Source organism: Asterias rubens, chromosome 12 (assembly GCF_902459465.1).
Source record: "Asterias rubens chromosome 12, eAstRub1.3, whole genome shotgun sequence".
Classification (NCBI taxonomy): Eukaryota; Metazoa; Echinodermata; class Asteroidea; order Forcipulatida; family Asteriidae; genus Asterias; species Asterias rubens.
The window spans coordinates 10,068,567-10,286,775 of record NC_047073.1 but is presented as its reverse complement, the minus strand read 5'-3'; the positions used below and the strand labels follow the sequence as shown (position 1 = coordinate 10,286,775).

Sequence of the window (218,209 nt, the reverse complement as noted above, 5' to 3'; positions counted from 1 at the left end):
TTATTGGTTATTGTCAAAGATCAGTCTTCTCACTTGGTATATCTCAACATAATTATGGACAAATTAACAAACCTGTGAAAACTTGAGCTCAATTGGTCGTCGAAGTTGCGAGATAACAATGAAAGAAAAAGATAAAACACCCTTGTCACACCATAGTTGTGTGCTTTCATCAGATGCTTGAATATGAGACCTCAAAATCTAATTCTAAGGTCTCGAAAGAGTCAAATTCGTGGAAAATTACTTCTTTCTCAAAAACTACGTCACTTCAGAGGAAGCCGTTTCTCACCAAGTTTTATACTATCAACAGCTCTCCGTTGCTTGTTTACCAAGTAAGTTTTTAGGGTAACAATTATTTTGAGTAATATCACCAAGAGTGTCCAGAGCCTTTAGTGTTATGTACTATAATCAGTGAGCGGCAAAATTGTAAGTGGCATGATGTTCTTATTATGGGGTCGGTCGTATTTGAAAGTATTTGAAGTTGAAAGATGGAATGTTCTATTCAACGAGGCGGAGCCGAGTTGAATGGAACATTCCAGCTTTCAACGAATGAACATATTCGCACCATTGCACGAATGAAAAACATTCATTATTTGTTTTATATAACATCCAAGTTAGATCTTTGTCATTTTGATTGAAAGATACAACTTTCAAAACAAACAATTTCAACTGTAGAAGCTGAGTGCTAGTAATTTTACTATGCCTTCTTGCAGTAACACCTGCTGCGTTACCAAAGACACGCGCACGCAGTGATGTTTTTACTCAGCTTTTTCGTTCCATCCGAAAAGTACCATTGCACGCTGCCAGCGTGCAATGGTACTTTTCGGATGGAACGAAAAAGCACGGTGAGTGACTCAGCGTGCAATGGTACTTTTATTTGCTATCACGTGACGGACAATCCTCCAATCAAATGGCAAGGATCTGCTTGGGTGTTATTTAATATACACATAATGAATGTTTATGAGTGCAATGGTGCGAATATGTTCATGAGTTGAAAGATGGAATGTTCTATTCAACGAGGCGGAGCCGAGTTGAATGGAACATTCCAGCTTTCAACGAATGAACATTCGCACCATTGCACGAATGAAAAACATTCATTATTTGTTTTATATAACATCCAAGTAGATCTTTGTCATTTTGATTGAAAGATACAACTTTCAAAACAAACAATTTCAACTGTAGAAGCCGAATGCTAGTAATTTTACTATGCCTTCTTGCAGTAACACCTGCTGGGTTACCAAAGACACGCGCACGCAGTGATGTTTTTACTCAGCTTTTTCGTTCCATCCGAAAAGTACCATTGCACGCTGCCAGCGTGCAATGGTACTTTTCGGATGGAACGAAAAAGCACGGTGAGTGACTCAGCGTGCAATGGTACTTTTATTTGCTATCACGTGACGGACAATCCTCCAATCAAATGGCAAGGATCTGCTTGGGTGTTATATAAAACGGGTTAGTGCACAATTCGCTGCTTCCATCAAGCACCGATTATTTGACAAGCGGTGATAAAGCAATGCGTCATTTTACAACATGATGACCAAAGTTCTTTAAACACAAGACTAGCTACAAATAATGTCAGTGTTTATAATAAGAAAAATATAACCTATTTAATACTAGCTCAGTAGGGATTCAGAAAATCAACATGCAGAATTTATTTTCAGGTTACAGTTACAATTGATAGCATTTAGAGCACATCATTCCATTGAACAATGTAAACAATATTATTATTATTAATTATTGAAATTACCAAACAAAGGCAATATGTATCTTGTATCTCAGTGCAGTCGCTGTTTCATTTTTACCAACGTGTTTGTAAAACTCGTGACGAACACACTTGACCCTTAAACATTCGATGCTACTAAAGAAATAAAGAAATAAGAATTACAGACCACGTCTCAAAATATATTGCGAAGTATGCATTGTAACTTCCCTTATCGTAGAAACAAACCACAAGCATTTGGTTAAAGGAACACGTTGCCTTGGATCGGACGAGTTGGTCTTTAAAGCGTTTGTGACCGTTTTTTATAAAATACATATGGTTGGAAAGATGTCTTAAAAGTAGAATACAATGATCTACACAAGTTTGCCTCGAAATTGCGTGGTTTTCCTTTTACTCTGCGAAATAACACGGTCGGCCATTTATGGGAGTCACAACTTTGACTCCCATAAAATGGCCGAGCGTGTAAGTGTGGGGATCATTATATTCTACTTTTACAACATCTTTTCACCCATATGCATTTTATAAAAAAAAACGGTTACAAACGCTTTTCAAAGACCAACTCGGCCGATCTAAGGCAACGTGTTCCTTTAACGTACTCTTCATTTATGGCTTTTGGCAAGTGTCGAGCTTTAAATGAACGTTATAGAATTGGTAAGTAACAAAAATCGTGAAGATCACAGATTTACATAAAACTTACACGGTCTAATGATAATGATGATAGTTGAAAATATCCCTTGAAATATTTCTGTCTGAAATGTCATATTTAATGAGAAATACATAATCTAACTTCGCGTTTTGAGTTCATCGCTCGATCAGTGAGCGTTTTATTCCTTTTTATTTTGGCATGGATGAAGTGTGTATGTGCACGGCGCAAAGTCCACGGCGCATGAGCTTACTCAAACCTCGGTAACGTAGTCTACAATACTCTCAAAATAATAATTTTTTACGTAGAAGAAAACTCAGTGAAATTTAAAACAGCAAATTGTGATTTAAATGAATATCACAACGTTCAACTTTTAAAAAGGGCTTCGTTTTCAGTTAAAATGTTATTTATGTCTTTATTGTGTAGATTTAACTTTCTATACCCACTATAGATCACATGTGAACATTGATATGGCGCAATTGGTATTATTCCACATACTAGGGCGGCGCGGCAATGTAAATGGGAAAAAAAAACGTTTAAAGACACTGGGCACTATTAGTTATTACTCAAAATAGTTGTTAGCACAAAAACTGTCTTGGTAACAAACTGTTGATAATATAACAAAATTTGAGAAACGGTTCCATCGGAAGTAAATTGCGTTTTTGAGCAATAACTGTGTGTTTTCGTCAACATCAAAACTTTGTATTTGTTGTCGACATGAAATTGTCCCTTTGTACACAAACAGACAAGAGTCATGTTTTTTTTATCAATATTTCCAAAACAAATAATTTAACCATTGTGAATTTTAATATCAATGGCCCCCCTTTTTTTTATCTTTAAACAAGAAGGATACTATTCTATTAACAAAGAAGACAAGAGTAACCTACAAGATTTACTACAAAAACTGACGCGCCTTCGTATTGCGGGGTTGCTCATGCTCAACCTTCAAAATGTTACCACTACCGGATTGCCATGTTCAAGGGCATTCCTCTCGTACAAAACTTAATGATCTTACTATTTTTAAGGCGGGGCTAGATGCGACGGAATGAGCAGGCACCTATTAGAAATTGACGTACACTGTGCGTGTATACAGTGTACACAAACACACGGCGCAGTCAGGAATCCAACCAAAAATAATAGTCACTCAAAAATAGACCCGGAAAATTAAAAACTTTCACTGCAACGCTCTGGAATAACTCTGGAACAAAAAATGCTACCTTGGTCATCCTGGCATGTTCCTGCGTCCATTTTTTAAAGGTTTAGGGCGACTTGCACACTTCTTGATAAAAAAAAAGCTCAAGTTGGGGAGTCAAATTGCGCCCTCAAGCGGTAGGTTAAGGCGCATGCTTTTGGTTCATCAACAACAAACATAGGAAAACTAAAAGTTACCGGAGTAGATGGGGTGATTAAGATGGAAAAGTATGAGAAAATTCGAGTGGTTGGAAGAGGAGCATACGGGTAAGTCGTCATGGAATGATTGTTTGTTATCAAGCAAGAAGAATTAGCGTAATTAGCTTAAAATAAAACAGTCTACAATACGGCTAGTTCATGAGTTCCTGAGTGTGGTGTGTACGAGCTCCGACCGTCCATCCATGGTCATGATGATGGTACGGGTACCGGTCAACTCGGTCCCAAGCCAACTCGGTTCCAAGCTAACTCGGTCCCAAGCCAACTCGGTCCCAAGTCAACTCGGTCCCAAGTCAACTCGGGGATAACTTTCCGTATGGCGCCACCACTTTTTCACTCATTTTTACAAAAAGGGTGGCGCCATACGGAAACTTTTCCCAACTCGGTCCCGAGTCAACTCGGTCCCAAGACAGGGCAGCTTTGCACGGGCGGGAGTTTGTGGGGTCTATTGACTGTTCCATTGCGTGAAAGGAGGAAAACCTACCAATCCCCACGCACAAGGGCATGTGCATTACCCGGCCTTACCACTTTTTCGAGAAGTGTGGGCAGTTCACAGTTTTCCATCGTACCCCTCCCCTCTCCCGCCCCCACCATTGTGCTTTATAATTATTATTTTCATCATTCATGGTGGGTAGTTGGGATTCATGTAATGACCAAATGTGTTCTACAAGTACAAAAGTTATCAAAATCCATTAATTGAAACCTGTTGATATTAATAATATTAATAATACATCTCATGCATATATATGTACCTCACTTGGATTGATGTCCAAAATAACATGATTAATACTTTTCGTGATGGCTTTTTGTTTCTCTCTCTCCGCAGGACAGTATACCTCTGCCGTCGTCTTAGCGACCAAAAACTCATCATCATCAAGCAGATCCCAGTGGAGCAGATGACACGAGAGGAACGCCAAGTAGCCGTCAATGAGGCCAAGGTGTTAGCGATGCTGGATCATCCAAACATCATTGAGTATTATGAGAACTTCCTGGAGGATAAAGCTTTAAGTATCGTCATGGAATATGCAGAAGGTAAGAAGCCGAGAATATCATGCCCCAACTTGAATCACTGTCCCAATTATCGCTCAGACCTGTCAATATCATGTATCCATACTTGTCAAGAAGCTGAGAATATCATGCCCCAACTTGAATCACTGTCCCAATTATCGATCAGACCTGTCAATATCATGTATCCATACTTGGCAAGAAGCTGAGAATATCATGCCCCAACTTGAATCACTGTCCCAATTATCGATCAGACCTGTCAATATCATGTATCCATAATTGGTAAGAAGCTGAGAATATCATGCCCCAACTTGAATCACTGTCCCAATTATCGATCAGACCTGTCAATATCATGTATCCATACTTGGCAAGAAGCTGAGAATATCATGTCCCAACCTTAGTCACTGTCCCAATTATAGATCAGACCTGTCATTCTACATGTATCCATATTTGAGAAGATTACTGTAAATGGAAGATCACTGCCCAATTACCACTCATTCAATATTTATTTGTTTACAGTTTAAGTTTATTTTATGCTGCCGTAAATCACGAAATGTTACAAAATGTTTTAATAAAATTGACAGGACATGTATCAAAATTTTACAAAATTTATATATAAAAGGGCGATTCCGCGGTAACACGCGTTACGCTTTTTAGGGTCCTTTGTGATCATTCTCCATTCTGTGGCTGCAAGATGATTTAAATGTTAAACCTTTTTTATTTTAAAACCTGAATATCTAGGCTAGATCCCCATGTTCACACAGAAGTGACAGATCAACTGGTTTAGCTGAGAGAGCTAAACTGCGAATGGAAAGACCAAAAAAGTACCGAACTTCATTTCAACTTTGTCCTAAAACTAACCAGTCTACTACAAATTTGTTTCTATTGTCATCAAGTACTATGCTAAGGTTTATCATACATAAATAATTACAACAATTCAAGTGTAACTTTTTTTAGTAAATTGCAAAATAGTCGGTAACACGCGTTACGGTAACACACATTATAATTTTTCCAAGCTACATGTTTATATGTTATTTCAATTGTTGAGTTACAAATTCTCAAGAAATATCCACCAATATCAGTTAGCACATCATATTTAAAGAGCAAAAAATTAAATAAACCTTTTTCTTTCAACCTTTTGCTCTACATATCACAAAATTTAAGGTAACACGCGTTACGGTAACACACGTTACAATTTGTCTTGCTACATTATTGAGGTTATTTCAATTGTTGAGTTACAATTTCTCAAATTTATCAACCAATATCAGTTGCACATCATATTTGAAGAGCAAAACAGTAGCTATAGACCTTTTTATTCATTTATTTTTTTAGTTGCTCTCCAATCCCAAAATTTGTAGTGCATGCGACTGTTTACTATCGCGGGTTCTCGAGTTTCCTAATAATATGACTCCTAAAATAAAATGTTTTGTCATCTTTAGAACTTGCCAACTTCCAATTCCTTCAAGCAGGGGGCATCCCTAAAACACTGAAGTCATTTTCTTTACTTACTTGCATTACTTCACCACGGAAATAATCCCAATCATTAACCACAAAAAACAACTCCCCACGCTTAGAATCGTTAATTTGACACCCCCCCCCATTCCATCGACATGTCCTTTGCCGTGGGATGTTGAAAAGTAATTCCACCTCATTCACATTATGCTTGCCTACCAGGCCATGGAACGTGGCAGGAATATTTAAGTTTTTAAACTGTGTGCTGTGCCCATCTGACCATTGTATACAGTGTATTGGGCTTGGTAACACACGTTACATTGGTAACACACGTTACATTGGTAACACGCGTTACATTGGTAACACACGTTACATTGGTAACACACGTTACATTGGTAACACGCGTTACATTGGTAACACGCGTTACATGGTAACACGTGTTACATTGGTAACACACGTTACATTGGTAACACGCGTTACATTGGTAACACGCGTTACATGGTAACACGCGTTACATTGGTAACACACGTTACATTGGTAACACGCGTTACATGGTAACACGCGTTATATTGGTAACACACGTTACATTGGTAACACGCGTTACATTGGTAACACGCGTTACAGTTTTCGGAGGCTCATCGTGAAGCGGTGGTTAAGAATTCATCTAAGTTTTTACTGTTTTTACATGAGCCCTTATTAGTAGGAGGAAAATTAAAAGTTGCAGCATTTGAAACCAGGTTGTTTAGTAATTATATTTAAAAGGGTGTGTTTTGGTAACACGCGTTACGCTCTCTGAGAGTACCTCAAACCACGTGTTGACATAAGTGTATATTGATTTGTATTGAAATTTTACATATTTTTTCTGAAAGAATACTGCCCATACTTGCTCTCATTTATACTGTTTTCAAGAAAATTGATACTGACTATAAAAATAGGTCAAATTGATAAAACCATAGAAAGCAGTACTTTTTTTCCCAACCAAAGTGCACTATTGGAAAAGTAATTTTTTTCACAGTTAACAATATCCGAACAGAATACAAAAAATTCCCCTGACACTTGGACATGTTTGGAATGATATGATAAAAATTCCACCTTTTCATGGAATCGCCCAAAAGTGATCATTAACCAAATTGGTTGGGGTGAAGCAAAAGATCCCAGCCTACATGTAGATAGACAGACAAAATAGTTACAGACAGGCCGACATGTACATGAAAAGACTCACATAAACAGGTGCAATCTATGTACATGTACATGTAGGCCATTTATATCCCTATTACATACATGTCAATGACTAAATACAGTATTTCAGCATGGAATTAAAAATAGATTTTAAGAATGGGTGATTTTTTTAAACTTCTTATTTCAGGTGGAACGTTATTTGAGTACCTTCAACATAGAGGGAATGCGTTATTAGAGGAAGGGGTGAGTGTATATTGGTGTACTATGGTTTGTGGTTTGTGTTTTTCTAGAGGAACAGAATATCTGTAACAAACTTTAGGTAAGACACAAAACTCAAAAGTTCACAGATTTACATTTATTTAGTGCAATACACACCTGATGAAGGGCATCTCAAAGTGCTTCCAACATTATTACTGAACCCCTGGTCACTGGGCCATTTAATTCATTCCTTGAACCATCTCAGCTCCCTGGGAAGGTATAGGCCTACAGCTTGTGCTACAAATTTGCGCTACTCGGCTAAATCAATATTAAAGATAATGATGGCAGAAAGCGTCCATTGAAATCTGGGTGGCTGACGGCTCAGTGATTTCTTTCCTTGCCTTTCATCTCTGTGGACCCAGGTTCGAATCCCACCTCAGACCAGAGTCTTACATGTGAATTGGGTTTTTAGAGCCTACCTGATTGGATGGGTTGTCCTCATTTGGGTTTTCCTTCCACATCTAAAACTAAGCATTTCCAAATCCCGTTATTGTCGCTACTTGTGCTATGGGATGCTTAAATGTGTCCAGAGTTATCATGTTTTCTAGCCAACAAAACTACTAGTTCATAACAGGCTCTCTGAGACCAGATCGAGGCGGTCATGGGGGAGACAGGTCATTCTGCATGGCTGTTCCATGAGTTTGGAGCACGCTCCCAAGAGATCTTTGTACATCTACACATCCCTTCAGCGCTTAAACTCTAGTTTAAAGACAAATTTGTTCAAACCTTCTTTCTAAATCAGTATTAAGCTTTCTGTTATTGTTACCATTAATTTTTCTCTTTGTGCGCCTTATGTGCTCGGAATAAAATTTATAGTTCAAATACTGGAGATAACTTTCTAGGAAATGATTTCTTGACCTATTTTGTTCCTTCCAGGAAGTTCTGCGGCTCTTCAGCCAGCTTCTTCTCTCCCTTCAGCATGTACACTCCAAGCAAATTCTCCACCGGGATCTGAAGACACAGAATATCCTGCTCAACAAGCGTCGGGATGTGGTGAAGATCGGAGACTTTGGCATCTCTAAGATCCTCAGCAGTAAGAGTAAAGCCTTCACGGTGGTTGGAACTCCGTGCTACATCTCACCGGAACTTTGTGAAGGGAAACCGTATCCTTTTGAAATGTAGTGAGATAACTTACTCGGGTGAGGTTTGCCATAGCACCATGTGTAAATCTCTTTTGAGGATGTAGTTTTGGTTCTGAGAATAACCAGTGGTTGGAAACTCCATGTTTCGATCAGTATGCTCTGATCGTCGTGAGGATGAGTTGTCAACCACCCGGTTCTTTTCAGAACAAACACTAATAAACAATAATAATAAAAAAACATTTATATAGCGCCAAATCCATTAAAAATGCTCCCAGGCGCTTTGCCACAACAAAAATTTTAACCAAAAAAACAAAATAATTAAAACACTACTCAGAAAAGAGTTACACATGGTGCTATGGCTAACTTCCCACCATGCCAACTTTCAAATCCTACTTAAAGGCAGTGGACACTATTGGTAATTGTCAAAGACTAGCCTCCACAGTTGGTGTATCTCAACATATGCATAAAATAACTAACCTGTGAAAATTTGAGCTCAATCGGTCATCGAAGTTGCAAGATAATAATGAAAGAAAAAACACCCTTGTTACACGAATTTGTGTGTGTTTAGATGGTTGATTTTGAGACCTCAAATTCTAAATCTGAGGTCTCAAAATCAAATTCGTGGAAAATTACTTCTTTCTCAAAAACTATGGCAATTCAGAGGGAGCCGTTTCTAACAATGTTTTATACCATCAACCTCTCCCCATTACTCGTCATCAAGAAAGGTTTTATGCTAATAATTATTTTGAGTAATTACCAATAGTGTCCACTGCCTTTAAGATAACTTTCTGGCAATGAAAGCAAGGAGTCTTAATAAAAAGTGCTTTGCACTGTGACCCGTAGGCCTGAAGATACTGGTGTAAAAAAGACAATAAACAATGTCAGTTTTAGATGTGGGAGGAAAACCTCAACTTTGGAGAACCGGAGCAATCAGATCATGTAGAGACAAATCTAAATGCAGGTTGCTCGTCTGAAGCAGGATTTGAACCAGGGTCCACAGATTTAAAAGGCAGGGAAAAAATCACTTTGACCGAAAGAAGGGGATTTATGGTTACATTTTAAAACGTCTACCGGTACCAAGCTTTATTTGCATATTCATAAATACCTCAGACAGTTTCGCTATTCCTATTGGTGGAGAGCACGTCATGTGGGTGTGTATAAACCTTTGTTTATGACCAGTAAAAATTGTTGAAACATGGGCGTTACACGCGAGTTTGCACCTGTGCTTATAAGTGTTGGTGTTTTTTGACCGAAAAGGTATTTATGAATGGGAATCAAAGTGTGTTGAGTCGGTTTTCAACTAGTTGTATAAACCCGCTGAGGCCTGGTTCTTGATACCTCAACTTCGTCTCGGTAAATTATCAAGAACCAGGCCTCGTTGGGATTAAACCACTAGTTGAAAACCTCTTCACCACACATTGATTCCCTTAATTTTTTGAATTGAACAAAGAAAAATTGACTTGAACCTGCGAACTCCAGGTTAACGTGCCGGCGCTCTGCCAAGTGGGCTATCTAGACCTAAGGTTGGCGATCTCCCTATTCTGTCAACATCTTATCTTTGTTTTTGGGGGTGCCAGTCATTAGCCATACAACCGTTAACTGTTGTAAGCCAGGGATCACACCCAAGTTTATAATACAACATTGGAAGCGGCAACAGAAGCATCACCTGAAGGTGACAACTTTTTATTTCAAATATCAAGTGATAAATCACAAAGGTCGGTAAGTGAAATCGCTTTAATTCAATTATGGCATATCAAATTTTAGACATCATAAGATTCCATCATAGCACAATGTTTAAGTTTTTCTTTCAAGTTTGACAACTTGGCATCTAAAATCCCAGTGAAATATTGGAGAGTTATTTTTGTACAGATTTGTAACTAGTGCTGGGCGAATAGTGAAATTTTGGGATCCGGTTACCGCTGGCCAACTATCCGAAATTAACCGGATATTCGAATAGTTTTTTTCATCGCTAGAGGGCGCTATTAAAAAAAAAAAGAAGATCTTATGGGCGGATTGATATTAGTTTTAGACAGTGTCACTCGGTTCATTCATTAAAATAATGGCGATTTGCTTTTTCTTTTGATCGTGATTGACTCTACGTGAAGGAAAACTTTCGTAATCTTTGAACAAATTACGTCAGAAATGTCATTGTTGTAATTCTTCAGGGAGGTGAGCATAGATCATACTTAATTTATGCTGTTTTATGCTGTCTTAATAGAAGTTTCATAAGGATTCAGACAAAACATTCCTATCAGTTGTCACCCGCGGAATTTCGGATATTAAAAGAATATCCGGTTACTTGGTTGTAATTACAGGACTATCCGGTTTATAAATAGGTATTCGCGCCCATTGCGGATATCCGGTTAAGAAAAAAAAAGGCATTCGCGGTTACATGTAGGAAAACCTATTCGCCATTAACCGGATATTCAAATAATTCGCCCAGGCCTATTTGTAACCTTAACACCTTTACAGCTACAACCAAAAGAGTGATATTTGGGCTGTAGGATGTGTTCTCTATGAGCTGCTCACATTGCGGAGGGCCTTTGAGGCAGACGTAAGTTGTCTTTAGCATTTTCAAAACAAAATATGAGAAAATATAAATTTCATATTGCTAATAGCAGATTTTATTGACATCAAAGTTCATCTGGAACATTGTGCTTAGACTGCTCGTCCACGACACACCCTAACCCTAACCCTAACCCTAACCTTCACATGCTAGGTGAGGGTATCAAACCCCATCTTTCGCCTCCTCCTTGAAGTCAAATTCAGAGGAGAATCGATGTGCCAAGGAAGAGACAACTCAGCAGATTCTCAAATGCCTGACACGTTTTCTGTTTCTATTGGTGCCGTTACAGAATCTACCAGCGTTGGTGATGAAGATCATGCGAGGATCTATCGCGCCGATCTCGGAGCGTTACAGCGACGATCTGAAACGTCTCCTGCTTCTGATGCTTCACCTCGATCCCGACAAGAGACCGACCATAAACCAAGTCATCGCTGAGCCCATCGTTATCAAAATGCTTGCCAATGTGTACATGGAGATTGGACGAGTCAAATGCCCTATCAAGTTAGTCTAGGGTTTTGTTCTTCTCTTGTCATCATGATTTGACGATTCTGTCTCTAAAACTATTTTGTGGGAGTGCTGGTTCTGTTATTTATTCCCCGCGTATACATGTACCTTGGATTTTGAAACCAGTTGATTGTTTTAATCCTACATAAATGAGATGTATCCGAAAATTCAGAGCAGTTATGTCACATAGAAAGAATGATCTGTCATCGGAATACACAATCTGAGAAACTTTTTCGACATAAAAATTTGAGATAACTTTTTCAACAGAAAAATTTGAGAGAACTTTTTCAACAGAAACATTTCTCAAATTCAAATGATTGGGGGATAACAACTGACAGTTTTTTACCATAACCACATTTCTTCAAAGTGAAATGATTCTCAAAATCCTTATGTTTTACCAACAGCTTCTGTACTTCTAACCAAGTAGTTTTTTTTAGTGCCATTAATTTTAAGAGTGATTACCAAAAATATACCCTCACTTGAATACAACCTTCAGCTTAGACTCGTTTGGTTTTTGTGCTGTATTATTTCTGAAAAAGTTTGTATCATAAACTCAGCGCCTTGAGTACCTTGTTTGGTAGATACGTGCACTATAATTATAAGACTTCGATATTATTATTATTATTATTATTATTATTATTATTATTATTATTATTATTATTATTATTATTTACTCATAGGATCCCAAAATCTCTTGGGATGACATCAAGTTCCAAGGGTTCAAACCGCAAAGGAAGTACCAAGTCCCTGTCCCGCAGAAGTAAGTGAAGGAATTCTTCCCTTTCATCTGTTTTTTAATTTTATTTTTGAGTTTTCCCCATCTCTAAAGCTGTGCTTCCATTGGACTTTTTCTCAGCTGCCATGCGGAAAGTTACCATGGCTGGCTTTGGTGTAATTCTACCATGTGTTCCCACCTGTTACCAGAACAGTGTTACCAGCCAAAACACCATGTCACATGTGCAATTTTTGACTGATATATGGCTCATTTCTGCTAAGCAGAAAATTGTTAAGCAATATTTTCTGTTAAAGCAGCTTTTTGAAATTGGCCCTGGAGCGTGGAGCTGTTCCCATTGGCCTTTGTTTGCGGCCCTGTTCAGATGACGTGGTTGCGGGGAAGTCTTTTGCGATCTCTTTCGGCCAGTTAGTTTTACATCAGGGTTGTGGTAAGTTGACAAGAAGGTCATTTTACCATGCATCCCTGTTAGATTTAATTTTGTTGGTCTACAGAAAAGTCGCGGTACTTTCACAAGATTACGTTCAATGGGAACACGGCTTTAGCCTTTCAGCACTGGGTGAAGTTAACATAATGTTCATTCCATATTCATGTTTGATATCTGCCTTTTTGTGGCCATCTTAAATTATTATGGCTGCGGGGAAGTCTTTCAGGACCTCTTTCGACAAGTTAGTTTTACATCAGGGTCGTGGTAATTTGACAAGGAGGTCATTTTACCATGCATCCACGTTGGATTTAATTTTGTCATTCTATAGAAAAGTTGCGGTACTTTAACAAGATTAAAGTTCAATGGGAACACTGCTGTAGCCTTCCAAGCTGGCTGAAGAGCTGCAGAACTCCCTGGAAGTTAATGTAATGTTCATTCCATATTCATATTTGATTCCTGCCTTCTAGGCTCCAAGCTGGTCCTAGACAGCAGTAACTCCAACCTGCCGAAGCTACAGCCCCTATCCACAGTCTACTGCTGGGGTCATGGGGTCACCACGCCCATCAGTCTCCCCCTCCCTCACAGCGACATCCAGGTCATTCAGGTGTCCACTGGTCGCACTCAGAGAGTTGCCGTCACCAAAAATGGACGACTTATCATTTGGGAGGTAAAAGGGCTGCTTAAAATTACAAAGAGTGACTTTTAAAGAGACTACAAGCTATAGTAGACTTTTTTAATTGATTGGATGTAAAGGTTAAAGTTTAAAACTTCCATCAATTAAAAAAACATAGTTTACTGGTTTGGTTGTACACATCCTAACCTTTAAAGACACTGGACACTATTGGTAATTGTCAAAGACAAGTCTTCTCATTTGGTGTATCTCAACTGCATAAGTAAACAAACCAGTGACAATTTGAGCTCAAGTTGCGGGATGATAATGAAAGAAAAAACACCCTTGTCACCTGAAGTTGTGTGCTTTCAGATGCTTGATTTCGAAACCTCAAAATCAAATTCGTGGAAAATTACTTCTTTCTCGAACAGAGGCAGCCGTTTCTCACAATGTTTTATACTATCAACAGCTCCCCATTACTTGTTATCAAGTAAGTGTTTATGCTAAAAATGATTTTGAGTTATTACCAATATTGTCTTAAAGGAAAAGTACATAATTTTGGGGTGAAGAGTAGATTCTTTTACACTCATCCGATTAAATAGTTGCGTTTAAGTGAAGACAACAAAACAGTTCATGCTATTAAGAGATTTTGTGCACGTTCATCTTGAGCTTATTTTAATTGTGGCAATCGAGTTACAGTGATCTGTAGATCCTTGAAAGATTTTGACAGTATTTCAGATGTAAATGTTTGTATGGAAGATTGGTAATGGTATGAACTTTATAATTTGTGAGCTTTCAGATTGAAACTTTTTGTTTTTGGTAAAATCAATCGTATACTTAAAAGATCTTTTTAAATTCACTTTTTGAATCCCTTACTGAACTTAAAGATTTGTTTTTAGAGTTTTTGGTTTTTCTTGGTCAATTTATACTCTTGGTTTATTTTTCAGTCTTCTTCTGTAGGGTCTTCAGCTACCATGCTACCAGGTGCAGTGGACCAGTCGTATCCATCCTTCATACCACGCTTTCTAGAGGGGCAGTCAGCGGTTACCATTCAACATGTGTCGTGTGGGGATATGTTTACAGCGTGTCTGACTGGTGAGTTACAACTTCAGGCCTGTATGCTTTGTTTTTGAAAGGGCAAGGGCACCAAGGCATTTTATTTATTTATTTATTTATTCGTTTAGGCTTTAAAAACATGAAAGACACACAGCATTAATTACTAGAAATGTATGGTTTCAAAACATTAGGAAAACAATTAGAGACAATACAAAAAATGAAAAAAGCAAACCAAAGCCTAGGGAACCAAATCACAATCTAAAGGAGCAATTCCTCCTTTGTTAAGGGCATAAATTTCTACTGGGGCATTTAAGGGCACCAAGGCAATGATCATGGAGGCATGGAGGTAACCGCCTTCATTGCCTCTGTGAAGTATCAGGACTGGTCTTACTCAATGAACGAGCAAAGTTTGACTGCTCAGCGGACATAATGTTACCTTTGAACAAAAATACTACAATAAATCATTGAGATTTTATAAAAGTTTAACCAGAGATACCAACATACACGATTTGGGCGTAGCAAATACGATTTCGAGCCGTGACTACGACGCTACGATAATACTCAATAAAACACGCTAAACAAGCCGCCCAATATAATTTTATTAAATCGTACAATACATGCAAACAACGAATGAACTATTAAGTGGAAATAAAAATTAAGAAAAATATCAGAACAATTGTAACAGAAAAGAAAAAAACACTTTTAGTTTTAGAACGCAGTGTTGAATAATAGCGGCGAATTCACTCGAACAATGTACTCGACATAATGATTGTTGCGTGCCCTCCCCCGCTGGCTGGCCGCCTGAGTGTGCATTTTTTACGCTAGTGCATTTCTGCAAGATCGTACCCATTGATCTCTATTACACGATGGGGAATAGTGCACACGTGCGTGGGGAATGAGGTTGTGTGTGAGCTAACGTGTCACAGTAACCTCATTCCTCATGTATCCACTATTATTGTGCCCACACTGGCTGTACATGTACTTCATCGAAGCTTGGCAAAAAAAGTACGAAATAATGGCGACAAAAAAAGGAGACCATCTGAACAAAAATACCTTCAACTGAGTGGCCTGTGAGGTCTAAGCTCGACAGTTTCCATGTTTTCCTACCAGTAATTGTAGCGCCGATGTCCAGACAATGCCCAAAATACGGACACGTATTTTTGGCCCAAAATCCGGACAGGTTTTTTTTTTTTTTTTCTCTCTCTCCCAATAGCTTGTTGTGGCGTTTCTGATCATTAAAACAAAAACATTTAAGTAAGGCCACCCTTTTTTATGTTACATTTATTTTTGAAACATAGTCAGAAGATGAGGGAAATCAGGGTTTTTTTCAATTTTTTTTTTTCACTGGCCACTATAAACATTTGTAGCTGTTCTGTTGATGCATACAGATAATTGTTATTTCACAACAATGCCTGAAAATGAGCTAATTAGCATTGTAGAGAGTAATAGAAAGATTGGTAGAGGGAGCCCAAGCTGCGCTCGCCCTAAACATTTGGGAGATGCTACTCTTTTTTAAAATTCAATGTTGGCATCTCTGCTTAACCATAATATGCTTCTCCACAACCAGGTGTATTATGAGAAAACTGAGGTGTTGTGTGGGAGGCTATACACATTAAACCTTTATTATAGTGGCCGTCTTTGTTTGCTACCGTTCAAACTACATCTGCGGCTATGTTGCTAAGTGTGTTGCTAATGACGTCTTATATGTCAACACATGATGGCACGGAAATCCAGCCGTAGCGTAGCTGTAGCCCCGACTTGGCCAGAGCCTCACAAAACCTAGTCTGGAGAGGTAAAAGTAGTCTGTCTTCTTTCTTTATTAAATTAGAATCGGTGTATGTTACTACTACTGCAGGCAGGGAACATGCCTTTATTGGGACAGAGTGATAAATGTCAACGAGTCTGTATACAAACTACATATTGATACGAAAGCTTGTTTTTCTTCAGATCGAGGCATTTTAATGACCTACGGCAGTGGGGCTCACGGTTGTCTGGGTCATGGTGACTACCACGACGTCTCCCAGGCAAAGATTGTGGAGGAGTTGCTAGGTTATGAGGTCGTCAAGGTTTCATGTGGGGCGTCACATGTCATGGCTGTCACTAACGACAATGAAGTTTTATCCTGGGGTAGAGGAGAAAACGGTAAGTGAAGGGATAAGAAATTTCAGACTTTTAACTTTTAACCAACGACCTCCGGATTAATGGGTTGGCGCTCTACCAACTGAGCTATCTAGCCCTATATTTGAGGTGTCCCTATTTTGTCAATCTATACTCGGGGTGCCAGTCAGAAGCCAAACAACCTTTAATGAATTTAGACTTTTAAAAGTCTGCTGGTTAACAAAAACTGTTGTAGTTTTCTCCAGATAACAAAAAGGCATGCTCTTTGATTTACTTTTCTAGTGCTGAGGATACTAGTCCCAAAAGCTCCTTGGGATCTATTTAGAGATTGTCTAGTTGTGATATACGGAAACAAACAAATGAACAAACTCCAGGGGGCTATAAAAAGATGGAATTTCCATTATTCAATCTACCTACTAATGAGGTCTGGATTCCAGTTTCAGACTTTTTTTTTTCAGCATCGACACTTATTTACAGTGTAGGATACTATATTTTAGCAGTGGGTACCGCAAGGATTTAATAGGATTGGAACTGCCTCCAGCTACTGGACAATCTTGGTGCTCTAGTTGGTAAGACTCTGCTCTAGATTTGCATCGGTCGTGGGTTCAAATCCCACCCAAGTAAAATGCCTGTGATTTTTTTCACAGAACCCGACACAGTACTCGGTGCTGACAAACATCAATGTGTGGGTAAAAATCAAAATAAACCATTGAATGTTTTTAGATATTCCTGACACAGTGCACTGTTTGAGTTGTAGGCGGCCTTTAGTCTTTTGTTTTGTTCAGTCTACTTACTTTCTTGTTCTACTTTCTTTCTGCCTTCAGGTCGTCTGGGTTTGGACAGCCAAGAGTCTTTCTCGTCACCACAAAGCGTCATTCTACCTGTAGAGAGTCTGATTACTTCTGTACACTGTGGTCTGGACTGCTCCTTGTTACTGACAGAGGACAAGAAAGTTCTGGCCTGTGGGAGTAACAGGTACAACTTACCTTGAAACCTGTTTAAAAGTGAATAAATGAAGTTCACAGCCGTGCTGCTTTCAACCCTATTATCTCATGCTTTATCCCGATGCAAATTTAACATCTATTATATCGTTGCGGTACCCACTGCCAAAAAATAGGATTTGAACTGCCTCTAGCTACCGGGCAATCTCGGCAGTCTAGCTGGTAAGACACTGTTCTAGAATTGCAAGGGTCGTGGGTTCGAATCCCACCCGAGTAAGAAAATGCCGTAAAACCAAAATGAATATCTAATTCTTTTCAAACAAACTACACTAATTTGTCTTTTTGCAGATACAATAAACTTGGTCTTGACAGCATCAGTCTAAGTGGCAAGACCCTTAACAAGGTGGATGAGATGCGGACATATGCACCGGTTGCTTCCTCACCCATCAATCAGCTGTCAATCAAAAGTGTTGCCATAGGAACGGCTCATGCTGCCATTGTAACAGGTAATGTATTTTACCATCAGTTTTTTTAACATCGTGTTGGTTTTGTTAAAAACATAACAATTAGTTATGGGAGGTTTTTTTTTTAATGAAAGTTCGCCAACAATTTTGAATTTGACTTCACATCTGTTATAACACGATCGAGATCGAGTGTTTTACTAACATCAGCCGGACATGCCAACCAGGGCCGAATTTGTTTATCAACAATAGAAAGGTCTATACATGGACTATATAAAAACAAGATGGCTGCCATATGATACAGATCTACTCTTTGTTTATTTGGAATCATTTAGATGACCAACAGTGCTACATGCTCGGGTCCAATCAGTTCGGTCAGCTTGGTTGTGATACGGATCCCCTAGTTACCAGAATCCCTTGCAATCCAGAGTTCCAAGATGGCGTCATAGTTACAGACGTCGCGTGTGGTGACATGTTTACTGTTGCTCTTTCATCCGGTAAGATGGCTTGTAAGAATCTTGAGTTTTGTTTGTAGGATCTCTGTCAAATTGTGGCCCCCGGAATAGCACTTTAAAGGCAGTGGAAACTATTGGTAATTACTAAAAATAATTATTAGCATAAAACCTTACTTGGTAACGAGTAATGGGTAGAGGTTGATAGTATAAAACATTGTGAGAAACGGCTCCCTCTGAAGTAACCTAGTTTTTGAGAATGAAGTAATTTTCCACAAACTTGAGTTTGAGACCTCAGATTTAGATTTTGAGGTTTCGAAATCAAGCATCTGAAAGCACACAACTTCATGTGACAAGGGTGTTTTTTCGTTCATTATTATCTTGCAAATTTGACGACCAATTCAGCTCACATTTTCACAGGTTTGTTATTTTATGCATATGTTGAGTGGACCAATTGAGCAGACTAGTCTTTGACAATTACCAATAGTGTCCAGTGTCTTTAACCCTTATCAAAATAACAAATTTAGGGAAATTGACTTGGTATTGCCCTGGCTGCCGGTTCCCAAGTTGTATCATAAACTTAAGTGTGATCCCTGGTTACATGGCAGGTACTGGTTGTATGGCTTCTGACTTGTCACCCCCGAACAAAGAAATTGACGAATTAGGGAGATCGCTAATAAAGGGCTAGATAGCTCAGTTGGAGGTCGTTGGTTCAAGTCCCTGTCCAGTTAACTTTTCTTTGTTCAAACACAGACTTATCAAAGAACATCACAAATCCCTTTCTCGCATGGACCTGTTAACTTTTACCCATCACCACTTGTGGTTTTTATTAAATACATGTATTATGTTTGTTACAAAGGTTACAGTTTACTTCACTGCTTATAATGTATCTCAGCCGCACATTTTTTTTGTGGGTGCGTTCATTTAGCTTCCCTGTGTCGACCCTCACTCGGGTGAGCCCCTGCCATGAGCTAATCGAACGATCACTCACCCTCTCGTGGTGCTGTCATGCACCTGGGGGCCAGCTCCAAGTGACCCAGTCCACAAGCAGGGCACTGGGGGCTAATGACGTCGATGCTATTCGATCGTTCCGGGGGCAGACCGGGGTCGACCCAGGGAAGCTAATCAAACGCACCCTATATTACCCCCAGCAAAGGTTCCTCATTATCCAATGTTGGCCTCTGTCATGGTCTTTTATTGATTTTTACTATCTCTTTTTGACAGATATTTCCCGTGTTCATTTGTTTTTATACTGTTTGTTTTTGTAGCTTCTGTACATCCTTAAATTTATGATAGTTTTTCCGTAGTGTAATTATGTCAAATGTTTCCCTGAAAGCGAAGCCTCTTCTTCACAATACATTATCCAATTTGTTTCAGATGGTCAGGTGTTCTCGTGGGGTAAGAGTTCACGAGGTCGACTCGGCCGAACTGAGGTCAACTCTAGCATCCCCCAGAAAGTTGACCTCGGCCGGGGTGAAGAGGAATCGTTCAGCCTTCTGTCAATCTCATGTAACCATGGCAACACCCTGCTTGCAACCAGACGTAAGTTTACAAGACATTATTTTGAACTTGATCATACAATAAATAAAAAGGTAAAAAGTTGATTTGTTTTTCAGTGTTTTTTTTTTAGATTCAAACTATGAACTTTGTTTTCGTCTTCCAGCTTTTGACAACTCGGCAGATTCTCCTTGATGACCAAATTTTGATGACCTCTGACCTGGTCACCTCTAATTCAATGTCTTCTGACCTGGGCCCAATTTCATAATGCTGTTAGGCAGAAAGTTCTGCTCAGAAAATTTCTTGGCTAAGCAAGAAATGACCAAGGTACGAGTCGTAGCTGTGGTATCTGAATGGTGTTTGGCTGGTAGTCTATTTTTGCTAAGCAAGTTTTTGTGCTTATGGCTTTATTTAATTGGGACCTCATAGGCATTTTAACTGGAAAGAGAGCAAGCCCTTCTTTGACTAGATGCTGCTGAATGGGAATGCGGCCTCCAAATAAAAAATATCTGTGCCATAGCACATTAAATTTTGTGTCTCCAAACTTGTAATTTAAAGCCCATCATGGACGTTTTATTATCTAAACGTACCGAGCCTTGCAGAAAATATTTTTTAAAGAACTTGCTATGCATTATTTGTTTTTTATAAACAGCACTCTATTTATATGTACATATTTATTTTACAATTTGTATGCTGTATATTGTGAAGAATATATTGAAATTTTGATACAAAATAAAAAGACAAAAGAGTGACGAAAGAAATGGTTGTTTCCTTTATGAAATTTATTTCCAAGTCTTGTAGGAAAACAAAAAATATTATACATGAAAATATAAAATGACCCCAATAAAAAATTGTACCATACTTAATGTACAGGTCACATTGGACGTTGATAACCTCAAATCTGGTGACTGATCTCTAGAAATTTTAAATGGAAAGACAGTAACCTCCTACTCGTACAAAAATGATTGTAATTTATCAGAAAACTTGAAAGCTTCATAAGTTAGTTTTTTGTGCCGTCACTAGAGTAACTGCCCTATGGTCACAGATTTCATTAAATAATTTGTCCATGACTGGTCTTTTTGCGCCACACATCTAGAACTCTTGTCTTTGTTCCATCAAATCTCTTCCAAAACTTATGTCACAGGTTTTAAAGGACTAATTTTTATTGTGTCTATTTTCTCTTGTTTTTATTTTTGTTTTCTGGGGGGGGGGGGGTTTACTGCGCCTTGAACACCCAGCAGGGTAAATATGTACGCATTACAAGTCTTTATTATTATTGTTTATGCAAGATTAGATTTATAATTATTCAGTTTATTCATTCAATTTTACAATCATAATTTGAAACTTGCATCCGAACCAATGAGATCATCAACTGGTGTTGTGGTCTGTACAATAAGTATGGTCATACCATCATCGCTTCAAGGCCCTTTGACGTTAGATATGTGTAGTATCTGTTAACCTCGGGCCGCTGTGTGTGTAGTCTTGGTTTCAAGGTGTTTACACGTAAACACAACTAACAATCGGATCTATGAATACTGCACACTGTACATTTGTAATGAATAAACATAGAGGGTGCTGTGTGATTTTCAGGAACAAATCTGAAATCAGATTAGGTAGGATGAATATCATGCCTTGAGTTTGTTCCCCGAATATAGCATACGGTACAAGTCATTTCCATTGTCTGTTCACGACTCCAAATAGCAAGTATCCAAAACCTTGGTGGGGTCCGGATGTCGGTAGCTACCGGGCAATCTCGGTAGTCTAGTTGATTAGACACTGCTCTAGAACTGCAAGGGTCGTGGGGTCGAATCCCACCCAAGTAATATGCCCGTTATATTTTTTCACGGGACTCGGGGGGGGGGGGGGGAAGTACTGAGTATACAGCGCTTACACACATCGGTGTATGGGTAAAAACCAAAATTAATAAAATAGCACTAGTCGCAGTGTCTCTATGTTTGTTCATTACAAATGTACAGTGTGCGTTAGATCTGAACATGAGTCGCAAACACCATGGTCTTGGAACCAAGACCACTAATTGTATGGAATAGGATCAGTCTAATGGTTTCTGTCCTCTGCCCATTTTATCATGCTGCTCCCATATTTGTCTTGTGCCCTTGAAAAGCAATCATTGCTATGATCTGCATTGGTACCTGACCGTTTTTCACTCTCAGACTTGCCTTAGTTTTACTTTGATAAGGCCGTGTCCGAAACTGCTATTTCGGCTACAGCTTCGGCTAGATCGCGTCGCGTGTCTGCCTGTTCTTCAACACTGGCAGACGTAGAAGTAGAACACTGGCAGATGTAGCCGTTTCGGACCTCGCTTAGAATTGGAGTAATATATTATGGCTGCAGAATGATAAAGATGGTGGCTTAATCAGTCGAAATGTGGATAAAAAACACAAATATCTATCTAAAAATAACAAATAGAAACAAGAAAACAAATAATTACAAGTATGCCATTGTCTCTGTTCTGAAGACACAGGTGTGTGGAAAAATGAAAATGACAAAAACAAAAATACTAATTATGTCTTTTTTTTTACCACTAATGTGTCAATACACATCTTTGTACAATGTATCCAAAATAACAAATATCCACTGAATCCTTCAAGAACACAAACAAAAGTTATGATCAAAACAATCTCCTTAAATGTTCATTTTTTCCAACAAAGGCCAAGATTTTTTCTTTTCAAGTTAATATCAAGTAGCTGCCGTCATTTTTTACGCAACACCTAAACACTACAATATTTACAACCAGCATGATCATGAAGTGTATGTTATCTTCAGTAAAACCATCTTTTCTTGGTGAGATGACCCCAAAACCTCATTAAGAACAAATGTTCTAATTAAGGCACCTAGGTCCCCATACCAAATAATTTGATGCAACCCATAACAGGCCTTGAACGTCCCTCTTGAAAGGCCACAGCAATCCCGTGCGTGACACTTGTGTCCCTCAGCAAGACACTTGACTATAATTGCTTCTCTCCACCCAGGGGTAAATGCCTGTGTTGTACAGGCTGTATACTCCCCACCAGGTAGCTGAGATGGTTTAAGGAATGAATTAAGGCCCAGTGACCAGGGGTAATAATGTTGGAAGCGCTTTGAGACGCCCTCCGCGGTCTGAACAAGTGCTATATAAACACTAGTTATTATTATTATTATTATTATTATTAATTTTCCTTTGGTAAGGGGCAGGTTCTAGAAGGAAGATTTAAATTTGTTTTGGAACTTAGCAATGGGCACCACAGCAAAAGCACAGGTTACTACTGCAATTGCTGTCCGTGCCACAGGTTATTTCGAGGCCTGAAAAGTAGACCGGTCTTTCCTCTGATAAGGGGCACCTCTTTGAGGAAGCACCTCTTTGAGGAAGATTTTAAATTTGTATTGAACGTTGCAAAGGGCACCTTCCACGGCAATCGCTGTGGCTGCTGCGGATTATTTCAAGGCCTGAAAAGTAGAACTGTCTTTTCGTTTGTTAAGGGTGACTCTATGAGGGAGATTTAAATTTGTTTTGGAACTTTGCAAAGGGCACCACAGCGACGGCATAGGGCACCACGGGAACGTTTGGAACTTTGCAAAGAGTACTACGGCAAGCACTGTGGGTGCCGTGGGCTTGGAACTTTTCAAAGGGTACCGCAGCAAAAGCACACAGGGCATCACGGAAATCGCTGTGTGTGCCATGGGTTATTTCAAGGCCTGCTATAAGTCTATGGTACTCCAATCATGCCACGGAGAGCGCAGCAGCGCCGTTCACCACCTCTGGAGGAGTTTCCTCTTGCTCCATGTCTTCCTCCTCTTCAACAATCTGCTCTTCTAAATATCACAAAAACAAAGATAAAATGAAGATGAACATTATTTTAGGTTCTAAAGTTTACTTTTTTATTTTGCATACCTACATCTACATACGTCTGTTTAGGCAATCAATTTTTTTTAAGAAAATGTTGTATTTCAACCACTATTGACTTACAGTTTTCTTTAAAGGCAGTGGACACTATTGGTAATTGGTACTCAAAATAATTATTAGCATACAACCTTACTTGGTAACGAGTAATGGGGAGAGGTTGATAGTATAAAACATTGTGAGAAACGGCTCCCTCTGAAGTGACGTAGTTTTTGAGAAAGAGGTAGTTTTCAACAAATTTGATTTCGAGACCTCAGAATTAGATTTTGAGGTCTCGAAATCACGCATCTGAAAGCACACAACTTTGTGTGACAAGGGTGTTTTTTCTTTCATAGTTATCTGGCAAACTTCAACGACCAATGAGTTCAAATTTTCACAGGTGAGTTACATTATGCACATGATGCATATGTTGAGATACACCAAGTGAGAAGACTGGTCTTTGACAATTACCAATAGTGTCCATGTCTTTAAACAACCAACAAGAAATAAATTCAATTTCTACATCTTTTAAAGGTTTTGAAGATGAGCAAAGATAGAGAAAAACATCTCAAAAAGAAATAGTTTATACTTTCTGAAGATCCGATTCACAAAATACCAATTCAATACATACCTCATTCAAGATTCAAAATTGGAAGTACTAAATGAAATCTGGCAGGAGTCTACCTCGAGGAATTGATGGTTAAATGTTGTTATTAAAACTTATTGTGGAAAAAGATTGGGTAACAAGCTTTAAAGTATTGATAACTTAAAGGAACTGGACACTTTTGGTAATTACTCGATATAATTGTTAGCATCAAAACTTACTTGGTAATAACCAATGGAGAGCTACTGATAAAATACAACATTGTGAGAAACATTGCCTTTTTAGGCATCTGAAAGCACACAAATTTGTGCAACAAGGGTGTTTTTTCTTTTATTATTTTCTTGCAACTTCGATTGACCAATTGAGTCCAAATTTTTACAGATTTGTTATTTTATGCATATGTTGGGATACACCAAGTGAGAATACTGGTCTTTAACAATTACCAATAGCGTCCAGTGCCTTATGGAGAATGAAGCAAAAGAGGTATAAAATCTTGTCTAACTGAAACGCGGCTTGTCAATAGCAGGTCATAACCGAGCTGTATTGTCTTGTGCATCAGAATTGAGTTCTGATGGCTTTTTACATTCTTGTCTTGTTTTAAGCCACAACAGTTTATCTCTTCACTTGCTTTTCTCAAAATGTCATTTGTCGAGTTGGGCTGCTTTGCCATGGGCAAGTTCCATGCATTTCTGTGACAGTAATAAGAACTAACAGGTTACCAGTGATGAGTGTCAACATACCTGCACGCTTCTTATTCAGTGACTCTTTTCCTGGTACCTGGCCGGTTTTTAACATCTGGTTTAATCTCTCGACTTCCTCCAATGAAGTGGCATTGACTATAGCTTCCTAGAGAGGATAGAGAGGGGCGAGTGGGAGGGTGGGGGGGCACAGATAAGCAAAGTATTATGTAGGATTGCCAATTGCTTAAGCTAGAAGGACAAAAAACACTCATGAAATAACACATTTTCTTTTTTGAACTAATGACTTTCCAAAACAACCATCTGTTTTTATGCAAAAGAATGATAGAGATAGTCTGACAGATAAAACAAGGGAGGGAGTGGTAGCACTTAAAGACTTACTAAATACATACAAAAATGCATTCAGAGCTTTTGTACTCAACTGATGACAAAACTGTTGCGAAAGAAGACAATGTGCTGATGCTTTGTGCTGTTCTATGCCAAAGCCGGACACTTCCTGCCAGGACTAAGAACTAGGGTTTCTTTCAGGTGATTTTGCTCACCAACAACAGTTTTTCTAATGTGGGAGTGCTTACCTTGATTGCGGCATAATCTTGAGGTGAAGGACCAGGCTTTGCATCACCCTCACCCACAACAGGTGCTCCCGGTACAAACCTAGACAAATCACAACAAAGTATTTTCTAAAATGAAACTCTTTCAATTGCCTCATAAAAATCTATGACTTCTCACACTGGTTGAACTATATGAACACATTCTCATACTACGTACGTAGTTTGATCCAACAGTTGACATAGACTAAAAAACTCAGAACTGTTGATGTGTTTTCTTTCGCAGTTAAAACAGTTATAACAAGTTCTTGTAAAAATAGTAAAAACCATATTATGGGATTACCCATCGAATACAAACTTAGGACAAGCTTTATGTTTTGAATAACTTTTAAAGAGTCCTAGGCCGAGGTTAGGACTATCTTTGTGAAATCGAACCCTGGTCTTTCCTTCTGCTCCGAAGATTGGACTGAGAGGACACTTACGTTTTGGATCTTCGACCGAGGTCCTTGGAGAGTTGTTGTCCTTTCTTTCCTTTGAACAAGTGATTAGCCGCCTCTCTCTCCTAAAGGTGTAACCGAGTAAAATAAGTATGAATCAAACAATCCTTTGAGAATTTTGATTTATAAAAAGTACATTTCTCCTGAAGACAATCACAGCATACTGATTGAAACGTTGAACCGAGAACCAACTACAGAATTATCACCAAGCAAAAATTGCGTGGCCCCAACATGGGGGCTACAGTTTTGAACAATTTTAGCGATCATCCCATGGTCTAAAAACGATACTCAAAGAGAAAACAAAATAAAACAAATCAACATTACCTTTTGTCTGACCCTTCTGAAGTCTAGTACCCTTATCTGTGGAATCTTGTGAATGGTGTATAGCCGGTAATGTTTGCGATTAGTCAGGGGGTTTCTTAACAGACTAAATGAAAGAGAAAGTGTTTATTAGTCATCAACAAGGACAAACAAATAAATAAATCATAACAATTAATCAAATAAGTTGATCCCCTGGCTGCAGCTTCCCAGGTTGTATCTTAAACTTAAGGGTGTGATCCCTGGTCACAAGGCAGTAAATGGCTGTATGGCTTCTGACAAGCAACCCCAAACAAAGATATTGCCAAAATAGGGACACCGCCAACATAGGGCTAGAGAGCTCAGTTGGTAGAGTGTCGGCACGTTAAACAAGAGGTTATTGGTTCAAATCCTGCTCTAGTCAAGATGTTGACACAATTGGGAGACCACCAACAGTCAGTTCCCTTGTGGTTTCTTATTTGAAATAACAAAATCAAAAATATTTTTAAGAAACAAGAAACTATGTAAGACTTTGTACAGTTCTAAGACAAGACGGTTTCGAACAATGTTTTCCAAGATACATTGTATCCCTACCTTAGTGTTGTCAGTGTGGCGATGGTTGCTAGTGGGTCCAGATCACCCTGGATAACATGGAGAGAATCACAAGAACTAGACTTAGCTTTGATTTATAAAAAACAACAAAAAAAACAAAAAAAAAACAGGAGGATAAGGGAACTAGAGGTAGGGATCCAGTTCCAGGCTATGTTTGATGTTGCAGCACTGTGAAATATATAAACATTGCTGGAAATTTGATGACAGCCTGGAAATGGCCCAAGAATGCTTCAAATGTTTGCTTTCTTCAAAGGCCTTTACTTTTTCCCCAAAACATTAGGAATTATTTTCCAGGAATAAAATTGTTGGTAAAACTTTTTCCCCACACATTAAAGGAATTATTGTTCAGGAAAAAAATTGTTGGTAAAGACACCATAAACAAGTGATTTAATCATGAGCATGTTAATACTTACAAGTTCTTGCATCAAGTTGTTTGTGAGGATGACTGACTCCAAGCGAGGAAGATTCTTCTCTAATCCCTCCGAGATTCGACTGAAAAAGAGTGGACAGAGACAAGACATAAAAAGCTTGAATTTTATAAAATAGTGGAAAGTCAGAATATACATGGAATGTTAATACTGAAACTGATAGGCAAAGATACAATAAGTCACTTATCAAGTTACCAAGCGGCAGTCAGGTTTACACATGTAACAGGGTTTGCATCTGAAAACACACAATTCTATGCAACAAGGGTGTATTTTTCTGTCATTATTTTCTTGCAACTTCGATTAACAAGTTCAACAACAAATTTCCTGTTATTTTATGCATGTTAGGATAAACCAAGTGAAAATTCTGGTCTTCGACAATTACCAAAAGTATACCCCATCTTTTAGGGACGATGGTCACCGTAGTCATCCAGTGGTTAGAGTGCAGAACTTGCAATCACAAGGTTATGGATTTGAACCCTATGCTAACCACTGATGTCAAAATGATTGTCGGCTAGTTACTGAATCACCATTTCTTGACTTGTGCAACATAATCATAGACGTTTAACCAATGTTTGTATGAGAGAGATAGATATACCTGGTGTTCATATCCCCTTGTGGGAGTTTGGTGAGTTCCATTGACAGGAAGATCATGTATTTACTGTATGTCGACAAACTTCTTACCATATTCTGTTGTTGTTTAGCAGTAGACATTTGAGTCTTCGTAACAGAGGGAATCCTTCCAGTTTACGCAGCTCATTGTCAGAGAAATCAAGGGTGTCAAACTGGTCAAGGGTTGCACCCAAATTCTCAATCACTGGGATTTTGTAACCTAAAAAACACAATGAATAAGATTACATTATTTTTGTCATGTTCAGGCCCATCTCTAGTCATTACCAAACTCTTAGCATTGGTACATGTACATCTTAATGCCCCAATTTTCTTATTAAGAGGTGCCTTTTACCAAGGGAAAAAAGCACCAAAGCATCAGGCCTGCGTGTTAGTTGCAATAGCGTAACCCTCCTCCCGAGAGCGTGGGTTACGTTATCGCAACTAGCCGGCGTGTCTGCATGCTTAAAAAATCCAATCACTGCTAATGTTTAACTTGTTTATAAGGTTTATTGCGATTCAGAAACGCAATGCAATGTGGGAAGGAACATGGGGCGGTTTCTATGTAGTTTCTACGACTCGCGCACACAACGCCTATACCTTTGACTGGGTTCAACAGCGCCCTCTCTTGATATTTTGCTATTCGCGATAAACCTTGATGACAGAGAATGTTGGAGTGCTCGACGATGGCTGACTTCTTGTAATCTCCCCTCCTTCTGTGTGCTCCGTACGAGTTACACATCCATGCATGACATGGTGCTAATGGACCTCACATACATACATGTAGTTTATTGATTGTCAAATGTTTGTATTTTTATTACATTTCATACACACGTCAACTTCCAAAGTTCAATAAAAATACAATGAATGACAATTATGTTTTTTTAATGCATTTGTGATTTGTCTTCAGCCGCACTTAAGACAACATGGCGGATATTACCGTTCGTTACTAAATTCGGGGTAAAAAACACCTTTTTTACAGTTAAAAATACAATTTTTTCAACAGTTTGAAAGTGATTTAGATGCATATGACTCTTGTGCACATATTTAACGGTTGAATTACGTTCAAATGTTCTGTTAAAGTGCATTTAAAATTGTTGTCGTGAGTTGTCGTGAGGGGTCGTGAGTTGTCGGTATTTAGTGCGACCCCAATGATTTACTAATTACGAATCAATTCAATCCAAACAAGTTGAACTTATTGAAGTTCAACGAACAAGTTAACAAACAAAGGCAATTATTTTTATGTATTACATTGATGATTGTGATGAATTATCTGATGAAGAGTAAAGACACATTTACTAGCGTTTGGTTAATTCGTTTATTAATAAAGGGAATTCAAATAAAGCACGATGGTACTTCAGTGTCGAAAATACACGGATTTCGATAGTACTTACCACGTAAATCAATCTCGCGTTCCTTCAACGCGTTTGTGTACTGCGCGGCCTGCTCAATCAAGTCCGCTGTTAACTTGGGCATTTTGTCGAGTTTTAAGGACAACCAACAATGCCAAAGTTATCCTACCGGGTTGCCGAGGTGTATTTTCTTACAAAAACGGATATGGCTCGCATAAAATCCATAAGAATTTAGCTGACTTCGGCGACGTAAATTCCACGTTTTTTTTAGTGTACCGCGGATTTGTACTTGAACAGCGCCCTCTGTTTCCAAATTGATTGTAATTTCGTGACTGTATGTTATTTCGCGTAATACTTTTTTTAATTTTTATATGATACGCAACAACAGTCACAGGCAGTATAAAGCAGCCCGCCAGATCTGGGATCATAACTTGTTTGGGAACCGGCGGTGCAAGGTAAGTAAAATTGTTGCCTATTGTCTGAATCGTCAGGTTGTAGGGTGGTATACTGTTCATCTCGTTTTTGTTTCAGGGTTTATTTCATAACATAAATTCTTGTGCACTCACTCACTGTAGACTGTAGTGTACACGTAGGTAGTTTTCTAGGGACTGTTGTTGACATTTACAGCGTACTGTGTGTGTGTGTGTGTTGTGATTGCTTAGTGCAGACTATGGTTGTCAATGTCAGCAGCTGCTCGCATATCATGCATAATTATGTAGTGTACAACTTTTAAAGCTGGTGTGGGTTTCATAAAGAGTTAAAGGCAGTGGACACTATTGGTAATTGTCAAAGACTAGCCTTCACAGCTGGTGTATCTCAACATTGTCATTTTATACATAAAATAACAAACCTTTGAAAATTTGAGCTCAATCGGCCATCGAACTTGCGAGATAATTATGAAAGACAAAAACACCCTTTTCATATATGAAGTTGTGTGCGTTTACGTAGATGGTTGATTTTGAGACCTAAAGTTATAAATCTGAGGTGTTTAAATTAAATTCGTGGAAGATTACTTCTTTCTCAAAAACTATGGCACTTCAGAGGGAGCGGTTTCTAACAATGTTTTATACCATCAACCTCTCCCCATTACTCGTTACCAAGTAAGGTTTTATGCTAATTATTATTTTGAGTAATTACCAATAGTGCAATACCCCTGCTTCATCATTTTCCCAGTTGTTTGAAATAATTGTTAGCTTTTTCTTCTGTTAGCGATTGTATAATCAACTGTTTTGTTCTTTTACAGGTCATATTATGAAAGTTAACTGAGTAGAAAGCTCACCCGACTACAACCAGAGAAGTCGTTCAAGTTCAAGAATCAAACGCCATTACAGTACCATGCTGACTTGATCCCACACAGCAGTCTCTGTAGGAGTAATTCTCAAGATGGTTTTAGAAATGACCAGAACCGATACTTTCTACTAAATTGTCAGAACTTTGAAATTTACAAACTTGTAGAATCTTAGACGGGTATTAGAAAAGAGCAAGATGAAGTTCTTCTCTCAGCTGTCACTATTGACGTGGAAGAACTTCACTCTCCGTCGTCGACAGAAGGTAAGCACTTAAACATTCAATGTGAGGTGATGCATTTAGCTCAAAGTAGGAACCAGGGTAAAGTTCAAAACTTATGCGGCAAGTTTTAAAATGAGAAAATAGACTTAGCTGTTGCAAACTGCTTTCCAACCAAACGGACCTACATGCACAGGTATGGTGCAAAAATGGTTAATGGTCTGACATTTCTACCCTAGCAGAGTCTTCAAGAAAGAATCTGCTGGGGTAGAAGCGTCAAGATATTAATTTTTGTTTGCAAGTTTTAAGCTGACATGAACTTCTTAATTCATCCCCAGGTTTATCACAAATACCACCTGGTTAATTTCGCACAAAATATGTCAACATTCTGGGAAGGAAACCGGAACGCTGTTTGCACTGTTTTCCTTCCCACAGTGCCATTTGACCATTGTGCAAAATCAACCAGGCAGTATTTTTGATAGACCGTATGAGTCATCCCTTTGAAATCTTTTGAAACAAATTCCCATTATGTTGCAGGAAATGGTACTTGTTGGTATAGCACAGGACTTAAATTTAAAGAAAATTTCCTCTGGACCATACTCCGAATTTTCGCTGCAGACCAAAGCATTGAGCTTTTGAAACAAATTCACATGATGTTACAGGAAATAGTAGTACTTGTACTTTGTAGGCACAGTAAAGGACTTAATTTCAAAAAAACCCTCTGGAAAATACAGTTTTGAAAAATATAGGCCTAGCTCAGAATTTTTACTAGACCCTTAAAAACATTTTTTTCACAGGACCTGTTATTTTGGTTACTTTTTTAACACAAAACACAATGTCCACAGATTTACATTAAACTTACACTGTTTGGAGACAATGATAGTAGAAAGCTTACCTTTTGTTTTGTGTTTAGCAAAAACTTCATTCTATGAAGCTGTGGATATCAAATTCTATTACCTATCTGTACGATTTTGAACTTGAAATTTGTTTGTGAGTTCTTTGCTTTTGTTTTAAAACATTACAGTGAGTCTTTGTAGCAAGAAACTATTTAAATTCAATTTTTCTCTGGCTTCATTGATACATTGGAAGTCGGAAGTGTCGAGCGGTTAAGAGCACCGAATTTCAAACTCTGGTGTTTCTGATCAGCAGAGTTTGGGTTCAAAAACCATTGCTTTGTCCTTCAGATGGGACGTAAAGCCGTTGGTCCCATGTGTTGTGTGTAACGCATGTAAAAGAACCCAGTGCACTTTCCGAAAAGAGAAGGGGTTCGCCCCGGTGTTCCTGGCTGTGGCTGTTGTATGCGTGGTAACTGTACCCTGTAAACCCTTACAAGGTGCTAAATAATTGGGTCCCAGAATTCATCACTGCATTGCAATTACCTATCGTTCTGAAAGTTTAGATATGTATTCAGCGCCTTGAGTACCTTGTTTGGTAGATACGTGCACTATATAAGACTTTGATATTTATTATTATTTTCTTTCCTTCAAAGTTTCGTCTCGTGATTGAGTTGACATGGCCAATCGTCATCTTCCTCATCCTAGCACTCGTCAGACGAGCGGAAATGCCCATGCCCAAGCATGAATGTGAGTTCTTCTTCTTTTTCTCTTGAACAAAAGAAAAGTCCGGACCTTAAACTTTGCCAGGGCTCGCCCTTGACACTAGCCTAGCGAGCGTGACATAGTCTAGTAGAACTGCTCTGGGCTAGAAAACACCACCTCTCAACTTGCCCTAAAGCCTAATAAAAACTGTGAAACCTACTTGTTTAAAAAGCTCCATTCAGATATGAATAGTACATTTTTAAATCTGTTAATTTATTTTTGAGTTATCAATATAAACCACAAGGGAAACTGACTGGGTAAATTTTGAAATGATTTTTTGGGGTTGAACAAGAAATTGACTAGAGTGGGATTCAAACCAACGACCTCCTGATTAACGTGCCGGTGCTCTACCAACTGAGCTATGCAGCACTATGTTGGCGGTGTCCCTAAAGATATTGACAAAAAAGGGACACCGCCAACATAGGGCTAGATAGCTCAGTTGGTTCGAATCCCACTCTAGTCAATTCTTTGTTTAACCCCAAACATGTTTTGTTTTGAGTGTTAGAGTGTAACTTTATTTGCCTATTATATCGGTTGTGTTAGCTAAATTGCATCAGAAAGATACACTTCTGACAGTGTGTAAAAGCATGGCTACTAAAACTTCCTGTGGGCAAATTAAACCCAGAGTTCGGCCAGGTTGGCTACTTAACAAAAAGTTCAAAGAGCAAGGCTTGTTCGGCCCTGAAGAGGCACAGCGATTTTCCTCTGGTAAGGGGCACTTTGTGCATAAAGGTATAAATTTATGTATAGGAACTTTGCAAAGATAACCACAGCAATACGCACAATTATCCCTTAGAGACCATTCATTTCTGTATAATCATCAAAGTTACAAAACCCTCAATCAATACTATTTCTTTTAACGAACCTTGTCGGTAAAAAATGCCTTTCAGTATTTAGAATAATCTTGCACAATCAAATAGGAAGTGTATGGAGCCAGGTATTTTGTAAACCATTTCCGGTTGACCAGGAACTTTTCCTACCACAATCCAAGGTCAACTTTCAAAAGGCACAACTTGAGTTTTTAACACTTTGATTCGAAGCAAGTTTTATAACACTGTGTGTCCAGTGGTTATAATCAACATTGGGCTGTTACAAGCATTAAGCTGGGCGATATCGATTTATTTTATTCACGATAGATCGCCGACCATATATCGCGATATTCGATATAATCGCGATTAATTAAATTTGACATCGTCAGTCTTCAAACTCAAAGTGAAAGTTGTAGAAGAGACAGTCACAGCATAAGAGAGGTGTTCTAATGACCTATTCTTCTGGTTTTACTCCAAACCTATGGGGTGCAAGATGTCTCAGCTAGAAAATACATCCCGATATTGCGACATTTAATCGTTATTGCGATATATCGCGATCGATGTATCGATATTTCGATTAAAACCAAATCGATTCGATATCGAAATCGTTTCCAAGTTAGTATCGCGATATTCGACAATCTCGTGATATTGCCCAAGCTTACCAAGCATGCATTTTTTTCCTCTCATTTAGACATTACACAGATGGGATTAATCAATAAGTTAAAAAAAATACTGGAATACAAGTACAGTGGATGATATTGAAAGGTCAGTTTAGTAGGAGGGTTGACTGTGGGTGGGTACTATGCAAAGTGTTCATACACCTGTTTACTATCATAATGCATCACATCACACTGGTAACACAGCGATACACACATTATGTATTGCAGGCTGGCATATTTGATTGAACGGACAGTGGAAAGTTTGACTGATTGCATTCTTTACCACATCACTGATTTGTTTTTCTACATGTTAGGGGGCCCTATATCATTGAAAACTAATTAGATGATATTGAATGGTCAGACATTGGGAGGGTATTCGTAGGGTCAACAATCTGTATTCTTTTATGATATCATTGGAGGCTTGTGTAAGCCTGTCTGTCATTCAAAACAGAAGTGGATGTTTTTTAATTTAATCAGACAGTCGGATGGTTGACTGTGTACTGAAAAAGTAGGCATTTGCGCTACATGTTATCACATTGCAGGCTGGCAAAGATTATCCTAGAAACTACAGTGGAAAGTATTGAATGTTCACACAATGGGAGGGCAATGTTCAAACTTCTCAAGCTACATGCAGTACAATGAATGGCATTGGCCTGTATGCGGTGAAATGTCTCTCAATACCACCAGTATGAGAAAGCACTTTTCTAAACTGAAATCCAAATTTTGTTTTCCTTCAAAAGTTACCAATGACTTTACATTTCAATTCATCAAAATCGGAATTCCGGACGACGTTGACTTCCTTTGACAATCCCTTCTGTTCTTTCTTTGAAACTCTAAAAGTTGAAGGCAGTACACAAAGTGAACTACTTCATTGGTAACTGCTATACAAATGTTGCTTACATTACTTGCATGTGTGCATTGTTACCGAATAAAATCGCGAGGTAAAATATGAACTATTTCATTTCATGAGGCGAGTGGAGTGAATACCAAGTGATTATGTTTTAGGACAAGGCACAAACAAAATGCATTCGGTATTTGATTTTAATAGAACACCCATAGATCCATGTGATTTGAATTTGTTTAAAACAACAAGCACAGAATTGACATGAAAACTGGTCCCACACCCATCTTCTGAAAATTCTGGCCGGAAAATCTTCCGACAGGGTTGTTTGTAAGAAACCAACTTAATCAACGCGAATTGTCCCAAGCATCGTATATTTATCAGCAAACATTGTAGCAGGCCTCGAAATAATCCAAGGCAACCTCAGCAATTCAGCCATTTTGAGGTATGGTGGACACCACAGGAGTGCACTGTTACGATTTGGGTGTATACTGGGTGTATACTGGGTGTATACTGGGTGTATACTAGGTGTATACTGGGTGTATACTGGGTGTGTACTGGGTGTATACTGGGTGTATACTGGGTGTATACTGGGTGTATACTGACCCAAACCTAGCAGTGTCATAGTATCGTGTCCGACATAAATCTCAAAAAGGCTTATTGCCGTGGTGCTCTGTGCGTTTGATGCGATGGTACCCTCTGTAGGTAATCCAATACAAACGTACTTTTCCTCATCTACGATCTACATCTATGCCAAAGCCTATAATAATAATAATAATAATAATAATAATAGTAGGTATTTGTAATGCGCCAAATCAATCTTTACAGATGTTCAAGGTGCAAGCAGAGACAATGTAAACACAAAATTACATATGTACATATCCAGTGAATGCTAAACAAACAATAACAAATAAACAATTTAATAGCACCATTTAAAAACAAAAACAATGGGAAGAAATCAGTGGAGGGAAACCACAACCAGACCTGCAGCATTTAGCCAAAGAAAGTCCCGCCAAAGCCAGTCTCTCTATACAGCATCTGGACAAGGGGTTTTGTAGATGAAGAGTGTAACCAAACTACCGGCTACAGCTATTATAAGCTAAGAGACTTTTGCTGAGTATTGCTAGAGTTTAGCCATAGCCGTAGCTGTAGCCGCCATTTCAGGTGCCTCCTTAATTTCACGCAGCCATGTGTTTCAAAACAATACAGGTTGATTTTCTAAAGGCAAACGGCTCATAATACAGTAAACAAACACCTGTGCACCATATGTTCTCTCAGTTCCAGAATGTACTGCTAATTACTTTCCATTCAAATGCAGGTAGTGTACGCTGCCTTGACAATGTTTAACATGAAAGTTAGTGCCAGCCTTAATGACTTAAAAAATATATCTTTTTTTAAATGTTCAGGGTCGATACATGGCTTTTTTATAATGTATTTCAGATGCAAAATTTCAGATTTATATCTACATGTAAATTTAGATTTGTTTTATGTCTGTGTGGGGAAAAAAATAGTTTGTTATTTTTTTTTTTTTTTAAATGTACATAACACATGAAATTACTAACAACATTGAAATCCTGCATTTTCAACATGGGCAGGTCTTGAAATGAGCACTGGACGGTAGGCTCGAGGCCGGTGATTGTAGCATCGGGCCAGGAAACTCAAACTCAAACACTCATTTTTTCAATTGTATAATAATTGTAGGCTCATTGTGTGTGGTATCTAATTGTGACAAAAATCAGATAAAATCTTTAAATTCTCTTGAGTATCAAAGTAAGTCTACAGTAGTAAGTACATGTACGTTCATAGACAAACGAGATTGATGTGCATGTACTATATCAAGATCTTTTCTTAGAGGAACCGGTACCTTGGATTGGTCGAGTTGGTCTTTGAAAAGCGTTTGTAACCATTTGTTATAAAATGCATATGGGTAGAAAGATGTTGTAAAAGTAGAATACAATAATCCACACAAATATACCTCAAAATTGCGTGGTTTTCTTTTTACCTCGTCGACTAACACGGTCGGCCATTTAGGGGAGTCAAATAAATGGCTGACCGTGTTAGTTTGCAAAGCAAAAGGAAAACCACGCAATTTCAAGGCAAACTTGTATGGATCATTGTATTCTACTTTTAAAGCATCTTTCCAACCATAGAAACGCTTTTTATAGACCAACTCATCCGATCGAATGCAACGTGTTCCACAAAGGCAGTGGACACTTTTGGTAATTACTCAAAATAATAATTAGCATAAAACCTTTCTTGGTGAAAATAGTGGGGAGAGGTTGATGGTATAAAACATTGTGAGAAACGGCTTCCTCTGAAGTGCCATAGTTTTTGAGAAAGAAGTAATTTTCCACGAATTTGATTTTGAGACCTCAGATTTAGAACTTGAGGTCTCGAAATCAACCAACTAAATGCACAGAACTTCGTGTGACAAGGGTGTTATTTCTTCGTTGACTGATTGAGCTCAAATTTTCACAGGTTAGTTATTTTATGGGGGTACCTCCTAAGGGTTTCATCCTGGTGTCTTGGAGGCAGTGGACACTATTGGTAATTACTCAAAATAATTATCGTCATAAAACCTTTCTTGATTACGAGTAATGGGGAGAGGTTGATGGTATAAAACATTGTGAGAAACAGCTCCCTCTGAAGAGACATAGTTTTTGAGAAAGAAGTAATTTTCCACGAAATTTGATTTTGAGACCTCAAGTTTAGAATTTTTTCTTTCATTATTATCTCACAACTTCGATGACCGATTAAGCTCAAAATTTCACAGGTTGGTTATTTTATGCATATGTTGAGATACACCAACTGTGAAGGCTAGTTAATGACAATTACCAATAGTGTCCACTACCTTTAAAGCCATTATACACTTTCGGTACAGACAAAAAAAGTTCACAGATTTACAAATAATTTACAGGGTTTACAGAAGGTAATGGCGAAAGACTTATCTTGAAATATTATTCAATGAAATGCTTTACTTTTTGAGAAAACATTAAAGCAATATCAATTCTCAATAGCGAAAATTACAGATTTATTTTAAACACATGTCATGACACGGCGAAACTTGGGGAAACAAGGGTGGGTTTTCCCGTTATTTTTTCCCGACTCCGATGACCGATTGAGCCTAAATTTTCACAGGTTTGTTATTTTATATATAAGTTGTGGTACACGAAGTGTGAGCCTTGGAAAATATTGTTTACCGAAAGTGTCCAATGGCTTTAAGTAGGTTAATGACTGTCAGCCCTTGTATTTGAAAACACCATGAACAGATATTACTACACATAATTAGCTTAGTTTTCTACATTATATATTACATTCAGCATCGTTTGAAATGCTATAAATTTCTGTAAACGTTTGAAACTTTTACTAAATTACGACTTGCCTGTGAGTTTTTTATTTGCCCCATAAAAATCAAACAAACAAAATACATTAACTGTCAAAAACTTAATGATGATTGTTTTCAAGTTTTTATAGACCAGTCGAGTGATCAGTAAAATGTTCACAGAACGTTTTGGGTAGTGACGTCAGACTTGTCCACGAGTCACTTGATCAAAGAGATGTCCTGTTAATTGTGCAACTCTGATCCTGGTACTGAATAGCACTGGAAATGGAATTGAAAATGTTTTGTTTACAATATATGCACCAGACCATAGAAGTACCATGACTAGCATTAGGCGGAACTGAAACCTTGTACATGGCATATTACACCAAGTACCTTCCAGTGAAGGTCATTTGCTTATTTATAGTTGAGATTTCTTGGGCAGTAGTGAAGGAGTTCTTGTTGGAAGGAGAAGTTTGTTTTTGTACTCAAGTCCTTCAGACAGCCTTGTAGTGGAAAAATAAATACACACAAGTTGTCTGTTGTTTTGATACAGCTTGACTGTATACTGTGTGAATAGGATAGTTGCTTAGAAATGTTTCCCATAAAAGGTTGAATACCCATCAAAAGTTTCCGTCAAAAGTTTAACTTCAAGACATCTTCCATCAAATGTTTCCCATTAAATGTTTCTCATTAAAGGTTACCCATCAAATGTTTCCCATCATAAGTTTTCAATCAAAAGTTTCCCATCAAAAGTTCCACATCACATCACAAGTGGTCTGTAGGGGCCCAACTACTGTTGTATGTGATAGGATAATTGCTTAGAAATTTATTGTTTTATTATTTGATTTCCCACCGCAATTCACAGACTAATGTTTACATTACCAAATTAAATGAAGGAGCAAAAGTATGGCACAATTTTGTGTGTGAACTTCTAGCCCTCATAAAGTTTATTATACACCATAAAGCCATTATACACTTTTGGTAAACAGTGTTGTCCAAGTCCCACACTTCGTGTATCATAACTAATATATAAAATAACAAACCTGTGAAAGTTTAGGCTCAATCGGTCATCGGAGTCGGGAGAAAAATAACGGGAAAACCCACTCTTGTTTCCGCACGTTTTGCAGTGTCATGACATGTGTTTAAAAAAAATCCTCGCTATCGAGAATTGATATTGTTTTGCTGTTTTCTCAAAAAGTAAAACATTTCATGGACTAATATTTCAACAGAAGTCTTTCACCATTACCTTCTGTAAACCCTGTAAATTATTTGTAAATCTGTGAACTTTTGTTTTCTTTTTCTGTACCGAAAGTGTATAATGGCTTTAAATTAAACTATTCTTAAAAGGCATCCGTGTTAATACTTTGAGGCCACTAAGGCATGTGGTGTCCCATTAAAAGTTTCCCATACAAAATTCACCATCAAATCAAAAGTATCCCCAAAAAAGTTACCCACCCAAAAGTTTCTCATCAGAAGTTTGTCATCAAAAGTTTCCCATCAAAAGTTTTGTTTTTATTATCAACAGTTTTTCATCAAAAGTTTCTTATAAAAGTCAAAAGTTTCGCATCAATAGTTTCCTATCAAAATTTTCCAACCAAAAGTTTCCTATCAAAAGTTTCCTTTGAAAAGTTTCCTATCAAAAGTTTCCTATCAAAAGTTTCCCATCAAAAGTTTTTCACCAAACCTTTCCCATCAAAGTTTCCCATCAGAAATTTCCCATCAAAGTTTTCCATCAAAAGTTGCCCATCAGAAGTTTCCCATCAAAAGTTTCCCTCTTGAAAGTTTCCCAATCAAAAGTTTCCTATCAAAAGTTTCTCACCAGACGTTTCCCATTGACGTTTTCCTGTCAGAAGTTTCCCATGAAACGTTTCTCATCAATAGTTTTTCACCAAAAGTTTCCCATCAAAAGGTTCCATCAAAAGTTTCTCATCAAAAGTTCCTCATCAAAAGTTTCCTATAAAAAGTTTCTCATCAAAAGTTTTCTATCAAAAGTTTCCCATCAATAGTTGAGCAGTGAATTTCACTTAGTTGCGTAGGCAGGTTACTCTGCAAAATACCGAAACACATTGGCAGAGCCTGCTTTGTGGTAATGAAAACCCACATTTTGGGATCAAGTTGATATGCCAAACTAAGCACTTGACATGGCATAGGGGGCCTATACTTGTTGATAGGGCCTGCAGTAACATCTCCATCAGCAAGACAACTTCCTGAACAAGGTTTTTTGAGGATTTGGACTGACACTGGGCCTTCCTATTTCATTGCCTGCTAACAGTTTTATGTGTTTGAACATGGCCATGGTTTGAAGTAACCAAATACTTTTTTCTTTAGGATGGATGTCACGTACCTTGGGAATTTGGTTTGGAATGGGGGGGGGGGGGGGGGGAGTCAACTCTAACCTTTCATATGCTAGACCATGCCCGGATGTTTCAGGGTGATAGCCCTGTTCTTGTAATATGATACATGAATAAAATACCAGTTGAAATAAATTAAACAAAGTAGCTGTACACAATGCAGTGTAACCTTCCCATAACGACCAACGCCAAACACTCTATGATTTACTTCTGACATATAGCTCTAAATAAATCAGGTGGTTTTAGTTGAGAATTTTTCAAATTTTTAAAGACCTTGTGTATGTCATATTCTGAACTCAACCATATCATTATTTGTACACAATTATCATACATCTTGAATTTAAGTTAATAGCCAAGGCTTGTACCTTGCTCCTGTGAATCTATATGTATGGGTGGTTTTGCTCTAGGGCAACCACGGTGCAGCCGTTATCTGTGGTGCACCTAAGGTGAGGGGGCGGGGGCATGTGGTCCCCAAATTGATGTTTGCATGAAACTCACTGTGAGAATTTGAGATGCACAGAATGTTTCCCCCTCCCCGTTTTCCTTGTGATTCTGGTAACTAAGCAAGTTGTTGCACCAGACTTTATTCAAATCAAACTCGCAATTGGCGTATTAACTGACATTTCTTCATCATCTTCTCTAACTACCGAAGGATCTTCAGGCCTACAGGTCACAGTGGTAGTTGCCATGAGAATCCCTTGGCTTCTTTACCAGAAAGATACAACAATAAACAGTGGTTATATTCTTTACTTACTGTCTCATGTATCATCCACAGGTCATTTCTTGAGCAAGGCGTTGCCATCAGCGGGACTCCTGCCTTTCTTCCAGTCATTCATGTGTGACTTCCAGAGTGAATGTCACGAAAACGAGACTTATGGAGAGCTTAAAGGGAAAGTCAACAATTTTAGAGACTCGGGGTAAATATAAACCATTGTTGATTTTCTTAAGAAAGTAGTTTTTATAACCAGACATTTTTCTCATCAAATGTTTGGGAGAGGGCAGTATTTTTTCCCCTATTTTAAAACAATTATTTTCATTTATTTACTTGTTTTATTTTAAAAACAAGTTATTTGATTTTCTTTTATTTTTATTTATTAATTTATAATTTTTTCAATAGTATATACATATATATATTATATTTTTTTTTGGGGTGGGACAGTCAGAAGTCGTACCCTTATTGCAGTATAGCCAGGGATCTTGCACGGGATCATTTCCCAACCTGGGATGCAATGTCCAGCATTTGACATTCCCTCAGGAGATTTTGACCTCATGTTTGTATTGTCTTTAAACAGAAAGTAATAATAATTCAATTACAATAGAAACTGACCAGGTACAATTTAACTGTTTGGGGTTGATCGTGGAAAAAACGACCAGAGAATAATTTGAACTTGCAACCTCCTTACTAACATCATTACTGTGGTAACAAACAAAATATTGTTTGCTGATTAGCTAAGATTTTTTATCTCTGTCTTGCACCCCACCTTCTCCCAAGGTTAACAAAACTAGTTGACGATGTCGAGGTTATCCTGACTAATCAGACAACGGTAGACACTCTAATGAAACTTCTCGCTGAGCTGAGTGAATTGAACAAGCTACTGCCGTTTCTGGACGGGTTCAAGAACATCACTGACGCTGTTCCTGGTAAGTTACAACTCTTACTCTTGGTCCATTTTGGGCCCAATTTCTTAAAGCCTGTACCCACAAAAAATTGCTTAGCATGAAATTTCTTCCTTAATAACACACGATTTCCAACCAGATTTTCATGTAATTTTCAGGATAGGCAAACAACAGCTGAATGTCAGTCACAAGCAATATGCAACAAATTAAAATTTGGTTGGTAATCTTGTTTTTTTATCAAGGAAGAAATTGCATGCTAAAAAGCAATTTTTTTGTGCTTACACGCTTTTTGAAATTGGGCCCTGGTTAAAATAATTCCACATTTCCTTAGCTAAAGTAGGATTTGAAACTTTGCATGATGGGAGTACTATAAGGTGAGGTTGGCGTTGGTACCATGTGTAAATATCTTTTGAGCAGTATTGGTTCTGAAAAAAAAATAGGTGGTTGACAACTCAACATTTCGATGGTATGATCTGGACGTTACAGATTCCTAAGAGTAGTAAATCATGGGGCGATAGGTCATTTTACCATGCTGGACCCACACTCTGGAATGATTTGCCTTTTCAAATTCGCAATATTTCTAATAATAATAATGGCTTCTTATAAAGCGCCCAGGTCCGTCACGCAGTGACGCTCATGGCGCTTCAACATTATTACCCCTCTGGTCACTGGGCCTTTAATCAGTCCTGACTAAGTTACAAACCACGTTGTTTAATGTCGCTTATGTGTTATTGTTCTTTGTCTTATTTTCTTTGCTATGTGTGGTTTCCCCTCTTGTGCGCCTTGAGCACCTCATTTGATGGATTTTGGCGCCTTATAAATATTCTTTATTAGTATTATTATAGATAGATACATGTAGATAGATAAAATGGTTTATTAAAAAACTGTCCTCACAGCACAAAGGCTGAATTACAACAATTTTAAATCTAAAAAGAAACCAGGACGAAAAAAACCTAAGTGAAAGTATAAACATAACTGCAAATCAAATGCTACCACAAACAGTGTAAAAATGAAAACTTAAAAAAATCTATGCGACAGTATTTTCTTGTAGGCACAACTATGTAGACATGACAAATCAGAATTTCTGTCACAAAACGGTCACCAAACTATGATATCAGAATATTATCTTGCCTGCACCAAATTTGTTTGTCCGCCTTTTCAATTACAATTGCCATAAGGTCAAATCTCTGGGATTTGTACGTGCCTCGTTGATGGAAGGTTAATATTTAGTTTTCTCATCACCTTACTGATGGATGGTGATGCAATGATTTGCACTGCAAGTTTATGGTAAACATTTGCTGTCTGCCATTAAATGCACCTGTGCAATTAGGAAAATTAATTTATTAAAGCCATTGGACACTTTCGGAACAGAAAAAAATTAAAAGTTCACAGATTTACAAATAACCTACAGGGTTTACAGAAGGTAATGGTGAAAGACTTCTGTTGAAATATTATTCCATGAAATGCTTTACTTTTTGAAAAAAACATTAAAACAATATCAATTCTCGATATCGAGAATTACGGATTTATTTTAAACACATGTCACAAGGGTGGGTTTTCCCATTATTTTCTTCTGACTCCGATGGATGACCAATTGAGCCTAAATTTTCACAGGTTTGTTATTTTATATTTAAGTTGTGATACACGAAGTGTGGGCCTTGGACAATACTGTTTACCGAAAGTGTCCAATGGCTTAAAAGAGCGATTATGGGAAATTATATATTTTTAAATGTTATCATTTTTTTTCAAATGTATATTAATGCATATTTGAGAAAATCAAATTATCTGTAGAGAAAAATCAAAACAAAACTTGCAATTTCTGTCTTGGCTTACTTTTGCAAAGGGTCAAGTTTGCATTGACACTCAACGGTTTTGCGTGCTAATAGTTTTTCATTTTACATTGAGTACAGGGGTATTTTATGTGTATGCGTAAAATAACACCACGCAATAAATTCCCCCGTCACGCCTATGTTTAAACACTTTTTACTGCGTTTATATCATCCGCTTAAACACCCCCATGTGATGCCCTCTCGTCCAATCAGAGTGGATAAACTGTCGCGGGTATTTATTAATGTGTGTTTCAATGTTTTGTAGACGCGCAAAAACCAAAATGTATATATTCACTTTAGTTATGAATTTACTCCTTAAAAAGCACACAGATGAAATGTGTGTGTGTGTAACACCTTTAAATAATGGCTGGCATATAAATCAACCTGGGTATATTAAATAAATGATTAACTGGACATGCTGGATGGCGCTACTGCTGTCAAGGATTGTAATTCTGCTCAGAGCAAATCAATAAATAATCACTTAGCGCTGTTTTGTGTACATTTACAGCAAATGTGTTAAAATACATGACATTGAAGCTTTGGTGTTAGAGCCACAGTACACGTTTGGTAATTGTCAAAGACCAGTGTTCTCACTTGGTGTATCCCAGCATAAGTATAAAATAACAAGCCTGTGAAAATTTGGGCTACATTGGTCATCGAAGTTGCGAGAAAATGATGAAGAAAAAAAAACACCCTTGTTGGACGAATTTGTGTGCTTTCAGATAGGAATAAAAGACTTCTGTCTTTTATTATTTTATGAGAATTTACCTCTTTCTCAAAAACTACGTTACTTCAGAGGGAGCCGTTTCTCACAATGTTTTATACTACCAACAGCTCCCCAATGCTCATTCCAAGTCTGTTTTTTTTTTTTGGATAATATTTGTTTTGAGTAATTACCAAACGTGTACCTTCCCTATAAATTTGGTTTGATTAAAGGAACACGTTGCCTTGGATCGGTCGAATTGGTCTTTGAAAAGCGTTCTGTAACCGTTTGTTGTAAAATGTATATGGTTAGAAAGATATTGTAAAAGTAGAATACAATGATCTACACAAATATGCCTCGAAATTGCGTGGTTTTCTTTTTACCCTGTCGACTAACACGGTCGGCCATTTATGGGAGTCAAAATTTTGACTCCCATAAATGGCCGACCGTGATAGATCGCGACGTAAAAGGAAAACCACACAATTTCGAGGTTTATTTGTGTGGATCATTGTATTCTACTTTTACAATATCTTTCTAACCATGTGCATTTCATAACAAACGGTTTTAAACGCTTTTAATAGACCAACTCGTCCGATCCAAGGCAACGTGTTCCTTTAAGAATGACAACAAAACAGGTTTGTTTTGTCACAAATTTGTGTTCAGTATTAGTGGTTCGCGTTCGTTTAGCTTCCCTGGGTCGACCCCGGTGTTTTGCGTGATTTTTTTCCAGGACAAGCGTGTGCAGATAATAACCCATGTTCGTCCTGGAAAAAAAAACACGTAACACATCGGGGTCGACCCAGGGAAGCTAAACGAACGCACCCAGTATGTGTTGTGGCTTATTTTGATTGCAATGTTCAATCATATTGAGCTTTTTGTTCTCAGGAACCAAACGATCAACTCAGATACACGATTAACCCAGGAATAAGTGAACAACTCAGGAATAAACAAATATCAGAAACAACCCAACCTCATAAAAGCAACCAACAACAGAACAGTTTTTTTTATAGCTATTACCTAGATAAATTGTTACGGCAATAATTTTTGACATTATCATTATAAATGATAATTTATAAAAGAACATTACATTGAAGCTAAATATTTTCATCGTCATTACGATTTACAAGTCAACTGTGAACGAGGAAATTAGTCACCGTTGATTAAACATTACACCAACGAGCAGAATGACGTTGAATCTAGGTTCAGATAATGACTTTAAAGGAACGTTTAGTGTAAACGGTAACATTCTAACTATGAGGGCTGCTTTAAATGGTTTTCTTGTTATGATTATTATTGGTTTATTAAAAAAACGTTCAAACATCGCAGGCACAGGCTGAATTGAGTTTAAAATACAGAGATTTATAAAAAAAACAGATTAAAAATTACAGAAAAACCATTAAGAAAATACAATTTGTTTTTATACATTAAAAAAGTAAACTGGCTAGTGCCAGTGACTGAAATAATAACAAATAATTGCACGGCAAAAGACACATAAAAGGAACAAGGTGAAGGGATGGTATGGTATGGGGACAAAAGGCATTATGTTATTATGAAATGTTATTTCACAAATGTTATTTCGCAAAACATTTCTTTGTGTCACTCTCAAGAAAAATCATCTATAATAGTTTTCACAAGAAACGATTTTTTTTAGAATAATTTTGTTTTCTTACCAACTAGACTACCGAGATTGCCCGGTAGCTTGGAGCAGTTCCCACCTGTGTAATATGCCTTTGGTATTTTTATACAGGACTCAGGAAAGTACTGAGTATACTCTACTAACACACATTGGTGTATGGGAAAATAATATTCTTTATTTGACATCGTAGTTCATCATGTTCAAGAATACAATTTTTTGCAGTGTTTTGTTGCCACAACCCTCCTTGGCCGTAAAAGGAATCTGTTCCATTTAAGTGATAGAACACGTGTTTCATGCCACCCTATTTTGGCCATACAGTAGTACTACTAGTGCTACTGCGTTCTCTGAATTGGAACTATAATTGGAAATGACCCAAACAATTATGGCGAGGTCATATAGAACTGTGCTGATCTAGGCTTGATATAATGTCACACCCATGCATGTGTGAAAATGGCCTGACAACTCAGTATGTGTGATTTGGTTTACCACAAATACAGGATTTAGATTTTGGGACTCAGAAATATATTAAAGGTAGTGGAAACTATTGGTAATTACTCAAAATGATTGTTAGCATGAAACCTTACTTGGTAACAAGTAATTGGGAGAAGTTGGTAGTATCATGGAGGTAGTTACCTCCATGGTAGTATAAAACATTGTGAGAAATGGCTCCCTCTGAAGTGGAGTAGTTTTTGAGAAAGAAGTAATTTTCCACCAATTTGCTTTTGAGACCTCAGGTTTAGAGTTTGAAGTCTCGAAATCAAGCATCTGAAAGCAAACAACTTCGTGTGATATTAAGGGTGTTTTTTCTTTCATTATTATCTCGCAACTATTTTATATTTAAGTTGTGATACACGAAGTGTGGGCCTTGGACAATACTGTTTACCGAAAGTGTCCAATGGCTTAAAAGAGCGATTATGGGAAATTATATATTTTTAAATGTTATCATTTTTTTTCAAATGTATATTAATGCATATTTGAGAAAATCAAATTATCTGTAGAGAAAAATCAAAACAAAACTTGCAATTTCTGTCTTGGCTTACTTTTGCAAAGGGTCAAGTTTGCATTGACACTCAACGGTTGTGCGTGCTAATAGTTTTTCATTTTACATTGAGTACAGGGGTATTTTATGTGTATGCGTAAAATAACACCACGCAATAAATTCCCCCGTCACGCCTATGTTTAAACACTTTTTACTGCGTTTATATCATCCGCTTAAACACCCCCATGTGATGCCCTCTCGTCCAATCAGAGTGGATAAACTGTCGCGGGTATTTATTAATGTGTGTTTCAATGTTTTGTAGACGCGCAAAAACCAAAATGTATATATTCACTTTAGTTATGAATTTACTCCTTAAAAAGCACACAGATGAAATGTGTGTGTGTGTAACACCTTTAAATAATGGCTGGCATATAAATCAACCTGGGTATATTAAATAAATGATTAACTGGACATGCTGGATGGCGCTACTGCTGTCAAGGATTGTAATTCTGCTCAGAGCAAATCAATAAATAATCACTTAGCGCTGTTTTGTGTACATTTACAGCAAATGTGTTAAAATACATGACATTGAAGCTTTGGTGTTAGAGCCACAGTACACGTTTGGTAATTGTCAAAGACCAGTGTTCTCACTTGGTGTATCCCAGCATAAGTATAAAATAACAAGCCTGTGAAAATTTGGGCTACATTGGTCATCGAAGTTGCGAGAAAATGATGAAGAAAAAAAAACACCCTTGTTGGACGAATTTGTGTGCTTTCAGATAGGAATAAAAGACTTCTGTCTTTTATTATTTTATGAGAATTTACCTCTTTCTCAAAAACTACGTTACTTCAGAGGGAGCCGTTTCTCACAATGTTTTATACTACCAACAGCTCCCCAATGCTCATTCCAAGTCTGTTTTTTTTTTTTTAGATAATATTTGTTTTGAGTAATTACCAAACGTGTACCTTCCCTATAAATTTGGTTTGATTAAAGGAACACGTTGCCTTGGATCGGTCGAATTGGTCTTTGAAAAGCGTTCTGTAACCGTTTGTTGTAAAATGTATATGGTTAGAAAGATATTGTAAAAGTAGAATACAATGATCTACACAAATATGCCTCGAAATTGCGTGGTTTTCTTTTTACCCTGTCGACTAACACGGTCGGCCATTTATGGGAGTCAAAATTTTGACTCCCATAAATGGCCGACCGTGATAGTTCGCGACGTAAAAGGAAAACCACACAATTTTGAGGTTTATTTGTGTGGATCATTGTATTCTACTTTTACAATATCTTTCTAACCATGTGCATTTCATAACAAACGGTTTTAAACGCTTTTAATAGACCAACTCGTCCGATCCAAGGCAACGTGTTCCTTTAAGAATGACAACAAAACAGGTTTGTTTTGTCACAAATTTGTGTTCAGTATTAGTGGTTCGCGTTCGTTTAGCTTCCCTGGGTCGACCCCGGTGTTTTGCGTGATTTTTTTCCAGGACAAGCGTGTGCAGATAATAACCCATGTTCGTCCTGGAAAAAAAAACACGTAACACATCGGGGTCGACCCAGGGAAGCTAAACGAACGCACCCAGTATGTGTTGTGGCTTATTTTGATTGCAATGTTCAATCATATTGAGTTTTTTGATCTCAGGAACCAAACGATCAACTCAGATACACGATTAACCCAGGAATAAGTGAACAACTCAGGAATAAACAAATATCAGAAACAACCCAACCTCAGAAAAGCAACCAACAACAGAACAGTTTTTTTTTATAGCTATTAGGCCCTACCTAGCTTTAAAAGTGCTCATAGATACAGATAAATTGTTACGGCAATAATTTTTGACATTATCATTATAAATGATAATTTATAAAAGAACATTACATTGAAGCTAAATATTTTCATCGTCATTACGATTAACAAGTCAATTGTGAACGAGGAAATTAGTCACCGTTGATTAAACATTACATCAACGAGCAGAATGACGTTGAATCTAGGTTCAGATAATGACTTTAAAGGAACGTTTAGTGTAAACGGTAACATTCTAATGCCATGAGGGCTGCTTTAAATGGTTTTCTTGTTATGATTATTATTGGTTTATTAAAAAAAAACGTTCAAACATCGCGGGCACAGGCTGAATTGAGTTTAAAATACAGAGATTTATAAAAAAACAGATTAAAAATTACAGAAAAAACATTAAGAAAATACAATTTGTTTTTATACATTAAAAAAGGTAAACTGGCTAGTGCCAGTGACTGAAATATAACAAATAATTGCACGGCAAAAGACACATAAAAGGAACAAGGTGAAGGGATGGTATGGTATGGGGACAAAAGGCATTATGTTATTATGAAATGTTATTTCGCAAATGTTATTTCGCAAAACATTTCTTTGTGTCACTCTCAAGAAAAATCATCTATAATAGTTTTTGGGTTGTCACAAGAAACGATTTTTTTTAGAATAATTTTGTTTTCTTACCAACTAGACTACCGAGATTGCCCGGTAGCTTGGAGCAGTTCCCACCTGTGTAATATGCCTTTGGTATTTTTATACAGGACTCAGGAAAGTACTGAGTATACTCTACTAACACACATTGGTGTATGGGAAAATAATATTCTTTATTTGACATCGTAGTTCATCATGTTCAAGAATACAATTTTTTGCAGTGTTTTGTTGCCACAACCCTCCTTGGCCGTAAAAGGAATCTGTTCCATTTAAGTGATAGAACACGTGTTTCATGCCACCCTATTTTGGCCATACAGTAGTACTACTAGTGCTACTGCGTTCTCTGAATTGGAACTATAATTGGAAATGACCCAAACAATTATGGCGAGGTCATATAGAACTGTGCTGATCTAGGCTTGATATAATGTCACACCCATGCATGTGTGAAAATGGCCTGACAACTCAGTATGTGTGATTTGGTTTACCACAAATACAGGATTTAGATTTTGGGACTCAGAAATATATTAAAGGTAGTGGAAACTATTGGTAATTACTCAAAATGATTGTTAGCATGAAACCTTACTTGGTAACAAGTAATTGGGAGAAGTTGGTAGTATCATGGAGGTAGTTACCTCCATGGTAGTATAAAACATTGTGAGAAATGGCTCCCTCTGAAGTGGAGTAGTTTTTGAGAAAGAAGTAATTTTCCACCAATTTGCTTTTGAGACCTCAGGTTTAGAGTTTGAAGTCTCGAAATCAAGCATCTGAAAGCAAACAACTTCGTGTGATATTAAGGGTGTTTTTTCTTTCATTATTATCTCGCAACTTCGATGAACGAATGAGCTCAAATTTTCACAGGTTTGTTATTTTGTGCATATGTTGAGATACACCAAGTGAGAAGGCTGGTCTTTGACAATTACCAAAAGTGTCTAGTGTCTTTAAGGCCAGAAGTGGTTTATATACCAAACTCAAACCATCAGAGAAATATTACTGTGGTCATGGAAAAGTTAAGAAAATAGCAGTTCAAGTCACCCCCCCCCCTTACGTAGGCCCTACCATTTGAAAACAAAAACAAAAAACAAGCCCTTATGGTTTTGCACTACTTTTGTAAGAGTTCCTGATAAAACATCAAGATCCATTTATTTGTTTATGAAGGAGTATTTCACTTCATTCCTCCATTACAACAGGTGAAAATGGTTTATTTATTATTATTAATTTATTAATTATCATTATTATTATTATTATTTCTTTTTTTTGGGGGGGGGGAAACACCATCTTGTATTAAAAAAGAAATAAAATAAGTTTTTCAGAAAAGCCTGAATGTGAAAATTGTTTAGTTCCAAATTACCTTTATCCAAAAAAGGGGCGGTTAGAAGACCTAAAAAAAACCTTAGCAACCCTCAAAAGTTCAATCTTTCTATGTTTTCGTTTTGCTGACACTGCAAACGATATTTTTAATGCTGTGTGTCACCCTTTGTCGGGTGAATAAATATTGTGCCTTGATATGTAAAGAAATTGAACCACTTGATGACGCTTAAATCAAATATCAAATGACGAATCCCACTTAAAATAAGTTTTTCAGAAAATGAATGTGAAAATTGTTTAGTTCCAAATTACCTTTATCCAAAAAAGGGGCGGTTAGAAGACCTAAAAAAAACCTTAGCAACCCTCAAAAGTTCAATCTTTCTATGTTTTCGTTTTGCTGACACTGCAAACGATATTTTTAATGCTGTGTGTCACCCTTTGTCGGGTGAATAAATATTGTGCCTTGATATGTAAAGAAATTGAACCACTTGATGACGCTTAAATCAAATATCAAATGACGAATCCCACTTACGTACACCCGTGTATTGACAAGTGACAATTATGTTCCATTAATCATTAACTGAATGACCTACCTTCAGCAGAAAGGGTAAATGTAACGGTTGAAACTATGTGATTTAAGGAATAGAAAAATAGAAAATGATGATTACATCATTTTTCAGTGGATGGTTCACATTTCAATTTTGTTTTAACTGTTTTTTTTTATGATGACTCCCACAAATACAGATGGACAAAAGTGACAAACACGTTCCATTAATTATTAACTGAATGAACTACTTTCAGCAGAAAGGGTCACTGTCACGGGTTGACACTATGTGATTTCAGGAGATACAGAAATAGAAAATGATGATTACATCATTTCTATGTTAGGCGGTCATTCTTTAAATTTTGTTTTAAATTTGTTGTTCTAAATCAGTACACTTAAATGTAAATATTAGCGGTAGTTGTGATGTGATCAGAGTCCAACTTCATAGAGCTGATGATTAACGGCTGATATTGTGCTTGACTACTTGCGTTTCCATTTCATAGCGCTGCTAACCGTGAACACAACTTCCAGGCTCTGTTTACGGCTTACTGCTTATATGGTAAGCAGAGGCATGAAATTGGGCCCTGCATGTACAAGGAACACTTCTGATTAAACAATCAGGCATTATTGTAGCTGTAAATTCACCGTCTCCAAGGAGAGTATAAGAGAAATCTTAAATATGAATGAATCCCCCTCTAGGAGATTGGCTGGAAATGGTTGCCTGTAAATTGCCTTGTGTGACATGGTTCTATAATATTATCAGAGAGTACTGGAAGAGAAAAGCAGTGTTAACGTTGCTTCAAATTGAAACAGGATTTACCACTCATTAAAATAAATATAAATTGGTTGAGGAGAATGATATGTCTACATAGCAAGGATTTCAAAGTCCATGCAATCAGTGGAATGTTATTTATTTGTGTCTGGAGCCAGGAACTAGTCCTAATTAAACGTTCTGTAAGACCCACTCTTCAGTTTGAATCATGTGTCTGTGTGTTGCAGTTTATTGCAGTGATAATTTGTTGTCATGGCAGCTGGCATTGAAGTGTTATGGATCGAAACAGGAACACCTGACGCGTTACACACGTTCGTATTGCGCTATTTTGGTGGTCTTTTTGGCTGGGAATAATTTTGGAATGCAATAAATTGATGTCATTGAACATGAACCTTAAAAAAAATGAAGTTAAAGGGTTTTGATACCTTTTGTAGATCAAGTTTTAAGCCAAGACATGAATCCCTACCCACTGTGCATAAAGATGTAAAAATTATATCACATGTATGTGATATAATTTTTATTGAAGTTTCAGCTTCATTAGTCATGACATTTTTGTGAAAATCGTGGAGCAAGTTTTTCTTGAGAGTTGCGTAAATCCATTGTACATGGCACATATGCTAAATTATTTTTTGCTCACTGAGACAACAATATGTTTGTGAAATTGTTTTATTCATTTCTCAAAAACTGCAGCACCTCGGCAAGTAATATTTTAAAGGGAAGCTTTCCATCATCATTACATTGAACCAAAAATATAAAAAAATGTAAATCTGTGAACTTTTGTGTTTTTCTGAGAACAAAAATGCCAAAGCCCTTTAAGTTGTAGGTTCAACCCACAAAATTAATTCACACTTGTAGCCTACATGTAGATGAAAAACATGGAAAAATAGAACTGAATGTTGCCTTGTTAAAGACAGTGGACACTATTGGTAATTGTCAAAGATAAGTCTTCACAGTTGGTGTATCTCAACATATATGCATAGAATAACAAACCTGCGAAAATCTGAGCTCAACTGGTTGTCGAAGTTGCGAGATAATAATGAAAGAAAAAAATACCCTTGTCACACGAAGTTGTGTGCTTTCTGATGCTTGATTTCGAGACCTCAAATTCTAAAGTTGAGGTCTCGGTATCAAATTCATGGAAAACTTTTTCTTTCTTGAAAACTAAGTCACTTCAGAGGGAGCTGTTTCTCACAATGTTTTATACTATCAACCTCTCCCCATTACTTGTAATCAAGAGCGGTTTTATGATGATAATTTTGTTTGTTTGTTTGAGTAATTACCAATAGTGTCCACTGCCTTTAAATCAGAGTTTCTTTTACTGCTTTTCATCTTGATATTGATTGACTTCTGTTTGTCGCATCCCCCTGAATGTGATCCCTCTCTGCTTCCCAGGTTGTATTTTGAACTTGGGTGTGATCCCATGCTATGAGGCAGTTACAGGTTGAATGGCTTCAGACAGGCACCCCTGAAACAAAGATATTGATAAATTAGGGAGACTGCCAACATTAGGGCTAGGTACATGTCTAGCTCAGTTGCACAGTGGGCCAGAATTGAATCAAAGTGCGCCAAAATTATATCTCAACATATTTTTGGTGAAAATTATATTTAAACATATTTATGATGGAAAGTTGGTTGTAAGGGGTTTTCTGATACGTAGAATTTGATGGTCATGGTTTTAAAGGTCTATGACGTCATCATAGTCCTGAATCGTGATTGGTCGGCAAGATTTTAATAACTACTAATATGTGTTTTGTTCATTTTTTCCCCTAGACATATCAAAGAAACAGTTTGTGAACAAATGTTTTGCGATGCAAAGTGTGTTTTCATAAGGGTTTCTAAAAGCGGTACTCATAAAGGGTGGTCTTTCTTTGATGCTAAACAGAGAAATATGACCGCCGACACACGCACTGTCGTTACAGGTGGTTGAGTCAAAACAGGCGTTTCTCATAGGGGTATACAACTTCAAAATTGAATAATTTCCAAAGTCGCAAAATGTCGCAACCAAATTTGGTTTTAGACTGTTCCTGAAGGTTCAGGCTACTGAAAAAAGTTAGAATTAAAGCGGCAATCGGCGGCATTTTATATTTCCTATGTCTCTGATTGAAATGAATGAAAACTAGGAGGCATTTTATGGGATTTATCAGACCTTTTCAAACAGTAAACAGAAATTAAACTGATTATTAATTTAATTTTCATGAAATATGGACTATAAACAACCATCGACACATTAAGTTCAACGGTTTTGCCGCACTTTGTTACGATTTTTGGTCTAAATAAAGTCATAACCCTAATTTTAAAGAGTTTTTTTTCATTAATTCTTTCTTTTAACATACCCCTGGACTATTAAGAACAATAACAAAATGGAAGTACTGATTTTTGAAACAATCACCACTTGCACACCTGGATTTATCTGGAGGTCACAGGTTCAAATCCTGCTGTATTTAATTTGTTTTGTTTTTCTTACAGGTGTATAATACTACTTCCCTTGTTATTCCCACAAACTGTTTTGTTCCTGGATTCTATATGTACTCGTAGAGTTCTTCGGAACATTATATCAATCAAATTATTCCTAGTCTTTTTCTTTTCTTAAAAAAAATAACACAGTCCTTTCCTTGAATACATAACTGTACGAGCTGCCAAAAAAGAGCAGAAAGGTGTTCTTATTTTCTAAGAACACTTAAAACTTATAATATTCCTGTGATTTTTTTCACAGAGCTTGGGAAAGTGTTTAGTATACAGTGCTTACACACATCGTTATATCTGGGTAAAATCAAAATTACTATACTTGCTTAGGTTTTTTTTACCCCATGCTATATGAAAAAAAATGAAAGCAACAAGGGTTAACGTCAACACTTCCCTGTTTCAAACGCTGGAATTTAAAACTTTGTTTTGCTTTTTTCTTTCTGTCTTTTCAGGATCTAAAGCGCTCCTCAACTACTTGAAGAAACCGGAGGAGATGAAGAACTTTCTCATGAACGATATTAATCTTTCACCGGCAGTGGCTGACGCAATCTTAAACTCTAACATTGACCCACAGGAGGTGAGGCCTAGAATGGATGCTGTAGAATCAGAGAATGGGAGGGGATCCAAATGCCATAAGAGGGGGGTTGGAGTAAAACTTTGCAGCCATGTTAGAATAGAAGGGAGGGGATAAAAAAAAAAACAGCTCCTGAAGCTGTTTTATGCACACAAAAATGCTTCCTACAGAAATATCTTGCTTAGCAGAGAGAGGTTACCAGCCCAACTTATTATTGTTTATGACTGGTCCTGAGCCATTTTTTGCTGAGCAGAAGCATTTCCTGAGCACCATTTTCAGCTTTGTCAAAATTTAGCCTGGTTTGAGTCTAGAATTAACGGATTAGGCTATACTAAGGCTAGATCCTTCTTTTTTTTGCCTACTTCCACTTTGCCTTTAAACATTCTTGAAGATGTTTTGTAGGTTTTTGTTCTTCTTATTGCAGTGATAAAGCAAGTCTGTAAATAGGTTTCCCAAGAAGCCCCATGAGATTAAAAACAAAAAATAAAAATAAAAAATTGGGATAAACCAATTGGAATAACCCACTAAGCCCCACTGAGACATCTATGTGACATAAATAGCGGCCTCTGTCATCATACCTCTTCACTTTTGCAGCCTTGGGCCTTAACAACATTGTACAAAGATACTAAAACCACTTGTTTATATTCACCTCCTGCCTCCTCTTGCTCCTCCTCCATCCCCTGAGTTTAGCTTCTTGCTCTGATGGATACCAAGACACTCCAGGATGCAGCGTGTGATAAGACACAACTTCAGAAGATCTTCGGCATCACCAACGAGACAACACTAGATGAGATGCAGAAGGAACTGTGCAACCTGACTGCCGCTAACTTCACTAGTATCGTCCAGGTCCTTGCTAGCCAGATTGACCTGAACAAACTTGTACCCCTGGTAAGAACTTTCACTGTATATATGTCAGCTATTGTCTGATGTTTCAGTGCTATTGACCCCTTGCACACACCTCACACGTGGCGACTGTGCCACGCTCACCATTTTGGTGGGCAACAGGTTTACGTAGAAACGCTGCGTCGCCTACTATGCGCACTTCACTGAATAACGCACAGTGACATTGCCCACCATTATGGCGCATCTAAGATTATTCTCACGATGATGTCAGGTGAATTGGGTCAATATGGTCATTCATTGCAACCTCATACATGTACTCCTAATGATCAAAAGGTCATTAAAATGTGAAAATGCAAAAAAACAAAAAGAATTTTTTGGGGGGTTTGAACAAAGCAAAGTTGACTGGGGTGGGGCAACCGACCTCCTGATTAACATACCGACGCTCTACCAACTGAGCTATCCATCCCTATTCGGCGGTCTCCCTATTAGTCAATATCTTGTTGTTTTAAAATAATAATATTTGAAACAAACATTGTAGAGCATTTGTTGCAACCATTCGCAAGTTTCCTGATGAAGGAATATAAACATCTTTTAATAAGCAGACTACCATTTTGATAGATTTTCATTAACATTTGTCACAGAGTAGAACCGTTTTATAAATATACTCCAAAATGATTTAATACTAGTTCTTGTGTATTCTTGATTTGTTAGTTACAGTTATCACCAGGTTCATCCGGAGGACCAACAGGGAGTGGGTTGAGCCTAGATAGCTTGACACCAATTGTTGGTGGTCTACAGCAAACTGCAGGTACAGATGTACAGTGTACACGCCATCTCCTGTGTGTGTTTTTTTCATATTAATGATAACTCTAAGTTCCTATAGACGATGTGACCTGTGACATCACATGTTTACAAAAGAGCCACAGAGCCTGGACTTCCTGCAGGAAAAATTTGTACACAGCCTAATGGAAGAAATCATAACATCTTATAATTTATGGAGATTACACTGTCTAATTCTTATTAACTTTTTGATATGATGAAAGGGGGGGCACATCTCAAAACTTGTTCAGCTTTTACTTTCATAATTCTTGGATTTGTGTGGAAATTATGATACAAAATTTCAACTTGTGCAGTATTGTGCCTGCCAGAATAATCAAAGAATGTGCAAGGTCACACTTATTGTAAAGTTCACATGGTCTACATAGCGTCAAAATGCTTAGTACTTTTTTCTTGCAAGATGTAATGGTTTACAAGGTGATGTAGTAGTGAAACATGCTGCCAATAAAACCATTTTATTTTAGTGGAAAGCACCTTGAGGCCTGGTATAAGGCGCTTTATAAATACTATTTTATTATTATTATTATAAAAACACTGGGGCGAACCCCTTTTCTTTACGATAAGTGCACTGGTTCTTTACACAGCACAGAAATGAGTGGTGGTTTAAATAAACTCACACGTTCACGCATGTTTAATATTCTTTCATTCCTGGCTTAAACTTTTACTTGTTTTTGTTGTGTGTGTCAATTTCTCTAGGCTTGGCCCCGGTGTACAACTTGCTGACTAATAAGTCTGGTCTGGTTGACTATCTACAAGTCCAGCTTGGTTTGTCTCAATCTCAGGCCCAACTTCTGGCGGATTCTATCAATAATCCCAATGCTGTAAGTTTCTTGTTGATTTCTTTGTGGTTTTTCCAGATTTTGTTTAACAATAATAATAACATATGAATTTATAAAGCGTGCATTCAAAAATACAATATTCGTCGTGCTACAGCAACAACAAAGCTGGTCTTCTTCAGAGCCTGTGTAGAGAGCATCCTTCTGTATGGAGTGAAAATCTGGACATGAAGAACGAGTTTCAAGATCGCCTTGACGGCACTTATGCCAGGCTTCTTATGAGGGTGGAGAACATCTCATGGCGTGAGCACAAGACCAATGAACAGATCTACGGAGACATTCCACCAATCTCTACTACTGTTGCTCAACGCAGAGTCCGCTTTGCAGGTCATTGCTTTCTTGCCAAACACCAGGTCATACATTGTACCTGACGTGTTATATTGGAGACTGCTTAGCCCTAATAGAGGACGTAGACCACTCAACTACATCGACGTGATCGGTAGAGATACAGAGGCTGAAATCGTGGACCTTCCAAACATGATGAGGGATAAACACCTCTGGCATCACGTTGTGCATGGAATCTCGGTTGCGACCGCTGAAGGATGATGACAGCAAGATGAGAATAGTATAAAGTGATTGAGTTTGCTTTTCTGACTCAACTTGGCTTCACAACCAGAATGACTAAAATAAACACATGAGCAAACAAATATTCATTTGATTTCTTTGCTTATGACAAACAGCTGATGCTTCTCCTGCAAGGGCACAATATGCGTGATAAAGTCTGCGACCCCACACAGCTGAAGAATTACGTCACTACAACGGATCCAGCCCAACTGGAAGAGCTGAGTGAGATGCTATGTAACATGAGCGACACCAACTTGGATCTACTCGCCCAGGAGATCCGAACCTTGACAGATTTCAATGCCCTCTGGAAAACCGTGAGTGCGGTTTGTTGATTTGTATCGCTGATCATTTTGACCCTTCTAATGTTGGTTATATTAGTGAAATCAAATTAAAAACAAAATGTGGGTGTGTTGGTTAAAAGAAATAACTGAAAATCAAAACTCAGTTTTTATTTAAAAAAAAAAAAAAAAAACAACCTTAATTTTGAATGTAGTAATTTTCTTTTGGCCAAACCCAGCCACATTTTTTATGATTAAAAAAAAATAATATTTTTTTAACATTGAATTCTATGGCTGGCCCTTTACAGTAATTGAAACTTTACAAACTAACCTTCTATTTTGAAGCTTATTTGTTTTTCATGTATTCATCTTCAACAGCTGAATGGTACTGAGTACAACAATTTGTATACAGACATCCTTAAAGAAATGATTGCTCTTGCAACACAGGTAAGAATCCCAGAAAATGTGACTTAAAGGCAGTGGACACTATTGGTAATTACTCAAAATAATTATTAGCATAAAACCTTACTTGGTAATGAGCAATTGAGAGCTGTTGATAGTATAAAACGTTGTGAGAAACTGCTCCCTCTGAAGTAGCGTAGTTTTTGAGAAAGAAGTAATTTTCTACTAAAATATTTGAATTTGATTTCAAGACCGTAGAATTAGATTTTGTAGTCCCAAAATCAAGCATTTTCGTGTGACAAGGGTGTTTTTTCTTCTACCAGTATCTCGCGACTTTGACGACCAATTGAGTTAAAATTTTCACAGGTTTGTTATTTTGTGCATTTGTTGAGAAGACTTGTCTTTGACAATAACTAATACATGTAACTTTTTTGTACATCAAGTTTTTGACGTGAATCCCTACTCATTGTGAGTGAAGATGTAAGGAATATAATTTAAATTTCAGCTCCAACTGTCGTCACATTTTGATGAAAAAAAAAGTAAAAATCACAGAGCAATGTTTTCAGAAGGGTTGGGTAAATACGATATTATTTTAGCATGTACAACGTGTTTTACCGAGATCAGTACTGGTAAATGCGTTGTAAATGCTTAAATGATGTTTCATCTCCTGCGGACGAAAATAATTTTGTGACATCTTTACTAATTTCTCAAAAACTAAAGCAACTAATGTTTTAAGGGACGCTTTCTACTATCATTATATAGCGCAGAAATTCATTAAAATTGCCCTGCTGCAAGCAAAGAATGGTGATCGTAAGTGCAGACTTCGGCGGGAGGCAGAGCCATAAAACTGGGTCCTGTACCCCAAAGTTGTACCAATAATTTCATTCAACAACTTCACTTTCCAGAGTCCTGAATTAAATGTAGACACAAAGTATAAAACAAATTGAATGGTGTTTGAAGCTTTGCATGGTGTGGAGAATAAGAGCAACTATAATTATAAATATTAATAGTAAACATGCGGGTACAACCATGGGTAAAATCTCTTTTGAAAGAGTGGTGGCTCTGAAAAGAGCCGGTTTGGTCTCGACATTTCGAACAGTATACATGTACTCTGCTAAGACTGTTTCGAAATGTCAAGACCAAACCGGCTTGTTTCAGAGCCACCACTCTTTCAAAAGAGATTTTACTCATGGTTGTTCCCGCAAGTTTACTATTCATATTTATATTTAGAGTTACTCTTAAACAAAGTGATACAAGAAGTTCATGAATTGGGGGCCCAGCCAAGTATGCAGAGATTGTTGGGAATGCCCATACAAAAAGAATCACAATAGAGTTGATTAATACAGAACAAACAAAGCACAAAGCGCATGAACAACAAAGACCTGGGACCACATATCCTAACATTTGTTTGGTCCCACACTCTAGTAAGAATGAACATTAAAACAAGATTATGGGTTCCTTCTACCTCTACTTGTATACTTGTCAGGGTTCATAAGACAGGACTTAAAGCCGAGGGACTACTTGTCCATGAGCGGTGCAGGGGTATGTTTGTACAAAGTGCAAGTAAAAAAGACTCATTGCTGCTTACATGTGAGCAGTCACCACTCCCCAAAATACCTCAACTATAGAGGAGGCAATGATGTTGCCGGGGAGTGAGTTCCACCAGATGACGGTTCGTGGGAAAAATGAGTTCGAGAATGACTGTATCCTACCTGGGATGATCTAATATTTATTTGGGTTCCATTTTCAACTTGCAGATATCTCAACTGGACAGTTTCAACACTCTCTTGGAGGATATCGGTAAGACCCTGAACGGCAACGACTCCAGTCAGTTGATTTGTGGGAGTGTCGGTCGCATCATGAACTTCTCGGACATTGACTTCGGGGATGCGGCCCTGGGATGGGACTTCAACACCATCTCAAAGTCTGACGGGTCTAAAGGAGTGTTTGGAAATGGCAAGATGAATAATACCGACCCGGACTCTGGAAAGCCAGGAGGTATGCAAATGTTATATTCTTGACTTGATTTAATCAGGCATGCAACTTTTCAGCTGATCAGCTGATTTCCTCTTTTTCTTTTCAAAACAGTGCCATAGAAAACTGAAAAACACTGTACAAAAGTATAGTGTGATCAGCCATTTTCCTCTATTTTTTTGCAATTAGAAAGTTGCATGTCTGTTTAATAATAATAGGCCGTGTCTGAAACGACAACTTCGGCTACAGCTACGTCTAGATCAGCGCGTCTACCAGTGTTGAAGAATAGGCAGACGCGCGCGATCTAGCCGTAGCTGTAGCCGAAGTCGCCGTTTCGGACACGGCCAAAATGTCTAGTTCTTGTATAGCGCATTCTTGTACAGCGCATTGTTCAATAATTGATCATTGCGCTTTAATCTTTCTCAGCTCCCTGAGGAGTGTACTGCTTGAGCTGCCGTGGCACTCAGAAAGCTTTTTTTAACACAATATCAACCTCTACCCTCGCAGTTGACCATTTGATTTTGGGTTGAACAAAGAAAACTGGAGCAGAGGAATCAAAATTGCCACTAGCGCGCTAGACCGTGACTACCAGATTTACAGCCTGGCTATTCATTTATCCAGTTTGATAGCCTGGCAGGCTAGTGGGAAAATATTTGCAAAAATCAACATCACAAACAATATTGAACCGTGCTGATGGAATTGTAAAATGAAATACTTTCGGTGATCAGTTTGTGCTGTGACTCAAGAAGTAATGTGTTTTTCGGGCTACCAAATTTTCAATTAGGGCTACTAAAAATTCTGAGTTACTACCTTTTGTAGACCTGCTGACTACCATGAAAATACACTTCATTTCGACCCCTGTGATGGGAATCCCTATAGGGAGGTACAACCTTTTTATTTCAATGTGTACAAAACGTACCCTGCTCCAAGATTTTATGACTGAGCCCAAGCCAGAGTCAGACCTCAAGCCGAGGTTTTGGAACTAGATGGTACTGACACTCCTGGCACAAACAGAGAGTAAACAAAATAATAGTTTGAATTATGAAAGCTAAAGTAATGTACTTAATTAATTGTATAGATGATTGCCAATGGGTCCATCAGATTGAAGCAACGGAGATGGGCCGTATAATTTGGGACAGGATGAAACCCATGGTGCAGGGGTACATCCTATTCACCCCTGACACTAAAGCCACAAGGAGGATCATGAAAGAGGTATTTTGAGACATTTTGTTTAAAGGAACATTGCAGAATTAGTCAGAAAAAAAATCATCTTAGATCACAGAGTTACACAAAACATACACGGAAACGTCATATAATGAGAAATCAATCAAACTTTTTTCTTGTATGGAGATTATCGCTCTGTGCGCGTTTTATTCACGCTTTTTAATACCGATGCTGTGCAAAATGTATAATCGGTTTTTCACTATTTTTTCGTGACCCAGATGGCCGATCCATCTCAAACTTCTACAGGTTTGCCAGTTTATGTATATGGTGGATGACATAAAGTGCTGACACTGCCAGCAACTGTTTTGTTAGCAAAAAACAATTATGTAACGTGGGAGGGGGATACTTTGAGAGTCTAAATTGACCAAAATGATTTCAAAATACGTTGATGGTTCTTTTTCCCATATTCTCTATAGGCTGAACGCCCTTTGACCTCTATAGAGCTCTATGAAGACCTAGCGAAGCGGTGGCTGAAATATTCACCAACACTGAGATCCTTTGTCCAGGAAAGCACGGCCTTTGATTTGATCAATGTAAGTTTTTTGGTGGTTTGTTTCATATTATACACATTTTTTTTTTGGCTCTGTAAAGGCAAAGTAAACGTACTTTGGCTCAGACTGAACAAAGGAGTTTCTAAAGTTAGTTTTGAAGCTGGAAAGAGTGCATAGAGTTATATATAAGAACTAGAGGGGCGCACTAGCCTATATACACGACCCGGCATGCACGCATGCCGCCATTTTCTAAGTTGACAAAGCAGCATACATGTAGCACAGCATGTGTCTGTGCGGCCATTTTGTAAGTTGACAAAACAGCTTCGCGTAGCGTTCAATAAACACAAACTCCAATGTGTACTTCATATTCAATGCTCGTACCGAATGGCGCACGTGTGCCCTTGCGGTCCTGTGGCGTTCGTGCGATCAGCATCACCAGTGTGCCCTCTAGTTCTTATGTTTAACTCTATGAGAGTGTCTACTTACCTGTCTAAGGTTCAGTGGAAGAGCATTCCAAAGAAGTGGTCCAGAATGTTGGAAAGAATGGTCTCCCAAAGTAGTTTATTCATTTGGGTTTTTACCCATGAACCAATGTGTGTTAGCACTGTATACTCAGTACTTTCCTGAGTCCTGTGAACAAATATCACAGGCATGTTACTCGGGTGGGATTCGAACCCACGACCTTTGCAATTTTAGAGCAGTGTCTTACCAACTACACTACCGAGGTTGCCCGGTAGCTAGAGGCAGTTCGAATCCTAAGTTTTGGCAGCGAGTACCGCAACAATTACAAGAGATTTTAAATTTGCATCGGGGATAAAGAATATTAATTTTGGTTTTTACCCATACACCACTGTGGGTTAGCACTGTATACTCAGTACTTTGTGGAGTCCTGTGAAAAAAATATCACAGGCTTGTTGCTTGGGTGGGATTCGAACCCACCACCCTTGCAATTCCAGAGCAGTTGTTGCTGAGAAAGTAGTTGTTGCTGAGAAAGCTAATGCGTTTTTGTTGTTGTACATGTAACTACATGTGAAGTGAGCTTTTTATTGCTGAAATAGATAGACTAAAGCACTTTTTTTTAATTATGGTGTTTTTAGTGAAAGTTTGAGGATGGGAAGTAACTTTTTCTTAAAGACCATATCTACAATGATTGGTTTTAATTTCTCATCAATACCTAGGAATTTATGGATAATCCAGAGTTGGTGGACCAAATGAACGACCAGTTGAACACAAACGCCACCGTGGATCCAGCCTTTCTGATTAATCTACTCAAAGACGCTCAGAGCAACAAGAGCGAGAACTACACCCAGATGTGGCTCAGTGCCATCGATTCCATGGATATGATCGCCAACGCATCGGTCAAAATTCTCAAGGTAAGGCTGTGTGCGAAACGGCCACTACAGCTACGGCTAGATCGCGCGCGTGTGCCTATTCTTCAACACTGGTAGATGCGCTGATCTAGCTGTCACAGTAGCCTAAGTTGCCGTTTCGAACACGGACTAAGTTTGTTTTAACTCAAAGTTCTTTTGAGTGACATAAACAACCAATAGACCTCATGCACATGACGTCATTTCAGTACGGCGCCCCCGCATTGAGGTCAAAAGGAGGTTGTTCATTGGCCAATCTATGTGCGTTTCGATTGTTTCGTCACCGTTTGACCTCAAAGATGGTGGCTGGATGACGTCAATGCATAAGGTCTGTGGTGCCCGCTTTGTTTGACCACTCAAGCAACACACACATTCACAGCGTGTGTTCAAAGTTTGATTTTACAAACTTTTATTTTTACCTTGAAGAATTTATTTTGGAGCATAGTAAATAATAAAAATAATCTAACTTATTGAATTTGCATTCATATATTTAATCAATCAATTAAATCAGCCAACAAATGTCAAAGTCTTTAGTCTTTGTATCTCCAGTGTGATCTGTGCACCCAAACACTTTTGTATACACAACCTTGGCTGCGTAGCTGTTTGGCATTTTGGATTGCATAATTGCAGCCATATTTTCTTTTACTATCTTTTGGTGTGGCGGCCGAACATACATATAGTAGTGTTCCAATACCAGATTTGTTTTTCTCATTTCAGTGTGTAAACTTGGACAAGATGATAGGGTTTGATACGGAGGCTGAATTCAACGACGCAGCTAGGGAGTTGCAGGGCAATCACACTTTCTGGGGAGGTAAAAACAAATCAAACAACTTGAGAGTGTCACCCGTGTAGAAACATTTACACATTTTGAGTAGATTTTTGTTTTGTTTTTGCCTTTTTGAGTATGGTTCGTCCTGTCGGATAGCTCAGTTTTTTCATAGACACTCTGATGGCATCTTGTTTATGTGTGTTGATGAGCAGCCTCGCTACCATGCGTGTGCAGTTGGTCATTGATACCTTTTATCCCTAGCGCCAGGGCCCAATTTCATAGAGGTGCTTAGCAAAAAAAAACTGCTTAGCGCGAAATTTCTGCCTTGATAAAAACCGGACTACCAACCATTATTTCCATTTGTTGCATATTGCTTGTTACATGAATTCAGCTGTTGTTTGCTTATCCTGAAAATTATGTGAAAAATTCCTCGGTAAAAATTTCATGCTAAGCAAATTGTTGTGCTTGGCAGCTCTTTTAAATTGGGCCCTGGTAGGTGATGTACTGAACAACAATGCTGATTGTTTCACAACTGTGTCTACTTTGTGTGTACACTTGTTGAAAACTTCTGAGCAATTATATTTTTTAATTGTATAACTTGTTTAAACCCTTCCAATAAGTACTGTATACTCCATAATTTCCCAACTTCTGGGAACAAAAAATCCACAGGTAAATCACTCTGAATGGATTCGAACCCATGACCTTTGCATTGCTAAGTGAAAAGAAGTGAAAGAAACAATGCATATGCATAATACTTAGTTATGCACCCCCGAACAAAGATATTGACAAAATAGGGACACCGCCAACATAGGGCTAGATAGCTCAGTTGGTAGAGCGCCGGCACGTTAATCCGGAAGTCGTTTGTTCAAATCCCACTCTAGTCAATTTATTGTCCGTAAAGATGGCCACTTTTACACTGTGTGACCAAGTCTGTGCTTTGAACTTGAAGGTGCTGTGTTCAAAGGGTTTAATGACTCTCTACACGACAACTCAATCCCACCTCATGTGAAATACAACTTGAGAATGGACAGCAGTATGGTGGCAAATACTGCCAAATTCAGACAATCGTAAGTAGAATACTTTTACTGTTGTGACTGGAGATTCTGTCCACCCCAAGAACTGTGTTGAGTTTTGAATTTTTGTTTTAAGTGGCGGGACACAATACTCTGGGGGGACAGAAAACAATAACTAGTTCTTATATAGCACATTTCACAACAACGTCTCAATGCGCTTTACATTCATGCCCGGTCATTGGGCCAATAACTCGGCCATGACCCCCCTAAAGGGGTTCACACATACATTAGGCTTATACAATGTAGGTTATTCTTTCCGTCTGGAGCAACGTGTACTTTGGGGGGGGGGTAGGGGATGGGGGAGGGGGAGGGGAGATAATGAAACTGAACCTCTCTTGAAAGAAAATAAATCCAGAAATCCTTTTTGTGTTTACTCACTGACGTTTCTAGTAACCTCATTTGCAATTATTGGGTTTAAATTTTTGCTAATTTTTATTGTTCTTCTTTCTCTTTCGCTTTCTCTAGTCACTGGTATCCAGGGCCCATGAGCAGTGTCTTACTCCGAGGGCAGTATATAACTGGAGGATTCGTCTTCCTACAAGACATGATCGATCAAGGAATAATCAAAGCCTCAATCGGAACCACAGACGCCGATGCTGGTACCTACATACAGGAGTTCCCCTACCCCTGCTATATTGATGACATGTAAGTACTTGATCTGCAGGCTGCCGTCGATTAATCTTATCTCGAGTTAGGCTAACTTAGGATTAATCTTAAGGTTTACATGCTACATTGCAGGGCTAGGACTCGTCCAATGTCTTAAGATTAATCCTAAATCGACGGCTGGTTTGTTTGTTTATTTGTTTATTTGTTTGTTTCGATGATCTTCTTGTGAAGGGAGCTCGGCAAACTCCCACAAGGGGACATAAACGCCAAGCTGGCAACAGCCAATCTCTCTCATACAAACATTGGTTGAATGCCTATGAATTGCCCAAATTAATAAATTGTGATTCAGTATTGACTGGACAACAATACTTATTCTAGTCGGGATGAAGTCAGCGGTTTGCTTGGGGGTTTGTGATTGCGAAGTCCAGCGGTCTAACCACTGGTAATAGATAGTTGTATCTTTTTGGTGTGGACCACTTGCATTGGCCACCATGATTACAACACGTAACAATAGTAAGTGTGTGTTTACAAGTATGTTGAGGTCTAGCAACAGTAGTAAGGGAAGCCATCAAAAACAAATTTAGCGGCTTTCCTTCATCCCGTCGCGGTGCTCGGATTGTGTTTTTGTTGTGGCGCTCATACGGCCCAACTCTTGATGGCTTCCCTAAGATTAGATATAAAAAGCAAAAAGAACTAAAATAATAACATGATTTTTGAATGAACTTATCTTCTAGGTTCATACAAAACCTCGGCGCTGTTCTACCCCTCCTCATGATCCTCTCCTGGGTCTTCTCTGTCTCAATGATCATCAAGGGTATCGTCTTAGAGAAGGAAACACGTCTCAAGGAGGTGATGAAGGTGATGGGAATGGGCAACGGAGTCCACTGGGTGGCCTGGTTCATTGATAGCTTCATCATCATGTTCATCAGTAGCTGTCTACTCGTCGTTGTCTTAAAGGTGAGTTTGGAGCAGATCTGTTTGGGAAAATATGGGGGGGACCATTTGAAAACAAAATGGTGTTTTAGCTGGTCTTCTGTAAAGTAAGCTATTTTGGAGAGTCCATCTTAAGTTGAAATGTTTGGCTGATATCATGTTAAGTGAAGTCGATGGGGCACCTTTCATAAATTATAAATTCAATGTCCTATTTAGCATGGCAACTTAATTACATTTCTGAAACCAGTCATAAACTATGTATGTGATGCGCTCAAGCTTAATGTGTGGTTTGTCAGAAATATCAGTATGGAAAAAATAGGCTAGCGGGTGAAGTTTTCAAGAATGTTTTTTTGTAAATTTAATTATTGAAAATTCTCCCTCAACAATCCTCACTTCTCAGGCCGGCCACGTCACAATCATGACGGACGCTTCTATCTTGCTGCTGATGTTCGTTTCCTTCAGCGTCTCTACCATCGCCCTCTGCTTCCTCATCAGCACCTTCTTCTCGACGGCGAACCTCTCGGCAGCTTGCGGCTCGGTCATCTTCTTCTTGTCCTACGTGCCGTACTCGATGGCGTACTCATGGAACGAAGTCATACCATACACTGGCAAGGTTGCCTTGGTAAGTGAAGTACGGTTCTTGCCCACACATGGTAGTAGCAGAGCTGTCAGTTCTCCCTGATCCTGCATAATGTTCCCTGAAAATAATCAAATATTTCCAATTAATTTGTTCCAATGAACAAATTTTTAAATAATAATGATAACATGCATTTATATAGCGGTTAAACCAGGTTTCTAAGTGCTGAAACAAGAAGTGTACAATAACAAAAAAATGACAATTTAAAGTGGGATGGAATAGCAGAAACTGAATGGATTTAAATAAGTGTGTTTTGAGAGTCCAGTGTAGTTGAGGCACAGATGTGGATGGGAAGATTGTTCCAAAGAGTGGGAGTGGCGATTGAGAAGGCCCGTTTTCCATAGCGAGTGCGGGGGGGATAGGACCAGTGTTGATTTCCAGGTGGGCGGTAGATGATGATCGGAGAACACGAGTTGCAGGTTGCTTCCTTGGAATAAGTAATTCTGAGACGTATTTAGGGGCTAGACCATGTTTAACGTTGTATGCAAGAGTAAGAACTTCAAATTGGATCCTTTGAGACACAAATCTCCCTTGTTTTGGAAATGTTGTCCCTATGTACATGATGTATATTGAATATATATGGGATTTGTTGTATGAAATATCTGAGGTTGTTCTTTGGCCAATCATGTGCGCCATGCATATAAAATTGTCTTACCCATAGAGTTATTTATAAGAACTAGAGGGCGCACTGGCCTATATACGCGCTCCTGCATGCGCGCAGGCGGCCATTTTCTAAGTTGACAAAACTGGCATCTCACAGCGTGTGTTTGTGCGGCCATTTTGTAAGTTGAACAAACAGCATCGCGTTAGCATTCAACAAAAACAACCTCAAATGTGTATTTCATATTCAACGCGCGTGCAGAATGACGCGCTTGTCATCTTGCGGTCCCGTAAATTTGTGCACGAAGCATCACTCGTGCGCCCTCTAGTTCTTATCAATAACTCTATGGTCTTACCACTAGACCACTGAGCTAGTCTGGTGGCTAGAGGCAATTTGAATCCTATGTGTTATACAGTGCTCAATACACATCAGTGTAAAGCCTGGTTCATACTTCCTGCGAGTGTGATTGCGATACGAATGTTGACGTCACAAATTCGCAACGAAATTCGCACTGAGTTGAGTTGTGCTCAACTCTCTTGCGAATATCGCAGCAAAAGAGGAGTTGTGACGTCAAATTCACATCAAATTCACATCGCATTCGCATTCGCAGGAAGTATGAACCGGGCTTAAGGGAAAACCAAAATATGATTATCCCGGATGAAAAATTAACATTGATTAAATGTTGTTATTGTTGTTGTTGATGTATTTTCGTGACAGTGCCTTTCAAACACCATCGGCTTTGGGTACGTCAATATGTACCTGACCCTGTTTGAGATCCAAGGTACTGGAGTGACCTGGGCCAACATTAACACCAAGCCAATCACCGGTGGGGATGGAATGACCTTCCTAGAGGTCATCTTGATGCTGTGGCTTGATACGATACTCTACCTTGTACTCACATGGTACATTGAAGCAGTTCATCCAGGTACTTAAGATGTTTGGGTTTGAGACATTGTAGAATCACACATGGGTCAAGTTCACGCAAGGACCAATGTTAACTAGTGGTTGTTGGTTGACATATGTACATGTACGTAGGGCAAGTGCACAGAAGTTAAAGTGCAATTTCATTGCATTTCAATTATTTGCCAGCAAACATGAAAAATCAAAATGCAAATCAAAAGATCGACAAGAACAAGCAATACAATTGACTCTTGTCATGTCATGTCAATGCGACCGGCAACTCAACCTGCGTTATCGTTTTGTGATAGCTGGTTCTCTCTGCACTGTGCTATGAAAACGGCTATTGATAACTAGCCATGCAGCCATGCCCCGAAAGGCTGGTTCCAAATAGTCAACAAGAGTAGTCCAACTATCATCGCCTAAACAGAGTCGGGCTAATGTAGTTGAAGCAGATTGTCTATACAAAAGACCAGGGCCCAATTTCATAGCGCTGCTAAGCACAAAAATTTGCTCAGCATGAAATGTCTTCCTTGATAAAAACAGGATTACCAACCAAATTTCCATTTGTTGCATATTGCTTGTTACTGGTATTTAGCTGTTGTTTACTTATCCTGAGAATCACGTGGAAATTTTGATGGTAATCTTGTTTTTATCAAGGCAGAAATTTCATGCTAAGCATTTCATGCTATGCTAAACATTTTTGTGCTTAGCAGCTCTATGAAATTGGGCCCTTAATGAAAGTTTAGACCAAGAGGATACAGTAACTAGTTTTTTTTCAGGAGTTGTCAGTTTTGTACAAATGCATCCCTGTTCTGCACAAATGAGGAATTCATCATCACTGTGTTTACTTTGTGTGCGTAAATAGTAACTTTTCTGTGTTTGGATAGGTGCTTATGGAATGCCCAGACCCTGGTACTTCCCATTCCAGCGTTCCTACTGGTTTGGTACAGACGGCGTGGATGCTACAGAGGCAGACATGATCCCTATGACATCAAGTGGTGTCGACCCTATGCCAGGTAGGCACTGTGTGATTTACTCTTCGCTGGGGGCACAACACTATGTTGAGTAGGATTTGAAACTTTGCATGGTGGAAATACAATATGGAAAGGTTTGCGGTAACACCATGTAATGGCTAACTCTGATGAGTTGGGGTGGTTCTGAAAAGAAAAGAACCGTTTTTTTTTTTTTTTTTCTTCTCCAGAAGATGATCAGAGCATACTGGTCGAAACGTCGAGTTAAACCAACGGTTCTTTTCTTTTCAGAACCACCCCATCTCATCAGAGTTACATGTCGTCATTACCTGGTGTTTCTGCAAACCTTTCCATACACTATGTTGACTGGGTTTTCAGTCCCTACTCGACTGTGTGGAATAACTCTTTTGGGGTTTTCCTCCCACGTATAAAATTTTACTTTGTTGTTGTCTTCTCTCTTCTCGCTTGGCTCTAAAAAGATTGTTGAGAATATATATCCAAAGCCAGATCCCAATCTATAGAAAACAAACCAATACAAAACCCATGACAATTGGGGAACAGGGAACACCTGGCCCAACTCATAAAACTGTTAAGCTGAAAGTACTGCTCAGCAAATTTCTTTGCTTAGCAAAAAAAATGAGGTGGGCACCAGTTGCAACAATGTAAATCTTTAGGAATTTTGGAGATGAAATGTCTCTCAAAATTGTCTCTCTTTATACTATCGGAAAGCTGCTGTAGGTTTCTAGCCCAAAGTTTGTAATGCCATTTGTAAGAGTGATTACCAAATGTTTCAATTGTTTACTTGGAGCAGAGGAGCCTGATTTTGAGCGGGAACCAACACACCTCAAGCTAGGAGCTTCTATCTGCAACCTGTTCAAGGTCTACAAGACTGGCAAGAAGCTGGCTGTGAATGACTTGAGTATCAACTTCTATGAAGGACAGATTACGTCTTTCCTTGGGCATAATGGAGCAGGGAAGACCACCACTATGTAAGTGTGATACAGGGGGGGAGGGGGGGGGGGGCTTAAGTATCGGATTACCATTATTTATATAAATAAATATGTAATTGTTTAGTGAAATTCCTTTATTCCACAGTGGTGATTTTAATGTTTTCCTCCATGTCGTGCATAAAACATTACCATATATTAATATAGTAAAACTCATTGATACCAACAGGTCAATTCTGACAGGGTTGTTCCCACCGACAGCGGGCACGGCTTACATCTATGGCAAGAACATCCTTACAGATATCAGCAGCATACGCAAGAGTTTAGGCATGTGCCCTCAACACAATGTCCTCTTTGATCAGTAAGTATGCCCAGCTTTCCTGAATATTTGTGACGTGTCATGGCCGGGTGTTTAAGAACACCAGACTCTTCTGATCAGCAGAGTGTGGGTTCGTTTTCGGATCAGCAGAGTGTGGGTTCACGTCCCGGACGTTAGGCTCATGTCCGTAAGCAAGACACTTAACCATCAACAAATTGTTTTCAGGCCTGACGTATTTTAAAGGCAGTGGACACTATTGGTAATTACTCAAAATAATTATCAGCATAAAACCTTTCTTGGTGACGAGTAACGGGGAGAGGTTGATGGTATAAAACATTGTGAGAAACGGCTCCCGCTGAAGTGCCATAGTTTTCGAAAAGAAGTAATTTTCCACAAATTTGATTTCGAGACCTCAGACATGTCAGATTTAGAACTTGAGGTCTCGAAATCAACCATCTAAACGCACACAACTTTGTGTGGCAAGGGTGTTTTTTTCTTTCGTTATTATCTCGCAACTTCGACGACCGATTGAGTTCAAATTTGTACAGGTTTGTTATTTTATGCATATGTTGAGATACACCAAGTAAGAAGACTGGCCTTTGACAATTACCAATAGTGTCTACTGCCTTTAAGTGAGAAGTTACTTCTTTCTCAAAAACTACACTGTAGAGGGATTCAATTCTCACAATGTTTTATACTATCAACAGCTCTCCATCGTTAGTAAGTTTTTATGCTAAAATCATTGAGTGACTACCAAAAGTGTCCAGTGCCTTTAAAATTAGTACTCTTAAAATGTCCCTAAAAATGGTTTAAAAATACTAATGACCATTAATAAGGGAATCAATGTGTGGTGAAGAGGTTTTCAACTAGTGGTTTAATCCCAACGAGGCCTGGTTCTTGATCATTTTACCGAGACGAAGTGGAGGTAAATTATCAAGAACCAGGCCTCGGCGGGTTTAAACCACTAGTTGAAAAAAAAACGATTCAACACACTTTGATTCCCATTCATAAGTACCTTTTTGGTCAAAAAAACATCAAAACTTTTTGGTAAAAAGTAAAATAAATTCAAAAATTAAAATTGTTCAATGATTTCTTTCAACACAACACCCCTCAAGCTATGAAATGGTAAGGCCCTCGGCCCGATCGGGTAAACAACTCCTTATAAGGGAATGCTGTGCGCCGCGCGTCTCGCACGATGTGGCACAACTGTTCCAGCTGTTGCTCTCGACCAATAGGAATGAAGAAACTGTCTTATAAGCACAGGTGCGAGCTCGCGTGTCACGCCCATGTTTTCAACACTTTTTACTGGTCTTAAACAAAGGTTTATACACACCCACGTGATGCACTCTCCACCAATAGGAATAGCGAAACTGTCTGAGGTATTTATGAATTTATATTTGGACTTTTATTTCTTGTTGTTCTCAGGTTGACCGTGGCAGAGCATTTGTGGTTCTATGCTAGAGTCAAAGGAGCGACTAACGCTGAAGTGGCTGTGGAAATGGAAGAAATGCTGAAACATCTGAACCTCCCTCACAAGAGAAATGAGAAAACCACTAGTCTCTCCGGTGAGTACTGACTTAGAAGACGTGGCCATGTTTATTTTTTCCCCATTTGAAAACGAAAGCGAGGCTAGAAAGGAGAAATAGATGGGTGCCTTTATTTGAGTAAGAATTAGAACTTTCATTGATATTTTGTATAGAGGGAACCAGGCAGAACTGTCCACACTTCATTTTCCCTCATGAAAATGAATGAAGCTAAAGCAAGACTGGAAGGAGAAATAGACGGGTACCTCTAACTATGTTAGTGAGAATTTAAACTCTCATTGACATTGTGTAAAGAGGGTATCGGACAGAAATGGTCAAACCATGAAAAGGGTGTGTTTAATCCATCTTTTTACTGCGCTCCTTTCCAATGACCAATTGAGTCAACATTTTCACAGATTTGTTATTTTATGCATATATGGTGGGATACACCAAGTGAAAATACTGGTCTTTGACAATTACCAATGTGTCCAGTGCCTTTAAAACACTTGAGCATGCTAAAATAATGTTATTTATCTTTTGGTTTCTATAGGTGGAATGAAACGAAAGCTGTCCATTGCGATGGCATTCGTTGCTGGGTCCAAGACAGTCATCTTGGATGAGCCAACAGCTGGTGTAGATCCTTATGCTAGACGAGAGATATGGGATCTTCTAAGCAAATACAAAGAAGGTATGTATGTGGTGCTTTGAGGTGGGCAGGGGTTTTCGTGGAGGAGGTTTGGGGATTTTGGTGGAGTGTTGGAGAGAAGTTCTTTAAATTTTGACTCTCAGTTGTTTTTTGTTACATACAATTTAACACACTCCGATGCCTTGGCCACCAGAACTTGAGTTCAGGGCACCAGACTGCTTGATAATAATAGTATGATACATTTGTCTAGTGCATATTGCAGGAGCCGAGGTGTACTATGTACAAAACAATGAATTCCAATACTGAGAGCAATTTATTACAAAAATATGGATTGAAACAAGTGAGTCTTTAAAAGTCCCTTGAAGCTCTGAAGAGGGTCAGTTTGGATGAGCCAATGGCCGGTGCAGATTCTTATGCTAGACGAGAGTGATGGGATCTGCTAAGCAAATACAAAGAAGGTATGTATGTGGTGTTTTGGGGCGAGTGGGGAGGGTGCTGGTAAGTCTTTCCGTAAAGATGGTGCAATGAAGTTGAAGGCTCTCTAACCGTAACATTGTGCGGAAACAGTAGTTTAGATCAGTACGGATTGGCCAGTATAACAAAGTGGACGCACAGGAATACATTAATGATATCATCTCTCAAAACTTAATTTGTAATCCTTCGTAGGTCGTACCATCATCATGTCCACTCATCACATGGACGAAGCAGACATCTTGGGAGACCGCATCGCTATCATCTCATCTGGTCAGCTCCGTTGCTCGGGCTCATCCCTCTTCCTCAAGAGTCGCTTCGGCAGTGGGTACTACCTTGTCTTGAATAAGCACATGCCTGGTGATGACATTGTTGTCCCTCCAGAGCTCCTGGATTCGTCCACATACAACGCCGGCTTCGGACCTCCTCCGGGTTTCTCGCCAATGGATCACGGGGGTAGACCGGATCTGGTTGCAGGGGCGATGGTGAACCCCATGGATGCTGAGAAGAAGAGTGCCGACTTTGATTTGGTCGGCGCTTCTCAGGTTGGTAACATTCAGAGTGTCATGAGTAACCTCTGACAGGATCTTTCCAATAGAAGCCTCCAAATAGAATCTGTCAAATAGAATGTTTCCAACAGTAGCCTACCAACAGAAGGTTTGAACAGAAGCTCCCAACATTCCTTTTAACAGAAAACGGGTAGTTACTTTATTTTTTGATTCAATGCTTTGTGTAATATACTGGTCACTACTGTTTCATGCTAGTTTATATTATTGAGAGTCAACCAACTCATAGTTTCCTTTGTGTTTTCTTCTTCAGGAGTCAACCCCCCCCCCCCCCCAACAAATTCATGTATCCTCCGTGGTAATCATGTTTAATTACCTGGGGTGCAACAAATTGATGTTCACCTCAACTTTTCCGGGGTTATCCAGGGATACATGATGAGTTACTTCTTGTTTAACTCTGCAACTCTCCATAATGAACGTAACTTTGTGCAAGTACATTAAAATGTTTTTTGTATGATAGGAATGGTATTATGAAAGATTATTGTTTGAAACTTTGGGATATTTTCTGTCTTGCGAATAGAATAAAGTTGCTCTGGAGCCGGAAGACGGAGTGGACATACCTCTCAAGAAAGAGAAACCCCCAGTTGATATTCCAGGTGAGTTGTACTCCCTAAACTTAATAATACATGTACCAGCATTATATTATCAAATTGGCAGTACACATTTATCAATATTTTACAAATTTGTATAAACGTGAAAATTTAACAAATGGCAACATCTAGGTCTGGGGAGAAGCAACATCTTTTGTTCCCCAGCTTATGGACGGACAGACAAATGACAGACAAATCCGAAAACAGTGTTGTAGCTAGACCAGTTTTAGTTGTGGGCTCTTAATCTACTTTAGTGGAGTGGTTCAACAAAGTGGTTCATACATGTATGTTTAGTTATGGGACCATCATTGCAGATGTACAATCTGGGGGAAATCTGTGCTGGGCAGCACAGTGTTTTTTGCTCAAAATGCTGGGCGAAGTTTGTTGGTTCTGGGCAAGCCCTCCCAGCACCGCCCACTGTTGCTTCAACACTGTATGAAAAGACAACACATATCAAGATGTACATAAGACCGTAATTAAGGCCTTTATTATATATGCCTAATACACATAAAATTAGATACAGTATTTGAGAGTTTTAAGAGTTAATATTTTGTTGAATTTATCTTCCTTTAGATTGTGGCTCTTGCATGGAGTCTGTCGTGACCCGCTTCATCCAGAGTTACATTCCAGGCGCTTCTCTATGTGAGAACCTCGGCAAGGAGCTCTCTTACATCCTCCCCCAGGCAGCCACTCAAGGAGGCACCCTCGAGTTTCTCTTCAGAGAACTTGAGATGTTCAAAGACCAGCTCTACATCAACAGCTTCGGTATCTCAGATACAACCTTAGAGGAGGTCTTCCTGGCTGTTACTGATGATGTCGGCGTCTTCAACGAAGGTGAGACTGTCCAGGCGACTGATAATGGCCTCCTGCCACGCCCATTCATGGGGCGTGGTAGCCTGCGGAGACGCTCGTACGAGCTTCCAGCGAGGAGCAACAGCATCATAGAGCGGCGGAGAAAGTTGGAGCAGACTGCAGAGCAGAATGGTCTGATTGATCATGATGGTAAACAGATTTTATTCTTCCAGAAGTTCCTTTAAGAATCAGTGAATAATTTGAAGACCCCAAAAACCACGCTGTCTTATGATTGCTGCCACCGAAAAAAAGCCCTATCTGAAACAAAATCCGTATTAAAATACACACGATTAAGTAAATCTTATGACGATGAAAGTTTTAATGTGTTGGTTTGTGGTCATGTGTATTAAAGGCAGGGAATCTTTTTTGGTAGAAGTCAAAATCCAGCGTCCTTTTGGCATATCCCAACATAGTACATAAAATAACAAACCTGAAACATTTTATAAAGTCTGTCTAAAAATTTGGTGTTTGCTTTGAGATGAACTTCTGTACAAAAAAGAAATATGTTAATGTAATACAAATATTTGGAAATTGTACAATAATTCAGTTCTTATTTACTTGGAATTTGCTACGTATGTTTTTGCATGAGGAGTGGTGTTTTATTGTCCTCTTTTATATTTCATCGCCAGCTCTTGATTTAGAACATCAGACCATCCCAGAGGACTCCATCAATTTTGATGATATCGACTTGGGAGACGGGATAGCGGGTGCTGAGGGTGGAAGACCCACTAAAGATTCACCCCAGAGCGATAAGGTCCAGACGCCCAAAGGGCAGCTCGATCGCAGTGATAAAATCATCCACGAGCCGCTTAGGCGGGAGAGCAGCAGCGACCCTGTTCAACACAAGCCGATAAGTCGTCAGGGAAGCCGCGAGCGAGTTATCGAGAAAGTCCAGATGAGACGCAAGCATAGTAGGCAGCTGAGTCGTCAGCTGTCGAGACAGGCGAGTCAAGACGCACTTGAGAACCAACAGACAAATGGTGAGTTTTTCATTTCCTCTCTGTTTGGTTGTCAGATAACATTTCTCTGATCTCAATTTTGTTTTCTTCTTTTTTTCAGACTTTAGTTTTTTCAGAGATATAGTTTTACTCGCTGAAAGGCACACTGGTGCACTACAGACAAGCTTTATGCCAATGCACGCTTTGGATATTTTGCCTGGATATTTGTCATCAAACCTTACAATATCTTGAATATTCTGAAGACATATTTGGTTCAAGTAATACAATTTGTTTCCTTTATGTCATGTAGGTTAAAATATTCATTGGAGTCGGTGTCATTAAATCTCATAACTTGTAACTTTCATAAATATGCAGAATTTTCCATGGAATCCATTTTTGGTAATCATATGTACACATGTATGAAAGTTTGTCAGCCGTGTTAGTTTTCACACATACAGCGCATTGATTTTTTGTTTGAGGCTGAAATTTGTTCACTCCATTGTGTTTGTATGTAAAACGAAGGCTTGAAAAGTGTAAAAAAATAGTGTGAAACTTGTGTGAAAATAAAAATCTGTATCCCACCACCTTCATTCAAAAATCCACCTCTTTCCCAGATTTCACCTCACATATCCCATCCCTTTTTAACCTCTTCCCCAGACTTCACCCCCATCTATCCCATCCCTTTCCTCTCGCCAAGGCCTTTTCTACCGACCATCCCTGACATTTTACTCTCTCCCAAATCCTACCCCTCCTCTTCTCATCCCAAAAATTAAGTCCGTTATGAATATGTTTGCCTTTTTATTTTGACAACGTGAATGTGTGTTAAATTTTGGTTCTTCCTCCCCCAACCCAAACAATAAACTTACTAGCAGACACGGAGCCAGTCAAGCCTAGTTTGTTTACTCGAGGCCAGTCATTACTTCATCCATCATTCAATGCCGTGCCCACAGAAGGTACATTTTCAAAGCCTGGCTCATACTTCAGGCGACAGCAAATGCAAAGCGAATATGTTGCTGAGTGAATCTTACGCAAAATCCATGACAGTTAATAAAAATAGCTTGCTCTCACTACATGTACAAAAATGCACTTGTCTGCTGTGTTTAACACAGAAAGGCGGTCAAAATGTCCAAAGAATTAACAAAGTGCGACTGTTTGAAGAGATCAGAGCCATGTGTTCAGAAAGTTTTGACATACATGTAGAGGGACCAGTTTTCTTTGGTCACTTGGTTTAACAAGACACCATTTTCAGTCCAAATGTAGCACCATTCACTGTGCAATCTATTCTGGCACCCTGCATGCCCAATGTGCTTTTTGGACTGAAAATAGCTTCTCATCGCAATTGTGACAACTCACAGTACACAGCACTGGAACGGATAACCAAAGTGCGCCCTCAAATGACAGATAACGTTGCATTCGGATTGGTTAATTTGTTGAAGTTCAACAGAGGTTTGCAGAAAGTTGGGCACTGCTCAACTTGGGAGAAACTTCCTCCAAAACTGAACGTTTTTCGTGTAGTGAGGAGCAGCTGTGAATCTAGGATATTGTTAAATTTGCTTTGCCTTTGCATTTCACCTGCAGTATGACTTTAGGCTTTACTCATTCATCTTTTCTTCATCATGGCTTCTTGACAAAATTTAGAGAATGCATGTCAAATAGATGGCTTTATTAACGGATAGCTAGTAGAGTTTAGAATACAAAAGGTTTTGTTTTTTTTCCTCTGTCGGGTGAAGTTTAATTTCTCCTACACTAGAAACACCCCTCCACCAATTGGAGACTTTCTGGGACGATAGAGGGCAGCAGACTTACCGGGTAAATCCATTGTTCTCAGAATTATGAGCATGTTCAGAACTACGTAAACAATGGAAATTTACCCGGTATGTCTGCTGCCGCCTAGCGTTGGAAAGTCTCCTATTGTCCTGGACCATTTCCATAGAGTTGTTAAGAGCTGGAACTTACTAGCAGTATTGGCATAGCTATTCTTGTAAACGTCAAAATGATGCTCAAAATGTGTGTTTAGGTGAGCCAGTTCTACTGCATGGTTGAAATGAATAAACAAGCAATTTGTAATAATCAAACACGTGTTTCAGACGAGCGTGCCAGAGTCTCGCTGAACCAAATAGATGAGGGGAGCTACTAATTTGACCTGAATAAATTGGATTCAGACAGGTGAACTTAACATAAAGTTTACATTAGGGTCAGCTCATGACAAGATCGACGTCTGAAACCATGCAAGGCGCTCAAGAGTAGTTCCGAATGACTGCAACAGTTGATCTTTTTCAACTGCTAGCGCATCCAGTCGCTCTTGTTTCAGACGTCAAACTTTTCATGTACTTAATTCAGAATTTGGTTCACCGCGACTCTGGAGCACCTGTCTGAAACGGGTATTAGGGGCCTGTACCATACATACATGTACATTGACTACAATAGGAGACTTTCCAACACTAGGTGGCAGCAAACATACCGGGTAAATTTCCATTGTTTACGTAGTTCTGAACATGCGCATAATTCTGAGAACAATGGATTTACCCGGTAAGTCTGCTGCCCTCTATCGTCCCAGAAAGTCTCCCATTGTCTGTACTGTCATTAGTTCTGGTAGACTTTTATAGCTACTTGAATAGTGAGCTTTGTGTAGTATAGATGTAAGTCTGGCTACAAAATGGTCTTCACTGACTGCTATCCTGCAAACATCTGCTGAACATACTCTAAGAAATAGCTCCTTATTACCAACTCTATGAAATTTGTCCAGGTCTGAAGTTTTCAGTTTTTAACCAATCTTTTTTAGCCCGTATGCGCAATTCCTGCGTGCAGAAAACGGTTTTCTGTTGATTAGGTGCCTTGCTCAAAGATTTACACTGGACAGAATGACAAAACAATATAGAACACTGACAATAAATAGTTGCAATGGAACAGCAACTGTATCCTGAAAACGGCGCAGACAAGAAGTGCGTTAAAGTGCACGATAGACACGGAAACTGCACGGCCATATTTAAAATGCATTACATCAGCAAGTTTTGTTGTCTTCTTCTTCTTTCAGTATTCACTTTTAAAGGGGTAACCCTGTTTCAGCCCTAGGAGTAGGTGGCAATGGCCTCTGGAAAAAAAAAAATTGTAGCCCACACCTTGAAGTGGCCTTCAGGCCTTGTGTGTCTGGCGACTTGCATAATTTTTTATATTTTTCTTTTTTAAAGTCTACTTTAAAATATTTTATAAGTACATGTATGTCTACTGTCCTGTCAGAGAAATTGTGCAAATCATTGAGGAAGACACTAACATGTAACTCACTTAAAAAGACAACTTGTTTTCATGGCTTTGTGTAAAAAACCCTGCGCTGCTAGCATCTCAGCAATGGTGGTGCAATTGTAGCACTTGTGAGTACGGACTAAAACAGAGTTGTCTGTTTGGTTAAGATTTTTGTTTTATGCCAAGAAATTCCCAATCCCGCCCCATGTTTGAAAAATTACTCCTAAACCCTGGCTCATTTGTTTACCTGCATGAAATTCCTTTGTTTTAATTTTCTGTAAGGGGCCAATTAAGTGTTTGACTTCTTTTCAAAATTGTGGGGGGGTGGCAGGGTCAAAAGATGTACAAGATGCTTAAAATCAAAATTAAGTTCAAATTCTTTGCGGCGCCGTCTTGTCAGTCAACCTTGCCTCGATAGATCACATCATCCCAATAATGGTCAACCTTGTTCCAACGGTAGACCACAAAGTCTTGACAATTTCCTCTTTTTCGTTAACCTGAAAAAGAAAATGTCTTGTTTAATGACACAAGTGCCACAACCAGGTTTAGAACCTACACTCTGCTAATTAGAGCTTGACTAATTGAGTTCTCCAGTATTCTTAAAGGCAGTGGATACTATTGGTAATTACTCAAAATAATTATTAGTATAAAACCTTACTTGGTAACGAGTAATGGGGAGAGATTGATGGTATAAAACATTGTGAGAAACGGTTCCCTCTGAATTTGCGTAGTTTTCGAGAAAGAAGTTATTTTCCACGAATTTGATTTCGAGACCTCAAGTTTAGAACTTGAGGTCTCGAAATCAAACATCTAAACGCACACAACTTCGTGTGACAATGGTTATTTTTCTTTCATTATTATCTTGCAACTTCGATGACCGATTGAGCTCAAATTTTCACAGGTTTATGATTTTATGCATATGTTGAGATACACCAACTGTGAAGGCTAGTCTTTGACAATTACCAATAGTGTCCACTGCCTTTAAAACAACTTATTGACGTCAGGCCTGAGATTCATATGTCAGAATTTTCAAGGGCTTCAACAGATACGGCCATCTCCAGTTATCCTTTCCATTCCTTTTTTTTTATTATAACTTTACTTTCTTCTCATCTATTCCAGCATTTGTTCAGATGGTGAAGCTATAATCATCCTACCCTCATGGTTAGATTAGCGCATGCTTTCAGTTTACAACATGTAGTTGCAAGCAGCTGTATTATCCCTTTATAATTATCGTGGTTTCGTTGGACTGTTTGAGCTCAAATATGCCTTGATAATGAATAATATTGCATGAGAAATGTTTTATTTTGATATATTAATTATTTTGATATTGCTAAGGATCTGCTCTACATTAATAATAAGTATAGCTGATTGATTGATTTATTTTGGGATTTTTGTTTAACAGCCATAGAATTTTACTTTCAGGGACATGTATTCAACTATGTTGCAATTGAGTTGCTTGCAGTACTCACTTCTAAATACTTCTTTGGAACTCCTTGCCTGGTGCATGTTTCCCTTCATCCTATGATCTGTCATCTTTTAAGAGGAATGTCAAGTCCTATCTTCAGCCCCACTGAGTTTCTGCATTTCTATGTTTTCTTCCTTGTAGCCCTTTACCTAGAGTCGCTTTTAGCCTTGTTTTGGGCGAACTTGCGTAAAAAAAATCAAAATAAAAAAAATAATAGGCCGAGTCAAAATTTGTGGCTACAGCTACGGCTATGGCAAGGTCATGCGCTTTCATATCTATTAAAAGCACTATTGGTAATTACTCAAAATAATTGTTAGCATAAAAACTTACTTGGTAATAAGCAATGGAGAGCTGTTGATAGTATAAAACATTGTGAGAAACAGCTCCCTCTGAAGTAACGTAGTTTTCGGGAAAGAAGTAATTTTCCACTGAAGTATTTGAATTAGAATTTGAGGTCTCGAAATCAAGCATCTGAAAGCACACAACTTCGTGTGAGAAGGGTGTTTTTTCTTCCATTATTATCTCGCAACTTTGACGACCAAGTTCAAATTTTCACAGGTTTGTTATTTTGTGCATATGTTGAGATACACTTAGTGAGAAGACTGATCTTTGACAATTACCAAAGGTGTCCAGTGTCTTTAAAGTATAGCACGCCCATAGCAGCAGTCATAGCCATAGCTGTAGCCGCTTAAATTCCGATAAGGCCTGTGTCTAGCAGTTATGACATCTTCTCTTGCATGGGGAAGTCCTCAAACCCACCCCGGTAGCCAGTAGATTTGTTTGATTCTTTCTCTCCAGGATTTTGAAAGCACTTCTGTGCTTACCACATACTGCTGTAATGGTAAAACTAAAATATTCTTTATGACCGATATGACTTTATGTACATGTACATGTACATGTACATGTACATCCTGCTGCTACAGTAACTAGGGGTTGAGACATAGCATGTGGGGGTCTTTGGTTCCAATCCTAACCCAGTAACCTTCTCCCAGCAGGACTCAGAAGGCTCCAGGTCAACATCACAGCATTTTGGCTGGTAACCCAATCATGTGCTTAGCAAGAATTACTGTGATTAACAAATTGTTTAACTTTACTGGTGTCCTAGACGATTTTGTCCCCCAGGGTTGTTTGTGTCCCCGTGGTAAATTAACATGGGCTGATCGAAGTTGATTCAAACGAGGGTGCTATTGGATAAAATGTATACACAATTCACCATATGGGGGACATCCTTTTACACCTGCTTTACAAAAGGAGCCTTATTTTTTTCCAGACAAGGACACTTCTGTCAGAGAATCAAATTATCTACTTGAAAAAAATGCTGTGCTCCTTAATCAAAGGTTTTGCAATAAGGCATAAAAAAATACATGTTATGTTGGGGGTAACGGGTCCCCAAAAATAGGATAGGTACATGTAGGTAGGGATTTTTTTTCATTCCCCCCCCCCTCCTCCCAGCAACGAAAATGGCATGTTTTCTCATTTTTTTTTTTTTGTCTTTAATAGATTTTTATCATTAATTAAATTTCTTGCCTTGAAAAAATAAAAATATCTAGGGTCGGCCGTATTTTTAGGGTAGGTCGGGATACGCCAACATAACATTTTTTATATTTATGCCTAAGCCATGTTCATTTATTTGTCTGTGTTAATATGCTACATGAGTTTCAAAATAATAATAATATCGCTTGATTTAAATTGAAGTTGACAACATGGAACAAAGATCACTGAAAATGCTCCTCACTAAACAGCATGGTGTTTGCTTTTACGATATTTAGAACAAACATGTAGTAGTTTTCTTTACGGTAGCCATCTTGAAGTTTTGTTTTGAAGTTTTAACAAAACTAACAGTGTTGAGTTTATATAACTTGTCACCAAAAAATGCTATTGCTATTGTTTAGTAGCAATGCTAACATATGCTCAAATTGAAAACGTGTGTAACAGGCATGTAGGCTTTTTAAAGAGTGTTCAGAAATAGCATTATGTTCTTAACTATATATTATCAACTATGTTTCCCACCTTTTCTGAAGTACATGTTCCTTTTTAAGTGTAATATTTTTGTCCGATGTAGTCCAAGTGTCCAGTGTGCGTATGCCAGATGCAGAAAGCTCTGAGGCCCGCGCTAAAGATTTGAGCGGTCGACAGGTGCGCGGATTGACCCTGATACGCAGACAGTGTTACGCTCTCTTCCTCAAGAGATTCCACCACTTCAGGCGAAGCGTAAAAGGCTTCTTCGCGCAGGTGAGAGCTAGTCTTGAATTGGTGGGAGGTCCGTGGAGTGTCGAGTTCAGTTCAGGGAACGCAAGAGGCGTGTTTTGGCAACTCTGAATAGAAACAAAGTTCTGATGTTAAATTAATTAAACTTTATTTTATTAAATCTGGTTATGAAGCCAAGGGCGCCAAGAAACAACCACTAATTACTATACAAGTTTTTAAAAAACATGGAGAGAATACAAAAACAGGAAATTTCCATTTGTAGATGTGGGAGAAAAACACCAGAATTATTCCAGGGAAACTCATGTAGGGACTGTGTTGTGTCCTTGGTTAAATACAAAGTATTAAGGGGTTTTGGGGTTACGCCATCTTGGATGGTAGAGTTGTATTACATGACATGAAGTGAACATGATAGCATACGGTTAACTAACTTCTGTGCGTCCTTGTGAATTCCTTACTGACTACACTACAGACTGAAAACCCAATCCACAAGGCAATTTAAAGGCGACCAGTTAGAGGCAACCTCCAATAAGACAATCCAATCGCATTTCAGTGTTCTCATTATTTTCTTGGGGATAGTGAGTTAAAGCAAGAAAAATTACTCTATGTGCTTCATAAATTTGCATTTACCGGTAGTGCAGTTTGTTACCTCAAAGTTGCCTCAAAAATGCCCTGAGTGACATATGTGTAGCATGAACATCTGACGTCACACTTCAAGGCTTGTGAATTAAGCCAGAGTTCTGCTGTTGAACCCTATTACATAATCACCTTTGACCTTACATCATTTCACATGGCCTTCATGAGATTCGCATTTGACATACAGGTGTATAAGGACAGGGGAACATTCTACGTGTGACATGACCTTTAGACTTGTTTAAAGCTTTCATTGATTCAACGACTGGATTTCCTTTTCTTTTTTTCCCACAATTTGTTTAGGTCATTCTGCCAGTTGTCTTTGTGTCCTTCGCCATGTTGTTTGGAGTTCTCATGCCGCCACAACCCGACACAAAGCCACTTGCCATGGTACCCTGGCTCACCGGTGACTCCAACTACATCTTCTACAGCAATGACAATCCCGGGGAGAAGTTATCTCAAGGAATGGAGGACAGCGTGACCAATGATCACCCCGGTATTAGTACAAGATGTATGGCTGATAACCCATTTGTTAAAGAGTAAGTTATTGTTTTAATAGCATGGAAATTTAAACATGGAAGGGTTTACAAGGTGCTACGGCGCATACAGCAGCCACATCCAGGAACACCGGGGCGAACCCCTTCTCTTTTGCGTTTGTGCAAAAAAGCAAATTGGCTTTTTTAAGAGTTTTGAATTTCAATTCTGTGCAGCCCAGCATCCCCGTAGGCAAGCGACTGAAAAGCCACTCTACTGTGTGAAATTGTTCACCCGACTGACTCGAGGGTGTCCTGGTTCTCTCCCTGGCTGGAAAACCTGAGATTCTGAATCCCTAAATAAAATTTTGTTGATGATCTTCCTGTTAAGGGAACTCGGCAAAATCCCATAAGGGGATATAAATACCAAGCTGGCAACAGCCAATCAAACGTCATTGATTTAAAGATTGTATTTGTGAATCGCACAGTTCAAGAAATTGTGATTCAGTTACTAGATGACAATACTTTTTCTAGTTAAAGCGATTAGCTTGGTAGGATTCAAGCCAACAATCATTGGACCACAGTGCCATCATTTTCAAGACATCTATAAGTCTCAAAATATTTTAAAATGAAATCTTTCATTAAAAACCGATATTTATTTTGTTTATTGAAGTGGGTTCAGTTGCGCCCCTGACGAATCCACCGACTGGCACACCAAATCCATGGACCCAGAACTCTACCTGAAGTACCTGAACGAGTCGCTCCATTGCTATTGTACCGGCAAGGGCTTTGAAAGATGCGACGAGGGGGCGGAGGGACCTCCCCCTCCTGAGAGACATACACCCAGCATGGACATCCTTCAGAACTACTCGGATACAGATGTCAGCTGGTACCTGAAGACAACGACCAAGGACTACATTTGGAAGAGGTCAGTTTAATGCGCCGTATTTTTACTATTGAGAGCGCCCTCATTGAAAATATATTGTACCTTGCCTGTAAGGTTCTGTTCCAGAAGACAATATTGTCCCTGCATGCAATATCATCCCCCTAGGAATCTTCGGTCCTCCGATCACTTGTTGTTCCTAAAGCTCTTATAAGTAGGAAATTGTTTATTTCTCTCTGGAACCAACTTCTTGAAGATATTTGTAATATTTCCGATGTACACGATTTCAAGATTATCCTCAAAACCCAAGATATTTTTAATTCATAGTTTTTGTTGCTTTCCACTCTTCTTCTCTTTTGTGAGTTGTAGTTGTAATTCTATTATTGCCAAGGAATATTCAAGGAACTAGACAAAGATGTCTGCATTATGGTGATATACATGTAGCAGTCCATATTTCTTTCAAAAAAGATGTTGGAGAAAAAGTTCTGTAATTTTTGTTTTTGTTATGGTGCAGATATGGCGGTGTAAGCTTCTTGGAGAGGGATGACATGGCCCCCCTGACCCTAAACATCTCCAAAGAGGTACTTGATGGTTTGGAGGCTACGGACACCAGCCAGCCAACCAGCGCACTGCCAGCTGGAGTCCAGTCGAACGTACGTAGGCCGCATTTGGATTGAGTTTTTTACATTGGTAGCATGGGAGGTATCGAGGTTGAATCTTCTGTGCTTTACAGTTCACTCTTTCAGTGCCCACTTTTCTTTTCCATTTTCAACCTATAATGCCCAGCCTTTTCGAAATTCTGTTTTAGAATACATGTACAAAAAAAGTCTTGCTCACCAAACAAACATGTATTTTGTGTTATCTTGAAATATTTGTGCCTGAAATGAGTTTTGATCACGCAAGGCCGAAATCTGATGTTTGAAAACAGTGAAAATAGTTGTTGGGTTTTTCACTCTTTTCTTGTAATGCTGGTGGCTGATTGAGGTTAAAATTTCACAGGTTTGTTAATTCACGTATATGCTGGATCACTCAAAGTGCAGATACTGGTCTTTGACAGTTACAAAAATGTCTGCTGCGTATGTTATAAACTGTATTTTTGCATTTAAAGGGTAAAAAAAAAAAAAAAAAGGATACTTTGCCTTTAATATAATGTATTGTCATTTCTCAACAGGAACTTGTCCCAGAAAACATAACGATTGAGGAGATCTATGCAGTCATGTTGTCCCTGGCAAGATTCCAGAACGTCAAGGTAACATTTTTCTCTCTGTTTGTTGGGGGTTATACGTGGCTGAACACTGGACTCAAGCACTGGTGTTTCTGATCAGCAGATTATGGGTTCGAGTCTTGGCTGTGACACTTGTGTATTTCAGCAAAATTATTGTTATTATCATGATGAGATGTTGATAGGCTTCTTGATATTACCCCTGCATTGTTCTTGGATCTTTAGGTGTGGTGGGATAACGAAGGCTACCACGCCCTTCCTGCCTTCATCAACATGGCCAACAATATGCTGTTCCGTGGTCACATTGAGGAATCCAAACGCAGCGAGTATGGAATCTCCACATTCAACTACCCTATCAACTTGACGACGGAACAGCTGGACGAGCTTGTCATGTAAGTTCAGACTTCTCCATCCATGTCCACTTAAAACATGGCCGACTTCTCATCTGAGGTCTTAAAGTCAAGAAAATCTCACAATTGCCAAAATTTGCCAAATTTGTATAAGCTGCTTAAGCACAAACATTTAAACAAAGCAAAATTTGGCTTGCCACAATAAGGTTACCAGCCAAAATACCCTGTTATTCTGTGTGTTTTTTTTTTACTGGTCTGCTTACTTTTGCTCAGCAGACAATGTGCCGTTTGCGAGTTGAACTTGAATAATGCCCGGCACTGTGTACTTCTCCCATGTTATTTTTAAGCTGTGTTGTCTTCTAAAACAGCTCTATGAAATTGGCTTATGGGTACACTTTTATAAAGCCTGTAAGCACAAAAACATGCTCAGACAGTACATTATTGCTTAACATTGCTAAATACAAGCTAAAATTACTTCGGGTTCACATTGTTGTGACTAGTGCCACACTCAATGTTTGCTTAGCAAAGAAGTTTGTCAAGCAGTATTTTCTGCTTAACAGCTTAATGAAATTGGGCTGTGGTGTTGAAGCTCCAACTTTGTCCCACTCTCGATTGGCCCGAATTGATTCCAACCTATTCCTAAATTTCTCTGTGACACTTTCCAACCCATAGGGAGCAACTCCCAGTCAACCTAGCCACAGCTTTGTTCGTGGTGTTTGCTCTTGCCTTCGTTCCGGCCAGTTTTGTGGTGTTCTTAATCATGGAGCGAGTCTCCAAGTCCAAACATCTCCAGATTGTCAGCGGAGTCAATCGAACCATGTACTGGGTGACAGCACTCTGCTGGGACTTGGTCAGTTTAGAAAAAAAAAGACATGTTTAGCGTCCGCCTCGTTTTTAATGAGAAAAAAGGAAACATTGTTACAATCTCAGATGAAAAAAAAATAATTTAAAAAAATAGCCAAGCTATGTGTTGGGGGTCCTTTTTGAAAAAAAACCTCTTTCCTTTTCAAAAAGGCAGGACTCTAAACATGTTTTTTCTTTAATTTGGCCTTATGGGTTGTGCAAGTCTGATGCGTATTTGGACATATTTTGGACTACTTTGGTCTCATGTAGTTTAACATGTGACAAAGACAATTTGCACCTTCTAAACGGTTCTTGTGTACAAGTACGCACGAGACCTGCACAGTTTATTTCTCATTTTATTTCCTTAAAAAAAATCTTTTTGTAACCATCAACAAAAATCTTTCTCAACTTTTTTTCCTGAAAACATAAATACTTGAACAAGAGAGAGAAATATCATAGCAAAATTAATTAAGCTTAAAAGGGACACAATTTTGCAAAGCATTTTAGCTAGAATTTGCTCTGAATAAAAGTATTCAAAAATTAGCAGATTTAAAAATTATATTTACGATAGAGTTTTTGTACTGTTTTATGAGCTGAATATCTAAAAAATATCACTAATTCCAAAATTAACAATAAATAAGAATTAAACAGTTCACCGTGACAGATAATGAGTTAATTTGGTTGCCCGCCTGATTTTAATGTGTTCTAGCTGATGTTGATGGTTTATCTCTCGTTGAACTCTTTCACAGACGAACTACTTGATCCCAGCTTTTCTGACGATTCTAGTTTTCTGGTGCTTCAACCAGCAAGCGTACATTAGTCCGGAGACTGCTCCTGCCACAATCCTCCTCCTGCTGCTATATGGGTGAGTCTAGAGACAGACCTTTAAATCATAAACAGGGCCAACTCCATGGTGCTGCTTATATGGAATAGTTATATGAAACTCTATCCGGAACATTGTTTCTCTGAAAACTTTTAAAATAGAACTGAAGACAATGGTCTTGACACACGCATACTCTGTCTAAGTGGTGTTTGAAGCTTTGCATGGTGTAAAAAAAAAAAGAAGGAAGTATTAGGTACAACCGTGTGTAAAATCTCCTTTGAAAAGCGCCGGTGTGGTCTTGACGTAACAAACAGTATACTCTGCTCGTCTGCTGTCTAGTTTCGTAGCATTTTTTTGAGCTATTGCAATGGTTTATTATTGTACATCTGTTTTTAACTATTGCTGTAGCTTCCGGATTAATGTATTTTAGAATGTGTGCTTTATAAATTTATTTGATTATACTATGAATGTTTTGTGAGTGATGATTCTCAATTCTCAAAACTCTTTGTTGTTGGTTAACACAGGTGGTCTGTAACCCCGATGTCGTACCCAGCGTCGTTTCTGTTCTCAACGCCCAGCACGGCGTATCTGTCGTTGGCTTGTGGCAACATGCTGCTGGGTATTCTAACTATCACAGCAACGTTTATTCTCGATTACTTGGCTGCTGGAGATGAGGTCAGTTTGTTTCTTTTCCTTCTTGTTTTTCTCTTTCTTGCCATTTCTGGGATTCTATTAAGGCAGTGGCCACTATTGGTAGTTACTCAAAAGAATTGTTAGCATAAAAACTTACTTGGTAACGAGTAATGGTGAGAGGTTGATAGTATAAAACATTGTGAAAAAGGGCTCCCTCTGAGGTAGCGTAGTTTTTGAGAAGGAGGTCATTCTCACTCAAATATTAAAAGACTTCAGGCCTGAAGCCTTTTATTCTGCGATATCTGAAAGCACACAAATTTGTGCAACAAGGGTGTTATTTTTTTTCATTATTCTCTTGCAGCGTCGATGAAAAAATAGATTTGTTATTTTATGCATACAGTTGGGATACACCAAGTGAGACTACTGGTCTTTAATAATTACCAACGGTGTCCAGTGCCGTAAAAGGTTTTCTTACAATTGTATGTGTTAATAACTCTGCATTTTTATTTCTTTTCTCCAGTCCTTGAAGGCCACTAATGAGTTTCTGAACAAACTGTTCTTGATCTTCCCGCCATATTGTCTCGGACGTGGTCTGATCGATATGTCCACCAATCACCTCACCTTTACAGTGTTGAGTCATGTCGGTAAGTGGGATTGCTATCAATGCATAATTGGAATAGTCCCAAGTTGTAAAGTAAAAAAAAAATATATATATTAAAGTGTACTAATTTCACGGGATAAAATAAAATATATAATGATATTTTAACTACAGTTAATTCCCCAAATTGGAGAAAAAAAAGAGGGGAAGCTATTTGCTACTTTTATGCGCCACTTTTTTTAAAGGGTTTTGATACCTTTTGTAGATCAAGTTTTTGGCCATGACATGAATCCCTACTCACTGTGAATAAAGATATTTGTTAAATAATTTGCCTGAAGATATTTCAGCTTCCTGAATCGACAAGTTTTTGAGAAATCTGTTATTATGTTTTACAAGCTAAAATAATGAGAGAAAAATTAGTTTTGTGAAATTGTTTCTACTCATTTCTCAAAACCTACAATATCTCAGCAAGAAATATTGTAAGGAAAACTTTCTACCAGCAGTATCTTTAAACTGTATAAGTTTAATGTAAATCTGTGGATGTTTGTGTTTTGTGTCGTACAAAAAGTAACCAAACCCTTTAACGAGTGAGATACATTTGTATTAAGTGTGATTTTTTTACTCTAAAAGGTAAAGAGTCAACTCTACCCAACCCGTTGGACTGGGATGTGATGGGAAGTAACCTCTTTGCCATGGCAGTCACCGGTGCTGTGTTCTTCGCTCTGACCATACTGATTGAGTACAAGTTCTTCCTGAAACCCAGGTTGGTAAAGGATGTGAGAGAGGAGAGCTACCAATAAAACCCCTTTGCATATGTCGTCCAAACAGCGCCCTCACTGAGGTCAGAGGAAGATCTATCATTGGCTGAGAGTTGGGTGCAGCGCATAAAATGCGCACCTGTTTCCATTGTTTTACCTCAGGGAAAGCAGCCAACGGAACGGGTCTATTATTAGGACCCACTTTGTAGCAGTAAAGTTTTTTTTTGAGAATTGCACCCGATCCACTCAGCAAAAGTAGTAGTTCCGTCCGATTTCCTACCTCCCCTGCCCTAGCCTAGGTAGTGTAGTTCAATTCAATACAACTCAAAATGTATTGCATACTTCTCTTCTCAAGATATAGCATTCAAAATATCTCATAAGCAAAATAATAAGCACAGAAGATGGAGGGAAAACAGTTAATCTACACGTATGTAAACCAAAACGAGGCTGTCAGTTTTAGCCAAGGCTTGTAGAAGACGGCCCAGACAGACAAACTACATACAAGGAGACAAGACAAAAAATAGGTAACGAAAGAACATGACACAAAAGCGACTGGGTTGCTAGCAGGACAGTTTTTTGTCAGAACCAAATTGTCTCCTTGGCTCCAAAATCTACTCCACAGCAGTGTGGTGTTTAGGCTTTAACCACTGAGACACTTAGACATGTTTGATTAAACTGGTTCATGATGATACGTTTATTATTGGTCAGACGTCTTGGATTGCAACTTATAGACTTAACAACTACAGTCAATAGAGGGCGGTATAACAACTCTACAAGCAATAGAATAAACAGCAAGATATATAAGATGTACATTCCATAAATTATAAATGACTACATTCCCTTAATGGGAGACTTTCAGGACACTTGGTGGCAGCAGACTTACCAGGTAAATTCCATTGTTCTCGCTAATGTGCGCACGCTCAGAAATACATAAACAATGGAAATTTACCTGGTAAGTCTGCTGCCACGTAACACCTCAAAGTCTCCCATTAGTTTTGTTTTTATCCACTCTGAAACGTTTTGGGGATATTTTTTTCTTCCAGACATATCAAAACTGAGTCAGCTCATATAGTACCTGAGGACGATGATGTGATACGTGAGAAACACCGAGTACTCAGCGGGCAGGCTGATGGGGATGTCATCAGAGTGGAGAGTCTCACTAAGGTCAGTCAAATACTCACTTTGAAACTCATTTCTTGAGTAGTAACACTCGTGCTTTACTTCTACTCACTTAAAGGCACTTAAAGGCACTGGACACTGTTAATAATTACTCAAAATAAGTGTCAGCATAAAAACTTACTTGGTAGTGAGCAACGGAGAGCTGTTGATAGTGTAACACATTGTGAGAAACGTCTGAAGTAATGTAGTATTTGAGAATGAGATATTTTCTAATCCAAGTAATAAAAGACTTCAGCTGAAGCCTTTATTATGCATCTGAAAGCACACAAAGTTCTGCTGCAAGGTTTTTTTTCTTTCATTTTTCTCTTGCAACTTCGATGACTATTTGAGTCATATTTTCATAGGTTTGTTATTTATGCATATGTTGGGATACACCAAGTGGGAAGACTGGTCTTTGACAATTACCAAAGGTGTCCAGTGTCTTTCACCTCAAGGTGAGTAAAAACACTCACTTTGAAATTCTTTTTTTGAGTAGCAACACTCACGCTTTACTGGGTTACATTGTACCTGGCTAATTCAAGATGAGTCGTACACTCATAGTGGAACTCATTTCTTAGTAGTAGCTTGTGCTTAAATTTACTGCATTGTCGACCTGCTCTTAAAGACAGACTATTTTGGGTTTTTTCTTCATCCAGGATTATAATACGAGTCGAGGAGTTTGCTGCGCAGTTGATCGGATGTGTGTTGGAATTCCCAAAGGAGAGGTAAGCTGTTTTCACAAACTCTCTTTCTCTATCACTTTATTTCAAATTCTCCAATGTCTTCATAATATCAGCTCGACCCAATTTCCAATTTCACGGCTCTGCACACTGCTGAATTCTGCGCTTTCACCATTCTTTACTCACAGGGCTTTGCAAGCGAAGAATGCTTAGCAGCGTAGAGTACACAAAAGCAAGAAAATTGCCTGCTAACCTCTGAAATATGCTTGATGTAAGCATGGAATTCCCTGCTTCCATAAGCACTGCTTCTTTGCTTACGGCGGTAAGCAGAACCTTGAAATTTGGTTCAGAATTCCTCGTGTTTGGTTCTCAGCTGTGCCATTGAAAATTGAATAGCACAGTACACAGTCTTTCTGTACATGAACTTGAAACTATCCTTTTGTTGGACAGATTTTAGTGAAATGCCCTTTTCTTTGCTTAATTCTTCAATTCATGAAATATCTTTTATTTATTATGATGAAGGCATTTTCAAAGCCATATGAAATAGCCGTATGAAATATGATAACTATTCAAAAATTCTATGGGTATTTATTTGCAGGTGTGTTGATATTATTCCTGTTTCATATGTTGTTGTTTTAATTTAAACTGTAGCCATGATCAGATCTATGTGTTAATTTATGTAATTTTGATTAAACGTCTATATGCAAATAAAGTACTCGTTCAATTTTTTTCGTCTAAATATTTAACAAAAGTTGTTAGGCTTTGCAGAACAAAACAGCTAAATATCAGTTGTTTTATGTTGAAGTTGTTGTATCTTAAGACAATTGTATTTTATATATCATAAGGAATATTTTAATGTTTAGAGAATGTTGAGTAACTTTTTAATCTTTTTTTTATGTTATTATTGTTTAAGACACTAACAATTTGTAGTGCAAGATTTTAACGCCCAACCTTTCTTCTCAAAAGTGTTTTGGGCTTCTTGGTGTGAACGGAGCCGGCAAGACCACCACCTTCAAGATGCTGACGGGCGACACCCTAGTGACGTCTGGATCCGCCTACGTTAACGGTTTCTCTATCTTGAAGGACATGAAGAGGGTCAGCCAAAGTATCGGCTACTGTCCGCAGTTTGACGCCCTCAATGACCTGCTGACTGCCGAGGAGCACTTGGCATTCTATGCAAGACTGAGAGGGGTTCCTGAAGAAGATATCAAGAAGGTAAGGTTCCGCAAGGGTCCGTGCTCGGTCATGTTTATGAAGAGTCATTTCTTAGAGTAAGTTTGATTGCGCACATTTAGCCGACCTGTGATTAACCATTTAATAGCAATGCATATGCGCAGACGTACTCACTTAATTGACTCCTTTGGAAGTCTAGTCAACCGTCGGTACAGTATTAAACACTTTCATTGCCTTCCGCTTTTTCAGCACAGTTTCACAGGTTCCCTTCTGCGCTTTACACATGTCAGAATGAAACAAGGCCATCAGGACGATGGATGAAGCCATGGTCCTGAAGCTGGTTTCAAACGGTTGACCACAGTAGTCATCCAATGGTCGACAGACCGTCAAAATAGTCTACCTTTTGTTAATCATGGTGCACACTCAAACTTGCTCTTTCTTGCTACTGATGAGTTAGTGCCGATTATCATTAGGTGGGGATTCTCAAGGATCAATGCTTGGTCCACACAAATCTCTACTTAGTGTTTGGGATTTGAATAGGTTTCTTTGGGACCAGTACTAAGTCTGTTATTTTCTTTGTTTCCTAACAGGTCGTGGAATGGGGCATCAGTAAGTTGGGTTTGAAGATGTACGCTAAGCGTGTTGCCGGAACCTACAGTGGAGGAAACAAAAGAAAACTCTCCACAGCTATAGCTCTCATCGGAGACCCACCTGTCATATTTTTGGTAAGATATCAAATGACCGTATTTTTGACAGCATGAGGCCGCTTTCAACTGCGAAAATACTTGCCTCACAGTTAAAGTTTAACTGATTTTGACTGCCTTTATATTAAGTAAAAATGGCCAAATAGATGCATGGTATTGTATTTTATTCCGAAACTGGAACAAACCGGGTAACATCAGTATAATAATAAATAACCATTAGTGAAGAAGTCGTACAGAAAGCTAGGAGTGGTAACTTGGAACAAAGACAAACATTGGCTCAACCTAATCACACTGTTTGATTTTCTTTTAAAACGGTAAATAAAAAGATATATTTGGCAACGCAATTAATAATAGCTTCATCGGGATGGTCTTAAAATCTATATTAAGGGTGGCACGGTTGGCTTGTGCCTAAAGCGCTCGCCTCTCACTAAGGTGACCCCGGTTCGATTCCTGGCCAGGGCCATACATATGTGAGTTGAGTAGTGCGTTGGTTCTCTGCTGTGCCATGAGCGTTTACCAGACTATCCTCCCCAGACTATCCGGCTTTCCTCCCTCAGGAAAAATCAAACACTTTCAATCTTGTCTGTGCTCCGTGGTCATAATGGGTTGATGTGGCTGGCAGCTGAAGGCGCCCTTGCATGCCTGCTTCTCGAACACCTTGTAGCCATGTCCTTCGCAATTCAGCTCTAGCTGCGAGTAAGGATGATTAGCCCCCCCCCCAAATTATTACAACAAATAATAATAATAATAATGATGATGATGAAAATGACAAAATCTGTTTGTTTTACTTGTTTTGACTCTCTTAAATTAGCTGACACATGCCCTCAGATGGTAAAAAATACTGTATTGGAGGTTTGCTTTCCCTGTAACTTTTTCACTTTTTTCCCCTATTTTTTCCATGGTTTTTCGCCAGGGATAGAATCACAGCTAATCTCATCAAACATTTCTTTTCTTGTCCATTTCAGGACGAACCAACGACCGGTATGGACCCAAAGGCACGACGATTCCTCTGGAACCGCATTACGAGTATCGTCAAAGAAGGGCGCTCGGTCATTCTCACCTCACATAGGTAAATTTGTTATTTTTGTTTTCATTTCTCGGGCAAAAAAAAAACATTAAAAGATACAGCAGTGAGCAATTAAAATACAGAGGAAGGAAAAGAGCACCAGCTGGAGCCCGAAAGATTGCCTAAAAGAAACAAAGTTCCTGTCTAGAGGCTCTCGTCTCCAGCTGGTCCTAAAGAGGACAACAACATCAAAATATTAGCTTTGGTTTTACCATTTCACTAGTGTGCACTATTACTGTATACCCAGTACTATCCTGAGCTCTGTGAAAAGGAAATCACAGCTACCCGAGTAATATGCCTGTTAAATGATTTTGATACTTTTTGTAACACAAAACACAGTGTCACAGATTTTCATTAAGCTTGCACCGTTTGATGATATTGCTTGTAGAAAGCGTTCCTCAAAATATTAGTTGCTAAGGTGCTGTAGTTTTTGAGAAATGAGTAAAACAGTGTCATGAAAATAAGGTTTTACATACAGGCTAAAATAATTTTTGTCTCATGATCACTGAGACGAAAATTATTTTCATGACATTGTTTTACCCATTTCTCAAAAACTACATCACCTCAGCAAGTAACATTTTCAGGGAAGCTTTCGACCATCATTATCTTCAAACTGTGTAAGTTTAATGTAAATCTGTGGACATTGTGTTCTTTTGTCCTACAAAAAGTACATAGACCCTTCAATATATATGCCTAAAAAAATAAGAATAAAAATCCTAGAGCGAAATATAACGCCTGTCCAAAGTCTGTGCAGACAAAATAAATTGAAATAGGATTTTTGTGGGGATTTATTTGTTTCTGTTTCTGTTTGATACAGCATGGAGGAATGCGAAGCCTTGTGTACAAGAGTGGCCATTATGGTTAACGGTAGATTCAAATGCATTGGCAGTACACAGCATCTCAAATCAAAGTAAGTCTGGGATTGAAATCTCACAAATACTCGGTTTGACAAGAGTGTTCCCTTTAATTGACAATCAATGGTGTGTGTTGATTGGTTCAAGTCCAAATCATTTAAAAATTACCCAGTCAGTTTCCCTTGTGGTTTATTATTTTATATCTTATATAAAAAGAAACATCTCCGCAGGTTAAGCTAATCCCCCTGCTGCCGCTTCCCAGGTTGTATTATAAGCGTGGGTAGTTAATGTTTGTATGGCTTCTGACTCGCACCGCCAACATAGGGAGACAGACAACATGGAGCTAGAAACCTCGGTTGAAAGAGCGCCGGTCGTTGGTTCAAATTCTGCAGTTATTTTCCTACAAAATAACTTGTGCCTTTGACCTGGGCCAAATTTTATTGAGTAATTTTAGCACAAAAAGTAGCTATGCACTATAAAATTATGCTTTCCAGAATAAGATTACCAGCCAAGCTACAATGTACTGTGTCTCATGTGCCATTTGTGGCTGGTATCCTGCTTATTTTTGCTTGAAGGAACACTTGCCTTGGATCGGTCGAGTTGGTCTTTGAAAAGCATTTGTAACAGTTTGTTATAAAATGCATATGATTAAAAAGATATTTTAAAAGTAGAATATATTGATCCACACAAGTTTTCCTCGAAATTGTGTGGTTTTCTTTTTATTTTGCGAACTAACACGGTCGGCCATTTATGAGAGGTAAAAGGCAAACCACGCAATTTCGAGTCATACTTATGTGGATCATTATATGCTACTTTTAAAATATCTTTCTAATCATTGCATTTTAAAACAAACGGTTACAAACGCTTTCCAAGGACCAACTCGACCGATCCAAGGCAACGTGTTCCTTTAACAGTAAACTGTTAAGCAATATTTGCTGATCAAGCAGCTCTATGAAGTACGTAAGGTCCTGGTCTCCAGATACTACCCCCTTAGAAATTCTCAATGATTATTCTTCCTTTTATTGTTATCATTAGGTTTGGTAGAGGTTACACAATAACCGTAAGAGTAGGCGGCGATCCGCCCATGATCGAGCCCCTGATGCGCTTTGTAGCTGAAATGTTCCCCCACACTGTGTTAAGAGAGAGGCATTTCAACATGCTGGAATATCAGATGCCAACTGCCAGTGCCTCTCTCGCTAAGGTCTTCGGGGCGTTCGACGCCAACAAAGAACGCTTCAAGATTGAGGATTATTCTGTCAGCCAGACTACACTGGACCAGGTAAGTGCAAGTTACTGCAAAACCACTCCTTGTTCGTTCTCGCTGTTCACATCTCTACAGATGTTTATCATGGTATTTTACCCCTTAAATAATTTGTGTTGGTTGCCTTTGCATGTGCTGTACTTATTATTGTGAATTCTCTTGTAATATGTAAGGATTAACGCTTTAACCGTTTTGCGGCAATACTGGTCTTTATAAGTTTCTTTATTGTTATTGATATGGTGCGGTCATCTTGATTTTGTTTTCTCCATTTCAATTAACCAAACCAAGGTTTGAAGGAGAAATAGTCTGGTTCCTTTTTTGTACAATTAATGTTAGCATTTACAACTGGTATACAAGGATACAAGGAACATGACCAATATGCCCTTAGTAATAAAAACAAAAGTGAATCTATATGTTTTCAAACAGCTCATTTTATTGGCTGTAGAGTTATCATTTGAAATGTTTCATCCAATCACTGCAGGTGTTCATCAACTTTGCCAAAGAGCAGAAAACCGGGGATGACGTCGATGAGGCAAATAGGTTGATGGGATTGGTCACTGTGAACAACACAAATGTTCCAAACACCAATCAGATCGTCTTGTCACCAGGTAGGTCCCCTACGTTGTTATCTTGAAGTAGAGGAGTGTAGTCTTAGACTTCATAGACCCAATATCTTGGAGATTCTTAATCTGAGAATGTTGTTTAAAGGTATCATGCCATATTGATTGATTGATTGCTATCATGAGTGTTTAACTGTAGTCTGAAAGCTTACCAATTATTAAGTTTTTACTAAAACCACTTTTTCTGAGAGATATTTCCCTCTGAAATGAAGTCACATCTGAGAACACTGTATCTTTTACCAAAATAACAGACAATCTGTTTACATGCTACAAACAGTTTTTCATACTTTTTTCTCCTGAATCGCACAACAGATTACACATAAATCTTCACTGGTTTATTATGTCATGCATATGGTTGAATAAAGCAAGACAGTTCTCTAAGAACAAACTCTACCTGGCAAGTACATGTAGATACACACATGGTGTTACCGCAAACCAAATATACATAAAAATAATTGTTTTCATTTATGAAACTAAGAACACAACTGGATATTATTTCTTTTTGCAGAGTATGGTGAGGTGCGCTACATCCCAGATAACCTCCCAGTGGGAGCTAACGTCTATGGTGGTGGTGTAATCCAACCTGACAGTAGCCAAGCAGCCTTCCACAATCCCCTGTATCACCAAGTCCCTACCTCGCCCACGACCCAGCCGGCCACCCTCCAATGGCCTGGTCATCCACAGGATCATACCAAGAGCGGGGACGCTAAGGGGTACTCAAACCCTCTGTACGATGCAGCTGGGGTCAATGCCAAAGCAGTAGGGGTCAATGCACAGGATGCAGGGGTCAATGCACTAGCTTCAGGGGTCAATGCCCAAGCTACAGAAAACATAAATAGCAATAACAGTAACTGCAATGCTCCGAAACAGCCCAAGATGTTGCAGGAAGGTGACAGCAACATTGAGGATGTCTTGAATGATTACCTCACTCCTCGGAAGGAGTCCGATCTCGAGAACGTCCTTCAAGCCAAGCCAGAAGGAACGTCCTCCACATTCTGTCTGGAGATGTAGGATGGCAATAGCACCAACCTGTAGATGGCTGGTCTTAAGAGTTTCAGGAATCACAAAGGTTCATTTTGCAGTCATGCAGCAGATTCAGCCAAGCTGCTCCTGCGTGTGTAAATTGGTAGCCTGAACATCTGACGACACACTTCGAGGCTCATGAATAACGCCAGAGAGTGGCCTCTAGCCTAGGTCAATCCCCGTCCATAATACATTCATTTTTCATGGAGAAAGTGGACCAATCAAAACACAGATATGGAAAGCTTACGTCAATGCACGTTTTTCCAATGAAATCATTAAATCAAATGAAATCACTGGTCCTGAAACACTGCAGATAAAGACAGGGGACCAGTCTATGTAACTGGTGACTCTGAGACTCAAGAGGGCAGCAGACCAGTCACATTTTTTTTTTAATTGCTGCCACCAACATCTGAAAGCCTTTCATTTTAAACTGTATTCATACTGAGAGATTAACTTGTACTTTTGAGAATTTGTTTAAAGATGAAATTTCTTAAGCAGTCGTTGATACTGCAATGGGTGAAGTGGTTTAATTTCCTGCCATTTTTTAATCCAATATGTGTCTCAATTTCTAATTAGATATATAATTTCTAATTGTATCTCTTCTTGTTATTAAATAGAGAAATTGTTTTTTATTCGAAGTCATTTCCAATCGAGGGATTACTTATTATTATTATTATTACCAAGTAATGGTTTTTCTGCCATTAAATTTTTAGAGTCATTACCAAACGTACACAGACCCTTTTAAAAAAAAGGGAACTTGTTAAAATGCTTAATGTTGTTGCAGAATATTTGTAGACTGCAAAATGTCTTACCTCTCTGTTTTATATTTTAGAATCAGTACTCTGATGTTAAATAGCGGTAGAGAAGGTTTAGGAAACAGCTTTTAACTATGAATTTATTTTATTTGGAAATTGTATCAAAAGCATGGTTATTCCATGCGTTCAGTTTTTAAGCTGATTTCCTTGGTTTATTTTCTTTTAAATAATAGTGCCATAGAAAGCTGAAAAATAAATAACTTTATGTGTGGTCGGCCATTTCCACTTTTTTCCAAGAATTACAAATAGCATATCTGTTATTTTTTTTTTGAGATACCCCCTTTCCATTTGACAAATCTGGTTTGATTTCAAGATCGGAACTAAACAGTAGTAGTTCATATCGTAACTAAACATTCTTAGTTCATATCAGAACTATAAGCAGAGTTAGCGTACCTAGTCATTAGTTCTGTTCAGAACTAAGCAGTACTGGTTCTTATCGGAACTCAACAGTACTAGTTCTTCAGAACTAAGCAGTACTAGTTCTTCAGAACTAAGCAGTACTAGTTCTTCAGAACTAAACAATACTGGTTCTTCAGAACTAAACAGTAATACATGTAGTTCTTCAGAACTAAGCAGTACTAGTTCTTCATAACTAAACAGTACTGGTTCTTCAGAACTAAGCAGTACTACATGTAGTTCTTCAGAACTAAGCAATACTAGTTCTTCAGAACTAAGTAGTACTATTTCTTATCAGAACCAAGCAGTACTATTTCTTATCTGAACCATGGAGGAAGAAAATTCAGAACTAGGCAGCACTAGTTCTTATCAGAACTTGGCAGTACTGGTTCTTGTCAGAACTAAGCAGTAATCATTCTCATCAGAACTAAACATTATTAGTTCATATCAGGGAACTAAGCAGTAATTTAGTCTTGCAACAATTAAGCAGTACAGATTCTTAATAAAAAACTAAGTAGTTCTTGTTCTTATCAGAACTTAGCAGTACTCTTTCTTATCAAACTGAACATTCTACTTAGTGAAAAGACATAGTATCACATGATATTACCTTGTGATAGTAAGTTTGTCCTATAAAACAAACTAGTTCACAAACTCTAGTGAAGCTATGTAAGTTTCATTATAATGCCAAATAATATTAGTTATTAGATATAATTATAAGTTTATTTTAATACTGGTTTTAAAACATTTTTAAAAGGGGATACACTTATGTTTATTTTTAAAATGAAAAGTTTATTTGATATTTTGAAAGGTAGTGTTTATTTTAAGTGAAGTTTGCTTGTAGAATAGCTTTACAGTTAAGGCAATATGAACTTTGTTTAATCATGCTGTGACCAAGACTGTAGAGCAGAACACCATAATTGACTTCTCTTCATCCAGGTGTATGAATTTGATAAAGTATTGGGCTGGGTTTCACAAAACAAAGAAAGATTCATCTTAAGTTGAGTTGCCAGTATTACAATAGTTGCCAGTATTACAATAGTGATTTGTATTGTGCACTTAAACATGTTAAAGGCAGTGAACACTATTGGTAATTACTCAAAATAATTATTCGCATAAAATCTACTTGGTGACGAGTAATGGGGAGAGGTTGATGGTATAAAACATTGTGAGAAACGGCTCCCTCTAAAGTGCCATAGTTTTCGAGAAAGAAGTAATTTTCCATGAATTTGATTTCAAGACCTCAGATTTAGAATTTGAGGTCTCGAAATCAAGCATCTAAACGCACACAGCTTCGTGTGACAAGGGTGTGTTTTCTTTCATTATTATCTCGCAACTTCGACGACCGATTGAGCTCAAATTTTCACAGGTTTGTTATTTTATGCATATGTTGAGATACACCACCAACTGTGAAGGCCAGTCTTTGACAATTACCAATAGTGTCCAGTGTCTTTAAGATTAACCTTAAGTCTTTGTGAAATCGACCTCAATGACCCTTATTATGACCGTGGAGCACAGCCTGAGAACGATTGTGTTTGATTTTCCAGAGAGAGGGATACCACGGGGCCTAAAAAAAAAAACACTGTGGCATAGTTGAGAACCATTGCATACTCACAATGGCCTTTACATGTTATTGCTGGATATCGAACCAGGGTCGCATTTGTGAGAGGCGAAGCGCTAATTGAGGGATGTCTTTGCAAGACACCATAAGTTGCTTCCCCTTAACAAGGTGTACAACGTGGAACCTGTTTAGGCCGAACTGATATGCATTTAACATTTATACATTTATGGATTGTGCCTGAGATCATAGATTAAACTATAGTGTAAATAATTTATGCAAAATTTGCAAATCAAAATAATCTTCTCAGAAATGTTTTATATTTTGTGATCATAACTTTGACCGTAACTGCTACAATGTGAGCATTACACATGTTCTCATAGTTTTCTGGTTTTCTGATCTTATGTAGCGGACCTTTAGCATGATTCTTCTGGCTCTCTCTGTGTATAAGTGAGGTATATGAAGTGCCAAGTGGGCACATAGTGTGTCATGTATATGTATGTATCATGCTGTTTTGAGATGCCACATTCAAGCTATTTGCTTTGTGGGCACCATCAAATATAGACTTGTGGACAAGGCGTTAAATGTCTGTCGCGGTAATAGTGTTCCGACTCTATTGCGAATCTCCCCGCAATTCAAGCGGTATTCTCGCGAGACTGCTGGCCCCTGCTCTCGTGACTATGGTCCCATAAGTAGAAGTGGCCAACCAGCAGTTCGCGCGAGAGCGGTGATCTCGTGAGAGCAGTGGAATCATTACGACAGCGCCACAGCTCGACTATCTCACCACCGCAGACCAACGGCAGACCATTAACGACTTGTCCACAAGTCTACATAAAAAAACGGTTTATTAGCAAACATGAAACTGAACGTGGATAGTTCATACATTGGTAGTTTAATAAAATAAGCTATTAACACCTCAAATCTCACTCATATACAGCGATGGCTTGTGTAATCTGGTGAACGCTAACTTGTCAACCGTGAAATTTTTACAAAGTCAAGCTTCAGAAATGTTTTCAAATATGGTATTTGTAGCTTGTACCTTATAAAATTGTATTACATGTAGTATGAAATATTCAAGAAATATTTGTAGGTCTTTCATGAAATATTTGTTCCCTCTGTAATCCTGGCATGATGGTTATGTACTGACGGGTTTATATATTTGTTATTTTATTTTTCCCCTTTTTCGCACAATGTTATTATTATTATTTTTTTGTAACAAAATAACCAGTTTTTACTGAAATTATATATTTCTATGAGCTACATACAGGACTCGAAAAACCTCAAAGTACGAATCAATTTCCTTTTTACAGAAAAACAATTCTATTTAATATTATACATGTAGTATAGAGGCTAAATTTACATCATCATCAAGAAGTATATAAATTTGTCTTCAAGCAGCAGTCACACTGTCCCGATTTGACATCAGATGGTCATATGAACATTGAATTTTGCGCTAAGATGGCCCCTGAATTGGTCAACAGCCAAAGCAAGTATGGTGCCTACAGAAGATCACACGATGACACCCAAAACCACAAACAAAGATGTGAATTTTTCTTAAATAGGTTATCCGCAGGACACCTGCAGGACACACGAAGGCCACACAAGGCACGAAAATGACATGTTTTCTAATTGTTTAAGCTGGTAGTATACACGATAACAAAAGAAAACAAGGCTACACACAACAAAAGAGTATATTTTTAAACTCTTGATGACATTTATTTAAATTTTATGTCTTTCATAGATTTTAATCATTAAATCTCCTCCCTTAAAAAAATAAAAATATCCAGGGTCGGCCGTATTTTTAGGGTAGGTCAGGTGACGCCAACATAACATATTTTTTTTTATGCCTAAGGCCTTACAACGGCTACACGACTAACTAAGTCACGAAGGCGTCATGTGTCCTCCTGACAAGATCAAATTTTCAGCCAAATTTGAACATTATTTCCTTTATTATGTGTCCATCCTGTGTCAATTTCGGGACAGTGTGATTCCTGTATTATACATAAACCTGATCATGGCTTAAAACAAATTAATTTTACACAGTTTGACATTTTCAAAATACTACTCTTCATCATTAATGTAAGAAGAGTATATTCTTTTATTTTAAACTTTTAGACTCTTTAATTCAATCTGGATGCCTTAACAAATTAAAATAAATATTATACAATAAATATTTCCTGAATGATTTGCCTGCCTTGTGTCAAAAGTTGTGTATTAGTTATTTTACAAGAACACCTTCTTTACAATGAAGAGATGTGTTCCAGATTCATATTGAACTTCAATGAGGGTTTAATAATGGGTGTACCTTTGGCTCCTCCAAAAATTAGTTGCCATAAAACTTTCTCGGTAAAGAGCACTGGAGAGTTGTTGATTTTATAAAACAGAAATGACACCCTTTGAAGCTGTGTAAGTTTTAGAGAAAGGGGTAAGTTTTCACCCCAAATTTTGAATCTGAGAAAGACACAAAGAGAGGTACAAAGAACCTTGTAGAAATGATTTTAGTCTTTTGGTTTTCAGTTATCTATGAGGTACATTTAGTGAGGCACATGTCTGTGCTTTGAGGAAAAGCAAAAGTACAAAGAGGTACACAGAACTTACACAGAACCTTGTGGTAATGAGTTAAGTATGTTGGTCCTCATTAATCTATGAGATACATTTAGTGAGGGGAGTGTCTGTTCTCTGAAGCAAAGCTGAAGTACAAAACAGGTATACAGAATCTTATAGCGATGATAAAGTCTGTTGGTCCTCAGTAATCTATGAGTAGCTTGTGCTGACGCATAGGTCTTTGCTGTGAGGCAATGCCGAGGTACAGAGGTACCCAAACCTCACAATGGTGATTCTAGTCCATACTCTGATAATGAAAATCACATCCTAAAGACACCAAACTTGGTTTGTTCCTCTTGTCCATGCTGCGAGGTGATACTGGGTGAGGTACAGACAGTTACCCAAACCTCACACTGGTGATTCTAGTCCATACTCTGATAATGAAAATCACATCCTAAAGACACCAAACTTGGTATGTTCCTCTTGTCCATGCTGCGAGGTGATACTGGGTGAGGTACAGTTAGGTACCCAAACCTCACACTGGTGATTCTAGTCCATACTCTGATAATGAAAATCACATCCTAAAGACACCAAACTTGGTATGTTCCTCTTGTCCATGCTGTGAGGTAATACTTAGACACATTCCAAGGACCTGAATCAAATTACCAAACAGAAAGAAAACCACAATGAGTTACATGTAAGAGAGAGTATTTAGCTAAATTAATCGGGGTATTTTGGAAGAGAGTGGAGAGATTTTGTGTGCCCTGCCAGCAAGCCAAAGAAGCATACATGTTTAGTGTTTGCCTTGTCCTTCCGTGTGTGGGGGTGCTTTAACGCTAGATATAAAGTATGGTCCTGAACACAAAAGAACCACTATGCGGACTTACACACGTCCACACAGTGTTATTTACAATTTTTAAGAACACAGGAATGTCCACAGAGTGACTGCAACGCAGAGCAGCATGTGCTCAATCATTGTCTGAGCGATAGCTCAAGGACTTGGCATATCAACTTCAAAGAGTGTGGATTGGTCTTGGGATCCCCTAGCACACCATTCTTGTTCTATGGAGACTTTCAAAAACAGAACTACGTGTAAAGACACTGCTCTTTACACAAGTATACTGTGTCTAGTTTATCAGCAATGAGTTTTAAACAATGTTTAAATCATTGTACATCTATATCAAAAGCCCAATGAGTAATGTATTTTAGAATGTGCGCTTTATGAATCCATATGTTGGTATTTTTATATTATACCTGACGTGTGTGTTGAGGGAGAATTATTCCGTCATCCCACAGCCTTCCGCTGGAGTATAAAGCTGAAACCTGACGCTTAAATCTCTCTCCTGTCTTAGAGTCCAACTCCAATGTCTCATCACTGTCCAACTCCACTCCTCCAAACTGAGATCAAGAAATACATTTTATAATCGGTCAAAACGGGGCCAGACTAGTCAATCGCTTCCAGAGGTGTGTTTTAGGATGTTGATTCTAGTGCAAGTTTTCAATCAGGGGCCAAATAAGCAGAAAATACTGCTTAGCAAATTTGCTTAGCAAAAAATGAGTGGGGCACCAGTTGCAACAATATAAAACTTATGGAATGTTGGTCGGTAACAAGTTTCTGTTGAGTAAGATTTTTCTGTGCTTAGCAAGTTGTTCTTTTTTGCTTACAGGCTTTATAACGATAGGCCTATTTTATGAGCAGACATTTTCTGCTTGCAGATTGAATCTCGGAACAGTTCTTATTCAATAAACAGAAGTAACCATAAGAAGCATAGCAAAAGGCATACCAGCTTGCTGGTGAATCTTGTAGGCAGACGAGTGACGCAAAAATGCAACTCCATTGTAAATGCCCACAAACACACCGTCAAAAACCTCCATCGATTAATAAATGCACTTTACCTCACACATGTTTTTCTGCTATTAAAAAATTAAGCACAAAAATGCGCTTACTGTTAAGCAGCTTTATAAAACTGTGCCCATTGACATATCTAATTTTTAATAAAACTTCCGGAGATAGATTGTGATCTATTAGGGTACGGGTTCGTATCCCGGTCATGACACTTGTGTCCTTGAGCAAGATGCTTTACTATAACTGCTTCTCTTCACCCAGAGGTGTAGGTACCTGCGAGGGTAGATATTGTGTGTCTAAAAGCCTTTGGAGCGCTATGGATGCCCGGCGCTAAATACTCCCCAGAGAGCTGAGAAAGATTGAAGGAATGTTATTGGCCCAATGACCAGGGCACTAATGTAAAGTGCATCGATACGTTATTGTTAAATGCCTATATAAGAACTAGTTATTGTTATTATTATTGTTAGAAAGTTCTAGAGTACCTGTGATTCTTCTTGGGAAGAAATACCAATTCTAGCGGATGGCCACATGAAGAGAAAACGGGGACTAAACGCTCGACCACACTGTAAAACAAAAATGCAAATTTCAGTTAGCATTTTAAGTTTAAACGGCTACTTGAACGAAAAAATGCTAATAATAGCAAGAGGAAAGGGACTCATAAACATTTGTTGGTATATTTCTTGGGACTCGATCTATTTGAAAAAAGAAAAAAATTAATATTTTTTAGCATCTTTGTACCGCTCTTTAAAAATGTTAGTTGTAGATTCACGCTTGGTTTACGAACCATTGCAAAGTTGCTCGGTCCAAAGCTGTCGCCAACAATCACCGTTATCTTTGGGACTTTGGCGCAGGCGACGGCCGTCATCATCTTGGATCGAGCTCTGATCACATCTCCCATGGATTCTCCGTCTCCAATATCTGTTATACTGCCCTCTGGAGGCAAGTTCTGCAGGAAGATTATTGGTATTTGTCGATGGCAGCACAGCTCAACGAAGTGGGCTCCTTTTGTAGCTGCATTTGCGGTGAGAGCGCCATCGTTGCCCACAATTCCCACCAGATGGCTGTATCAAATGAAAACACAAATCTCAAAAGTGTTCTTTCGTCTGAGAGAGCTTTTAAAGCAATCGCACAACATCGGTAAACAGTATTGTCCAAAAGCCCACACTTCGTGTATCACAACTTATATATAAAATAACAAACCTGAGAAAATTTAGGCTCGATCGGTCATCGAAGTCGGGAGAAAATAACGGGAAAACCCACCCTTGTTTCCGCACGTTTCGCCGTGTCATGACATGTGTTTAAAATAAATCCGTTATTCTCGAAATCAAAAATTGATAATTGTTTTAATGTTTTCTCAAAAAGTAAAGCATTTCATGGAATACTATTTCAAGGGAAGTCTTTCACCATTACCTTCTGTAAACCCTGTAAGTTATTTGTAAATCTGTGAACTTTTAATTTTTGTTCTGTTCAGAAAGTGTCCAATTTCTTTCATAAGACTAGACATAAGTTTTTGTTTCATAACATAAACAACAAGGTGTTTGGTATGACGATGATGTTGTTTGCACACCTCAAACGAAGAGCAAGAATTATTTTCTTCACATGTCAAGTTCCAGTTTTTTTAACTGAGGACAGGGTCAAATGAGGTCACACAATGGAACATCTGGGTGGATATTTATGTCAGCTGTTCGACTAAGGGTAACAGAAACCGCGCTCTGAGGTTGTTCTGGGGGCATTAAACACCCTCTCTAACAACTTACCCCTTAATAAATGCCATGCCTGTTACCAGGGTGGGGCCATACAAGGTTTTAAACTCATGAAATCTGCTTCCATCAGTCAGCCGAGCAATAATCTACAAAAGACAACAAAGAGAATCAGATGTTAGCAGAACGAATATTATTGACCGTTCCATTTTAACCCCCACGCACAAGTGCTGTTTGCTGCCAGTGGCTGTGGTGCCAATGCTGGGTCGCGGCAGCGCGATGTTTTGTACACCAATACATGGAATATTTATGTGAATTATGTTTTTTTCTCAACGATTTCTTCTGTGACAGGACAGCATCATGAAATAACAATGTATAGAACACTGACCAATATTTACTTCAAAACAGAAATTTAATCTTGGAAACTGAGCAGACACTAGGCGAGTTAGGTGCAATAGACGATAGACTGCCTGGAGCTACGGGGTATTCTCGTCGGTCTAGCTCGTAAGACGTTTGCTCTAGAATGGCAAGGGTTGTGGGTTCCAATCCCACTCGAGCAATATGCATGTTTTCACAGAACTTAGGAATATGCTTCAAAACACACATCAGTGTAAAGGCCCGGTCCCACTGCAGCGATAACGAGAACGATAATGATCACGATGCAAAGAGAACGCGTTCTATTGGTTGAATTGCTCCACGCAGAATACGCACATGCTCATTCAACCAACAGAATGCATTCTCTTGGCGTCTTTATCGTTATCGTTCTCGTTATCGCTGCAGTGGGACCGGGCCTTAAGGGTAAAAGCAAGTAAAAATCTGTATCCCTGATGCAAAAATAACATCTTTTTAAAGATGATACCTTCTTCATGCTCCCCGGTGTTGCTGGATCGATTCCAGGCAGTTCGTTGGTACTGTAGAGAGGCTCCAACCAACTCTCAGGCTCCGAGGGTAAGTCTGCATTCAGACTGGCTACAATGTCCCTCCCGACATCAAATGCTTCTTCTTCGTTGGCGGCAAAATGATCGGTGCATCCGCTGACCCTATCCAAGGGGAATCAAGAATAAAAGTTGTTAAATTTGCATCGAGGATAAAAATATTAATTTGGGTTTCACACTCGCACAAATGTGTGTTAGCACTCATTATTCCCCCCCCCCCTCCCCTCCGAGTTCTGTGAAAAAAAACACCCAGGCATATTACTCACGTGGGATTTGAACCCACAACATTTGCAATTGTAGAGCAGTGTCTTACCAACTAGACTATAAACACAAACCTTCTTAGCTGACCAGACCCCAAACGCAGTTATAACATGCACCCTACCCAAACCCTCTTAAGCACCCAGTTGGGTAGCCCGACAGCCCCCTTGGGTAGCCCGACAGCCCCCTTGGGTAGCCCGACTGCCCCCTTTGACCCAATCCCTGTGGATTCTTACTTGCAGTGTAACGTAGCGCCACCCAGGTCTTCTGCACTGACTTTCTCCCCGGTAGCTGCTCGTACCAGCGGCGGGCCACCCAGGAAGATGGTTCCAATCTTGTCCACTATAACTGCCTCGTCACACATTGTAGGTACATAGGCCCCACCTGCTGTGCATGATCCGCAAACAATAGCAATCTGGGTAGAAACAAGGACAAATATTAATAATAAAATAGCAATAATAAAAGTGGTTTTATTGTATAGCGCTCATATCTGTCGCCAGTGACACTCAAGGCGCTTTAACATTCAGTATTTCCCACAAGGTATGTGGGGCTACGTTTGAAGTATGAGACCAACTCCTTTTACATAGCACCATGTAATGGTTGAGAAGGTGCTGTGGAGCAATATGCAGTCAGTCAAACCAAGAACACTGGGGCGAACTCCTTCTCTTTTGGCTAAGTACACTGGGTTCCTTTACTCGCATTACACAGCCAACAAGATCTGTGGCTTCACTTCCCATCCGAAGGACGAAGCGATAATGGTTTTAAGTCTTGCTTGAGGATACAAGTGTCACGACTGGGACTCGAACCCACACTCTGGTGATCAGAAACACCAGAGCTTGAGTCCGGTGTTCTTATCTGCTCAGCCTGACACGCAACAAAATTTCACCTTTTATTAACAAAAACTTGGATCAAAACTTAATAGTTTCTTTCAATAATTTCTGCAACCATGGGCATTTCCTCCCGCCCCCGCCCCTCCTTAAACATTTCCATTGTAGAGACTCACCTGAGGAATTTTGAGGGCTGAGAAAATAGCCTCATTGGCAAATGTTTTTCCGCCATGTTCCTTGTCCGCAAATATATCTGCCTAAAGGTGAAACAAAACAATGAAAGAAAGAAATTGACAGAAGAGTAATGTTGTGGAACCAAGTCCAGGGGAAATGAGACCCCAAAACCAGGATATATTATGAAATTTCACTGCGACTTGCCTAACACTTTTGTGCTTTTAAAGCAGAGCTGCTTTAGCTCTATGAAATTGTGCCCTGCCAGCAATCTGGGCCCAACTTCATAGAGCTGCTAAGCACAAAAATTAGCCAAGCATGAAATTTCTTCCTTGATAAAAACAGGTTACCAACAAAATTTCCATTAGTTGCATATTGCTTGTTAATGTTATTCAGCTGTTGTTTGCTAAATCCTGAAATTTAGTTGGTAATCCTGTTTTTATTGAGGCAGAAATATCCTGCAAAGCAAATTTTTGTGCTTAGCAGCTCTATGAAATTGGGCCCTGATATAGTGATCATATAACAACCGCTAGACCCATCCATCAAAGGTGGTCCAGTGGATCCCAGCTACACTTGGGCCATTGCTTGTTACTGGTATTCAGCTGTTGTTTGCTAAATCCTGAAATTTAGTTGGTAATCCTGTTTTTATTGAGGCAGAAATTTCCTGCTAAGCAAATTTGTGTGCTTAGCAACTCTATGAAATTAGGCCCTGGTATAGTGACCATATAACAACCGCTAGACCCATCCATCAAAGGTGGATCCCAGCTACACTTGGGCCATCCCATTGGGATCAGTTCCTCTATAAAATTTTGTGCTGAATCTAAAGTTGGGACGGAACAGAACTACGATTGATGGTTATATACCTGAAGAGGAAGAAAAGCGCCCCCACTGTCCACGACATACACGCAAGGTAGACGGTTGTGCAATCCGATCTCTTGACATCTCAACTGCTTCTTGACTCCGATGGGGTACATTGTGCCTCCTTTGACGGTGCCATCATTGGCAGATATTGCACACCATGTGCCATGGATTTTTCCAACACCTGTCAAAAGGGAACATACATCCATTAAACATTTAGCTTTTAATTGATTGCCACTGTGTACAGTACAGTATGCTGAGATAATTGTATACGGGTGGTGCACTAAAAACCATGATTAGATTTAATTAATCACAATTTAAATTTCTCTACACTAAATTTAAAGATTAATAAGATTATGAGGTGAGTGCATACATGTAGTACGCAGTAGTAGTCAACACTCCTACTGTCTGACCATCAACAATACACTGTGGTGCATAAATACACAGGACACAGTCAACCCTCCTACTGTCTGACCATTCAAGTACCAATCTGTACTTGAGTAGATTAATCTCTATACAGCTCACAGTGAAGCTAAACTGGGATGGATGGATTAAGCATACAGCAAGGATGCAATTACATGTGTAACATAACTTTTTTGACAATTAAGCTACAGTGGAGTTAGACAAGTGTATCCATCCATCTGTATCTATATGTTTATTAGACCCAGTAACTGGGGCGCTGTATTGCTTTTTCGAAATTTTGACATTTTCTGTCATACTACACTAGTATGACAGAAAATGGCAAAATTTCGAAAAAGGAATACAGCGCCCCAGTTACTGGGTCTATATTACTGGGCCTTCAGATTGAAGTTGCTGAATGGCAGAAAAACACAAAGCACTGTCTCACTGTGACTTTTGTGTGAGTGTGGGAAGAAAAAGGGTCGATTAATTTTGCGCATGGCCCGAAGGCATTGCTGAGGAAAACTGGGCACCGTTTCATTCCCACCATGCCATTTGGCCATTCAGCAAAATCAACCACTAGCACTACATACTCCTACTAGAAACATGATGAGGTTTGTTCCGCTGTTCAAGGGAGACGAAATCGAAACGAACCTCATTCTAGGACTAGGAATCTGGAGTATACCACTGCACAAGGCGGTAATCACGATAAGCTCTTAGTCTATATTAAATTGATGGGTTTGTTGTGAAATAATCCTACAGTCGTACCAATCACAGTGCTGGCACATGGGATGTCACCGTAAGGCATTCCAAATCCAGCCAGGGTCCCAATCTCTAGGAATGTGTTATCGCAGTACTCATCAAGCAACAGCCTCAGTCTGTCTCGGACGAACAACTTCTTATTCACTTGGGTGTGCCTCTGCATGGCCTTCTCGCCACCACCAGACCGCGCCAAGGAAATAAATTTGTTGTGATTCTCCTCTAAGGTTTTGCTGTACTCCGATCGCTGCTGATAAGATGAGGTGGAAGTGTCCATCGAACCATCGAGACGTTTGAATTTGACTCGTTCTTTTTTTGCAGTCTTACTCGCTGATTCTTCTGGTTCTGCTGCATTTGTTGTGTACCATCGGCTACGAATACAATATCCAATATCCTGCTTACAGAAACTGGTGATTCGGAACACTTTTATACTTTTGAACACTGAAAATCCAAACCTCATTTTCTCGTTGTATGATTTGAACTTTCCCTGACTTTCCTGAAAGTAAACAACGACCCCGCAGCTGAACACGAAATTAAACGGACGCAGACGACAGCACTTCTCTATCACAAGAGTGTTCTGCCAACTTTCCGGGAAATATTTCTTACAATCTGCTGTGTAGGTACATGTAGCATGCTGATGATGATTAGTTCATAGTCTGCAAAGTTTCAATAGTTCGAATTGTTGATCATACAGCAATAATTTGTTTTCAATACCATGAATGTTACTGTTTTAGCCATCCCGAATCTGATACCCATTTTTTTGATAGGGCGCCCTCCAGTGACAGGTTATTTGAGCCCAGATAAAAACGTTACACATAAAAAAAGGAGGTGACCAACTTCATAGACCGAATCTCTGGACTTGATTGGGACTCGAGATTTTGAGATTTTGACAACTGAAATAAATCTGGAACTATCTGAACGCAACTACAGAACATACAGTATTCCATCACTTCAGCTGGCTGGGCACTGGTGATATTGGTAAGTTAAACTTTAACTTAAAATTAAAGTAAAGACTAACAATAACATTTACAAGAAATAATTCGTCACTGACTGTCATGACTGTACTAGTTTTTCACCGACCGACCATAGCACCGACATGTCATAATTAGCACTGATTCCCTCATCCACATGCTTCATGGTGCAACCAGCTACACCACTGGAAATGGACGACAAAGCATGGACGAAAAAAAGAAGACTTAAACAAGGAATGGAATCCCAAAGAATTAACAGCTGATCTTGTCATTACCACACCGGCACGACGTGTCAACAACGACTTTTGCTTGCTGTATATTTTTGACAATTTTTAAAACAAAGTGTTGAAAGTCCACATGGGTGTGGTCATTTGTTATTTGTGGGGGTGGGTGACTCTAACTTCTAAGGATCTTTCTGTATGGCGCCACAACTTTTTCACTCATTTTTACAAAAAGGGATGTCTCGTTGAGGTAAATTAGTGGTCTGGTGGCGCCATACGAAAACTTTTCCTCTGAGTGAATTGATATCCTCCCCTTACCAGTTTTCACGCTATTATGCCTTTTTCTTTGAATTGGGAAAAAAAAAATGATGCCATATATCAACCGATGCCTTAATTATCTTCATTTGTTAATATGAAGTATGCAAATATATATTAAAACTTGATGGACATTGAAATGAAATGTTCACACTACACACCGATCTTCGATGACTTCAACTGGCCCCATTTGTTTTGAGTTTTTCCTGTTTTCACGGCAAACAAGAAAGTATTGTTTCCCTGGTGAAGCCATACATGGAAGAAACATCTGCAGTGACTACAAGTGTTCTTTGAGACTCTGTGTTTGACTCTATAGCCAGCAGTTGTCTTCGTTTAATTCAAGTATTTTTTAATGAAATTTTAAAAATTACCATGGTAATTTGCAAAAAATAACAAAAATAAATAATTTAATAAAAAGTGTGAATAATTATTGGCTTTCAAATCTGATTTTTATTTAGTTTTTGTTCCCTTTTTTTTCTTAAAATTTATAATAAAGCGTATAAATAAACAGTGATAATTGAATCAACAAGCTGATGTTTAAATTTTAATATTAATAATATTGATATAAGGGTTAAAAAATAAAAAACTCCAAAAATATTAGAAAATGATATAAGGCACCGTATGGCTTCTTTAAGCCTCTGTATTTTTTTCTCAGAATGCTCAGCAAAATATTCAGTCACATGATTTGATCATCATGAATTGTGAATTGAAATAGTGTTTGATAAAACTTTTTGGGTGGGCAAATATTTGTATGTGGCCTCAACAATATGACATATTTTTGTACCTTGTAGAAATGCCTAAAATACAAAACTGTTTGCATTTACAGGTGCAAATAACCAGTGGAGCCTTACGTGTTTCTAAGTTTTGGTCAAGGGAGAGGAGACTCTTTGCGCGATCGGTCGATGATAGCACAGCGCGATCGGTTGATTGCACAGATTGACTGATAGCACCCAACATTACCACTCAGTCAGTTGAGCAAGAGGTTGTCTTTAGCCGTTGCTTACTCAAGAAACTCTGATGGTCGTCTTCCACACGTATCCCGCTTAGCATCAGCGTCCTTAGCTCAGTTGTTTCTTGTTGTGTTGCGTTTTGCTTCCTTCTGTTACCGCTACTTTCCTTGCTTTAGTATCACTAGATCATACTAACAGTGACACAGCTATTTTTTATTTTTGACTTTACCTGTAGGATGGACCAGGAAAGTAAATGGAGGGCACGTACTCCTGGAACTATGTTCTGCTATCGTTCGTGGAGACGATAGTGGAACGAACCTTGTAGTTCTAGGAGTAGAGTTTGCGGAGGCCTCCATGGCCTCCATTGCCCGGTCTTTACCTTGGTGCCCCTTCAAAAGTTGCCCATGGACTTTTTTAGAGTTTGCAATGGAAGTGCCTTTTGGAAAGTGAAAAAGAAATACGGCCCATGCCATCTCAGAAGTGAATTTCCAGCCCTGTGTTTGTTGGACTGCATACATACAAAAAATCATAGAATTCTATTGATTTGAAAATAATTTTGCAGGATATGGGAGGGTCTTTCAGCCTTGTAATGCTATTGTAGTTACAGTCAAACACAAAAGGAGGTTTCAAACATTATTGGTAGAGGTACCACTCTTTAAAAATTTACCCAGTTAGTTTTCCTTACAGTTTATAACCTGAAATTAGAATAGACCATAAAATAAATCATTTAAACAATAAAACTTTAAGCCTAAATAGTAAAAGGTAATGAATAACTTTACCGTTTAATTCATCAAACAAGGACACAAAACCCAATCAAGTGTGACAAAATACATATTTTATGAGGACATAATAGGCCTATTCGATCATATGGCATGGTTGTGCTGCAGTCAACTGATCTACAGTACACAGGGCCTATAATAACAGACGGTGTCCCTTTTTGTATTTTTCTGCATCCATTGATGGGTAACATTATTTGTAAGCCCTTTTCTTACCCCAAACTCTGTTCTTGCAATCACAATTGAAAAAAAAAAAACTAAATTTGTTTAACACTGACCATTCTAAGTGGCCCCTTACCTCAATGACCAAGCTAAAATGAAGATATTTTATCTAATACAAACAGTTGGAAATGTACACAATATAAACACACAAAAGTAAGCTGGGTGTTCTGTACACAAACACAAAGTAATGTTTGCAGGGTTTCAGGGTGCACCTCACACTAAAATAAACTCACATTTTTGGAGATATCGATGAAAATCAGGACACAGTAACCCTTCTCAGATTCAAATATTTGGCCATTAAAAACTGATTTCTTTTAACATATTAAAACCACATTACTTTCAAAGTGATTTTTTTCTCTCAAAATGCTAACATTTCTATGTAGGCTTCTAACTAAAAGATTTGTTGCCTTTAATTTTAAGAGTGATAACCAAACAATTATGTACCTTCCCTTTAAATTATTTCATTCTGCTGCTGGGGGAAACAGTAGTAAGTATTTGATCACCAGGCAACCTGACCCTGGGTGATCTACACTTTAACCTGTCAACTAAAGTATCATGTTTCCCTGGGAACACTTGAAGGGTCCCTGAGGATTATTTCCCTGTATTTCTTTGAATCCTTGAGTTGGGTAAGGTCCCTAGTGGTTGCTTGGGTTTTTTCCCCATTTGAGGTTTCTTAAATTGAGTTTTCCTAAAACTATCTTTCTGCTTTGAAAGACACTGGACACTATTGGTAAAATTTGTCAAAGACCAGTCTTCTCACTTGGTGTATCTCAACATGCATAAAATAAAAAACCTGTGAAATTTTGAGCTCAATGGTCGTCGCGCCATTGCTCGTTACCTAGTAAGGTTTTATGCTAATATACATTTTGAGTAATAACCAATAGTGTCCAGTGCCTTTAACACTATTCATCCTGATACCTGGTCCCAACTTAAATTTCATAAAGCACAAAAACCTGCTTAGCACAGAAAAATCCTACTTAGCAAAATATTGGTTACCAGCCAACATTCTGTAAAGTTGACACTGTTGCAACTGGTGCCCAACTCATTTTTTTTTTAAAGCAGTATTTTCTGCAAAACACCTTTATGAAATTGAGCCCAGATTGGTAAGGATATAAAAACATTGATTTTGTTTTGTCTGTGAAAGCTTAGGCCTACTGATTATGAGGTCATGCATTTTTTTCTATGAAATATTTTCCTCTGAAATGAAGTCCTAATGTTTGAGTAAACTGTTTCAGGCAACCTAGAAACAACCTAGATACAACAAAAATTAAGGCTTTTTTTACCTGCAGAAAGTTGTGCATGGTTTTCACTATTTCTGCTGACTCACACTCACAGAATGGATTAAGTCCAAACAGGTTTGGAAAAAGATTAAAATGATCTCTGTTTAATTTTAAGTTTAAAGCTTACTGACTATGAAGTTCATATGACCTACTAGTACTAGATCTATTTTTTAAAATGAATCAGCTGATTTTAGTTATTACAATAAAATTAGGAAAGTTTTTGTGTGCATGGTTTGTACTATTTTCTGCTGACTCACAAAAAAGCCCAATTTCCATAGGTTTCAAGGTTGATCGCAGCACAAACTATGAACACTGAGTCCACGATTATGTGGTCTGCTTGCAATCCTGTAATTATTCTTAACTGCGATTGGGCTGTCATATATTTTATGAGAATAGTTTGAAAGATAAACAAAATCAGATAAAGCCTCTCAATTTGTTTAATATTTTATTGTCATGACTACCCAATAATTCTGAAGGAAAACTTAAAAAGAAAATGATAACATGGTATTTTGCTTGGTAATTCTTTTTTTCCAGTAATGACTACCCAAGAATTCTGAAGGAAAACTTAAAAAGAAAATGATAACATGGTATTTTGCTTGGTAATTCTTTTTCCAGTAAGCAAAATTGTTTAGTGCTTAGCCCTAGGCCCAATGCCGTAGAGGTGCTTTAAAAGCACAAAAGAGCTAAGCACAAATGTACAACTTGTGATTACCTAGGTTTACAAACTAGGGCTACCCAGCAGCTATATAATGTCCTATACGATTTGTGACTGGTGGTATCCTGCTCATTTATGCTAAGCAGAACTTTGTCTAGAGCAATATTTTTACGTAGCTTAAAAGCGGCACTATGAATTTAGGCCCTTGTCTGACTTCTATACTCTATAAATTCATGGTGTGCTATATATGTAAGCACTTTCTTTTTAGGGCGTACACATTGTACATTTTGACCCCAAGCCATATAAACTCACAGTGCGTGAAATGGCAATGATTGTTTCCTACGGCATTGTACTTTACGTTATAATTATGTTGATTCACGGAGGAAGAAAACAGCGCAGAAATGGTATACATTTGCTCTCTCTTTTATGACTAATGGGAACCAACTGAGTTCTGAAAATAACACTGACTGGATCACTAGATTAGAGCAAGGCTGCCCATTTTTGTTTTCCAATCGTTGAAACCCAAATGCTTTTCAGGGTCAAATAAACAATACAAATCATCATCAGAAATTGATTATTATACCATGTATCTATAGGGGCCTTGTTACGTGTACCATTTACATGTGCGTACAGTATGTAGCAGTAAAAACGGTTGAAGGATTAATTTTGTACTTTCCCTTTGTACATTGTCTATACATGTACCAAGGCTTTGGTTTCTGTTTTTAGACTCTGTATGACCCAATTTAATACAACTGCTTTAGAAGCAGAAAGTTTTGCTTGCAAATTGTGTGCTTATCAAAATTCAGCAGGATGCCAGTCACAAGTTGTACTTGTGTCTTATGGCTGGTGACCTTATTCTGATAAGCATAACTTTGTTGTACTAACTACATAGTGTTTAAAAGCAGCTCTAACCATGAAATGTATGAGCCCTAAAATACATGCACAACTATATAGAGACCCATTTTTCTCAGTGTGATGTCAGATGTGTTGTACTATGGCAAATTTTGCACTGGATGGAAGGTTATCGAATGAACTTGGTCTTCTCCTTCCTCACTTGAGGACAACTCTTTAAAAAAAGATTTCATCAGAAAAATTGAATTTTTGACATTTCCCTTCCTCTCTATTAAAGGGTCTGGGTACTTTTTGTAGGACAAAAAAACACAATGTCCACAGATTTACATTAAACGCACACAGTTTGAAGATAATGATGGTAGAAAGCTTCCCTGAAAATATTGCTTGCTGAGGTGCTGTACATTTTTTGAGAAATGAGTAAAACAATGTCATGAAAATAATTTTCGTCTCAGTGATCATGAGACTAAAATTAATTTGACATTAAAAACATATTTTCGTGACTTTGTTTTACTCATCTCAAAAACTACATCACCTCAGCAGCTAATATTTTGAGGTACGCTTTCTACTATCATTATTTTCAAACAGTGTAAGTTTAATGTAAATCTGTGGACATTGTGTATTGTGTTACAAAAAGTACCCAAATCCTTTAAAAAGCTTGCCATAAACTTGTGGATACCTGTACTTGTCATCCATCTGAGCCACACTTTACCACTCTTGTAGAGAGCAAACATCATCCTGTATATCTTTTCTACGAAGCATCCAAAATAATTCTCAATGCATTGATTGAATGTAACTTGACGAGCCGTTCACACTTCCTTATTATTGTGGGCATGTTACACGTGTTCATGTACATTACACCACAAACTAACCAAGTAGTACACCAATGGTCCTTTGAACTTGCTTTGCCACGATGATGTGGTTTTACAATTTCCTTCCTCCAATCTTACCATAAAAGGCTTGTAGTAGTATATCACACGATCACACTCTGATAATTTTGCAGTTACCATAGAATTGCTCTGGTTACACCGAACTACTATTACAGGCCTAGTGTACATGTACAGTACATGTTTTTAGAACTACATGTAGGAAGAAGCTGGGTGGAGGCAAAGAGACTAGATTGAAAAATTCTTTCTAATCGCTACCATCGTCATTTACTGTAAAATCTTGCATTCTACAAAATGTTTGTTTTATTTGGCCAGCAAGCGAGTCAGTGAAAACAAGTAAAAGAGAACATCACTAATCCACTGTCATGCAAAAGAGTAGGTTTGCATGGGCGTAGATCACATGACACGGAAAGTTTTGTAAAACTATGAAAAATAATGTCAATCTTGATTTTTAAAAGATGTTTTGATACACCAATTTTTGGGGAGGGAGGAGGTCATCAAAAGTGGTACTCTCTGTACAACCTGAAATCGTCATAATGATGACTTTAAATAGTCATAGCTACATGTAGCAATGGTTATAACACCCCTTTCAAATATTCTGCCTTTTCATCGGTTTAGATCGCGTCACATGATATGTCTTAGTTTTACTAGAAACAGCGGCCGTGTGATCAACAAATGTTGATGCCCGATTGGTCAGATCTTGGCAAACGAGCTGTATCTGTCAAGATAGATTAAAAACCTGTGGTATTCTCTTGTTATGCTTCTTACATTAAACCTGCACTTGATGATGACCTCATACAGTCCCTTTCAATGTATCAATGTACCAATGGTGACCCTCAAAGTACTAATTGTCAATGAATGTTGATGCCGGATTGTCGGATCTTGGCAAACACGCTCTGTATCTGTCAGTGTCAAGCTAGATTATAAACCTTGGTATGCTCTTGTTATAATGCTTCTGTGACCGGTTTAAAGGAAAGATGTTAATGTGGAAACATTCTCGATTTATATCTCTTGCCTCTGGGCTTTATTCGTAATCTGTCGGAGAAGAACAAGAAGTTGACAGTTGTTATTCTCCCGACATCAAAGTGTAGAATCCAGTAATATTAATGAGAAACAATAACATTGCAATAAAATAAACGTTAATATATACAGTGCTTATGCCTACGAGTTATTCAAAGAATAAGGCAACTAATAAATCCACAAACGGGGCGGGTTTCTCTCAGCCCCGGAATTAAACAATTAGAAAAAGACACATCGCTAGAAAATGTACATTAATGTCTTAGCGATTACTAACTAAGGCCATCAAATAACGATTGTAGTTGGATGGCAACATTAAAGAAGCAAATAATAGAAAACAGTATTTCCTCTGGCAGGTTCTCGCCAAAACCTTTATGGCGTCCGCCATCTTGGAAACGCTTAAACAAACTGTGCAAAATATACCTCAAGAAGTATTTCTCAAGAGCTCAACTATCTCTTTCTAATAACTCAAACTCATGTGTAATAAATAAAGAAAGGTTAATGAAACTAAGTTCTGAAAAAGGGCGGAACTCCTGATTGCCGAATCTCAATTCGGAATCTTGCCAAAACAACATTAAAAAGTGGCTATAAATCTAAGCAAAATGTATAAAACAAGTATAAATGCAAGGGATTGTATGAAGGTAAATGCAATTTATGATAAAGGGGAAATGTGAAATAAATAAAGAGAAAAGATCATTACCTGTCGGAGAAGAACAAGAAGTTGACAGTTGTTATTCTCCCGACATCAAAGTGTAGAATGACCCGAATTGATAAATTTGAAAATAAAGCCACCGCTGGGGGCGCTTGGTCCGGGTTAGATGTGTGAATAAATGAATGTATTATTAGGTCAACAAAGAAAGCATAAAAATACGTTTTACACACGTTTTTCTGCCCGTCACACTTCTAACAAACCTGCACTTGATTTTCAAGTGAATAAACTGATTCAGGCATGCAATGCAACTTCTCACCATCATCTCATTTCCTCTTCAGAAAAACCTGAAAGCACTGCGCTGATATTTATTTCAAAGGCAGCTTGTACTTGGAACCTTATTGTATTTTTGATAACGTACAACTACAAGTCGAATGCATGATCTCAATGGACCCTTCCCGTGAAATATGTTAATCACATTCACGCATGCGTACAGACCCTGTTGGTTGGCAAACGCCAAAGAGTTGTGCACTAAGCAGACGCGCAATCGCGTCTGCGTCACGCACCCATTAGCCATGTACAAAACAGCGCGATGTTCCCTCATTTTGCTCCGCCCACTACGCACGCGTGAGCAAGAACACGTGCAGGGCTCTCCTATGCCTTTCTGCACAACTCTGCCGCGCGGGCCAAGCATACGCGCACGCATGTCGAACCTTAGTGTCGGACCTTCGTTGCGTTGTGATTGGTCAATACACAATGGGGCGGAGCTTAATGGATCGGTCTATTGAAACCATGCCCATGATTTGTAGTTGTTCCTGGACAGATAAAACTCTGCTTTTTCATGTTGACCATTGAGGGTTGGACAAAATTCTGCTTCAGTCCTTGTCTTCAGAAAAACCTGGGCACCATGCTAATATAAATTTTAAAGGATGTTTGTTATTACTTGAAACCTCATTGTATTTATAATAATGTACAAGTTGAATGCATAGCCTATATGAGCTGAATTGCAAACCATGCCCTTGATTTGTACATGTAGTTGTTCCCGGGTGGATAAAATTCTGCTTTATCATGTTGACCATGGAGGGTTGGACAAAATTCTGCTGAGTCATTGTTGATTATGGAGGAAGGACGTGACTTGAATCAATGCTGTTTCATTTAACCATCAGGGCCCAATTTCATGGAGCTGCTAAGCACAAAAATTTGCTTAGCATGAAATTTCTTCCTTGATAAAAACAGGATTACCAACCAAATTAGTGTTTTTTTTGCATATTGCTTGGTACTGGTATTCAGCTGTCGTTTGATTATCCTGAAAATCACGTTGAAATTTGGTTGGTTATCCTGTTTTTATCAAGGAAAAAAAGATCATGCTAAGTAAATTTTTGTGCTTGGCAGCTCTATGAAATTGGGCCCTGACCCACTGTCATGTTCTGACCATGGTCTGACTGTCAATTTGCTCCAGAGTTTATCATTGCATTGTGTACACAAGTTATGTAACCGAGAAAACAGAATTAGCTTTTGCAAACAACTTACCAACCAAAAGGGCTGATGGTATGCAAAAAAATAGTTGGCCTGGATGTTTTGACCCTAGCAGAGTCAAAGTCTAAATGACAACACAACAACCATGAACAGATAGATACACACATTACATGGTGCAAGTGTGTTACTGCAAACCAAATAATAACATTTTAACATAAGTTATGTAACTGGGGTACTTATAGGTGCGCTTCTGTTTGCTGTTCGCTATTGTGTCTTCCATTACCTACAGTTTCTTAACTAACGATTAGTAAGTGACCTGTAGACATATTTACATAAACTCAAACTCAAACGGAGCTGTCTAAAGAAGCTTTGCCTGTGAGACCCAATGAGTCAGTTGTACTGAGAGGCGGGGCACATCACTGTGTTCTATTTTGTTTCCTTTGTAGTTGAATTAAACGTCAATGGGAATATTTATTTGACTTCTTCCACGCTTGAACGGATACCACTTGTGTGACTAAGCATTTTGGTCTGCAAATTTGAAACTTGTAAAGGCCCGAGTCCAGTGTTTAAAATTCACTTTGGGTATAATCTCTACTTGTTCGTTGTTTACAAAGGAGTGCCAGCTCTCTCTGTCAAGCTTTTGGTCTCACATGTAAGTAAATACTTGTTTCTTTGACAGACGTAATAATTTGCTTTTGAGATTAAGCACTGTATAGGCCTATATTTACACATGAATACAGGCCTGTGTCTGAATCATTTTATTTAGGTTTGATTCAAACCCATCACCACTGCTTCCTACAGATCTTAACCAATCTGAAAGGCCATTCAGAACTGTTTCAAAATGTTTCAAGTTGTTGGTGGGTGGGTCAAAACAAATAACTAAATTAATTTTTCACTGTATTTATTGTTTTGAAACTATTATTATTAAGTTGTCTTATGTGCGAATGTAATTGGTCACACTCTCAAAAAGCGGCAGAGATGGTTCTTGTAATTGATTTAGCTTTCATCATAGAGCGAGGACCCTAGAGTCATTGCTATAAAGTATTTGAGGACTTTAGGCTGGATTTCACAAAGAGTTAAAGGCAGTGGACACTATTGGTAATTTAACTCAAAATAATTATTAGCGTAAAACCTTACTTGATTGATGGTATAAAACATTGTGAGAAACGGCTCCATAGTTTTTGAGAAAGAAGAAATTTTCCACGAATTTGATTTTGATACCTCAGATTTAGAATTTGAGGTCTCGAAATCAACCATCTAAATGCACACAACTTCGTGTGACAAGGGTGTTTTTTCTTTCATTATTATCTCGCAACATCGACGACCAATTGAGCTCATATTTTTACAGGTCTGTTATTTTATGCATAATGTTGAGATACACCAAGTGAGAAGACTAGTTTTTGACAATTACCAATAATTGTTGGGGTGTCGTGGCCGAGCGGTTAAGAGCTCCGAATTCAAGCTCTGCTGATTCTTTTCAGCAGAGCGTGAGTTTGAATCCTGGTCGTGACACTTGTGTCCCTGAGCAAGACACTTAACTATTATTGCTTCTCTCGACCCAGGGGTAAATGGGTACCTGTGAGGGCAGAGATGGTTCTTGTGATTGATTTAGCCGAGTAGCGCATTTGTTGCATGAGGCTGTATACTCCCCAGGGAGCTGAGATGGTTTAAGGAGTGAATTAAGGCCCAGTGACCAGGGGTAATATCTTGAAGCGCTTTGAGACACCCGTAGGGAGTGAAAAAGCGCTATATAAAAACTCAATATATAATAGTGTCCAGGGTCTTTAAGACTAGTAGTCTTATCTCCAGTTGGGACGATTTACTCTTCCAGTCTTAATTCTTATTTCTAATTCTAATTCTATAAAACAATATTTATGCATTTTTGACACAAGCAAAGCACCCAACAGTAACTTTTGGTGAGCCAATCAGTGTTGATTTTAGAGATGCTACATGTACATGTATGTCAGATTTTTGGCCCCAAACATTAAAACATATATTTTTTTGAGTGAATGGTATTTCAAAGAGTATCACCCGCTCTAACGAAAACAAGTTTAACTTTTACTTTTAATGGTCAGGAACCATGACAAAAATTTTAAGCGTTTCTTATAAAACACATAAGAATTGGTCACGTGATATATTGTCGGGATCTCGACAAAAACTAATTGTGAGCACTTTTTTTCACTGCTACTAATAATTGGCGGACTTTTTCGAGCAATGGCTCAAATGAAAGTTTGTACTTTTCTCGACCTCCATCAAAATACCTATTGAATTTTAAATCAAAATTTTGGGGTCAAATCGGCCAAAAATCTGACATTAGCATCTTTAAGTGCTTGATCCTTCTAGCATGTCCAGGGATTAGGTGTCAAGAGGTATCAACGTGGCAGGCTGCTAGTTAGCCTTTTTGAGATATGGTGGACACAATAAGAGTGTACTGTTTGGTTTGGGAATAATACAGACATATTAACACAAACCTTATAGTGGCATTGTGTACAGTATTGTGTCTACCAGAAATGGCTTTCGCTAGCGATGCTGACATTGTGAATGGTGGTAGATTCACTACATACAGGCCTATACTGTGTACTCATATATAACTCACTCAACTATTCGTGAACATATTATGATTGATTTTTTCTGCACCATGTACCTCTTTACAATTACACTAATGGTTGTAAAGTCATTAACATAGTACTGTACATTACTATTAATAGTCACATTCGAGGTCACACAATGTAAAAGTCTTTCATCTAGGTGATTAAAGTGTGTTTATTACCATCTGTTGGTCTGTACATGTTTGGTCAAATTGAAAAAAACAAAAAAAACAGGCCTGGTTTTATTATAATTTGTTTGTCTGTGCGTGATGCGTAATTACTGTCATACAGCATGCAGTCAGCACAATTTTATGCAGACTTGAGTTTTGCTAAATTGCCTGCGTGATCTGTCATTAAAACACTCAACTGGTTAGACAGTAGGCCTACCATAGAAGGCTTGATGCACGTACATGTACAGTACCTCAAAGCAAAAACTACATGTATGATGTACCGTGCTGTAAAGATGACGTGCATCACGAACCATAGTTTTAGTTTTATTAGAATAGAATAGAATAGAATAATGTTTTATTGTCACTTGTAAAAAAACAAATATTAGTGCAGTGAAATTCGTTTTGGTTTTGGGTGTCTAAAAATATTATGTTGTATACAAACTACACTAAAAATTCACCATTTACAAAAATACATGGAAATATAATATCAACAACTCTGAAAAGTACTACAATACACAGGCGAAATACGAAAGATAAAAATAGTACGATAGAATTAAAATCTTATTAGACTTTACACTGACATAAAAATATAAAATGCAAATCGATACATAAAGAAACAAAGAAGCAAACAAGCCAAAAATACCAAGCCAGTGAGTGTCAAGGAGGAACAGGTGACCAGCACCTCTACAAAGCCGTCCTGCCACAAAGAATGTCCCCTGAAACCCAGCCCACAGTTAAAAACCACCCATCCCACTGTTAAATATATATTTAAAAAAAAGGGGGGGGGGGCCTTGAAGGCCGGACTGACAATTACTGACACAACAAGAGCAATGGCAATGTGACTCCCAAATGCATACATCATCAGCTGAAAAGTCAGATACAAACTTGTCCCTGTAAAATTGGAGCAGAAGAGTCTTAAGTGCTGACAAGGACACATTACATTTGTAGATTTGACTGACAGTGGGACAATCTACTGAAAATTAAAAACAAATTATTTATAAGATCACAGGCCAGGCACCGTGTGACACTGTACATGTAGAGGCAGAGTGGTCTTTTGTCCAAAGTCCTAAATAAGTTGCTGTAGTTTACATGTACTACTTACATTCATGAACCATGATTATAAATACTCTATTGTTTTTTTTTTGTTTTTTTTACATGTTGTATAATCAGCAGAAATCAAGTCAGACTGACTCATGATTGTCATGTTGTCATGTTGTCATGTTGTAAATACTGTACAAATATTAGATGGATCTTTTGGTCTTTCTTTGGTCGTGCCAAAGTCCTGATTCAGTTGCGGTATGTTTAGTATGTACATTGTACATCAAGTATACATGAACATTCTAAAATTGCTTTTATCAGAGCTGTCTTTTACTGTAAGGGTTACTCCAGAAATTAACTCAAAACATGTAGCTCATCATTACTGTACACTCAAGCAGTGTTACCAGTGGACTTTTTCTTCCGTTGACTTCTCGCAGAAAGTGACCGTGACTGGCTTTGGTGTGTTCCCATTGTTTTTCTTCCATTATTTTCTCGCAACTTCGCCGACCTTTTGAGTCCAAATTGGGTTATTTTATGCATACACATTGAGATAAACCAAGTGAGAAGACTTTTGGCTCCCAAAGGTGTCCAGTGCCGTTAAGTTTCTGTAAAACACAGCTTTGTGTTTGGTCTTGGCAATGTCTTGATTAAGTTGCTGTTTGCTTAGGACTCGACCTTGAGAAGAAAATAAGCAAGACCATTTGGCAGTTGGGAGTCATATGGTTACAAGTCTCCACACAAAAGTATGTCTTAATCAGCTCTTAACCGGTCTGTACATAACCAACTTTCAACCAAAAGATCTGCCTAGAGTAACTGGGAAAAATGACTGGCATTCTTTCAAACAGAACAAAAATTTAATGTTATTGCTGTTTCTTTTTGCAGGATCTGATTTAATCTGGAGTTTTAGAATGGATTCATGGTTGTTGCTGATTCTCGTGGTCCAGCTTGCTGGCACCCTGCTTCCCTCTGCAGCTCAAGATGTAAGTATAAGACGGGGTGCAAGACGTGAGACAATCAGTTGGCATGTAATGAGGCCTTGCCATACATCTCAGTTTGGAAACAATCTAGTTGGGTAGTCCTGCTCTCATAAAACATTCCTCCTTTACATGGCACCAAACACCCTGCAGTCCCACCCTGTTGCCACACCCAAACTCACTCTGTCCCACCCAAACTCACCCAGCTTGAAAAGCGTTACATGAAAAAAATCCTTCTTTTTTAACTTTTACTTAGGAGTGCATTATATCAAACATTCACAAATGAGTGGTTTGTAAAAAAATTGGGAAGGTTGTCAAGTAGTGCTTTCCATGCTCTTTTAGCCGGGCTCCTACATGACGTGCATGATACCCATGCCCTCATCCGTTAGAGACTGTGAAGGGTGTAACCCTGTTTCAGCTTCAGGAGTGTGTGGCAACGTGCCCTTGGTGCCAAGTGTAGCCCTCACTTGGAGTGGCTGTCCGGCCTTGTGATGTTTGGCGATACCTCATGGAAAAAAATAATAATATGTACTAGAGGCCTAATGGTGCAAAGTTTTTTTTTTAAGGTAAACTTTTTTTGGTTTTTTTTGTTCAATAGCTTGATGGCTGCTGGGAAACTAAAGGCTGTTTCAAGCAGCCACCGGACTGCACCGGGGACGACTGCACAGCTTTCGTGACCTGGGAACCAATGGCTGGTAACCTCTTTAAATTCACCATGAAAGGCAAGGCTACCGGGTGGGTAGCGTTTGGTCTACGTGAGTCCACTGCAAGCGGAATGGTAAGACACAGTTTTTTTTAAAGTCCAGAAGTTTAAAGCTTTTGGATATTGACAACATCAGTACATTGTCAAAGACCTGGGCCCAATTTCATAGAGCTGCTTAACGGTCGATTTTGTGCTTAACGGGTGCACCTAGCAAGTTTTTCATTTCATAGCCTTGCTTAAGCAAGGTCTTTTGCTTAAAACGGCGAGGCAAGCAAGCAAAAAGGGTCCTTAAAGCCCATTGCTTAATTACCCTGTTTAAGCGCCGGGCCCAGTTTCAAAGAGCTGCATCCCGTAACGGTCGATTTTGTGCTGAACGGGCGCACCTAGCAAATTTTTCATTTCATACCCTTGCGTAAGCAAGGTTTTTTGCTTACATAGGTAAGCAAACAAAAAGGGTCCTTAAAGCCTCTATTTTGCTTACACAGCGCATAATGCAACACTCATTGCAAACAATGTTATTGTGCTGGCACAGCGATGATTGTACGTGCGTTTGTATGGTAGGTGTAGGGAATAAATGAGTGTCTAAAATGCTTCAGAATCATGTTGTACAATGTATTATCTTCTTGTTTACTTTCGAGTTAGTGTGTAAACCTTTCGAGGGGCACTTTGAACCATAACAAATAATACATATCAGACACAGAAGGTGATGAATTTTTTTTATCGCCACTCAAGTGCACTCCGCATTTATTCCGCCCGCCATTTTGTCAGACCTTCTTCTTTTTCGCTTAAGCAAACGATCTAAAATGTTGCGCGCGCAGTTTGTTTACGTGCTTAAGCTAGCAACCGCTGGTGAAATAGGTTTACGCTTAAGCAATTTTTGTTGCTACGTTAAGCCAACATATTTGCTTACCGTTAAGCAGCCCTAGGCCATGCACACAGTGCAAAATACACTGCCTTCTTTTGTTTTGCTTAAGCAAACGATCTAAAATCTCCGCGCGCAGATTGTTTACATGCTTAAGCTCGTGTACGTTTAGCATGGAATCCGAATGGTTTTAAGCAATTATTTTTGCTACGTTAAGCGAAAAAATTTGCTTACCGTTAAGCAGCTCTATGAAATTGGGCCCAGAGGTCGATTTCACAAAGAGCTAAGATTGGTCTTAACTGTGTATCAATCTTAGTTGCTGAGCAAAGTGTGATGTCATCATACCAATCACTAGATGGGAGGTCTGACAAGTTTTTCACAATGCTATGTTTAATATCATAAGTTGTGCACAAATGTGTTTCAATGTGTCAGCCTTTATCATTTGCATCCCCTGATTTCTGAAGATGATAAATTTAGAGCCACACCTTCAGGTTGCCTAAGATCTCTTCAGACCAATAACTCGGACTACTCCAGATATTACACAATTTAAACACACTGTTATCACAGACTTTTTCCATGGCTTGAAAATTATGTGCTAAACAGGTCTGATACTTATACTTGTAGCAAATTCAACATATTTAGTTAAGTAGGATTTGAAACTTTGCATGTTGGGAGTATATAAACAATCAAGTGAGGTTTGCAGTGACACCACATGTACATAAATATCTTTTAAGTATTTGCTCGTCCCCAGCGCCTTGCTTTAACCAAAGGCGCTGGGATGGGCAAAAGTATCATGCACTGTCATTGGTTTAATAATGCGCAGTCCCATCATGCATCACACTCACACTGCACCATATTTCTATGCACTGTACGCATGACGTACTTCCTGAACAAAATCTGTGCAAGCAATTAGCCCATCCCAGCGGTCCTGGATAGACTGGCTGCTGGGGCCGAGCGCATTTTAAGTACTGGTGGCTCTGAGGAGAACCGGTGGTTTGATCACAGACGATCAGTATGCTCTGATTGTCTTCAAGGAAAAAAAAAAACTTGACGTTTCGATCAGTATACGCCTCTCTTAATATTTATGCATGAGGTACGTCACAATCCAACCCAAAACGAGGCTGTGGGCGCAACCAATGCAAGTGGTGGTGGACGTGCGCCGACAGCCATTATTTTGGGTAAGAATGATGACGTCATGCATGAATATTACGAGAGACGTATGCTCTGATCATCTTTAGGAGACGAAGAGAAGGGGTTCTTCTCCAGAAGACGATCAGAGAATAAACAGATGGAAACGTTGAGCTGTTAAACCACCGATTCTTCTCATAACAACCACTACGCAAAAGAGACTAACGTGCATGTACATGGTGTCATTGCAAACATCACTGGATTGTGTTTTGTCAACTCATTTATATATATTTTTTTCTTCTCAGAGTCCAGCTGATGTGTATGCTTGCACCTCGGGAAGTACAGAAATCTTAAGGTCGGAGAATGTGTTATCATACAATTCAGAGGCCAGAACTAAGCCAGCTGTAAGGGCACAGGTTTTATTATTAATTTGTCATACTATAACCAATAACCTTTCAAATTCACTATTATAAGACACAACTGAATTTCCTTTTGAGAGGTTATTTATTTGTTTACTAATAAAGCGATCTAATCTTATGACGGGTCAGGACCGAGTTGACAAGAGCACCCAACTCATTAGCTCCAATGTTTCTGACCAGCAGGGTATGGGTTGGAGTCCCGGATGTGACACTTGTGTTTTAGGCAAAACACTTTAAAGTGTATAAAAACCATTATTGTTTCGGATAAGGCGTAAAGCCGTAGGTCCCATGTGTTGTTTAATGCATGTTAAAGAGCCCAGTACACTTATTGTAAAGAGAAGGGGTTCACCCCAGTTTACCTTGAAAACAATTACATGGTGCTATGTAAAGGAAAGCATGCAGGTCTCATGCTTCAACCATAGAGTTTCTCTATGCTTCAACACATACTCGCACAATACCTTCTAGGAAAAAATGAGTCGAGTGCTCCAATTTTGGGGCAAAATCCACAGACTCTTTTAGTGGACCAGAATTTATTTTACAAGACCAGAGTCAATTTTGAACAAGCATTTGGAAAACACATACATCTCGTTTGTCATGCTACATGTACTTTGATTCTCAACAGAACTGAAAGACATAGGCCTATCAGATTAATTGTCAACATTTTTCGCAGAGACACTACACAATGAGGTGATACTGTCATTAGTCAATTGAAAAACATGAGACCACTGAGCTTGTCCGGTCAAGATTTGACTGGCCCAACGCTAAATGTGCCGGTCTTGGGTCCAGTGCTAATTTGCCCTGTGAGCGCTTTGAGACGCCCCTCGGTAGAAGATAAAGCTCTGTTATTATTATCCTTCTTCTCATTTTTCTTCTTCTTAATCCAGAACAGCGTAACTAAAATATCGTTGGACGTTACTGACGGCACAATTGCTTGCCAGTTCACTAGGACAGCAAGCGTCAGCGGGGACCCCACTTTCTTTGACATCGAAAACAACAAATTTTTTATGCTGCTGGCTGTTGGAACTAGAGTTAATGGTGATGGTAAGGGAAATGTTTATCACCGTGGAACATGGCAACAGGTGCACTTGAAAAAAAAAATTTGTCTGATTAAAAGAAAGGCAAAGAGAAAACAGGTAGATTTGACTGTTGCAACCAAATTGATATTGTGTACACTTGCAACATATTTTGAAAATTGAAAACAAGAAAATTACCAAAAACCTAATTCATGGCCCTAGGTCTGGACCCTAGCAGAGTCTTTCTCAGAGTCCATGGAGACCTTGGCCTCTGTTGCCACAGTTGTCCAGTGCACCAAACTCTTCCTAATGTAGGATTAATCTTATGTAAACCTTGAGATTAATCCCAAGTTAAGACGGTTACTGGTTCTAACTCAAGATAGGGATAAATCCTAGCGATTCGTGATAGCGGCTCCTGGTGTTGTCCTTGGTGCCCCTTCAAAAGTTTCCCCATAGACTGAAAGATTTGACAATAGAGATTGCCTTTTGCAAAATGAAAATGTCCTTGCCCCCTCAAAGATGAAACTCCAGGCCTGTATAGTAACACCTGTAATGAGTTTTTATTATGGGTACATGTAAAACCAAAATTAATAATCTTTATCCCCGTTGCAAATTTAAAGGATTTGGGTACTGTCTGTAACACAAAACACAATGTCCACAGATTTTCATAAAACTTGCACTGTTTGAAGATAATGATAGTAGAAAGCGTACCTACAAATATTAGTGCTGCAGTTTTTGAGAGGTGAGTAAAACAATGTCATGAAAATTTTTTTGTCACCTGATCACGGAGACAAATTTGTTTTTTCTTCATGACATTCTTTTACTCATTTCTCAAAAACTACAGCACCTCAGTCTGTAATATTTTCAGGGAAGTTTTCGACTATCATTATCTTCAGACTGTGTAAGTTTAGTGTAAATCTGTGGACAAAAGTACCTAGACCTTTTAACATCTGTTAAATCAATGCAGTACTCGCTCCTTAAAACAATAGATTCAAACTGCCTGGGCAATCTGGGTGGTCTAGTTGGTACATGTAAGACACTGCTCTAGAATTGTAAGGGTCTAGGGTTTGAATCCCACCCGAGTAATATTCCTGTGATTTTTTTTTTTCACAGAACTCTGGAAAGTACTGAGTATACAGTGCTAACACATCGGGGTATATGGGTAAAACCAACATTAAAGCCATTGGACACTTTCGGTACAGAATTTTTTTTTTTAAGTTCACAGATTTACAAATAACTCTTGCAGGGTTTACAGAAGGTAATGGTGAAAGACTTCTCTTGAAATATTATTCCATGAAATGCTTTACTTTTTGAGAAAACATTAAAATAATATCAATTCTCAATAGCGAGAATTACGGTTTATTTGAAACAAGGGTGAAACAAGGGTGGGTTTTCCCGTTATTTTCTCCCGACTCCAGTGACCGATTGAGCCTAAATTTTGACAGGTTTGTTATTTTTATATATAAGTTGTGGTACACAAAGTGTGAACCTTGGACAATACTGTTTACCGAAATTGTCCAATGGCTTTAATATATGTTATGAGTTTGCTGTATTTTTTTTTTTATGCCAATGAACAATATTTTCCCCTTCTTCATGTGTTTGCTTCCCAGGAACAATTGTAGGAAACAAGCATTCCGACAGGTGGGCTTCACCAACCACTTTCCAGCTATCAGACGTCAGCGTCCCTAATGTAAGTATTCCAAAGGCATGGCATACTTTTGGTAACCGTCAAAGACCAGGGCCCAATTTCAAAGAGCTGCTTAAATAAGCACAAAAAGTTGCTAAGCACAGTAACATGGTGCTTATCAGATTAGGATTACTAGTCAAAATACCATGTAACATGTACTATTTTTGATTGGTATTTTGCACATGCTGCAAAGCAGAAAACTTTTAAGCAACATTTTTTGTATGACCAGCTCTATGAAATTCGATTGTCAGTGTGGCCCTTCGGCAGACTACCTCAATTGAAGGTTGTCCTCTTGAGAAAAAGCTACATGTAGTACAGCGATAAGCTGTTTTGCCTCAAAGATGAGACAAATTGTAAAAAGAGGGTGAGATAGGGCATGTTAAAGGAACACGTTGCCTTGGATCGGTCGAGTTGGTCTTTGAAAAGCGTTTGTAACCGTTTGTTATAAAATGCATATGGTTAGATAGATGTTGTAAAAGGAATACAATGATCCACACAAACATGCCTCGAAATTGCACGGTTTTCCTTTTACCTCGTAGACTAACACGGTCGGCCATTTATGGGAGTCACATTTTTGACTGCCATAAATGGCCGACCGTGTTAGTTCGCACAGTAAAAGGAAAACCACGCAATTTCGAGGCAAACTTGTGTGGATCATTGTATTCTACTTTTAAAACATCTTTCTAACCATATGCATTTTATAAAAAAGGGTTACAAACGCTTTTTATAGACCAACTCGTCCGATCCAAGGCAACGTGTTCCTTTAATAATGCCCAGAAATGATCTTAAAGTACATGTTTTTGTATAGAAAACAGACCATCTTGAGTTGGGCTGTTTTGCCATGGAAGGGTCGACTAGCCATTATGTCCTATGTGAGATGTACCTGTTTAATCCAATTTGGTTTCATGTTCCGGTAGTACCACCACTGTTTGATCCAGAATTATATTTAGTCCTTTTTGTTGGGGGTCCAGGCGCCACACCCAGCAGGGGGTCCGTGGCAGACATCCATATCTGAATATGTTAGGTTAAATACACAATATTCCAGTACCTGGAAATTGGTACCTTGTCCGATTGACCACAATGCTCTGGGTGGCTGGTCTAGTATCCCCACTTGGTGTATCCAAACATATACATAGAAAAACAAACCTGAGAAAATGTGGGCTCAATTCGTCATCGAAATTGTATAAGATAATAAAAGAAAAGTAAAAAAACACCTTTGTGGCACAGAATTCTGTGCTTTCAGATTCCCGAGAAAGGCTTCAACTCAGATCTGTTGGTGAAGAATGACCTCTTGCTGTAAAACAATGGGCCTTTCTCAAACTCTAGTTGGGCTCTGTTTCCAGCTTAGGCTCAGCGCACTTTGTTAAACACAGTGGAAACGCAGCGAGTACGAACCCAGCCTTCAGGCCTATACACTTACAGTGTGTATTTTGCACGCAGTGGTGGTTTGAACACCACACGGCGCATGGAGCCCAAGCCGAGGTTTGAGAAATGCCCTAGTATGTTTCTAACCATGTTCTATAAATATCAACAGTTGACCCACTTCTGTCTTGGTCAACAGATTAGACACCCTTGAGCTGGATTGTACCGGTGCAGGAACATCGAGATGTAGTTTTAAAGCGCCTCATTGTGGCATGATTAAAATAACCCAGTCTTGTATGACTTCTTGTCTCTGTGCTACAGATGCATAATATTTTTCTTCTTTTAATTTTTATTAATTATTTTCTTGGATCTATTCGTATTTGTCTTTAATAATTATTGTACTTAATTTGTTTATTATTCTCCTTTTTTTGACCAATATGAAAATAAATGTTGTTGAATTAAAATTTAATTGACAGTTAGATGGCTGTGGCGTTACAAAGGGCTGTTTCAAACGACCCGATTCTTGCACTGGTGATGACTGCACGGCGTTCGTCACTTGGAGATCGATTGCAGGAGGGAAGTTCCGCTTCTCGATGAGGGCATCGGCAGTGACCAATCTTGCCTGGGTGGCGATGGGCTTTGGAGGAACTAGTGGCACGGAAAGAATGGTATGCTGCTTTTTAACCCATATACAGATAGTTTGGTTCAGTGTTTTTTTTTTTTTTTTTTACACTTTATTACAGTTTATACAAAAATAGCTTACATTCAAAAATACTTTACATTCAAAAACTACAGTTATAAGTTTGTTCATGTATAAAAAATATATTGCCATTGTAGGCTGTATTGAACAATACAAAGAGACTTACATGTAAATAAACCACCAGAAAAACACACAAACGAACGTGACTACCTAAGTAAATCAAAAAAATTATTGTTATTATTGTTGTTGTTATTATTACAAAGTAAATGTTATGAAGATCAGTAAATTTATTGTTTAATGCTTTTTACTGAATACATTTTTTATTTTCGATTCTGGAATTTTGTGAAAAATAGTCAATGGCCTGAGGAGAAAGACTCTCAAAGTGTAGACATTTTTATAATTTGAGAGTCTTTCTCGATGGGCTTAAAATAAACAAGGTTTAACATTTTGTTCAAATATTGTGAGAATTATTTATCAAAAAAATGTCATGGTATCAATATTTCTTTGTTGCCACATTAATTGTTTGTTTTCCACAGACTATTACATGTCAGTTTTCTTTTCTTTTCTTTTGATTTTTATGACAGAGCCCAGCGGAAGTGTATGCATGCACCAACAACCAAACGATTAAGCGATCATTTAACGTAGGGTATAACTCTTCACCAAGGGACATCACTGCTGTAAGTATTTGGATTTGTCTTGTTGTAATTAGGCAGTGATCTGCTTAGCATAAACGAGCAGGATACTAGCCACAAAGTGTACATGCAACATTGTATTTTTGCTGGTTACCCTGTTCCGGTAAGCATAATTTTGTTGTGCTTAGCTACTTTCTGCACTGGGACCGATTTCACAAAGAGTTAAGACTGATCTTAAAGGGTCTATGTAACTTTTGTAGAACAAAAAGCACAATGTCCACAGAATACACTAAACTTACACAGTTTGAAGATAATGATAGTAGAAAGCTTCCCTGAAAATATTACATGCTGAGGTGCTGTAGTTTTTGGGAAATTAGTAAAACAATGTCATGAAAATGAGACGAAAATTATTTTAATCATTTACAAATTACATTGTTTTACTCATTTCTCAAAAACTGCAGCACCTCAGTAAGTAATATTTGAAGGGAAGCTTTCCACTATCATTATCTTCAAACCCTGTAAGTTTAATGTAAATCTATGGACATTTTGAAAAAGTACCCAAATCCTTTAACTGCAAATCAATCGTAGTTGCTGAGCAAAGTGTGATGTCACAATACAAATCACTATGGTAATACTGAAAACTTGTCTTAAGATGAATCCTAGTGCTTTGTGAAATCGAGACCAGGGCCCAATTTCATGGCTCTGCTTACCGTAAGCACAGAATCGGCGCTTACGGAAGCATGGAATTCTGTGCTTACGGCAAGCGTGTTTCACGGGTTAGCGGCGAATTTGGGCTTCAGCGCGTGCGTACTTCACGTTACTAGACATTCTACGCTTACAACGCTAGCGCAGAAATTCGGCGCTTGCACGTAAGCAGGGAATCGCGATCGTAAGCGCAGAATTCATATCCATAAAATGACAAATATGTGATCATTTTGGCTCAATTGGTCATCAAAGTTGCAACAACAAAAATAACGAAACAAAGTGACCTCTTCATAGGTCTCTATGTGCATTGGTTTGTACACAGCGCTCTGCGAGCAAAACTTTTTTTTCTTTTTCAAACTGACCTGTCTGTTATGGAATTATTCAAATATTTTTAAGAATGAAAATACACAGGATAAAGTAGTCAGCTTTATTTTTGTCTTTTAATAAAGAAATAAAATATTAGTAGTCAGAATGAAAAAATTCCTCTCTCTGTTTGTTTTGTTTCAGGGAACGGTGGACGAGGAATCGGTTGTCTTTGCTGATAATGTGATTTCATGTCAGTTTACAAGGAGTGAAAGCACCGCCGGTGACAGCGAGTTCTATGACATTAGCGGAGATAATCAATATTACATCCTGCTAGCTGTGGGGGATCAAATCAACATGGACGGTAAAGACTTTAAAGGCAGTGGACACTATTAGTAATTGGCAAAGACTAGCCTTCACAGTTGGTGTGTCTCAACATATGAATAAACTAACAAACCTGTGAAAATTTGAGCTCAATCGGTCATCGAACTTGCGAGATAATAATGAAAGAAAAAACACCCTTGTCACACGAAATTCTGTGCGTTTAGATGGATGATTTCGAGAGCTCCAAGTTCTAAATCTGAGGTCTCAAAATCAAATTCATGGAAAATTACTTCTTTCTCAAAAACTATGGCATTTCAGAGGGAGCCGTTTCTCACCATGTTTTATACTACCAACCTCTCCCCATTACTCGTTACCAAGTAACGTTTTATGCTAATAAATATTTTGAGTAATTACCAATAGTGTCCACTGCCTTTAAAGGAACACTTTGCTTTTGATCTGTCGAGTTGGTCTTTTAAAAAGCGGTTGTAACCGTTTGTTATAAAATACATATGGGTAGAAAGACGTTGTAAAAGAAGAATACAATTATCCACACAAACATGCCTCAAAATTGCTCGGTTTTCCTTTTACCTAGACGACTAACACGGTCAGCCGTGTCAAGCATCTGAAAGCACACAACTTTGTGTGACAAGGGTGTTTTTTCTTTCATTATTATCTCGCAACTTTGACGACCGATTGAGCTAAAATTTTCACAGGTTTAATATTTTATGCATATGTTGAGATACACCAACTGTGAAGGCTAGTCTTTGACAATTACCAATAGTGTCCAGTGTCTTTAAAGAAAAGAGATCACACCTGGGGCCAACCTACAATCTCGATCCACTAAACTTGACAGAGATAATGGAACTCTTTGCCTTTTTTTTCTTCCCAGGAACCATACAAAACAAGAAGCATAAAGAAAGATGGCACACAAGCAGCCCTTTGAAGCTTTCAGATCTAACCCCATCTGCATCGACTGCCAAGCCTCCTGTAACCACACCCCCTGTAACCACACCCGGCGAGGTAAGAATAAAATCTGAGTATTTTTGTGCTTTTTATCTAGAACTGTAGCCAATGTAAAATAAAATAAAAGCAGTCAGATATAACCGCTAAGCAATCTAATGACTTAGAACAGATTTTAAAAAAAAGGTTTCGTAGAAGGATTTTGGGCCGGCAGTATACCTCCTTTAATGATGCTCTTATTACTTGCGGACTTTACTCCCAAGATGGGAGGAGGAGAAATCGTCGTGAACATTTTGCAATCAGTCTTATTGATAACTCTGGTTTAAAATCTCTCCTCCCCCCCCCCCCCACCTCCCGACCAGAGAGAGTGTTCATGGTAGGAATACTCGCAATCATAATAATATATTCAACTCTTCCTATGAGAACATCCCGTTTTAAAAACAGTCCGGTCCCTCAATTTATTAACATTTTAAATAAATAATGTTTTGTTGTCTTAGTTGTTGTTTTGATAATTTTGTCTAAAATGTTATATTTATCTGTACAGTCACATAAAATTTGGCCCTAGGGCCACGATTTGTGGTTTTATAAAAATAAAAAAAAAAAAAATAATAATAATATAATGTGACCTGTCACCAAAAACTTTAAGATGCTGTTAAAGCCACTGGGCTCGATTTCTCAAAGCGTTAAGATTCAGCGTTACATGAGTTGTCAGTAGTGCCAGAGTGATTCCTATTGTGACATCACACTCAACTAAACAACTACGATTGATTTGCATTTGTTAAGATCAGTAGCTCTTTGTGAAATCAGCCCCTGCACACATTTGGTAACTACTTCATCAGGTCTGGAGCCTTACTCAGGTACACAAATTTGTGCAACAAGGCTGTTTTTCTTTCACTATTTTCTTGCAACTTCAATAACCAATTGAGCCAAAATGTTCACAGATTTGTTATTTTACGCATATGTTGGGATACACCAAGTGAGAATACTGGTCTTTGACAGTGCCTTTAAGTGAAGGAATATAATCTTTTGGATGTTGTCAAATTTTCACTTGCGAATTTTGGAGATGAATCCCAACTAGGACAGCAAGCTCCACCTATTAGTGCATTGACCAATCAGAACTGCGTGAGCTTTGAGATGAAGTGTTAAAGGCAGTGTACACTATTGGAAATTGTCAAAGACTAGCCTTCACAGTTGGTGTATCTCAACATATGCATAAAATAACAAACCTGTGAAAATTTGAGCTCAATCGGTCATCGAACTTGCGAGATAATAATGAAAGAATGAACACCTTTGTCACATGAAGTTGTGTGCGTTTAGATGATTGATTTTAAGACCTCAAGTTCTAAACTTGAGGTCTCGAAATCAAATTCATGGAAAATTACTTTATTCTTGAAAACTATGGCACTTCAGAGGGAGCCGTTTCTCACAATGTTTTATACCATCAACCTCTCCCCATTACTCGTCGCCAAGAAAGGTTTTATGCTAATAATTATTTTTTATTAATTACCAATAGTGTCCACTGCCTTTAACAAGATGCTGTAATTTGATTAGCTGCACTGTGCATTTTTGATAGACAGTTGCTATGGTGGGCGGGGCTTAATGGAAGGAGTGTATAGATGGATTGCACATGATTTCATTGACCACCATCTTTGATGTTAAACAATGGAAAAGTGCATGTGTGTATGCACTGCACACAACTATCAGCCAATGAAAGCCTTTTATGCGTGCATGTTTCATTGAAGATGGCAGCCAGGGCAAGGGTCCATACGTAGCTGTATGGGTTTGTTGGGGTGTTTGTTTGTTTTATTTTTTAAATGCAAACACCAAACGTACGTTTTTGCTTTCAAATACAGTTGGCTTTGAACTAATTATTTGTCATATTTTGTTCGTCCACTGCAGTTAACAGGTTGTGGAACAACAAAGGGGTGTTTCCTTCAGCCAGCTGAATGCACTGGCAGCGATTGCACGGCGTACGTGACGTGGCAAACGCTGCAGAGCGGTGACTATCAGTTTACCCTCATGGGCAAGGCCAACGGGTATGTGGCTTTCGGCCTCCGACCCGGCTCTACTCCTGATGGGTCCAGTGGGATGGTAAATGGCATTCATTTTTAAACTTGTTTTGTTGTGTGTTTTTTTCATTAATTCTCTGTTCTGTTTTTATATCAGGAATTTCTCACTTGTTTGCGTGAATTTATTGACCTTCCTCTATTTAACAACTGTAAAAACCAACAAAGGAAGACATGTCTGTTGATTTTTTTTTCCCACAGAACTCGGGGGAAAGTACTGAGTATACTGCTGTCGATTTCACCAAACTCTTCCTATTTAGGATTAATCTTAGGACTTGGGACGAGTTGAGTCGCGCATCCAAATACGTAGGAAGCATTGAACCCCTCCTAAGTTAGGACGGGTTACTCGTCCTAACTCGAGTTAGGATTAATCCTAGAGTTTCGTGAAATTGGCTGCAGTGCTTATAGGATTTGATATCTTTTGTAGATTAAGATTTTGCCAATGGCATGACTCCATACTCACTGTGAATGAGGATGTTTGTTATATAGTTTACCTGTAGAAGTTTCAGCTTCATTAGTCGTCAGGTTTTTTGAGAAGCACAGAGCAATGTTTTCAAGAGGGTTGCGTAAATCTGTACATTAGCTGTGCTTTTGTCTTCCCCTTTCCCCCCTTTATCTTTTGGTGATCAGATGATTAGTTGTGTCTCAGATCAATGCACGGTTGACAATATTTTCTGTGCTGGGCGGCTAGTTGTATTTTGCTCAGGGTGCTGGGCAAAAACTGTGAATCCTGAACAGGCCCGCCCAGCACTGCCCACCGTGGCTACAAAAAGGAGACAGGTTCTTGATGTTTCTGTATGTGTTTTAGTGGGTAGTTTTGGTTCATTGCCATACCGTATACATGTACATGTAGTACAAGTATTTGCCATATGTTGGCTCCATGGTGTATTGAAGCATTTTTACAAAAGTTCTGTCAAGCGCAAAAGATATCCTGCCGTCAATTTCACAAAACTCTTCCTAACTTAGGATTAATTTTATGACTTAGGACGCGTCCCAACCCTGCACTGTAGCATGCAGACCTTAAGGTTAATCCTAAGTTAGGATAGACGATTCCTAACTCTTTGTGAAATCGACTGCTGGTAGTGAAAAAAAAAACGATATTCGGTGGGCCTGGAATTCTATCCATTTCCACATGTCTTATTGTTTGGTCCTCATAGAGATTCATTGTTTGCATTTTGTAGTTCTTTCTGGTTTTTTTTTTTGTGTTCAACAGTTCTGTTTTGTTTTACTCTTGACTTTCCAAAAGCGCTTTGAGACTTCATTGTAATTTTGCGCTATATAAACAATGTTCCTTATTGTTATTATTGTTCCTGCTCTAATTTAATAGGTTCCAGCTGATGTTTATGCGTGTACCACAAACAATGAGTTAAAACGTTCTGAAAATGAGAATAATGCAGGGCTAAATTCAAACCCCAGAAATATTCCAGCCGTAAGTATTTATCACTTTTTATTTTATTTTTGGTTTCTACAAAATCCTTGCGTTTTTCTCTCGTGTTGTATCCAGGTTTATTTAAAGGCAGTGGATACTATTGGTTAATACTCAAATATTTATTATCACAAAACCTTACTTGGTAACGAGTAATGGGGAGAGGTTGATAGTATAAAACATTGTGAGAAATGGCTCCCTCTGAAGTAAAGTAGTTTTCGAGAAAGAAGTAATTTTCCCTGAATTTGATTTTGAGACCACAGATTTAGAATTTGAGGTCTCGAAATCAAGCATCTGAAAGCACACAATTTCGTGTGACAAGGGTGTTTTTTTCTTTCATTATTATCTCGCAACTTCGACGACCAATTGAGCTCAAATTTTCACAGGGTTGTTATTTTATGCATATGTTGAGATACACCAAGTGAGACAATATCCAATAGTGTCCAGTGTCTTTAAACGTTGCCGCCATTCAGAATAGTAAAAACATGTTCTCTTTGCAATTATGGGTGGGTGGGTCAAAAGAAATAACAAAGTTAAAATTCAGTTTTTATTTGAAAAAAAGAAGAAGAAGAAGAAGAAGTCAACATATCCAGCTGGCCATGATCGTTTGTTTCATTCCTTAATAAACTACAAAGTGGAAGTTTGTTTAGGCCAGGTAAAGCCATTGAAATCTACTGATGTTGGAGACCTTGATCTAAGGTATATCTGGTTCATTTGAGACATTACTTTTAGTTTAAAGGGAATATACACCTTTGGTAATTACTCAATATTAACTTGAAAACTGACTTGGTAACGAGCATTGGAGAGCTGTTGATAGTATAAAACATTGTGAGAAACGGCTCCCTCTGAAGTAGCATAGAATTTGAGAAAGAGGTATTTTCTCACTAAAATAATTGAAGACTTCTAGCCAGAAGTCTTTTGTTCCTATCTGAAAGCATACAAATTTGTCCAACAAGGGTGTTTTTTCTCTCATCATTTTCTCGCAACTTCGATGACCGATTTAGCTCAAATTTTAACAGGCTTGTTATTTTATGCTTATTTTGGGATACACCAAGTGAGAAGACTGGTCTTTGACAATTACCAAGCGTGTACCTTCCCTTTAAAGACATTCAATATCTAAACATTTTATTTTATTTTATGAAATTAGTATTATTTTGTTAGTAATCTTCAGGCCATTAACTATTTTGTGCAAATATTAACAGTCTGAATAAAACTTATTGAAGTGAATCTTCTGTTTCCCATAAAGGACTCGATAACCATCCAGTCAGCGACCTCAACAAACGGCGTGATCATGTGTCAGTTTGACAGGAAACCATTTCTGGATGGAAACAGCAAGTTTTTCAACATCAGCCAAGGAAATGATTACTTCATACTACTGGCTATAGGAGCGAGTGTGCAACCTGATGGTATGTTTTTTCAGAAAATGTGTTTGTTTGTTCAAAGGCACTGAGGGTCGATATATTCACAAAGAACTTAGGACTAGTCGTAACATTTAGGATGAGTAACTCGTCCCAACTCAAGAAAAGACTAGTCTTAACTCTTTGTGAAATCCACCGCTGGACACCTTTGGTAACTGTCAAAGACCAGTATTCTCACTTGGTGTATCCCAGCGTATGCATAAAACACAAAGTCTGTGAGAATTTTGACTCAATTGGTCATCGAAGTTGCAAGAGAACAAAAATTAGAAAAAACAGCCTTGTTGCACAAATTTGTGTGCTTTTAGATCTTCAGGCCTGAAGTCTTTTAGTACTTGAGTGAGAAATTACCTCTTTTACTTCAGAGGGAGCCGTATCTCATAATGTTTTATACTATCAACGGCTCTCCATTGTTTGTTACCAAGTAAGTTTAAAACTTATTTGTAGGTAAGAAGCACTGCAGTTGTTGATAATGTAAAACATTTTTAGGAACGGCTCCCTTTTTAGGGATATAATTTAATAGTAAGGAATTAAAGAACTTTCTGTTTAACAGAATTGTTGTTATATTGTGTATTCAAATTGCTAATTTTTCTTCCTGTGTGGACACAGCTGCACCAGACTATGCGGTATCTCAAAAAAGATATATGTATACTTTCTGAGTTTTTGTTCCCCATTTAGGAAATTCTTTAATGGAGTTTTTCTAATAATAATAATAATAAGACTTGTAATGCGCACATATCCACCCTGCTGGGTGTTCAAGGCGCAGTAAAACCAAAAAAAAAAAAAAAAAACACAACACAAAGAAAAACAGACACAACAAAATTAGTCATTGAAAACCTGTGACATAAGATAAGTTTTGAGAAGAGACTTGAATTTTGCGGTACAAAGACAAGATCGAAGATTAAGTGGTAGAGAGTTCCAGATGCGTGGCACGGCTGAAAAAAAAAACCTGTCACCCCATGAGTGTCGAGACTTTGGGTTCAATGAGGAGAAGCATGGAACTTGATCGAAGATTCCTTGATGGAGTGTAAACTTGAAGCAGTTCAGAAATATAGTGGGGAGCCTTGCAATTTAGAGCTTTGTGGACAATGCGCATCAGCTTGAAGATGATTCGTTGAGAGATAGGGAGCCAGTGTAGTTGTTTCAGAAGGGGGGTGATAGAACAGGATTTTCTAGACAGTGTCACAATGCGGGCAGCAGTTTTTCTGTACAAGAAACAGGTAGAATATCAAAAAGATCGATGGATAACATACACAAATTTCTTTACAGGCACGATACAATCAAACCGGCATACAAACCGTTGGACGACAAGCAAAGCTATGTCGTTAACTACAGAAGTACCACAGGCAGACAACAGTGGAATCAGACTCCGAAAGGCCCATGGTAAGGAAACAACGGTTGAGTGTGATTTATAAATTGTGTCTGCTACAATGCACATACATGTACATGTACATGTAGACCGTATCACAAATACTCGGTGCGCGCACAATAGACGTGGAATGAGGTGCATGCTGGTTTAGCTACCTATCAAATTTGGACACTAGCTAGACCAGCATGCACCTCATTCAACAGTTAGCGCTTGCGTAATGGGTATTTGCGAAAAGGTCTAAGTTACCACTAGCGGCTAGAAAAGATTTACAAATTGTTGGTTCTCACTTATCAGTGTACAACATGGCATTGCCCTTGTTTATCTTCACATAAATCCATCCTTGACTCCCCCAAGTTATTGTAACCAAGTTGTATGGTTCCCGCTCTTTCCAATATGCAGCAGTTCAGTTATGGAACTGTTCTCCAGAGGCTGTTATTACAGGCTGAAACATCAGAGCGAATCGAAGCCCGGATGAACTTGCATTTTGTGCTCAGGCTTTAGTGCGTTTTTATGTGTGATCTTCTGCGGGTTGCCGTTTATGGTTTAAAATAAAAGTATGAGATGTTGCAGCACATCACAAGGCTGGACGGCCACTTAAAGTTGAGGGCTACATGTACACTTAACTGATTTGCGCTGTCGACCCAAATCAACTGTCACCAGGGGTCTGTTGCCACCTACTCCTGGGGCTAAATAGGGTTACCCCCTTCACAATCTGTAAGTATGTAGGCATGGGTATCATCCACTAGGAGCCTGTCTTACCAGCTCAAGAAAAGCGTTTTAAAAGTGTGTATTTTTTTTTCTAATTTGTGTACAGCTTCCCTCATGGTAATTGGTTGGATCGGATTTGCAAGTATTGGAATTATTCTTGCTCGCTTCTTCAAGCCAATGTGGCCCGACTCCAAACTCTTCGGAACAAAAATCTGGTTCACGGTAAGGATTGTTGTCTGAGGTTGTTTGTGCCAGTAACCTGTCGCCTCACATTATTCATCTCTTTTAAAGGAACATTACAGAATTGTTTTTTTTTTGCTGGCAGTGTAGGCACTTTATGTAATCCACCATAAACATAAACTGACAAGCCTTTAGAAGTTTAAGATCGACCGGCCATCTGGGCCACGAGAAAATAGTGAAAACCAAATTACACATTTTGCATCACATCGACTTAACAAAACAAAAATGAATAAAACGCTCTCTGAGCGATAAACTCCAAATCGTTTAAATTATTCCTCATCAAGAATGACATTTTAGCTAATACTACATGTATCATTATCATTAGACCATGTAAGTTTTATGTAAATCTGTGATCCAGGCGGATTTTTTTTTCTTACCAAATTTGTAATGTTCCTTTAACTAATGTATTTTGTAGCTAGTTGTCTCTTGGCTGGGGTTGTATTGTACGTTTCTTTTACTTGTTATTTATAGCCATAGAGTTTTTTTATTGTAGTTTTTAGTAAAAGGTGACTTTTAACTTGTATGTTTGGCCTACCTTTAATTTGTTGGCTTTTTATTTTTATCTGCAATGCACCTTGAGGCCCTCTCAAAAAGTGCTCTATAATTTTTTTGCTGTTGATATTTTTATTTTTAGTTTAGATCACTAGCGATCTCATTGAAGAGCTTATTGCATCTTTTGTAGATACTTTATACACATGGTATCATAACTCACGCTGGTATAGTTTGGTATTCAAAACCACACTGGATGATGTTAAATGGTCAAACAGTAGGAGGGTTACTTTTTTAGTAGGATTATTGCATATTGGGAAACAATCTAGAGTCTTTTGTACAAATCTCGCTCTGTTAATTTTTTCTTGATAAAACCCCAAATTGAGAGTAAAAAGAAATCAGAAAAGACTGTTGATAGTTCTTGGGTAATGCTTGTTTTTCTCTTGTGTTTGACAGTTCCATAGGATGTGCATGATCAGCTGCGTATTGTGCTTCTGTACAGCTTTCGTTCTGATCTTTGTTGCAGTCGGTGGTTTCGTTCAAACGGTCGTAAGTAAAATTAAAATATTTCACATCGTACTGTTAATCTTTGTCATTATTGATCTTTTTATTCAAATTTCCTAATTAACACATCAAATATTGTGTTGATTTGGTTGGAAACAAAGCAACAAATCATGGTATGTATTTTTTTATGTAATTGAATGTTTGCAGAAATGTTGGATTTAGTCACAACATTTGTTGCATGATTGAATGTTTTGCTAACAATCGGCCGTCCATGCCAACAATAGAAAGGTCTATTGTGTTTATTTTGCTCTTTTACACATATACTCATACAAAATGTTTTGCCTGAATTGCTTGAGTTTTTGAGAAATATGTAAAACAATTTGTTATGATATTGCAAGAGCAAAACCCAATGTTTGGAAATGGTGAAAACATATAATTTTGGTATCAATACAATCTTGTGACTCCCATATGATTGATTGAACTTGATCTTTCACAGATTTGGTGCATTCATGAACATTGAGGCACATAACAAAAATGTTGATACTGGTCTTCAGTCTTCGACAATTATACAAATTTTCACAGGTTTGAACCAGTAGATTCCAGATTCCAAGAGTTGTGTTCTTCAAATGTTCCTTATTCTTTCAAATAATCAACAAAACAATTAATTTGATGTTTCCCTTTTTTTTTTTTTTTCCCCCTCTGACAGAATACAACAGTAGTTGTCCATGCCATCCTAGGAATAGTAGTCACACTACTTGGCATTACTAATCCTATCATGGCTATCTTCAGACCGCACCCGGGAACCCCAAAGTAAGATCTTAATTGCTTTTAATATTACCAATATCTTCAAAATATCGGTTCAAACTGCAGTGTGTCGTGGCTGAGTGGTTTCATAGACACTGGACACTATTGGTAATTACTCAAAATAATTGTTAGCATAAAAATTTACTTTGTAGCTAGCAATGGGGAGCTGTTGATGGTATCAAACATTGTGAGAAACGGCTCCCTGTGAAGTAACGTAGTTTTTGCGAAAGAAGTAAATTTTCACTAAAATATTTGAACTGAATTTGAGACCCTGAGGTCTCATATTCACGGCATCTGAAAGCACTCAACTTGTGCTACAAGGGTGTTTTTTCACAGGTTTGTTATTTTATGCTTAGGTTGAGATACATGTACATGTACACCAAGTGAGAATACTGGTCTTTGACAATTACTAATAGTGTCCAGTGGCTTTAAAGCACATAATGGCTAAACACATTACTGTTTTGCTTACAAATATTAGATTTACCAGCAAGAATACCATTCCATTTGTATCTATCATTTGTGACTGGAATTTTTTACTCAGAAGAAAATTATTGAACACTGTTTAAAGGCAGTGGACACCATTGGTAATTACTCAAAATACTTATTAGCATAAAACCTTTCATGGTAACGAGTAATGGGGAGCTGTTGATAGTATAAAATACTTTGAGAAACGGCTCCCTCTGAAGTAATATAGTTTTTGAGAAAGAAGTTATTTTCCACGAATTTGATTTCGAGACCTCAGATCTGAAAGCACACAACTTAGTGTGACAGGGGTGTTTTTTCTTTCATTATTATCTCGCAAGTTCGATGACCGATTGAGCTCAAATTTTCACAGGTTTGTTATTTAATACATATGTTGAGATACACCAAGTGAGAGGACTGGTCTTTGACAATTACCAATAGTGTCCACTGTCTTTAAGCAGCTCTATGAAAATAGGCCCTATTCTTGGCCATGGTGCCCCTTCAAATGTTTCCCATAAGACACTTTTTATTTTGGGGAAAAATGGAAACGGCCGATCACTCTCACAGATGACATTCCAGACCTGTAACTCGTCGGCCTCGTCGTCCTATATGAGTCTTGACTGACCCTTTGTGACCCTGATTATGATGGGCCTGCATGTATAACTATCTATATAGGATTTGAGGCATAGCATGGTGAGGTATCAATTTATATTTGGTTTGCGGTAACACCATGTGTGTATCTACTTGCCAGGTATATAGAGTTGTTCTTAGGGAACTGTCTTGCTTTATTCTACTGCCGTGGAGTAGATAATCGGAGGTTCGGGAGACTTCTCAGTTCTGAAAAGAACTGTCCTGCTTTTTAACTATTACCAGGGCGGATGGTATAGAATTAGACTGGACTACTACTTTAGCTTATAGGGTCGTAATTAACTGTACTGCCGCGGAGTCAGTTCTGAAATTGGTCTCAACGTTTGGACTAGCTTGCTCTAACTATCTAATTGTTTTTTTGTCTATTTCAGCCGCCCAATTTTCAACAGGGCCCATTGGGCCGTTGGTACATCAGCTCATTCCATTGCAAGTGAGTATTCACTGATGTAGAAAACAATCTTAATTGATTTATTTCTTTCTCTAAAACTGAATGTGTTTTTATCCCCTCATTTTTTTTTCAAACCATCTTTTAAGGTTAAACTTAAATAAGGAGTGTAGTAATCGGTCAGTTTTAGTGGTGTACATTTTACTCTGACATTAGCATTAGACTGTTGCAGTCCTCGAGTACTCAAGCAGGATTGAAGGGTGAAATTTTATGTAAATAACTGCTAAACTTTGTTCTACAAAACCAGTCTCACCCAACATGCTGTAGGGTACTGGAAAAGTGTAACCTTAATTTGAGGCAAAATGTAACATTTTGAACTGTAACATTTTGAAATGTTAACTTGATGGTTCCCTTTAGATGTTTAATGTTTTTTTCTCTTTTTTTTTCATCCTTTTTGTATATAATATTGTATTTGTCTGTGAAATCTCCATATAAAGAATAACAATAATAATAGTTATGTTAATATTTGACTTGGATTGTCCTATTACAGTTGTGACAATCTTCTTGGGAATTGGATACCAGTCATCCCTCCTCTCCGGTTTAAATCAGTACGTCTTTTGGGTGATGGTTGTTTTTCTTGGCTTCCACGTCCTCGTCTTTATCCTGTTTGAGGTACAACGATGCATGACGGAGAGTCAAGGTACTAGTTTTTGTGAGTAGCGTTTAGAAAGTCTTGATCATCGCTGGAGAAAGTCTCATCCATCACTGGAGAAGGTCTCATTCATCGCTGGAGAAGGTGTCATTCATACATAGCTTGAGAAAATCTCAATCATACATGTCATAGCACAAAAGAAATTCTCATCTCTAGCTTGAGAAAAGCTCATTCATAGCTGAAGAAAGTCTCATTCACATCTGTAGCTTTAGAGAGTCTCAATCATATTTTGAGAGAGTCTCAATCATAGCTGGAGAAAGTCTCAAACATAGTTGGAGAAGCTCTCAAATATACATATCATAGCATGAACAATTCTCATCCGGAGCTTGAGTAAGTCTCAGTCATAGTTCGAGAAAGTCTCAATCATAGTTTGAGAGAGTTGGAATTAAAGTTTAAGAAAATCTCAATAGACCTTTCTTTTGTTGATAAACAAACCAAACATTGTTACCAAAAATAGCGATGTATTCTTGATTTGCACTTAAGGCTTTCTATAGTTTTCCAATCTGGGTTGGCAAAAACTCGGGCTGTGACGTTGCAAAAGAAAGGTCTATCATACATAGCTGAATGGGTCTCAATTATAGTTTGAGAGAGTCTCAATTGTAGTTTGAGAAAGTCTCAATTATAGTTTGAGAAAGTCTCAGTCATAGTTGGAGAAAGTCTCAATCATAGTTCGAGAGAGTTTAAATTAAAGTTTAAGAAAATCTCAATCATAGCTGAAGAGAGCCTCATTTATAGTTTGAGAGAGTCTCAATTGTAGTTTGAGAAAGTCTCAATTATAGTTTGAGAAAGTCTCAGTCATAGTTGGAGAAAGTCTCAATCATAGTTCGAGAGAGTTTAAATTAAAGTTTAAGAAAATCTCAATCATAGCTGAAGAGAGCCTCATTTATAGTTTGAGAGAGTCTCAATTGTAGTTTGAGAAAGTCTCAATTATAGTTTGAGAAAGTCTCAGTCATAGTTGGAGAAAGTCTCAATCATAGTTCGAGAGAGTTTAAATTAAAGTTTAAGAAAATCTCAATCATAGCTGAAGAGAGCCTCATTTATAGTTTGAGAGAGTCTCAATTGTAGTTTGAGAAAGTCTCAATTATAGTTTGAGAAAGTCTCAGTCATAGTTGGAGAAAGTCTCAATCATAGTTCGAGAGAGTTTAAATTAAAGTTTAAGAAAATCTCAATCATAGCTGAAGGGGGTCTCAATTATAGTTTGAGAGAGTCTCAATTGTAGTTTGAGAAAGTCTCAATTATAGTTTGAGAAAGTCACAATCATATTTTGAGATAATCTTGCATGAAAGAGTTTCAACTGTACTAGCTTGAAAAATCACAATAATAGCTTGAGAAAGTCTCATTTCAATTTATTTCATTACATTTTATTTGCATTCAATTTTGTGGCCCACAAGCCAAATTGACTGTGAAAAATCACAATAATAGCTTGAGAAAGTCTCATTTCATTTGTATTTCATTACATTTTATTTACATTCAATTTTGTGGCCCACAAGCCAAGTTGACTGTGAAAAATCACAATAGTAGCTTGAGAAAGTCTCATTCCAATTTATTTCATTACATTTTATTTGCATTCAATTTTGTGGCCCACAAGCCAAGTTGACTGTGAAAAACCACAATAATAGCTTGAGAAAGTCTCATTTCATTTTATTTCATTACATTTTATTTACATTCAATTTTGCGGCCCACAAGCCAAATTGGCTGTGATTTACAAACAGTATTGACATACATGAAACATAAAAAACATAGAAAATTAATGAACTATCTGGAAAAAAGTCTCAGCCACAACTTGATAACATTTTGATCAAAGCTTGAGAGAATCTCCATTGTAGCTTGAGACACTCTCAACCATAGCTTGAGAGAGAGTCTCGATCATAGCTTGAGAAAAATAACAATCACAACATGAAAAAGTCACACTAAAAGTTTGAGAAAATCTAAATTCAAGTTGAACAAATTTTCAATCAACATTCCAATAACTGATCGTCTTTTTCGTTCAACCCCCTGTTTATTTCAGGTCGACAAAACGACATTCCATTGCAGGGGACCGGTGCAAACTCAACCGATCACCTAGCAGACCCAGATGGTCCTCCTGCTGTAAGTATTGACAATAATAACAATAATATTTAATAATTAACGCAGAGCCTTAAAGCGCTTTACACAAAATATTGAAGCAAAGTAGCCAAAGAGCGGTTTATCCCCTCTTTATCCCTTCAATGAATACGTTGTACATGAGTATGCATTTACATTATCAAAGAGAGCCTGTTACATGCAAGTCAGTTAGGCAATCAATATTAAAAGGGCATGTTCCGCCCTGACCTAGCTTTCTTTGCCTTGGTGCCCCTTGTTTGATGTTTGACGGAAACCCTTAACCCGTCCCAAATAAAGTTGGAGTGATGAAAATCAGTTCAAGGGTTACGTACATGTAATTGTGTTTTATGTTGTTAATGCTGGTTTTGGTACACCACAAGTTTTAAAGACCCTGGACACTATTGGTAACTGTCAAAGTCTAGCCTTCACAGTTGGTGTATCTCAACATATGCATAAAATAACAAACCTGTGAAAATTTGAGCTCATTCGGTCGTAGAAGTTGCGAGATAATAATGAAAGAAAAATACACCCTTGTCACACAAAGTTGTGTGCTTTCAGATGCTTGATTTCGAGACCTCAAATTCTAAATCTGAGGTCTCAAAATTGAATTCATGGAAAATTACTACTTTCTCGAAAACTTTGTCACTTCAGAGGGAGCCGTTTCTCACAATGTTTTATACCATCAACCTCTCCCCATTACTCGTTACCAAGTAAGGTTTTATGCGAATAATTATTTTGAGTAATTACCAATAGTGTCCACTGCCTTTAAGGGAGGAGTGCAAGTAAGTAAGCAATAACTCGGGGGGGTCAATTGTCGAGGAACTCCAGGGTTTATCCAAGATGTGAAGAGGTTAACTTGGCTTCAACTACTTGTTTAAATTTTGCATTCCTTCCTCAGCAGGTTAGCTTTCATGCTGAAGTATAAATTATGCTTTATGCTTTGCTTTATAGCATCACGTACTCCACATTTTACATAATTTTTCGTTCTTGATAAAAGCACAACTTTTATGGCAAATTACATATAATAATAATCAAAGTCTTATATAGCGCCGGTATCCGCCAATGCAGCTGAGCTCCAAGTGCACTGCTCGTGATATCTAATAAAAATGTGTTTATAGATTGATTGTTTTCCAAATTTGAAATACATGTATCTTGAATTGTTTTGTATTTTGCATGATATATTTGTTGGGTATTTCTTGGCAACTTGAAGTGATGTGATCAGATTATGGTCGAGTTCAAAATGTTTTGTTCAACTTTTCTGCATTAACCCTCCTAATTTTGGTACGACTTTTCACAGCAAGTTGGCTAACCCTACGAAAACCTTCAACTGTAAGGGTTTTGTATGGGTTTTGTATGGTGGCACTACTGTGCACAGAACTAAACTGTTCATGTGGGTTCTATGTACATGATGTACATGCATTCACCATTCACCATATATACATGTAAGGTGCTAAATAATTGGGTCTCAGAATCCATCACTGCAATAACCTATCTTTCTTAAAGTTTGTACATACTCAGCGCCTTGAGTACCTTGTTTGGTAGATATGTGCGCTATGTATAAGACTTTGATATTATTATTATTATTATGGCTCAGGACTGTGTTAAAACAACATAATGGATGATATTTATTGTTCAGCCAGTAGGAGGGTTGACTGTGAAGATGCATTCACCAGTCACCTCTTAATGTCATACTGCAGGACTGTGTTGACTATTACAATGGATAGTATTAAATGGTCAGCCAGTAGGAGGGTTGACTGTGAAGATGCATTCACCAGTCACCTCATCATGTCATACTGCAGGACTGTGTTGACTATTACAGTGGATGATATTAAATGGTCATACAGTAGGAGGGTTGACTGTGAAGATGCATTCACCAGTCACCTCATCATGTCATACTGCAGGACTGTGTTGACAACTAAAGTGGATGATCTTGATTGGTCAGCCAGTAGGAGGGTTGACTGTCAAGATGCATTCACCAGTCACCTCATCATGTCATACTGCAGGACTGTGTTGACTATTACAAGGGATGATATTAAACGGTCATCCAGTAGGAGGGTTGACTGTGAAGATGCATTCACCAGTCACCTCATCATGTCATACTGCAGGACTGTGTTGACTATTACAATGGATGATATTAAATGGTCAGCCAGTAGGAGGGTTGACTGTGAAGATGCATTCACCAGTTACCTCATCATGTCATACTGCAGGACTGTGTTGACAACTAAAGTGGATGATATTGATTGGTCAGCCAGTAGGAGGGTTAATCATGTAACTACTTTTAGAGGGGACTTTGGGTGCTACACATGGTGGAAGTAGAAATTAGACAGGCTTGCTATGATACCATTGGGAAACAAAGTTTCATCTCAGAAGAACCCTGCAGTGTTTTCTGTAGGTTGATTACGCCGCAATGTCTTTACTAGTTGCCCATGGTCGGCCACTTTTGGGGGTGATATTGTGTTTAGATTTTGGCCCAATTTCATGGCTCTGCTTACCACGGAATTCTACACTTACAGCCATTGGAAATAACATGTGCTTTACAGGTACTGTAAGCAAAGAATTCTGTAGTAAAGGCAGTGGACACTATTGGTAATTACTCAAAATAGTTATTAGCATAAAACCTTACTTGGTAACAAGTAATGGGGAGAGGTTGATAGTATAGTACACTGTGAGAAACTCCCTCTGAAGTAAAGTAGTTTTCGAGAAAGAAGTAATTTTACACAAATTTAATTTCATCAAGCATCTAAAAGCACACAACTTCATGTCACTAAGTCTTTTTTTCTTTCTTTATATCTCGCAACTTCGACAACCAATTGAGCTCAATTGTTCACGGGTTTGTTATTTTATGCATATGTTGAGATACACCAAGTGAGAAGACTGGTCTTTGACAATTACCGATAGTGTCCAGTGTCTTTAAGCAGGGCTCGCAAAATTGGGCCCTGGTGCGTGTCAAACCACGCATGTTTTACAAACTCTGTATCCGATTCCCAAAATGGTGCCACAAAGATTTGTCATAGGTGATGACGTGGAACGAATCAGGTCAACATCGGAACTGTTTTTATTCCACTATTGGCTGTGCAACCTTTCACTATCTGAATATTATCTGTTTTTTTGCTTAGTGCTGAATATTTTCTTGCTTATTTCACGCAATTTTATTTTGATAACTCTTATCTTGGTTTTTTCTTTTTTTTTTCTTTTTTTTTTTTTTGGGGGGGGGGGGGGGGGTATTTACCAGTAGTACCAGCCTCAGCTTTCATCTCTGTGGCCCCTGGGTTTGAATCTCGCCTGAATCCCGTTCATGAATTCTACAATATTTTGTAAAAGTACTCTTGGAACAATTTCCCCCACCCCCTCCCTTTCAAGATTTTTTTTTTTTTTTTTTTTTCAATTTTAAAGAAGATTCTTATTTAAAAAGGGTTATTGTGTGGGGGGGGGGGTCAATTTTTATAACCTTTTTATTAATCAGTGTCAAAAGCCTTGTCTGATTCTCATATTAATTCACATGAAATTTGTTTGTGTTTCATTCATTTACTTACAAGCTTTAAAAACAGCCAACAGCATTGTTTTCTCTTTTACTACAAGTTAAATGTGTGATGACTTTTGCTTAAAATCGTGAAATCATGTTGTGTAAATTTGTCCTGTTTACAGGAAATACAGATTCAAGAAGTTGCCAGCTCACAAGTATATAATGAGGTCTGGGCCCTTCAATATTTTACATACGACATGTATTTGCATAAATTAATGATTCCATGAACTCCGATTGGCTAATCCACACTGGCTCATGAGTATTCATTTTGTGTCAACTGCTTTGCTTCTCGTTGAAACTTACACCAGATGTTGGGAAAAGTTTTTCAAATCCTGTTAAACTATTTTGTATTAATCCTCTTTTTAGTAAGATGCTAAACCATCAAAAACCTTCAACTTTTTTAGCAAGATGCTAAACCATCAAAAACCTTCAACTGTAAGGGTTTTGTATGGTGGCACAATAATAATAATATTAATAATAATAATAATTATTATCCATCCATTTTTGCTTAGCGTCAAACATTTGTTCATGCTGTTTTCATCAAAAAAAAATTAACTGTCCGAAGTTGGTTGTCTAAAGCTGGTGTACATGGTAGTAATATTCTCAGCTTTGATATCCCTGTGGTCCCTAGGTTCAAATCCCTATCTGGCCCCTGCCATTGATTGTACAACATTTTTGTGAAAGAACTTTGAGAATTATTTTCTCATGTTTAAACCCCTCCACACCCTCCCCTCCTAGATGTACTGTATAGGTGTGGGTACCAGTCCCCAGTTCCCAGTCCTTGAGCAAGATACTTTTTTACCATAATTGATTTGTCCTTTACATTGAAATTAAACTGTAGGTCCTGACCCAGCAAACATATATCCTAAGAGAAGGGGTTAACCCTTGGTAATTCTGGTTCATGTAGCAAGCAGCCTTCTTTACAAGTTTCCTCAGGCTTGTGAGCTACAGTAAAAGAGTAGGGGTTAACCCCTCGTAGTTCTGGTTCCGTAGCAATCAGCCTGGTTTACAGCAACCGATTTCATGAAACGCTAGGAATAATCCTATCTCGAGTTACATGTAGGACGAGTAACCCGTCCTAACTTAGGATGAGTTTAATGCGTCCTAACGTCTTAGGATACGGAACTGAACTCGATAAGAACTGAAGTCCTTAAGATTAATCTTAAGTTAGGAAGAGTTTGGTGAAATTTATTGCAGGTTTCCTCAGGCTTAAGAGCTATATACAGTGAAAGAGTAGGGGATAACCCTGTTTCTGGTTTCCATAGCAAGCAATCGTTTACAGGTTTCCTCAGGCTTACTAACTAGTGATAAGGTTCACTTATGAGGCATCGTTGGTTCCCTGACCCGAAGAACATAATTGAAGTATAATAATAACAAATTAGAACTGGGACATTTTACATGTCTTTGTTACCTTGGCTTTCAGGCCATGGTGCAAGTCAAGTAGTGTGTCTATATTTTTGAACCCTGTGGTAATCAATTCAGACTCGGCTTAATCTGGGTGTTTTTACACCTGTAAAAATCTTGCAACTGAACAGTTTGGGCATTTTTTTTTTTTAGCGTTCAGCAACTTTTGAGATCATTCCTGATTCTGCGCTTTTTCCGGCATCATCATTGCCAAAGCATTGCATTTTCTTTAATCAGCGACAAAATCATTGCTTAAAATTTAAAACCCATGACGTCATGATCCACATGAGAGCAGTCTTTAAAAAGTGCTTGAGGCTAATTTTCATAAAAAACTTTAAAGCACAGCAAAATCTTGCTCAGCAGGAAAGTGTTACCAGCCAAAGTACATCTATTCTACATTAATTGTGAACTTGTAAATTTTGCTGTGCAGAAAATCTGCTAAGAAACAGCACACATAATCGTTTCTCTCTCTTGCTTTGAGGTCAAGTGGTGAAGTTAAACTTTGTTGTCATGACATCATTTTATGCAAATTTGTGCTGTTTACAGGAAAGAGAGTTTCAAGATGGTGCCAGCTCACAAGTTACTAAAGAGGTCTGACACTGTTTGAATAATTGAATAATTGAATAATTGATTGAATCCCTGAACACTGGTTGGCTAATCCATACCTGGCACATGAATATTCAGTTCTTATAATTTGCATTGCATCTCATTGTAACAACCTATACATTGTGATTTGAAAGGTCAAATCCGCTCTAAGGGGGTTTCGTATGGCTACCTGTGTTCAATTAATTCCTGTTTGCCGTTTGACACTTTTGTCTTTGCTCCAAATTAATGGCTTTTTATTTGCTAAAAGTGCTGAAAAGGTATTTTTAAAGCATGAGAACTCGATAGTATTTTGTTTAAAAAAGTTAATTTGTTTATAATTTTTTGTTTAGCCTAATAGTTGACTGTGCCATCTTTTTTATGCAGTGTATTTCATTTCAAAACTTGTTTTCGAATCAGGATTTTAAAGAAAACAATTTTCTTAATTTAGGAAAATAACTGCATGGGAATAGTTAAGTAACTCCCTCTGTTGCCCCCCCCCCTCCCTCCACCCCCTTGCAACACCCCCATATGCTGACTTCCTATGCCACATACACTGTCAACCCCATTTCCTTAATATATGGCTCTTTCATAACAAGTTTGGGTTGTAACTATGGCCTAAAAATAAAAAATAGTGTCTAACATGATATAGTACCTTGTGACTTAAAGGTTCAATGTAACTTTTGTAGGACAAAATACACACTAAACTTTACACTAAACTTAAACAGTTTGAAGATAATGATAGTAGAAGCTTCCCTGAAAATACTACGTGCTGAAGTGCTGTAGTTTTTGGGAAATGAGTAAAACAATGTCATGATAATTATTTTAATCATTTACAAACGTATTTCCATGACATTGTTTTACTCATTTCTCAAAAATTACAGCACCTCAGTAAGTAATATTTGAAGGGAAGCTTTCCACTATCATTATCTTCAAACCCTGTAAGTTTAATGTAAATCTATGGACATTTTGAAAAAGTACCCAAATCCTTTAACAATAAAAAAGTTGAGTTCTTGAAATGCTCCAGAAATGTTTGCACCTAATCTGGTTGTTTTCCATGGAGACTTTTTGGGACACTAGGTGGCAGCAGACTTACCAGGTTGTTTTCAGAAATGTGCGCATCTACGGGCTTTCCACTAGTGCCCTGTTCATTGGGGCAATAATATTTCTGTAATCTTTCTCAGCTCCCTGAGGAGTATACAGCACTGGTCTGCCTAGGCGCTCCAAAGGCTTTTATATCAACCTCTACCCTCGTAGGTATCCCTTTACACCCCGGGGTGGAGAGAAGCAATTATAGAAGGGCATCTTGCTCGAGGACACAAGTGTCACGACCGGGATTGGAACCCACAGCCGGATGACTGAACTACCAGAGCTTGATTTCAACGCTCTAAACCATTCGACCATGACACCCTTCCATGAACCATTAGGTGGTATCTGCTGCCAGTCTTTTTTCCCTCAAAGTCGACCATCGGCATAAAGACTTTGCACCAAACAACGCATTTGCCTAATATGTCTTATTTTACTAACACAGTTTGATGAACTTTGAAATACTGGGAATTATTTTGTTGGAGAAAATAACTTGCATGTTGTAGGAATGTTTGACTAGGCTTTTTGTTGGTTGTTCCCCTTAACCGCATCCCTTTAATGCATCCCTTTAAACTCCCATCCCCCTCCTCACCACTCCCCTTCGTCTCGTTAAAAATTATCAAGAACCAGGCCTCGTTGGGATTAAACCACTAGTTGAAAACCTCTTCACCACACATTGATTCCCTTATTTAATAAGGCCTGAAAAGTCTGATAGAGCCTACACCTTGTGTGCATACTGGTCAGCCCTTCGTACATGATAACATTTTCTTACTTTTTATCAAGGACCCAATATCATATTTGAATAGTGCAAAAAGGATTGAACGAAACTATGCATGCTGAATATGTACCAAAATGCACACTAAAATGACGTAGGCCATGACACGATGTGACTTATGAATGCCACATGACCTCCAACCTCCATGCTCCAACCCTTCAATCAATTAATGACAAGAATCTACTTGTGCATTAAATAACACCTTGTACCAAGACAATATCCCCATGGACACCTATGAGCCCAATCTAAACATCTACGCGGCTACTTTGAATTAAGGCTTATGTTAAAGCCATTGGACACTTTCGGTAAACAGTATTGTCTAAAGGCCCACACTTCGTGTATCACAACTTATATATAAAATAACAAACCTGTGAAAATTTAGGCTCAATCGGTCATCGGAGTCGGGAGAAAATAACGGGAAAACCCACCCTTGTTTCCGCATGTTTCGACGTGTCATGACATGTGTTTAAAACATATCCGTAATTCTCGCTATTGAGAATTGATAATTGTTTTAATGTTTTCTCAAAAAGTAAAGCATTTCATGGAATAATATTTCAAGAGAAGTCTTTCACCATTACCTTCTGTAAACCCTGTAAGTCATGTGTAAGTTATTTGTAAATCTGTGAACTTGTTTTTGTTTGTTTTTCTGTTCTGAAAGTGTATAATGGCTTTAAAGTAACCTGTCCATGCTTTTCAACACCATTGATCCAAGTCACACACATGTACAACCAACCTTCAGGCTTCATTCACCTCACAACCAGGTGACCTATCTAATTGATAGCTAACTTCTATCATAGAAATCCCTGTTTGGTACCCGGACTTCCTGACCATTTTTCTCAACCCTTATTCTTCATATTTGTTGTTGTTTTTGTTGACAGGGCTCGACTGCCAAGACTATCCTCCTTGTGATCTACATCTTGGGCGTGGTCACTATGGTGTTCTTCCTCCTTGTCAACTTTATTATTGCATAGGGAACCAGACCGATGAATGGGTGTACTAGTCTTAGGTTTCTTCAAGCGGTAGTAGCGGCTGCAAGGGAGACTAGTCCACTAAGCAGATATAGAGCCATCAGATTAGAAGTTTTTTATGAGAAGATTTTCCATAAGTATCATGCCTGCAACATGATATGTCTCACATAGTCACCCTTTAAAAAAAAATGAGGATTTGCTACAATTCAACAACTCAAATTTCAAATGGGTGATGTGTATAGTAACATGTTTTTTTTTTTTTTTTCAAAAATAGTTGATTAACATTTTAGAGAAGATATTGTATTATTTTTTTAACAAAAGAATTTTCATCTTTCTCCAGAGCTTTTTCAGCAGCTCTTTAGAACCTTGGTTCTTTTGGTTTGAAATATCTGAATATATATTGAGATTTGCTTTTAGGTACTTGTAATATGCTTTCGAATAACAGTTAAACACAGACCACACTCCTGTGATATAATGTAGATAGCAAACTGACACTATTTCCGTGTTGGTATTTTTACAGTATGACAGCCTTTCAATGTTTTTTTTTGCTGCACCGCAATATGCCTAGAGTTTTCTGATATGCAACTATAAAGTCTTAAGGAAAATAAGGAGTCTGTTGAAGTGTGGCATATGAAGTTGTACATAAAACACAAATTTAAATAACTTTTCTACAAATTCTGCAATTGCATAGCTGTGTAACACGAACAAAGATATTGACAAAACAGGCAGACTTCCAACATAGCTCAGTTGGTAGTGCACTTTCTAAATGGAGTTTGTAGGGTCCCATTCCACTGTACAAAATGTTTGGATGTCACACCAAATGAAACATTTAAAATCTTGTGATACAGTTGGTTGTAAAATCACAATTAGAGCACTTTTTCAGCCGAGGTCTACAAAATATAATGCTGTGGAAATGCAGAAAAACAGTGCTGGAACGCTCATATTTTTTCTGTTTTAAAGGACATCAAATTTTTAAATATACCTTTAATTTTGTTAGAAATTTATTGAAAATATTAGTACACTTTGTTGGTGGTGAAGTGGGGTGTCTAAATATATTTCTGCTGAGTTTGATTTACTTTGTGTTTAGATAATGTACCATTTGTAACCTTATTCTGGTAAGCATAATTTTGTTGTGCTTAGCTACTTTTTTTTGCCTAAGCAGCTTTTTCAAATTTGGTCCTGGTCAAGATTTGTCTTTATCTCTGTATATTTTGATGGATAGTGTGTGTTGAAATTTGAAGTGCGTTTAAAAGAAATTGCTGCACAAGTGCCTGACTTATCAACATGTTTCCCTTTTGCTCTCATTTTGTATGAATACATAATTTGCGCGTGTATTTTGCACATAAAAAAGTTTCTTCTAAAAATAAAAGGGTTTACGGTTTTTGGATCAAGATATGGTACAGCATTGGTAATGCCTTACTTCTACTTCTATTACTTCTCTGTGAATCAATATAGTGTATATGTATATTGTTAATGATAAAACTGCTACTTGTACCATCGCTGACTGAAGATTAGGTACAACATTGCTAGTGTTGGCAAAACTGCTAATCAAGATAATGTGTAACTACTATTTTTCTTTCTACTTTGATCAAGAGGTTCAGTGCTATTCCGGCTTGCAAAACCTGGCTTTGATTTTCAGGGCACAAAACAAGAGTTTAAAATAAGGGAATTAAAGGGTAGCGACTAGTTCTTAAACTGCGGTTTAAAACCGGCAGGGTGGTGGCCGTGGGATAAAGGCGCGAGCCGAACTATGAAGTTCTAAGTAAGAATATTATTTTGTTTTACCCTTTTACTGATGTGTATTAGCACCGTATACTCAGTTTTCACCAAGTTCTGTGAAAAGAAAATCACAGGCGTATTACTTGAATGGGATTCGAACCCTCGGCCTTTGCTAATTTAGAGCAGGGCCCAATTTCATGGCTCTGCTTACCGTAAGCACAGAAGTGGCGCTTATGGAAGCAGGGAATTCTGTGCTTACGACAAGCATATTTCACGGGTAAGCGGCGAATTTTGGCTTCTGCGCGTGCGTACTCCACGTTACTAGGCATTCTACGCTTACAAGGCTAGCGCAGAAATTCGGCGCTTACACATAAGCGGGGAATCGCGATCGTAAGCGCAGAATTCAGCGGTAAGCAGAGCCATGAAATTGGGCCCTGATCCCTTAAAGGGTCAAACCAAATAGATGTAAATGTTCTCTTTCTAACAAGCTCATCTCTAAACAACAACAGTACTGTTATTGAATTCGTAAATTTCAAATTGGTCTTAGCCAGTTATTTTTGGTACAGAAAACATTCAGAATAACCAAAGTTCCTGGTCATATTTTTCTTAAAGGAAGAATGGATAATAGGAAAATATTTGCACTGTTAAATAATGTTACAATGTATTGGAAATCTTTTGTACTGTGTAGTTATAAGAGGGTTTGTACATGTACCATGCACAAATAATCAAATAAACATGTTAGCCTTGCTCAAGGCAGTTGCATTTTTCGCTCCGAAAAACCACCCGTATACCCTGTGCGTGGTGCGTGCGATCACACCGCTGACCCACCAGTATACACACTGTCGCATCGTACGACTACTGTGCACACAAGTCATCCGCACTCGTACCACTAACCGCATGCGGAGGCCGTCAGGCGGACAGCCTTGTCGGGTCTGTAACTTCCGGGTTTAATGTGTTTCATGAAAAAATGTCCACTATTGGAAAAAAAATGGGGGGGGGGGGGGCTCTCGGATATGCTGGTACGCAGCTCATGAATATGTATATCTTTCGTCAGACCTATCAGACAACACAGGATGTGAGGCAAATGAATTATTCATTTTGACGTCCAATCACGCACTTCCCTTATCACGACCTTTGGACCCTATCATGCTCGCTGAGCGTCCGTGGTGGTGGTGTGTGATGTAAACATGTCTCGTCTTTCGCGGGCATTATGGTAATGAGCTGACCGTGGGAACTCTTCGCTTGTTATAGTAATGAGGTCAGTGGCTTCAACACGGACCCTACAAGGCTGTCGGCCTGACGGCCGACCACGGCCGACGCATGGGGATAGTGTACGGGGGCATCGTGTCGTGCGATGTTACGCACAGTGAATACGGGTGGGTTTTTATACAGCGGCGGTCTTTTTGCGGAGTGAATAATTCGACTGCCTTGAGCAAGGCTACATACATGTATAAATTTCTTTGTATTGGTTGTGGCTTCTATTCTAATTTGCATTATGTATGATTAATAAAAAAACCTTTCAACGGTTTCAAGTCTCTGATTGGTCAAAACCAGGTCACAGGGGGGTGTATTAACGGGCGGTATAAAGACCGGCTTTGGAAAATAGCGATTAAGTGGCCCCTAAATCAGCATACATTTTGTAAAACTAGTTTGCGCGCTGCATGCACTGTATAGTATCGCATGCTTATTTATATTCATTTTAGTTTCATTGCAACTTCGCGCAATTGTGCGTATGCATTGAAAATGTATCAATTTTGAGATATCAGGTGTGCGCGTACAAACTCATTTGTCCATAATATGGTCTTGTTTACAGCGATATGCTGCATGGACCCTGAGCTCATGCGTTCTTTTTAACGCACAAAGGATAGCTATCGTCCAATCATTTGCCTCCTTTGACCCCAGTGAAGGCGCTATAAACAGACCATTATTTAAAAGAGTCACAGGTCTCAAAAGAGATGGGAACCATCTAAAGCTCAAATATGGCCCCTGAACATGTCTGGAAGTATATCGCCGAGAGAAAAGTCACACAATTTTAGCCGTTTAATTTGTTAAAAAGGTATTTAGTAATGGGAATAACAGTGCGAGGACCCGGTCTGCACTGTGTGGTAATGAGCGGGTTGGTGGCTGGCGCTGTTAACCATAATGCACGATAAATCTGAATGCGACCTTTTAGTTTTTAATATAAATTGATTGGTTAATTACTATTATGTATTTTTAATAACTAATTTACATGCAACCCATTCCTTGCACCCAGATTCAAAATAAAAACACACACCACGTTCTCCTATAAATCAATAATTTTAATTTTCCATGAATTTCTTACATACACAATTCAATAATTTTATTTGTTAGATAACTTTATAGGAATCACACTGTTCCTCTTGAAGTGTAGGGGAGGTGAATAAGGGCAAACACACCACCATTGTCTTCTCCCAGACATCACACAATAGGAGGGCGGGGCTAATGTTCACATTTTTGAGTAGGCTTTAATCATTTCATATTAATTTCTGCAGCTACACATACTTCAATATGTCTCTTATAGTCATATTTATTTCTGGACTTACTTAAACTTAAGAAATATTTTACTTCCTTTTTGCCTGTACAGTTGAGTTGTTTACCTTATGACCCCAATCCTCTCGCCAAAAACAAATAATAATAATAAATACTACTTGTACTTCTAATATAATCCATGAAAACCAACATCCAGTTTTTCATTTTTGGGGAATTTTGCAGAAACAATGCTGAAAAAATACAAATTTTCTTGAAGAAAAATAAGCAGGATACCAGTCATATACATGGGTCATGGTATTTTGGCTGGTAACCTTTTGAAATGAGCCCTTCTGGTGCATGTCATTGGAGTTACTGTGAAATACCATAGTTCAGTTTCATGGTCCAAATTCTACACAGCCAAACTTGGAATTTCTTCTATGGTGAAAAAATCCTTCATGGTTAGTTTGTGGCATTTTAGTTCTAGTGTGGACTCACTGCTTAGAGAGAGGTATTAGCCAACACTGTGAACATATGTAGTCCTTTCAACTGTTTGGGTGAGTTTTTACATGAAGTCATTCTGCGCCATTTTGTTTGTATGGACTCAGCAGCAAAGCCATTTTGAGCACATAAATACAAAAACTGCAAGTTTCAAACCTGCCTTGTTAAAGTTTCAAAGTTGCATTTGTGCAGTAAAGACAAGACAAGATTTCTACAGTACTTCGCACTCGGCATCCAAACCAAAGTGTTCTAGCCATTTCCAATTCGCTATTTTTTGTCCACAGTAAAACAATCTTCTGTTATGTTGGTACTATCAGGGCCCAATTTCATAGAACTGCATAAACAGCAAATAATGTATTTTTTAAATGTCTGCTAAGCAGAAATGAGCAGGATACCACTAACAAATTGTACTTGTGACATGATAGTTTAACTGGTAACCTCATTTTGGTAAACATATTTTTGTTGTGCTTGGCTACTTTTTGTGCTTATTTAAGCAGGTTTTTAAAATTAACATACTTTAACTGATCACCAGTTAATGAATTTAAGTCGCTATTAATGAATTTCTTTAAAAATGCAGCTTCTACAATGCTGTTTTATTCTGTGAAGGTCGGTAAACTATTGCGTTATACTTAAAGGCTGTTATACATTAATAACCTGTCACATTAGTGCAAGGAGTATCATGATTTACCAAAACATATCTCGCATGTTCATGTAAATGCTCCATGCAAAATCTTAACATGTACGTTTTGTTTGTACATCTTGGCTAATTTAAGTCAGATAACAATGTGTTGACAACTTAAAAACTTGTGCACTGTTTCAGCACCGACACAACGATAAATATGAATACCTAGTTTTTTTTTTACAGAAAGATTTCCGTATTCTGCCACCCGCTTCCACTCATTTTTACCAATACAAAAATCTTATTTGAGTAAGTTAATTAGACTTAAATACTAATTTATGTCATAACAAATGAAAAAGAGGAGGCAGGATACAGACATTTTCCCCATTATTGTACGTACATCTTACAAACTATCCAGGGGCATTACAAACCTAATGCATGTCAAATGTGGACTGCCCATAAAATGTTAGCTCTTACAAATGTCCATAAACCTTGTACATATATAAGTCTCACTAGCAACCCGTTCAAGCAAACCAGTCAGGGTGCACTGATTTGGCTGGAAATGTCTATCAAACGTGACCCTAGTTACTTAAATTCTGGTAATGAGTTGTGTCTGTCTGTGAATGGGATGATGAACCGGCTACACTAACTGCAGGGCAGGATGGTCACCCTAAAATTTTGAGCAGGCTCAAAGTTCTGGAGCCTGTCCATGAAGTTTGTAAACAGTTTGTAAAAATTTGCTACTACGTCCACTCCATTTAAACACGGTTTCAGCCCCCTAGGCTACATTTTTTTTTTAGAACGTAGTGTGAAAGATTACGGTGTGATGGGGCTTTAAGTAGTTTATGGTTGAGTTTGTGGTTTATCACCTGATATTTTCAATAGGTTTTAACACTAATACTTGAACATTACTAAGCAGCTGCCACTTTACACATATTGTGTTTGTTGGGGCGGGGGGTAACAGGTTTAGAACGGGGTCCCTGCTACATGTATATCACATAAATAAGGGATTCTTTAACAATACAATGCAGATGGGAACTCGAGGATTGCAGAGGTGATGTGCTTAACCATTTAGACTGGACAGTAGTGGCTGCAAGCCACTTGTACCACAATGCTCCTGGCGGCCGCTCACGGCCACAAGATGCAACACTTGTCCAACTTTACCCACGTTAACATACAATTGTTATCTCTGAAACAAAGTAAAATATATTTTTTACTGAGAACCTTTAGTTACAAAATCTACACTATTTGCCATGTCTGGCCTGTCAAGTTTAGCGTCATGAATCACCAGTAGTTTGAGCCTCATTGAAAAATGTTTTTAACCTACAATATAAAAATCAGTTAACCAAAATGGCACAGATACATGTAAAGGCATTTCATGGAACACATCTACATGGGTTATACAATGATAATACGCTTTATTCTCATTTGGTTACCAACGACCCTGAATATCGACTTTCCCATCTTGAATAACTTTCAACTACTGCCTGGAAATGTTTGACATGGACAGAGCGAGTAAACTCATAAAACAAAGTTAACAGGATATGCATAGAGGAAGTGAGGGGGGGGGTTGCTCTCATCTTAATAAATCAACAAGCTCCTGGCTGGCTGACCTAGGCAGTGTTGGGTTACCAGAGAGCCCGTCTCCCTGGTGCCCTGGTATATGTGAGTTATTTATAGATTGGTTGTCTACTGGTGCAGCCTGCTGTTCAGCTGTCGGTGGTGGTGTTGTTTGTTGTGGTGGTGGTGGTGGATTTTGTTGTTGCTGTTGCTGTTGTTGCTGCTGCTGTTGCTGTTGTTGTTGTTGCTGTTGTTGTTGCTGTTTACGTGCAGCTTCTTCCTGTGCAGCTTTGATCCGTTGCTGAAGAGGGTTGTCGAATATCCAGCACTCGCCATCTTCATGAAAATGCTGCAAGAGTGAAAAAAGAGATGATTAGATTTGCAATCACTTTATAAATCCACTGATAATTTGGAAAGACTAGTTTGAGGAGAATTCTTGCTCTCAGGAAAGTCTTTTTGTTTGTTAAAAGAAGATGAAGGATTTTTTACTATTCAACATTCTTTTTCTCATTCATTGATGAGTAGGATTTGAAACTTTGCATGGTGGAAATATGATATAATAATAATAATAATAATAATATCGAAGTCTTATATAGCGCACTTATCTACCAAACAAGGTACTCAAGGCGCTGAGTATATACAAACTTTCAGAAAGATAGGTTATTGCAGTGATGAATTCTGAGACCCAATTATTTAGCACCTTATAAGGGTTTACAAGGTGCTACGGCGCATTAAGCAGCCACAACCAGGAACACCGGGGCGAACCCCTTCTCTTTACGATAAGTGCACTGTGTTCTTTTACATGCGTTACACAACACATGGGACCAACGGCTTTACGTCCCATCCGAAGGACGAAGCAATGGTTAAGTGTCTTGCTCAAGGACACAGTGTCACAGCTGGGGATTCGATCCCACACTCTGCTGAACAGAAACCATAGAGTTTGAATTCGGTGCTCTTAACCGCTCGGCCACGACACTACCAGACAGGTTATGGACAGGTTTTTGGTCACACTATGATCTCTAAATGAGTTGGGGTGATTCTGAAAAGATCGCCGATTTCAACTCGAAACTTCGATCAGTATGCTCTGATCATCTTCATTGATGGTTTAACCATTACATGATGAAGCTATTTAAAAGGAGTAGGTCTCATACTTCAAAACGCAGCCTCACACACAAACCTTGCAGGAAAATAATGAATGAGCCTCACTGAGTAACGTATTTTTTTATTTTATTTTTAATTTTTATGCAAGTCGCCCAAAACAAGGCTAAAAGCCACTCTAGGTTAAGGGATACTAGGAAGAAAACATAGACATGCAGAAACTCAGTGGAGCTGAAGGTAGGAATTGACATTCCTCTTAAAAGATGGAAGATCATAGGATGAAGGGAAACATGCACCAGGCAAGGAGTTCCAAAGAGATGCAGTACGAGGCAAAAAGCTACTGGAGTAGCTCTTTGTGATTGCCAAAGAAGCCACTATTATTATTATTATTCCACTGTGACTTCAAGCTCGAAATTGAACCCCTTGAACTGACCTTCGTCTGCCATTTGTCCCCCGTCTCTTTTCGTTCTTTGGCCTCTTGGCGTTGTCGTTCCTCTAGGAAGCGTTTGGATTCTGTTGCCTTGTCGATGTTGTGGGTCTTGAGGTAGTGCGTCACGTCCTTCCATAATCTGGTATGACACAAAAAAACAAACATTTTTATTCCAATGAAATTATTGCAAATCTGTTATCAAAGTTTGTTTCTTGTGTTTCAACTTCTTGTGGTCAAACCAGCCCCTTACCTTTAACTCCCCCCCCACACTTCCCATGTTAGCACAAGTTTTTCTTTCACCAGAAACCCAATTTTAATAGTGATTTATATTTCATCAGGACTTGCCATTTTAGTAGTGATTCATCTTCCATGTCAACACTCCCTCGTTTAATAGTGATTTATCTTCAAACGAGACTCTCTGTTTATTTACTAATTCATCTTCCGTCAGGACTCCCCGTTTGTATAGTGATTTAGTTTCCATCAGGACTCCTGTTTTATAACTGATTCATCTTTCATCAAGACTCCCCATTTTAGTAGTGATTTATCTTCAATCGAGACTCCCTTTCTTTTTTTTACTGATTCATCTTCCATCAGGACACCTTGTTTTAAAAGTGATTCATATTCCATCAGGACTCCCCGTTTGAATATTGATTCATCTTTCATCAGGACTTCAACAAACTTCAATAATTTGTCTCCATTTGCTTACCTTTTGGACTCGTACTCTCCCTGTTTCTCAACAGGCATTGTTCTCTTCTTGTTCACTTTCATGTTTGAGGTGTCGGCAAAGACTTCCGTTTGCTGTGAATCATAACAACGAATACCAGTCACTTTCTCATTATTCATTTGTAAAAAGATCAGGACCCAATTTCATAAAGCCTGTAAGCACAAAAACTTGTTAAACACAGACAGGTTAGCTAAATAGAAACTGGTAACCAGCCAGAAGTCCTTAAAGTTTAGTGTTGTGACTGGTGCCCTAACCATTTTTTGCCTAGCATAAAAATTTGCTAAGCAGTTTTTGCTCAACAACAGTTGCTTTAATGCATGGGCCAATTTCATGGCAATGACATTGGGCCCAGGTTTCTCAGAATGTTTTCCTCACCTACAAATTATATCAATGAGTTAAACTTATCGGATGATTACAGATGACGAGCTTCGGGCAGAGGAAATTTTTTCAAATTCGTAGATTGAGCACTTACCCCATTAGCATACTTGGCCATCATGACTCCGTTCCATTCTCCAGAAATAGTCAGGAAAGGCTTACGGTCTGAGACATGCCTGCAAAAGAAAAGTGCATCAAAGAACGGAAATTTCCTGATCAATCTTAAATTCAGTAGATACATGCGGTACTTTCCTGTAAATAAGACACGCCTTATCTGACTTTTAAAGATCCCCCAAAAATCACTGCGTCCTAGCTCCCTGTGCGCCTTGTCTGATGTCGGTTAAGTTAATTTTGGTGACCACGTCTGCTTGAAATCTTACATTTATACTGTAAAATAATATCTTTACTTTGTCCAAGGAAATCCTGACCACATTACTTTAAAAAGTTTAATGTTTCTCAAAATCATTTTGAATACCGAAAGCTGCTGTAGGCTTCTAACCAACAGTTTTTGATGCCTTTAGTTTTAAGAGTGGTTACTCAACGTATATACTTGAAACACAACATCACATTGATATTTAGGCTGATGTTTCCTGATGTCTTCACTTTGAATGCCATAACTACTTCTAAGAACCGCCGATTCTCACAAATAATCCAGCAAGTAACTTACGCGATATCCGCCGTGACGCGGTTGCGCTTCCCGCCGTAGAACGGTTTGGTAAGGAAGGTGATGGTTGCCGTGAAGCCCGTCTTAGCACAGTTGATAACACACTTGCCGCCCATCTCAAACCATGGGACAGTGAGGATAGAGCGACCGTAGCCGTTGGGGAATGTCATGATGTATTCTTCATCATGCTTGAGGTCAGACACACAAGCTGAAACAAAAGTATACAACAAAAAAGTTCCAGAAACTCTGTATACTAGTTGTATTTCTGATGATATTTGGCCCTTGGGGGAAAAAAAGTAGAAACATTTTATCAAGTAAAAGGGCCGACTTACATGTACGCATGGTGTAGGCTTTCATAGACTTTTCACACTACTTAATTACAAATTTGCTTTTTTTTTTCTGTGGTTAGCAGCCAAAATTCAATAAAGTTTACACGGTTGTTACTGTGCCCAGCTCATTTTTTACTTAGCATAAACGAAGCAGTATTTTCAGGCCATTAACAATAAACATATTTAGAGTGTTTTCAGGTGTTGATTTTTTATATTCCATTCACGAGTATACTTTTTTACCCCATGATGTTGTACAGTTCTTTTTTTGTGCCGATGAAGTTTAAGTAATTTGGGGTCTTGTGATTGGTCAGTTTACCTTGACCGACGTTCTCAACGCCGATGGAAAGACCCAGGAACTTTGATTTGGTCCATATATGGGCGTTGATGGACATCTGCTTGTTGTAGTGTTCTGCGTAGAAAGCCGATACTGAGAAGAAGAAAACAAACAATGATAATGACGATTTAAAATTTATCATATTACACAATCTCCTCAAGTGAGATAAACTGTCTCCATACTTCACTGGTAACAAACTCATATATATCACTGGCTTTTGTGCTCAGTGTTCCCCATTGAAACAAATTTTCTTTGTGCTGCAGCAGCCATTTTAATGAGCAGTTGGGCCCCATGTTTGACCTCTTAATTATCGATTATTCATGACTCTGGCTGCACCCATTCATAAGCTATTAAGACCCTTGATCCTTAAGGGTACCTAAGGCCTTCATAGGTCCAACCATAGGTTAGGATTTGAGGTCTTCCCTAAATAGTGGCTTCTTATATAGTGCTCAAATCCATCACTTGATGCTCATGACGCTACAGCATTCAGTATTTTTTCCTGCAAGGTAGGTAGGACTACATTAAGAAGTATGAGACCTATTCCTTGTATATAGTATCATGTAATTATTTACAAGGTGCTGTGGCAACATGCAGCCAATCAAACTAGGAACAGTGGGGTGAATGAACCCCTTCTCTTTATGATAAGTGCACTGGGTTCTTTACGTGCATTACACAACAAGGGAACCTACGGCGTTACATCCAACCCGAAAGATAATGGTCTTGCTTAAGGACACAAGTGTCATGACAGGGACTCAAACCCACACTCTGCTGATCAGAAACACCAGAGTTTGAGTACGGTGCTCTTTTATGATGCTGTGAAACTCAGCTGCTTGAGGTTCAAACCCACAACCTTCTGAATGCAAGTCATTCAGTCTGGTGCCTTGACATGAAACCATGAGACTTACTAGGAGGGTGGTGGGATACTTGTTCAGCTATGAACGACACTTGGTCCTTAGATGCCCAGGGAACAGGTCCTTCAGCACCTACAGTCTGACAGAGGAAAAGGTCATACCTAATATTAATACGGTACAAAATAAAAACCAAAATAATCCTCAGTACTGGCCAGATTTAGATGTTCAGCTCACAAACTGCTCGTAGAAACAAGAAGATACATCGGTGAAGAATGAAATCATGTATTTTTCCCACAATAAAATATAAATTCACTTTGTATGTGTTGTTGTGTGAACTTGTGAGATTTAAAGTTCTTTGAGAAAACCATTGCACATGTATGAATATAATATGTTGCCGGATCGAGACAAATTAAATTTGTGTTTAATGACCTCAGAGGAATAAATATTGTGTATTGCTCAGCCAATTATGTCTGTATGTCAAGTATGTTTGCTAAGTTTGAGTAAACTATCGTTTCAGATAAAGAATTTAACATTGGTGCCTTTTGCTCTTTGTTTGTGGTAACTCCTCAGTCCTGATGTAAATCGTAATTTGTATTATTTTAAATATCATTCTCCTGAAGACGAGCAGAGTATACTGTTCGTAAAGGTCGAGACCAAACCGGCTCTTTTCAGAGCCACCACTCTTTCAAAAGAGATTTTACCCATGGTTGTACCCGCAAGTTTACTATTAATATTTATATTTATAGTTGATCTTATTTTATATATTGTTCCAACCCTTCCCCAGGGTAATGGGGTATGTTCTTTTTTTTAATACAACAAGAAATCAAACCAAATCAATTTTCACAGCTCTTTGGCTTTTGTCTTGGCATAGGTGCAGGCTTTGCCTTTAACTTTTTGAGTGGATTTTATTGTTGCATCTGATATTCTCTCTGTACGTTGTTAGACTCTGACGCATTCAGGAATATCTAAGAGTACTATCTAAGAGTAACACCACAAAGAATACGATCAAAACAAATACAAACTTCTTTGCTGTTGCTCTGTCCATTTTCCGTACCCAGATCCCACCAGCACCGTAGCGTTTCGCCCAGGATGGGATTATATGGCTTCTTGGCTACAGAGCCTTTACGACCGGCGTGGAACGCAGACATAAACCACTTAACAACTTGAACGATCCTCTCCTTCGGACTCTCTAAATCTGAGATACTGTGAAGGTCAGAAACAAGTGATGTAAAATTCAGGAGTTGAAGAGAATAGCTTAACCCCCCTACTGTTTGACCAATCAATATTATCCACTGTGGTATTGAATGGTTTAGAGTACACAAATGTAGATGTTGGACTCAAACGCAGAAGACACAACCCATGCTGCTGATTGGTTAAGAATGGTTGATGGCAAATTTTATGAGAATAACGAAAGTATATTCATATAGCAATAACAAAAGTAGATTCATATATTTAACAGATACATGTGTATTTTAAAACTTTATACTCACGTAGCAAAGATTTCAGGGTGGGCTAAGAAGTCTCCGTACATCTCAAGTAGAGATCGTCTCTCCAGAATGAACGTCGGTAGGACTACCTTGGTCAGGTCCATCCCTAGCCGTACTTGGGACAGTAGGTGGGAGATAACGCTACCGTGTGCCTCACAATCAATCACTGTAGGAGAAAATCCAACCATGAAGATGAAGCACGCTTCTTCTCACAAAACTTCCCACAAAATTTTGCCCAGTCAGTTTTCTTTGTGGTATGTTAACCTGATATTTTAAATAAAAAGTTGGATCCCGCTTAAGGTGATCTCGCTTCCCAATTTGTATTAAAAAAAAGTGGGTGAAATAGGTTGAATGGCTTCTGACTGGCACCCCCGAACAAAGATATGGACAAAATAGGAAGACTGCCAACATAATGGCTTGATAGCTCAGTTGGTAAATCTTGCTAAAAATATCCTTTCGGAAAGAGTCTGTTTGATTTGGCCTTCATCTGTTAATTGACTTGAGGCTGGAAGATGAGAATTTCTGCCAAGATTTGCATTTCTGTAGATTTTGTTTCATGTTCGTTTTTTGCATTTCAGCCAACACTCTTCCTAAAAAATATGTTGTCTCCGCAAGCTTACTAGTAATAGTTACTCTTATTATTGTTGTTTTGAGTTGTTTACACTTACTCTCTTCCTCTGAATCCTCTTGATACATCATGGACGGATAATTATTGGGGTTGAATATTTCTTCTGCTTCTGCTTCCGCGTGGTCTTCGATCGGCAATCTGGATTTAGGAGATCTGGGGATCAGACAAAATAATGACTACTTGTTGTTGGGAAAAGACCTTGATAAGAGATAGTGCATCTATGCTTTTTGGAAGAGTACACAACTCCCATCTTTGTGTATTCAATTTGGGGTAACACCAAGTGCATTATCTACTTTGTTGTTTAAATGATTAGCTTATTTATTCTACTGCCATGTAGTTGATTTCGGAATTCAGGAGACTACTTTATATTCTGATATTGGGCCCACGGCTGAGGTACGAATCATGAGTGCCTAACTCTATTTTCTCGACATCAAATCCGGGAACTAATTATGAGAACCTCTGTTGTCTTTCCTTTGTCTTGTCAAGGTTTCATTGTTGCAACAATATTTTCAAAGGAAACTGATTACTCAAGAAGCTCCAAAAATGTAGGGAAAAAAACACAGAGGGTGAGCAGGGAAAACTATTGACGTGAAGTGGTTTTCAACCATTAAGAGACCATTTATTTCTGTATAATCATCATCATACACCCAGACATTGCTAATCTTGTTGACCTTTTGCACCGTTAATTTCAGAAGAAATATAAGGAAAATTTCTAAGAATCAGAACGTGGTTTTGTTTTTAGATTCTATGTTAAACGGGAAACATTGTAAAATATCAATTCGGTCCCACAAATTTTCTTTAACCCTCTTATTTGAGCAAAAGTTGGTCAAGTGGACTTTTGCTGCCGCTTGGGCATTTTGGTTCAAGACGCTTGCGGCCGCTGTGGTCTCTTAAGGGTTAAGGAAACTCAAAGAAGTTTCTGGCTCTCTCACTTAAGGATTCTTTCTTACCCTAAGTCTAAGTCAGGAAACTCGTCCGCGTCAAAGAAGTCTTCATCATCACTGCTGGAATAAGACAATGCTGGGATGTGTTCAGTTCTTGGTATAACCTGGATGGGTCTTGGAGCTGGAGCGAGGTTACCAGCCGAATTCTCCTCAAAACATTCTGCTGCCGAGTCGACGCTGCCGGAGGAGGCGTGGTTTGGCTCCGAGTCTTGAGGTGTGACTGTGTTTTAGAAGAAGAAATGTTTCAAGTTAGTCTGGTCCTCTGTATTTATCCACAAAGACGGGAACTGTTTTTACAGACCTTATGGCTTCATTGGATACAATGATTTTATTGGATAATAGTGCAGTGACATGAGCTTTCCATTTATGTGTTGTGATTGGTCTGCTCCAAAGTGACGTGTTTGTCAGCTACAACATCAGCAGGAATTTGTGTTCAACCGTCTGCTGCTGCGCGCATGTACACTGTTTGTAGTTAGTGAAGTAATGCTGAAATTCATGGTCTACAAATTTCCGCCGTGTGAATAGATCATAACGAGAAAGCTAAAGGCTGGTATCTGTACCAGCCTCGGAGCGCGTAGTCAGATGTTTAGGCTAGATTCAAGTGAGCTTAAGAAAGCATAACTTTTGTACCAGCATCCGTTTTAATAGACCATAGCGAATAACCCCTTTGTTGCTATGAAAATGGCCATACTTTAGGGCGAGTTTTTCTCACCTGTGTTTTCCAAGGGCTCTTGGATGTTTTCGGAGGACGGAACGGGCTCATTGTTTATGTCGTCATGGTGAGTTGTGTCGTTCTCGTCTTGCACAAAACCATTCACTGGGTTCACAGCGTTCTAAAAGGAGACAAGATGGAGTGTTAGAAATTGTACTGAGATCCTGTTCCAAATCCTGTGCACTAAGGGGTCTTTCAGAATTGTCAATGTTTTAAGATTTGTTTTATCTCGAAATTGTTGGAGTGTTGGTCAAAAGAAAATAGCTGAAAATCAAAATTTCATTTTTTTTTCTTTTCCAAATATTATACATATAAATCACCAAATTAGAAGGGGAGATGGCCTTAGCTTTCGATCAAAACCAGACCTTCTACGGAGGCATAAACTATATATTTACAAACGAAAAGGAAGAAGACAAAATATCCAGCTGGCTATTGTCAGTTTCATTCCTAATGAAACTACAAAGTAAAAAAAAAGATTTTTAAGCCAAGAAAAGTCATTTAAGCTACTGATGTTGGAGTTCTTTGATATAAAGTATCTGGTTCACTTGAGGCATTACTTTGTTCTGCAGTGTATAGATTATATTATAAAGCCATTTAAAAATTGACATTTTGGGTGAGTGGGTGGTTGGGTAAAAATAATTTTGAAAGTTAAATCAACATTTTTCAACATTGACTATTCTGAATAGCCACTAAGAGGTGTATTGATGCTTTCAGGCACTGGTATGCATGCATTTCACTGTTCATGCTCAAACAGCGCAAGGCTCGAAATTGACACTGGATCGCGGGCTTGTGATTTTAGCGTCATTCTAGTAAACTTTCAACCATACTATTTTGGCTGTCTTGCTCTTTTTCAACTTAATAGTGTTCATGGTGACAACACTATGCTCTGCCGGGTGTGTGTTGAAAACAAGGATTGCAGTGACCCAGGAAGCAACTTAAATTTGTCACTGGTTGCACAATCATGTTAAATATTTGGTTTGCGTTTCTGTTGTGTTTTGGGTTTTTTTCCTTCTCAGATTATGAATTTGTCAAAAAAAGGTTCTGGTCCAGTATCTGAGCAACAAGCCCTGTGGTGGTCATGTTCCTTCAAAATTCGAGCCCTCAGAGAACAGTCAGAAGAGAGAATTGCTTTAAGATTTTAAAATGTCCCATCAGATAATTTGTATGAGAAGCCTATAGGATGCTATAGAATCCAATTCTTATAATGAAAAAAAAAGTACGGAAAAGAGTAGTTTTAGCATTACATGTACATGTAGCCCTAAACCAATGTGTGAGCATACCAATGTTTGGTTGTGCATTAAAGGATCTATGTACTTTTTCCTAACAAAAAAAAAACACAATGTCCACAGATTTACATTAAACTTACACAGTTTGAAGATTATGACAGTAGAAAGCTTCCCTTGAAATTTTACTAACTGAGTTGCTGTAGTTTTTACGAAATGAGTAAAACAAATAATTTTTGTCTCAGTTTTAGCATGTACATTTGTAAAATTGTATTAACTAGTTATGCATAACTGGTTAATGGGATTTAACATGCTAAAATAATTTTCGTCTCATGAGACAACAATTATTTTGTGACTTGTTTTACTCATTTCTCAAAAAACTACCCAACCTCAGCTAGTAATAATTGAAGGGAAGCTTTCCACTGTCATTATCTTCAAACCCTGTAAGTTTAATGTAAATCTGTGGAAATTTTGAAAAAGTACCAGAATCCTTTAAAGAATGACTGTATTAAGTGTAATACTCCTGTTAACAACACCAAAGGAATGGGTTTGTAGAGAAGTTAATGTACACAAAATAAATGGTTGAATGGCTTCCGACTGGCATCCCGAACAAAGATTTTGACAACATAGGGAGACAGCCGACAGCCGGTATAACTCTGGCAATATCTCGTTGGCCCCCCGGCCCCCATTCAATGTTGGTTTGCATTGCTCGGTCTCTCCGCTTCAAATCGGGGTTAACAACATTTAGCGGGGACACAGGGAAGGGAGGGTGTGTTTAGTGTCACATGGCCCGGGCATGTTGATAGCTCAGTTGGTAGAGTGCCAGTGTGGCAGGAGATTCTGTCCCCCTGGAGATTACCTGGTGTCCACCCCCCCCCCCCCCTCCATTTGGCGAATTGTGTACAAATTAATTCTAAGGCCACATAAAACAAAAAATTGTTGATCGTCCCCGCCCAAAAACCCCGACCCCATTTATTATTATTATTTATTTTCCTATGTCTGGATATCTCTTTATACTTTTACTGCCCAAATTTTTCAGCTGAGATTTTTTTCGAAATGTACATGTTTGAAAAGATGTTTAAAGAAGGTTTTCATTCGTGTTGGCAAAGCAAGAACAATTCTTCAAATATTTACTTGGGCTACACTGTTGTTGAAAAAAAATTACAGAAAATGTCATCTACATGTAGGAGTTAAATTTGTTCGACAAAACTATTGAAAACATCAAAAACACACAAACCCACAAACACACACACACACAAAAAAACAAAAAGGAAAAAAAAAAACCTCCCTCCCCATCCGCAAAAAAAAAAAAGGACGATCAACATTTTTTTTTTACGTGGCCTAATAGGGCCCACTTTAGAATCGTCCTCCTCCTCCAGTCAATAGGGACTTTTCGTTTTCGACGACGGATGGTTCTGCGAAGGCAAAGATGACATTTGGCGTCATCTACGCATGCGTCGGCTTTGAGGACGGTCGTCCCTCAATTTCTACGACTGTACATGGGATGAGTCTTCGTTGTGCTGAAATTGACAACGTTTGGCTGAACAACCGTCGCAGAACCATCCGTCGTCGAAAACGAAAAGTCCCTACTTTTATTTTCTACTACAGGGAACATAATCTCTTAGGCAGAGATTTACGGAGGTCGCAGGTTGAAGTCCCGTTCTAGTCAGTATTTTTGTGTTCGCACAAAATTTATTCGAAATAAGTGTACACCAAACAAACTTTTCACCAGACAGTAATCAACAAATTAAGTTCATTCAGGAAAGACACAACAAATAATATTTGTTGAATAAGAGGGATAGATTAAGACTAAAATAAAAACATTTACACTTCACATCAAAATAGTTTCAGGGAATAATATGAACCCAGTCATAAATTCACACAGGCCAAAAAAGAAATGAATGAAATTATAAAAAGCATGAATACTTCAAGCAAGCTGGTGGATTAGCATTAAACATTTATGAGGTGCAGTAAGAAGCTGTTTTCAACTCATGCCCCTTATGCATGCTGTGTACATCCACATAAAAAAGTAGTCCATTCTAACCACATTTCTTCCATCAAGTTTGATTGAAAATTGTATAGATCCAGAAATGTTGTTGATTTAATCAAAGTCTCAAATTTGTCTTAAACTTACCACAAGTGTCTAGCTCCCAATAACAAAATGAACAAAATTAGTTTTGAGACTTTACAAATCAGAGTTATTGCCAACATTTTGGAGTGGCTATGTCCACCACAGGAAGAATAATCAGTGATTGGAAAACACAATCTGAGAAACACTTCTTGCAGAAACTTTTCTTAGATCGAAATGTTTTCAAACGCCCCTCTCCAAAACCACCTTCTTTTAAAGGGAATTGCTGCCAAAAATGTTATCCGAGTAAGTTTTTACATGTATGGTAATCAGTTTTTGGAGTAATTCCCTTTAATCAAACTTAATGTGATCCCCTCATTTCACAGTTCTTAGTTCCAGCTTCGTTGTTTCCTTTTTTTCAAAAACTTGATACACAGTAGGTTTTATATGTATGGGCGTTAGTTTTTGGAGTAATTCCCTTTACTCAAACGTACATGTAATGTGATCCCCTCATTTCAGTTCTTAGTTCCAGCTTCGTTGTTTCTTTTTTTTCAAAAACTTGATACAGATTATGGTCCAATGAATGAGCTACAGGGATTGGGTTGGGTTGCATGTGCACCTTAGTAGCGTACAATGACTTGGTGTATTCATGTACTCACATTGACTCTCTTAACAGGCCATGTAATGGTGGACTGTGTGTGTAACGATCATGAAAAGAGAATGACAATCGTTGTGAATGAGACAGCAAGTACCATCTGAAAGGTCCGTAAAAAAATGTTTAACTCTCTAATTTTAACTCTCTAATAAAAGACTAACAATATTCCATTAAATTATATTAACTTTTGGTTTTTGACCCACATCGCTGTGTGTTAGCACTGTACCTAATGTACTCAGTACATTTTTTGAAAAAGAAAATCACAAGCATATTACTCGGGTGGGATTTGAACCCATGACCCCTGCAATTCTAGGGCAGTGTCTTACCAACTAGACCACCAAGATTGTCCGGTGGCTAGAGGCAGTTCGAATCCTATGTTAATATACTTTATCCCGATGCCAATTTAACCTCTATTGAATCTATTAAATTGTTGCGGTACCTGCTGCTAACACATAAGATTCAAACTGCCTCTAGCCAGCGGACTTGCAAAACAAAGGTTGTGGGCTCAAATCCCACCCGTGGAGTGATCTGCCCATGGATTTTTGTTTTAATGCTTTATACAGTACACAATACACATTGGTGATTGGGTGAAAAACAAATATAAATATGAGCTTAACAGTCAGAATAGACCACCAGACATTCTGGTTGAATGAAAAAAAAAAGTCTTAAACAATTAACTACATGTAGGTTAGAATTCAGTAGACTCACAGACGACAAGTTTGTTGAGAAGTATATACACACAAAATGTGAAAAAATAACGGCTGAGTTTTAGATTGACTCACAAAGTCAGAATTCAGATAAAAGTTTTGTTTGTTTTTGTTTGAATATTACTGTACAATTTTAATTACTCTAATAAAATAAGGAATTCCACCTACACCCGTATACATGATCAATATAAAACAAAATAAACGTTCTCCTGAATACGATCAGACCAAACTGATCAATACGTTAAATTGTGTCAAACCACCACTCGGAACAACCACTACTTAAAAGAGATTTGTTGTGTACAAACCTCACTTGTTTATTATACCAAGTACTCCCACTACAAAAGATTTCAAGTCCTACAAAACCATGAACCTCTGCAGAGGCTTCATGTCAAATAAACATTATTGTATGAAATGCACTCCTGGAAACTGTCGTTGAAAACAAAACAGAAACAAAGTATATTTTTGACAGTAGAATGTTTTTAAAATGATCGACGATAAACTGTACACCTACCTTTGCTAACTGCAGTAACACAATAGCTTGCTTGACGGACTCAATCATAGACTGAAATAAATCATAGAAATTAGGGACATCAGTCAGAGAAGTTTACCAGGTATTTTTTTGTATTGCTTTACATGTACACCAAGGTCCCACATGTCCTGTTGGAATTTGTGAGCTTTATTGTTGTTCCGACCTTGGGTATTTATCTATTGATTTTATAAATGTTTTGTGATCAATCAATAGAGATCGTTCTGCATCAATTATCAATTTAGGTTAAAACCGGACACAAAGATTATTTTTATAGGACAAACAAAGAAATGGGAGTTTATGACCAATGTCAATGTGTTGAGAACGGTATCATGGGTAGACATGAGTGAAGTCCTGTCTCAATAAATTATTTTCTACTTCAGGGAAATTTGAAATTTGAAGTTCTACAATCGAGGAATAAGAAAGTTTGTACTTGTATAAAGTTAAGTTTGCATCAGTAAGCACAATATATTATATATATTACTTGCATAATATGTACATTAATTTCAAATATTTTTCAATAATATTTTGTTTATATTTTAGGGAGAATGCATTTCCTTCCAGTTTAATTGGTACAGTCCTCACACCCACCACAATCCAGCTTAACCTTTGCTCAAAAGTTTCCTATTGGACCACTCTGCCCCTCACACACCCTCCACGCCCTTTTTCTGCTGTGTGTGGATCAGTCCAGCTTGACAATGGGAGACTTTCTGGGACGATAGAGGGCAGCAGACTTACCGGGTAAATCCAGTGTTCTCAGAATTATGCGCATGTTCAGAACTACGTAAACAATGGAAATTTACCCGGTATGTCTGCTGCCACCTAGCGTTGGAAAGTTTCCTATTGTTTCTTTCCCTGTCCCCCCCCCCACACACACACACCCACCAGTGTTCAATTTTGTGCAACCAACCCTATTGAGACATCTTTCGTTCTTTCAATTTGCCCCTGTAGTTAAGAACATCTCATAGACTGTGTGCACAAAACTCCCCAGTCTTTAGAATTTCCCTCAGATGGAGTTATTTTGTGTTCCTTTTCCTGTTTTGTTCTCAGTCTCCATAAAAGAAGTGAATATATAAAATCACCCCTTTTCTGGGATGGATCAGTCCAGCTTGACCTTTGTACCCATACACATGTACACACTGTGCATGTTTCTTATTGCTGAAAACCATGTGGTGGGAAGTTTAAATGCATGTGCTGTCACAGTCTGCAAGTCCAGTGCAATGGTACAATAACTACACACTGTACATGTAGTCCTAAACTCCAAGTGTTAACTGGGTGTGGCTGGAAAAAGCCTAGCATGTGTGGCAGGTAAATTATTAAAAAAAAAAAACATGTTTGCAACAGCTAAATCTATTTTCTCAGAATGATAGTAAACATAAACACAAACAGAATTATCTACATTGTGCACCAGGTGGATAACTTTCCGTATCCTGCCACCATTTTTTCACTCATTTTTACAACTACTTTATTTTTTCATCTCAAATGAAAAAGTGGTGGTGTGATACGGAAACTTTTCCCACCAGGTTTCAAGTTTGGAGGAAAACCACAAGACCATAGGGCATATTGCTCAAAATGTTTACTGGTCCCAACAAGACCCAAATGGTTTAAAACGCATACTATTTGTATTTGAACAAAAACTATGACATGCGGTTTAAGAAAAGATGTATCTCATTTGTCTTAATGGGATCACATACTTCATTACTCACTAGAATTTAAAGGCAGTGGACACTATTGGTAATCACTCAAAATAATTATTAGCATAAAACCTTACTTGGTAATGAATAATGGGGAGAGGTTGGTAGTATAAAACATTAAGAGAAACGGCTCCCTCTGAAGTAATGAAGTTTTCGAGAAAGAAGTAATTTTCCACGAATTCGATTTCAAAACCTCGGATTTAGAATTTGAGGTCTCGAAAACAAGCATCTGAAAGCACACAACTTCGTGTGACAAGGGTGTTTTTTTCTTTCATTATTATCTCGCAACTTCGACGCCCAATTGAGCTCAAATTTTCACAGGTTTGTTATTTTAAATGCATTTTGAGATACACCAACTGTGAAGGCTAGTCTTTGACAATTACCAATAGTGTCCACTGCCTTTAACATTGCGCACATGTAAGCAAGTATGTGTTGGAATAACTTGTGTAATTATTGTGTTGATACCTTTTTTTTTTCTTTTTTTTTTGATACCTTGATAACCATTTCAAGGTACTAAGCATACAAACTATTGACTTATTCTGGTTATCTACATGTATCTAATTTAAAATGTTACAATAACACATTTTTTCTTCACGTAACTGGAGGAAAAAATATACATGCATATGTGGCGTGTATTTTGCACAATGGGATAGAACTACAAATGTTGAGGCCGGTGTGGCGGGAGATTCCGTCCAAAGATTATAGAGCGCCGCAAGGCGCAAGATGCGGTACTCGGGCTGAAATGTGAAATCCCACTGGACGCCATTTCGGCAAGTAACTCATTTGGTACAAAAATAGATCAGTGCAGATCAGTGCAGACAATGACCATTCCTATCAATGGGAAACAAAACATTCACTTGCTGAAATGGCACCCATGCGTATTTCACGCTCCAACAATAGATAAAGCTTCACTTCCGAGTCTTGCGGCGCTATATAATCTTTGATTCTGTCTTTACGGAGATTCTGTCCCCCCATTCAGCGAACTGTGTACAAACTTCTTCTGAAAGCGCCCTCTTTTGAATCATCCCCCTTTCAGCCCATGTTAAATGGGGGTCAGAATCTCTGGCGGACAGATTCCCCAAGGACACTGGCATTCACCAATTGTGTTTTTATTATGTGCGTTGGAATCTCAGGTATTCTGTACAGGATTTTCATTTATTTCTTATTTTTTATTATTTTTATGTTTGTATTTATTGGTTGATTGATTTTTTTATTTAATTTTATTTATTTATTATTATTATTATTTTTTTTTTTGGGGGGGAGGGATTACTTAAAGTACAGGAACAATTGGGGGGATATATTGCCGCTATTGACCTATGACCTCACCTTTGCCTGAACCCTGAGTTGCTCATGTTTCTGTTTCTGTGCATCATCTTCTAATCCATCCAGGCGTATCTCTAAGGCATTCACTTGGTCAATGAGGATCTGAAGATACGCATCCGCCTCTGCTAGTTTCTTATCAAAGTCTTTAACCGTTGGCTTAGGACGACGTGATGAGGCGCCAAACTGCAGAAGGAAAAAGGTAAGACATAATCCAAAGTTTTTAACCAGCTAAAATTTCCCAAGTCAGACATGCCGAATCCTGCTTTGACAACCACCAAAACACACTGATATACTTTTGTACGCAAGGTATTCAGCAAGGATTTTGTAAACAGGTGTTAAAAAATTGGCTGGAAATTTAAAAACTATGCATGCGAATTGTTAACTTACAATTTTTACATGTAAATGACAGATAAAATAGGGTGTCCAAATTTAAACTGGGTGTCCAAAAGACACCCAGGTTATTATGTCAACACATCAATATTAGTTGTCCTTATAAATAAAGTCGAGAAAATAAAATTAGCTGTTGCAAACACATTACCAACCAAAAGGACCGTTGGTTTAAACGCAGTCATGTAATTTTGATAACCTAACTCTGACACTGGTGTATGTCTACTCTTTCCTGGTTGTAGTCATTAGTTTGATGTATGCTAAATCATACATGTATCAATGCCCTTCTCAGTCCAGGTACCATGACCCCAAAATACACTCACCATTGACTGTGGTCTGAGGCAAAAACAGCACCCTACTGACTGTGTCTGCCCCATGAGTAAAATGCCCAGACACAACAACCTCAAAGTGCAGCCCATTCATGCAAATCAGCGCTAAAAAATCCTTCACTTTGTGCCGTAGTTTTCATCAACACGGATACATGGCTGTCTGTTTAACACTATTTATCCACACCCAAAAATAATTGTACTCTTTCATACTGTACATGCAGAATAAATATGTGAAGGTTAGCATAACAATAGCGACAGACAGCTGGGTTAAGTCTCTTTGAAAAAAATTAATTATAGATCCATTTGAAAGGATTTTAAATTATTTGTGGATCTCTGGCTTAAAGTAGAAATATATAAAGTTTTAATCCATCCGTTAAAACCTTACTCTAAAACCGTTTTTTTTTAAATCATCAAAATACAAATTGTTAAACAAGTTGTGTTTCATAAGAACTGTCAAGTAATACACCACAGAGGAAACTGACCTGGTAAATTTTAAAATAATATTGTGTTGAACAAAGAAAAACTGTATCAACAACTTGAACACATGTTGTACCGTCAGCCCTACACGTGAGCTCCACTGCACATTTTAAAACAGACAACTGTCAGATGTTACTGCTAGAAATCATTGAGCGCGTCATAATTTTTTTAACTGCATTGATTTCATTTCCCTCACACTGACCAAATACTTGGAATTTATCCTGTAAACTTTACAATGACTTTCAAATGTATTAAACCTACACACAGAAATACAACTCAAAGTTTATGGCTACACGTTGTGCCATGGGCACTGTTGGAGACGATACTGTTGTTTTCAGCAACAATAATATTTGAGTGAGAAATTACCTCTTTGTTAAAAATTACCTAAATTGAGAGGGAGCCATTTCTCGCAATGGTTAATACTGTGTCAACAACTCTCCATTGAACAATTATTTTGAGTAATTACCAATAGTGTCCAATGCCTTTAAGCTATCTTTTAAAGATCTTAGGTAGACAGTCGAGGCTACACTGAAGACAATCAGGGCAGTGATCTGAAGTGTGTACATTTGTTGCAATTTCTGTGGAGATAAAGACGTTGAGGCTATCCTGTGCTCAGTCAATCACTGCATCCCGCAAAACAGCTTTGCTTCATTGCACTCTGCCATTACACTGTAGGTAGAATCCCATTCCAACACTTGCAGATAATCCTTAGTTTCTCAGACTCGGCTGGGTGAGGGGGGTGTTCTAGCCTTGAGTTCTTGACGATCAAGATGATCCAACAAACTCAAAACTCAAATGTCTGAAGGAGTGCAGACTAGGAGAATATACTAAATATGCTCCGATATTAGAGCGTTCTTTGAGCATCATGGACTACTCAACATTCCACACAATCCCTGTGACAACTCATCCGTTCGGAATCTCAAAAAAAAAAAAGAAGATAACTTGACATAACATCTCGGTCGGGCACTCTGCAGAGATGAGGGACTGAAATGCCACGACGTGCTCATGACGGCACTCAAGCGGAATCGATGATTGGATTAAGAATGCAGACCCTCATCAGATAATGAAACGAGTAAACAGCCAACATTAATGGCAACCAACCCCTCCTCCCCCACCCCAACAGAGAAGGCATCTGGCTCTCCAGCGTTGCGGAGGAAATGATCTGGTAACATTTTAAAGCAAATTCTATTAAGGGACGGTAGATGGCTAGCGTAACTAATTCATTGATTTGTATCAGTCCTTCCAGTGTAGCTGTAGCAGTAATTACATGATGACCTAGTTAAAGCGCACTCCTGTTCCAGGCTGGTACAGCATGACGTTTCAGGATATATCTTCTACAGACCCGTTCACACTGCTAGATTTCCCAGGGGAATTGGACTCGGTCACCAGGATTGAGGACTGTAATACAAGACTCGTGTACAGCACTCGCAAATTCTGCTTAAAGACAGCCAGAAACTTGTAATGAACTTAACCTTTAGAGGTGCTAATTCATAATGCTATCTTTATACGTCATTAACGAATTATGCACAAAAATAACTGTTGACCAGAAATTTGTTGACATTGTACAAAAATAAGAGCATCCACATGTAGTAGTAGTAGACTGTATCTTTAAAAACAATAACGCCCACATAACGCCAATGCAAACTTATCGATGTAATGAAATTTAGTTGCAGTAAATTAGGAATGGTGTATTTACCCTGCTTTCTTCCTTGACAAATTGTTTATTTTGAAGGAAGACATGCCAGATAGAGAGAAGGCCTGCTGCTTTTACAAACACATATTTTATACTATACCTCATATTATACGTTTACATACAGTTGTACCTGTATATGATTGAGAGCAGAATTCTCATTGGTTTATTCACCAGCATGTGCCAGATGCAATGTTGTTGTTTACCGAACGCATACAGTATCAGTAAAACATACAGGGTAAAAACGCATGTGCAACAGTCGACAGCATAAGGCATACTGGCCAATAGGAGACTTTCCAACGCTAGGTGGCAGCAGACATACCGGGTAAATTTCCATTGTTTACGTAGTTCTGAACATGCGCATAATTCTGAGAAAAATGGATTTACCCGGTAAGTCTGCTGCCCTCTATCATCGCAGAAAGTCTCCCATTGGATCTGGCATCCAAAATCATTTTGATGATATTGACTGTAACCTGTTTAGACGTGTCCACTTTATACACATGCAGCGAGCTGGCATATATAGCTCATTTATCGCTCAAAACACAGTGGATGATATTGAATAGTCACAGAAGGAGGGTTGACTGTGTACTGCATAGATGCATTCACCACGTAATATCATAAAGATGTAGCGAGTTTCTATCGCTCAAAACCACAGTAGATGATATTGAATGGTCACACAGTAGGAGGGTTGACTGTGTACTGCATAGATGCATTCACCACATAATATCATAAACATGTAGCGAGTTTCTATCGCTCAAAACCACAGTGGATGATATTGAATAGTCACACAGTAGGAGGGTTGACTGTGTACTGCATAGATGCATTCACCACGTAATATCATAAACATGTAGCGAGTTTCTATCGCTCAAAACCACAGTGGATGATATTGAATGGTCACACAGTAGGAGGGTTGACTGTGTACTGCATAGATGCATTCACCACGTAATATCATAAACATGTAGCGAGCTGGCAAAGTTCATTTATCGCTCAAAACACAGTGGATGATATTGAATGGTCACACAGTAGGAGGGTTGACTGTGTACTGCATAGATGCATTCACCATACTGGCCAATTGGATCTGGCATCCAAAACCATTTTGATGATATTGACAGTAACCTGTTTAGACGTGTCACCTTTATACACATGCAGCGAGCTGGCATATAGCTCATTTATCGCTCAAAACACAGTGGATGATATTGAATAGTCACAGTAGGAGGGTTGACTGTGTACTGCATAGATGCATTCACCACGTAATATCATAAACATGTAGCGAGTTTCTATCGCTCAAAACCACAGTAGATGATACTGAATGGCCACACAGTAGGAGATATTGAATGGCCACACAGTAGGAGTATTGACTGAGTACTGCATAGATGCATTCACCACGTAATATCGTAAACATGTAGCGTGCTGGCAAAGTTCATCTATCGCTCAAACCCAAAGTGGATGAAAATTAATGGTCACTAAGTAGGATTAGGTAAGCATTGATTTGGCTGAAAAGTGAAAACCCAAAACGCAATAACTATTATGCCATAACTATGCAACAAAGTTCTCACTCTGTTCTGACCAACCAATACTCATAACATGCAAGAATGCTATACAGTACCTGGCTGAACCCACTTTCCACAGTCCCTATGCTGAGTTTCCTTCGCAGCCGTCTTACATGTACGCCAACCACAGCCATTAGAAATCAACGACCACCGATCAGAAAACCTCAAAAATTGCCATGTGTAAAACCTACACTTCCTCGTATTATGCATGCAGACACTTTCATGTGTTCATTCACCTCGAAGCGTTCTTTACCAATAGGTAGAAATTTCTAAAGAATGAGGTAAACTTTCTTTTGAGAGCTAGCAGACCATGACAAAAAAGCTGCAAATCTCTTTCAAAAACTCGGAACCCTTACTGTGACATTCAAGGACAATTCAGTTTTCTTTCTTTTTTCCTTTGGATAAAAAAATGCTAAAAACTACAAAGACGTGTGTGTCAAGGGTGTGAGAATATGACAAACAAAAATACTGGAAAAGTAGGCATTTTGTACAGTATCAAGTATGAAGGCTGACCTTTGTACACATGGTATAGGTTTTAAAAGACTTTTCAGGCTATTAAATGACACTTATTGTCAAATTTTTCCCAAGGGTGAACAAATGGGAAGTCAGAATAAAGTAGGAAGAAAATCACGCTAATCCTAGAGGTTTGGTTTAGGTCATAATAGACCTTATGCACATGACGTCATTTCAGTAGGGCGCCCTCACCTAGAGGTCAAAAGGAGGTTGTTCATTGGCCAATCCTGTGCGCCGTGCGTACAAATCTGTGCGTTTCGATTGTTTCGTCACCATTTTTCCACTAAGATGGCCGCTGGATGACGTCAATGCATAAGGTCTATAATAATGAATATCAATACTGAGTTCTTATAAAGTATAAAGCGTTTTATCATACCCGGTGGGCTTCTTTGAGCACTCAGTATTTTTTCTAGCAAGGTATGCAGAACTGAGCTGTGTTTTGAAGTGTGAGATCTATTCCTTTACAAAGCAATATGTAATGGTTTACAAGGTGCTGTGGCGCAATGTGCAGCCAATCAAACCAGGAACACTGAGGTGAACATCTTCTCTTACAGTAAACGCACTGGGTTTGTTTACGTGCATTACCAACAAACTGGACCTACGCGGCTTTACATCACATTGGAAGGCGAAGCAAAAGGCGCCTTGCTTTTGTACAAAAGTGTCACAACTGGAACTCCAACCCACACACTGGAGCTCAAGTCCAGTGTTCCTAAAGCCCCATGCAGTCCAGTAGAGACTGAACACCCAATCTATGTAGTGCCCCCAACCCCGGGATGATTCGAACCGGGGACCTAGAGGTGGAAGGCGAGGAAAGATACCAACTATGCCAACCCGACCCCCCAAATGAAATGACATGAAATATCTACACGTAGTTTCTAGTTGAAAGAAGTAAAATCCCCAAAATAAGTTTTAATTATGACCCTACCAGAACGACGTAATCCAAAATGTCGATGTCTGGAGTGTCCATTGATGATTTACTCGCCTCACTCACTGAGCGCGACCGTCTGCCCATTCTTATTCTCGAGGCTAAACTCTTCCTCTTCCGTACCATGGGTGATGTCTTCTCCATGACCCTCTAGTAATCGCCGCTAGGGTACCCTAAAAAAGTCTGCTGCTGATAGGCGATTCCACAGTTACTCACAGTTACCACAGATAATCAGAATATCTAAACGACGTTTGCAACTTGAAGATGTTAAGGTTTGTTCATTTTTTTCCATAGCAAAACTCAACATGTCAAGTTATGAACATCATTTAAAAAAAAACATCTGATTTTTGGCTCGAGTATGGAGGAACTGTGGAAATGCCTCCATGATGCGGTTGCATCTTTTTTGTATATTTCCAAGAGTGTCATAAAAGACTGGGAGAGGCTGGTATAGAGGAGACTAAGGCTCTGGCTATCACTGTGGCTGTTGGCTTCAGCAGACTTAGCCCATGTTTAAATCAAGCGGCTATGGCTATGACCATTGGCTGCAGCAGCAAGGGTCAAGAACAGGAGCTAAGTTTATGGCTCAGGTCACCGCCAAATTATGCACTTGTGATCCCCATTCTTTGCTTACATGTACATGGCAACTGCTGAATTTCTGTGCTAGCACAAATTTCCCACATTGGTGGTTTTGGGTGTGAAATACAAACCAGCTCTTTCAAATTTCCACACATACAAATGTAACATAAATTTTGTAACTTGGTGACGATGCATGTTTGCCCTGAATCATAAAAAACACACAAAGTTGTTGCACCACAATTAGAACCCGAGTGTCTGTACTTAGAAGCCAAACCTTATTACATTACAATGCAACCGCATCAAGCACCAGGCAGCACGCCCATCCGACCACATAAAACACTCCTACCAATATTACTGACAATTCTGCTACAAATTTACACACACGGACGGACATATTCAACAGGTGACACTGCACAACTGCCGGCAAAATAACCAATACTTCACATACCTGCTATTTGTCTTTAAAAATAACCACTTGCCATATTGGACTTCTGGACTCATTAACAAACTCGAGAGCCACTTGACCTCTAAAATAAACTTCAAGGTCTACCTTTTGTTTCCGTGATCCTTTGGAACCTGGTCCAGGAGGCGAGTTTTGTTGTAGATTGCAACTTGAAGAACTGGTGTTAAGGTTAACTGCGACTGTCCAAAATGGGCACTAACCAGGCTAACGTGCCAGTTACATAAGGTTTTAGTGTGTGATTACTATTCTAACAGGGTGGGATGATCTGCTCTAAGCTTTTGAGCAAACATGTATGATTTGAATCATGTATGTCAACAACTTCCCTGGTGTAAAAGGTGATTTAGAGTAGTACCATAACCATAAGTGGATTTGTTGCTCTACATTGGTACAGTATGTCATAGCATGGCTAGTGTTTATTCTAATTCCATGGTTTACATGTAGTTTATAGTGCATATTGTACACAACTATGCATTTTGTAGCTATGGTACAATGTATAATGATAAATGCTATATGGGGGTTTTCAAATTCTTCAACATTTCTAAGGTTGCAAAAAGCGATATGTAATTGCTCTTTTATAATCGTTTTTGTTCCCAACGAGAACCAACAACCAGCATAACAGGGGCTGGTATTTTGCAGTAAAACAAACTCACATCAATTGGTGTTGTTGCAAACCTTTGAGCAACGTACGTAAACCTTAAAAATAAAAAATACATCTGAGGTGCAATTTTTTTTTCTGTAAAAAAATGCAAACTTTCTACTAGGAATCCTTTTCTGTTTTCATAGATAGTAAATACAACCAATGACTGAAAGACAGAGTGCATAATGGCTGATGCTGAATTGCCCCCTCTGTTGACAATATCTGGTCAGTGTTATAACACACACACATGATGAATCATGTCCACATGACAGTTGATTGATCAGCTTGATTCAGCAGCCAACTACCAGCGACTTTTGCTTTGCAATGTTTATTAAGAGCATGACCAACTAACTATGACCTACATTTCGTCAGCTCAGAACTAAAAGGTCGCTAGTGCAGTTAATATGAAAATCATAACATTGATTTGGCCATGATTTTGGAGCTCCTTGTAAATGGAGTTTATTGATCAAGAGTGGTCTCTAAAATTAGTTAGACAAAAAACAAATATTTTTTTCTAAGAAAAACATTTGTTAGGGATTTTGATTTATTTTGGCTCAGAACTAGTAAAAGGTCGCTTGTGCAGTTTATATGAAATTCATAACATCGGTTTGGACAAATTTGTGAACTAACTGGTTAATGGAGTTTAATAATCAAGAGTGTTCTCCAAAGATTTTTTTGGCCAAAAGAAGCTTTTTGTAAAAAGGACATTCTTGTGAATTTGGATTTATTTTTATCCACACTTAAAAATTGTGTTTTTGTACGACCTTCTGATCAATACGGATTTGAAACTGCAATTAATAACCTTATAGCACTGAGCGAGACTATTTTTGAGTCCCCAATCATGGCGCACTTGCAGTGACCAAAGAGAACCAAACTGAGGCAGGAGGGAAGAATAGTCTGGTCCCTCTATAGAGAGTCTTAACTTCAACAGTTGATGGCTAACGGTTATACAGGGAATATGACAGTAATTGATCATTCAGAAAGTTGTGTGATTTTGTAAGATTTGGAACTGCAGTCCCATTTAAATAACAATTGTTTACAATCACCGTGCCAGGCATTATCATATTCAAGTTGAAATATTTAGATGTTGAGTTACCGATGTGTCTCCCTTTTTAATTTTATTTGTATGAGAGATCGCCCTACACCACAAGGCTGGAGGCCACTTCAAGATGAGGGTTACAGACACCTGATTTGGGATACATGTATCAAACCAAATCAAAGACCACCGGGGGCACTTTGCCACCTTCTCCTGGGGCTGAAACCATACTAACCCCCCTTTATGTGTGGCTTCTGACTGGCACCCAAAACAAACATTTTTTTAAGATAGGCAGACCGCTAACTAGCTAGATAGCTTAGTTTCCAGAGGTTGTTGTTTTGAGTCCCACTCTAGTTAATTTTTCTTTGTTCAACCCCTAATTATAAAGGAATTACCCAGTCAGTTTCCCTTGTAGTGGTTTATAATGTTTGATATCTAAGAACTTATTTCAACGATTAATTATTGTGTTGTTTCCCCCACATTACATTCGACAAAGACAAGAGAATGGAATGAATCTGCTAACCTTGGCTGGCTGTGAGTGTTTGAGGATGGTCTCTTCCAGAGCCGCCACCCACTGCTCCCTCTGATCTGCATTTTGAGCTGAAAAGAAAATGAGGTGAGAATCCAAAATCAGTACAACTTTGTTACAACAAAATATTTATGAGTGTCGTGGCCGAGCAGTCTAGATCTTGGAAAGTAAAGATCCCTCAGTTGTTGAAATCCAATGACGACATGATTCAAATTCCTCTATGAAAAAGCGAGCTCTGAAGCAAAATCCCCCTGTACAAAATTTTAGAGACCCATTTTTCTCAGAATGATGTCATCGGATGTTTTGGATGTTGGACACATTTTGCACTGGAATGGTTTTGAATACAATGGCAATTTACACCGTTTTCTACGTTAGGTTAGAGACTTGTAATTTGTTCCCCACTCACATGAGGACTCTATCTATAGGAAAATGAGAAATTTAATTTAGTCATTTCCCTTCCTCTTAGGCAGTGGACACTATTGGTAATTACTCAAAATAATTATTAGCATAAAACCTTAATTGGTACAAGTAATGGGGAGAGGTTGGTAGTATAAAACATTGTGAGAAACAGCTCCGTCTGAAGTGATGTAGTTTTCGAGAAAGAAGTAATTTTCCAAGAATTTGATTTCGATACCTCAGATTTAGAATTTGAGGTCTTGAAATCAAGCATCTGAAAGCACACAACTTCGTGCGACAAGGGTGTTTTTTCTTTCATTATTATCTCGCAACTTCGTTGACCGATTGAGCTCAAATTTTCACAGGTTTGTTATTTTATGCATATGTTGAGATACACCAACTGTGAAGGCTAGTCTTTGACAATTACCAATAGTGTCCACTGCCTTTAAGGCATGCTGACATAATGTATCAAAGCAAATCAATACTGATCTCTGTATAGCCCTTTTCACAAGTGTATCTGTTATCCCCATGGAATATAATGTAGCCATGGGGAGTTCCCTTCCCCGCCCCTCCCCCACGATGCAGTTTCACACTGTATCCATATTCCATAGGATTTTTGGCTGCACGTTTCATGAATACCCTCGGGGTTTTACTGCTTACCCCTACTCCAGAGCAGGGGTGGTCGTTCCCAGAGGTTTGCCCAATTGCTGGGGTAGATCAGGGGTAAAGCGTTCAGGGGAATAGAGTAGTGTGAACAGGTGAACAGGGCTTTTTGACTGGATAGAAAAATCACCCCATTGGTGCCAAGGGCATAGTTCGAGAGGAACCTACACCAAATGTAGGGGTGCGCATGCAAGTCAGAAAGGAACACAGAGATAAATGGTGTTTACCATGAATGCACATGTACAATGGAGAGGATCTTTTCTGTCCTTGTTGTAATACCTAATTCACTGGTGTAACACTAGTAACTTGTCCCTCAAAAGCCCACAGCTGGAAGGCCCTGCCCTCATTCAAGAGGAGCCTTGAGGGAATTTGTGTTGAGGAACACAGAGACAACAGAGGTTTGCAGCATGAATGCGCACACACAATAATGGACAGGTTTTCTTTCCTGTCCTTGTTGCAGTACCTGACTCGTTGGTGTACATTGTCCCTCAAAAGCCTTTCAGAGAATTTAGAGGCAATTCATATTGAGGAACACAGAGAGGGGCTAGTACATATGTAATGCAAAATGAATGCGCAGCAAAAACCAACATTGGGGTAGGAACATATGTACAAAGGGAAGAGGTACAAGGGATGGGGGGAAGGGATGGTTACCATGGTTACCTTGAAAATGAAATGTCTTCTGATCACAAGTGATGGTGAAAGTAGAATCGTCCTGATCTTCAATGCCGATAAGCGCCCCCTAAAAAACAAAAACAAAAACAACATTTTTCAGGGACTCAGAGACTTGGCTTAAAAACAACAACTTACATGTACATAACATCGTTTACCTGCAGCTCAAATATTGCATATGAACTGCCTCTAGCTACCGAGCACGGTCAGGTGATAAGATATCTGCTCTAGATTGGCAAATGTTCTGGGGTTGAATCCCACTCTAGTAAAATGCCTATAAATTTGTTTTGTTTTTACTAGACTTGGAAAGGTATTGAACATACAATGCTTTACACACTGGTAATACCCCCAAATATTCTTTATCCCTGTCTGATGCAAATTTAACATCTTTTAAACATTGACGCCATATTGCTGTACATGTACATTGCTTTTAAACCGCACACGTGTACAAGCTGTGAACTACAAATAGTAGTTCAATTTGTATATCGCGCAGTGTCAGACCCATTATAACTTGAGGCATTTCCACAGAACATAATGCTCAATACATAAATACATGTAGGGTACTTTCTCTTCACCAAAACCCAAAAGGGATTTAATATTACTTCTAGAGCACCTCATTACCTGATGGCACAGGACCTCACCCTTAGTCTTATCCTCCGGTACACCTACTATAACATAATCCTTGTAATATTCCTCATGCACGTTCGTCGCCATTTCAGTCACATTTGACGATTTCGTCAGACTATGTACAGTAGAGTCTGTAGATCAGACTCTACAAATGAGAGCTATCATGTTGTCAGCTCGTGTTAATTACAGCCATTAGACCATAATGGTATGTTTAGTTTAATTTAGTCATCCACGCTTAGGGTTTTCCTGACATGTGCTCCAGTGAAGCTGCAGTGTTCATCCGTGTAAATTTACACGCGTCTTCAGCATTGCAGTGAATCACTATCAAATTTTCATAATTTTTTGTTGACATTCCATCCAAATATTCCGTGAATTATGGCTTATAATCCGCATAAATTGTAGTTTTACATAATGTGTAAATGGCTGCATGTCACTTCGCCAGGCGTGACAGCCTGTGTAAATGTGCAGGTATGTGAATCTAATATAAATCACACTGATGCATGCAGCCGATTTAAGTCCATGGGAATCCAAGTAATATGCGCACTGACTCAATGCATGAATAAATGCATACAAAACACCATAGTGAATGTCAATTTATTTCAACTATGTGGGACTTTGGGGGGCCTATTGGATTTCTGTTGTTGTTGAGTCCATTGTTATGTTAGAAGATTTGCCGAAGACGGTCTGACCATGGAGGTAGCTACATGTACCTCCATGGTCAGACTGAATAGCAAAGGGGTGTTCTGGATGTTTTGTCACATAAGTCAGACCATCCCACCTTGGTGATCAGACTTGACTTGATAGAGTCACCATGAATTATTCATTAGGCATTCAGCCTATCAGGGCTTGAATTTACTTTGGGTTTTTTGTTGTTGTTGAGTTCCTTGTTAGTTTAGAAGATTTGACAATGACAGTTGGACTGAATAGGGTGTCAGGATGTTTTTACGCCATAAGTCAGACCTAACTTGATTATTCATACAGTCATCATGAATTATTCATTAGGCATTCAGCCTATCAGGGCTTGAATTTACTTCATGGGTTTTTTGTTGTTGTTGAGACCCTTGATAGCTTAGAAGATTTGACAATGACAGTTGGACTGAATAGGGCGTTCTGGATGTATTGACACCACAAGTCAGACTTAAATTGATTATTCATACAGTCATCATGAATTATTCATTAGGCATTCGGCCTATCAGGGCTTGAATTTTACTGCAGGCCCAAGATCACTAATTTTAGTGTTGGGTCAGTAAAGATATGATCACAGAAGTCTTGTTTTCTTGTAATTTTAAATTGAATATTAATGAGGGAATAAAAGTGTGGTAATGACCGGGTTAGTTCATTACCAAGGTTTACCTTTACGAAGAAAGATGGTAATTAATACCAGAATTTGTCATTTTTCTGTCGCGGAGTGTTAATTTTAGAAATGTTCTCCTCACAGTGTCATTCTTCAGGCTGTTCAACTTTCGCGCGGCACCTCGTCTCTAACACATAATTGACTATTTTTGCATAATTTGGAGAAACTTATTCTGACTGTTCAGTCTTTGACAAATCAGAACACATTTAAATTCTCACAAGTCGTGCTCAAATGTTGACTTTGAGTCTGATAAAATACCTTTTAACTCAATTCCTGAAGACAAAATGAGATAAAATTGTCTCTTTTATACAAAAAAAGCTTAAAGCCATTATACACTTTCGGTACAGAAAAAAAAAAAAGTTCACAGATTTACAAATAATTTACAGGGTTTACAGTAGGTAATGGTGAAAGACTTCTCTTGAAAAATTGTTCCATGAAATGCTTTACTTTTTGAGAAAACATTTAAACAATATCAATTCTTGATAGCGAGAATTACGGATTTATTTTAAACACATGTCATGACACGGCGAAACGCGCGGAAACAAGAGTGGGTTTTCCCGTTATTTTCTCCCGACTTCGATGACCGATTGAGCCTAAATTTTCATAGGTTTGTTGTTTTATATATAAGTTGTGATACACGAAGTGTGGGACTTGGACAATACTGTTTACCGAAAGTGTATAATGGCTTTTAAATTCAAATAGCTGAATTAATCATGTTAAAAAAACTGTTTCATAAAATTGTTTTCCTCATTTTGATTCTAGTCTTGTGAAAACTGTTCCAGTGAATATTTTGAGCTACATGTACGTATGGAAGGGCATACAAGAGCTGTGGTCTTCTGAATTTTTATCCCAAATGTGAGCCCTGAATTCTTACGAGTACATCCTCATAAATAACACAATATGGTGACCTGGAGTATATAATTTATCTCAAACCATTGATATAAATCAATACTTACCCTCAGTCTTACGCAGCCACGCCGTGACCCCCTCATCATTTTCTCTTTGGACTGTGGATAAATAGGAGATGTTATAATAGTTCAACAAAGAAGTCTAATTAGTGAGAGGGAATGTTTTGTTTGAAAACGAGAAAACAAATGTTTTGTCGCTGTGTAGCAAATTATGTACCGATATTTATGGTCCAGTGAAGTGGCAGGCAGACAGAGTGGATGAAAATGTATGCACAGCATTATAAAATCAACAGATGTTCTGTTTCAGTGTAATTTCATTTTTATGTTAATATTATGCGAGGAAGGGTTGATTTTTTTTATATGTTTGAAGCGTTGTTCCTGAACATTGGTTCGTTAGCCAAGTACCAGTTAAAACACCCGAGGACCAGTTAAAATTGACTGTGAATGGTTCGACTGGCTCGTTTAGTGTTGAAAGGCATCCAGCCCTGGAACTTCATCTTTGTGAGCACTTTCATTGGAAAATCTATGAAAAACTATTGAAGGGGCATTAAAGCCAAGACCAAGGGGCAACAGAGTCCATGGCCTCAGTGGCATCTGTGTAACGCCAGGGCCCAATTTCATAGCGCTGCTTAACCGTCATTTATTTTTGTGCGGTAAGCACGGGAAGGTTAGCATACCTTTTCATGTGCTTACGGTTAGCAGTGCTATGAAATAGAAATTGCAAAGTAAGCACAAAATCGGCCGCTAAGCAGCGCTACGAAATTGGGCCCAGGCCAGAGCATACCACATTTAGTGTAAAGTATGGACAAGAGAAAAAAACTGATACCCTTGAAAAATGACAAGCTAACACTCACTGAAAATGTCAAGGGTAATCATGCTATCTTTAGTGGAAACACTTGATTCAAAACACACAGTGGAGAAAAACTGCTCAGTTCATGGTCACTTGAGTAATGTACTTTCTGATTTCCAATTTTGCATTTGGGGGAAGTGCTTTTTCGTTTCCTGTTCCTTGTCAGTATAGCATTAGTTCACAAAGTACATAGAACTTTTGTACTAAACATGGTTCGCCCTTAAAGGGAAGGTACACATTTGGTAATTACTCAAAACAAATATTTACTTAAAAACTGACTTGGTAACAAGCATTGGAGAGCTGTTGATAGTATAATACATTGTGGGAAACGACTCCCTCTTAAGTAATATAGTTTTTGAGAAAGAGGTAATTTCTCACTAAAATAATAAAAGACTTCTAGCTAGAAGTCTTTTATTCCTATCTGAAAGCACACAATGAGTCCAACAAGGGTGTTTTTTTCTTTCATAGTTTTCTCGCAACTTCGATGACCAATTAAGTCCAAGTTTTTACAGGCTTGTTATTATATGGGCAATTCCACCAAAAAGTGTAATCGGCCCAAAAAATTAAAGTCAAGTTTGTGGAATTAAATTTAAAGTAGCAGGAAAGAGTGATACTTAGTGATTTCAAATCTATGTTTGTTTCCTCTTTTTTTTCTTGGTTTTCTATGTTTTTCATCGTTTATTAAAAAAACTTTTTGTTTGCCAAATTCATGATTTTTGGGAAATGTTTGGCACAATTGTCTATTACTATGCCCTCCTGGTTACATTTTAGATGATATTTTAATTATTTTTAGCTGAAAACATATAACTGGGGGCAAGTATTCAATATTTTAAAGAAACTTCATTGTAAAATTTTTTACGGGTGCTGCCACTCGTTTTAATTAGCCCTTAATTGCCAATTATGAAATGTAATGTCCATGACACTGCATGGTGTTTAGTTTTATATTTTACTGCCAGTAAGAGATATTTTCATGAGACTTCATATGCAAAGCTAGTTTTTAGGGGCTAATCATTTAATGCAAGAAAATTAATAAAAAATTAATTTCAATTGTGCTAACGAGCGTCATGGACATTACATTTAGCGTCATGGACATTACATGTCACCTGACACTTACCTTTTTGAAGGTAAATGCTACAATTTATCAATTGGACCTATTGTAGGTAAACCTAGACTAGTCAAAGAGAACATTTGTCATAGACCTCATCAGAAATTTGTTTCAAGCTCATGTTTAGCAGCGCGTTGAATTTGATTTCGACGACCAATTTGGTTAAAATTTTCACAGGTTTGTTATTTTGTGCATATGATGAGATACACCACGTGAGAAGACTGGTCTTTGACAATTACCAAAGGTGTCCAATGTCTTTAAGAGTGGTCCGCTGACCAAATGCTAGATAAATCACCAGAGAAAGTCAGAATTCTGAACCAAAATCTTAGGATGTTTGGTTGTAGCAAGCTGAATTAGAACAAGGTCTTTGGAATGTTTTGTTCTTGGGGTTTATCTTGGTTTGAAAAGACATTATGTGCAATTTGGAGCATTATATTAATTTTTTTTATTGTATTTTTTTTTTTTTTTTGGGGGGGGAATTACATGTCATTGTTTGTGTATTAGCCACAATTTCCGTGTATCGGAAAGCAAGTCATGCACGATAGCTTGTGCATGGGGAGAACACTAATGACATCAAGGTATCTCAAAATTTTCTTTCTTTTTTAAAGGCAGTTTTGAAGTTTTTGAACTATAAAACCCCATTAACGCAGCACCTTATAAGGTCTTAAACAGATGAAAAATCCACAGCCAAATACCAGAAACACAGAAATAACTGAACAAATACACGATTTGAAAGTTAATTTGAATAATGTCTGAATGACTCACTCAGTCAGAAGTAACTGCTTTTATGTTTACATTCAAACCGCCCTCTGTTGACAAAGCAATGTATATGTCATGTTTCGCCTGGAAAAAAGACACATTCATGTGCAGTCATGGTAAGTGTGCATACACTTTCTAGCTGGCTGCTAAAACACAAAAGGTTTTGACCGGCGGTATGCGCGCGAATCATGTTATGGTTTTGGTGTGACGTCAGAGGTCACATCGTCCATACAGACAGTTGCTACATATACACACTACAGTACAATGTATGTACATGTATGTCACATGATTCAGGTCAAGGTTTTAAATAGCAAACTTAAGATGAGCAGACCCAGGTACCATTGTGCCATTACACAATCATTCAGAGAACTTTGTGTATCATGTTTGCTCTGAAAAACTTGCTCCGAATCATGTGACATGTAGCACTGTCTCTATAGTCTGTGGAAATTAAATTTAAACAGTAACTTGTGACCTGTAGCTAGTCATTTTATTCAAATTAACATACATTATTCAAATCTTAAGTTTGCAAATGGATTATTGCCAACAAAGCAACAACAAACACCTAGAGTTGGATCCCCCTCCTTTATTATTCTCCGAAAAATCCAACATAGGCAACAAAGAAAAATCATTCAAATCCCAGATTGAAATGATTGTTCTCTTACAAGAATTAACAAAGCACCATCCGATCATTGTTTTTACAAACATTAATGAAAGGTGTTAATGAACGCACACATTTTTTTACAAAAAACAAGAAAACATGTGGGACACCAACATGAGACAAAAAACTTAATTTTAGTTTAACCCAAACTATAATATAGAGAGATTTACTAGGATCTCTCCTTACTCCAAACATAGAGCAAGGAACGATTCCTTTGCTCTCATGCTCAAGAAAATCCAACACCATATCAACAAACAACCATTGGAGTTGGACTCTACTGATTAAATGAATATATCCCTGGCAGATCTGAACCGTGATTTTTTTGAAAGGACACCAACCAAATTACATGTAGAGCTCTCTGTTCTGATCCAACTTGACAATCGTCCCACTATAGTTGGGACGCCCCAAATTTGACACTCAAATTGTGACTTGTCCGAACTGAAGTTGGGACTAGTCCGAACTGAAGTTGGGACGATTGTCAAGCTGGGACAGAACAGCAAAATTTAGGCTAAACATTTTACGAGTCACCTTTAGCAGGTAAAGTCAAATAGTGCATGTAAACAGTGTCTGGGGCACAACGCAGTAAGTGCCTGCATAAATTTTTTTCAAATTTATGCCACCTCTACCCCTATTGATCTGAAACTATTTACATGGTATATTTTTTCAGGAAGAAAAACATGTACAAGTTGCCATATGGTGGCAGAATGCCTTGAACTAACTAAACTGCGCCAATAAAGTATCTAAACACTTACAAATGGTCAGATTTATCGGAACCTGGAACAGTATACAAAAATTTAATTGTTCGTTTCTATTCACCGTTAATTTCTGCACGTTTTGACACATCTTGTGTTGCGCTACGATGTTGTTCGGTGGATTTATAGACACTTGAGTGGCTTAAGGTCGAATTTCAAAAGTTGCAAAAGCCCCTATTCACCCCAATTCCAAAAGGGAACTCACATAAGCATCACACTCAGACAAAATCAAGACAAAAGACACAAACTCGTTTCGTTTACATGACCATGAAATTAATTGCCGTATCTTTAACTCTAAAACTGCTGTTATCCTGTCCCCCATTCTTGGTGTGTCCTCCATCACTGTCCTGAACGGCAAGGAGTCGTCTTCTCATACTCTCAATGAGACCTCTGATCTGTCCCTGGTCAATCCCCTGCCATTTCCTGATCAGGATGCGTCGCAAACCCCTCGAGAGTGGTGTCAGGCTTTATGGACTTGTTCACTTTCTTCTTCTGCTGCAGAAGTCACCCTCGGACGGCCACTCCTTTTCAGGTCGTCCACATTTCCCTGAGCTTGGTAGCGATTCCACCATTTACTGTCCGTCGCTGGTGACGTTTTTACCTGATGAGCTGCAGCTCGCATCGACGTACCGGCTTCTATCAAACCAACGGTCCGTCTTCTTTCCTGTTTGGTCGTTTGAGCCATCTTTCCTGTTATCTTGAAACATCTTTCCTTGCTTACCATTATTGTATGCCTCCCATCTTTGACCCCTTTGCTTGGTTACTGACAATTGTTGCTGATGTTCATCGCAACCGACTTATCCAAAACACGACCAAAAAAAATCATTTATAAAAGGCGGGCAAAAGAAACGCCGATCTTACTCGTCACAATACAACGATTTAGCTTGAATAGGGGCTTTTGCAACTTTTGAAATTCGACCTTAAGCCACTCAAGTGCCCGTAAATCCACCAAACAACATCGTAGCGCAACACAAGATGTGTCAAAATGTGCAGAAATTAACGGTGACTCGAAATGAATAATTATGTTTTGGCATACTGTTTCAGGTTCCGATATATCCGACCATTTGTAAGTGTTTAGATACTTTATTGGCGCAGTTTACATGTAAGACCAATGCCTAGTTTAGTATGAAGTATGTTTGGGATGATTCATGTGACCGTGCTATAGACTTGATAGAGTAGAAAAAGTCGTCCAACTGAAGGTTGTCAATCAAACTGGCCCAAATGTTCACATAACTTTAACTTACTTGCTTGTAAGTTTATAGGAATTCTTAATATATAATTACATTTTCTGGAATAATGTTGCTAAGAAAACTTCAAAATTATCAACAACAAAAATGTATTCGAGTGTTAAAAAAGATCGTCTGCTGCAAAACATGTCAGGCATGTTGATGTTTAGATTTTCTCACTTTCTACAAAAGTACAATCCAGCCTAAAAAGGTGTTCTATGTTTTCTATTTTAATTAAAGAAACACGTTGCCTTTGATCGGTCGAGTTAACTGTTTGTTATAAAATGCATATGGTTAGAAAGATGTTTTAAAAGTAGAATAGAATACAATGCTCCACACACATTTGCCTCGAAATTGCGTGGTTTTCCTTTTACTTTGCCAACTAACAACACGGTCGGCCATTTATTTTGGGAGTTTGACTCCCATAAATGGCCGACTGTGTTTGTCGACAAGGTAAAAGAAAAACAAGGCAATTTTGAGTGATACTTGTGTGGATCATTAAATTCTACTTTTTAATCATTATGCATTTTATAAGAAACCCAAACGGTTACAAATGCTTTTCAAAGACCAACTCAACCGATCCAAGGCAACAGGTTCCTTATATTTAGCAACTCATTTAATTTTAATACTAGCGCAGCAAGCAAGAAGATCATCAACAGTGCTTGACAGTTGATTGACAGTTCACGCAAAAGTTTGAATGGATTGGGAGCTTTGCACACATCTAATTTGGATTTACCTAATAAAAACAAGATAGCAATAAAATAATAAATACTAAATAGTAGTACCGAAGAACGGAACGGAGTACGTAGGTCTATCCAAAAAGTTTGTAAACAATTAATTAACAAGATTATTCCCCTATGACAACAGCTGCATCTTGATACAAACAACAAGTATTTCGAGCTTTTGATTCATGATTGATAACTGAGTTTAATCTGTTTAAATAATAATAAGGATCCCATCAAGAGGATACACCCAACCACGCCCCCTCCTCCTGACCCTCGCCAACACATCGTCCGACTTTTTGATCGAGCTGGACGTCTCTCTCTCGATCGTCGGATAATGACGTGAATTTTCAACATTATTTTACACTTCCTACTTACCACGTAATAAGATAAAAGTCCTGTCTGGTAGTCCAGTACAAACCATCGAAACTGCCATCCTTTCATGACATTTGTCCACTTACTAAGTGGACCCTCCATTGATGATTTTGTAGCAAACGAAGACATTTTAGAAAATTTAATGGCGGACCGTGAAAAATAAATGCTGCCCTCAAGAGTTCAAAACTTTCCGGAAGAAACCTTAACCAATAAGATCCTTCGTACGTTTTACGCCTGGCATTAGCCAATCAGAAGTGAGTTTACGTGAGCGCTCATTTTAAACATTACTCCATGTACTCAAGATGGCCGAGGGGATAAGGAGTGAAATTTGAGATTTTTGCAGTGTTTTCTGACACATTGAGTTGCGATTCAGACCTGTCGACTGTTTGTGTCTTTCTCCAGGGAACAATTTGCAAAAGATGGCAGCGACACAATCCTCTGTGGAGCCGTTCAAGGCCACGAAATTGGTGAGAACTTATGTTCCTGACAGTTGTTTTTAATTTTGTCTTCGCTTGTCTTTGAAAATGAATGAATTTAAAAACCGGCTCGGTGGTTCGTACGGGGCGTACGGGGTGACCGGTCGTACGTGTGTGTGTGGTGTAATTATAAAGAGATGTTATTGTAATATTTTTGTTTTCAAATTTGTAACATACTGAGAGTACATCAAGATTCAAGTGTTAACTAAACCTAGTCAGCTGGTCAGTGTTTTAAATAATAATTAAAAAATTGTTGGTATTTTGAATTTAAATTTGATTGTTTTTTTATTTTTTATTATTAATTGATTGTATTTTTAATATTAATTTATAAAATTCATAATAATTGATCAGTTATTGTTGTTAAACTTTAAAGTTTAAAATTAATTATTATGTTCAATGACAATAAATAATTGTAATGGATGTACATGTGTGTGTGTGGATGTTTATTGATTGTAGACCCAGTAGTAACTGGGCCTGGTGCTTTTACTGCCAGTCTCATGTATGGACCCTACCGAGTACCGAGTATCCAAGTAGAATTAGATTTTAGAAGTAGAAGTTAGTTAGACCCAGGCAGTAACTGGGGCGCTGTTATTCCTTTTTTAGAAATTTTGACATTATCGGTAATACGACCGATAAATAAACATACATTGTCGTATGAGTATATGACCGATATTGTCAAAATTTCAAAAATTTGTTTTTTCTTTTATCTCCAAAGTGGAACATGATCATCCAGGAATTCCGGTCCGGGATGCCCCTCAAACGCCATCGAAAAGGACTCAGAAGCCGTCCCTATGACAACTGCTTCACATCGTCCGAGGCTGTGGAATGGCTCCATGAATACCTACAAAACTGTGACAGGTTTGGCCCCTGGGTCACAAAGTCGCAGACCATCTCCTTGCTTGAAAAGTTTCTTCAGAGCAAGGTCATCCAGGTCGTGAAGGGGTCAACTAAGGGAAGTTCAACACCAAAGTTTGAGGACAACGGAGATCTCTACAGGTATGGTATGGGTTCATTTTCTGTACAAATAAGCAAAGCATAGAACATTGATGCTAGAGATATGTTACCAGACGAAACACCATGTCATGTGTACCATTTGTGGCTGGTGTCCTGCAATTTTTTGCTGAATGTTCAGAAGTTTGTTCAAAAGAATTTTTGCTTATAAAGCAGCTTTATGAAGTTTTGTACACGTGGAGGCGGGAGGGGGGATTATACTTGACTTGTGGCCAAGCGTTCTAGTGCGCCTGACTCTAGTCATTGGGGTTTAAATTTTCCTTGCACATCTACGTTAAAACAGCTTCTCATTTCCTGTTGGATGTGTAATCAAATAATTAATGCAACAATTGCAGTTTCAGGATATTCTTTGTTCGCACTTTCAGATTTGTCCATGTTTCCCCGATCAAGAAACTTCGCTCTGCCCTCAGCCGCTCCAACCTCCGCAGCGCCCGTACCCCCCTCAAAACCATCAACTCGGAGCCTGTCGGCAGGACGCTATCCTACGACAATCCAACATTCAACATCAAGGACACGGATAAAGAGTCTGGTGAGAAGAGAAAGGTGGTGCCAGAGTGTCGTCTCGTCCAGCGACCTCTTACTGCAGCTCAGACGGAGGAAGTTTGGCAAAGTGCAACACTTACAAGGTAAACTATTATTGTCATCTTTTGGAGTGACTTAAAGAAAATGAAAGCCTTGTTTTTAATTCTCGCCAAGGCGAGTGGCACTTTAAAGGTATACACAAGATTGTTAAAGACACTGGACACTGTTGGTAATTGTTAAATCTAGTCTTCACAGTTGGTGTATCTCAACGTATTATGCATAAAATAACAAACCTGTGAAAATTTGAGCTCAATCGGTCTGCGAAGTTGCGAGATATTAATGAAAGAAAAAAATACCCTTGTCGCACCATGGTCACACGAAGGTGTGTGCTTTCAGACGCTTGGTTTCGAGCCCTCAAATTCTAATATCTGAGGTCTCAAAATCAAATTCATGGAAAATTATTTCTTTCTCGAAAACTACGTCACTTCAGAGATGCGCTTATTGATTTAAACCAATGTTGACTGTATTATACTCGGTATTTGAGTCCAGTGAGGGTACCTACACACAGTCATATTACTAAAACAAGATTTGAACCAACATCCTGTGTCATTCTACTGTTTGCCATTACTCAAGGTTTTCCTGAAGTTGCGCTTCTTGATTTTCAAAATGTTGACTACTTACCCTACAGACTGCAGAGGCTTCTCTGGTTGTCCAGCTTAGATTATCTACTGGGTGGCGGTCAAATCAATCCGAAGTACATCATACACAATTGCACTCACGTCAGCCGGAATGGTGTTGTGCTCGTTCCTAAGGATCAAGATGATCTGCCTCATTGGGTCCTCTCAGCTATGAAGTGCCTTGCAAATTGTAAGTCCAAGATAAGAATCGGACTAGATTTTATTTCTAAAAGCGGGCTGTATTCTTTTGCTGGAAGGGTTTACCTTTGGTAATTACTCAACAAATTAATAACCATATAAAAACTAAGAAGTTGGACGTAATACGTGGCATGGTTGGCGTGTGCGTAAAGCGCTCGCCTCTCACCAAGGTGACCCCGGTTCGATTCCCGGACGGGGCCATATGTGAGTTGAGTTGTGCGTTGGTTCTCTGCTGTGCCACGAGGGTTTTCCAGAACATCCGGTTTTCCTCCCTCGGGAAAAATCAAACACTTTCGATCTTAGCTGTGCTCCGTGGTCATAATGGGTTGATGTGGCTGGCAGCCAAAGGCGTCCTTGCATGCCTGGTTCTCGAACACGTTGTAGCCGCGTCCGTCGCAATTCAGCTCTTAGCTGCGAGTAAGGATGATTAGACCCCCAAATTATAATTGTAATACAGCTGTTGATAATATTTTGTGAAGCGATTCCCTTCTAAGGGATGTGGTTTCAGAGAAAGTGATTCTTTAAAATGTCAATTTGAGAAACGTTTCGTGCATGAATCGGATTGTTTGTTCCTATTATGGATAACCACTCCAGATTTGTTGCCTATCTCAACAACGCTACCACCTTTTGAATTGAATTTGTACAGGTTAGTTTTATTGTATAGGTCTATATCTACATTTACATAATAGCAGGCCTGTATGCTTCGTTTTTGAAAGGGCAAGGGCACCAAGGTATTTTCTCTTTGGCAAAGGGCACCCTATGAGGAAATTGTAAATTTCTACTGGAGCATTTCAAGGGCACCAAGGCAATGGCAAGGGGCAACGGAGGCAATTGCCTCCGTTGCCTCCGTGAAGTATCAGGCCTGTAATAGACCGTATTGAATATGACGTCACCGCTCAAATATCTGCCCTACAACATGGCGTTTGTGTGCGTGTGGGTCAAACAGGGAGTGCTGCGTGCTGCATGCTTCATTGATGTACGCGTTAAGACGCGCATACGGTTTGCCCTGCAAGATGGCACATTTCATAGCATTAATGGGGTTATTCAATACGGTCTATATTAAACAATTGAACTGTTCCACAAACAAGATGTATATTTTTCATTTAAAATTGGTTTATAGAACAACAATATTAATTTTTTGCTTTCCAATTTTGACTTTGTGTATGTATCAGGGCCAAATGGGACAGAATCAGGTCTTCCTAACTATCCAGGCTTTGAGAAAGACGTCTTGAAGACAGTCAGCAACTATTTCCAATCCCTCCTTCAACCCCTCCTGACTCATCAACTCTACAATCTCATCATCGAGTCATTCGGTAAGTTACAACTATGAGATTTGTCAGTTGCTTGAAATGTTTTTATTTAAAATGGAAGTGATACCAACATTCATCAAAAAGGTCATGACTGTAAAAAGTATTTTGTGCAAAACTGTCCTTGCTTAGAAATATAAGCAGGGGACCAGTCGCAAACACCTCACATCAAATGAAATTTTGGTTGGTAAATCGTCTTTAAGGAAATCAAAATAATACTGCATTGAGCCTCACTGAATTATTAGCTCATCGAAAAAATGTGCTATTGTAGTTGTGTATTCTTTTTGTCACTTCAATTTCTATAGATCTGTTCATAGTTGGGCTTATCATCTTTGCTTTTAAACTTTAATTCCTCTACTTTCTTTCCCTCTTCATTCTTACTCATGCTTTTACTGACAGTTTTTTCTTCTTTTGATTGTGCATGAAATAGTTTCCTCTGTATAACCTCTGACCCTTAATTTCCTGATTTGTATTAGCTTCATCTCTTTTCGGGAATTTTTTTTATTGATTTCTTGCCAACTTTTTACAAAAGCTTTTAACCTCCATGCCATTTTGACCCCCCACGCTAACACCCCTCTTCTCCATCTCATCTACTATTAACAGTAACTGCTGAGCGACGAGACCGGGGTTTGCACCCCGGGGTGGAGGAGTCTCCCTCCACCCCTCCAGATGCTATCCAAGGATTAGCCTCGTTCCAATCTGTGGAGAACCTCATGCTGAACATGACGTCAGGAGGACTGTTTGGGTTCTCGCCTGAGCTTGCTGGAGCGCCAGGCAGGCAGATTGGAGTCCGAGAGTCAGCGGATAGGGAGGTCCCTCAGGATGCTGCGTCCAAAAGGTTGAAGATGATGGAGGTCAGAAATTGGATTGGTGACACCAGAGGTATACCGCCAAGTACGGTGTCTTCTTATAGAGGTAAGCAACATACTGGGGAGTCTCAAACCTGCGTCACTCGTTCTCCGGCAACAACACAAGGAAGGAAGATCATCCAACGCTCAGCCAGTATGCGTGTGACTGGCTTCGTTGGCAACGATGGGACCAGTCATCATAATCCTAGAATTTGGGATGGGAGGCAGTTGTCTACCCAGCCTCAAGGAATGAGGCGCTGCATTTCAGAACCGACACGAGGACCTCATGGTCAGGACAATTCTACTTCCAGTCAAGGAAAAGAACATCAGGCCCGACCGGTTTCTAGTGGGGCTTACCATGTCAGCAGCCAAGGAATTAATAACAGCTATGAGTACAATCAGCCTCAGAGGAACCAGAGACCATTATCAGCTCCGATTCCTCAAGGACCCCCAAAGTACCCCTCTGCCTCCAACCTCAATGCTCCAGACCAGCAAAGAACAGGGTCTAGAAGGGTAAACTCAGAGGTACATATCACAAACAGTGACTCATCTAAACCACGGTCGATGGCCTCTACTCAAGGAAAGTCCCAATCATCGATAGTTGACAAGCAAAGAGATCTCAATTATGGGTTCCCGATGAAGTACAACTATCCCACTGAAGGCAGACGTCATTGTGGTTCGATGAATGACATCAATAACGCTGCCACCTCAAACACTCAGCAACTTCCTAAGGAATCAACAAGCATCAGGAATCTCTTCGTCTCACGGAGGTTCGGCTCAGCGAGTGAGCTCTTCCAGAAGATGTTCAAGAAGAAGAGCACCGTCGGCTTTGCTGACGGCGCCCCCGTTGATCAGGATGCAGGAGTGGACAATCACCGCAGCGGCTCAACGCCTCATCTTCAAGAGCAACAGCAACCTCAAAGTGGTACCAAGGGAACCCCTCCCAACCTCATCAACAACATGAAGAAGATCAGCCCACCCTACCCACCGCCACTCCGAGCAACCCACTCCTACTCAAACCTCGGAAGCTCACGTGAGAACAGCGACAGTCAAACACCGGATGTGAACCCACAGATGGCAGGACTTAGAGCGACAAGCTCCTCCGATGTGAGGTCATCGGTCAGAGTTGAAAGATCAAAAGGGGAAAGAAAACTGACACGAAGCGACAGCACAACAAGTAAGGTTTATCTCATGATTTCATATTAATACATAAGTCTTAACTTACAAAACTAACTCCATTTTTAACTTAACAGTTATTAACAAATCTGGTAAAACTGTTTTGAAATATGGCCTGATTAAAGTAATGCTTTGTTATTGTTAATTAATCTTGCTATTTATGATCCACATTCTCCCGAAAACTAAAAGAAAAACAATTTCTACTAAAACGGATTTCCCTAAATAATACTGACCCTTCCCTCAGACATGGCTGGCACAAATCTAACAGTACTGACATTTGCAGAGTGTCACTGATCAAGGCCTGTTGGTAAGGTGTAATTCAATTTTTAAGGTGATGGCGTCATACTGATCTTAAAGCAAAATCTGAAAAGTCAAAACTCTGCAGCCAATAAATCAGACAATAAAGTTTCTTGCAGTTCTCATGGACAAAATCATACCTGGAAATTGTACCTACATTGTGTAGTAATACCAATATTATACATGGTGAAAAAAATACTAAAATAAGTAAGGTTTTTGATGACACCATATGTAAAAAATCTCTTTTGTCAATAGTGGTGACTCTGAGAGGAGCTGGTTTACTGCTCTTTCTTACGTGGTATCATCGCAAACCATACTAACTTTGTACCTGCCAAGAAACTATTAACTAACATCAATCTAAAAGGCTTAACTGCTTCAAAATCTCACAAGCACCAATCTGCTTTTTTTTTTTTACCACTTCTTGTTCCTTTTTAGGTTTGTACCTCAGCGATGATAAGTCCTACACCCAGGAAGCCTTGAAGCTTTGCTGTCTTCTGCTACCTCCGGTCAGCAGACGTAAACTCCAACTCGTCCTCAAACTCATGACCAGAATGGAAAGTAATCCAGACCTCGTCCTTAGCAGCCGCAGGACAACAAGACAACTGGTAAGGCTGTTCCTACAATTGCTAAGTTTTTGGCAAATATCCAGATGACTTTCCTTTGGGTAAACCGCTTTAATGTTGATTGAAGGTTTTCAGTTTCAGCAAGAAGAAAACAGAAAATAGAAACTCGCCAACGTAGGCATAGATAGTTTCTAGATGGCTGTGTTGGTAGTGAGCCGGCATGTTATTCTGGAGGTCGCAGATTCAAAGCCTGCTCTGATCAATGTTTTTGTTCAACACAAAATACATTGTTGGTGGTATCCACTGCTAAATACCAGGCATGCAACTTTTCGGCTGGTCAGCTGATTTACTCTTTTTCTTTTCCAAAACAATGCCTTAGAAATGTGAAAATCACTGTACAAAAGTTAAGTGTGATCAGCCATTTCCTCTTTTTTTTTTCAATTAGAAAGTTGCATATCTAAGTTACTTCAAACTGGCATCATGTCATGAGGCAGTCTGGTTGTCTAGGGGTTGTTTAGAAATTTGCTTTAGAATTTGGGGGATTGGGTATGGATTGAAATCCCACCCTGGTAGCTTGTGAAATTTTGTCCACCGGAACTTAGAAAGCACTGGATATCTGAGCTTGTCACATAGGTGTAAGGATAACCCCAATATAAGTAATCTTTATCACTAAATACATAAGTAAACTTGTAGTGATTTCAAAATTGTTTTAAATTTTCTGCGTCAGGTTCTTCAGACGTTCAGCCGCACCATCTTGTGTTCTGAGGAGGAGATTGACTTCAATGAGGCTCTGTCTATCCGCATCGTTGAGTACCTCATGGATAACCAGGCAGAAGTCTTCGCACAACCAGAAGAACTTAAGAAAGATGTTGAGGATAGGTTGGTGTATCTACGCAGGGGACAGGTGAGGATGGTTTCTTTCGTCTCTTGTTCTAGCAATGCTGGGTACATAATCCTGGTTCATAAATACCACAGACAGTTTCTCTGTTGCTATTGGTGGAGAGCACGTCATGTGGGGGTGTATAGCTGGAGCTGTTTAAGAATGGCTGGCTTGGCGTGTTGGATGAACAAGCTCATTGATGCCAATTCACTTATGCAGAACGCAGTATACCTATTTGTACCCGCGTGTAATCTATTTGTGCAATCTATAGATGGTTGCAATTCGCGTTATTGACTGCCATCTTTGGTGTACATGTATTAACACTGGAAAAGTGTACGCGCTGCGTGTGACTCTCAGCCAATAGTAGCTCTTCATGTGTGCACAATTGATCAAATATGGCGGCTGATCACGTGTATTGCAATCCATCCATTTGTTGCTGTGAATTGACAAACAATTGAATGATTTAGGTTTCCAGTAGGTAGGCAGGCTTAGAGAGTGAGGGTTTCACAAATTTTAGTTTGTCAAACTTTCCATGTCAAAACCGATACCAATTACATCAATCCTTCCAGATCCAGTATTTGACCGGTGAGGAAAACAAGAAGCCAACAACAGCGCCCTCGTACTGCCAGAAGATGAGCGTACCGGAGTACGAGGCGCAGAAGTTGAGTCACTCTCAGAGGGCCATTACTGACCTCCTGGAGGTCATCATTAGCGATCACAACATGACGTCAAAGGACAAGAAGAAGAAACTCAAACAGGTCAGTATTTTGTAAAGGGAGCATGGGAGTTTTAGACGTACGTGCATGATATTCTTCCTGCTTTAGTCTGTTTCCAAAATATTTTTAAAAAAAGCAATTTTGATTAAGTAGCCTGAAATGTCTTCTAAAGCTGACACTAAGTGTACATGTAGGTTAGCCATTGTACCTAAGAAAATGTTTCTTTTTTTTCTTCTAATAACTGTTGATATTGTAAACTTTTTGTGAAAGTATTCCCTCTATATGGTTGGGATGAATTTTCACCCCTAAACATTTGGATCTGAGATTCATGTTTGCATCATTTTCTCAGATTTCTGAGGTTGACTGAAAGTGTAAATTTTCATGATTTTTTGTTTTCACTCCTTTAATGGTTGTGAAGCTAAGAATTTTTAGAAAAAAACGCACTTTATCACTGTACTAGCCAAGAACCCAACGGAGAGAAGACAAGGAAGAAAGTAAATCTGTAAAAATTTAGACTCAATTGGACATCGAAGTTGCAAGAAAATATTGAAAGAAAAAAACACCCGTTTGCACAAATTTGTGTGCTTTCAAATGCATAATAAAAGGCTTCAAAAGTCTTTTATTATTTGAGTGAGAAATCACATCTTTCTCAAATACAACGCTACTTCAGAGGGAGCCGTTTCTCACAATGTTTTATACTATCAACAGCTCTCCATTGCTCACTACCAAGCAACTGTTTATGGTAATAAAAAACCAGGACAGTTTATTGCTGTTTTCTTGACAAGTAGACACTAACTTGTAGGCCTATTATTTCTTTTATCAATCTCAGTTCCAGAAAACCTACCCAGAAATCTACGGCCGGCGTCTACCGACGACAGCAAGCGAGGCGGCGCTGTTCCCAGAGAAGCCCAAGATAAAAGCACCCATCGTCAACGTCAGGAAATCTTTCACAAAGCTCAAGTCCCTGAGGTGATCAACATCTTCTAAAATAAATGTGTCCAAATTTAATCAAGGCTACGCAAACAAATGGTGACCATGCATTAAAGGGAGGGTATACCTTTGGTAAAAAATTATTTTTCAAAAAAATAATGGCTTGAAAACTTACTTTGTAAGAAGCACTGCAGCTGTTTATTATAACGAGAAATTATTCCCTTCAAAGGAATGTGGTTTAAGAGAGAGGGATTCAAAACCATTTCTCTCTGAAAAACGTTTCTCAGATTTCCCATTGTATTCAAATGGATTGTTCTTCCTGTGAGGACATAACCTCTCCAGATTTGTTTACATATCTCAAAGCAGCTGCCACCTTTTGAAATTAAGTTTTTCACACGTTAGTTGCATTGTATATATCTACATTTGTAACAATTTGGTTCCAAAAACCAAAGATACACGTTCCCTTTAAATTTGAAGTTTTTATTTATTTAATTTTTTTCTTTTTCTTGTTAATCAGTTTTAAAAATTCAACATATTTTTTTAAAAGATTTGATCATGTAAATATCGGATGGTGTTTTATGACTTAATCATTGTTACGCCCAGATTTTCATGTGTCTGTCTGTTGATTTTAGTCCCGTTTTATTTGCTTTTCTGTTCATTGACAAACATACTGAGAGGGTTGTCTCTTCTTTTTTACCTCTAACGTTTGAAGAAACATTTTTTTAAAATAATTTCGTAATCCAATGCAAAATGCAATCTTGCCAATAAGTGCCTGAATGACGAATCAAACTTATTTACACTAATAAAACTAGATGCAGGCCTTTAACTCACCCACAGCAATTACCATGCCCTGTGCTTTTGCTGTGGTGCCCTTTGCAAAGGTTCAAAGACAAACTTACATTTTCCTCATAGAAGCGCCAATTACCAGAGAAAAATCTTCTGTGCCCATTCAAGCGTGATTTCAAGGCAAGTAGACGAGTTGATTTAATAATCCCTAAAACAATGGACTTGCACAATAATTATTATCTTGTCGGTCATTATTCATACTTTAATCTGTTTTCTGATTTTTCTGCCCTTGGTAAAATCAGAAAAATTGTTTACTAATTAGTCTCCTGCTTTTTTACAAGGAGCAGGTATCATGTCCGCTTGTACAAACTCTGTTGTATATTTGTGAAAAGAATTTTATATCATGTTAAATCCTTGCAAAATATGGAAACCTGAATCTGTTGGGGAGGGGGGGGGGGGAACTATGCAAAACTTGTTGATCATGTGTTAACCTGATTGTTTTAATACTAATATTGTACAGTTTTATTGTTACTGTGTGAAGAGTTTTCTTTGCATTTCTTGTATTGATTGCAAATGATTAAAGACACTGGACACTATTGACAATTGTCAAAGATCAGTATTCTCACTTGGCGTATCCCAACTTATGCATCAAATAACAAACCTGTTAAAAAACGCCTTTGTCCCACAAGTTGTGTGCTTTCAGATACTTGATTTCGAGACCTCAAATTCTAAATCTGAGGTCTTATTTTGAGTAATTACCAAAAGTGTCCACTGCCTTTAACAAGTGATCACAGCTTGTTTTTAAAAGTGTTATTTTTGTTCCTGTGAATAGTGAATGTATTGTTGGGGACAATCGGCTGAAATTGCTACATTATAATTAGGTAGGCCTATAAGGTAGATTTGTAATGGTGCAGCTGATTTCAACGAAGGCCCCCTAGAGATAATTTATAAGATAAGTTCAACTTCATATTGTCTAGAAAATGTAATCAGCAAGTTACAGCAAAATGTATTCGTTTTGGTTAGTTAGAAGTTAGGGAGTTATTCCTTTTCTGCTCAGGACCGACATTTTCAAAATACGAGTATTTTTTTAGCAACCAGTCTTAATCAATGTGAATTTATGCATTGCTTGGTAGAGTATTATTTTGTGATTTGAGGCATTGCATTGTGTAGTTTAATCTATTTGGTTTTCGGCAACATTCTGTAACATAATTTACTTTGCTTTGCAGATTGTTCTTATAAGAACTCCTGCCATTTATCTACTGTCATAGAGTAGATGTATCAGAGCCTAATCCTATAGAGCTTCTTAACCAGAAAATATTGGTTAACATATTTCTGCTGAGCAAAAAATAAGCAGGAAACCAGTCAAAAACGGTACAAGTGAAACTTATTTCCAGTAAGTACAGTTATTTTTGCTGGCTTATTTATATGGTTTAAGCAATTCCTTGAAATTGGATGCAGGACCCAACTTTATAGAGCTGCTTTAGCAAGATATCGGTCATAAATTGTACATTTGACTTTGTATTCTGGCTGGTAGACTTATTCTAAAGCAGAATTATGTTGCTCGGCTAATTATTACGCTTAAGCAGCTCTTTGAAATTGGGCTCAAGAAACTACTGGGTAAAAATAAGAACTTGTCCCACTGTTTATCTTAATTGTTCGAAAGTAGATTTGAGAATCGGGAAACTCTACTTAGTTCAGGGGGAACTTATTCTGCAGTTCAAAAGGTTGTGGAGCAGCAGCCAGCGACACACGTTCTTACTTTCTACACAGCAAAGTGGATACATTAAATTAATCCCAAGAATGTAACTGAAAACCAAACTTACAAATCATTACAATTTTACTGTCTCGTCTTTGATAACTATGCAACTGGAAATTTTGGAGCACAAGGTGGCGGCAGTCATACTTTCCATTTTAGCCCTATTATATGACTCTTCACATGCGCTGTACTGTAGTATAAAATGAAAGTGAAAGATCGCCAGGGCTAACTTTCCATTGTCTCTGTAAGACATGAGTTTCCACAGCATTTTGATATTCCCGGTAAAGCTAGCCAGCGAGCATCTCAAATATCATTCATTGAAGTTATAATTAATGTGTATTATATTTTTGTATACAAAAAAATGACTGTAAAGTAAAGCTTGTTTCATGTATTAATCTCCTGTCAAAAGAAAAATAATAACATAGGAATCATTCTTAGAATTGCGTGTACAATACATACCATATTGTGGTGTTAGATTTGTGTAAACTGAGTTGTAGAAAAATGCATGGACTCTTAAAGGCAGTGGACACTATTGGTAATCGTCAAAGACTAGCCTTCACAGTTGGTTTATCTCATGATATGCATAAAATAACAAACCTGTGAAAATTTGAGCTCAATCGGTCATGGAACTTGCGAGATAATAATGAAAGAAAAAAAACACCCTCCTCACACGAAGTTGTGTGCGTTTAGATGGTTGATTTCGAGACCTCAAGTTCCAAATCTGAGGTCTCGAAATCAAATTCGTGGAAAATTACTTCTTTCTCGAAAACTATGGCACTTCAGAGGGAGCCGTTTCTCACAATGTTTTACACCATCAACCTCTCCCTATTACTTGTTACCAAGAAAGGTTTTATGCTAATAATTAGTTTTGAGTAATTACCAATAGTGTCCACTGCCTTTAATATATACTCTAAGACAGAAATGACTTGAAATTTATAATAATTACTGCAAAAGCGACTTGGTTTTCAATCAGTATTTGCAATAAGGAAGTTGTTTTGTGTACTTTCCCAGGTGATGTAAGCATTAACAAATTTATAGACAAACCAACAAATTGAATTTCATCTAGTGTTATTTGTGACAGTGTACTGAAACTTGAAACAGAATTTTTAAAAACCCGCTACACCATGAAGTTTGTTGTGACGATATCTTTATCTTTACTTTGTTTTATGACAAAGAATTTTCTTTGAACCAAACTAATGACGTCCATGATCCAAGACACTTTATCATGAATATTCATATTTAAAAAAGATTTAAATGTTGTTGAGCGCCCTCTCGTGGTTGTGATG

At 38.4% G+C, this 218,209-nt stretch overlaps 7 protein-coding genes, 1 long non-coding RNA gene and 1 other non-coding gene across 18 annotated transcripts; 5 read left to right on the top strand and 4 right to left on the bottom strand.

The window, feature by feature from the left end:
• The first annotated feature begins 3,724 nt into the window (after positions 1–3,724).
• Positions 3,725–20,849, top strand: LOC117297892 (serine/threonine-protein kinase Nek8-like). Its single transcript, XM_033781067.1, has 15 exons — positions 3,725–3,818; positions 4,594–4,799; positions 7,591–7,646; positions 8,538–8,764; positions 11,216–11,297; positions 11,599–11,810; positions 12,494–12,573; positions 13,441–13,640; positions 14,531–14,678; positions 16,587–16,781; positions 17,582–17,732; positions 18,047–18,204; positions 18,495–18,656; positions 19,989–20,153; positions 20,275–20,849. The coding sequence occupies exons 1-15, from the start codon at positions 3,772–3,774 to the stop codon at positions 20,301–20,303; spliced, it is 2,118 nt and encodes a 705-aa protein (XP_033636958.1). The 5' UTR covers positions 3,725–3,771; the 3' UTR covers positions 20,304–20,849.
• A 2,300-nt stretch (positions 20,850–23,149) lies between these two features.
• On the bottom strand, positions 23,150–29,919 carry LOC117297582 (U2 small nuclear ribonucleoprotein A'-like). Its single transcript, XM_033780686.1, has 9 exons — positions 29,670–29,919; positions 28,351–28,498; positions 27,655–27,733; positions 27,224–27,270; positions 26,657–26,759; positions 26,318–26,397; positions 25,863–25,941; positions 25,330–25,435; positions 23,150–23,918 (listed from the first exon to the last, which is right to left on the bottom strand). The coding sequence occupies exons 1-9, from the start codon at positions 29,749–29,751 to the stop codon at positions 23,827–23,829; spliced, it is 816 nt and encodes a 271-aa protein (XP_033636577.1). The 5' UTR covers positions 29,752–29,919; the 3' UTR covers positions 23,150–23,826.
• Positions 29,920–30,009: 90 nt separating this feature from the next.
• Positions 30,010–102,727, top strand: LOC117297360 (phospholipid-transporting ATPase ABCA1-like). 3 transcript variants are annotated; one of them, XM_033780342.1, is made up of 51 exons: positions 30,010–30,082; positions 30,871–31,178; positions 32,623–32,716; positions 41,489–41,630; positions 42,206–42,354; positions 55,455–55,579; positions 56,267–56,464; positions 57,131–57,227; positions 57,953–58,077; positions 58,773–58,970; positions 59,313–59,381; positions 61,094–61,334; positions 62,389–62,522; positions 62,951–63,067; positions 64,204–64,398; positions 65,110–65,203; positions 66,111–66,228; positions 66,700–66,879; positions 67,575–67,797; positions 68,174–68,395; positions 69,729–69,936; positions 70,799–70,927; positions 71,694–71,871; positions 72,059–72,190; positions 73,574–73,713; positions 74,222–74,359; positions 74,984–75,333; positions 75,875–75,950; positions 76,518–76,946; positions 77,426–77,776; positions 78,607–78,687; positions 84,502–84,671; positions 85,581–85,816; positions 86,424–86,678; positions 87,148–87,286; positions 87,805–87,882; positions 88,081–88,247; positions 88,878–89,055; positions 89,798–89,913; positions 90,396–90,546; positions 91,025–91,148; positions 91,733–91,865; positions 92,904–93,024; positions 93,675–93,743; positions 94,665–94,913; positions 95,462–95,596; positions 96,541–96,644; positions 97,459–97,551; positions 98,531–98,774; positions 99,238–99,364; positions 99,885–102,727. In XM_033780342.1, the coding sequence occupies exons 2-51, from the start codon at positions 31,113–31,115 to the stop codon at positions 100,385–100,387; spliced, it is 8,391 nt and encodes a 2,796-aa protein (XP_033636233.1). In that variant the 5' UTR covers positions 30,010–30,082; positions 30,871–31,112; the 3' UTR covers positions 100,388–102,727. The 3 variants fall into 3 exon arrangements, with proteins under 3 accessions (XP_033636233.1, XP_033636232.1, XP_033636235.1); XM_033780341.1 differs by having other exon boundaries at positions 78,604–78,687; XM_033780344.1 differs by lacking the exon at positions 78,607–78,687.
• Positions 63,680–63,752, bottom strand: Trnaf-aaa. Its single transcript has one exon. It is a non-coding gene; the product is annotated as a tRNA-Phe (tRNA).
• A 3,477-nt stretch (positions 102,728–106,204) lies between the features above and the next one.
• On the bottom strand, positions 106,205–114,206 carry LOC117298004 (methylcrotonoyl-CoA carboxylase beta chain, mitochondrial-like). Its single transcript, XM_033781217.1, has 10 exons — positions 113,472–114,206; positions 112,310–112,488; positions 111,452–111,532; positions 110,685–110,863; positions 110,115–110,295; positions 109,313–109,404; positions 108,340–108,616; positions 108,038–108,118; positions 106,964–107,107; positions 106,205–106,361 (listed from the first exon to the last, which is right to left on the bottom strand). The coding sequence occupies exons 1-10, from the start codon at positions 113,920–113,922 to the stop codon at positions 106,284–106,286; spliced, it is 1,743 nt and encodes a 580-aa protein (XP_033637108.1). The 5' UTR covers positions 113,923–114,206; the 3' UTR covers positions 106,205–106,283.
• An 80-nt stretch (positions 114,207–114,286) lies between these two features.
• On the top strand, positions 114,287–161,235 carry LOC117297604 (putative ferric-chelate reductase 1). Of its 5 annotated transcripts, none has more exons than XM_033780720.1 (23): positions 114,287–114,440; positions 128,409–128,506; positions 129,099–129,278; positions 131,499–131,597; positions 132,497–132,653; positions 134,236–134,315; positions 136,151–136,342; positions 136,959–137,051; positions 138,219–138,378; positions 139,228–139,358; positions 141,198–141,389; positions 142,692–142,793; positions 144,037–144,196; positions 145,475–145,588; positions 146,389–146,504; positions 147,468–147,560; positions 148,222–148,325; positions 149,801–149,859; positions 150,365–150,514; positions 152,535–152,614; positions 156,254–156,298; positions 158,082–158,126; positions 160,857–161,235. In XM_033780720.1, the coding sequence occupies exons 2-23, from the start codon at positions 128,435–128,437 to the stop codon at positions 160,947–160,949; spliced, it is 2,517 nt and encodes an 838-aa protein (XP_033636611.1). In that variant the 5' UTR covers positions 114,287–114,440; positions 128,409–128,434; the 3' UTR covers positions 160,950–161,235. The 5 variants fall into 5 exon arrangements, with proteins under 5 accessions (XP_033636611.1, XP_033636613.1, XP_033636614.1 ...); XM_033780721.1 differs by lacking the exon at positions 114,287–114,440 and adding an exon at positions 124,286–124,382; XM_033780722.1 differs by lacking the exon at positions 156,254–156,298.
• A 4,867-nt stretch (positions 161,236–166,102) lies between these two features.
• On the bottom strand, positions 166,103–204,923 carry LOC117297600 (oxysterol-binding protein-related protein 9-like). Of its 4 annotated transcripts, XM_033780714.1 has the most exons (19): positions 204,784–204,923; positions 198,382–198,432; positions 195,436–195,514; positions 193,711–193,787; positions 184,608–184,787; positions 181,573–181,623; positions 180,359–180,391; positions 176,409–176,529; positions 175,703–175,916; positions 174,793–174,905; positions 174,128–174,290; positions 173,660–173,840; positions 172,692–172,776; positions 171,769–171,879; positions 171,127–171,331; positions 170,557–170,635; positions 170,067–170,158; positions 169,364–169,499; positions 166,103–168,181 (listed from the first exon to the last, which is right to left on the bottom strand). In XM_033780714.1, the coding sequence occupies exons 1-19, from the start codon at positions 204,907–204,909 to the stop codon at positions 167,849–167,851; spliced, it is 2,430 nt and encodes an 809-aa protein (XP_033636605.1). In that variant the 5' UTR covers positions 204,910–204,923; the 3' UTR covers positions 166,103–167,848. The 4 variants fall into 4 exon arrangements, with proteins under 4 accessions (XP_033636605.1, XP_033636606.1, XP_033636607.1 ...); XM_033780715.1 differs by lacking the exon at positions 180,359–180,391; XM_033780716.1 differs by lacking the exons at positions 198,382–198,432; positions 204,784–204,923 and adding an exon at positions 196,066–196,510.
• Positions 182,768–187,121, top strand: LOC117297602. Its single transcript, XR_004519899.1, has 3 exons — positions 182,768–182,895; positions 184,671–184,803; positions 187,035–187,121. It is a non-coding gene; the product is annotated as an uncharacterized LOC117297602 (long non-coding RNA).
• A 159-nt stretch (positions 204,924–205,082) lies between the features above and the next one.
• LOC117297641 (DEP domain-containing protein 1A-like) lies at positions 205,083–214,545 on the top strand. The gene is made up of 10 exons (XM_033780779.1): positions 205,083–205,247; positions 205,972–206,252; positions 206,633–206,893; positions 207,478–207,656; positions 208,837–208,977; positions 209,575–210,996; positions 211,728–211,897; positions 212,583–212,759; positions 213,305–213,493; positions 214,281–214,545. The coding sequence occupies exons 1-10, from the start codon at positions 205,200–205,202 to the stop codon at positions 214,422–214,424; spliced, it is 3,012 nt and encodes a 1,003-aa protein (XP_033636670.1). The 5' UTR covers positions 205,083–205,199; the 3' UTR covers positions 214,425–214,545.
• Positions 214,546–218,209: the final 3,664 nt, after the last annotated feature.

Coding starts and splice junctions, on each gene's coding strand:
- LOC117297892 (XM_033781067.1), top strand. CDS start 3,772: ATGGAAAAGTATGAGAAAATTCGAGTGGTTGGAAGAGGAGCATACGG. Junction 3,819..4,593: donor GTTGGAAGAGGAGCATACGG/GTAAGTCGTCAT, acceptor CTCTCTCCGCAG/GACAGTATACCTCTGCCGTC. Junction 18,205..18,494: donor TCATGCTGCCATTGTAACAG/GTAATGTATTTT, acceptor GGAATCATTTAG/ATGACCAACAGTGCTACATG.
- LOC117297582 (XM_033780686.1), bottom strand. CDS start 29,751: ATGCCCAAGTTAACAGCGGACTTGATTGAGCAGGCCGCGCAGTACACA. Junction 27,734..28,350: donor CTAAACAACAACAGAATATG/GTAAGAAGTTTG, acceptor ACTCTTTTTCAG/TCGAATCTCGGAGGGATTAG. Junction 27,271..27,654: donor ACAACTTGATGCAAGAACTT/GTAAGTATTAAC, acceptor CATGTTATCCAG/GGTGATCTGGACCCACTAGC.
- LOC117297360 (XM_033780341.1), top strand. CDS start 31,113: ATGAAGTTCTTCTCTCAGCTGTCACTATTGACGTGGAAGAACTTCACT. Junction 66,229..66,699: donor ACTGCCAAATTCAGACAATC/GTAAGTAGAATA, acceptor CGCTTTCTCTAG/TCACTGGTATCCAGGGCCCA. Junction 66,880..67,574: donor CCCTGCTATATTGATGACAT/GTAAGTACTTGA, acceptor CTTATCTTCTAG/GTTCATACAAAACCTCGGCG.
- LOC117298004 (XM_033781217.1), bottom strand. CDS start 113,922: ATGAGGTTTGGATTTTCAGTGTTCAAAAGTATAAAAGTGTTCCGAATC. Junction 110,864..111,451: donor CAGCCCTCAAAATTCCTCAG/GTGAGTCTCTAC, acceptor GTTTCTACCCAG/ATTGCTATTGTTTGCGGATC. Junction 108,119..108,339: donor GACCGAGCAACTTTGCAATG/GTTCGTAAACCA, acceptor TTTGTTTTACAG/TGTGGTCGAGCGTTTAGTCC.
- LOC117297604 (XM_033780720.1), top strand. CDS start 128,435: ATGGATTCATGGTTGTTGCTGATTCTCGTGGTCCAGCTTGCTGGCACC. Junction 128,507..129,098: donor TTCCCTCTGCAGCTCAAGAT/GTAAGTATAAGA, acceptor TTTGTTCAATAG/CTTGATGGCTGCTGGGAAAC. Junction 158,127..160,856: donor GCTCACAAGTTACTAAAGAG/GTCTGACACTGT, acceptor TTTTGTTGACAG/GGCTCGACTGCCAAGACTAT.
- LOC117297600 (XM_033780714.1), bottom strand. CDS start 204,909: ATGTCTTCGTTTGCTACAAAATCATCAATGGAGGGTCCACTTAGTAAG. Junction 174,291..174,792: donor AGAGGATTCAGAGGAAGAGA/GTAAGTGTAAAC, acceptor TTTCTCCTACAG/TGATTGATTGTGAGGCACAC. Junction 171,880..172,691: donor AGTATCCCACCACCCTCCTA/GTAAGTCTCATG, acceptor TCTTCTTCTCAG/TATCGGCTTTCTACGCAGAA.
- LOC117297641 (XM_033780779.1), top strand. CDS start 205,200: ATGGCAGCGACACAATCCTCTGTGGAGCCGTTCAAGGCCACGAAATTG. Junction 206,253..206,632: donor GACAACGGAGATCTCTACAG/GTATGGTATGGG, acceptor TCGCACTTTCAG/ATTTGTCCATGTTTCCCCGA. Junction 206,894..207,477: donor CAAAGTGCAACACTTACAAG/GTAAACTATTAT, acceptor CTTACCCTACAG/ACTGCAGAGGCTTCTCTGGT.